At 45.1% G+C, this 288,358-nt stretch overlaps 1 protein-coding gene across 2 annotated transcripts; it reads left to right on the top strand.

Moving 5' to 3' along the window:
• Nucleotides 1–59,730: 59,730 nt before the first annotated feature.
• Nucleotides 59,731–271,339, top strand: SRL (sarcalumenin). 2 transcript variants are annotated; one of them, XM_069646830.1, is made up of 8 exons: nt 59,731–59,816; nt 140,476–141,645; nt 147,250–147,348; nt 159,659–159,754; nt 196,965–197,000; nt 212,067–212,183; nt 214,789–215,022; nt 267,249–271,339. In XM_069646830.1, the coding sequence occupies exons 1-8, from the start codon at nt 59,756–59,758 to the stop codon at nt 268,058–268,060; spliced, it is 2,625 nt and encodes an 874-aa protein (XP_069502931.1). In that variant the 5' UTR covers nt 59,731–59,755; the 3' UTR covers nt 268,061–271,339. The 2 variants fall into 2 exon arrangements, with proteins under 2 accessions (XP_069502931.1, XP_069502932.1); XM_069646831.1 differs by lacking the exon at nt 196,965–197,000.
• Nucleotides 271,340–288,358: the final 17,019 nt, after the last annotated feature.

Here is a 288,358-nt window from a genome sequence, read left to right as displayed (position 1 = left end):
TAGACCTCTGAAATTCTCTGGCCATGAGTGATCGTTTCGTTGGAGAATTGAGCCCCTTCACATTAAGTGTCCCTACCGTAGAGAGTCCCTCCCTCTTGAGTTAGTCTTTAAAGCCATTAAACATAGCTCCAATTGCATGACCGACAGTATAGTTTCATTATAAATTGTACGCTGCTGCGACTGCTTCGAATTTCCATGAATGTTGCTTCAACCCTCATTTTTCCCCCGCTTCCCTCTATATCCCCCCTCCTTCCTCCCATCTCCTGTTGATGACATTCGATCGAGCCCGGTTAACTGCACCGGATCTATGTCGAACCACCTGTGGGGACCGTTACGTCACGCCCCTTAATCTGTTGTGATATCACAGTTTCGATTGAGCCCTCTTAGTGTCCCCCCGCAAAGTCTCATGTAGCGACTACAAGGGTGTCCGTGATTTGACACCTTTTCCGGTCGCATCTTCCACAAAAAGTTTACATTTGAGTTCTATCTTACCAGGGATGCAGCTGATCAGTTGTCTGCCTCTGGGGAGAGGTTACCTCTCCTGTATTTCCTTGAACCCTTCACCCGCTTCCTTCTGGGGCCCTGGGTTCGCCATTCTCGATCTTCTCTTTTGGGTTCGTCATGGTTATTTCTTTCACCTGGGGGGCCGAGTAGATCGGAGATACACATCCTGATGTCTTTTCCGGTTCTTAGTCTGAATTTGGGTCCATCGTATTCAAATGAGAGAGAGAAGGGGTATCCCCATCTATATCAAATGTTTTTCCCTTTTAGATGTTTCGTGAGAGGCCCTCACATCCTTCTGAGGGCAAGTGTCAGTATATTGTAATATGGGCACTACCTAACGTAATAGTGCATTTCCTGGCCTTCTCGAGTACTCGGGCCTTGTCTTGGAAGCGATGGAATCGGACAAGAACCAACCGCAGTCCACATGAATTCGTTCGGTTAGGGGCTCATCAATGTCATCATCTGCGACCAAAAGTTTGATGATATCATGGAGTATTTCCTTCAGGTCTGCTTCAGTCTCTCCCTCTTTCTCCAGAATTCCGAAGATACATATGTTGTTCCATCTCTCTCTGTTTTCCAAATCGTCCAACTTGAGCTTAAAATCTTCTTCCAGTTGTTCCAATTCCGTCATCCTGTGATCAAGTTGTGCTTCTAAGGTATCTATAGATGCCTGGTTGTTCTCCACTCCTTCAAGTCTATCCTCCATTTTGTCCAGTCTTTGCGTGAGTTTATCTATCTTGCTTCCTATATTGGCGCTCCTGTTTTTAATTTCTCCCAGTAGGGCTGCAATGTCTTCTTTTTGTGGCAGCGAGTTCATTCTCTGTGTTTTCACTGGTTGCCATGTTGGGTTTTGAAGCTGCGGGGGTGTAGGCAAACAGGGCCAATTTATGTTTCGCGTCCATAGGAGGTTTATGGCAAGGCTGGGTAATGGAGAGGGGTGGGGTTTTACTATGTCCAAAGAGGCATTCTATTTGTTGGGTACTCCACCGTGTACTTTTTCGTTCCCTTCGATTCGTTGTGAGGTTACTCCGATATGGGACTCTGGGCGTTGTCGGGGTTGCCCTCTGTTTTCATAGTGTCAGAGAAGTGCGCGTTGAGTCTCCCTGTTTCGCGGCCTACATCGTTCGATGTCCAGGCAAATGCAAGCAAAAATATTTAGTGTTCGCTTTCCTACCAGAGGAGGGGGGCCTAAGGGGGTGTCCAGCACGCCGCGTTATCAGAAGGCTCTACTTCCGAGTCGCTGCCTTAAAGGGGATGCACCCAGAAAGAGCTGGGCCTCCTTTGGTTTTCTGGTACGTTCGAGGCAGGTTGCGGCCTTCAAAACGCTGGGCACTGTGCGTATGAGAACGAATCCTTCCTCCGCTTGCTCTCTCATCGCAAGATCTTGTGCCATTTGTGCTGCCAGGGCCACTTCAGGGGCTGTTTTCCAGTTCGGCAGTCGCTCTGTGACGCACCGCACGTGAAAGTTTCCTGAAGCTTCGCTGGGCCGAGGGGGGCTTGTGTTTCAGGGGTGGTTTCAGGATGAATTCTGATCCGATTTTCTTCGGGATTTCAGTCAGAGGACGAGGGGACCTTCCCGTGTCAGTCACTCGATTGCATTCAAGGTGCGGGGTGCGTCAAGTGGGGGCTCAATCCACTTATTGGGGCCGCGGTGGCGCAGCTCACGCAGGGACCATGTTCATCTCTGCGCCCCCTGGTGGCCAGTCTCCAAAATATTTTTTTAATAAAGTCCCTCAAAATGAGGAAATAAAGTTCAGAGATATATTTCTGCACGGCTGGACTCCTGTAACATTGCACAAAGGTAGGAGAAGCATACGGCTGTCTCCAAAATCCATTTTAGGTTCAACAATCAAATAATCCAGGTCCCTTCTGGAGCTACTCTACTACCTCTTTGGGGCATTACATTCAATGCATAAATTAGTTTTCAAAAAATTGATTAGCAGAGTTTGCGAATTAAACTTTTCTTGATTAGCAAACAGTATCATTTGATTATCAATGTTGTACTAATATTGTGAACATAACCAGAAGTTATTTGTACCCAAGACATGAAATGAGCAACAATACAGAAGTTTTGTGTACCGCTTAAATAAGACATTAGTGTGAGGAGTCACATTCTTTACAATTCAGCCAGACCTTCAGGTCGGGTAACTTAGTTTACCTATTTGACCTAAAAGAAATGACCTCGACCCATAGCAATGGATGATGACAAATGTAAATGACATTTCTGTAAAATGGTTCATCACTACAAACCTGCATTATGTTTGGCACACTGCTGATACCCAGAGCCCATCCATGCACAGTGAAACCCATTTGATATTTACTGCAAAGTAAATGTTAAATAAAAGTTTCAAACATCCCTTGCAAATGGTTATCGCCCTTCATAAAATCTACTTGACTATGTGAGTGGGTGAACGACTTTCCGAGCCCTGCTTGAGTGTCTGTAAAATGTAAAAGGTTAGCTGCATGAATGGACACAAATAAATAGATATGATAAAAAAAAGGTCTGGAAACAGTTACGTCAGCTGTCTCCTGCAGGTGCTGATATATAATGCAATCATAATCATAAAGCAAAGTGAGCTCCGGAGGCTAACTACAGTGTATGGTAGTGCAGCAGATGTACAGAATGGATGGAACTATTGATCACAACTTTGCATAAACATCTAGTTAGCTTTGTGTATTCATTATACAAGAGCAAAGAATGACTAAGCAGAGTGGATGTTGTAACAAACAGAGAACTGGGCAAACTCGCTGGAATATTGTAGTTTGTGGTCATCTCACCTTCAGGGCAACTGGTATAAAGCAACAGGGTGATAATATAGAATGTCGAGGAGTATGGGATCGCTCATGGATTGAGCACCAGATGCATGCAACCAGCAAGTTACAGAACTATGTTTGCCATCAAAAGAATTTTTTTGTGTGGTCATGTACATTTTCAAAGTGTTCACTCGTCAATATGCTGCATCAGCATCATAATGAAACACAGTTGACACTGAGATTTAGATACACTTTTGCTTTTATAGTATCAATACTGTAATTACGCATTGTGTAACAAACTACAATTTAGGAATGGAATTGCATGAATGTCTATGCCAGACAGTATATAGAAAGCTTAATAAAAGTATCACTAAACGTATCATCCAGATTACTTCTGGTTTGCAATTATTTCAAAAAGAAAAAGAAAATCTTTCCTAGCACTCCCACAGGCTTTTGGCACTTAAGAGGGGAGGAGATGATTGCTGCTGCACTTTCTCTCAATTAGCACCTTTAGTGAACAGAGAAAAGAGGGTGAAGAGAGCACTGAGGGCAAGAGAGGAATGCAGGGTGAGCTGTGATTCAATGAACAGGGCTAGTGTCAATTTGATTAGCAAACCTACAGCATTGCATAGTGAATTGCTATGCAACACTGCTTATTTTATGCCTTGATATTACTGACTATATGTTGATGGAGAAAGCCACCCGGTGTCCTATAGCAGTATGATGGCATAGTTGGGAGTAACTCGCACTGTGTGATTTCTGTTGCATTGGCATGCCGCTGCTGGGGAAAGTTCAGAATGTCACGGTTTTAAAGACATGGCACACTCCAGACCAGGACTCTTTCCACTGGCCAGGGATGTGGCGCACAATAAAAGCGCTTTCAAATTTATTAATTTCAGATTCTGCTTTGAGGAGGCAGCCACCCCGTCTCACACCCCCCCTTGACGTACACCCAGTGTCGCAACGGACCATGAACCAGGCCGGTGTGTAATAATTAAATATTTATTTATTTTTAAATTGAAATGAAATCAAACAGATTGAATATAGGGCAGCAATCACCAGTGTGGTGATTATTACACAGCAAAATGAGAGGATACAGGTAATTTTACTTTCTAACATCAGACACATCAATGCAAAAATGAATGAATGCAAGATTACGTTTTGGTAATATTTTAAATGGCACAACTGTTATGCATTCCCCCTGCAACACTCCCCCAAACCTCTGTGAACCAGGTTTCGTGTGGGCGGAGAGGTGTATCAAGGAGTCAGATATAAGAGGCAAAAATCAGATTGGAAATCTGACCTACCTCCCCTGAATTGGGAGGCTAAAATCGGATTGAAAATCCTAGAAAATGAGCAAAATGGCACTCGAAATTCACTGAATAGTTATTTTACATGTGCAGTTGAATGGATAAGACAGGAATTAGTGTGGCTGTACTAAAGAAGCAAGAAAACTTACAAGCTACAAGGCAAGGTACTAAAAAACATGCATACAGGTGAGAAAATCGACTTTGGGAAGGAAAACAGTGCAGCAAAAATCACACGTGGCAGAATTACAATTTCTTAGTTTTCACAGGTTAAAAACAAGCAAACAGCTTAAGAAATTAGCTAAACAGTCAAAATCGGAAATAGGTTTTACTAATGAGGTACAAAGGCACATAACAGGTATTAGACTGAAGTGAAAGGGTAACTCTTTATGGGTGACAGTAAAGGATTCTTTATAGGAAAGGAAAATCAGATTTTAAAAGGGAAACAATTTCATGGGCAAACTCGGTTTTGTCAGCAAAATGTTTTGTTTTACTGCAACTATATTTTAGTGACTTGATTATTAAAGAAAGACACAGTACACAAGGAGGTTAATTTTCAAGGTTAACCTATTCACGCCACGTTCATCCCTATGGGAAATTAATTAATTTATTCAAAATTGTACTAAGGACTGAAATGATTTGGAAAGAATTACGCTACACATAGAGACTAACACAGATTTTTCTAAGGGCAGGATACACAGAGGATTCTGGCAATTGAAGTGTTACTTGGGTATTTATAGGATTTTTATAGGGTTGGACACAATGCAAAGTAACAGAATGGTGTATGCAGCTGTTTGATTCTGGGGAGGGTGATACTTACAAAATGCACTTGAGTTGTGTAGTTTGGACAGCTAACCGGGTCTCTGAACAGGGGGACAAGGATCTGGTCACTGTGCAGCAGCTGGGCTCTCCTTTAAGGGAACAGCGGGGGAACCTGGGTCAGGTCATTGTGGACAGCAGGTTGCATCAGCTGGTCAAGGACAGGTCTGGTCACTGGATTCTCCCAAAGGGGTCAGCAGCCTTTCCTCCCTTCTCACTGAATTATTGGGATTTTTGTAGTTTTTAATTCAGGATAAGTGGTTCTGTCTTGATAGGAGGTTCTGCCTGGATCTGGGTCAGCTACCTCTGGGTTGGTGCTTGAATCCGGAATCTTGCAGGGTGCAGTTTGAATGTTGAATGTCTGGAGTTCTGTATCTTGAATCTCCTGTGTTTTGAATGTCCTGATACTCTCTATGCTTCCTCCTTTAATAAGCAGGATGACATCAGAGAATGCATTACTATGTGGGTAACCTGAACATACCTCTAAAATAGGATAGGTTAGGCTGTAGATATTGCCGCTCTCTGCAAGCGGATTGGATCCAGGGAAGTGATATCAGTTCTAGTGTGGGTATTTTAGGATGTGCTTTGTTTCACCACAGTTACTGTTGCCAAAATCAGTTATGAACGTAAACCCTTATATTTACAATTGTTATCCTCATAAAAATCAGATAGGCACATCCCATATTTTACAAGGAATATGCCATTTCAAACTTCAAGTCTGTGCGATGCTGCTTTGCCCTTCTAGCACTCTTTCAGAATTTCTATGGAAAACATTTCACCTAAAATTCTACAAATGGCTACACATAAGCCTAACAGTGCCAGGCATATTTTCCTCAAATTTTAAACCTGTGTCATGTACACTTTCCCCAGAAATGCCCCTTTAATGTCGTTCACGTACCCCACATGCTAGGAAGACCCACATTGTCCCATCTTGCTGATATAAGCATTACATTAAAAACCATCATAATTTCACATTACTGCTTATTCAGATTACTGAAATAAATGTCTTAATGTAAAAAGTCTTTTAATTCAAATGGGCTGGCTTTGTTCCCAAATGTGGGCAGTCTTTCCAACACCCCCAGCTAAATGTCTTTCCCTGGTCAGCTTGCACAGGGGTTGTCATGACTCCTCCTTTGAAGTCTTTAAGTTTGAATGCAGGGGATTTCACACTTCTCAGGGAAACACATGGGTTGGAATCCCTCTTTGTTCTTGGGAGCATCTCTGCCATGCAGTCTCAGGCACCCTGTAATTATCACACTTGCCAGCTAAGTCCAAAGAAAAGGGCCCCTGCCCTAGCAGTATCAAATCATGGACAGGTGCGACATTTGGCCTTTAAGCCAAACTGGTATAACAGGAATGCCTGAGCTTCAGCCAGGCTGTTGAAGTTCTTTTGGTGAGGAAATAAAATACACAGAGTTAAATATACCTATATTGTTGCAGCTTTTCTTCCCAAAATGTACAGTTGTGTTTCTGGGCATTTTACAGTATTATTCCCATTCAGCTTTCACACTGTCATTTGTACTCCTTTGCCAAGCAGAATAACACAGGTTGATTTTATTTTTCATGTTCATTTAACAAATGCGGTTTTCCTCGCATTTTCATTCTGAAGGCTTTCATAGCTCAGGTCAATTTCTATACACAGGGATATGCTTGAGAAATTGGTTCTTTGAAACTGACACCAAGCAAAGGAGAGAAAGAGCTAATTTTAAGTGCTTTGCGTGTGTTAATTTGTTTCCAAAGTGAATGTTAGCCCTGCGGACTGAAATGAACTGCCTGCTTTTCACAGACTTTATGTGACACAATAATCAGACACACCAGCTTATAGCGATTTTGCGATCCTGCAAAATGCTGCAAAAAACTGCTTTTTTGGCAAAAACACCCACAAAAGTCAGTTTTTGAAAAAATATATATATATATATTTTATTTTTAAACTCAAGGGGCCAAGGGGCTCAACTCTTATTTTTTGGACTCAAGAAATGAAATGCGCAAGCACATTTCATCACATGAGCAAAAAAAAAAATATCCACAAGACATCTGAATGGACACTTCTTATATGCGCCCATTCAGATGTCCTTTTCCACCGCTTTGCGCAAATCACGGGGCGTTTCTGCACATTTAAAAGTGCATCCCAAATTGACAAGCAAGATGCGCTTTTAAATGTGCAGAAATCGTAGGCCAATCTATGCACCCACTTTAAATACGTGCACGAGGGGTGCCACTGCTTTACAGGGTCTTACTGACCCTGCTGACTCATGCAATACTTTAAAAAAACATTTTAAGTGTGACAGCTGCTGTCTCACTTGCATTTCTGTTCCCCAAATGGGGTAGAAATGCCTTTTTTTGGGTTGCATTTTACAGTGGCAGGAACCTTAATGGCCAGTTACAGTGAAATGCAAAGGGGGGGCCTGTAGATCATTGTCGAGATAACATTTCTAACACAAACGTATTCGAGGTGGCTGGCCAGCGCATCATTTGCGCTACAGCTCTGCCCTGTGGAAATGCACAGGTCACCTTTGAGATTAAGGTGGCCTGCTCATTTCCAAAAAATGGCTCATCTAAAAACAGCACATCTTCTGCTCTATTTTTAGATGCCCTATTTATTTTAGGACAAAATCTACAGTTTTCTTCAAAAATTGAAAAATGGTCACAATATGTGAGAGGGGAGTGATGGGTGAGCTGTGGCATGGTAGGCAAGAAAGCAAAGGGAGATCAGAGGGAGAGCAGTGGGTCAGAGGGGGAAGCAGTGGGGCGGTGGGCCACAAATCAGAGAGAGCGGAGGTACAGAAAGTAGAAGGAATGTGGGCTCAGGGGTAGTGGTGGGCTGCAGATTGGGAGAAAGGATGAGGGAAGAGTGTGAAAGAATGGGAGAAAGGATGAAAGATGCAGAAGTAGCATGCAACAATGAAGGACTGTATACTGCGGGAGGAATTGGTGAGCGTACGGTTTGAGTTGGGAGTATGATTTGGAGTTTGGCAGGGACTAGAGAGTGCAAATTGTGACTTGGCAGTGTGACAGAGCATGTGAGTATGTGTATGACTAAGCATGAGGTTCAAAAATACAAGAGGTGATGGGGAATTGGTGAGAACGTGTGAGGTGTGTTGGGTGAGAGAGGTGTGTGGGTGTTTGCGGGATTGGGGAACATAGAAGGGGAATATTTTCAGCATTACAACTGATAATGATTAATAACGTTAATAATATTAAATAGGCATGCACATTAAACCAAAATAGTAGCCAAAACAAACACTGTTCTGCCAAGCCAGAGACATCTAGGACTCTTCCTATTTGATATAAAAGATACATATATTGACACCCTGGCTCTCTTGTAGCCTTCAACACAGCCTCTTTCCTGCAATGTACCAATCTTGCACCCTCCAGTCAATAAAAATTGTGCTGCAAAAATGCTGCCATAAATAAAGGTTTGTACTGCATAAGTTGCGATTTTATGCCACAAAATTTGCCATTTCATGCTGCAAAATCCTGGAGGGTCTGAATAATACCGTTCAGGGAGGGATGGCCCTCATTTGATGGTGTTCAACCTGAATATAGATGTACATGGCTGTGTATGAAACCAAGCTGGGTGATGTTTAAAGATGAAAGTAGCACCAGTGCAAGGTCGTTTTAAACACAGAACATTTTCTTTTGCAGTTTTACGGTTTTGCAAATCACAACACAGCAGCGCTGAGCCATTCTGAATTTGAATTCCTCTCTTTGGATTCACATGAAGACATTTCAGACATTCTCGCGGTGTCTATGCTCCATCTTGCTATAATATGTACTCAGAAGACACAGCGCAGCCATTACTTCTGTAACTGCTAAAATGCAGTTTTGTGATGCAAGGGACTATGTGCTCAGCAGACACAGTGCAGCCATGATTTATCTGTAACTGCTAAAATGCAGTTTTGTGATGCAGGGATTTCTGTTGGGCTGGTTAATGTACCCCACAAGAGTCCTAGGACTCAAAAGCACAAGTAGGGCACAGTGGTGGGAGCTCACTCAAGATTCAGGCAGTAACACATGGTTAGTGAGAGGAGATCAAGACAGACCCATCCAGACACACCATACAGATACATACACCACTGGCATTGTCACACAACATTTACAACCATTAAGAGTGTAGGATGTGGTGATCTGGGAAATTATGAAAAATCCCACCTATCCATAAACAATAACCTGAACCACAAACTATATTGTGTATATTGTGTACATATATACCGCATCACAAAAACTAGTTTATTATAAACAAACATAAGTCATAAATACAATCATATAAAATACATACAATATGACAAATAGGATAAACATGCAATTCCATCTAGACTAATCAACCCCATCTCTCTTCCTTGACTGCCGTTTCCCTCTCTTTCACCATCTCTTTTTAGAGGAATATCCACAGAGTAAAAAGGGCCATTGTTTCATAGTCAGTGTTGATAATGAAAATTAGTAATTCTTTTGTTTGTTGTGTCATTTAATACTCATGGCAAATTATTTTGCTATTGTTTGTATTCTAACCAGATCCATGTTATCTTTATATTGCACACAGCAACATTTTTCCGTCACACTGTAGCTTCTCTCACCATGACAGGAAGAAGCTGGAAAAGTTGATAGGATCAGCAGTAGCTTCACCTCTGAAAAGAAAGATCTTTCTTTGGGAAGGATCCTTCCAATAAATGTCTACCAGTTATGAGACGGAACTGTATTTATGGACACTTGATAAGGTTAATTGTCCAGATATAAGGATATATTTGATTTCTGTGTCTTTAAAAATCATTTCAGAGCTTCTCCCCGTTTGATGGAAAAGATCGTAGGGTGGCAGTGGGGCAGAGTGAAAGAAGGGAGTGGACTTAACAAATTGGAGTTGTGGTAAAAGAAGATGATCTGGGAGGAGGAGTATTTGAGAGGGTGGAGGGGAATATATACTTAGATAATGGACACAATAAAGGTAATCAAATCAAATTATTAATTCGCGTATCACTATGCCTGCTGCAACATTTTAAACTCCACTTTGAACAAGCACTGATGAAGCCAACAGTTTTGGCACATCTATAAGCACTCTATAGGCATTGTCATCATAACTATAGGTACTAGTATGGCAATCACCCCTGGGGGGCTGACATGGCTGGTAACGGCCCGCCAGCCTGAGTCGAGGTCGGCCTAAGCAAAACGAGGGCCTGTGTGAGGGGTGTGGGCCGTTACCGGCTATGTCCGCTCCCCGACAAGGGGGCGATAGCCATTCAAACCCCAGCGTTTGCCCAGGGCGCAACTCGTTTTTTTTTTTTTTAAGGAGATGGGCACATATTGTGGGAGCCCATTCTCTTGCAATAAAAGAAGAAAAAAGATAGCGGCTGCCATAGGAAGCTTTTCTATTTCTATGGTGGCCGCGTGAGGGAGGAACGCCGGGACCGGAGCACAAAGCCCTAGTCCAGCAGGTAATGTGGGGGTGGCAAAGGCTATTTTATGTTTTTGGGGGAAGAGGGGAGGGTGGGGACGTGAGGTGGCAACAGGGAGCATCTCCCAGTTCCCTCTCCACAATCAACATGACACCACCTGGGTAAGGGCCCCGAGTGGCTAGAAACAGTGGGCAGTACACTGTGTATTCTCACCTGCTGTTCCAACCACCTGATTGGGTGAGAACCTTCCCCCAGATGCAAATTCTAATTACCAGCTATTTCCATCATGAGCTCAGAGATTGCCACAACTTATAAGGTATTGACATGACATGCTCTGGTACTCACACCATGTACCACATATTGCTACCCCAGGGTTTGAAACGGAGATTCGATGAGCAGGAGCTAAAACCAGCTCCTGGGTGTCGGGCATCACTCATTAGGCAGGAGCTACTGTAGGGGAACCAGGAGCTGCCAGAGATGCTCCTTTAACTTGTTGGCCATTTTTTATGAACCATTGTGTTTAAATGTGTATTATCTGTGGTCTAATTCTTCTTTATTAACATACTCACATGCTCAAATACTCAAAGTTAATGTCACTTCTACATATTTGAAAGGCATCTGTTGGCCCTAGAAGCTAAAAGTAGCTCCTGGTAGCAGTTGGTTTCAAGCTAACCAGTTTCTACTATGCTAAAAGCAGGAGCTAAATAGCTCCCAGCTCCCCTCAATTTCGAACCCTACTACCCTATTTCAGGTAATGACATCAAAAGCCTCCGGTACTCACGGTTGCAAGGATTTCTTATCAAAATCCAAGGTACTCCTACCATTAGCAGCCATCAATACACCAGGTTCTTGCACCGTTACCATTCATGCCCAGGTACTCACTCCAATGTCAAGGCTATGCACAATTAGTATAGCAGTGCCAGTCTCCATGATGCCCAATCAGAAAGCAGTGCCAGATGCCTTGATGACTAGCATATGGGAGGGATCAAGAGTCAGACACAGTCACATTTTTGGTGTTTATCAAAGAGTTTTATTGACCAAAGAAAAGGAGGGGTTGGGGAAATCCTACCTATCCCTGATTCTGAGAGGGGTTTCCCTGCTTCAACACAACTAAGGAACGTCTTTGTCAGGATGTGTAAAGCAAAAATAATTATCTGTCCTGTGTCCAAATTCCTAAGATGACCCTCACCCACTAACCTCAATACAACATAAAATGTAGACTGTCTTTTGGCTGAACACCTACAGCTTCCTTCCAAAGTTCCAACTATAAAGTCCCTAAGAAGTATAAAAGAAAAAATGAATAAAGTTCCACTAGAGAAGAGCCTTGCCTTTCCCCTATAGTCGTTCTGGTTATTCAAAGTGTGTCAGGAAACCACGCTGGTCTAGGGATTCTGGTTCATTACCTCGTATCCAGAAATCGCCATCCACCGCTCCTGCTACACGCACTCCTTGTATCTTACGAAAGCGACCTGTGCACAAGAGTATCAGCACTGCCCCAAAGCGTTGCAGATCATTTGGGAGCGTTGGGTGTTAAAGTGGAAACACTGGTGTTCCGCGTTTTGTGGGTCACGTGTTCCATCACGTTAGACCCGTATTCCACTGATCACGTGGTTTTATCCATTCATTCATAGGCTTCACCCAGGGTTTACTTGCTGCTTCTGAATTTGGTTTCTGCACCGATTTATTTTTGGTACTCTGTTTCATGTTATCGACCTTTGCTACGTCCCGCGATTCTTCTTGTGCCTAGCCCTTGTTGTCTTTGAAAACCGATCTGGCTGCTGACATTTTCAAACTCTCTCGACCTTGTTTTTGCCTCACAAATTTGACCTAATCTTGCTCGCAAGTTGCCAAATAACTTGGAACGCTCTGGACTTGCTGTTTCTTCCGTGGCTCTGTCTTGGGCAAGTGCCCGCATGTTGCTGAACCTGTTTTCCACAACGGACTCCGTGTTACTCACTCGTCACTTGGGAATTCCTTGGAACTTCTTACATCTGCACCTTGCTTCCTCATTTCCCTCCTGGATTACAAGGACAGCTCCTGTTTTCCCCTGACAATACCCAAACACTCAGGATTACACCACTTTACAGTGTTCTGGACTAGAGACTGCCTATTGGAACACTCTTAGGTGCCCTCGTGCCGGTGGGTTATAGGGTTTTGGGACCTTTGTTGGGACTAGAGACCTTACTGTGGGACTTTAAAGCGTCCTCGTGCCGGCGAGTGTTAGGCGGACCTTGTTGGATTTCTTTCCTGAACTCATCAAGACTTCATCTTCTCACTACTGCTCCGCACTACTGGAAAGACTTACTGCCTCTATTTAATTTATTGTTAACCTCCTGCAAATCATTGATTAGGAATACTCATTTTTGTATTATGTTGTCCTTGCTCTCAGGATAACGTCCACCCTGTTTTGAGAACAGTCAATCTGCTGTTATTACAGATCCATCTGTTGACCAAGGTATACATAGTTACGCTTTTGATTACTTTTGCACTTGTTGTTATTCTCCTGTAGTATAACTGTGCCTTCCTTTGCAGCTCAACGGTATCCTGTGGCGTCTATCCATCTTTAGGTCAATAGACTTCTCAGTTAGTCCTTACGTACTCCTGAGAAGTACATTGGCAGAAAGAACTCATCGGCTACACGACGGGTTCAACTGCCTGAGCAGAGCCACTCGTTGGATTACACAAGGTGGTTCTGACAGTGCCACTTCTCATACATAGTCAATCTGTTGGGCACTTCCACTCGTTTTTTGTTAACAGGGTACCAGACTCAATTGTGTAAGAGACTAAACATATATCTATCTGTAGGAGAATGGTTATCCCTCCCTTAGTCAAAAGGCACACTAATGAGCCTACACCTTCTTAATTATAATTTAAAAAGTCTAATGTCACTCGTTTATTTTGAAAGATTGTTGTTTTAGTGTTGTTTGGTGTACAACACACATAGATATACAGTAAATATATCACAAACCATCTTATAATGTACAATTCTTTACATAAACACTTTGGTCAGTGAAATGTGACTGGGGGTTGGTATATGGTGACTTTGTACTTTACTTTTGGACATGTAACGGAGCACTGAAATAGGAGAACAGAAAAGTCTATACTGCAATATTTATTTTGCATTGGTCTTTTAGTTTCTGCGGGTCTAAGTAGATTGACTATTCATTCAGTGTCTTTATTGTTTGTGGGAGCATGGAAAAAACATAGTGTTAGGTCGACACGTGTTTCTGCTCTTTTACTCGTGATACATTTGTGCCCACTGTAAGGAATTCGTGGTGGCAACTGTAAAGGCAGACACAAGTGATCACAGTTAAAGGGTGTTTATTAAACTGTAAATGCTGGGTGGGAAAATGCCTATCCTAAACCTAAATCTAAGATGGCAGCAAGCGTCGACCATCAAATGAAAAATAAGGCAGTCCTTGTGGCGCCACGTCAAAATAAAAAGGCTCATACTAAGAAAACCTATTGCCAAATACTTACAACTAATTACAGAAAGAGAGTGGGACAATGGTTCAATAAAGAATAAGTGTTAACAAATAATAAGTCAGGATGTGATTGCCAGGGTTCTCCCTTCTTCACGTTTTCAGAACGGGTCAAGGTGGGACCTTGGAGCACAGCGCACACTCGAGCCTTCTCAGCAAGAGCCAACAGTTCTGTACCAGCTATCAGGTTCTTCAACGGTGAAGTCTCCCTTCAGTAAAAGTCTCTTGCCTTCGAGAGCCTGATGCATTCAACAAACAAACACAAGGTTCTGTTTCACATAACTTTTGGGTGATGGCTTCACCCTTGGGTCTTCCTCTTCCGGGTGCAGACCCCTCTCCAGTCGTATTCGACAAAACAACCAAACAGTTCCTTTTCTCAATGAACTTTGGGTGATGACTTCTCACTCCTGGATGTCCCTCGGCCGGGCTTGGACTTCAAATGACAAGGGGGACACTTCCCTTCCCCTTGTCTTGCAGTGTTTCCTGTTTTCACAAATCTTAATGTCTTTTCAAACAATCCGGCGTGACTTTCCCCTCAATGTGGTTCACTTCTGTTAACACGCTGTTCATAGGGACTTGAGGCCTCGCCCTTTTTCGTTAGCCTCCCTCCACCGGGTTGACTCTTGCCAACTTTAAGAAACACAGTTCATTACGGGACCTTAGGCTTCATCCCTTTTCATTACCATCCCTCCATCGGGTTCACTCTTGCCAACTTTACGAAAAAAAGTTCATTGGGCATTGCCCTTGGTTGTTGGCTCCCTCTGCCAGGTTTATTCTTGTCGACTTTTATCAACAATTCCTCACTGGACTTTTAAACTTCGCCCCTTTTCATTAGCATCCCTCCGCCGGGTTCACTCTTGCTAATCCTCACCATGAAGGATTCACTTCCCCTTATTCACAATCATCTGTTGGTCAAAGACTTTCGACGGTACAGAGGATTTTACAAGACTGCTGTATGACCACTTTGACCTCTCTTCGCCTCTTCCCCGGGCCTTCTGGTTATGGTAATCTCTACCTTCGGGTAATCGACCAGCGTTTTCTGTGTGAGCACCCATGTGGTGCCGGACGCCTCTGTTGCAGGCTTTTCCCCCACTTTCTCAATAGTTCCTTTGTTTGTTCAAAGTTTAATGAACCGCTTGCTACTTTCGTTCAACACAGTTGTTGGCTCTCACGTTGTGTGGGTCTGCCTTGCTCATAGTGTGCGCTTGTGCTCCACCTTTTATCCCTGTGGGGAAAGGAAAGGGCCGTCAGGTGTGTCTGATTGTGGTCAACTGCCTGACTTTGACTGACCCTTGGGTTGAGACATGTCATGTAAATAGTTTTAAAATTAGCCTGTTAACCTTTGTGTTGTGCGAAGATTTTCGTTTCAGAAAGGGGTACGGGGGGAGTTAGAGTGTTCGAGTATCCTACAGGACAGAAGGGGGAAGAGGTGTTATATGACATTATAGTGTTTGTACTAGGGGGTTTGATAAACTTGGAAGGGTGAACTGATAGGATTTGGGAGACAGACGAGAATGACTGGTTTTACTATCTTGAAATAAACAGGAGGGATTGTGGGAACGGTGGTGTTTTGTCCTAGTAGAGTGGGTGTTCGGGAAAAGAATAACTAGAATGACGTGGAGACGAAGGATGGGGAGTATTTGAGTGGAAAGCAGGAAAACAAAGATTCTAGGAGTTGTGGGTTTTAAGGGCAATGGAGTTTGGGCACCTAGGGTATCTATTAGATATAGAGGATTTGTGGGATTGGAATAAGGGAGATCTTTTGGGTGAAAGGGAGGTTGAGTTGGCGTAACCTATAAAAGCTTGAGGAAGCTCGTCTTCCTCGTCGATTACTTCAGCCATATACTGCGTCTCACCTTGGATATTTCCCCAAGCATAACCCTGGGCTCCCCTACCCAGGTGATCCTCCCTCGCTCGTCCACCTCTAGCGTTGGGATCTGAGAGCACCAGCCCGTCCCTGGCCACCTGAATAAGGGACTCCTGAGGTCTACTTGGGAGAAAACACTCAGGTTTCTCACACCATGTGTTCACGTAGTTGGTGGTTAGAGCCATCTTCAGGACATACATATAATTTTATTTCAGGGCGAGTCCGTTGAGAACCCCACTGCTTGCATTTCCTATAATATGAAAACATTACATCAGTATTGACTCATGCCAAAGCATCTCTCTTATATACAATATCATCATGGTGGGCATGATGCCCTCTTATAAATTAAAAATGAATAAATAAAACAGTTTGCTGCCTCCCATAAAGGCAGGCCGTGTAGGGATATTTTAGAGCAGTTGTTTCCAGTCTGGGTACTTGGTTAAGCCCAATTTCTTCTCAAGGGTGCACTTGCTTCCCTCTATGGGGACAGACAAAAATGTGAAAGCCTCACTTGTGTTATTCCTTGTTACTAGTAATCTAAATGCTTTTGTCATAACAGTTGGTAGAGGTGTTCATTGCCAACCTAATTGTTTCTTACCTAATTATTTATTTTCCTTGTCAACCCAGGTGGGATGGAAAACAACACATGGAGACGCTTCCTTAGTGAATCCTAATGCATGATTGGACCTGTAAAGGATACAGGAACACAGATCTCTGCATTCCTTTTATGTGTTTTCTTTTTAAATCCTAATGCATGATTAGATCTGCCAAAAATGTGTATTCTTTTTTCTTTTTCTTTTGTCTTTTTTTTCCCATACATGGTATTTATGAGGGTTGGCATTTATACAAAACATTTTTTTTATTTTTGTAGTTAATACCAGGATAAAGTTAGAGATGTCTCTTCAGACCTCTATAGCAGGGGATTTTTTCTTTTGTTGTTGAATAAATGGCTGAGCTACAGGCATAACGTTAAATTAACGGTGCGACAGGCGAAGGGCCATCTCTGTCTAGACATGCTTGAAAGAGGCCAGGGGAAGCGCAGTGGTGGCTTACCTCCTTGAATGATTAGACGGTCCGGGTGGGACTGATTGCACGTCTGTAGCACTGGACGCTGCAGAGCTCTTTCTGCACGTCTCCTGTGTGCTACTGTTTACCTAAAGCAGGGCCAAGCCTTGTAGTGAAAGCAAGGCTTGGTTGCGATGGCGGGGTGCCATCTTGGGTTAGTGAAACAAGTTGCTTTTACTTTACTGTGCAATCGTTTGCCCGACACGTGCATACCAATGTGTCAAGCAAAATATTGATTAAGTCAAACCAACTAACAGGCAGTACATGTCTTCCCAGTGTTGCACAAGTAGCATGTTACAATGGCGGATGCATGGCCTTTGCTGGATCTTTATTGGCATGTTGCCCAGGGGCCGAGACAAAATGAAGAATGTTATGTGACATGTCCTCATAAGAGGTTGCCTGGCTACTGTCAAGTAGTTGGAAGGACTGGTCCATGTCATGTGTGGATAAAACTGGAAGTTCCACACAGGGTGGGGGCTGCTACTGGAGGTATATAGTTACTCTGTAAGTATCGTGATTGAGGGAAAAATGCTGTGATGGAGGAACAGAAGCATGTCTAGTCTTAGTGTCGCCAGTCTATTTGTCATGCATAAATATCCCCCATTCGATGCCTGTGTTTAGGCCATGGGTGACAGTGTTTAGCTTAAAGATCAATTTTTGCTCTTCTCTTCTCAATTGGACATCTCTATCTCCACCTCTTGGCAAGGGCGTGATAATTTGGATGATGAACCATCTCATGTCTGTAGGTTTATGTTGGTGTTGGACAAAAAGTGCTACCATTGGTTTATCGTTTACTTTATTTTTAATCCAGGAGCAATGCTCTCAAATTATTTGTCTGATTTCCCGTTTTGTTTTCCCGATATAAATCAAGTGGCAAGGGCACTTTATTCCATAGATTGCCCATTTGGATCTGCAATTTGAAAAAGATTTTAGTTGCCACTTACGTCCATATAGATCCACTTCTTTCATGTTCTCAGTGAATGGACAAACTGGTCATCCTCCACATCTGTAGTGTTCTGGTGGGAGATCCCAAAGAGTTTTTTGTTTGTTTTTTTCTTTTTCAGGGTTCTCATATATATGCACCAGGATGTCTTTCATATTTTTTGTCTCTTGTATCCAAAGCTTGGTTTAATAGAAGTGAAACCTGGTGTGTATAATATTTTCCTGTTTTCTTTAGATAGTTCTCTGTAGGTTGTTGCTCATTGGACTGAAGGTCATGATGCATGTGATTTATTCTTCTAGTTTGGTTTTCTTCTGGAGGATGAGACAGTCTGCTCTGGCAGTATGTTTCACTTGCTTGCGCACATTACGGATTACTTTGGCAGGATACCTTCTCTGCTTTTGTTGTGTACTTAGTTATTTGCTGCAGTTTCTCTGTACTCTGAGGAACTGACCCAAAGGGAGATTACTTCTCAGACTCAATGGATGAAAGCTGTAGAATTTCAGAAGGGTGTTCTCATTGGTGGGTTTCTGGAATAGAGTGGTCTTTAACTTCCCCGTTGAAGTTTTATGATAAGTACAAAAAAGACATTTGTGTTTCATCATAGCTCATAGTGAATTTAATATTGGGTCTTGGATGTTCAACCATTCCAAAAAATGGTTTAGACCCTGCTCATTTCCTGACCAAATCATGACCACATCATCGATGTATCGGTGCCATTTGCTGATGTTGTAAGAGAAAGGATTGTCTTTGTAGTAAATTGTTCTTGATTCAAAGTGTTCCATGTATAGATTGGCTATGTTGGGTACAAATTCGCACCCATACTGGTTCCATGTATTTGGTTGTAAAAGGAGCCATCAAAGAGGAAGTCATTCTCAGTAAGCGTGATTCTAATACATTCTAGGATGAATTCGGTCGGGACCTGATTAGTGCAGTTTGTGCGGCGGTCAAGGTACTCTTTCATAATATTTACACTGTCCATCTGTGGAATACCAGTGTTTAACGCTTCCACATCTAGAGAAACTAGAAGATCATGTGTGCCCATTTCCAATATAGTGGCCAGGACACAGCCATTGCTATTGGATCCAGTTCCTGGGGGTGGACCAGTGTGGGAGGATCACCTGGATAGAGGGTCTTCGGGGAGTGAAAGTGGGACACTGAAGGGTGAGATGCGGTATCCCCTTCCTTATGACACCTTTTCCTCATCCTACTAGGTAGGATATCTAGAAGCCCCCCACCCACCCTTTTCTGACACAAACACTTTCTCACGGGCGGTTCATCATGAGCAACAACAGACTAACACCAGAGCCATATACCTGACATGTCCCAACACAAGGGTCAGGCAGAGTCAGGCAATTACGGATAACTACACACACCTAACTTCCATCACACATCCCCACATGGATAAAAGGCGCAGCACGATAGCACACTCTAAGCAAGGCCAAATGCATGAGGAAGCATCTATTCCGGGATGGCAGTTTAAACCGGGAAGAAAGGCGGAGAGACTAGAGAGGACTACACGGAGGGAGTTACCCATGCCCTTTTCAAGAAAGGATCGCGACTTTCAAGAAGTCTCAAGGAAAAGAAACATAAGACCAGGTATTACAGCTGACGAACAGTGTAGTGTGTGTCAAAGGTACACATGGCCCTCCCGCATTGATAGCCAAGACGGGGAGAAGCGATTGCCACCATAGTACTGACCTTGCCTCCCACAGCAAAGTAACACCAACGATTTCAGCACAGCCGGTGAGTCGGGAGAAACTGATAGCAGACCGCACTGTTATGCTCAAGGTTGCAAGCGGCAACATTGTATGAACAAAGAACATGTCTGCAATTGAACTTTATGGAACAAAAATAGGTACCTTATGCAGAGTGGTGCGCCACATGGGTGCTCACTGGAAGGTCTCTGTTTGGTACCCCCAGAGCGTGTAAATATTAAACGGTGAAATCGACGTGTTCCTGCAGCATGTTAAGTTGAATCCTGTGCACAGTGGAAAGTCTTCAATTGCCTACAAACTGAAATTGGTCTGAGCCCGGAAGAGGGGGACTCATTGTTTAAAAGGGGATCTGAGCCCAGAAGAGGGGGACAGTAAAACTCACCCGCACAGATAATTTTGTGGCAAATGTGAACCCGACTGAGGGATGCCTGTGAATTAAAGTTGGTTTAAACCCGATTGAGGGAGGCTAATTGTGAAAGAAGGATCTGAGCCCGGCTGAGGGGGATCCCGGGCGAAGAGTAAATTGCCCAACTTGAATATTTGGAAAGGAACTTTTCTTTGTTGTTTCTGGTACATCAGGTCCTCTGAAGCAAGAGACTTTGAAAGATACTTGGGTACAGAAGGCTCTGACGATGGTCAAAGGAACTGTAAACTTGTGCAGAAGAAGCCCAAGAGTGTGCTGTGCTCAAGTGACCTGCCTTGTACCGTGCTAAAAACTTAGGAAAGGGTGGCCAAAGGCCTAAACATCCCGACTTATCATTTCTTTTAGTATAGGCCCTTTTTATTTGACTAGACTCCACTAAGACCGTATCATTATTATTTGATGGTCGTAGCTTGCTCCCATCTTAGATTTAGGTTTAGATAGGTGTTTTTCACACGCCTGATAAAGTTAAAAAAAACACCCTTGAATTGTGATCACTTGTGTCTGTCTTACTTTGATACCATGACTGTGAAATTAAAGAAAGATATTTCCCTTTTTAAAAAAAGAACAGGTTTATCCATATTTGGCGGATGATTTTTTATCCCCAAACGGTTTGGAGGAATAATGCAAATTGGAATATGGGAAATTCGAACACCAACAATCAGAAAAAAAGATGGGTTACATTCTCAGATACATCATCCAGTAACTCAGGCAATGACGATTCCAACAATCAATCCCTGGGTGACAACCCTTTTCGAGGAGGGGGCGGCCGAAGAGGCCGCAGAAATGCCCCCCAAGGGCGAATGATCCCCAACATGCCCCTGCGGAACACTCCAGGACAGGGCATGATGCACCGCGATTTCCAGACCCGCAATCGTGCATACAGGTGGTGAATGAACCTTCGAGTGTATGTAATCAGACACTACCCATTTTCAAACTTTCATCACGCATTTTGACATTGGCAGAAACCTCCATTTTGAAACGTGGCCTTTCTTTCGTCCCAACTCAAAACCCCAGTGCTATGTCCATAATAAATGAAATCAAAGGCTTTCGAAGAAAATTGAGACTATGTTTCTATTTTCTGAATAATACGATACCAAGAGAACCCAATATTTCTGGTTTATCCAGATTGTCTATGTTTACTCCAAATTCTAATGACCTTCCCTCAGAGGTGATCATCTTCGAAAAATTGGTGCTGAAAGAAATTGAACAAGCAATTCGACACTCGAGGGCACAATCAGGACCTAATTTGAAATGAAAGGAATTCCAGGTGATTCAACCACTAGCTGGGGATCGCTTGATAGTGATTAATGCTGCTGACAAGGGTCGGGGGATAGTGGTCTGGGATGCTTCCAAATACGATCAAGAAGTTTTGAGACTTTTATCCATCCCAGGCCACTATACCCGAATTGCTAATGACCCATCCAAGTTGATTAAAGACAAGATTCTGGCACTCACAGATGAAGGTAATCATGCAGGGTTCCTTTCGACAAAAGAAACTGAATACATTAACTTTTCAGAGGAAAGGACGCCAGTTTTCTATCTCATGGTCGGCCGTTAGTCTCAGGCTGTGGTTCTTTATTTGAGCCGATTTCTAAATATATTGATTTCTTTATAAAAACCTTTGGCCATGGCAACTCCTACCTTCTTGTTAGACTCACATGATGTAATTAACCTTGTCGTTTTTCAAAGTATATACATTTCCACTTGCGACTTCCCATTTAGTTTTTTGATCCTTATGAGTGCCAAAAAGATTTCCTTCACACTAGATTGCTTTTTTGAAAAATTGAATAGTTTTATTTAATATTCAAGCTCTTAATCTCACTCACTCGCTACATGTGTTTCACCCCTGTTCATATCACAAGGGATCCTCAGGAGAGATTTGATTTGAAATTTGATTACTGTTTTTAAAGAAAAAAAAGAAAAAACATCCATTCTTTTATACTTGATTCAAGAATTTTTAAGGCAAAATACATATTTAACATTAACTAATGATTTTTCATAAAGTAAATAATACCATACAGATGACACTCACCAATGATCGTTAGTTTTTGTATTTGTTTTGCCACACTTCAATCATTCAACTTGGATCTATGCAATTCCTGTGCATATACCTTTATACACATCACAGTCAGCATTCTAAAAAGAGCTTTGGGGGAATCAAAGTTTCCTCAGTTTACCCGATTGTTAGAGGTGATCCGCTTGTCACTCTCTGGCTCCTTTTCCGGTGCGCTTTGTCATTACAATTTGCACGTTTTTATACTGTTTCCGCGTATGACGTCATCACGTTTGCGCTCCCGCATGTGTGGTGATGTCATTGCGCATTTGCGTGCGACGCAGTGGCCATTTTGGGTGCCATTACTGATCGCGTGCAACACGGCAGCCATTTTAGATGCCGCACCTTTTCAATAGCCAATATTAACACGATTTACTTCATTGTGTTGTTTTGAGGCGGCATTGTATCATTATCAATTGCCGCCTAAAGTAGAAATGATAAGTTCTGTAATCAATGTAAAAATGTGTATTCCTTTTGTATCATGATCTAAAAATTGCAACATTTTATTTCCTGTAGTGTATAGAGTTTAAGAAATGTGGGTGGAATTGTAGTATCGGTGTAATAAGATATTTACCCCTTTAATTCTGAACCGAAAAAGTAATGGAAAGAAAGGAAATTATTTAGGATATTTAAAAGGATATAAAGTAGTTGGATAATATGCATTAAGTATAAAAATAACAATAAAAGTAATACATTTAAATAGTTTTCTGCAACCAAACTGTTCTCTCTCAAAGCCAATTACAAAATGCATTCTCTGAGCTTAGTCCAGTATCACATGTGTCCATAGCGCAAATCCACCTGGTTTCCCTTTGCCTTAGGAATTGTTCCTTGTTTCCACCTCGGGGCAGGTCTTCAATTTTGTCAAGACCATAGATTTTCAATTGATCCACATTGAAGTCTTTGTGTTCCATTAGACAGTGTAATGATATTGGGTATTTTAGATCTTGGTTCCTTATGGAGTGTTCAAATATTCTAGTTTTTAAGCTTCTTATCGTGCTCCCTATATATCATTTTGTGCAAGTACATTCAATTGCATACACCACAAATTTACTGTTAGAGTTGATAAACTGTTTTATTTTATATTTTACTCCATTTGGTAACACAATTTCTTTCTTTCCATTGACCATTTGTGGGCATAATTTACAGTTGCCACATTTGAATGAGCCATAGATTGGTTGCTGATGGAACATACTTCTAATGTCCGGCTTATTTGTGGATTTGAGATGGCTGGGACTTAACTTGGTCTTTAGTGTTGGTGCTTTTCTGTAGCATATTTCTGGCTTATCATCTATATGCTTTAGTAGAGCATCATCCAATTTTAACATGTTCCAATGTTTTGTTAAAGTTTTTCTTAGTGTTGATGCATCGGATCCGTAAGTAATAATACATTTAGTTTTAGTTGGTTGCTTTCCTCTTTTAGGTTTATCCTGCAACAGATACTCTCTCGAAACTTTTTCAGCTTTTTTGATCAATTCCTTGACTTTTTTTACTTTATATCCTCTTTGTGTAAACTTAGTAATCATCTTTTCTGTGTTAGTTTCAAATGCTTGTTCTGTACTGCAATTCCTCTTGATCCTTAGTATTACTCCATATGTAATATTAGCTATAATATGCTTTGGATGGTTACTTTGGGCATGTAACAGACTGTTGCCTGCAGTTGGTTTCACACAGAGGTTTGTGTGGATTTTGTCCTCTGCCACATACATTTCTAGATCTAGAAATTGAATTTTATCCTTGCTGAAGTTTGTAGTGAATTTTAGGTTGAATTCATTATCATTCAAATACTTTACATACTCTTCAAAATTCAGTTGATCTCCTTCCCAAATCAGAAAAATGTCATCTATAAATCGACCCCAAAAGATGATATTCTTGGAATCGGTAAAGGCTTTGTGCTTGCAGGCATGTTTGATTTCAAAGTCGCCCATAAATAGATTTGCATACAATGGGGCAAATTTGGACCCCATCGCAGTACCTTGCTTTTGCCTGTAGATTTTATTGTTGAAGCAAAAAAATATTGTTCTGTAGGGCAAACTTCAACATTTCCAAGAGCATATTGTTCTCCTCCTTAAACGAGATCGATCTTGTTTTCAAAATGTAGTCAGATGCAGTAATTCCTTGATTGTGGTTAATACTTGTGTATAATGAAACAACGTCCAATGTTGCCAAATTATAGTTACTTTGCCAAGGGATTGAGTCCAGTTGTTCAATAATATGTTTTGTGTCTCTTACAAAAGATGCCAATTGCATTGTTTATGGTTTCAGATGTATGTCGATAAATTGTGAGATTTGTTCTGTGATCGAACCTATTCCATTAATTATGGGTCTGAAGGTTGGATATTCTTTGTATTGCTTATGTACTTTTGGGAGGAAGTAAATTGTAGACATTATTGGATGTCGAACATTCAGATATCTTTGTTCCTCCTCTGTTAAGTGACCAATATCAAGCCAGTTTCTGCTCATATCATTCCAAGTTTTTGTTAATTGCTACAATGGATTTTGTTCTAGTATTTCATAGTTTTATTGCACATTTAGTAGTTTAGAGACTTCCCTTATGTAGTCTTGTCTGTTCATTAGAACCAATTTGCCTCCTTTGTCTGCCATTTTTACGATAACTTCCTCATTTTTGGATAGCTCTCCCATTGCTTTCCATTCTTTTTTTGTTAAATTGAAATTAATCCTTCTTTTCCGATTTTCTAAATAATTCTTCCTCAGATCCTCTTTTACAGCTTTGTGAAAAAGGTCAATCCCATTTTCTGAATTGAAATTCGGTGTGAATTTTGAGGTAGGTTTTAAACTTGTTTCCTCTGAATGAAAAGTATCTATTTCTTGTTCCTCTATGAATTTTTGTATTGTGAAATCTTCTTCTCCTGCTAGGTTTAGTAAAACAACTGTTTGCTCTATAAATTCTTCCTATAATACTGATGGAGTTGTTGTCACCTTTAACTGTGTTTTACGTTTTGGATTCTCCTCAAAAAATGTCTTTCATTTCAGTTTTCTGCAGAATTTATAAAGGTCTAATTGCATCTGAAAATAGTCCATTCTATTGGAAGGGCTATGGGAAAGGCCCTTATTATTTAATGCTGAATTTAAGTCAGTGTCTATTTTCTGATTTTAAATGTTGAGAACTAAGTCTACCTTTGATTTCCTCTCAGCTTCAATCTTGTTTGCATACCTTGCTGATTTCCTTGGACGTTTTTGTCCTCCTCTCTTGCCTCTCCTCCGCTTGATGTTGTTGTCAAAGTATTTCGCGAGGACCTTAGGTTGTTATTTAAATTCATTATATTTGTTCGTTGACTTTTTTTGTGTAATCGAAGCTCTTCCAAAAAAGGGCACTCTTGGTCAGTTTCTGGAGTTGCTACATCACCCATATTTGTGCTCTCTTTTTCATTTCTTGACTCTGCTCTTTGTTCAATATCACTGGCAGAGTCTATGTCTGATGATAATGGTGGAATTTGAGGACTTACGTTCTCTGTAACTCCCAGTTTTTGTACTATTTTAGTTTTCTGGGTTGATTTTTGATCATATTTTCTTTGAAATGTATAGATTTTTTTGTAGATAATCATTTTCATCTCGTATGAATTTCTTCTGCTTTTTCATTTTTAACTCTTCCTCAAATTTTTGGAGATACTCATCCATTATTTGATAATTCTTATAGGTAGCTTCTGGTAGGTTTAATTTTTCAATTTTCTGTTTTATTATTCAATTTCTTTTGTGATCTTCTCATGGGTACATGCTGCTTGATTTATTATTCGAATCATCATTTCCTTAAGGTGTTTTTTAATAGGTTTTCCCAATCATTTAATGCCTGTTTGTCATCTTCCTCAAAGGAGGTAAAAATGCAAATTCTTAGCCCCCTGGGTATCCTACCCACTTCCATATACATTTTTAGCGTTTCTATTTCCCACCATTTGTACAGTTCAATTTTATTTGCTTTTTCCAACTGTTCAAATACATTTCTTAAAGAGGTGTTTGGAGGAGGACCTATGTTCTGTGATTGTCTGTGTCGTAGGAATAATTCTTCAGCTACTGCTTCCCGTCTCTCATATGCTTCATCCATTTTTCTTTTTATATTTTTTGCTTTTTAGTTTCTATATGAATTCAGCCTGAGATGCCCTTGGAACACACTTAAAACACACTTTTGGCAACCTTTTACAGGACTTTTACTCCCGGCGAATTCCCATTTTTTAGCTTGCTTTTGTTAGGGTTTGTGAGCTGTGGTGTTGTATCATTACCTAGATTGCCATAGGTAAGGTTAAATCATTTTTCAAAGTATATACATTTCCACTTGCGACTTCCCATTTAGTTTTTTGATCCTTATGAGTGCCAAAAAGATTTCCTTCACACTTGATTGCTTTTTTGAAAAATTGAATAGTTTTATTTCATATTCAAGCTCATAATCTCACTCACTCTCTACACGTTTTTCACCCCTGTTCATATCACAAGGGATCCTCAGGAGAGATTTGATTTGAAATTTGATTACTGTTTTTAAAGAAAAAAAAGAAAAACATCCATTCTTTTATACTTGATTCAAGAATTTTTAAGGCAAAATACATATTTAACATTAACTAATGTTTTTCATAGAGCAAATAATACCATACAGATGACACTCACCAATGATCGTTAGTTTTTGTATTTGTTTTGCCACACTTCAATCATTCAACTTGGATCTAAGCAATTCCTGTGCGTATACCTTTATATTTTCTTTTGGGTGTTTTACCCTATCTAAACAAGAAAGCACATAATTTTAGTTTGAGTTGGGCCTTGTTGGGTTACAACCTAGTTAGCAGTCAGCATTCTAATAAGAGCTTTGGGGGAATCAAAGTTTCCTCAGCTTACCTGATTGTTAGAGGTGATCCTCTTGTCACTCTCTGGCTCCTTTTCCGGTGCGCTTTGTCATTACAATTCTCGCGTTTTAATACTGTTTCCGCGTATGACGTCATCACGTTCGCGCTCCCGCGTGTGTGGTGATGTCATTGCGCATTTGTGTGCGACGCGGCGGCCATTTTGGGTGCCGCAACTGATCACGTGCAACACGGTGGCCATTTTAGATGCCGCACCTTTTCAATAGCCAATATTAACACGATTTACTTCATTGTGTTGTTTTGAGGCAGCATTGTATCATTATTGATTGCCGCCTAGAGTAGAAATGATAAGTTCTGTAATCAATGTAAAAATGTGTATTCCTTTTGTATCATGATCTAAAAATAGCAACATTTTATTTCCTGTAGTGTATAGAGTTTAAGAAATGTGAGTGGAATTGTAGTATCGGTGTAATAAGATATTTTACCCCTTTAATTCTGAACCGAAAAAGTAATGGAAAGAAAAGAAATTATTTAGAATATTTTAAAGGATACAAAGTAGTTGAATAATATGCATTAAGGATAACAATAACAATAAGTAATACATTTAAATAGTTTTCTGCAACCAAACTGTTCTCTCTCAAAGCCAATTACAAAATTCATTCTCCGAGTTTAGTCCAGTATCACATGTGTCCATAGCTCAAATCCATCTGGATTCCCTTTGCCTTAAGAATTGGTCCTTGTTTCCACCTCGGGGATCTTCAATTTTGTCAAGACCATAGATTTTCAATTGATCCACATTGAAGTCTTTGTGTTCCATTAGACAGTGTTATGATATTGGGTATTTTAGATCTTGGTTCCTTATGGCACGTAAATGTTCAAATATTCTAGTTTTTAAGCTTCTTATCGTGCTCCCTATATATCATTTTGTGCAAGTACATTCAATTGCATACACCACAAATTTACTGTTAGAGTTGATGAACTGTTTTATTTTATATTTTACTCCATTTGGTAACACAATTTCTTTCTTTCCATTGACCATTTGTGGGCATAATTTACAGTTGCCACATTTGAATGAGCCATAGATTGGTTGCTGATGGAAAATACTTCTAATGTCTGGCTTATTTGTGGATTTGAGATGGATGGGACTTAACTTGCTCTTTAGTGTTGGTGCTTTTCTGTAACATATTCCTGGCTTATCATCTATATGCTTTAGTAGAGCATCATCCAATTTTAACATGTTCCAATGTTTTGTTAAAGTTTTTCTTAGTGTCGATGCATCGGATCCGTAAGTAGTAATACATTTAGTTTTAGTTGGTTGCTTTCCTCTTTTAGGTTTATCCTGCAACAGATACTCTCTCGAAATATGTTCAGCTTTTTTGATCGATTCCTTGACTTTTTTTACTTTATATCCTCTATGTGTAAACTTAGTAATCATCTTTTCTGTGTTAGTTTCAAATGCTTGTTCTGTACTGCAATTCCTCTTGATCCTTAGTATTACTCCATATGGAATATTAGCTATAATATGCTTCGGATGGTTACTTTGGGCAGGTAACTTTTCGACAATTAACCTTGTCGAATTAAGACCATTTGACTCATCCACACAAATATTGGTCTCCTTAGACATTGAGGCTTTATATACTAATATACCGCAAGAAAGAGCAATTCGCAGTTTATGAACAATCCTTGAGAGGCGTGTGCCTCCACATATTGTACCAACAAACTTTTTGTGTAAGGCATCTCAATTGGTTCTGAACAATAGTTTCTTTAAATTCAAGGAAGATTTTTTCCTACAAAGCAAAGGTACGGCTATGGGATGTACCTTTGCTCCAAACTTGGCTACCATTTTTATGGCCTTACTTGAGGAAGAAAAAATCTTGCATTTCTCCAACACATACAGAGCACAGATCAAGATATATATCGTCGCTACATCGACGATATATTCATGATCTGGGATGGATCCTTGGAAACACTGTTACTATTTGTGGAATGGTTGAACAAAGTAAATGTGGATATTCATTTTACTTTTGAGTATTCCACCTCCAGAATTGCTTTCCTGGACTTATCGATCTTTTTGGAAGGGGGGTGTCTCCATACTGAATTAAACAGAAAGGCTACGGAAAGAAATACCACACTAAAATATGAGAGCCAACACCCAGTTAGCCTCCTGCGTAATTTACCACATGGCATGTTGCTGCGGCTTTGCCGCAATTGCACAGATATTAATAACTTCACAAAACATGCCCTTATTTTGGAAAAAAGACTCTTGGAATGTGGTTATCCAAGAAAACTCATAAAACAATCCAGAAAGAGAGCCTGTTACACAAACAGAGAGGCACTATTGTTACCCAAAGCCCAGATAGAGAAAAGAGAAGAACTAATTTGCGTGTCAACCTTCTGCCATCACAGTGAAGCCATTAAGGGAATTATACTAAAGAACTGGCGCATTTTAAATGCATTAGGAACCACTCTGCCTAAACCTCTTTTTGCATTTAAAAAGAGTAAGAACCTAAAACAACAAATTACCTGTGCCAGCAGAAGTTGTTCCACACCACCTATGGTTCGGGATCTCAATCAAAATCCTGTCATTGGACATTACCCATGTACCACTTGCGTGGCTTGTAAATTTTCTAAAAAAACAACCTCCTTCTTCATGCAAAATAAAAATTGGGACCTTTGCACTTTCACGACTTGCAAAAGTAAAAATGCAGCTTATGCTATTCTGTGTCCTTGTCAAAAGATGTACATAGGAAAAACTACTTGGGAAGTAAGTACCCGCATTACTGAGCAACGCTCAAAGATAGAAACTCGCAATTTAAATGCCCCCATCGTGATCCACCACATAGAGATGGGCCATAAAGCGGAACAAATGGAATGGTTCTGTGTAGAAAAGGTTTCTGACCACAATCCTACACAGCTTCTAAAAAAACTAGCCTATAAAGAAGAATTATGGATCTTCAATTTAAAGACATTGACCCAGGGTCTGAATACCCTGGAACCCTGGCATTCAGGGACATAACATCCTTTATGTTATGGTGGTCCTCGTTATAAACTTGCTCCATGCACAATGTTATTTATGAAGGTACATGTTTATCCAGCCTGAATATATGTCATGAGGTAACATATGCTGATCCCATTAATAATTTCCAGCCTAATTCCATCAATTTGCTATATACGTTAGTGCAATTCATTAGTTGTCTGATTATAGGGTTAATAACCCTCGGCGCATGATAACAAATGCTTTGTACATACTGGTATTTTTTATGCCTGTGACCACCATAACACGTCATATTGACGTTTTCAGAAACGTTATGCAGCTTAATGTAAACTTGCAGATCACGTGATCCAATGGTCACGGTGCATAATGACGGAGCAGCAGCCCCTCCCCCTTTTTTGCTAAATCCATTCACTCGTGATTGTTTTCATGGGAACGCGATTGGGCAACGTAGGGAACGCCTTGCAGTATGTCCCCGTAACGGAGGGGAACGTGCAAGTCACATGCACAAACAATCACTTTGTTGGATAGCTTACGGAAGCTCCACGAACGTTGTGGAGTAGGATCACGTGAGTGGATACTACGTATTTATACGCACTAACAACTCTGTTGTTTAGATGTGCGATTACGGCCCCCACAGTGAGTCCGAGGAAACCCGAGTGCTTCATTCCAACCGCGATTTCTGTTTCCATCTTTGTAGCGGCCGCTATTGCTTTAGCGGCCACTCACTTCAGGTAAGTAACTTTTCACAAGGGCACACAAGTGCTTCAATGATGTGATACTTTGACTTATTTCAGCTGAATGTTTGTAGTCTTTATTGGTTCAATCCCAGATTAATAAACATCTCTGGGGCGGTGCATTTGCAAGTCGCCATCCGCTTACTAATAATATTAGTGTTGGCCAGACGGGCTATTGACATGCCATTCATTTAATGGTTCTCTATTTTCCAAAAACTGCCCCTATGACGGAGTACAACTATTCATTAGTTTCTTCTCTTTCTTGTTCTTGGTGTCCCAGACTTGAAAGATTCAGGTTCCATTCTTCCTGAACTACAGACTACGGGCATTGCATAAAAACATCTGCTGAGGTGCACAACTATTTCTACCTGCACCTCTCCAGCACCCGGCTAACCTGGGTAAGAGAATAAATAATTGGTCTTTGATTTGACAACTGTTGTCTCTTTCCCCCCTTTTTTCATATGTCCAATCATATAGCTTCACTTGTAAAATACACTTTGCCCATATGGCATGGCAGCTGTAAAAATCTTTTACTGCTTAAAATCTTCTATAGATTGGAGCACTAAGCCGACCCATCTGCCACGCAGGATCCTTTACCTGAACACTGCCAATCTGTATGACAGTGTTTCCAGTTCCATACATACAACGGATTTATTCCAGTTGGTTGTACTAAGGTTAGTCTGGAGTTTTTCAAGAGTTTTTCAAGAATTGCGTAAATATCACATTTTGGGTTTCACGTATGGTCTGTGATCAACTTCCTTCATAATGGATCTGTATACAGCTGTGATTCACTTTCGCCTTGCCCAGGGACACTGATTTTCTATGGTAGCACTCCCTGCATGATACCCCTGGTTTACCCCAGAGATATACAAGTTTGGGGGCATGAGCAGGACAAGAGTAGATTTTTCTATTCTATATCTGAACACTGCTAAGTAATATATCCACACTTCCTTTCTTCTTCTTTCTTTTCCCATTGTCCCTTTATTTATTTATATCGGGAATTCATGGCTTCATGCTTGCTTTGTTTTTAGAAAACCAATTGTTATCTCCTGATGAAGACGTAACCCAAACAACGTTAATACGTCGAAACCGGTAGAGCGAAATTTTGGATAAGGCCACTTATGAAGATCTTCTAGCTTTGGCCTATCCCTACTGTTGACCACTTATAAAATCTACTGTGGCCATGAACTTTGTTTTGCACAAGAAACGTGTTGTATAATAATTGGATTTTGATGAACTGTTATATTTGTGATATGTCTTTATCTTGTACTCATTGGTGGTTTGTATGAGTGGATTGATGTATGTGGTATGGATGTGGATGAATGCATTTAATAGTATGAATTTTATGAAATTTTGATGTTTTTAAATTTATTCCTGCTTTGTTAAATAAATAATTGCCTGAGTGCGGATTAAATTGTGATTAAACTCACACCAGTTTAAATGTATTAGGTATAATAAAACCCTTATTACGGCATTTTCAAATTGTATCCTCTGGATTTTCTTTCTGAGATGAACTGTTGTGCTAATACATTTATCTAGAGAGTGGGGTTCCCTGTGCCTTTCAGATACACTTACTTTGATACCATGCCTTCCTTACATTGGGTATACATGATCTATAATATCTTACTAACCCAAGGAATGCCCTAAGATCCCTTTTTGTTTTTGGGGTTCAGTGTTTCTTGTACAGATTTTACTTTTTCTGTCTGGGGCTGCACCAGACAATTTCATAAAAGAACCCCAGGTATTTCACTGCTGATTGAGCAAGATGACACTTTTTAGGGTTAGCAGTGCAACCCGCTTTCCTAAGGGCTTTTGTTATTGCTACCTGATAGAGATGATACATATGTTCATTCTAGGTCTTACTATGGATGACTATGTCTTCGTTGTTTGCCCCACAGAATGCCGAAAATGTGTGGAGTACTCGGTCCACAAGTCTTTGGAATGTGGCAGGTGCCCCATGTAGGCCAAAGGGAAGTACTTTAAATTGGTATAATCCTACAGGAGTGGATAATGCTGTTTTCTCTTTATCTTCTGGGTTTACTGGGAACTGCCAATAGCCTTTCGTAAAGTTGATTGTGGAAAGGTATACAGCAGAACCCAATTGATCGATTAAATAATCAATCCGTTGCATGGGATCCTTGTTGAATTGTGAAATTGTTTTGACCTTTCGTAAAACTATACAAAACCTCCAGGTGTTATCAGGCTTTGCAACAAGAAATATCCAGGAGGACCAGGTACTTTAGGAAGTTTCGGATTATGTCAGAAGCTAAAATGTTTTCTAGTTCTTGTATGATCACATCTCTTCGAGCATCGGGGATTGTATAAGGTTCAATTGACCACCTTCCCTGGGGAAGTTTGATATAATGAAAGACACCCTTTACTCTTCCTGGCTTGTTACAGAAGAGCTCTGAAAATTGTTCCAACAGGTCTTGAAGATCTTGTTTTCAGCTTTGAGAAAGATTGCTAGGGATTAAGGTGTGCTCACATGGATCTTCTGTTAAGAGGCTAGTCATTACTACCGACTTAGATCGACCTGGTTCCTCTCTCCATTCTTTCAGAAGGTTAATATGATATATTTGAGTTTTGATTTGCCTATCTGGTCGAGAAACCTGGTAATTACAGGGACCTGTTTGCTCCAATATATCCTAGGGCCCATGCCATTTAGATAGGCTTTTATTCTCATAGGTTGGTAGAAAAACAAGAACCTTTTCCCCAATGGAGAATGTTCTGAGGCTAGCTTTCTTATCCTGGAAGGATTGTTGTTCTTGAGCTTTCAGTAGATGCAAATTAAATATAGCTCGTACTGTGGCAATGTGTGTTTGTGTGTACGTGGCTGGGGCTTGTGTTTGATGGTTTTCGTGCACGTGCAGTGCTAGGAGCTTGCTGTGTAGTTCTGACATGTTTATTGCTAAAGCGCACTTGGGCAAATATTGTGCCTGCTTCATGCTTTATAATTAAAGGAAGTCCTTAATCGTAAACACATCTCAGGACACATTTCTTTTCAATTTACCTAATAAATGAAAAATGCATTTCTCACACTTTTTAAAGACGTCCGCTTTGCCGACCTTTAGACAAAATTCTAAATAAAAATATATATGCGGAAAGCATCATATTGTTTTTAGTTCTTCCTGAAACAATCCTGCATCTTCTTGTTACTCTTATATTTAACACATGTCTCACTGAAAAACACTCATTTGATTGCTTTTAATAGGATGGAAGTCTGAGTTGGCCCTGATGGGATACAGCTGGTGCATTAACCCAGTGAGCTATTTTACCACCTATAGTATGTCAATATAATAAATGTAAAGTAAAATTGTGCAAGCCTGCACATTTCTGTTGATGAGCAGAGCAGCAAAGCAGGGTTCTGTAGAATTTGGGTCAGTTTGGCAGGTGGCTCTTAGGCAAGGCCATCTGAGGAAGTGTCAGGGCTTGTGGGGTTTTCAACGTTAGGTTTGGGAGTGCCCCTTACCTTCAAGCTGAGAAAAACAGACAGAGGCGTGGGTAGGATGTTTAGATTGTAATAAAGTCAAAATAATGCAGCAAGGTGGTTAATAGCTGCATAATATCAAGGCAAAGACATCCAACATGGGGCTGAAACACTAAATGTTCCGTAAAAAGCTATTAATTGCTCTTTGACAGCAGGGTACTAATGTCAGGGAAACCTGAATAAAAAGGCAACGAGGTGCTAAAAACGTTGCCAGAGACTACCAGAAAGAGGTGACGACCTGCAATGTGCACGCTGTGCACGTTTAATGTCCCAAATTAAAGGAGTTTGTTTCTGTGTTTTAAAACTGCCAGCATAGGTGTTAGAGGTGCCTGCATGCAGGCATGTGCATTTGTATATAGTTGCATTGTACATAGTTACTAGGTTCCAAGTTCAGCAGTGGGTAGAACTTGGAGCTTGGTGGATGAGCATGTTCTGATTCTACTTGGAGTCTGTTGATGAGTATTTCCCTGGCTGGGGGTCGTTACTGATGATGGCTCAATAAAGAGTTTGTTACTGACCCTAACGTATGTGTGTCGCTCCTCTACACATAGCAATAGGGCAGCTGCCTGGACCCCTCAGAACTATGGGGCCCATTTTAACTGAAAGAAATGAAAGGACCTGATGCCATTCCTGTTCTGGGGTGAATGCGAAGTCAGCAGGAGGCAGCTCTTCTCCAGTGGCAAGCAAGTAGGTCCAGTACGAAATAAGACCACGAAGTAGCTTTTCCAGGCTTGGGGAGTGGAAAGCTCCTCAAGCTGAAAGACAGGTCCGCGTAGGGCAACAGCAGCTCTGCTTTGCTAAGACTCCTCTTGTTCAGATGGTCAATGAGAAGTATTTCTCAAGCCACCTGTCTTATCTGTTCTTTTTATTCTGTATCTCAACTGTAACTATATTGCAAATTTAAGAGGAAAGATTGCCCCTTTTACCTACCCACCAAACCCAAATGGTTAGGAAATGTCACCCCCCTATTTAATAATGTGTCTTCCAGTGGCAATTGTCACATCTTCTCTCTGGCGAATTGTGAAATATCACTTTTGCAACAGATTGCTGGCCAGGTACTAGCATGAACCGCTAATAAAGCACCCTCTTTGTCAAAGTGTGACGTTTTTGTATCCTGTTTGTACAAAAGCACAGATCTCCTCTCCAACCCATCACACATTAAAAAATAACAAGTATGTGTTTAACAGGAGAGCAATTCTCACCTTGCTAAGTCTAAATAAATCAATTTAAAGGTAAATATTGGGAGGTCAATCTGAAATCCTTTGGCACTCCAAAGATGCCCCTGCCTGCACCTTTGTCACAAATAAGTTGATGTGAATGGGGGCGAGGAGGGCTTGAAAGGCATTTATTAGCTTTTAATACATTACAAAATTGCAGACATTCATTTGTATAGGGACAATATTACTTAGTGACTTTGTGGGCTTAATGTTCAAATCTTTTCAAGAGATGCTCTGCAGATGGTCTTGGATTCCCCGGATTTGCCCTCCATCCTCTGCAAGAAGGTGGGAGGTAGTGAATTGGCATTCTGAAGTGCACCAAACCACCTCCTACTCTACCAGAACTTTGACCTTAATGGGCAATTCAAAGGAAGGAAAGCACGGTCTATTTACATTTCGAGCACTTGGAAAAAGAAAGGCACGTTTCTAAAAGGACAGCCATGCTTCGCAATAGGAAAAATAGACAGTCTTTCTTTTCACTTGCTCCAGATTGTGGGGGATAAATAATATTGTACCAGCCCTGCATAAAATTGTGACGGCGGTCTTTCCCCCCATTTCCTATCCCATGAACATCAAAAATACATCAATATCAGACATGCTTAATTCTGAACAAAAACACAAAATTATATTTGCAAAGATTACAATGATCCTGATTCATGGAATTAGTTGCGTGAAAAACGCAGATTTTCCCGCCTTTCCGCCCGAAAATCCCTGTTTGAAATATAGGGATTTTCGGGCAGAAAGGCGCGCAAATCTACGTTTTTCACGCAAATAATTCCATGAATCAGACTAAATATGTGATCGAGAGAACAGCATCGACTGGCAAGTGTTATGCTGTGGCCTCCTTAGACCCCATTAAAGCATTTGATTCGGTCAGATTGGAGTGGATGTATGCAACATTGCATTAGTCCGGAATGGGCAAAGAGTTTGTAAAATGGGTTAGTTTAACACACACTAAACCTAGGGCACGAGTGAGAGCAGGCAACAATATCTTAGACTCCTGGTCTTGGGAGATAAAGATGGTTATAAGACAGGGATGCCTGCTGTCCCTGATCCTCACACTGGAACCATTGGTGGCGTTTCTAAGGGCTGATTTTGAGGATGCGGGTATATAGATTGATGAAACCAGATGCATAATCTCTATGTATTTAGTCAATATACTTTGATATCTAGGTAAACCTGACACTAAACTCCAAGATATTGTAGAGGTGTTTGATAACTATGCTGCGTTGTCAAGTGTACCCATGCATTTTTAAAAATCATGCTTTTTCCCGCTGTCAGCTCTAGCCAAACGAGATGTTGAAACATTGTCTAGAGTGGCGAAAAGAGCAACCTCTTTTAAATACTTTGGAATGGAAATTTTCCACAGTATTGGAGACACACGTGAACATGATACAGTATGATCCCTTAACAGCATTATGCATTCAATTGGATTTTGGAAGAAGCTAACCCTCTCACTGATGGGATGCATGGTATCAACTAAAATGGTTATTTTACCATGCCTGCTGTAATTCTTTGTGAATGTCCCATATGAGATCCCAAACTCATTCTTTAAGGAGCTGAATGCCAAGATAAGGGAACTGCTATGGGGGAAGAAGAGACAGAAAATATCCATAAATACTCTATGCAGATTATACGGGAAGGTGGTATACAGGCAACATACTTCAAAAGTCCAATTTGTTATCCAATGGCTCTCAGATTAATATAATCTAGAAATGCACTAAATGCAAAAGTCAGTATATCCATTTGTAACAAAAGAAGCCCTCTAGCTAGATCTTAAGCAAATCCCACCCCCTCCTGCTTTTTTGACCTTGGGTAGGAAATTATGGCAAGGATTCCTGAGATTGGCTCGGCTTCATGCTCCATACTCTTTGATTTGACAACTGTTGTCTCTTTCCCCCCTTTTTTCATATGTCCAATCATATAGCTTCACTTGTAAAATACACTTTGCCCATTTGGCATGGCAGCTGTAAAAATCTTTTACTGCTTAAAATCTTCTATAGATTGGAGCACTAAGCCGACCCATCTGCCACGCAGGATCCTTTACCTGAACACTGCCAATCTGTATGACAGTGTTTCCAGTTCCATACATACAACGGATTTATTCCAGTTGGTTGTACTAAGGTTAGTCTGGAGTTTTTCAAGAGTTTTTCAAGAATTGCGTAAATATCACATTTTGGGTTTCACGTATGGTCTGTGATCAACTTCCTTCATAATGGATCTGTATACAGCTGTGATTCACTTTCGCCTTGCCCAGGGACACTGATTTTCTATGGTAGCACTCCCTGCATGATACCCCTGGTTTACCCCAGAGATATACAAGTTTGGGGGCATGAGCAGGACAAGAGTAGATTTTTCTATTCTATATCTGAACACTGCTAAGTAATATATCCACACTTCCTTTCTTCTTCTTTCTTTTCCCATTGTCCCTTTATTTATTTATATCGGGAATTCATGGCTTCATGCTTGCTTTGTTTTTAGAAAACCAATTGTTATCTCCTGATGAAGACGTAACCCAAACAACGTTAATACGTCGAAACCGGTAGAGCGAAATTTTGGATAAGGCCACTTATGAAGATCTTCTAGCTTTGGCCTATCCCTACTGTTGACCACTTATAAAATCTACTGTGGCCATGAACTTTGTTTTGCACAAGAAACGTGTTGTATAATAATTGGATTTTGATGAACTGTTATATTTGTGATATGTCTTTATCTTGTACTCATTGGTGGTTTGTATGAGTGGATTGATGTATGTGGTATGGATGTGGATGAATGCATTTAATAGTATGAATTTTATGAAATTTTGATGTTTTTAAATTTATTCCTGCTTTGTTAAATAAATAATTGCCTGAGTGCGGATTAAATTGTGATTAAACTCACACCAGTTTAAATGTATTAGGTATAATAAAACCCTTATTACGGCATTTTCAAATTGTATCCTCTGGATTTTCTTTCTGAGATGAACTGTTGTGCTAATACATTTATCTAGAGAGTGGGGTTCCCTGTGCCTTTCAGATACACTTACTTTGATACCATGCCTTCCTTACATTGGGTATACATGATCTATAATATCTTACTAACCCAAGGAATGCCCTAAGATCCCTTTTTGTTTTTGGGGTTCAGTGTTTCTTGTACAGATTTTACTTTTTCTGTCTGGGGCTGCACCAGACAATTTCATAAAAGAACCCCAGGTATTTCACTGCTGATTGAGCAAGATGACACTTTTTAGGGTTAGCAGTGCAACCCGCTTTCCTAAGGGCTTTTGTTATTGCTACCTGATAGAGATGATACATATGTTCATTCTAGGTCTTACTATGGATGACTATGTCTTCGTTGTTTGCCCCACAGAATGCCGAAAATGTGTGGAGTACTCGGTCCACAAGTCTTTGGAATGTGGCAGGTGCCCCATGTAGGCCAAAGGGAAGTACTTTAAATTGGTATAATCCTACAGGAGTGGATAATGCTGTTTTCTCTTTATCTTCTGGGTTTACTGGGAACTGCCAATAGCCTTTCGTAAAGTTGATTGTGGAAAGGTATACAGCAGAACCCAATTGATCGATTAAATAATCAATCCGTTGCATGGGATCCTTGTTGAATTGTGAAATTGTTTTGACCTTTCGTAAAACTATACAAAACCTCCAGGTGTTATCAGGCTTTACAACAAGAAATATCCAGGAGGACCAGGTACTTTAGGAAGTTTCGGATTATGTCAGAAGCTAAAATGTTTTCTAGTTCTTGTATGATCACATCTCTTCGAGCATCGGGGATTGTATAAGGTTCAATTGACCACCTTCCCTGGGGAAGTTTGATATAATGAAAGACCCCCTTTACTCTTCCTGGCTTGTTACAGAAGAGCTCTGAAAATTGTTCCAACAGGTCTTGAAGATCTTGTTTTCAGCTTTGAGAAAGATTGCTAGGGATTAAGGTGTGCTCACATGGATCTTCTGTTAAGAGGCTAGTCATTACTACCGACTTAGATCGACCTGGTTCCTCTCTCCATTCTTTCAGAAGGTTAATATGATATATTTGAGTTTTGATTTGCCTATCTGGTCGAGAAACCTGGTAATTACAGGGACCTGTTTGCTCCAATATATCCTAGGGCCCATGCCATTTAGATAGGCTTTTATTCTCAGAGGTTGGTAGAAAAACAAGAACCTTTTCCCCAATGGAGAATGTTCTGAGGCTAGCTTTCTTATCCTGGAAGGATTGTTGTTCTTGAGCTTTCAGTAGATGCAAATTAAATATAGCTCGTACTGTGGCAATGTGTGTTTGTGTGTACGTGGCTGGGGCTTGTGTTTGATGGTTTTCGTGCACGTGCAGTGCTAGGAGCTTGCTGTGTAGTTCTGACATGTTTATTGCTAAAGCGCACTTGGGCAAATATTGTGCCTGCTTCATGCTTTATAATTAAAGGAAGTCCTTAATCGTAAACACATCTCAGGACACATTTCTTTTCAATTTACCTAATAAATGAAAAATGCATTTCTCACACTTTTTAAAGACGTCCGCTTTGCCGACCTTTAGACAAAATTCTAAATAAAAATATATATGCGGAAAGCATCATATTGTTTTTAGTTCTTCCTGAAACAATCCTGCATCTTCTTGTTACTCTTATATTTAACACATGTCTCACTGAAAAACACTCATTTGATTGCTTTTAATAGGATGGAAGTCTGAGTTGGCCCTGATGGGATACAGCTGGTGCATTAACCCAGTGAGCTATTTTACCACCTATAGTATGTCAATATAATAAATGTAAAGTAAAATTGTGCAAGCCTGCACATTTCTGTTGATGAGCAGAGCAGCAAAGCAGGGTTCTGTAGAATTTGGGTCAGTTTGGCAGGTGGCTCTTAGGCAAGGCCATCTGAGGAAGTGTCAGGGCTTGTGGGGTTTTCAACGTTAGGTTTGGGAGTGCCCCTTACCTTCAAGCTGAGAAAAACAGACAGAGGCGTGGGTAGGATGTTTAGATTGTAATAAAGTCAAAATAATGCAGCAAGGTGGTTAATAGCTGCATAATATCAAGGCAAAGACATCCAACATGGGGCTGAAACACTAAATGTTCCGTAAAAAGCTATTAATTGCTCTTTGACAGCAGGGTACTAATGTCAGGGAAACCTGAATAAAAAGGCAACGAGGTGCTAAAAACGTTGCCAGAGACTACCAGAAAGAGGTGACGACCTGCAATGTGCACGCTGTGCACGTTTAATGTCCCAAATTAAAGGAGTTTGTTTCTGTGTTTTAAAACTGCCAACATAGGTGTTAGAGGTGCCTGCATGCAGGCATGTGCATTTGTATATAGTTGCATTGTACATAGTTACTAGGTTCCAAGTTCAGCAGTGGGTAGAACTTGGAGCTTGGTGGATGAGCATGTTCTGATTCTACTTGGAGTCTGTTGATGAGTATTTCCCTGGCTGGGGGTCGTTACTGATGATGGCTCAATAAAGAGTTTGTTACTGACCCTAACGTATGTGTGTCGCTCCTCTACACATAGCAATAGGGCAGCTGCCTGGACCCCTCAGAACTATGGGGCCCATTTTAACTGAAAGAAATGAAAGGACCTGATGCCATTCCTGTTCTGGGGTGAATGCGAAGTCAGCAGGAGGCAGCTCTTCTCCAGTGGCAAGCAAGTAGGTCCAGTACGAAATAAGACCACGAAGTAGCTTTTCCAGGCTTGGGGAGTGGAAAGCTCCTCAAGCTGAAAGACAGGTCCGCGTAGGGCAACAGCAGCTCTGCTTTGCTAAGACTCCTCTTGTTCAGATGGTCAATGAGAAGTATTTCTCAAGCCACCTGTCTTATCTGTTCTTTTTATTCTGTATCTCAACTGTAACTATATTGCAAATTTAAGAGGAAAGATTGCCCCTTTTACCTACCCACCAAACCCAAATGGTTAGGAAATGTCACCCCCCTATTTAATAATGTGTCTTCCAGTGGCAATTGTCACATCTTCTCTCTGGCGAATTGTGAAATATCACTTTTGCAACAGATTGCTGGCCAGGTACTAGCATGAACCGCTAATAAAGCACCCTCTTTGTCAAAGTGTGACGTTTTTGTATCCTGTTTGTACAAAAGCACAGATCTCCTCTCCAACCCATCACACATTAAAAAATAACAAGTATGTGTTTAACAGGAGAGCAATTCTCACCTTGCTAAGTCTAAATAAATCAATTTAAAGGTAAATATTGGGAGGTCAATCTGAAATCCTTTGGCACTCCAAAGATGCCCCTGCCTGCACCTTTGTCACAGATAAGTTGATGTGAATGGGGGCGAGGAGGGCTTGAAAGGCATTTATTAGCTTTTAATACATTACAAAATTGCAGACATTCATTTGTATAGGGACAATATTACTTAGTGACTTTGTGGGCTTAATGTTCAAATCTTTTCAAGAGATGCTCTGCAGATGGTCTTGGATTCCCCGGATTTGCCCTCCATCCTCTGCAAGAAGGTGGGAGGTAGTGAATTGGCATTCTGAAGTGCACCAAACCACCTCCTACTCTACCAGAACATTGACCTTAATGGGCAATTCAAAGGAAGGAAAGCACGGTCTATTTACATTTCGAGCACTTGGAAAAAGAAAGGCACGTTTCTAAAAGGACAGCCATGCTTCGCAATAGGAAAAATAGACAGTCTTTCTTTTCACTTGCTCCAGATTGTGGGGGATAAATAATATTGTACCAGCCCTGCATAAAATTGTGACGGCGGTCTTTCCCCCCATTTCCTATCCCATGAACATCAAAAATACATCAATATCAGACATGCTTAATTCTGAACAAAAACACAAAATTATATTTGCAAAGATTACAATGATCCTGATTCATGGAATTAGTTGCGTGAAAAACGCAGATTTTCCCGCCTTTCCGCCCGAAAATCCCTGTTTGAAATATAGGGATTTTCGGGCAGAAAGGCGCGCAAATCTACGTTTTTCACGCAAATAATTCCATGAATCAGACTAAATATGTGATCGAGAGAACAGCATCGACTGGCAAGTGTTATGCTGTGGCCTCCTTAGACCCCATTAAAGCATTTGATTCGGTCAGATTGGAGTGGATGTATGCAACATTGCATTAGTCCGGAATGGGCAAAGAGTTTGTAAAATGGGTTAGTTTAACACACACTAAACCTAGGGCACGAGTGAGAGCAGGCAACAATATCTTAGACTCCTGGTCTTGGGAGATAAAGATGGTTATAAGACAGGGATGCCTGCTGTCCCTGATCCTCACACTGGAACCATTGGTGGCGTTTCTAAGGGCTGATTTTGAGGATGCGGGTATATAGATTGATGAAACCAGATGCATAATCTCTATGTATTTAGTCAATATACTTTGATATCTAGGTAAACCTGACACTAAACTCCAAGATATTGTAGAGGTGTTTGATAACTATGCTGCGTTGTCAAGTGTACCCATGCATTTTTAAAAATCATGCTTTTTCCCGCTGTCAGCTCTAGCCAAACGAGATGTTGAAACATTGTCTAGAGTGGCGAAAAGAGCAACCTCTTTTAAATACTTTGGAATGGAAATTTTCCACAGTATTGGAGACACACGTGAACATGATACAGTATGATCCCTTAACAGCATTATGCATTCAATTGGATTTTGGAAGAAGCTAACCCTCTCACTGATGGGATGCATGGTATCAACTAAAATGGTTATTTTACCATGCCTGCTGTAATTCTTTGTGAATGTCCCATATGAGATCCCAAACTCATTCTTTAAGGAGCTGAATGCCAAGATAAGGGAACTGCTATGGGGGAAGAAGAGACAGAAAATATCCATAAATACTCTATGCAGATTATACGGGAAGGTGGTATACAGGCAACATACTTCAAAAGTCCAATTTGTTATCCAATGGCTCTCAGATTAATATAATCTAGAAATGCACTAAATGCAAAAGTCAGTATATCCATTTGTAACAAAAGAAGCCCTCTAGCTAGATCTTAAGCAAATCCCACCCCCTCCTGCTTTTTTGACCTTGGGTAGGAAATTATGGCAAGGATTCCTGAGATTGGCTCGGCTTCATGCTCCATACTCCCCTAATATCCCTCTGATGTTCCATTTGGAGGAGGAAAAAAATGCAACTATGATACTGTTTGAAAAACCTAAAGTACAACATCCATTCCTGCCATACGTATCCTTGGCTCAAAAAGCCAGGAAGTACTGGAATACTCTATAAGATTGCAGAGGGGAAAATATTCCGACACAGATATGTAGGAAATTTCTTAAACTGACACATACGAAAAAGCTTAGTTAAGAATAAGCGGAAATGAGACATCTGAAAAGGTATAGAGAAGTGAAACTGCAAATGGCCTTATTATATATTCAGAAAGTATCACGAAATTCCAGACATTCATTTATACAATTAAACTAACAACCCAGAACATATATGACTCTGTGTTAGCTATCCACATTTTCTACCACAAAGTCATCAAGTTGCATTAGATGCAACCATGATAAAGCAGACATAATACGTGAATCATGCTCTATTATACAAACATTCTGGGAAGCAGTACACCAGAAGAAGAATGATGTGGGGATCACCAATTGTGTATGGTCTCCCGAGACATGCTTACTAGAGCTATAACCAAGGAGAACAATTTCAAAATATATAACAAAATTCTGGATTTGGTGTGCATTCTAACGAAGCGTTGGATTGCAGAGCCAAGGCAAAAAACCTGTTGGTCCTAAACTCACCAAATGGTAAGAAGACTTGAAGAAATGGGCACTAGCTGAAACCAATTGTGGTACAGAAATAAGCAGATAGATAACAAAGATATGAGCAATGCTATATTGGCCTGCCACACATTGGCCCAATCATTATTGTATCGATCAGATGACAACCCACTATGAAGGACTACCCCAGTGAACATAATCTGTTGGCTATTTAGTTGAAGACATCAGGCATAGATGAAAACCTTTTTGTGTACGCCTCTCTGATCAAGATGCGTCTATATGTGTATGATAGCACTACATGGATTTAACTTGGACTCTCTTCTGAATAATTAATAGTGAAAACTGTCAGAGGAAACAACGGTTGTACACAGGTTTGCATCGAAGAATGGTTCTTTATATACTACTGTAATGTGTTATTTGGCATACAGTTGTGACTATGTTAAAATCAATACAGAAATATGAAAAAAATAATGTATTCTTCTAACAGAGTTTAAAAAATAATATTTTGAAAAGAGGTAAAATACTAGGAAGTTTTGCCGACGATTTTATTAACTGTGTGTGTTCCTGTCCATCATGCATCTTCCCTCCATACTCCTCGATACTCTAAGGTGTCCTTATTGTGGCATAAAGTGCTATACAAAGTGTGCCATAGCCTCATGGTAACAGTCAAAGCATAGTAACTTAACATGAGAGAACGGGGCAGTCTGACACTGCAAACAGAAGGACAGACATCTCGACCAACCTTCCCTGATTCGTCAAACAATTGTCACAGAAGATCATGCCTTTGTTTGGGTCTGTGGTCCCATTTAGCTTAGTATTTGTGTATTTAGGGCCCTAGACCGCACTGCTATTTGGGCGTATAGGCTTAGTTACAGTAAAGTTAAAAAGACATCTCATATTGATGTCAAAAAGTTAGATTTTTTTGTTTGTTTGTGATAAGACCTTTCTTGGAAGTAGGCTATAAAACTATGGTAATACTTAGACTTCTATAGTTAGAAAATATAGTCTGAGTTTCATATGCAGGGTGTATTTATTAAATACACCCTGCATAGGAAAACGTTCCGGAATGGCTTCGTTTTAAAATAAAAGTGTAGGAAGCAACTTGCACTTCAGTGCACTACATTGAATGTTCCCTTAAACAGAAGGCACATTAATTTCGGGGTTTGTACTGTGTGTGGGAGTGGGGTTTGTGATGGGGTTTGTGGGGAGCGGGGCAGGCCAGCAGGGCACATAAACTGTTGCGCTGAGAGGGCTACTGTGGCTGTTTTTGCCTACATAAAACACACGTGATCCTACCCGCCCCCCCCCCCCAATCCTACCCCCAACCATACATTTACATCATGACTAAGGCGTTTTGTTTTTTGTTGGCAATAAAAAGCTGTGGATTGTATTGCACAATACATAAGTATAACACGCCATCTTTGTAATTTTATTTATGAAATTCCATCCTGAATAAAAAACAGTCTCATCTCTCAATATACTTTTGGGCACATGGTTGACGGTGTGACGTCCTGGCCCGTGCCTAACAATAGCCCATCAAATCACTTGATGAGATACCCAGTCACTCCTAATGGAAAAATAGATCTCACGTATGCTTTCATATGTTTAATAATACATTTCTCTTAATGCAACAAATGACTATATAAAATGTGTAATTCAGAACAAATGTGATATTTAATAAAAATCGAAAATTTCATTAACATTCAAGGAAAATAATACATTTCATCTAAATCTATTTTCAATCAAGGAAGAAGAGCACAATTTGTGTTTCAGGCAAAAATTAATGCTGAAAATTAACAACATATCTTTTATCTAACTATCCCAGTTAACAATCTTGAATATAATAAGTTGAACTTCAATGAAGATGGTCTCTTATTTCAATATTCTTATATCCACCACTATGCGTTTTGGGACTCAAGGTTCCATCATTAGGTGCAAATGTTATCTTTCCTACAAATCTAGTCAGGTAAGAGATAATAATAATTTTAGAGTCCGTGAAGACCTGCTCTTGAACCTCGATTCCAACACTCCGTGTGTTCTCATTCTGCTCGATCTCTCCTCTGCCTTTGACACTGTCAACCATGCCATCCTGCTCAACCGTCTCCGGGAAAACCTGGGTATCACTGGTCAGGCTCTGGCGTGGTTGACCTCTTTCCTTTCAAATCGACCCCCCCAGGTCCAACTGGGGTCCTTCCTCTCCGACATCTTTTTCTCCACCTGTTGTGTCCCCCAGGGATCTAATCTCTCTCCCTGGCTGTTCAACCAGTATCTGGCACTCCTTGCCCACGGCATCGCCGCTCTCTGCCCTAATTTCCAGTGCTATGCGGACGATACCCAACTCATCTTCAGGCTACCCTCAGCCTCCCCCTCTCCTTCCCTCATCTCTGACTGTCTGTCTGCTATCCAAGAATGGTGTGCCGCCAATGACCTCTGCCTTAATGCCAGTAAGACTGAGATTCTACTCATCGGTACTCCCACTCCCTCCTTCCCTGCAGCTCTCTGGCCTGCCTCCCTTGGCCCCCTCCCTGCTCCTACCTGCAAGGCAAAAAACCTTGGGGTCATCTTCGACTCCACACTCTCCTTCTCTCCTCATATTTCTGACGTCGCCAAGAGGTCACACTACCAGCTGCACCTCCTCAGAGGTATTCTTCCCTTCCTCTCCTTCCCCCAGAAGCTCACTGTCTCCCGAGCCCTGGTTCTCTCGAAGCTGGACTACTGTAACAGCCTCTATCTTAATCTGCCTGCCCCCACTCTCCGCCCTCTGCAACTCATCCAGAACAGAACTGCGAGATTTGTCCTTGGCCTCAAGCCCAGGGACCGTATCTCTCCAGGACTGAAATCTCTACACTGGCTCCCAGTGGCTGCGAGGATACAGTTCAAAACCCTCTGCATTGTCCACAAGGCCTTCTGGGGCCTGGGTCCTAAATACCTTCAACTCTCTCTTCCCAAATATCTTCCTTCCCGAGCCCTTCGCTCATCCGCCTCCAATTCCCTCAGGGTTAGCCACTTCTCGAAGCAAAGAGCTGGGGGTAGATCTCTCTCCGCGGCAGGGGCCTCCCTCTGGAACAGCCTTCCTGCCTCCCTGAAACTTGAGGAGAACCATCTCCGGTTCCGGAAGCACCTCAAAACCTTCCTCTTTGCTTCTGCTTTCTCTCTCCCTCTCCCCTGCTGAACAGCTAATTAATTCCTCACTGAAACTGCACTGATCCTGCAACTGGACCACTCTAAACGGCCTCGGTCCTGGGCCCTGCCACTCTCCACTTGCACTGATGCCCTGGAACCCCTTTGCACTGCGGGACTGTCTCTGTATCCCTACAGCCCCCCCTCCCCCAGCACTTGTTCTGCACTTACCTCACACTTGCCACCAGCTGGCCCTATTTATTTATTTATTACGTTACGCCACTTACCTTGTACTGCACTTCCCCCCCTCCCCTTCCCCTTGCACTTTTCCCCCTCCCCCACCCCTGCACTTGCGCGATCTGAATGACACCTGGCCTAGTAAGATCGTTGTCTGTCTCCCCTTGTCCCCCCCTCCCTGCCTCGTCGCGCCTTGAAACACATGTGTATAGGCGCGTTACAAATACCATATCATATATCATATCATATATCATATATCATATACATATATCATATATCATAGTAATGTTCATCTACATATTTCGAATTTAAGCATACAAACTCAACAAAAAACACAATGAATCCCTCAATCTCACACTAACCTGAGTGTTCTTATACTATCCGGATTCACAACCAATGAAAAGCTTGTTTTCCTTCGGCCTGTTAACAATGTTGTAACCAGTAACTGACATGAATCGATAATAACAATGCCTTTACCTAAAAATTCAAAAAGCACATGTATGTCCTATGATTATTATTTTATTCCACCAAAACTCAATTAAGTAGCCCACTACGTATATGTTACTTGGTCCACTCACGCTAACCTCAAAATACGCTCGGAACAGGAAAAGGGAGACAGCTGTGAAAACAGCCTCCCGTCCTGTGCCAGCACTTATATACATGTTATTTGATCACGTGACTAAGACGCATCACGCGTCCAGTCACTTGGTAAGTCTGACCTGAGATAACTATTGATGAAATCACAGCCGACTTCTTGGAAGGGACACAGCCTTTGGTTAACAAATGGTCATTATTATCAACATAAAAATACTGTAAAGTAACAACTGTGACTTCAGTAAATTCAGGAATTCTCCATATGATATTGTGCGCTCAAAGGCACGCTGTTACTGTTAGTGCCACTGCACTTCATCTGATCGCCCAATCGCAAAACTTCAATTAAATTCCTTATTTAGCAAAGTGCTCTATTATTTTAGGTGAGTCGAAGCCATTTATCGATTTACAAAGATAAACTTGAAAACAATTTTATTGATTAAATAAAATGGGTCTGATGGTCTCCTCCCCTAGCCCCAGTATAGTATTACATACTGTTTGTACGTTGCTCCTTATTTTTCTAAAAACAAAGTGTGAATAATGGCACTATTGGTTTTAATACGTGTTTTATGTTTCAAGAGATGAATTTTTCTACTATATGGATTTTATTTGTATATTATATTGTGTCTTTGTGTGTGCATGCATGTTGGATTCAATTAATGTGTAATATTAAATATGTGTTTTAGAAATTGAAATGTGTAACAATACTACCTGTTTCCTTAAATGTGACTTACATGCATAGCTTTCCTTTTCTTAATAATAAATTGGGTTCTCGGCCAAACAGGTCCCCCCCCCAAAAGTTTTGTTTTCACCTGCACCCTCTTGTGGCCAATGTAGCTAAGATCTCGGCATGGAAAGTTTCCATCCCTTTGGTTGACAAGTGTACCCCGTCCTTGTGAAACAAATCTGGGTCTGCCATTGAGATTGCGGTGTGTCTAATGAAACTGATGCCTCTGCTGATGCAGAATTTTTCCACCCACTTGTTTAGTTTCTTTATGGCTATGTCTATGGCCCTGTATGATGCCTCTCCCAGCCATATTTTTCTGGGCAGCATCTCTAAGTAAAATATTTCGGTATCGCTCCAATTGTGTGATACATCTGCCAATGATGCGCACGTATCCTTGAGTAATTGTCTCCTCCCTCTTTCTACTAAATCGTTGCCCCCCAGGTGGTTGATTAGTAACTCAGGCGGGTCACTGAATACTACTAACTCTGCCAATGTATCATGGATCTCGTCCCACGTTATGCTCCTGGTGCCCAACCAGGATGTGATGGTGTTTCTAAATGTGGTTTTATCCTTGTTTCTTCCATCTCCCTGTTCTTAAAATAAACGAGTGTCCTACAATCCATGCGACTTGAGGGGGTGTTCTTGATCTGTTTAAAGAAATGTTTTATATTAGCTCTGGCCTGAGGTATCTTTTGTGGCAGTCAGATACCCAGTCAAACAGATTGGAGGGTAGTCAGAGCCCTCCAATTTGTTTGACTTGCCAGGCTCCCCAGGCCCACTTTTCCATGCTGATGTTGCTGCTCCTCCTATCCTAAAGGAGTGAGTCCCAAATTCTGTGCTGTCCCATCCTGCTTTTGCTATGGTTCTTTTGAGTACCGCTTGGAACTGGAAGCGGTTGAGTGCCCTGCCATCCTCATGTATCAAGAACTGTCCGCGAAGGAGGGGGCGTGTAGCAAGATATTGATTTGGAATACCTACTGCGCAATTTGTCTTATACTCTAAACAATATAGGGTTATCATTCTCCTTTTCTCCGTTTTTGATTTTATTATTTCAATGAACATGCAAGTTTCCCTTACTCTCGCCTCCAACATGCCCAGCCCACCATTTGCCTTGTGCTAGATGCGATCAGCTCACGTACTCTCAAAGCTCCAAAATATGCTAATGCAAAAGCTGCCTTCCAGAGTTGTGTTGTCACGCGCCTGCCTTCCTGGCGCTTGTGGGCATCATGGAAAATACACCGCCATTAATCTTGCTGGCACGTTTCTCTACGTTCCCAGGTTAGCGTGCTAGTGTTTTCCTCCTCTTCCTTTTACTTCCTACTTTAGCCCCGCCCTTCATTCGCTCTGTGCGTTGCAACCCCGTTCACTTGTCTTGTGCTTTGGGTTAACGCTCTCCAGTTTTCCGCTTGCAGTTGCTACTGCCTTTCTCCTTGCCTTTCCCTCTTTTCTGTCTTTCGTTCCCCCTCCTTGCTGTTTTTCCTTCCGCTCTTTAGATTTCTTTCTAGTGCCCTTCGCTTCCCGCTTTCCGTCAGGATCTCCACCATCTGTTTTCCCTCACTTCCTTTCTCCCTCCGCTACGGTGTTTACCTGTTTGCTCTGTCCACCTCTGTCCCTTGTGACCTCCCACTTTTGTTACCTTTTGCTACTTTGGCGCTGTCCTTCCTCGTGTATTTGGAGCCTTCCTTCACTGAGTACTTACCATCACGCTGTGATCCCGTTCAACATCCTCTAGATAGGAAGTGGTCACTTCAAGAGGTTTTTTTTAGCCTTTGGCTTTTTTCCTCTTGACTTGGTGTTATCGGGAGGGAGTCCTGTGTTCTCCGGCTCCTGTCGGTGCCACAGTAGCTTCCTTCCGGGGACGACTGTATCTCTATCAGAAGTAAAAGACCACTAGACGAAAGAAAGACAAGGGACCTGAAGTTACTTCAAAGGATTCAGGTGAGGAGGAGGGGGAGTCAACAGACACTGAAGACATTGTTATTGACAAACCTCATACAGTTGACAGGTGTCACATAATTGTGCAAGCATTTCTTCCCCAGGTTTTTAAGTGATATTGTGAGTTTCTCAAAATTAAGAGGCCGTCTCTTGTCGTTATGAGGCCCTTCTATTTCCCCCCAGCCTTTGAGCGCATAATTGATTAGTGCTCCATGTGTGCGGTCCACTCCTTGTAATTTTGCAAAGTAGGCTATTGCTGATAAGTGGCATGGAGTGATTTGGTCGAACAGACATAAATGAATTAAATATGACTTAATAAAAAAACACGTAAAAAACCCCCAAAAACAACGAAAAATGTTGTATTCGCGTTTTTTATTAGGTAAAAATTGATTAGTTGTTTGGTAATTTGATTAAATCACATGTAACCTGATAAGTGCCCTCTCGCCCACTCCTTCTTCTTTTTCTGTGTATGGCCTTTTCTATGAATGTGTTAACCTCTTTAGTGGTTAGCTATTTTATGTGTGCTACTTTTGTTAATTTCTAATACTGTTGACAAACACTTACTTTAATGCCTTGTTGTGCTGTTCACCAGATCTGTACTGGTGAGTTCCATCAGAACCCTTGATGCAGGTTCTTGTCTCTTGTTAATGAGAGCGCTTCTGTGGGAACCCTTTCCTGACGTGCATGTTATTTCCGATGCACTGCAAGTGCTCCTGCCGTCCGGCTTTGCCCCAGTGTTTGTGTTTACTTTTCTGCCAAGATTTCCAACCATTCTGCTGGGATTTTTATCACCTTTGGGTTGGCGTGTGGTTGGAGCTGGCGAAAGTTTCCCACTGAAAGCGAGATAAAACGTCAGCTACATCATTGTTTGTACCTGCGATGTGTTTTGCTTTTAATTCAATATTACTTTCCAATAGTATTTCTGTTATAGCCCTAAGTATTTTCAAAACCCAATGGCATGATGTTGTTCTCCTATCAATGATGCCTACCACTGCCATATTGTCTGACAATACTAACAATTCTGTGTTGGACATTTTGTTAGCTCATAGTCTTAATGGTAACCATATTGGGATGGAATCGAGTCGTGCTATGCTTTTGGTCAGTCCTTTCTTGTGCAGCCGTTCTGGCCATGTACCAGCAGACCATTCTTTGTCTAAAATGGCTCCAAAACCTCTACTGCCTGCTGCATTTGTAAACCGTATTCTTCTTGTTTTTGTGTTTAATGGCACACGCGGGATGGGGGAGAGGAACACGTTAGCCTGCCCCCGGAAGCGGACGGGAGCGCGCGAAACGTGAGGGGTGGGGCAGGGAACCGAGGGAGAAGCAGGCCCCATAAAGGCACAGGCTTTTCTAGACAGCAACACATTCTCCCTCGGTTTCCTGCCTCACCGGAGCGTGGTTTTGTTTCGTGCCTGGTTCCAGACTTTGAGGAGGTGGACGTGTTCGCGATCCGGAGGAAGGTGACCAGTCGGTTCAAGGAAGGTTGCTCCAAGAGTTCCATTGGCAGCTGTTTTCGGTTCCGGTCGGGGGTGATAAGGTAACGTATAGGAATTTTAGCTTCGTGTTAGCCCTGTCGGCCGTTAGGACGGACTGCAGCGCGTCGTGGGTGGCGGGGAGAGCTGGCTAATGTGCAAGGTGGCAAGGCGGCTGCGAAGCAAGGAGAGGGAGGGGTATCGGTGGGTGCATCACGGTGTAAAGGCGGGGACAAGGGGACAGTTTAACCCAGTGACCAGAGGGGCCAGTATGTTAAAGGGATTATGGAATTTGTAGTACAGGGGGTCGGATTGCAAAAAGGCTGTGGGTGGATCAAATAGAACGGTACCAGGTAGAACAGAGGGCGGCATTGGTAATACCAAGATAGACGCGTGTGTGGGTGAGCATTAACGTGATGTGGTGGGTACGGGTACCGCAGTCGCATCGGGCGTATCGGATGGCCAGAGGATCAAAGTCGGTCGTTGTACATGGAGGGCGGTATCGGCAGGGCAGGACATTCAGCGGCGAAGGCGGCTGCTTTGCTGCTTGCTATTGTATAAGCATAAGTGAAAGTGAAAAATCAGAGGACTGGACATACACGGGGCTATGGGGAGACCAGGATAGTGGGGAGCTATTGTTTAGGCAGTCTTGTTCCATGGTCGCTCACCGGGGTTAACAAAGTTGTGGCAACAATATGTTATGTGCGTCAGACTCACACGGCCTAGGCTATACTCGGCCACCCCCCCATAACCCCCGTCTGGAATATGTTTCATAGTCCGTGCGTACGGGCGGGCCCCCTTGTAGGCGGTAACTTTAACTATGCGTTGGAGGTATGTGATATGTTGTTGTTATTGCGAGGGCCGCCGTGCCACGTACTACTAAGCTAAAGCATGGTGTTCCGGTGGTGGATGAATGCAGCAGGTTGTTTCCAATTTCTATGGCCGCCGCGCCATGCGTTTAAAGCAAAGCCAGTATGTTCGGGCGGAGGTAGTGCAACACATTCTTTTCAATGGCGATGGCTGGCTGCCGCGCCACGTGTTTTAATTGTGTGTTGGAGGGAAGTTACTGGGGGGATCTAGCATGCTGTTTCTTTCGCGAGGGCGCCGTGCCACGTATGGTTAAGCAAAGGCATTATGTTTCTGTGTTGAGAAAGGCAGCAGGTTGTTTCCAATTTTATGGCAGTAGGTTAGCGTAGGAGGAATGCAGCATATGGTTTCCATGCAATGGTCGCCGCGCCACGGGCGGTCTAAGCAACAGCAGGCAGTTGCCAGGGGGACGCAAAAATAAAGGCAGCATGTTTCTGTGCGGGAGACAGAAGGCAGCATGCGATTCTATTTAAATGACCGCCGCACCACGTGAATTGTCGACAGCAAGGACAGTATGTCGCCCAAACCAATGGCCGCCGCGCCACAGGTACTAAAGTCGAGTAGGGGCGGCATGTTTTCACGGTTTTAGGCTGCCGCGCCACGTTTTCGTAGGTTCGAATAAATGCAGCATTTGTAGTTAAGCATGTTGTCTGATTTCAATGGCCGCCGCGCAGCGTGTTAGTAAGCAAATGACAGGCAAAAGATCTGCGCAATCGTAAAGTACGATATTATGGGCGCACAATAGTTGTATTAAAGATTAGGATGCGCCATTCTTTAATTTAGGAATGTCAGGATACCAAGAGTTCTCTCCGTGTCCCCATGGTCGACGTGGGTCCAGCCCACTACCTTGATCAGGGGAAATTGAGCAATGTGTTTACATTAAGTACCATTACTTGTCTGCCACCATTCCCAAGAACCTTACCTACAACATCACCAAGACCATCCGCCAGGACGAGTGGCATGCCCTGCATGCACAGATTCAAGACGAGTAACGAACGATCCATCTGATACGTGCACACAAGAATACACGCTACTTTTCAATGACCAGCATTAACCACGGCTTCAGAAAAGCGATGTGAATATCGGGCCCTTTGCACCTGAGTGCCTTCAAGCTAGTTGACACCATAATACTCCAATCCAGCCTAGCCGAGATTTGTCTCCATGCACTTCTTCTATTACTCCATCTGAGGGGTTAAAAACCTTATACATCTGACTTTTGGTCCTGAGGAAGGCGTTTTCCGTTTAGACCTCTACGCCGAAATGTATTTGACCACACCTGACTGACCTCTTTGGCTGACAGCGGTGGCCACTGTGCCTATATGCATTAGGCCAGTTCACAAATACGTAGACCTGAGCAGCACTGTAAGAAGCAGTTGGCAAGTGTGAATGTATAAACCAAGATTATACAAGCCATACATCTCCACACCCCACTAGGAATTATAATAGTTTCTTTCGTTCCTTGGTTTTCCTTGGAATGTACACAGGTGGACTCCCATAAATAAAACAGGGTGAAAACTAAATAACTTTATAATATGTTTCTGCCTATAAGGATAGAATTCATGTCCTGTGATATTTAGAATTGTTTTGTTTAAATGTAAAGTCTTTTTTTCAGTGGTTTGTCCTTTTGAATTGTTTAATTTTTTGTATATTTTCTTTACTTTACCTGTTTCCAATTATTATTGTTTTTTTACGGTACATGATTTATTCTGATGCGTTAACATTATTATAATATGTTATGTATTCAAAATTGAACCTGCTTCCAGATAATATTTTGTTAAATGACATTGAGGCTCATGCACAAAAGATTGCTTTATGTTTTTCATTAAAATAACGAGAAATACTAATTTTTGTATGATCAAGATTCTGCATTGTGTCAAATGTATATCTTCAAAGCAATGATCTTCTGATAACATTAATGACATAATTATATGCAAAGAAGTGGTTAAACACACATAACTTAGGAGCAATAGATTTAGTGTGTGGTAACCCTTGCTTAAAACAGTTTAACACACAAACTGAGGTTAGAGAAAATAAGGTGAGCATCAGTAATGGATATACCGCATCACCATTACTTTATTCCCTGTGGGGACGAAATTTTGTGATTTTTGTTGCATTCTTTCCCCAGTCTCCCACAGAGTAGGGGTTTCACCCTTCAGTATATATATAGGATACCAGGAATTCCCAATTTGAGTAGAGGTATAGGTCAAGTGGCGGGTACAAGACGTTGAGGCGGCGCTAGCAGAGGGCCCAAAGAAGGAATGGAGAATAGAGGGGCGGGCGTTATCGCATTTGGGGTTGAAATGTGGGGGAAAGGGGGATTGCAAAACATCGGGGGAGGGAATCTTGTTGGAGTGGTTACAAGGATCTTGTGGCTTCGGATTCATAGGCTGAGGAAGGCGCTGGTAGTTGCATGCAAGGACAGAAGGGGGTCCTCAAGGCAGCATCAAGGCACGGTTTAGCGGCCAGAGGGAGTACGAGAATTCAAATTAAGGAGTGTGGAAGGGGTTTATCATGCAAAACAATCGACAGCAATCAAACCATAGTGAATAAAGAGTCCACCCCTTCACGTGGCCTTGCAGGACAGCACCATGACGCAATTCAGTATGTGAGTGTTCCCCAAAGATGTTCGATATGAGAGGGGTGGATTTAAGCATGGTGTGGATGACGCATACGGGTACCCCAGAACCGGCCATGCCGGCCGGGGCCTTTACAAGGTAGTGAATCAAAGGGACTACAAATACCAGAATGCAATTCGACAAGAGGGCGAAGCATGGAGCATTCTTGCCTGTGAGGAGGGCTGTGTTGGGGGGGGATAGGGGGTGCCTGGATGAGTGTGAGACCAGGATAATAATTGCCCATCGCCTTTATATATTGTGCGTGAAGATGGGCTTCGTGTTTGACAAACGCTTTGCATGTGTCATTAGGGGTTAATTATGTTACAGCCGGGTTTCAATTTGAAGAACGAGCCCTCAGGTGCTGCATAGCCCCCGGGCACAAGGTTGGAAAAACGTGTTCATTCTAGTCTTCGAAGCCCAACAGGCTTGGGAAGGGTCCAGAGCGCTCAGTAAAGAAAAACGGGAATCCAGTGTCCGGCAAGTGCATAGGGCCGTTTCAACTGGTTGCCGTAGGAAAGGGGGGCTTGGTGGGAAAGGGAAACGCGGGGTGCATTGTAAGTAGCAACCCCGTACCCAGCATGGTTCGTTGGGCAAATTTGACCGTGCGGTGGAAGAGGGTAGGTAGTTTTCGGCGCTGGTTTCTGGCACCTTGTTGGCTTGGGGACCAGAATATTCAAACTCGACGCGGCGCAGGGCTTGTGGTGAATTACTTGTCATGGAGCTCATTCAGGGGGCGCGTGGCGTTGTAGGGTAGGAAAATGTTATGTCATGGGGGAAGACGAGGGTAAGAGGTGGGGGGTCAAAGAGCTTGCAATGCCTTGTGGGTAAGTGTTAAGACTGAATTAAGTTGACCTTCAACCAAAGGAAATGTACAAAATAATATTTTAAAACAGCGCAATTTCTTTATATATGAATTCAACTTTAAACCACTTCCATGGCACTGATGATGAGTTACTTCACTGTGCGGCTAATAGTTTTGACCAGTGTTAGGAGCAAGACCACACGGAGCACCACACATTCGCTTCGAGCCCCCTCACCCCGTGCAGAGAGTGGTTGGGGATTGGGGTGCTCGGTCTGGCGAAACAGGGAGTAAGGGGGGCACAATATTAAGGGATACAGAACTGGACACCGCGAATTGGGGGGCGGGGCAAGGGTACAGCACCAATAACACATCCAAGCATGATCTGTTGGGCAAGACAGTTCAAATAAACCAACAAGTAAGTATCACAAAGTAACGTGCCGCAGGGGCAAAGTGCGGATTAATGGAGAGGCATCGCCTGAAGGGGGCAGTAGAGAATTCACTGGAACTAATTTCCAATCCACTATAAATCCACATGGTAAGGAAGCTAATCAATGTGCAAACTAACTATATGCAAGGGCATCGCATATTTGTGTTAGGGTTGCCCAAAAATGAAGTTTCAAAATCAAGCATTATATAATAAAAACAAGGGCTCTTTAAACCTTTCCCTGCATGAACGAAATTAGGGAGTTGCCTACCCCCTCACAATTACGAACCAACTTGACCTAGGTCCTCAACCCGGCAATGGCAACAAAATGGAGTATCCCCAGCCCAACACGTAAGGGCACCCCTCCTGTGCTTTTACTTCGCTGATGCCTGGGGTGGGGTGCGCAGGCTGGCAGGGGAGGGTGCTTCGGCTGGCGTAAACAAGGAGGGTCTAAGGGCGGTGCAAGGAAGAAGTTGGAATGCATGGGGAAGAATGCGGCAGGAAGTGCGGACTTCCTGGTAGGACATGGAAGGGGCAAGGCCTTGGAAGGACGTGGATGGGGGGGGACAAGGAGGCCATACACCAACCAAGGAGCGACTGAGCGAGGGGAGCAAGTGGAAGGGTCGGCTATGGAGCGACCTGTTCAGGCTGGGGGGAACTCTCTGCCGCCGGCAACCAGCAGAGAGTCTTGGAGGAGACACAGGTCGATCCCTGTAGCAAAGTACTGGCAGGCCCATAGGGGAATGCTCAGCCAACAGCTTAGATCTTACGGCGCCCCAAGAGTAATAGGCTCAGGGGAGGCCCTGGAAAAAAGGGGAGGGACGTAGGGGACTTGGGAGCCAATTCCAAGCCCAAAATTGCAGGGGGGGGGCGAATAACAAACTCACAAACAAGGCCATCAAGGGAAGTCGGTCGGGGGGGAACAAGAGGAGACTACGGGGGGGTCAGGTAACGGTGACAATATAACAGCAAGAGGAAGTCTTCACGGAAGGAGGGGGGCATGAGGGGGAGGGAGGTGGGGGATCCAAGACAGGGCGGCAAGGTGAATAGAGGGAACAGGAGGGAGGAAGCCAGTCCCAAGGAAAGGGGGGGTCAAGGACCCAAAGCTGGGGGGACAGGAGACGGGGTACGGAAGAACAGGGCTGGGAAGTCTGCCTCTGGGGGGAAATGGAGCTAGGATATGGAGGGGCAGAAACGACAGGGAGGGGGGGGTTTGGCGGGACCCAAAAAACTGGGGACCTGGTGAGTCGAGGAGCAAGCTTGGGAAAGGAAGGAATGAGAAGGGATAGGGTACACGGAAGAGATATTACGCTGGCAGGGGGGCACTGGGTCAGGCTTCACAGGAAGGCCTTGGGGGAGAGGGACTGGGAAGTTCTTAGGGGCTCGGCAAGACGGAAGGGAGACATGGGGGGCAGCATAGATAGGATTGGGCTTCCAGTGCTAGCGGCAATTGGGAGACGAAGGGGGGACAGAGTAGAGTAGGAACGACTCAAAATAGACGGGCATCGCAAAGCGATGACCATATAGGCAGGCAGAAAGGTGTGGGCCAGCACCGGAGGGCGGTGTCGGCCTTAACAATGGATGTGGGATATGTGTAATGTTGGGGCACTTGTGGTGGTGCCGGTATAGGAACCTGAACACTAGCGAGGCACCTTGTGGCTGCCGGTTTTACCTAGACCCAGACCCAGGACACAGGGTAAGTGTCAGGGTAGGAGGGGGTGGGGGCAGGGCATTCCCAACAAAGACCTAGAGCAAAAGGGGGGGGCATATGAAAAAACTCGGGCATGGGAAATCTACAAACGGCTGGGGGTAGAGAGAGGTTATTAGCAAGGGCCGGGCTCAACCTGAGGCGTCCACTGGACGAGGACGGTAAGGGAGGGGGGGAGGGCAAGGGATACCTAGGTAGCCGCACACAGAGTAGTATACCTGTGGTGGTGAATTACGGATCGCCTGTAAGATAACTCCAAGACTTTATGCAAAATAAAGCTGCTGAGGCATTTTAATCTTCCAACTTTACAAAGTGTCTGAGTTGTTTTTTCTAACATGTGATGTATGACATATGCTGGGTTGCATGAGGGGAGGAGAGGGGGGGGAGTAAGGGGCCAGGGCATGGAGGAGGGGGGAGGACAAGGCACTGGGATGCCCACGCTAAGTGCTTGGACATTCGTAGTCAAACGGAGGCACGGGTCAGAAGGATGGAGGATGCCATTGCCTACTGGAGAAAGACTGAGCGCCAGCCAGAACAAAGGTGAACTATAAAGTAAACGTCCTGCTTGGAAACGCAAATGTGGATTTGGCCGCATAGCTCAGTGCCAGTGGAGAGAACACGAGTGGCTCTGATGAGAAGCTTTAGGCAAAAGGAAAGTAGCTGGCAAAAGAATCGAGGCCCATCACCTTTCCTTGCCGCGAGATGTCCAAAATGGCGCTGGTGGTATTGTTATAATTCGCAACCACGGTACAGCTCTACGCAGTTTAAATCCCAATAACACGACGTGAGTTCACTTGACAGCACGTCCTGGGGACGGCCTGTTTTCATTCACAAAGTGGCGTCTGCTTTGCTAGCAGACTCTTGGAACGTGTGACTGCATTTTGAGATCCCAGTCTGAGACCGACAGGCCGAGAGAGGCAGCAGCACATGCAGAGAGCTGCCCCAGTCACTGGCAGGGAGTGCGTGGCCCGTCCCTCCTCTTCTGACGCCCGTATAAATAGAGGCTGCGGGCAGCTGCGAGCTCCTGGCAGCCACCACCATGAGGGGATTCAGTCTGTTTTGCTGCTGCGTGGCCACTCTCCTTATTCTCGGGACCGCAGGTAAGACCCCCGCCCCCTCAGTCCTTGCAAAGAAACGTTTTCCGCTCGCATTTGATGGACACGTTTCATCATTAAGGCTTTGGTGCGTTTCCTGCGATATCTCTGAACAAAGCACGATTTTCTCCCGTATCCCGGCCCTTGCATACGTTTTTAACAACGCTATTATTAGAAATGGAATGGTACAGAACTAAATTATTATTACCGAAAGGCGGGAAACGTATTTACTCAACACCAGAGATTGTTCGGCCTGTCTCCTCGTCCAACGAGGCACGAAAACGCCTACGTGCGAACTGTCTGGGCACGCACGAATCAGCACTTGGCTTGTGGATCTCTGGCGTGAGGGCGGGCACGTGCGGTTGATGGGGAAATGTCTCTAGACACAGCCACGCAGTTCTAACTCGAGCCTCGTAATTATAGTTACCTCCCCAAGTTACCGTGATGAGGGCATAACAGGCAACCCATACGAACGTGTATCATTACCAAATGGTTGGCATTGGGGCGATGGCAGGACCAGTCCTCGATTTCCGTGATTTCAAGATGGGCCAATGCCAGGAAGCATTGATGCCTGAAGTTGAAAACTGTTTTCTGCTGGCGAATTTATTCGGATGAGGTCTTAAGGGAACAAGGGGAGGGTGGCTTACTCTCTTCACCTCTAAAGCAAGCGTACCAACTTTTACAGCTTTTCCATGTATTGTGCAGGCGGGACGTTTAAAGCAGATTTTGTGGGCCGGAGAGATGGGTGCTGGTTTGTCTGATCTAAATGCATTAATTAGTCAAGGACTGTTAGGGTTCAGGTCACTATAAACACTCCTGTTTTAGATTGTTCGAACCAGGTGCTTAAGTACAAATTGTCCGTTCTTTTGCCAAGACTACAACTCCCCGAAGGCATGTGTTTGTAAAATAAAAGGCCAAGCACAGGAAAAGTGGTTTCCAGTAACATGGAGTCACCTGGTTACCCTTTGTCAGTCTCAGAGGGCTGGTGCTTATTTGATTAAAACTTGAAAGTGCAAACAGTACTACAATTAGGGAGTATAGCACTTAAATATTGAATTCATGAGAAACACTGTTTATTAATCTACACTTTTTTTGCACGAGTGGGACACAGTGCTGAAAAAGAATGCTCATTGCTCCAATGAAACTGGTTATATCGACTCATGAACCTGAAATGGTAATTTAATTGAATATGTTCATAATTTTCACTTGAAATGTTCAAATCCGTAAATTAAACGAATCACAGAATTTGTGTGTCTCTTTTCTCAAAATCCCATTGAGGTATAATCACTCCATGGCGCTTCGAGCTATATGAAGCTCAGGTGCTATTGACAACAGATTAAACAAAATAATGTGATGTGATCACTTATAAGGATTTTCTCCTCTGGCAAAACTCATACATACATCGACAACATGGTTATGCGAAGAAACGGTACACGCAAGATTTGTGTTTCATTTAATTCACAAATGTGAAGATTTCAAGTAAAATTATGAAAAAGTGTAATTATATCGCCAGTGTTTATAACTATTATTCATTGGAACATTGAGAATTCTTTTCAACATTTAGGGCCGAATTCATCGAATTTTTAGCATGATGAAAAGTGACTTTGCACTGCCAACAAACTTCACAGAGTGGTGCAAAATGTATTTTTGCAGTGTACCCTGATTCACAGAGCGGTGCAAAGTGTATTTTTGCAGTGCAAAGTCACTGCACCGTGCTAAAAATTCCATGAATCGGGCCCTAGGTGTATCCCACCCACCTTGTGAAAAAGTGTACTAGTTTATGAACAGTGCTTACATGTAATTAAATACTTGTTTGCACCCTAGTTTGTAGCAATCACAACCTGTTACCACCAAAACAAGTAGAGTGCGACTAATTGTAGAAACGTATTCAGAATATAGTACCTCCGAGTAGGAACAAGATACTATTGCAGAGTGAGTACCTGCATACATACCTACGCTATCCGTTTCCACAAGGACAGTGATAAACATATGAACAGAGCGTGGCACGGGTTTGAATTTTCATGTTCACAAGAAGGTAGCTTTGCAAGCTCCTCCGGCACCATTAAAAGTCCTGTTGTTTGTAGAGATGTTAGGCAAATCCATTAGTTGGTGGCCCCATCCTGCCGGTGCCAGCCCCCTTTAAAGCACTGTCAAAGCAGGATTTGTAGAGTGTTAGATGTTGGGGACAAAGTAGAAACAATTTTGTTGTTTTCTGTGCATGTGTTTTTAAATAGTGCGAATCAGGCCCTTTTTGTTTGGGGTGCTCTGACTCTATTTAAATGTTGGGTTATTGGGGCAGCAAGGCGATCATGAGTTATTTATTCATGCCTGGTGGATTGGGGCCTTTGGGGTACAGGTGAGTCTTGACTTCTTATTTTTCCCAGAGGTTTCACAGGTTGGGTTGTTAGGGGTACAAGTGTGTCTTGACCTGTAGTATGACATGTTGGAATGTTGGTGTGCCGAAGATTGCAAGGTCATCTTATGCAGTGTACCTTGCTGCATAAATAAATAAAAAACGGGTGGGTAAAGAGGTGGATCACCTCCTTAAAGAGAGCCCAAACAAAAGGAGGCGCTGGGCAGCAACAGTGAAGGGGGAGGGAGCGGAGCGCAGAATGGGCCTAGAAGTGAACTATATAAAGAAGTCTACAGTGAACTGGCCCTGATTCGTTGTATGAACAGGCAAATGTTGAGTTGGTTCTTGAAAGAGAGGCGGGACTCGAGAAGTTGTACTGAGTATAGAAGATGGTGAGATGATCCTGAGGCTTAACACAATCAGGCTCCAAGGACATCATGAGTATAGAAGAAGGTGAGATGATCCCGCGGCTTAACACAATCAGGCTCCAAGGACATCATGAGTATAGAAGAAGGTGAGATGATCCTGAGGCTTAACATGATCAGGCCCAAAGGACATCATGAGTATAGAAGAAGGTGAGATGATCCTGAGGCTTAACATGATCAGGCCCAAAGGACATCATGAGTATAAAAGAAGGTGAGGTGATCCTGAGGCTTAACATGATCAGGCCCTAAGGACATCATGAGTATAGAAGAAGGTGAGATGATCCCGAGGCTAAACATGATCAGGCCCTAAGGACATAATGAGTATAAAAGAAGGTGAGGTGATCCAGAGGCTTAACATGATCAGGCCCCAAGGCCATCATGAGTATTGGAGAAGGTGAGATGATCCCGCGGCTTAACACAATCAGGCCCCGAGGACATCATGAGTATAGTAGAAGGTGAAATGATCCCGAGGCTTAGCACAATTAGGTCTCAAGGACATCATGAGTATAGAAGAAAGTGAGACGATCACAATTCTTAACACGATCAGGCCCCAAGGACATCATGAGTATAGAAGAAGGCGAGATGATCCTGAGGCTTAACATGATCAGGCCCCAAGGACATCATGAGTATAGAAGAAGGTGAGATGATCCCGAGGCTAAACATGATCTGGCCCCAAGGACATCATGAGTATAGAAGAAGGTGAGATGATCCTGAGGCGTAACATGATCAGGCCTCAAGGACATCATGAGTATAGAAGGTGAGATGATCCTGAGGCTTAACATGTTCAGGCCCCAAGGACATCATGAGTATAGAAGGTGAGATGATCCTGAGGCTTAACATGATCAGGCCCCAAGAACATAATGTTGCAGAAGCATCACATCTTTTTCTGTTACAATAATCAATCCTGTTGAAGATATTTCTCATCTGCTCCATCCTTCCTCCTTCCATTTTTCTCTCGCCGCCGTGAAGAGGGTGTGATGCGGTCCATCTTTTGTGTTTCATTTAAACTAATATCACTCTTCTGCACTTATGATAGAAATGTTAAAAAATGAATACATTTGCTAATTATACATTTATAAATATCCATCTTTGTATCTATTTAAGGTGAACAATGGTCCTCTTCATCTGCAATTAATATATTCAGAATGTGCTTTCTTGTGCTGTGGAGTACATGGAACATATTATTTACACACGAACACATATATGCAGCTTGCCATATTATTTGACATTGAATATATTGAGTTCAGATACATTATCACTGAATTCCTTCCATACTCAGACCATAAGGATATCTGGCAAAGCCATTACAAATTAAAGGTTCAATTTACACTAGGTTAGGATAGCTACCAAGCAAGCTTGAATCACATGATCCCTACTATATAGGTTTTTAAGGTGCCCATCACTCACTTTGAATATTTATGTCTTGACAAAGCCCTGTTAAGGAGTGAAACACACTGACTGGTGACCCTGTGAGGGTTTACCATGTCTTGTAGTTTTAAAGTCTCTCTAAGATAAAGTGCAATTTTAGTAAATGTTGGCAACGATCCCCTGTCCCCCGTTTTCAGAGTGACATACCTTTTGTGAGTGTTTAACACATTGTGGCATCGGGAGGGTACAAATGAGTCTCTAGATGATGCTTTCATCTGCATAGAGGGTTGGATTGTTTTTAGAGCTGTGAGTTGTTGTCTGGTGCTGGGCCAGGCTCCAGAAAAATCCTCCTTCCTCTCTATGACATTATGATAAGGAAGGTTTTGAAGGAGATCATCGTTTTTCTGTCAGTTGTTTTAATGGTCACTTGATGTTTTGGGGGGGCTCTCTAATTGACGTTTCGATGGATTTTGAAACGACCATCTGTAAATGCATTCATAGAATCAGAGGGAGAACATTTATTTGAATGCTATTCCTGTTGGGCACTGGCAGGGTTTGACCTAATGTGCTAAAATGTCCTGTTAAATGTCTGGGGCGAGCGGTCAAGCATTGAAGTTGGTTGTGTCTTGGTCACATTTCATTAGGGCATGCTGTGTCAGTGTTGTCTGCATTGTGTTATAATTGGTACCTTTTATCTAACACAGGGTGGGGGTTGTTTTTATTTGAGTCAATTAGTTCATTATTTTTTATAATTGTTACACCTGAAACATCTCATCATCCCTAGGAAAGGCCTCGCCTTGGGGCGTCTTCACCATTTGCATTCCTATGAAGTTGGTGGTAGATTATTCAGCCTTAGCATGGAGCCGCCTCCCTCCCGCCCAACCCTCTCCATGAGAGGTCTTAGCTTCTGCGCACCCATCCTCCCACTCTTTCTACCTGTGTGGTGATTCCTCTAATCTATACAGTGACCATGTGATTCTGTGATTTATTTCTATATCTAATTTTTCATTAAAAAAACAAATGCATCCTGGTAGTTGGGTCTTGAATCCTCTCCAATGAACCAATTGAGCTAGAGAAACAGATTACTTCAGATTGCAAAATGAATTTCGGGATTGCAAACATGATTTAAAAGGTCCCTCTACTTATCTAACTTTCCTCTGACGTTATCAACTTCACCTGGCTAGAGAGTTCCCAACTCATATTGTCATTATCTTTTTATCCCACCACCCTTCAGCTAACTTGTCATCTTACCTCCAGCCCTGCAGTCTGGGGGAGGAGATCCCTTATCTTGCTGCCCTCTGGGAATATCCTCCTTTTATCTTACCTTCTTCCCAGAGCTTTCCCTCAGAAGTCCTTTGCCATATTTCTATCGGGCAGCCACAATTTTCCCCTTTTACGCCTTTCTGAAAATCTCAACTTTCTACCTATTTTTGGGGGAAGAAAGTGTGGCCTGTTTCCCTATGGGGGTGTCAACAACTGCCACACGTCTTTGAGTGTGTTACATTACAATTCACTTGAGTGAGTTACTGTTTCAAGTTTCTCTTGGACTTCGCATCTCTTTTGACTGCTTGCAAGAGTGAGTATCTTCCACAGAAACTGGTCTGAGCTCCTACAGGGATTTCTGTCTTCACCACTTAATCTACAGAGGCACCTCCCTCGTGTTGCGATTGGGAGATTTTATGTATGTTGTTTTCCCCATTAACCCTGTTCATACCCCTCATCACAACCTCCTACTGGGCGTGCAAAGAGTCCTTATCACCACACTCCTGTGGGATACACGCCCGGACCTATCTCCCATTATCATTTAAGAAGGCACTCCCTCTGCCTATGATGGATTCCTGAGGCAGTGCTGTTTTTACTTCATCTAGCATAGGCCTCGTATGCCTTGCATTTGAAGGAAATTGCTGTCTTCCACGACTTTTTGAAAGCACATGGTCTGCTAAACATACGTCAGTTCTCATCTGCTTTATTACATTTGGGCAGTCACTGTTTTGCCATTCTTGTAAGAGGGTTGTCACCCGCTTTTCCTCTAGAGCAGGGGTCTGCAATCAGCAACATGTTCCCTCATCATTGACTACAATGAGAAGCATGATGGGAATTGTAGTCCAAAACATCTGGCGAGCCAAAGGTTGCAGACCCCTGCTCTAGTTTGAGGCAAGTTCTTTATGTACCCATTGGGGTAAGGTGAATTGTCAATGCTTTGTCCTCTCTGGGGAGTTCAAATGGGCTGCTTTGTCAGCAAATCTTCAACTCTCTGCAAGTGGTAGACTCCCAACTATTACCACTTTATGTAGAAATTTGAGTCCATAACCATTCACTATTCTTATTTTAGTGGATGGGGGTTCTGGTACATTCCCACCTTCTGAGTAGTTCTTCTCCCTCCCTACTTACTGGAAGTATTCAGCCCTCCCTCTTCTGAATTGTCTGAGCCACCTACCTGTCCCCTGGTACATTGCTAAATCCTCCACCCTCTGTGGTGACCTCAACCCTGCTCCCTTGTGTGTGTTCTCAATTCTTCCCTTTGCCCCTCTTTGGAGTCCTAAACTATTCTTTGTTTTGCATGGGGAGACCCCAACCCTTCCTTTGGGGACACAGCATATTTTCTTTCTTGTATGGAGTTCATAACCTTTCCTTTCACTGGGTTTTACACAAATCTCCATTGCTGTGCCCCCCGGGGGGGTGGGGGTAGCCAACAGTACACGTTTATGGAGAGTCCTTGACCACTCATGTCACTGGTCCTCTACCTTCCCACCCACTAGTTTGTACCTGACGCTCTTCCTCTCTGAAGAGCATTCAAAACTCTCTCTTTCCAGAGAGACTTCATCCCCAGCTTGTCTCTGAAGAGTGCTCGAACCTCCCACTTTCTGGAATGCCATTGACAGTTCCTTTTTCCCTCTTGCAAATCCTTTCCCTCCTTTCTCCTTCCTGGTGAGTTTTCACTCCCATCTCCCTCGCTCTAGGAAGTCCTTGATCCTACCTTGCACTAGGTGCCCTTCCTTGTTGGAGGTCCTCATTCATTCCTTCTTTCTGTCTTTGCGGTCTTCATTCCTACCTCTCTTTCATGAGTTCCCATTACACCCTCCTCCTCAATAGTGCTCGATGGTCCCACACTTGTGGAGCCATTGTCCATACCACTCTCTGGCAAGTGTTTAACAATTCCTGCCCTTGGGAAGTGCACAAACCTGCCTACCACTCCGGAGACGTCAAACTTCCCTCAATCAAAGGAGTCCAGAATCCTACCTCCTTTGGGGATTCCCTCCCACTTCCCTTTTCCTTTGTGCTATCTGGGAAGTTCCTACCCCTCCTTTTCCCTCTCGGATGACCTCGACCCTCTGAGGGAGTCTTGGTTCCTGGCTCTTGAGAAATTCCCTGCCCCTGGCCTATATCTGTCGAGTAATTTCATATCATTGCAGAGCCCCTTACATTGTTTGTTGTCAGCATGAATGATCTTTTAATGTGATCGCAATGACATAAACCGTTAAATACAGGTTGAAATACTACAGCAGAACTTTTGGGGTTCTTAAACTACTCTATACCAAAAGGAAGACAGTGTGACTTTAGGGTGTTTTTTTGACTAATTCGTATAGCTCTTGGTCTTTCCAAAACATTTCCAAGGGTTTATAGTCAAAGTTTCGACAGTCATGTGTCGAAATACAACAGTTTCGACTCAAAAGCATCGAAAAAAAAGAATTCGAAGGAACGTTTTGTTTTTTTCGGGAGGTCCCCCCCCAGCCCCTGTTTTTTGGGGAAAACCCACTATTTTTACTATACGAAACCAAAAAAATAAATTGGTGCTTTTGTTTTTTAAATGATTGTATTTCAAAACTATTTTTTCGAAACTTTGATGGGACACCATTTCCAAGACTACACAATACAAACAAGAGTTGACCAATAAGTGTGTTTTCCTAAAAGGCAACTCTTCGCCCTCCCATGCTGGGGCTCTCCTGATCTTCTAGGAGATTACGTTTCTCGCACCTCAGATGCCCAGGAGTAGTTTGGATAGATACTATCTAGGCAGTGAAAAGAGGGAGAAGTCCTTGTTGAAAGTCTGAGTGGTCTTCATCCTCAGTTAACCTCTTGCCTTTATTCGGCAGATTGCCTGATCACGCACTGCTATTTTCAATGATGGGCACAGCCCAGGACAGTTCAAAGTTCAACTTCTTGTGGAATGGGCCTATTTTTTTTCCTTGAGAGATAGCAGCCACGCCTTTCAGTTGGTGTAATCCGAGTATTTTCTTCGGAAAGTTCACTTTTCGTTTTTTCTGTGTGTTTTTGAGATGGCCAACACTTTTCGTTTCAAAAGCCGAGCACTGGACTGGGCCACGAAATAGGTGCATGTGAAAAAAGGGGAAAACCCCGGAAGTGGGGCAAATATCGGTGAAAACAGAAAATGCATTTGGTTTGAAAAACAAAATAGCAAAAAGCGAAGTGGTATCGGGGTTAGGATATATGGGAGCGGATTGGAAGTGGGGGTTCGAGCAGAGTGTCTTGTTTTAGGACCTTATTTACAGAAGGGCAATGGGTACTTAAAAACAAACAAATTCGCGTTTTATATTACTGTGTTTGCTTTTTGTTTTTTTTTTATAAATCACAATATGACTCCAGGAACAACCTCAGTGCTGGGGCAAACCCCCAGCCTCATTCCTGAACTATCCCTTCGTTCTTTTTTTAACTTCTGTTTATTGGATTAAGGATGACAGGCTGTAACACCGTTCCCTAACGGGCATCTCCACATAGGCGGGCAGAGCCATGTGCCAACCACATGGATGAGCCACTCGGGAATGCCCCCACCCCTGGGAGCAGTCGCTGAAACCTTGTAAATTGTCTTGCAGTAGCCCGGGCATAGCGCGGGCGGTAAAGGCTGTGTAGTACATGGGCGCCGCAGGGCACGTTTTTGTTCATGTTACCCTTCCGTAACCTTGGGTTAATTTGGTCTTGCTGAACCGCTCGGGGAGGGGCAGGAGTATTCCTGGTGGAAGCCAGCTGGCTAAGAATGGAAACAGCCATGTAACTGAACACGGTGCCCAAAGACACGTTGGCCCTGCCCTCTGCTTCTCGCACCCAGCTGATCCCCCTTGGCCACCCACAGCTGCTGCCCTCTCGCACTGTCACAGGAGACGAGCCCTGTGTGTTTTCTCCTTTTAAGGCTATCATTTGTACACAATACAATGCAAAATCCTGTATTGGCGCGACGAGCCCGCCAGCGATTGCCAAAGTAGGTACATGATATATACGTGAAGTCTTCCTTTTCCTCGCAGAAAGTGGGAACGGGACTGTGTCCACTTGCCAGTGTCTTTGTATTCGGAGCCTGACCCCTACGGGTATGTTCTTTGATCTGTGTCAGCCAGTCTATGTTTCAGTTTCTGATCACCCAATCTGACTTGGTGATAGTTTTCTAGTGTTTAATGTTCTGGACCACTGTCCTGTGTAGCTGTTTTGCTAGAACTGTGTCTCCCAGAAGATTTTTCATTGGCTTTCCACCTCCTTTTGGTTCCTGAGAGATGCCTCTTCCTGTGTGTAGTTTCCGGTAGTCTCTGACTGGTGGGGAAATTCATTGTGCTCTATCAACTATGTGTTGGGGTTGTTAATATGGCCTGTTGGTGCTGGGCCTTTGGTTCACGCTTTTTGCTGTGCTGTCAGAATTCATAGACGCGCTCCTGGGCAGCAGAGGGAATCTCCCAGCCCTGACCCTCACTAGATGAGCAGCAGGTAAGGGAAGGAGTATGTCACACTGACGAACAATCTTCGGCCACAGTGTGATATGACCAAGGGATAGCTAGCTGTCGCTCCCAAAAACCAAGCAGAGCAAGCGGCAGAAGCATTGACAGTACGAGCGGAACCGCAACGTGCGGATATTTTACTTTATCAATGTTGGCTACCAAAAAAGCAATGTAGGGTTATGAGTGGCGAAAACAAAACAGTGCTTCTCCTGTCAAACTATACAATGGAAGAAAGAGGGTAGAGGGCGAATTGAGGCTGAAGCGCAACAAAAACAGAGGGAACAAGGTGTATGAGGGGATGGAGAGCAGGAATGATGTCAACAACGTAAAATGGCGGGGGGTAGTGGAGTGCGCAGCATCTTCTGAGAAACGTGGAAAAGGGAACCCTGCCTTGCCAAACGAATAAAAGAATCTTGCCACATGCCCAAAGATGGTTTTCCCATTGTCATTACCTCATGGAACTGGCAGAGGGAGCGTGTTAGCTGAAGCACAGGACTCTAGCAACGAAGGCACGTGCCTAATAGAACAGTGGGAGTGGTTACTGTAAGATGTTGTGTAATTTAAGACTTGCAACTAGTGACTATTCTGCCTGAAGGTGCTAGCACACACAAGAACACCTTGGAGGAAAGCCAGGACCTCCACTCAGTGAATTCAACCGCGATACTGAAGAGTATGGTGCCCCGCCCGCCACCCATCATAATATAGCATGGATTGGGCAGTGCCAACGTTAGACCCCTTATGAGCCGCTTAGATGAGCAACCTGAATGAAGCCTGTGACTGTAAAATGCACATACTAGATGGACTTGAACAGTTACTGGGACTTGAATGAGAGAATCAACAAGCCAGGGGTGCCACTGCTGTGAAAATGATCAAGCTAGGGGTGCCACTGCCTTGAAAATGATCAGGCCAGGGGTGCCACTGCTGTGAAAATGATCAAGCCAGGGGTGCCACTGCTGTGAAAATGATCAGGCCAGGGGTGCCACTGCTGTGAAAAGGATCAGGCCAGGGGTGCCACTGCTGTGAAAATGATCAAGCCAGGGGTGCCACTGCTGTGAAAATGATCAGGCCAGGGGTGCCACTGCTGTGAAAATGATCAGGCCAGGGGTGCCACTGCTGTGAAAATGATCAAGCTAGGGGTGCAACTGCTGTGAAAATGATCACGCTAGGGGTGCCAGTGGTGTGAAAATGATCAAGCTAGGGGTGCAACTGCTGTGAAAATGATCAAGCTAGGGGTGCAACTGCTGTGAAAATGATCACGCTAGGGGTGCCACTGCTGTGAAAATGATCAAGCTAGGGGTGCCACTGGTGTGAAAATGACCAAGCTAGGGGTGCAACTGCTGTGAAAATGATCAAGCCAGGGGTGCCACTGGTGTGAAAATGATCAAGCTAGGGGTGCAACTGCTGTGAAAATGATCAAGCCAGGGGTGCCACTGGTGTGAAAATGATCAAGCTAGGGGTGCAACTGCTGTGAAAATGATCACGCTAGGGGTGCCACTGGTGTGAAAATGATCAAGCTAGGGGTGCAACTGCTGTGAAAATGATCAAGCCAGGGGTGCCACTGCTGTGAACATGATCAAGCAGGACAGACAAGGTTTCTCAATCCTTTCATGAGGCGGCTCCATTTTTCTCAATTAACCAAAATTCAAATGTGGCCCCTTGTCCGACTTCCTTGCATTTCAAAATGGCTCCGTGGGTCCCACACCATAGGTTCCAGAAGCCATGTCAGTGGGGTACATGCAGCCCGGCTGAGCCTTGGCAGCCAATCAGATCCATTGTCATACAACAGCCATAATGGATGCTGTATCGATGGTAATGTCTTACTCGCCCTTTTTTATTAACGAAGGCAGTGTTCCATTAACGCCCGGAACAGCCTGCCAAACACGCAATTATGGCATAACTATGTCGAAATCTGATCATTTCTCTTGCTGGTCAAAAACGATGGCATTTGTACCAGGTCTCCTTAAAAGTATGGTCCCTGAGTATACACTCTGTGTGTAGGTATTCAGGTATTCTTTCATCATGCCTTGATCTAGCCCACATTTGCTTGCTCGTTTTTAACGGAGCACTCAAATTGCCTTCAATCTTCAATTTCTTTTGCTTCATCTGCACCCGATTCTGATAGCAGGAACATACCACTTCAGTTATTTAGGCCCTTTGCAATTAAGTGACACCTATGATGACCACCATGTGTTATCAGATGCACCGACCTATTGGGTCGTGTGTCATTATCCAGGGGACGGTCCAGCAGTCCATGATCACAGAGATGCGAGGCCTTCCTCCTGCACGCCCTCATGGGAGCTGCAGAGTCTGTAGGCAGAGACCGGCCTAAGAAGAAGAAGACACTTCATTAATCCCAACGGGTCACACAGTGAAATGTATATTCAACAACGTCTCCATAGGTAAGACAACAGGCCGCACAGGGAATGCCATTGAAGTGGCATTACTTTTGAAAGCGGAAGGGAGTGAGATGGCTTCTACAGAAGATGTTTCATAATGTTCTGTTATGCAGAGAGTAGTGATTAATGTTCCAGGTCAAGGTTCATGTCACAGGTCTTAATTAAATCAGTGACTCCCCGGCACAAGTTGAAACAATATTTGTGCCCTACAAAAAAAGTACTAACGCCCCAGAAGAGGAACAGACCCACAGATAAAGTAAGAAAACGAGTACAAAACTCTCAAGATGCATAAATAAAATGGGGCTATTGAAAAACGGTCTATTTATTACCAGTTGCACACATTCGAATTAGGGGTGTCTGTAGAGTAAATGTTTAAGATTTCCAACATACACGCTCCAGCGTGCCCGTATGAGAAGGTGGCTCCCCCAGCTGCATGGTACAGCCCTACACTATAAAGTCGTACCCAAACGCCGGTGCGCAGCATCCGCAACGGGTTATAGACACAGGTAACAAAGTATATGTTTGACTCTATTTGAAGGAGGCCAGTTGAGTCACAAAATGTCCAGCAAAGCTCATGGCAATGCCTGCACTCCAGTGGGAGTTTGACTGTACTTAAATATAGTTAACATAACATTTTCGCCGTCAGCTGTGACCCCCTGTCGCAAGGAAAGTTCTTCTGCCAGTCAAGGATTTGAAACGAGCCTCATTCAGCGTCGCATAACTGCACTTTCGTTTATGGGACGTGTAGTTGTGTTTTCACTGCTATGAGTATAGGCCTGTGATTCGCAGAATGCAGAGCACTGTTGGTTTAAACACCGACTGGCTGAAGGTGACTCCCATGAAATGGAGCCACTTGGCAGCTAGGCCATTCATGTCGAAGAATGGATCACGAGCCCCAGCTCATCATTTAGTTAGTGGGATAGTGTAAGCAACATCAGAAGCACAGCACGAGCGACATGCATTTCAAACATCACCGGAATATAAAAACGAGCATTGGCAAAGCTAACAGTTATGGCTTTTTTTGTAGGCATGGGATAGGCATTTGCCAAACACTGCCTTAATGGTCCTGCCTGGCCAGAAGAGGTCAACAGCTCGAAATTCTGTGAGTACCTGGGCATATGATGGCAGTGCCTGGCAGATTCTGATCTACTGCCTACACACACGCCAATAATGTTGGCTTTGGCAATGCTTGTTTTTACAGGACTTCAGTGCATGTAGCAGATGCAAGGACAAACACACTGCTAATAAATCAAGTGGGTGAAGATATGCTTGGTTTAGAAATGTTAATACACCATTAGCGCATTAACCGCTCGAAGAAAGCCTTAAACGCTCTCAAGGTAGCACAACGTTTGATGTTATTGCTCGACAGAGCTAGCTCAAAGAGGTCCCAGGAAGACGTGTTTTGGGCGAGGAGTGGGAGTAGCGGGTTATCATTCCCTTAAGGATTAGCATGGGCATTCAGTGGGTGGGGTAAAAAACAAATGACACCCAGAAGCTTTGCGTCGCTCTCACATTAGTGCTTGGATACCTGTTTGGTAGTTAGCGCAAATACAAATCCACCCAAATCAAACAACCCTTCTCATTCCTGCCTGCAGAGGCGTTACCAGGGGGGCCTGAGGGGGATATAGCCCCGGGTCTTTGGGTTGCAGCCCCGGATAGGCGCTCAGGTGCTACAACCAAAATGGTACCTAGCCCTGAGTCCCGCCAGTCCCGAAATTAGCTTAGCCCCTGAACCTTTGCCGACCTAGCAACACCCCGGCCTGCCTGTACTCCAGTGTAATAGTTTTGGCCCATAGATGACTCTTAAGGACACGCAAAAAACATCTTTAAGATTGGCAAACAGAAAAGTCTTTTGCTGGGTACTCATCTTTTTCGCTGGCAGTCGTATTTGGGCCAGACCATATGCACTGCATCTCCTGCTGTAGACTAACAGCGTTTTTTCTCCGAAGAGTTTAAAGAGTGGGAGTTTGGTTTCATAGTTTAAGATAGGACTGTGTCTGAGGTAGCTTTAAGTGCTGGTATATCTGAGTCCTTCAGCAAAAACGAAACTAGGGAAAATTTATTTCATGAAAGGTGCTATATTGCTAGCGAAGACAGCCATCAAAGGTATTTTGCTTGCCCGTACATTGGTAGCAATAAGCCAGCGGGGCAATAGATTATGAGTAAAAATGGAGCGTCAGAGCAAAAGCCTTTGTGGCACCATGTCCCTTGAAATGTGGTCAGATTTGCTGTTTAGGTGGCAGTCGGTGCACCACTGGCAAGCCACGCTAGTGGCGCCCTCGGTGGGCTCCTAGTATTGCCATGTCACTGAATCAGCCCTGACCTCAGAGTTCAAGTTGTCACAACAGCAGAACCCTGTTTTTTGCCATTTACTCATAGCAAGATGTATTCCCCGGCAGGCACTATGCCGACTGTCTGCCTGAGGTAGTGCAGTAGGACAAAGAAGGCCCTCCATCGCGCCCATCACCGGTTTTGTTGTCAACATTAACGTGCTGTCCAGCAGGATAACGCAATCTTCCAGCAACATTATATAATTGTTGGATTGTTATCCAAATTTCCCATGATGCCCTCCTAGACGGAAACATAAACCTTTTCCATCTACTGGATGAGGGGGAGACGGGCTGTTTTTTTGGGCCGGACGAGATGATGTCGGAGCAAACCTCTAGATTTGAAATAGATCTGTAATCACATGGAGTTGTTGGAGTTAAGCCAGCATTATCATTCAAGGGAGCAAGTAGGTGAGATTTACATCGTGCAACTGGGTATATTGTTCCCAGAGATTAGGAGTAAATGGTTAGGAATAATAAATGCCAAGAGTTGTGTTCCTCGATTGACTCCAGTGCACAATTAACTGATTCTGTCCACTGTAGGCGCGATGTTAAGGCAAAATGCAAACATAGTGATTTTCTTAAGGAGATTGAAGATGTATACAAGTGTCTTTTGTACATGTATCCAATTCTCCCTCAACTTTTGTGCACTGTTAATTCTGACACAAAATGTATGCTAGGCAGGAGACCTTTGGTGTAGAGGACCAGAATTCTCCCACAGGAGGGTGAATGTTCCCTCTACAAATGCGGCTGATGTGATGTTATGTTATATTTCCTGTGGATTACTTATAGTATTGCAGTGTTGTGCAAACATCTTTTCCTTGTCGTTGTTGAGTTGAGAGTTCAGAATGCTAGGTTTCTCAGAACTGTGTGCAAAGTCGGACTGTTCTAGATCAGTAAGACAGCGCAATAAGGACATAGTTAAACCTGTCATGGCAAGTCATATAAATGAGTTTACCAAATATCACATTATACTTACGTGCCATCTATTCCTAAGTGCTCACGGCTTTGTCAGCTTAAGAGAATGGAGGCATATAGAGATGAAGTGGTTTTCCAAAAAACCACACAATATGATCAAGAGGGGAAGCTGGACTTTAAGGGCCTCATCACGAGTTGGGCTGTATTCCCGGCTGTAATACTGCAGACTGTAATAGCCTTAGCACCGACCGGCCCGGTGGTATTACCACCGGATCACGGGTTGGGCCTTAACGGTAAATCCCCATTCCTGATTGGGTCTATTGGATCCAATGGGGAATTTTCAGTGCTAATACAGCTGGCTGTAATACCGCCGAAAACAGGAATTTTCACCTCCAGAAAAAAGCTGGAGGTAAAACAGCTGATTTAGCGCCCAACCCGTGACAGGGCCAGCCCTTAAATGCGGCTGTAATACCGTTACCACCGCATTTAAGGGCTACAGCCAAACCCGTGATGCGGCCCTAAATCTGCACCATCAAATGCCTTCTCATCATTAAGCAATACCAAGACCCAGGGCTGTCTCCATCAGGTGAAATACTTGCTGAATATTAGCTCTGGACTGCCTTCCAGAAACAAACCCCACTTTCTCTAGATCTATGAGAACCAGGAACAATGATTTAAGTTGGAAAGCTAATTCTCTAGTCAAATTCTGAATATGAATATTTCACATTGTGATCAGTCTCTAGGGGGTGCAGTATATTAAGCATTCTTCCCAGGCATCAGAATCAACCATATTGATATTGTTGCCTCTTCAATGGAATCCAGAACCTTCTGTAAAAGCAGAAAGGAATTGTGCTCTTTAGATAAAGGATAACAATGGATGCTAAGACAATAATTTCCCCCAAGATAACCTCTATTGCATTTTCAATGTTCTTATTATTTAAAAACAGCTATTCAATAATGTTGTTTTCCACATCTTTTATTTTTTTTACAAACAAGATCTCATAGGATTGAAAAGGCCAGCCTCCATACAGGCGGTGGTTGCTCACATAAAGTGACAGTCACCTCAAGGTTTACTGGAGCATGAGTAGACATATGTTATGCTTATGTCTGTTCTCAGTACCAATGGGACAGTCCATTTATGTAACTGACACCAATTAATTCTAGTATCGAGGCATATTAAGGTATATTGATTGTGTAGCGCTCACCTCCAAAGTTATATGCTTAGACCATATCCGTTTTTTGGTATCTATTTATGTGTACCTGGTGTTCAAAATTATCCACAGTTGTCCTAAATAGCTTTGATCATAATAATCTCATGTTTACAGACATAGTTCGTTTAAGTGACCAAATGGTGTTCAATTTTTGGTCAATTTGTTTATTGTTTTCTTCCATATGCAGTCTTCCTGCCATCCCTAAATATTGACTTAGTTGGAGTTGTAAATTGAATGCCTCAGTTGTCAGTCTTGTGATTATTGTCCTCGAAAAAATAGTTATGAATTATATTATAATGCTTTACAAATGTTGGCTGTGAACCTCATTTGTCAGTCTTGTGTGGTTGTTTACCTCAATGATTAGCCCCAAAACGTGCTTTGCCGCACTCTGCAGCTTGTTTGGGAAGAATTAAACATTTGAGATAGTAATATCTGTTTATTTGGAAAGGAATTGGAACGTTTGAGAAATGCAACTTGATTCTGTGATAGGCATATTGGGCACAAACTGTGGCATGGAAGCCAGTGGTCAGTTAGATACATTCTACATCATACTAACGCCTTTCAGAAACCCTCAAATGAATTACCTTCAAAGCATACCAACATTTCAAATATACCAACATTTAAGATAACCAAACATATATTATCTGAAGCACAGAATTGCATTGCTTTTCTCAAACATACCAAATCCTTTACAAATAGCAGACACCATTGTGTCTACTAATCCTCCTGAATAAACTGCAGGGTAAGCAAAGTAAGTCTTTAGGTTATTCATTGAGGTAAATCTAGGAAGACGTGGTTTTATTCTGAGTTCGCCCAACTTTAAAGGCGGGAAGAACATTGAAAACAAAATGGTGCACATCCAACTATATTTCTGACAAGATGACCTGCCTCTGCCACCAGAGAACCTTCCACGTAAGCTGTATCATGCAGCCTAGCAATAAATCAACTGGGATCTCCAGGAAATCTAAGGAATTCCAACACCCGACAAATTTTGCTCCACCACCCCTGTGTAGCAACAACCAGTGTGGCAAACTCTACTTTCTTTCAGGACAAAGTCTCAGACATTGCTAAACTAATCTCTTATCAACACAGATTAGACCATTCACTGTGCACCGAGGATGTATAATAGTGCATTCGAGACCTTTATTCCGATCTCTTTCAAGTATCAGGATTGTGACCAAAATGAAGGCCTCTTCTCAGCAGATACCCACCCCACCATGTTCTGCATTGACAATACAAAATATCCTTTCCCTGGTAGCTGCAGTCACAATTGGCAACAGCTGCCTTGCTCATGGACAGGTGCCTACAGAACGCAAGACATCCATCTGCCCATTGCTGAAAAGAAACTGTTGTGGATCCTAACTAGTTGTTGAACCTCCACCCTCATTACCAATATACCTTTTATGGGTTAACTGCTAGGTAAAGTGGTATCAACTCTTTCTTTACACCAAAACAAGCTCCTCCCTACATTGGAACTTATCTGGGTTCAGGCCTGGTCTACAGTACTGAATTCACCCTGCTGCTCATGAAAAAATGTGCCTATCCACCATGCGATCCAACCCTCCTGTCGATCTTGTTCTGTTTGACCTTCAAGTTCTTTTTGACTCTGCCCACCACCAAATCCTACTACAGGGACTACATCACTCTTCTGACATTACAGGCACAGCTTCAAAATAGATCATCTCCTTCACGCAAGCCAGAACTGTCATGGTTAGATTTGGCCCTTTGTGCTCCCACTCGGTTCAGTTTCAGATCTGGTATTCCTAAAGGATCCATGATCTCCCCCTGGCTGTTTAACTAATATGATATGATATGGCATTTATAACGCACCTATACAGAAGTGTTTCATGTCGCGACGGGGCAAGGGAGGGGGAACAGAGGGAAGACAGACAATGATCCTACTAGGCCAGGTGTCATTCAGAACGCGCAAGTGCATGGGAAGGAGGAAAGTGCGAGTGGGTAAAGGGGGGGACAGTGCAGTACATGGGGTACTAAAATTAATAACGAAGTAAAAGTACATCCAGCAAGTGGCAAGTGCAAGGGTACGTGCAGACATCAGGTGTCAAGTACTGGTAGTGGGACTGTAGGGATACAGAAAAACAGTCACCAAGTGTGGGGGTTGCCAGGAAGGCAGTGCAGGAGTGCGACTGGCGGGGTAGGGGACCTGGGTCCGAGATTTGTCAAACCTCTGACTGTAATAAAAATGTCGGTACCCCATTTTTTATTTTACAGATGACTCCCATACAGCCTTCAGATTTCCTAACACACCACTGGTCTTGCCTTGTGACAGTGCGAGACTGACAGCCACCTTTACCAGAATGCCACTAATGCTAAAGTTACTTTCAAATCGGTCCACAGCCCTGTGGCCACCTCCTTCAACTGACCTTCATGTTATGTTATGTTAACTGCATTTATTGAGTGAAGCCTTCACCAGCTAGGGCATAATGGCGCTCATAAGGTATAAACTGTACAGAAGCAATCGGAGAACCCGCGAATAAAGCTCAGGCTGAAAACAGAAAGGTCTTTAGGGTGCGCCGTGGCCACCGAGAAAGAACGTCCTTCACCCAGGGTTATTTGAAACGGGCAACAAGAATCCGCAAGGCAGTAGAAGAACGCAAAGGACGGGGTGCAACATATTGATCAAATTTACCTTGCAAATATTCAGGCCCTGTTTTGCAGAAGGCCCAATCGACAATGCAAAGGGCGTTAAACGTAATCTGTTGAGCCACGGATAACCAGTGCAAGGTGTCCAGAATGGACGATGCAGAGGAATGACGAGCAGCCCCATGGTCAGCCTGGCTGCAGAGTTTTGGAGCATTTGAAATCGCTGAAGCAGAGAAACAGGTTGAGCCAGAAAAAGCAAGTTACAATAATCAAAAGATCCAGATGCAAGAGAAGATACCACCAAAGGGCAAAGCGGACAGGAGAGGTAGGGTAGAACTTTGTGCAGAATGTGAAGTTTAAATTTAACAGACTGGCATACCGCACTAACCTGGGCCTCCAACTTCAAGTGAGCTGGTTCCTTGCAGAGAAGATTGAGGAGAGAGTTCTAGTATTAGAATTATTTGATACGCAAAGATCTGCTCCCACTTGAAGTTTAGAGGAGAGCTCAAAATGCACTTGTACCAACTAGACTATGGACCAGGCAAATGACCTAACGCCATTGCCATTTGTGCACTCCCGCCAGGCCTCTAAAATACCCTTTAGGCAACACAGCCACTTTGCAAAGTCCAATTAAATGTTGTGTTATTAAGTCTTATATAGCGCAATCCCCTTTTCATGTCCATGCACTTTGGTGCACTCTAATGGTGGGAGTGGATGGGTGAGAACAAGTTAGCTGTTGCTGCGGTGTTGAGGGATGAAGATTGAAAGAAATCTGTTTCTGTATGCTGTTAAGCTTCTACGTGTATTTGTGCCCCGAGTGCCCAGGGGCACCCAACCGAAATAAAGCTTGGGGTGGGAACATTTGGTATCAAGTGTACATTTTTCAGAGATCCAGCTGGGCTAATGAGTGCATGTTATGTGGGTTGAGACTGTTGTCAAGAGTGTCTGGCATTGGTCTGTTAGGGCGTGAGGATTGTTGGTAGCTATTATTGGCTTTGGGTGAAATGCCTTCACCCTAAGGACTGCCTTCCATCTATCTGGTCTACCAGTTCAAATTAAATGCAGACATGCATATTGTAAGACAGTTGCAGAATGGTAAACATTTGGCATGTTTATGCTTTCACATAACATTGGATGTGGGATAGCATGACAAATCCTGTACATGTTTTGTGAGATGAGGTACAAATTGCATGTCCTGAGTTTGTCCTCTGGCATAGGGTGGTTTGGCATAGTGTGGTATGGCGCTACGTTGAATAATTAAACAATACATCCCGACTTGGGGAGCTTTTACTAATGGTATGGCCCCAGGGCTCAAGCTTCGCAAGGGCCATAAAACAGCCCTGGACACCATTAGTGAGGGCTAAAGCCTGCTACTCTCGGGGGTTACTATGAGCACCCCAGCATGCTTTTCAGTGGGCCAATTCATTTTGGGAAGATGTGAAATGGCCAGTTGGCCAGTCCACAAGTTAAACGAAACTAGCACCAAAAATGGGAGCTACTCCTTGCTTTTTCTTTCTTTCTGAGACGTCCATAGCAGGAGGAGTAACGAGGCAGGCCAAGGGGGTGAGCGGGGATTGTGGCAGACGGGCGAGGCAGATGAGTGAATGGGGGAAGTTTGGCAGTGGGAGCGAGGAAGCGGTTGAGGGATATGTGTCAGAGATGGGGGGGGGGGGTGGGGGGGAAGGGTAACAGGAGGTAGTGCCCGAAACCCAGGAGGCAAGAGGGCAGCTTCCTGCTCATGAAGGGATTTGAAAGGGGGCCAATACTATGAGGTAATACCCACAGTCTGAGCTCGCGGTTTGACCTCGAGCCTCATCTATGTTATCTCCCAGCAGATAATAGTCTAACAAGATGCATCAAGGACAGAAATTGCATGAAGGCCTGGCAAGGCATAACAAGTCTTGACAAGGTATACCAAGGCATAAAATGGCACAGCATAACCATCTTCCTACACTCTTCTCGCTCCCCTCTACAGACAGCTTTAATTTTCTCTCTCTCGCTCTTCTAATTGCTCTCTGTACCTCTATCTTTCTTTCTCTCTATCTCTTTTCCTCATAGGTACATTGTACACAGTAGTCTACAAGAATTGTGGGCTAGGGGCCTACCTGGATGCTCCTCTGATTATCCTATGTGCAGATCTATGGGCCCTGAGGAACAAGAACACTTGGTTTCAAATAAAAGACCACCCCAGGAAATGGAAGACAGAGGTTCCTATGTATTTTTGAGTATGGTGGGTTCAGGTTGAGAGCCCTCTCAGGCCTCACCCTACCATGTGCAGGTGCTCTTCCTTTTGGGAACTTGTGTGACATTTGGCCAGCATGGATACACACATCCAGCGAAGAACAATGGTTGTCAATGTTAGTACAAAAGTCCTAATCTGTGATTCACAGAGAGCCCACTGTCATTTTTGCTTTCCACTGCTGGTACGCCAACCCCTTTTTTTCCTACGGTGAGCCCCCAAGTATGGCCTCACTGACAAGTCCCCATCCATGGCATCACTGGTGATGTCGATCTGTGCGCGTGTCCCAGGGAGTCCAGAAGACTCCCAGGTCTGGGTGCATCCAAAGCTGCTGTGCAGCCATTTCCCTCAAGCAGGCTACCCCGCTAAGATCATTGGTTATCTCACTGTTTAGTGGTAGTTCTTTGAATCATTTTAGAAGGATGCACGCCGTTTAAACTAATCATTTTGGTAGTATAATATAACTATTATACATCTTTTTATACATTTTGAAAGACGGTCTTGCCAAATAAAGAAATTAAATAGTAAATAAAATATATTAAGAACAAAGAAATAGACAGCTGTTGCATTAGAGTTCATTCGAGGTGATCTCAACATCGTACCAGAATCGGGTCATGTGATATATTAGCTTAGAATATCCTAGCCACTGCATTTTATCATCTCTTAATTTAGGTGGGAACACTGTATTTTAGGTCAGACTCAATGGTAAATCTGTCAGCTATAGATTGACAAGCACTGGGTCCATTAGACTGCCTTTCTTAAGTCCTATATGTGTAGGCAAGGAATCGGGTAGATTTCCCTCCTGGTTAATTCTGACGGTAACCATGGCATTTCTATGCAAACCCAGTTTTTTTCACAGCCGATTACATAGCACTGTGTTCAAGGTTGCACTAAAGTCAATATGGGTGGCATATGTGGTTTTACTGTAAGTACACATGGCCTCATTATGAGTTTGGCGGTAAATGGTAAAGTTGGCGGTAACAGTGTTACAGCCAACTTTACCGCTACAGCAAATTACGAGTTTGGGCATGGAGTGGAGGATTTGCCTCTAGGCAAATCCTGGAGGTAAATCTTCCAACTCAGTGCTGAAAAATTGACAGAATCGGTGGACTTCCGCCACAATTATTCTGCCAAAAAATCCCTATTGAGTCCATTGGACTCAAAATTAATGGGGAATTACACCTCCACCACCACTTGTAATCCGGCGGACATTTCTCCTCACCAAGTGGCGGTAAGGGTAATTCTTATGGGTGGTATTCCGGTGGATTTACCACTGGGATACCACCCAACTCATAATGAGGCCCCCACAGTGTTTGTTCGATAGTCCTAATTAGAGCAGAGCTAGTGTATTGGTGTGGGATGAGCCATTTCTGAAGCCTATCTGGTTGTAGGGGAGGATGTTCTAGCTCTTCATCCAATGTAAAGGTTCTTGTAAATGATTCTGCCAGATAGCTTGGAGGAGGCCTCCAACACGGCAGGCACTCTATAGCTTTTGATGTGCCAGTGGGTCCACGTTTATAAACTGGCACCATAATAGTTTTATCCAGCTGGAGGGAATAATCCCTCACTGCAGAGCTAATGCTTTGGAAGAGCTTATGTAATAAATCTCCTCATTGCCTAGCGTTCTTGCGTAATGGTGAAGTGCACATGCCGTTGAGTTTAAGAGCCCTGACGCATTGGTGTCTGAGATAATCTTACAAACCTCATCTTTTTTAGTTCTATACAACCATCTTATCACTGCTCTGATCCTGATCCGTGGGAATAATGTAGGATTCCCAATCCTTTTTGTCGACCCCAGACATATGGCAGTTAACAATCTCCCAGGATGTTCTGGTCTTATTGGTTTTAATAACTTCTATCAGTTCTTGCCATCTTTTTATCTTGCTAAGTTTCATGTTCGCCTCAAGCCAATTTCTATATACTGCTTTCCCAATCTTTACTTCATCAAATCTCCACTTAGAATCTTTATTAAAGCCACTTCTCAACATTCCCTTAGCATTTGAACGAGTGGATCATATGTTTTTCAGGCAGCATAGCTTCTATGTGAGTCCTTCTTCTTATGTTGTCTATTTTGCTCAATGTATTTGACAACCTTATGAATCAGAATTTCGTAGTTGGAGATGCATTCTAGCGTATTAGCAGGACCCCTGCCAGTCACCGAACACCCACGAGTTCAAGGTTGACTGTGGAAAAGAAAATTACAGCCTTGCCATTAGCTTTTTCCAAATTAATTGTGCCCCATGAGATCCAGTTAGCCACTTGGGAAATAACTATAATGTGAGGGGGTGATGGTCCCTATGTTCCCTAAACTCATACTGTGAGGGGTTGGTGGTCACTATCTTCCCTAAGCTCATACTGTGAGGGGGTGATGGTCACTATCTTCCCTAAGCTCATACTGTGAGGGGTTGGTGGTCACTATCTTCCCTAAGCTTATACTGTGAGGGGGTGATGGTCACTATCTTCCCTAAGCTCATACTGTGAGGGGGTGATGGTCACTATCTTCCCTAAACTCATACTGTGAGGGGGTGATGGTCACTATCTTCCCTAAGATCATAATGTGAGGGGGTGATGGTCACTATCTTGCCTAAACTCATACTGTGAGGGGGTGATGGTCACTATCTTCCCTAAACTCATAAGGTAAGGGGGTGATGGTCACTATCTTCCCTAAGCTGATAATATGAGGGGGTGATGGTCACTATCTTCCCTAAGCTCATACTGTGAGGGGGTGATGGTCACTATCTTCCCTAAGCTCATAATGTGAGGGGTGATGGTCACTATCTTCCCTAAGCTCATACTGTGAGGGGGTGATGGTCACTATCTTCCCTAAGCTCATAATGTGAGGGGGTGATGGTCACTATCTTCCCTAAACTCATACTGTGAGGGGGTGATGGTCACTATCTTCCCTAAGCTCATAATGTGAGGGGGTGATGGTCACTATCTTCCCTAAACTCATAATGTGAGGGGGTGATGGTCACTATCTTCCCTAAACTCATACTGTGAGGGGGTGATGGTCACTATCTTCCCTAAGCTCATAATGTGAGGGGGTGATGGTCACTATCATGCCTAAACTCATACTGTGAGGGGGTGATGGTCACTATCTTCCCTAAACTCATAAGGGGGTGATGGTCACTATCTTCCCTAAGCTCATAATGTGAGGGGGTGATGGTCACTATCTTCCCTAAGCTCATACTGTGAGGGGGTGATGGTCACTATCTTCCCTAAGCTCATAATGTGAGGGGGTGATGGTCACTATCTTCCCTAAGCTGATAATGTGAGGGGGTGATGGTCACTATCTTCCCTAAGCTGATAATGTGAGGGGGTGATGGTCACTATCTTCCCTAAGCTCATACTGTGAGGGGGTGATGGTCACTATCTTCCCTAAGCTCATAATGTGAGGGGGTGTTGGTCACTATCTTCCCTAAGCTCATACTGTGAAGGGGTGATGGTCACTATCTTCCCTAAGCTCATAATGTGAGGGGGTGATGGTCACTATCTTCCCTAAACTCATACTGTGAGGGGGTGATGGTCACTATCTTCCCTAAGCTCATACTGTGAGGGGGTGATGGTCACTATCTTCCCTAAGCTCATAATGTGAGGGGGTGATGGTCACTATCTTCCCTAAGCTCTGTCAATCAATCAATAAAGTGTATTTATAAAAAACAAAAATTCCATTAAAACATGCAGTCATGGAAAACAATTCATTAAGAGTGCAAATACATAAAAACACGCAACAGTCTTTTGGAGGATAATTATCTGGTCGGATTGTCTTTTCTTTACAATTCCTCTCTGATTAACTTATCTTTTAATGCAATTAATGATGATAATAAAACTCTCAGCAATTTCTGGTGACTATGCATCTAGTTAAAATGTGAAAAAAAAGTGAATAAAACTTTCCTTTCATGCAAGGCACGCTTCAGATGCATAACAGCGCCCACCGAGCCTTAGAGGAGTCAGCCCATAAAAGATAAATTAGGGCTGGCCGATAATGGACAAAACTGGTTTCTCTCAATACCGGTAGTAAGGTCACAGTTTTTATGTCTCTGTAAGCCGGGCACAAATCCTCTATTGGCGCAGTACACACTAAACATGTTTGATTTAAAATGTTATTACGACCTGTCTATGAAGCGGTAATTGCTCTGAGTGCAAGGCAATTCAATTGGACTCTTTGAGTAGGATTGCTGGCCCATAGCAAATACTTTTGGACATTGGGTTTGGTTATAATAACGTGTTCCGATTAAATGGTTTTATAAGCTCCAGCTCCTCTCGTTGTCCTTGAATATAGCATATAGAAATTGATACAGCCGATGAGGTTAAAGTGTCTGGTGCGTTAAAATACAGATAAGAATCAGCTTCAATAAGCCTAGGTACCAAGGTATGGTAACATGGGGTCCTTTGAAACTAAGAACTTGATAAGATCGTAAGGATAGCTTTCTCATTCCACCATAGGCGTGCCCAGTAATGGTTGTATTGCCAGTGCGTCCTTACTATGGGTGCAGCCCAGTTCCCTGTGAACCCCTTGATTTGAGGCTGCTCAAGGAAGCCCCAGGATTTAATAAACAATCATTTACAATCACCTGTAGCGAGTTGGTGTCTGAATAGCCCCACAATGTCATTCCATAGCTTGCCACAGAAGGAGATTTGCTATATTATACCTTTAATATAAAGTCTATTGGCTTAGCCTTTTCCATTAGCATAAAGCGAGCGACTCCCCCAATGCTTGCTTAAACCTCATAGATTGTTTATTTACATGTGCATCTGGTAGAAAATTAGACGAGAAAAAGACCCCTAAATATATAAACCCCTTGACCTTTGGAATGATAACATGGTGCTTAACATGGGTGGGAATTTGGGTAGTAGGCTAGGCTCTAGCAGCAGCTCTCTATAGTAACTGAAATCATTCCCTTGCATCAAAATATAATCCAGTAGAGATGCAGAGTGGGGTGTAAACCCTCCACAGCCTTTCTATATTCTCTGATTCGCTAATTCCAGGGGGGAGGTGGCAGGAGAGTCACATATGTTGATAATGAATGCATTACAGGTGCCAATATGACCATCTCCAAAAATCACACATGCCAGAACCAACTTTTTGCTCGAATATCTATTCTTCACACTAATCAGGCGACCACCCGTAGCTTTGCCTGACTGACCTTATGAGGCAGCCTCTTGCATAGTGTTCCATCCTTCAGGGTGAAGTTGGTCCAACAGCCAGGTATCCTGTAGTGCAATAATATCATAATGAGCCAGTAAATCATATGATCCCCCATCATAGTGGTAGTGTGCATGTCCGCGTTTGTTACATGATAAAAGGATGTGTGTTTGGCTCGAGTCTATTTAAGGGTCTGGGCTGTAGTATGGCCCGTAACCAATGCCAGCCCTTGTTCTCTGAATCTAGATTCCAATTGCTCCTCAGTTCAATCCATGTACCCCTATTTCATTCGGTGCTTAGACCCGCCATGATGTTCTCCTTAGCAGCAATTGGTGACTTCTTCCCAAGGTTTGTATAAATCATCCTTCGGCATGTCGTTGAATGTTGTCTTAAAGTGGAAAAGGACCTTCGAAGTACTGTACTCCGTGTGGTGTAGTTGTTCCACAATGGCTATGCCGTCAGACTTGATCGTGGACAGCCGAGGGATGTGGTGCAGCAGGTGTAGGATAGCGGATCAATTCAAGATAAATTTAGGTGGGCAGAACACATTTATGAACTCTCAGAGCATTTGCTGCGCCTGACTCGTCAATTTCAGAATATCTCCCTCCCTCCCTGTGAATCACAACCCACGAGCATGCAAAGCAGTGAACTTGCCTGATGTCATTGGATACAGAATGTTGCTGCACATCTCCAGCTCCAAGGACACAATCATCACAGGCAGAGTTCCCAATAGTGGTGTATAGTTCACCCTCACTATGTTTGAAGAGATCTTCCCAGCCTTCGTATATAGGTAGATTCTCTGCATCGGAATCACTGCTAATAAGAGGAGAATGGCACAACTTCTGAGGAAGAACCTCGATGCTGCTTTTCTTCATAGAAGGAACATGAAGAAAGGTTTGTATATCCCTCGATCTGTCAGACCGTTTCTTCTTTTTGCGATCACCATTATTAGAGTCCTTGTTGTTTTGTGGCCCAGTGAGATCGCAAGCCCTGTTTTAATTGGTGTAAGGAGTAACCACAAAGGGGCAAGAGTTAAAGTTTGCTTTGTGTTGCTTTCATACATCTTCCTTTGCCTTTTCTTTTGTTGTTTTTTGTAATTTCTGTCTCGTTTGGGTCGCTCAGTCAGTTTATCACTGGCTGCATTAGCCATGGACACAGCAGACCCCCAGGGACTATATCCGCGTTGTGTGCTTCAGGACTAAGCTGTCTTTGCAAGGACGCATCATGAAATCTTGACACCAATGTGTACTTGACCAGTTTAGTCAATATCTGACTTTCCAGTTGGTTCAATATTTTGGTATGCCTTGCGTTCTCATTATGTATTTGCTTACACAACTTGACCAGAGAGGTGAGTAAATGGTCTAGAGATTTAAGTTGTAAGTTGGACGCAGGTTGGGAAAGATTGGGGCCACAGCAATGTTCCCTGTCTTCATGGTCCAGAGAATCTGAGTGTCCCCTTCAAAACATCCAACAAGATTAGCACTTGCAGGTAGATTAATGCTTTCACTCTCAGATCCAGAGATAATGGAATTCATGAGGTATCATAGGAGTGCAAAGTAAATTGCTATAGTCGAAATCATAACTGCTGCAATATATCACAAAGTGTTTGATCTTTTTAAAAATGTTCCTGTGGCTAACACTGGACGTTGGTCCATGAGTCAATTCACCTTTAACTGGGTTGCTAGATTCAGTTTCAGCATGAGTATACATTTCCTCACAATTAAAGTGTGGCGTCTTTATTTTTGTAGGCATGTAGTAGTGGGTGTTGCCAAGCCAAGCCAGTACTTGGCTCAAAGGGTATTCCACCCAGCAGACGCTGTGTAGTTTAGCAGCAAGAAGAGAAGCACTCCGCCAGTAAAGATAGTTAATTGATTCAGTGCTCCTGCTTTATTTTTGTAGGAAGGTAGTAGTGAGCGTAGCCAAGCAGAGCAGATACGCTTGGCTCAAAGAGCATTCCATCCCGCAGACACTGTGTTGCTTAGCAGCAAGAAGAGAAACACGCCACCAGTCCTTTTGTGATCACTGAACAGAGGCAAGTTCCCTCTATGTCCCCAATGAAATTGGAGACCTGGATTTCGAAGTTCACAGACTCCACAAACAGTCTGTGCTTACCTGGTAGGCATGGACGCATGTGTGGGTCAGATATGGGAATGACCTCCTGAAACTCAAGGTTGGGTGCTAAAGGCAGCCATGACTAGATCTGGCTCGATGTATGAATGGGTGTCTGGGATTTATATCTGTATCAATATCCTGAGTGTTTGCCTAGGAAGAAGCTGATATGGTTCGACTGTGGCACCCAAATATTTGAATGGTTCCAGGAACCTAATTGGAGGCTGAATGTGCATTAATTCCCCAAGAACTGTAGAGGAACAAGGGTATCAGCAGCATACATTTGTTGGTCGTTGTAACACATCCTAAAGCAACAGGAAGAGGATATATCAGAGGAAATTGAAGGCTTTGCTCCTAAATTTACAATTTGATGTTGAAGTACTGCTGGGCTCTGCACACAGCAGATCTCACTCCGTACAGCCATAAGAAATCACACCAGTGCTCCCTGTGCTTGGCTCAGCAGGCACTATTGAGTTACCTTTATGGTTCTGGGTTCCATTGAAGATAAGTGGCTAGCCCTGGTCTAGCTGAACTAATTTCTGGGACCCTGATTCGCTTGTAAAGGACTTGTAGTAGGAAGGGTCAATGATCTACAACTGCCCAAAACATCACTGTACCTTTTTTGAACTGCTGGGTCACTGCCTTTCCTGCTTTGGCCACTGAGACTGCCCACTCCTATTCTGAAATAGGGGGACACAGTGCTTAATTTGTATAAGTGCCAGGGCCCAAATATTTTCTTGCACGTCACTGACACATCGGGGAGAGCAGCTCCCAGCCTACTCACACCAGCCATGCCTGCTCCATACAGTACCAACTTAATTGGTGTTAAGGCTGCAAATACCTCCAGTTCATTGAGGGTGATGGATGCACAGTGTGATTTACAGATACCAATTGATATAAGTTAGTGTCTTGAAATAATATAAATATTTAAGTGTTTCTTTAAAACACATTATTGTTCATATTTTGCTCTGATCCTAGAAGTGGAACATTTTAACAATCTATCAATAGAAAATAAGAGCCACCATGCTTTCCTTCTATGGTAAATTATTGGGCAAATGCAGACACAATCATTACTGAGCTGATAAACGTGCCTGCCAAACACTGCAGCAAGATCGTCTTCCTTGATTTGTCACTCATGCTCGGCACTCCTCTCTGATATTGGCCTTTTCACTGGCCTCACCCCTGTGTTGAAGTTGCTGGCTGTCGATGTCAACCCACTTTGCTGGTTATTACAATAGAGAATTTGCAGCAATGTCAAAGATCAGTGCCCAACATTGTCACCTTCTAACTAGTTGTTTTCATGAAAATTTATAAATAGCCATGCCCTGCCAACCTAGGATCTCAGGTTTGTGAATAACAATGAGCAAGCCCAAGATGAAGAGCCCCCTTGTAAGTGCACACTGTTGTTTTTATATTACTATGACTGACCGACAGTTAAAATAGTAAAGTTGCCAAAACACCACAAACACCAAAACACCATTTGTGATGTCATCTTTGTCCTGGGTGTTAGTCTTAGCAGTGCACGGTGGTGGCGCAAGTTATGGTTGCTTAGCTTACCATAACTGGCGAATTTCTGGGGCTTTTCGGTTTACTTGTAACCATAACATCCCTTTAACAAAGTTTTTTCACTGGTTATATATCCATCCAGCGGTTTGGGATTTAGGAGTGAGAACATCTTTTTTTCAATTGCATCTATGAGGATGCAATTGAAAAATTTTGGAACCCCTCATATAACTTTACCTCCCATGCGAACCCTCATCAAACTTTGCAGAATCAATCCAAGGGGCCATATACTTTTTTTGCAAAGTTTGGTGAAGATTTGTCAGGAGGGATGAGGAGGGAGGGGACAAAGTTGTAAGCCGCCCAAAAAGTGCTTCTCCTCTGGGTTGAGCAACTTAACCATAACTACAGGGTCACTGCTGCTGGCCGTGTAATATATATATATATACATATACACATAATATATATTAAGTGAAAAAACGTTGTGTGTGTATATATTATATATATATATATATATATAATCTGGACCGATTACGGGAGTGCAACTCACAGAACGGTGCAATGGCACCGAAACAGTGGAGATATATATATGTGCAGCCATTGTATTTGTATTTGACATGTAAGATCTCCAATCATGATCATACCTAGTATCATGCTGCCCTTACTGTACAATGCCGATCACTGTTGCCAATGCGCATAATGCACTTTGTGCCCGGGACCCACTAGGAAGCTGGAATAGAAGCATTGTGCTGTGGTCTGCTCTCCCTTGCCATGTGCAGACATTTTTTGAAAACCTGAATTAATCGGGGGACAGAAGCCTAATTCACGGACAAGCATAGCCGTTTCAACAAAAGGACTAAATCCATCCCACGATTTGCGCACTATGCCAAAAAGTTGTGATTCATTTGTGAAAACAATGGAGATCTTTTGTCCTGTGCAATTGTCATAGAAGCAATTACGATGTAAAAATTCATGTAATGCATTCAAGCATATATTCGGCATCGAAGGACTCCATCGGGGTACACTCACTAATTGCGGCAGGGTATGGTGGATAAATCGTGTAACATATACACAAGGCACAATTAGACAGTTCACTAATAAATATCAACGGTATGGACTGTCTCAAGCAGATCAGTCGGCATTACCATTTCCATTCCTATTTATCATTTGTGTGGTTTTCCCAGGCAAAGATGGCTACCACTGTTTTGCCGCATGGAGAGTGTACCTACCGATGGAGTCCTTCTTCCATTTTGGTGAAACCGCTCTACACCATGTTTATAACTCACTGGTTGCATGGGGACCCGTTGTTGTGATCAAGCGGTGAGTAGAGCCGTGAAACGCGTTAACGTTCCCAACGCGCACTGTTATCTTGCAAGGCACCAATAAAGACGTGTATTTTACTACTATTTTGGTGTCCGGATCCCTTGACTCTATGGATGTGAAGAGTGCTACTCACCCTGCCTGATGTCCATCAGTGCCCAGAAGAGATTATACATATATATATATATATATATATGAAAAAACAAGGAAAGGTGCGCACTCCAATTCTCTGCATAACCTTCCAGGCCACTGGTGTACTCCGACGACCGGTTTCTGTGCCAATACACGTCATCAGGGAGGCTGGGTGGACTTGCAGCTCACCGCAGGTGCAGGTGATAAAAATCTGCTGCAAGGGCTACTGGTAGATGAAGTCATCTGGTCAGCAGAGAAAACGCTCACGCCCAATCCCACAGTTTGAGGCTACACTCCCCCGCTTTCTCCACTGTGGGATTGGGCGTGAGCGTTTTCTCTGCTGACCAGATCACTACATCTACCAGTAGCCCTTGCAGCAGATTTTTATCACCTGCACCTGCGGTGAGCTGCAAGTCCACCCAGCCTCCCTGATGACGTGTATTGGCACAGAAACCGGTCGGAGGAGTACACCAGTGGCCTGGAAGGTCATGCAGAGAATTGGAGTGCGCACCTTTCCTTGTTTTTCCATTTTTCGCAGGACCTTGAGGGGTGGAATCCTCAAGGCCTGACAGGGTGCCGCACCAGGGTTATATATGCCCGGCTTTGGAGTGCCTCATTTGAGGCTACACTCCCCCCCTTTCTCCACTGTGGGATTGGGCGTGAGCGTTTTCTCTGCTGACCAGATGACTACATCTACCAGTAGCCCTTGCAGCAGATTTTTATCACCTGAACCTGCGGTGAGCTGCAAGTCCACCCAGCCTCCCTGATGACGTGTATTGGCACAGAAACCGGTCGGAGGAGTACACCAGTGGCCTGGAAGGTCATGCAGAGAATTGGAGTGCGCACCTTTCCTTGTTTTTCCATATATATATATATATATATATATACATATATATATATATATATAGAGGATCACTGCATCCTAGATATTGATTGGTCTTCCTGAATCCTAAACATAGGGTCTAGGACAATACTTGGTGATTGAGTTGGGGCTAGATTCACTAGTCGTTTGCGCATATGCTCAGTGTTTCCAATATGGGGCCCCTCTTATTCAGAGGACATAGCCACTGTTTAAAAGGAACACCACTCACTTGGAGTTGAGGCACATCCATACTTTGGGTTCCTGAATTCTGGCCAATCCTCACAGGAAGTTGCATAATGTGCCCACCATCTATTGGCTTAGAGGGGGTACTGCAAATGCAATAAGGCAAATTGAACAGGCTCATGGTGAAAGCAAGAAGGTTTGGGTGTGGCGAGAAGGCCTGCTACTTGGGTGGAATGTACCACCCCACAACATTGGATGCTCACATTTGCGGTGTCTTCAGCCAATTACCAGGTACAGCTTATTGGAATGTGCTGGTAAACACTAAAAGAATTAGCCCATGGCCTTGAGATGTGCAGGTCCCTGGCAAACGCGAATGTGATAAAAATGAATACATGCATTACGGTGGGGGCGGGAGGCATGCGCTGGGGGAGAGAGTGCGCGGAGATGAGGCCACGCGTTATGTATGGGATAAAGATGTCTACATTCATGCCGGCTCCATGGTATTCTTTCTCAGGGGCCTCTGTATAACAGCGTTTCCACTTCCCGCCACCACATGAAAGTTGCTAATGAATGAGTTCATTGCTTTCACAAACGCACCTATGGGAAAAAGACTATAGTTGAGTGTGCAGTGCTACGTACACACTGGTCTGCACATGGATACTGGTGCAATCCGAGCTCCTAAGTGTTCCGCCACGCGTTCAAAGGTCCTGTTTTTCTCTTTGGATTCTGGGACTTGTGGTTTTTTCTTTGGCTTTTCAAATTGCAGGGAACACAGTATAGTAAGATGGCAGTGACACTGCAAGAGGGAATTCCCTGGCAACAGATGAGGAAACATATGTTTTTGATGCACTCCAAAGTACCCAGAGCTGCTGCAAGAAATACAACTTCAACATAACACAATTTGCAGGCAACTGCAAGGTAAAAGACATCTTTACAACACACACGAAATCATACCTACAAATTCAATAGCCCACATGAAACCGAACCGAACAGGACTTAAACAAATCCTCTGCAAATGGTAGCAGTAAAACACTGGACCTATCTAGACCCTCATTTAACATTTATGTTTTTAGTTTTGGCCGTTAGATAGCCGAAACTATTACATTAGAGTACAGCTAGAGAGAAATGGCATATGAAGGTAGATACAAAGCTTGTACGTGTTTGGTTATTTACCCACCCATTGACTGCCCATGTCAGTGCTAATCCCTATGGCCATCGCACAAACTTCCTGCCCCTCCCTGCCCAAAACACATCCTTCTGGGATTTCTTTGAGCTACCTTTCTCAAGCCTTACCATCAAACGTTGTGCTTGACGTGCCTGCCAGTATTTTTTCAAAGCAGTCTTCATAGAGTTAATGACTTCATTGGATCTGTAAACGTGCTACTGGTGTAATAAAAATGTCTTAACTAAGTCAACCTTCAGCCTCTCAGTTTATAAGAATTATGCGTCCTTCACTCAGGTCCTGTAAAAAAAAAATGATTGGCAAAGCCAACAGTTTTAGCTTGTGTATACGTATTATGCATTTACCAGGCACTGCTATTATATGCCCATGTACTCGCACCATGATTGTGTTGTCGCGTTTGCACGATCCGAATGACACAAGGCGTAGTAGGATATTTTGTCTTGCCCTGCATCTTCCCTCCCTTGTCTTGTGGCGCCTAGAAACACTTGTGTAAAGGCGCGTTATAAATGCCATATCATATCATTATACAGCTGCTACCATCGATGGTCAGTTAATACCACTACAGGGCCTGGCAAATGTCTTTCCAATGAATATACAAAAGCCAAAAAACGGTTGGCATTGTCAACGCTTGTTTATGGTGCCCTGACTCCAATCTTGCTATGCTAGCTTCATTGCTCGTCAGCAGCCAGTTGTAGGGGAACTTTGGGGCTACAACTACCAGTGCCAATCGTGCCTGAAATTCAGGACCAGACAGGGATCATTCCAGGGGACTTTTGGAAGTTTTGCTGGGTATGGAATAGGAGAACTCTGGTCACTTGAACATACGCTTTTTAAGACTGCTACTGAATTCGCACCAGGATGTATTTGACCGCAGTGTGTTCTATAAATACCTTACTGATACCCATACACATTCAAAAATCGAATTAGTTCTGATTATACATTCCTGTGTTGGTGGACATGTCGCAGTACCCTTTGTGCTTTCACGCGCTGCGCTTTGGCATGGCAGTACTGCTGCAGCCTCGGCAGAATCCGGTGTCAAGTGTCTGTTCTCTAGGGCCTCGGGAACATACGAGCAGGATGATCTGGAAGCCTTGGGTTTCTGTTTCAGTTGGCAGGAACTTTGAAAATGTAGCTGCAGGCAGCAGTGAGTTAAGCCGTCTCTTCTAAGACTGCCAAGGAAATCCCAGTTCCGCGGCATCCTGTCTGACTGTGGCAACAGTGTCACGGCTGAGTTCCATTTGTTGAGGTTTCTCTGCCACTCAATTCTTTTACCAGACTGTCAACGACATACTCAGACAAGCTAACTCTAGCAAGCCGTCTTCGTGGTTTCTCAATTCAGAGTCTCAAAATGTCTCAAACAAAATGACTCTACTGTCATTATTAGCCGGTCCTTCAGTCGGTCACTGCTACAGGTGTACCCTATCGCCAGGATAGCTAGAGTGATACATCGATGCCAAAATTCCTGGGGGCTATGCCTGTCACGTCAACCTTCTCCATGCTGGACCTCAACGAAGTCCCACTCTAACCCCTAAAAGGAATATGGTTCACTAATTCCCAACAAAGTTATTTTGTATGCATGAAAAGTATATTTGAACTCTAAAACATATATAATTTCGTAATTCAGACTCTTTTACACCTAGTAATTCATGCAATAAAAAGTGACATTATTTTCCATTGGCACCCGGCGAGGAAAAATCAGATTGTTACAAATTACCTGACTGGCCCTCGTCGGGTTCTTACCAGGCCGACAAGGCACCGGATGCAGCCGCGTCCCTCTGTGTGCCTATTCCGAGTGGCCACCATGGAAAGGGAGAACGGACTACCTGTAGTCCCTTCGTCCCGTTCCATGGCAGCCTTTTTATGTGGTTTTTTTTTTCTATCTTTTTATTGGCCGTCATGGGCAGGGAGAATTGACTAGTTGTAGTTCCTTCTCCTGTTCCATGGCGGCTATCTTGTTTACCTTTTTTTACTCCTTTGAATGGCCGCCATGGAAAGGGAGAACAGACTTCGTATCCTGTTCCGTGGCTGTCATTTTTTTCCTTCTTTTTTCGGTTGGTAAATGCCAGTGTCTCGCAACCGAAAAGAAATGCTATTAGTACCCTGCTCTCATGGGCCGGAGTACTAATAGCAATAACCCCCTTGCTGGGACATTATTTCTTCAGGTAATGCCCCAAGGGCCTGCGTTACAGCCCTCACTTCGCTCAGGCCTGTAACTATGGGCCCACCGCATTAACTGTGCCCCCCACAGCTCGGGGCTTATTGCTTAATTAAGGTCCTTCTCCAGGTCAGTTAGTAATAATATTAGGGGCCAGATTCTCCAAGAATTTGCGCTAATGAAAAGGGCACAGAGGATGCGCTTTATGCATTTGCACTCATTTTAGAAATGCTCAGGTCCCCTTTATTCTCAAAGGTGATCTGTGCAGCATGTCAGAGATGCGCTGGAGCCCCTTGCATAGCTGAGTGTCGGGAGTGCATAAGCAACACTAATGTGTGAGAGGCTCCCAGCAACCAAACACATTTCACAGCTGCAGGGCCTGGCCTGTCTCTGTGAAACGCAAGAGTTTTGTTTGCATTTCCAGCCCAATTTGCGGGATGGAAATGCAAGTGTGACAGCCTGCAACTTTCACACTGAAAATAAATGCACGACAGGGTCAGAAATGACTCTTTCATGATTTGTGCATTGTCCTGCACCTGTTCCCAACAGGGGAATTTGCCCCATTTCGGTGCATCCCACTTGTGAATTCGGGATGCGCTTTTTATTGCACCGAAGCGCCCCCCAATATGTGCAAATAAAACCAAGGGGTGAAAAAAGGAGAAAGTGCACACCAGTTTTGCAGCGAATGCCGAGCGTGATCCTCTGCTTGATCTCAGCTGTCTGCAGCCCAATGTGGCGCTCGTAGAGGATCGTTTGCTGACACACTTAGGTGTGCATGCCAGGCAGCAATGCAAAGGAGGCTCTCCTAGACTGATCGTCACCTCATTGAAATACAGCCCTGCTGCCAATCTGTGTGACTCCAGCTCCTCAAGTGGACACTACCTCAAACCCAACACTGCTGGATCAACGTTTTCACTTGAACCAACTTGCTTGGCTTGGCCTGCAATGATAAAGTAATCATTTGCACGTGGGGATTTTGGCAAAAGCAGAAGCCCATCACCATGCAAGGTCATTGGCACTTAATGAAGCGTATGCTTTAAACAAAATCCTGTCCCTGATCTCCACTCACATGTGCTCCGGCACCCAAAGCGGCCTGTCAGGCGAGTGCTGAAGCATTCTTCGTAGGTCAAGTTTTAAACCTAATCCGCACGGACTCAGTGTTTCCATCAGCGGATTATGGCGGGTCTCTCGGTGAGGTTGAATTTATTTTAAAGAATAGAAGTGACTCGGAGCGCCGGTCTTTTCATCTGCAGGTTTTCTTTGTCAAGTGTCCAAGGCCGGCGAGCATTTCAAGTCAAGTTGTGAGCTTGGCCGGATCTGACTAGAAGATTCATTTGTGAGTTTGACCATGATGTCACAGGCACATTTCAGTGGGCCACGTGTGTATTACATGCCCTGGACCCGACAGGACACTGACCTGCATACTTGTAAGGTTGATGGTAATGGTAAACGTCTGGTATTTTGGAATACTGAATGCTTTACCACTCTGTCAAATTCGGAATTTCAGAACTGGCACTCTTCCAAACTGCCTGCGTCCACACAAAAAAACAGTACCTGATGCAATACTGACGCATGCATTTAGCATTTGAAGACAGGGATGTCAATTTTGGACAGAAATGACTTACAATAACATATGTACAGATGGTGGAGGCGTTCCCACAAAGGGTGCCTGTACAATAGCTCAAAGATGAGAACAAGTGGCCAGCCAGTTTAATGGTGTAAAAAAAGCGGGACATATACCAGGGACAAAACAAAGAGGAATGTATATATATATATACATATATAATCTAGATATATATAGCTAGATATATATGATAACAGGTGACCTAAAAAGTGTAACATTAACCTTAGGGGGCAAGTTCTTCAAACTAAAAAGGGGTACTATGTAAATATACACAATGGGCCTCAATAGGACCCTGCCGGTGACGGTATGAAAGGTGCCAGTAAGGCACCGGCACCGTTCATACCGTCCCGCTGCATTACTAGTTTTGCTCGCGGGTTCCTGACAGCCCGCCAGGTCTTACCTGGCGGGCTGTGCGGCACCTGCGAGCATAACTCGTAATTGCGCCGGCACCGTTATCAGCGGTGCCGGCGCAACCATGCTCCCCACCCCCATTCCCCCTGAATGGGGATCGGGAGCCCGGCAATACAGCCACCAGCGAATAGGCAATTACCGGCCCATTCATCTCGTTATGGGCCGATTATTGCCCAATCGCAAGAGGCGGTGCCGGTAGCGAGCATGGCGGTACGCCATGCTCGTAATGAGGCCCAATTACATTATTAAGTATCACTGGAGGCTGTGGTGGGGTCAGGTAGAGAGGATGGGATAGAGGGCAGTGGAAAATCCGTCTTTAGCAAGGAAGTGAAGCTTAAGCTGATCTTTGAAGAGATCCACGGTTGGGCTAGCTTTGATTGTTATGGACATTGGGTCCCAGTGGAACGGGACGAGTAGGGAGAAAGAGCAGAAGTGGAAGGAGGCTCAGGAAGGGTATGGGAGGGTAAGGTTGAGTGCAGGGGAGCATCAGAGGGAACAATATTATGAGTAAACTGATATACAATCAGACAGGTACCGAGGAGCAAAACCATTGATAACTTTGTGAACTAGGAGAAGGAACTCGAAAAGAGAGCAGTTGAGCATCGAGAGCCAAACCGCATATGGTCTGCAGGTAGAAGTGGGGGACAATCTGGATAGGTTGTAGAGTGCGTGTAGCAATGTTGAGGACTTTCTCTACAGTACATGGAGGAGGGATTAGGTAGGAAGGCCAAGGAGTAAACTTGAGCAGTAGTCAAGTTAGCTAAGCACAAGAGTGGACATTTACATTTTTGTAGAATGTTTAGTAGGAAATGGAAGCATTTTCAGAATGTTGAGGTGATGAATATGAGCAGGAGTGGTAGTGATGGATTGTAGCAGTTGTAGGTCGCTATCAAAGAGGGCCCCAAGATTGCGAGCCTTGGGCAAGTGAGCAAGATGGTGAGGCAGGAAGAATATAGGAGAGGGGATGGAAGGCATGACATTGGAACCCGACAGAAAGGTGACTTCTGTTTTTTTTGAAGAGTTCAGCATGAGACACTGGAGAGCCATTCAATGATGAATTGCAGTGAGACAGTGTGCAATCCATTCTGAGATGGCTGTGGTAAAGAGTGAAAATGAGAAAAATATTGAGTGGCATCAGTCCTAAGGCGGTAGTGAAAGCCATAGGATGAGGATAGTATAGAGGGTGAAGAGTAGATGTCCAAGGACTGATAGAAGTCCAGGTGGGGTGTGATCCAGGCAAGAACAGATTTACAAATTACAAGGTTTTGGAGAGTGAGGGGAAGAGAGGAGTGGCCAACCGTTTTGAAAGCAGCAGAAAGATTCAAAAGGATGAGTATAGAAGTGTTTTCGGAATGCTGAGCATTAGGAAGAAAGTTGGAGACATGCATGAGTGCTGTCTCAGAATGTTTACTACAGAAGCCAGATTGAAGTGGATCTCCAAGGCTATTATCCTCAAGGTACTTTGTGATGTGGTGGAAGGCCACCTGCTCAAAGACTTTTGAATAACAGAGGAGAGAAACTGGGCGCTAAATTGCTGTGATGTTTGGGCCAGTAGAGGGTTTCTGCAATAGGAGTTAGACAGTTACAGGTTTGAAGGAGGCAGGGATGAGTCCAGCTGAGAGAGAGCGAGGTTAAAGAGCTCAGAGATAATGGAAAGTGATTGAGACTAAGCCTTCGACCATTAGGGGAGCAAAAGGGTCAATAGGAGCACACGATGGGTTGACACTATGAAGGATGGGTGCCAGTTCAATGGTAGAGGTAGGGAAGAAGGGATTTGGGTTGTTTTACTGAGTAGAAACAATTGCGGCGGAATTGACCGTAGTCGTTTTCCCTGCAAATCAGTTTCTACTTCGGCAAAACAACTCACATTTGTCCATAGACCACCCATATCCCCCCACTTACCTCTTCACTGCTTGCTGCTGCTTCTCTTGTACCCATGCAGCATCAGTTCTGTCCCTCTAACGCAGGTCTTATTTGACGTTGCAGGGTCCCTTTTTCTTTTTTCCTCTTTATATATATTTTTTTGGGTCCCCCGCTTCCATTGTCAAGGAAGCATGGGACACTCCTGCACTCCCGATGCCCAAAAATACAGAACATGGGAAGCAGGGGACACCCCTGCAACCCCCGCTCGTCATGTTTGGTATTTTTGGACTCCGGTTTTTTAGTACAAGCCGAATTCGGGCAAATGGTCCATACAACAATCTTTTTTTTTTTTACAAATAATTTTTGTGTCTCCGGGGGAAAAGCATGCACAGGTCCCACTTGCGTTATGGCATTTCCACATGGAGTCTTATGGGACTCCAAAATAGAGAATAACTGGAGGTCTGCATAGCACAAAATTATGCAGATGGTTCCATTAGCATATGTTTTCACCTGCGGTAATGGTATTTTACTATGATAATATCACCAAACTCGTAGTTTGGCTCCAAGTGTGTCAAAACGTGTGATGTGGTTTAGTGACTTAATTGCTGCCTTAGGCACCTTGATACTTGGTTTTATTACTCCATGCCCAGCACCTCATGTTTCAATAAAGGTTCAGAGCAATCTGCCCCGCCGCTCGGTTGAGTTTCTTTTTTAGCAGTTGATATTATAAGGGAATTATGAAGAGTTGAATTTGTTTAACAAAAAACATTATTCATATTACAAGAGTCACTTTGTACTGCTGTCAGAAAGAAAAGCAGTCGGCATACCAGTACAAGTGCAGCCATTCTCTTGCCCCAAAGAATTTTATTGGTATTTAAGAATAACGTATCAACGTTTTCACTAAAACCCAACTAAAAATGTCACAGCATAACATGTCATTATTACCCCAATGCCCATCCCTGCCTCCCTACCCATTAGTGCTGCCTACTGGAGAGACAGTTCTTAGTAATGGTAAAAGCATCATTACACATGTTGAGAAGCAGGCACAACCACTTGACTACAGGAGGGCACAAAGCACCTCAAAACAATGTGAGAATCTGTGTACAAAAATGACCCCACACTCAACCTATCGAAAGTTACTGAGAGACCAATTACTGACAACTTATCTAATCAAGGTGCAAACGTTAACGGTCTCTTGGACACACCAGCACAGCACCGCCCTCTGATCCTTTGCTAATAAGCCAATAAACTGCCCCTTGGAACGAAATGTGATGACCCTTCATTAAAAGTTACTGTTAGCTTCTCCATCACCAACAGATACCACATTTTATGCCATCACAATGTCATGTCTGTGGGGTAACCTTTCTGTCAGTAAGTACTGATAACAAATGTGGCTGTCAATCGCAACTCAGAAGCAATCTTCCCCATGGGTGAGTGTAGTTTATAAACCAGTCTCACGGGTGGCCCCAACAGAGCCACTCCTGGATGCCAAGTGACATGTAGGGCAAGAACCTCAGAGGCGTACCAGAGGTCACCTTCTCAAAAAAGTTTCAGCTTCAGACATTCCCAGCATTTATGCATGAGAGTGATGATTCTGCAACACCCTCTCCCACAAGCCCAAAACAATTAGAAAAAAGCACTGCCAGCCTTGGAGGCCTCATGTATAACCTAAATATTAGCCGATTGGCTGATTCCTGAAATTGTACCAATGTACATTTCTTCACCTGTACCACACATATTTACGCTCATTCATTCAGTTCACTCCCTATGTCGAATTGCATTTATTCATGCAGTTCCCTGAAGGTCACTCTGCGGATGACAATAAAACCTTAGAGGGATCTGATTACTGGAGGCTTTGTAACTATCAACATTTCAAATGGTAATAGATTGCTGGTGTCAAGAGCCCAGTGATGCTGAAGGAGGAACAGCAGTTGCTCTAATTCGCAGCATTTAGAATTCCCTTTGCATTCCAAGAAAGACTTCATTACTTCTCTCTTGATCATATCCAAAATACACCACCCTCTGTGTTTCCTCGAATTCGTTTTTGGGGATGGCCAGAGAAACCTATTAATTTGGGTGAAGGGGGTCAGGGAATGTTGTCAATCCTAATGGAAGTACATATTCATCACAAACCTCTAGCACTGACCTTGTCACTGAGCTTGATAGTTTTATTTAAAGTGTGGATATTGTAAGCCCCCTCCTTCCCGAGGTGCTGATAATATCCTATTTGATGCCCCTACCATCCTAGAGAAATCCAGTTAGCTATTTTTGGAAGTTGGCTAAATATTTCTTAGGGGGAGCAAGTTAGGATGGCCAGAAAAAAAGGTTAACCAATGCAGTAGCACTACAACTTCCAGTCTATTAATTCTACCTAGCCAGGAATATGAAAGCGTCCTCCATCTTGCAAGGCCATGGTCTCCATGTAAAGTCCTGAGGCACTGAGGGTTGATGGCTTTATGGACTCCTCTGCCTGATGCAAGATTGAACCTCAGGTATCTGATGTGGTCCTCTTTCCGTTTAAATGCTGTCTGTGCTTAAAGTGATTCCCGCATCTCAGGATAGACAGAGACGAATGCAAAATCTCAGATTTTGAGAACTTATTTTGTATTTCTATATTGATCATTTGTTAGGAGCTTATACAACAAAATCGTGTTTCCAAGCACCACAAGGCAAATGGGAAGGGAACAAGGGGAGTAAATACAATGCAAAAGAACAGTAAGTATACAAACATGGTCTTATTAGGCCTTGTGGCGTTCGGAAGTGCAAGTGCAGTGAAGGAAAGTTAAGGAGGTAAGACAGGAAGGAGGGGAGGCAGTTAGGTATGGACAAGGGCTGGTGAGCCTGGGAGTCCACTGGCTAAGTGCTGGGCGGAGGGATCCCAAGGTGAGTGGTGGGATGCACAGCCGTCAGGTAGGGGGCCCACAAGGGCAGTCCTGAGAGGGGGGAGGGTACTGGTGTCGACTGGGCGGAAGCCTGGTAACCTGTGAGATTCATGAAGGTACCAGGCCGCCATTCGTAGTGGCAGTGGGGTGGTTATCGGGAAAGAGAAAGAGGTAGAGAAAAACAGTTGTGAGAAGTTTCTGGAATTTAAGGAGGTCCGGCTCAAGTCTGAGAGGGGCAGGGAGGCTGGTCCAGAGAGAAACACCAGGCGAAGAGAGAGACCTGCCACCCATTCTCTGCTTGGGGAAGTGTTTGACAATTAGAGAGTTGGAGTTAGAGGAGTAGAGGACTCTAGCAGGTAAGTATTTAGGCAGAGAGAGTTGGAGATAGCATGCACCCAGGCCCCAGAAAGCCTTGTGGATGACACAGAGGGTCTTAAATTTGATCCTTGCAGCCACCGGGAGCCAGTGGAGGGATCTTAGGACTGGAGAGATATGGTCCCTGGGCTTCAGGCCAAGGATGAGACTTTCAGCCCTATTCTGGATTAGGTTAAGCTGGCGTAGGGAGGAAAGGGGGAGATTGAGGATGAGTCCGTTGCAGTAGTCCAGCCTAGAGAGGACCAGAGCTCTGGATACATTGAACTTCTGGGGAAAGGTGAGGAAAGGGAGAATGCCTCTAAGAAGGTGAAGCTGGAAATGGGCCGTCTTGGCAAGGTCCAAAATGTGAGGTGTGAAGGAGAGAGAGGAGTCAAAGATGGCCTCAAGGAATGATGAAGGTGGAGGCCCAAGGAGGGCGGCCAGAAGGCAGGAGGGAAATAGGTGGCAGGAGTCCCGATAGGAAAGATCTCTGTCTTATAAGAATTAAGACAGAAGTCATTAGCTGCACACCATGTCTGGATAGTGGACAGACAATCGGGGATGAGAGAGGAGGAAGAGGAAGGGTAGAGGGAAGTTTGAAGGAAAGCTGTGTGCCATCAGCATAACACTGGAAATGAGGAGAGAAGGAGGAGATGAGGTGAACAAGAGGGGCGAGATAGATATTTAAGAGCCACAGCTATAGGATAGAGCCCTGGGGGATACACTAGGTAGAGAGTGAAGTGATTGAGGAGAAAGAGCCCCGCTGCAACTGGGAGGGGGGGTTAGTAAGAAAAGAGGTCAGCCAATCCAGTGCCCGGTCTGTGATGCAGAGGGTATCTCTGAGCCGTTTTATAAGGATAGAGTGGTTGACCATGTCAACGGCAGAGGAGAAATTAAGTAGATTAAGAACAGTAGGGGAATTAGAGTCAAGATTTGTGAGCAATTCTTCACAGGTGTTCAGGAGAGCAGTTTCCCTGCCTCTGAATGCCCGGAATACAGATTGATAATGGAGGTAACCCACAAGTTTGGTATGGAGGGTCAATTGAGGAAGGGCCAACCAACTTCTCCAGGAGTTTACACAGTAAGGGGGCGGGGGGTGGAGATGGGGCGATAGTTAGCCGGGCAAGAAGGGTCAGCAGACAGCTTTTTTAGCAGAGGGTGCACAAAGGAGTGCTTGAGGGAAAGAGGGCAGAAGCCAGTGGTGAAATAATGGTTACAGAAGTCAGCAAGAGCTGGGGCGAGAGAGGAGATCTCGTCCTTAGTGGCTGTGGAAGAGCAGGAGAATACCTGTTTGGATGAGACCTTCACAGAGCGGAAAAATTTAGCAACCTCGTCAGGAGTTATGGGCAGGAAGGAGGAGAGTGAGGTGGTGTAGAGGGGGTACCAAGGGAGGCAAGACTGCAGAAGTGGGAATGGAGGTGGTGTAGAGTGAAGACAGGATGTCCTCAGTTTTAGAGGTGAAATGTGAGGCCAAGGCGGTGCAGAGAGCCTGGGAAGGAGGGAGAGAGGAAGAGACTGCAGTTGGATTGACGAGTTCCTTGCAGATTTTGAAAATTTCTGCCGTGTTATTGGCTCCAGAGATGCGAGCTTGGATGTGGGCCCTCTTCTTAGAGCAAATTGAAAAGCGATATTGCCTTTGGAGCAGGCAACAGGACAGTTTGTCAGAGGATGAGCCCGAAGTCTGGCACTTCCGTTCAGCAGATTTTAAATGTACTTTTCAGAGATGCCAGGACCGAATTGTACCAGCCTTTGCATTTAGAGGCAGGTTTCAGGCGAATCCTCATGACAGGGGAAAGGATGTCGGGGGTGTTGGAGATGGAGAGGTGCAGGTGACCAATGAAAGAGTCAGAGGGGGAGTCAGGAGCAGGGGTGGGTGCAGGGATGAAAGTGGAAGCAGCTGACACTTGCTTCATCGGTCGAATGTTGGCAAAGGAGGCTGGCAGTGCGGGAAGATAGGAGAGAGTGGTCAGACCAGGAGAGGGGAGTGGTGACCGGGTTAGACATATCGATGTTCCCATAGATGATGGGATCCAAGGTGTGTCCGTCTGAGTGCTTTGGATTAGAAGGAAGAATAGTGAGAAAGAGGCAGTTTTAGAGGTCACGGAACAGTGAGGTGGCTTTTTCAGGGGAGTCGAGCTGGTATTGAAGTATGAGGAGGAGGAGTTTGGAGGAAGAGGTCAAGAGGGAGGAGGGTGCGGTCGGCCCATTTGGAGTGGAAGAGAGGGATAGGGCCATTAGGCCTGTAAATGGTAGCAAAGGTGAGTGAGAGCGTAGGAGACCCAAGCTTATAGACGAGGCATTCAAATGAGGAGTAGATTTGAGTAGGTATGATGGCAGCAGGGACCCACTTAGGGAAAATCAGGGCCACTCCACCTCTGGGCTAGTTGGGCCTGGGTTTGGAGAGGTTTACTTAAAATGTTCTTAAATGACTGCAGCATAACCCTGTAGTTCCGCTATGAGATGTGTGAGTAAGGTAGTTGAGTGTGACACAGAAACCTGGACTGCATCTGAAAACCCAGAATGTTTGTTACATCATTCTTCCAAATGTTATTCACTGAAGAGCTATGTTTCACAATGGGTTAAATCGCGATGGAGACCAGGAGAGAAAAGTGGAGGCAACCCTGCCTGGTTTCTTTTCTCAGCCCCATCTCCTTAGACAGCCGCAATTCATCCTGACCCTGGCAATGGGGCCGACATAGTTGGCAAAGATCCATTTTAGAAATGTCTCTTGATACCTATGACCTTTTGCGTTTCCCTTATGAAACTCAAATCTTCCTTATAAATGGCTTTCTCAGTTTCCAAAGATGACAGAATATTTGGGGCTCCTGGAAATTGCTTGGTTTTATCCAATAAGTGGGCACTCAATATTGTTGCAAATGTGTCTTTCCATCACAAACCTGGCTCGGTCTGGGCGTATCAAGTTGAGAAACAGGACTGCAGCGGAGGTAGATGAACCAAGATCCTCAGGCTCTTACCCCAGGCTTTAAAATTAAACTTGCAGTTTCCTCACTCATGGACTGAGAAATGGCACAGAATCCTGAAAGAAATTCATTAGATCAGTCACAGAGATTGAGCCCCGACTAATTGCTTATAGAATTGACTGTGAGATCTGTATTTGCTTTTAAGGATGTGATCGCTTTCTAAACTTCCTTCTTCACTATAGGCCCTTATAGTCTAATCGAAGGGAGGATGATCTGGGGAAGATCACCCTCCTTTATAGATCTTTGCTGGGCCTCTTAGGAGTATGGCCAAAGCATGTAAAGGTGACTAAGTCACAGAAGGCTTGCATTTTGTATGCCTCATCAAATCTTTCCACACCTTTTTCATCTCAGATGATAATATGAGCCTCCAGGCTATTTGCCCTAGGGTAGTGGGCTAACAGTGTGTCTGCCTTATTACGTTTCTCACAACGCATCTGGTTTAGGCTCTGTAATAATCATTCTACATTGCTAATGGATGTAGTACTGCGTTTCCATCCAATCACTGTGAGCCTACACCACAGGGCAAGCCTCTTTGTGCCTAGCTGGTCCTTAGTGAACTTTTCCACTTATAAAGAACAAACCTAGGCCAATTCTGCCCTTGCTTCCAACAACTTCCCCCTAATACTGCTTGAAATGTAACACAGTTTACATTAAAGGTGGTACCGCAGGGCTCGTTCAGCCAAACAAATTCTGTTATCTGAGCACAGAGCTTCTTAAATGTCATAGGAGCTCTCAATAAATGTCAGGAAATGCCCAGAGCATTTCCATCAGATTGAATTGATGATTACAAGGAAGGACAATGAATGAAATAATGAATTCTCTCTGCAGCCCCGAAAAGAGTCTCTTGTCACGTTCTGTCATGATGTATAGGAAGTCAGTAAGATCGTTCATATGTATGCCACGTGAACATGTAAATAATGGTGTAGTCCTTGCAGGTTTTATGGAGGGAAACGCCAAATGCCTTGCACACCCAGTCTAGAAACTCCTTGTTTGAGTTGGTTTGCAGCTATCCTCGTTGGTGTTCTATGTCCATTAGAATTATGTAAGCCTTTGTCCATTGTTAGGTTAAGGAACCCCCAGGACACGTTCCTCCAAAGCAAACTATGAGCTCTCAGGATCAGGAACAGAAGGACTTTCTCCCATCGAGAGTTATGGGCGCCAATGCAGACGATGGTAACATTGTTGTCACATAACTCTGCTTCACAAATACATGTCTGCCTTGTGTCCCTCTTGGAGCCCGTTAGTGGAAACATGCAATCTGTCCTATACAGGATAGCTACACCCGCCTACTTAGTAGGACCTGAAGCAAACATCTGGGATGGGACTAGCCTGTGTCTCGTATGGGTCATAGGCTATTTGCCTAAAAGATTTGCTGCCTCAGTAAGCACAAAGTCGGAATCAAGGAATGTGCAAGCCTGAACCTTTTTCAGAAGGATTGAGGCCCCAGACATTTACGGTCAGAGTATTAGCCATGGTGACCTTGGAACACACATTCATTCAACTCTCTCGTTAGTGGTTGCTGGGAGCCCCCAGCCGACATGCTGGGGGCTCCCAGCAGACATCCCAGTACCGGGGGGTACCTGGTCAGTCCATGAGCACATGGCCAACCCCAAAAATGGCGTTGCCCAGCAGGTGCACCAGCACCTATATGCAGGGTTGCCCGGCAGGGGCTCTACTGACATGGGGGGCAAGACATCCGGGACAGCAATGCCCAGCAGGGGCACTGTCCAGGTGGAGGGTCCCACAGCAGCAGGCCCTGCGCCTGCTACGCAGCGCCAGCATCGCGTTGTGGAAGGGGGCACAGAGCAGGGAGGGTTCCATAGTCGAGCTGGAACTGTCTCGTCCCTTTCAGTCACATGGTCACCACCATGTGACCATAGCACGAGCCATGGGAGATACCATGCTCCCAGGAAAGGGTGACACACTACAAAGATGGCTCTGATGCATTAGCCGTTTTTATATATGGATTCTGGGAATTTATATAGCGCTACATGTCACCTTTCAGAAACTTCTGATCACTTGGTTGTGCAGCAAGGTGAATGGTTAAAAGGGTTATTTATTTTGTTTGCTGCAGCACTGCCAACTAGGGATGTCTGTTTCTTGCAGCATGAAAATGTAGCTAAGTACATTTTATACCACATTCCTACTTTGTCAAAGGTTAGAGCATCACCCATTCCAAGTTGAACAGTGTCTGTATAGCAGCATGCCAAGCCGATACATCCAAGTGAAGCCAGACTATTCCCAAGAAATGTTTTGTGAGTCACCAATGTCTGTTTCTACAAACATGCATGCAGTTCACCCATGAAGATCTTGGTTGTTATTTTATGTAGTATATTTCTGTGATAGGTTCTACACCGTGTTCGAATGACAATTGACCTTTTCACAATTGACCGAATTGTGAAGGTCAATTGTAACATATATGCGGGGGAAACCCCCCGCAACCCCCCACCCAACCCAAACCCGTCCAAAACCCCATATATATATATGGGGTTTTGGACGTAATATATATATTACCAAAGCGATATATATATATATGCGGTCAATTGTGAAAAGGTCAATTGTGACCCTTTAAATTCGGTCAATTGTTCATTCGAACAATTGTAAATGAACAATTTGGGTAATACCGTTAATTACACAAAGTAAACAAGAAAGATGGCTGACCATTCAGTGCTCAGGAACCAAACATGGCGGCTTCCTGTGAATCTGTGCCTGCCACTGCATGCTTGCCGGATTTCCGGTGAATCTGTGCCTGCCACTGCATGCTTGCTGGATTTCCGGTGAATCTGTGGCTGCCACTGCATGCTTGCCGGCTTCCGGTGAATCTGTGGCTGCCACTGCATGCATGCCGGCTTCCGGTGAATCTGTGCCTACCACTGCATGCATGACGGCTTCTGCTGAATCTGCGCCTGCCACTGTGTGATTGGATTATTGACCTATGGATTTCCTCCAGTTCTCAGCCATAGACTATTGCAAAACTGCAGAAATTTTTTATTGGAAAAATAGGCGAATAAAGTTCAATTTATGCTTGCAGTGGTCCCAGATCAAGTTCTTCAATCCTCCAAACATATCTCCGTCATTGGCCATGCTACTTAGGTTTTACTTTTACAATGTCATGGAGCTCTTGTGACACGCTTATAGAGTGCTCAGTGCTGACACAGCATCTCTGCCTACTGTGAGGTCGGGCTGCGTGGGTCAAAGGAAGAACAGTACTAGGACGGTCTTCCCCATACACATTCTACCCACTCGTTTACTCTTTTGCCTTACACAATCTATTTCTGTATGTGAGTTTTGACACGCACCTGCTCCAGCCCATCCAGTGCTTCTTCAATTGACGGCTTGACGAATTCCTAGTGACTGGTACAGCTGCTCTGAAGGCCTCCTGGCACCCGTCCATGTGACAACCATGCTTGCATCTCCCTTCCTTTACCCTCATGTTTTCTTTTGTCGCCGAGGTAGGGTTCCCGGCAGAGGTGTAAAGCCAATGTTACATGAACCGCCTAGGATACAGCGATTTCACATTAGCTAATATTGGACATGACAAAAGCAGTAGTCTCCACCAGTCGATTTTTGAACCATCATACTAACTAGGCATTCAGAGCAAGTCAAGGCAGAAGGTACACCCCCAGGAGATGTGGGATGATCTCAGTGAACAGCAGAGCTATCGATATTTTGGAGTCTAGACAATGTTAAAGGCATTGCTTCTTCTTGCTTTCTTGGTGTCTGGCTGGCAACCATTTTGTTAATGTATTGCCATATCTGTGTACATTTTAGAAGCCTAGAACTGTTTATGACAGTAATCAAAACTTTGATCAAATGCTACTTATCGAGAGGGTTAAAATACATACCTGCCAGCACATATATAACTATGTTTGAAAATGGAATGAATTAGTTGGGAGCTATTTAGCTCCTGCTTCTAGCCTGGAAGAGTGTGGTTGGCTTGCCAACAACCTTCCAAGAGCTATTTTCTCTCCGCGGCCCAAGCAGTGCTGCAAGAACAACCCACAAACCTACTGTCCAACGCAGTTAGAAATACCGCTACTCAGTCTTGCACAATTTGCGCCGGATAACACGAGCAATGATCTTTCCATACATATGGTCTGCTTTTTAGTTAATCTGTTATTTTCTGGCTTGTGAGTGATGAATAAGGATGAAATATTGATTAAAATAAAGAGAAATACATCAAGCATAGTAACACTTTTAAAACAGGGCTTTTGTTTGTTTAAACATTTTTATTTTTCAAGTGTTGAGCATGATTTATTACATAAAAGAACTACTCTGCTTCAGAATACTTGATGAATTTGTCGGTATTCGGCTAAATGCTAAATATACTATTTTGTTGCACTGCTAGTTCCTTCCCTCCACACAGCATAAGGTGCACATGGAATCTCTGTTCACTGGTATCTGTCCTGTTAAAAAATGTGCCTACAGCGAGACGCACACGCATGAAAAGCCACCTCAAAAATGTCACTTGGTAAGGCACGCTGCTTCATTCACAGGGCAACTGAGCCAGGAAAGAGGTGGGGGTGAGCCGTGGGAGCAGTGAGGCGTTCGTATAGTGAGTGGGGCAGTCTAGGGGTCCTTTGAGTGACCATTGGAACAGTTACATCCGCTTCAAGAATCTTCTCCTAGTTCTTTCCAGCTCTTACCCATCACCGTAGCAGGGGCAGAATGTGCTACTTTGGTATGTTTCAATGTATTCTGTCTTATTAAACCATTTTATGCACATTGTACATCGATGCTTTTTATTCATACCGGCACTTCCTGACATCTCCTTTTCTATCTTACGGCGACCTTCATGAATTAAACTACATTAGCCCTGCTTCCCCCCCACTAATCCACTGGCTCCTTTCTGTCTCCTTGTAGCTTTCTGGCAGGGCAAAGAAGCTGGGCCCTCATGTAGTTGAATAAAAATAAATAAATACATAATACAATGTAGACAGTATATATAGCACTGTAATTAAAACATTCCCAGGACATGCCAGTGTAGTCGATCTGGAATGCTTGTGTTACCACGCTCTCTCTTGAAAGTACAGTACTATCGGAGACTGCCTAGTCCGCCAGTGACAATACTTGCCACCATCTTCAAGGGTTCACATGGTGATGTTCTGCTGGTTTCAAACATATGCTTGTTTGCTCATTCGGGGCACAGTGCAGAGCAAGTAAACTGATGAGAAGGTCTGTGGCCGTCTCAGAGTTTGATATGTACCCCATTGAACAGTCATGTTGGTATCCATCTCTCGGTGTTCCTTCTTGTGTTGGATTCACGCCACTGCTGTCTGGCTACATTCTGGCCGGCTTCCCACTGTGACATCATTGTTTCCTTTCTCTTTTACATCAGTTATCAATCATCTTCTGGCAACAAGTGTGAAGCCATCTGTGATATCCCTGCCAACAACTGTGTCTGCCAGGGGGCTGAGGAAGGTCTGAGCTTCACAAAGAGCCGAATGACCAATTTAAGCATTCGCAAAGTCAATAGTTTTGTCTTTTATGTAGGCATGGGATAGTCATTCACCAGCCGCTGCTATTTTGGTACTGCCAGGCTACAAGATAGAGAAAAGCTGGAAAATGGCATGAATACCTGGCATATGATGTCAGTGCCAGGACATTGGTTCAAGGAACAGATGCAAGGACACTCATAATGCTGATAAATCAAGTGGCTGAAGGCACACTTGCTAAGACATCTCTCATTACAACAGGAGATCATTTAATAGCGGCTATTAAGCCATTAACTCTCAGAAGACTATTTAGAAATAACCCTGGCAGACCCTAAACACATACAGTTTGATGGTACTGTGTCATAGAGCTAGTTAAAGCTCCCAGGAGGTGGTGTTTTTGGCATCGTGGGGAAGACCATAATGACTAAAATTGCTCTGGGTGGTCAATGTGTGAGTACAAAGTAAAAATAAATCCCCAAGCTGTGTGTCTCTCCTCACAGCCCTATTCCTGCCTATCTATATTGCAATACAATAGTGTGTGCTAATCGGTGGTGCTCAAGCACTAGTTAATTGCCAAAACTAATCAACATCTATAAAAGTGGGATGAGAGACTCTTCCTAATAAAGTGCTAAAAAATAAAAGTAATTTTCTTGGGCTATTGGCTGGTTATGCAAGCTGTCATCCTCATGGTATGCAGTGCTAAGAACGAAAAATAAATAACGAGAAACGTATTCAGTAACACCTGAATAACGACATAAATGTCAAATTTTGTAGTAAAAGTATGTATGGGGTGAGGTAAGGCATTACAAGGGATGGGGTAGTTTGGGGGTACAATAGCTGTAGAAACAGGGGGCTTGCAGGGGGCAAGCCCCCAAATTAAAAAGGAGAACAACATTTGTTATTTGGATGTCACTGCAAAAGTTGTCGTTATTTTTGTTGTCGTTATAAACACATGGAACCCATCGTCATGTATTTGCAAAACAATGGCAGAAAGCAAAAGTTAAACATTTTAGAACATGCCAACATCATATGCATACACATCTTTACTTATACCCCTGACTGCTAAGCAAAAGACAGACCTTTCCTTGACCAAACCCTCAAGCCAAACCACATGCAAATATTTAGGATTCAGCAAATTCTCAAGTTCTCATAATACGTGCTGGTTTTCCTGAATCATGCCCTAACTGGCCTGAACCCTCTCCTCCCTTGTCACACGAAGATGGCCTGCGTGATGCATATTCAACTACAGCCCCTCAAAGTGATCTCCTGCCTCCAATCCACACCAAGATGTTCTCCTCGCTGGTTGTCACAGAAATGAAATATCACAGTTAACATGCATTTACTTTTGTTTTATTGGCGGTACCTGATTTATTTTTTACTCACTCGCCGAAATTCCTCCTGAAATAGATGTTTGCTATAGGCCTATTTGTGAGATTTTGACTCCCGACCTGACCAAAACTAATAGGGATTCTAAAAGGTTTGATGAAGATTTCAGCGCTGCAAAGAGGATATTGAATTCTGTCCTGAACAGTCTAACTTGTAGGAATTTAGGAAATATTGTACAATTTCGCCATGAATACCAGCAATTAGTCAAAATAAAGAAAAAGGAATATGATGTAGAGCCAGGCAAGCCCTGGTAATCACTGCATCCTTGAATGATCTGGAAAAGTCCTGTAATACAGATGCTCGAGATAAGAATCTGTCTTGGCAGTAATGCCTGAAGGCTGCTTTTCTCGTTTCGTAGATCTGTATGATGACAATGACGTAGACATTGATGATGGGTCCCTGGAGGATAATGAGAGTGAGCTTCATTTAATATGTTTCGTAATGAGGGTAGAAACAGCTTTATTGTCACAACACGCAGGAAAAGTCCCAGCTCTAGACAAGATACTGATAGATTTTTTTCCAGGATGAACAAAAATGTGGATACCTTTTTTACAGCAACGTTTACTGTTATTAATGTTTTATTTTTGTTGTATTTGGTTTGTGTTGTAGTTTTATGAAAACCTTTCACAATATATAATTTTATGTACACAATGTACATAATTGTACATCAATAATCTTAATACAATACATAATTAGAAACACAAGAATAATCTCCTCCTCTGAGACTCAACTTCTCTACTCTTCCTTACCTCATCAACTGAACTTTGCACTCTGGAACGCTCAATCTGAATGCAACAAAACATCCTTTATCACTGACTGCTTTTACTCCAGCTCTCCTCCCCTAGATCTTCTTGCTATCACCGAAACCTCACCATCTGACACTGCAACTCTCATGGCCCCACACAACTCCAAACTATCCTTCATTCACCCCCGTTGACTGACTGGCAGAGGTGGAGGCGTTGGACCCCTACTCACTTCCTGCCTCAATGCCTCACAAATCTCCAATGCCAGGTCTTCTCCAACCTCTTTTGAATTCACCATTCCTACTATTGCTCCGCCTCACTCGGTACACATCATCTCCATCTATCCCCCTCCTGGTCCCACTGGACCATTCTTTGATGATCTTACACAACTCCTTGATTCTCTTTCTACTAAACATCACTCATTCTCTTAGGTGACTTTAACCTTCCCTCACCAACCACTTCTCAGAAATCTGAAATGCAGTCCTTTCTTAGTGATCACAATCTCCACACTATCTATAACATACCTACCTACACAGGGGGTACCTCTTTGGATCTCTTATTCATATCTACCTCCCTCTCAGCCACTAATACTACTGTCACACCATCCATATCCAATCACTCAATTGTTTCCACCACCATCTCCTTTCCACCCTTTGACCTTTCCTCACCACTTGCTTCACCTATCACTAAAAGGCAATTTAAACGTTCTGCCACTCTCCCCTTTGTCTCTAACCTACAGTTCACTCTTCTTCACACCCAGTGCCTCTTCCACCATCACTGCCTTATCCAGCTTCCAATTCCTACTATATGACTCATTCTTCTCTCACTTCCCACTGCTTACTTTCACCTCTAAGTCTCAGCATCCTCAGCCACGGGTCACCCCATTCATACACTCTCTCCGCACAGACATTTGTCGGCTGCTGCGCAAATGTAGGTGTATCCATTTGCATCAGTGGCCGAAGTGTATGAAAAGAAGTAGTGGAGCTACGTTCCCTACTGGCCTGCACTGCTACCCACAAACCCCATCGCCATGCCCCCTCCCATGCACAATACAAACCCCAAAACACATGTGCATGGTGTTTAGGGGAACGTCCAGTGCAGTGCACTGAAAGTGCAAGTTTCAACTTCTTCCTACACTTTTATTTTAAAACGAAACCATTCCGGAACGGTTTCTTTTTAAAATAAAAGTATAGGAACAGTAAAACTTAATTAAAAGAAGTAGAGGAGCACTGCTCCCGCCCACTTCGACCACTGATTTGCATGAGGACCTGCAACTCTACCTCTTTGCCCTGAACTCTGTCAAGTCCACGCCTGATAGAGCAAAAGGGAATGCTACCTAACCCTCATTGACTCTCACTCCAACCATCCTCACCAACTACAGGGCGCCCTGAACTCACTCCTCACTCCTCGTAAGTCCATGACTATCAACTCCACTCTCACAATTAATGACCTACCTAAATACTTTGCTGCTAAATTTTCAAAATTGGAGACTGCTGGCATTCCTCACACTCCTCCTCCTACATTTTAAACTCTTTGTACTCTACCATCATTCTTTGCCTCTATCTACCACTTTAATCACAATAAAACCGACAAAGTGCTATCTCAGCTGATGAAGGATATCCCCTTTTGTGTCCCATCAGACCCTCTTGCTCCTCAGCTAGTCAAGCCTACTGCCCCTTTTGTGGCCTCTCACCTCGCTGAACTCTTCAACCTGTCCTTCAAATCCACTTGCTTTCCCTCTGTTTTCAAAACAACCACAGTCATCCCTCTCCTAAAGAAGCATGGGGCTGACTCGAACCTACCGGCTAACTTTCGTCCTGTGTCTCTCCTTCCACACTACTCTAAAGTGCTCAAAAGGGGTGAGTTCAACCTTCTTACCAATTTCTTAGACATGCACAACCTTCAAGACCCCCTACAAGCAAGTTTTCCGCTCCTGTCACTCCACGGAAACTGCTCTCTTGAATGTGTCCAACTTGATCACCAATGCTAAGCACTTCAGAATATCCTCTCTCCTAATTGTCCTTGACCTGTCTGCTGCCTTTAACACTGTAGATCACTCTGATCTCCTTAACACTCTCTTTCTTCTTGGAATTTGCAATTGAGCCCTTGCCTGGATTGAATCCTACCTTGCGCCTCGCCAATTCTGTCTTCTGGAGCAACACCACCTCTCAACTCACTGTTGGTGTCCCACAAGACTCTGCCTTGGGTCCGCTCCTCTTTACACTCTACACCTCTGCTCTTGGGGCACTAATCTCGTCATTTTGGGTTCTCGTACTAACTCTTCGCTCATGACACCCAAATCTTCTTCTCTTTTCCTGAACTCTCCTCTGCTATCTCTATCAAAATGTTCAACTGTCTCTCTGCCATTAAATATTAGATGGCTCCAAGAGGTGCTCTTGGATGCATCCAAGAGCACCTGGATGGCTAAATGGCTAAATGCTCTCTCATCTCTTCCTCTGCCTATCCATTTCACACCTGGCACTCTCTCCTACTCTTCGTCAGCTATAAACCTCCTTGTCATATATGACCCTTCTCATACCTTCTCTACTTTCATCTCCAAAACTGGAACAGCCGCTTGTGTCAACTGTCTACATATTAGCAAACTCAGGCAACTACTTCCTGTCAACACAGCCAAGTATCTCTTAACCACTCTTGTCCTCTCTAAACTGCACTACTATGCCAGCATCCTCTTTGGTCTCTCCAACTATGCTTTCTGTCATCTCAACAAGATCATTAACTTCACTACCAGGACTCTCTTTTAACTCCTCACTTAACACCTATTGCCTCATATCATCACTAAACTGGATGGCTGACGATCGCAAAACAGGGCCAGATTTAAATCTCTTCTCCTGGTTCACAAATCTATCCACAGTAAGGCACTAATGTATCTATCCTCTATCCAACTCTACAAGCCTTCTCGTAATATCTGCTCTGCCTCCTCTACTACCACTGTGGCTCCTCACCCACCCTCTGCATCCTCCCGCTTCAGCTCTTTCTCTCTCCTTGCTCCATTTGCATGGAATTCTGTTCACCTGGACATCCAAGAAGCAGTCCACACTGATTTGTGTGAAACCAAACTAAAAGCCTACCTCCTCACCTCTGAGTTACCCTCTTAACTTTCCTCTCATCGGCCTGCTACTACCATTTTTTCCATGCCTCTAACCTGCCGCTGACCCTCACTTTCTCTGCATACACTATTGCATTTCACCCGTCATGGTCACATCCTGAGCACCACTGGCTATACCGTCTACCTGCACTTAAAAATGTCCACGTTCGATGATCTTAATCTATATATGTCCAGTTATATATTGTCCCCAGTGACTGTTCCATTTACTATCCTCCGCAATCTGATCAGAATGTCCCTCAAACTCGCCCCATTGTAAGAAGTTCACTGCTTCCTGTCAAATCTGATTTCTCATCTATTGTGATCAAAAGAGAATTGTTCCTCCCGTATATAAATCCAATAAATAAATAAATCTGCTTTGATCCAAACATTTGTTATCCAAAAGAAAATGTTTCTCTACATGGCTTTTATTGATTTTAAGGCTACATTTTATAGTGTTGATGTAAGATTTGATGGACAGTTTTAATGTTTTTAGGTATTCCTGGTAGCGTTTTGGAAGTGATTAGAACGGTTTACAGGGATAATAAAGCAAGTTTCCGATAAGGGCAACATGCTGAGTGTACAGCCTACTTTGTGAAGATGTTGATTAGACAAGGTTGTGTTCTGGCCCTTTTATTTTGATTATATATTAATCAGTTGGCTGTGAATATCCCAAAATTGTAATACGATGCCCCATGTATCTGTGATTTTGGGCACAGGAGCGGCGTAGGGAGCATCCCCTCATCTATCCCACCGTCTCGGAAGAGCATGGCAGGGACTTGTCAAATTGTGCCCTTAATTAGTGTGCCCACTGTAAGCCTGCCAGTAAAGAGGAAAAGAGATTGCCGGTAATGCACTAACCCTGTTGAAGATAGCAAGCTCTGTGCATAGGGATACCTGTTAGTGAGCACTGTGACTCAAGAACATTAGTAAGTGCCCAGCTCCGCTCCACTGACTTTTCACTAGGAATGCACAATAATCGTATTCACAATGGCTCTCGCCCCAGAGGGTGGCTCGCTTTGCAGCACAAACAAGGGGAGCCAGCTGTGCAGGCTGAATACTGCCTCAAATTCAAACCTCTTAATCTAATGTGTCCCGGTATTGTGAGACACACGAGAGAGATTACAGGGTGGAGGGGCCAGGCACCTGTAAAAGAGGCCATGATTTAGGGATTGGTGTATGGCGAAAGCAGAGGTGCAGAGGAGTGTTGAGGGGAGAGAAGAAAAGGAGGAGAATCTCATTTGGTAGAAGACGGATGGGAGGAAGTGACTGGTAGTGAGGAGGGGAACAGAAAGAGCCTTGGGAGGAGTGGGGAGGAGGTGGAGATCAACAGAACAAGAAGAAGGTGGGAATAAAGGGGGTAGTGGTGGAGAAAAACAGGAGATGGTAATGATTGATCTAGAGGAGGAGGTGATAGAACAGTAGCTGGTGAAACATCGAGAGGAGAAGGAGTGGAGATACTTGGAGGAAGTGATGAGACACCCAGTAGAAGTGTTGCTGACAGAGCAGGAGGAGGTGATCGACACAGAGCGGATGGAGAAACATCTAGAGAACAAAGGTGATGGAGGAGGAGTGGATTCATTCAGATGGGGAGGGAGTAGAATCACCAGAAGAGAGAGATGAAAGAGATTCTACCTGCCTAAGCAATCCTAAGAGGGGGAAGGTACCTAGATTCAGACAATACCTTAGGAACCAGTCAGGAGGAGAGGAGGTAAGAGTATGTGGCAATGCAACAAGGAGATGTTAGGAGTTCAGTGTAAGAAGAGAGCCACTAGCAAAGACAGTAGAGATGAAAGGAGCCCCAAAGTATGAACATTTGACAAAGCATTATAGAGAAATGAGGCAGACAGCCAGAAGGGGAAGTTGGGTATTATCCAGAAATCCCTCATGCTATTGATCTATGTCCCTCCCCGTGAAGCCAGAACCAGCCAGCAGACAGCCAACCAGATGGAGGCCTTCTGGACTGTGTGGGGGTCTCTAGTCTGATTCCTGTGGTCATCGAGCTTTGGGTATTGGCAACTGGCAACACCTAGAAGAGAACTGCAAGGTGACACTGAGGAAGGCAGCAACATCAGACATTGTGAAAAGAAGTTTAGGGCATGCCTGTTCACACCGACTGTGAGTGTTTGAAGCTCGCCCAGGAATTGCTTGGATAACCTGGACCTTTGAGATTGTTCAGCTCAGGAGCTGACTTTTGTTTACTCTATGTGTTTGGCATCCAACTATTTTTGTTTTGCAATATCACCTTTGTGTTGTTCATGATACCCCATTTTAAATTGTGTCATTTAGCCCATGTGTTTCAGCGAGTCGGACTTGGCTTCATGATAGTTCACGCTCCATGTTAGCCAAGGGAGGGTTTGTTTCCTCGGAATGGAATGCACTGTAAAATAAATAAAAAATAATAATAATAAAAAAAAGAATTGCTGTTACAAGTAACCTTTTAAAACAGTCATTGGCAGACAAATGTACTAAATATTGAAGTTAACATTTGAAATAAACTAACTTAAAAGGAATAGTAACCATTGAACTATGCAAAGAAATAACATTTGGCAGAAAATATGACATCTACTTATTGATGGTAGAAAACATGTCTACCTCCGATTGGAAGGGTCTAGTTTTGCTGAAGCCCTGATACTGGTATTGTAAGCCTGAATGTTAAGGTTTAGAATTCACTAGATCTTTAAGCTCCAGGAAATCTATTCAGACTATGCTGTAGGAAGTTTCCCTAGCACTTCTTTGCCTTCGATGGCGAGAAGAGAGGGACGGCAATCCTAATGGCCAAAGGATTTGGTCACAAAACATGGTGCTCTGAAGGATTCCAATGGGAGATATCTCTTAGCCAAGGGTATGCCATTTGGCCTTCTGGTGACTTTTGTTTTTGTTTATGGTTCAAATGAAAAGGAAAAGGCTTCTAACCTCATCCAAGTAGTGCGATCTGTGAGGACAGTTCCTCACAGGGATTTGAATGCACTAATTGAAACCGCTAATTATAGATCTTTGGCGCCCCTAACCCAAATTATTTTTCGGAACGCGGTGGCGGCCAAAGTTCCCGAGGGACCTGGGTGTGTTTGGTGAAAGGTGGGGGGGGGACATTTCCTCTGTTATATCCAACTACTACAAGGAAATGCCACCCTGATGTTAGTTTGGTTTGTAATTAAGGCAGTTTTGTGAGGTGAATTTATTAGTTGAGTGCTTCCTATGTTAAGTCAAAGTAAGCCCTGAGACTGCGATACAAAATGGAGATGCAGGCCAAGGAGAAGGCACATAAAAGGAGTGGTGCGGCAAAAACACTAGGAAATCTTAGAATCTCTAGAGCGAAATTGGATACCCATCATGGTTACTCTATGGCCCACTCCTTATTACAAACTAAATACGTTGATTGCACATGGAGGCTTAAAGCCATTGAGCTTCTTGCTTATAAACTCAAGCTTGCTGGGCCAGATCTATTTTTCTTGTCTAGCAGATGGGAACATCACCTTTGTTACATGCCTTCAATGCATACTTCACAAAGTCAGCTTCAGAAGATGTTGCGTGATATGGAGTGCTGTAACATAACACAATGAATCCTCTTGCTATTATTTGATCTGAGATGCTCAGTATACAAAGCAAAGAACAGTCTTTCACCCATGCACTTAGGCTCAAACCTTCAACTCACTCCACCCGGTAAATTCCACATCACTACAAAGCCACATCAGTAGCTGATACATCCTAAAAGAGTGCCAGATAATAAAGCATAGATAATAAAGGGTTTAGAGCATATCCTTGATAGATACCGTTAAACTCAATATAGGCTCCTCCAGGCATCGAGAGTCAGGGTGTAGAAAACACATAGCTTTAGTTATGCAAATGTTACAGGTTACAGTTATTTGTAACAAGTGGAAAACAGTGAGACCACCCCACCTGTCCATCCTCTTTCAAATCAGCTCAAGGCCAACTGGCATTCACAGGACCTTGCACGCATAACCACACACCCAACGGTCTCCTGAGCTGTGACTCACTAACAGAGGTCAACATTCTACCAATATGCATTGAGGACCAGATGGACAAATAGTAAACAACACATCCATGCAACACTCATCCTAAGTCACAACAAGATGTTTACCAAATCTATTTGCTCTGTGCCAAACTAGTTAATTCTAAGCTCATCTGCTGGTTGTTTTTTAATCACTTTGCCTAATGAATAAAACACACTGGAAATATACTTCGAACTATAAGTGCACACAATAATGCCCAGTTAGCAAAATCAAATGCCCACTGAGCCTATAATAATAAACCAACAGATCTGGATTTTATTTACTTTGGTGTAGTTGATCTACTGAATGAATTAACTTAATTTGTACCGAGCACCCAATTGCCACACAGGAGGGACTCTTGATGATAAACCAATTATGTAAATAGTGACATGTGTATCCCCTGGCCCAATTAGGGCCCGGATAGTTGAGTTCTATTGTTCAGCCTGATAAGGGAAATGAGAAAAATAAATAAGTATACTGACACCAGGGTCGACAAAAACACTTAAATCAAAGTGTGTAGGTGTAAATCTCTTTTCTCTCCAACCAGCTTCTCCTAAAGGGCACGTGGAATGATGATGCAGAGACATAATGGGACAGGCCTCCTCTGTCCAGAGAATCGATTGGGCGGGGGTAGAACTTTGAAAAAAGGTAACCATTGGAAATAACTGTCTGAGTTCAGAGAGAGCCAGCATAGTGAGAAGCTCCTTGTTGGGCCTTGGCCTCGAGTGGTCCCACGGGGCCTGATGCATTTGAAGAACCAGGATGCATATGCTATGAGCAGCCCAGCTTGAACTGTGAGCCACAGAATGCGTGCCCGGTGCAGCTTGGTCACCCACAGCATCTAAGAGCATGTTGGCCCGCTTGGCGGCCAGACTGGGGGGCCCTAGAAGATCCAGGACCAGGAGCGTATGTGCGGGACAGCCCAGAAACCAAAGCAGCCTCAGGAGCATCATGGCCCGCCTAGAGGCTAGTCGGGTTGTACCCCGTAGGGACGGGGGCATCAGGGCCTCCCAGCCCGGACCGCATGAGCAGGGTGGTCAGGACCAAGAATTGTTGTCTTACTGCCTGACCGTCTGCCTTCGGGCTATTCGGGGCAGGAACAATAGCAAACAACATTACTGGTACTACCAGCCCGTCCGAAGACAGACGGTCAGGCAACAAGACAACAATTCTTGTCTTGCTGCCCGTCCTAAGCCAGGTGGGGCTGCTGATGAAGAAAGACAACCCAGGCTGCGTCCTCGCGATGGCCCAGCGAAGAGGCTGGTGGAGGCCGCCCGGCAAAGGAGGAAGTCCCTCGATGTGTCCTTGCTGTGACAGTGCAGTGGGCCTGGCCAGCTTCCCAACCTCCTCGGAAGGTAGCGAAGCTCTAAAGGTGTGGCAGTGAGTGTGCGTGGCTTCCTATGGTAACGGGGTGCTGCAATGAATTAAAGAATTCCTGGACTATGCTGCGGTGATTGCAGCAACCCATGTGGATATGGGTCAAAGCATTAGACAGAAAAATGACACAGACCACACACGTTTGTCACAGCAGTGAAGCCCCCATGTGGACAGGGGGTGCCGCCATGGACTGCATGGCACCTGGGGGGCATCCTCTTTGAAGTCAATAGCGAGCGGCAGGCCCTGCCCCAACATTATCAGCCTCACTAAAGGTACTGAGCCCTAGAAAGGACTAGATGGCTAGTTGGAGGTGGTTGACGGCAGCATATATAAATGATTACGTATGTATTGTGAGAGTATGTATTACTGGTTCATGAATGTTAGGATTAAGGGGTTGGTGATATTTTAGTTAAGGCTGTTACAAGGGGTGAGTGCGAGAGGTTTAGAAGCTAGTTGCCGTGGCGTTTGATGGTTAGATGCTGAGCTGCACATAATAAGTAACAAAAGAGCAGAGTACATTTATAAAAATGTCCGCCTTGTGAATGTTGAAGATTGAGTAAAGGGAGCACCAAACCATGCAAGTGCTAACGTTGGCGGTGCCATGCATACAATTTGCATTTTGTTAAAAATGAGGCTGTGCATGTTTTCTCCCAAAAGAGGGTTTTAAAACATAAATGCAAAGTGCAATGAATTTTGGGACTGATTTAAACAGTTTTGAATTTAGAGCGAATGCACTCTAGCTTGTGTGGGGAGTTTCGAATATGCTGCCAAATTCCTTTTGCAACAAAGGAAAGATAATAGCTGTTTTAAAATAACTTCTGAACTGGTCCACTGCTAAAGCTATAGAGATGTCGAAATGTTTTAAGAACTTGAAGTTATTGCTGAAGAACTTAGCAAAATGATGCCGAATTTTTAAAACACTCTTTGTTGCTTATTGTTCTAAAATCAGATTGACATTGGGCCTCATTACGAGTCTGGCAGTAACCGTGCCTGAAATTCCGGCAGGTTACCGCCAGACTCGTATTACCATTCCGCCTCCGTGATTCCCGGAATTACCGGGGCATTGTGACCCGGGAATTCCAGAGGCGGAATTCGGTAAATCCCCATTCCCATTGAGTCAGGGAACGGGGAAGTGGAAACACCGGCACCATCTTGTGATGGTGCCGGTGTTTCCAGGTCCGCCTGCAGGCGGGTGGTGTTACCTGCCAGGTCAGGCCTGGCTGGAATGACACCTCTCGCCTGCAGAACTCGAAATCACCCAGTCCGGAAACAACAGTGGCAGCGGGCTTACCGCCACCGTTATTTGCAGACTGGGTGACTCGTAATGATGCCCATTGTCTTAGTATTATCAATAGTTTAATATTGTGAGTGGTGTGGTGGTATCAGTGGATTGCAATAATGAGTTGCGTAGGACCATCAGTGGCTCAGCATTATTGACTCAGTATCATTAGCCACTCGGCATCATTGGGTCAGTATTGTCAGTGGTCAGTAGCTCAGTGTCATTCATGTTTCAGTATCATAAATGGCTCACTATGTATGATCAGTGCTCAGCATCATCTGTGGCTTTGCATTATTAATGATTCAGTATCATCAAGGAACCAGACTTTTTAATGGCTCTATACTCTCGGTGATGCAGCGTGATCACTGGCTCAGCTTCAACAGTGAGCCACTAACCCCCCCCCCTCCCCCCCCCCGGCCTCCACCCCCTGTGGTCTGACCTCGGAATAGCAGGTCACTAAGCGCTGGAAGTTAGCCGTCATTAATGCCTGGACAAAGGCATTGCCAGCCAGCAAACAAGTACGGAGCGCTGACTTAAACAGAGTTTGCATATAAACATGACGTAACTGTTTGAGTGCCCCTAGAATCCTCACATATCTGTCATACATGCCATTGGAAGTTATTTAATTGCTGCCAACCTGGCCCTCGTTTGGGGCAAAATTCAAAGGGTTACATGAAATGGAATTACCACCATTCCCACTACTAAAACTATCTAGCACAGGTCTTTACACAATTAATGTCTGTACCACGGAAATACGAACTTAACAACCCTGTCTCCCGATTCCTAGAATCTTCCATAAATATTTGATAGGCATTTAAACAATGTCAGTTCCTCATAAGTTAACAAAACTGGCAAGGATTGAACAGGGACTGCTGCATAAAACCAAAGCGGCAGCGAATTAATTGTAGAGAAGACAGAGGCTCTTGAGGAGAAAGGAGACAGACAGCTACTGCTAAATAGTGGGTGGGGGGCGGCAGAGGGGGCAGTAGGCAAGGCAGTTAGGGGACACCTGAAGCAGCAACTACTGAGGACAAAGAACATACAATAGAAAATCAGAAAAAGCAGCCGTGGAGATAGAAAGAGGACTGGACAGGGTAAAGAATAGGGACCACTGAATGGAATGCTGATGCTATTATCTTTTCTGGGCTGCTTGCTGACAAAGGTTGCAAGATTGGAATTATATTTCCTGGCTTAGTATTCAAAAGTGATGTTATGTCTCCAGGCAAACGATTATTTAATAAATGTGTCTCTGCAACAACCCAATGAATAAGCCATCATTTACGGTGTATTCATTGGTCCTCTTGGCCACACAATTTTATATTTTCACATAAATGTCAAGAGGCAAAATTAACTTGGGTTCTGTGGTAGACTCTGAAATATTGTGCTATTTGACCAGGCCTCCTTCAGAGCCATCCGTAAATACCATTCTTTTTTAGGCAATATATTATGAAAAATGTGATGCACATGTCCCATTTGGCGACATTTTTAAAAACATTTCTTGTGGACGTTAACCCTTGGGGGTGCCTCGCTTAGTGCACTCACTTGTTCAGTGAGTGCATTTTGAAAACTCCTACGTTTGTTGTGAAAGAAAGGTCCCCATAATTCAGAACAGCTAATCGGACGCTAGTGTGGCCAAAACAAGCCTATGAAAAATGTCAGGAGTTAACCCCCAGCTCCAGTGGGAGGCCATATGAAATTCCCCAACAGCGACTATTTGCTATTATAATAATTGTGTTACTGATTAAACGGCACCCATCGTCTTGGCAGGATAGCTCCGCGGCTACGTGCTTGCCTTGGAAACAAAATGACACGGAGAACCGCAGGTTCGATCCCCGGTTCCCGCTTACAAACCTCTGGGTGATAAGCGCATTAAAAATAACCAATCGTATCATAGACAAAGGTCACCAGATTAGCAAGGGACAATATTTGCCATTTCTTGAGTCAATCGAAGATGGACAAAGTGAAGGTTTCATGTTTTCAGTATTACACCTGACCTTCAGAATGATTTAAAATTGCAAATATAAGATATCAAAACACTATCCACCACGTAAGTCAAAAGGCACATAGAAGTATACGAAAAATGTGTAGAGAAAGAAAAATGACTCTGTAAATAATATAGCTATAGAATGGCAGTACCTTAACATGCACAGGTCAGACATTTTTTACAAGTTTAGTCTTTGGATGAATAGCCCCTTACACTAAGGGGACATGGTGGGTTATCTAAAATCTGAACTTTTGGCAAACCTTTCTCTCCATAATGGAGCAGCTCCAGTTAGCGCCTTCCACAAACTGAGTGACTTCCACAAACAAAGAGTAACTGACCAGACTCAAAATGCCCAACCTGGTTTATGTATGAGGTGACTGTTAAAATGCGGGTTTGTAGTCTTGGAATGATGACACAGGAGCCTTTGTTACTTACTTGACTTTAGTAGGTTCGTAATATATAGCAGGTAAATGAGCTTACAAATAATAAAAGTACATGAAGGAAAGAAACATCCACCGGTCCCCCTTTGCCCAGCTCAGTTTCCAACTGACAGAGGGAGAACCTTGGCACTCACACACCAAACGTTCCAGACTCAAACTCACACATAAATAGGGAATGGTCACAGACCCAGGATAGGGTAAAACATAACACATCTCCCCCCTTTCATAACAATACAATAAAGGAGAAAAGCAGAAGGAGAAGTCATTAATGAACAACATAAATCTCAAACAACTATTCTTCCAAAATCCATCCTGCAAACTACTGAAAGCAAAACGCTATTCCCATCCCAGTCCATAGTATGGCTATAAAATAGCGAAACCACTTCAATACCATGACCAGTACCACAATGGCCAATTGTGGAACTCTGCTACAGGGGTCCAGCCCACAATCTAATCAACAATCCTAACCACCTACATCACATCGTTAACCCTGTACCAACATTCACCAACATCAAGGCTTCCTGACAGAAACCACAGGGTTAATCCCCTCTATCTGCCTAATGCATATACATAATTGAGACACAATGGGCCTCTACCTAACATACTGCTGGGCACCAACCATAATATCGGTGACATATATCACCAAAGTTGATACCCGACCAAAAGATCAACATTTTCTTACCAACAAATTGACACAAGCAGTGTGCCAACACAATACCAGGTCTGTAACCTGGCCACAGACCTCGAACAACCAATGCTCATCAATGAGCTCATTAACAACGGAACCACTGAAGGTTTGCTATCTGAACAACTAAATGCTCGCCACAACTGAGCACATTAACATTAGCACCCTTGAGATTCAATACCTAACTCAATATTAGCCAATAAGCAAACCATGCTCTCACCCTGCAACCAGACGTTCACCAAACCACAATCACACAGCTGTCCTCAATTCATAACTCACACAGTTTTCCTTAAAAAAAACTAATGAACGAATTCAGTTTGAATTTTGAGAATATAAAACATTTTAAATAACATCACCAGAGCGAGTCCCAAAAATCATGCTTGCAGAGTTCATTTGTTTGAAATACCTGTGGGGAAAAAATATTAGATTTGTGTAAAACATTTCATGAGTGAACATATCCAAGAAATGCAGTGGGTCCCAAATTCAAAGTACTTTCACCCTCACACACACACAATATCCACACAAGACAGCTAGACGAATTCAGCAAAAATTATGGTAATCCGAAATGTAGGTGCCCCACATAAAAGTCCAATAAAATCCTTGCCTGCAGAGTCTTTGTTGAGATGTAACTGTGGATAGAAGTTTGGATTATTGCAAAAGAAAAACACTTGACCATTTAATAGTGACCTTTCTTTTGGTTGCAAAAATTCCATAAAATTTCCCAAAATAAACTTGCCAAAACTACTTTGGCACCATGAAACACCTTAACAAATTGGTACTACCAACACCACTTGCAGTAGCACCCTACCACACACAGCATTAGAAGTGGCACCTTGCCACTAAATAGCCTCCATTTGTAACTTGCCAATGCCACACTGGCACCATCACACACCAAAACTAATTTGCACCACAACTTGGCACCATACCATATCTATCTGGAGCCACTAATACGGGAACCACTTTCCCATAAAACATGTCCACTTCCTATATTGGGACAAACTTAACCAAAGCCTAATAATGTCAATTGCATGTGCACTGGGCGCATTCGCTTGCTGGCTATATACCATTTATGCTCTGCTGCTTATATAATAAAGATGAACTGGATGCCGTGACAATACCGCCGTAGAAAATCGGCTTTCACCTCTATATGTTGTAATACAAATCCTGCAAACAAAACGTAATTACAGTACCTCATGCTCCTAAACGACAACAGATGAAAACATATAGGCTCAATAAAAACAAACACATCCACATTGACAGCCTGCTCCGTTAGTGCACATCATGTAGATTCTGTTTTCCTTTGACAAATAGGAACGAAAGCTCTAAACCGGATTGTTTTCTCATGCCACGACAATCCAAGGCTTGCCGTCTGACATTCAGGGCAAGTTGCAGTACTAGAGTCAACTAGGTCCCTCATTCTCTGCCGTTTAATTTCTCTGTCAGACCTGGAAGTAGGGCACGCAACACTCACTTTGAAAGGTCCTTATTTTCAACATTCTAACACATTGCTTTGACGTGGTGCTGTATGTTATAAGATCCTGGAACGCTGAAATAAGGATTCTACACCAGCAAAAAATGTGTCGATACCACAGGCAATTTTGTGACGTCACCATAGCTGTGTGGGAGCCCAACACGAACACTTCTCCCTGGATCAACCGTCCCGTCAGCCCTCCATGATTTCCAATCACTCACAGGTCGGTAATCTTGCCCGCAGATGATAATCACTTTGCTGTTTACGGTGTGTGCTGTATACACTCCTGTGTAGAGACATCGCGAGAGCGGGGCTCTCGCGAGATCTCGCTGCAGGCTCAAGCTCCGCCCCGTGCGCTCCGCGAGGATTACGGGACGAGGGGAGGACGCGATAAGGTGCGTCCTGCTTACCCCTTCTGCTACGGGGCCCGCTCCTTACATATCTTGGACAGAGACTCCAGTGCGACATCCTCCCAGCCACCTTAGGCCCGTTGGCCCTTATCTTTAAGGCACGCACGTTGTGTGCATACTGCATAAATCTTGTGAGTGAATAAATACAACGTCACAAGATCAGAGGCTCCTGTCTTTATTGAAAGCATTATACTACATAAATTGGCGACGAGGATCACCACCAGAACCCACAGAGGAACATGCAAGGAGCAACGCCACCGCTTCTCCAAACTCCAGGTAGGCCTGCCATTCCATGGCCACAATGGCAGCCCCTATTCACGACATATGTGGAGGCCCTAGGTGGGGCGGGGTTTTCAGCGGCGAGGCGCAGGGCCATGCTACTAAATGCCCTGGGAGTGGAAGGACAGAGAATATTCGAGAGTCTCACCCCGATACCGGTGGATGACGACAATGACAATGTTTTCAAGGAGGCTGTCAGGAGAATCATAAAAAGGTTTGCCAGTAAAGAGAACACCGTGCTCCACCGGATATGGTTTTACACGCGAAGACAAGAAATATCTGAACCAGTTGACGATTACGTCACCAAGCTGAGGGAATTAGCGGCGCTGTGTAATTTTGGCAACAATGCGGAGAGTCTCATATGTGACATGTTGGTCGTCCACACTAACAGCCGGAAAGTCCAAGATAAGTTTATTGTCGAAAAGGAACTGCAGTTGGAGAAAGCGATTGAGATCGCCAGGGCAGTCGAGGAAACCGCGGGAAGACGGAAGGAGTTTACTGGGCCCCAGAGTTCTGCAGAAATACAAGCAGTGGGTTTCCATGCAAGAAAAGAGAGGCCGGCAGCTGACACGAAAGAAGGGAGAGGGAACAGAAAAGAACCCCTAAAGTGTCACAGGTGCACCAGCACGAAACACCTGGCGTTTGACAGGGAGTGCCCAGCCAGAGACAAGGAGTGCTCCATTTGCAAACGTATTGGCCATTTCTCCATTGTGTGTCGGTGGAGGAACAAGAAAGTCTCCAGCCTCAATGCAGATCGCAATACGGAGAAAGAGTCATCCTCAGAAGATGAAGGTAGACCCACTGTCATCATGGTTAACAGCACAAGAGCGATGAGAGAGAAACCTCACTGCATGATCAAGATTGATGGCATGGAAACTAGGGTCATGGCAGATTCAGGGTCCGATCTAACGATCATTCCCCTTCGCACGTATAAGGACATGGTGGGAAAGGAAATGGTGCAAGTGCTAATAACGAAGCACAAACCCACGGTGTTTGGAGGGGCGTCAGTCAAACTGTTGGGATATATCAAAGCCAAAGTTGAATTCAAAGGAAGAGAAACCACGACCAGGGTCTATTTCAGTCACGAAGGCCCAGCAGTGCTAGGGTGGGACGACCAAGACAAGCTGAAAATCAGACTGGATCCCAGCACCAAAGAACAAGTCCTGTCGGTCAGGGTGACGAGCGGACCTGTTGTCAAAAGCGACTACCCAACACTTTTCTCTGAGGAGCCGGGGCACATCAAGGGTTTTCTGCACAAAATAATACTAAAAAGGAATGCGGTCCCCGTAAAGCACCGAGTGAGACCGGTACCAGCCACGGCAAGGGACATCCTTAGAAGTCAGTTGGAAAAGATGAAAATGGAGGGCGTCATAGAAGAAATCGAAGCATCTGAATGGCTGAGCCCTGTCATGCTCATAAAGAAACCCCAATCACAGGAACTCAGGGTATGCATAGACCTACGCAGCTTAAACTTGGAAGTCATCACAGATAATTACCCTCTTCCAAGCATAAATGAACTCATTCTGTTAATGAAAGAAGCCAGGATATTATCAAAACTGGACATGAGGAATGCATATCACCAAATACAGCTACATGACGAGTCGAAACCCCTCACGGCATTCATCACTCCATTTGGCACATACCAATTCACCAAAATGCCATTCGGGTTGTCATCAGCAGCGTCGGCGTTCCAACGCATGATGAATGTCTTGCTAAAGAAAGTTAAAAACGTAGTATACTTCCAGGATGACATCCTCGTGTATGCGGAGGATGAACAAACGCACAACGCCACGTTAAGAATTGTCCTAAACAAGCTACAAGAAGCAGGGGTGCGGTTACGCTATGAGAAATGCCAGTTAAGAGTGAAAGAAGTTGAATACTTAGGATATAAGATTTCAGAAAAAGGGATCAGTCCCAAACAGAATCTCATGCAAGCAATCATTAAAGCACCGGAACCAATCAGCAAAGAGGAAGTAAGGTCATTTCTGGGGTTGGCTGAGTACTATGCGAAGTTCATACCGAAGTTTTCCGAGACCACGGCACCCCTTCGCAATGTACTCAAAAAGGGCTCGGAATTTGTATGGCAAGAACCCCAAAAGACAGCTATGGTGAAGATAAAACAGCATATCATAGATGCACCATGCCTTCAACCGTTTAATCCGGCGTGGGTAACAGTCGTCACCACCGACGCCAGTGCTTATGGACTGGGAGCAGTGCTAACAAAAGAAAGGTGACACTGAACACGTTGTGGTCTTTGCATCGAAGGCATTATTGGAGGCGGAACGGAACTATTCCACCATTGAAAAAGAAATGTTGGCCTGCGCATGGGCGGTGGAACATTTCAGGACATATGTATGGGGCACCAAATTCAAGTTGGTGACTGATCATAAGCCCCTTATCCATATGCTCAGCCCGGGAGGCACAAAAGTTTCCACGCCCAGATTGGCACGCATTGCAGCAAAGCTGCAAGAGTACACGTTTGAGATCCAGCATATCTCAGGATGGAAAAATTCACAAGCTGACTGCATGTCGAGACTGCCGGAGGGTAAGGATAAAGCCACCATGTTCCTCCATGGAGAATGCATAGTTGCATCCATTATGGACTTGAGAGCGCTAGATTACCTGGAACTCAGTGAGAGACACTGGGAAGAGGAAGATGGGAAAGACCCCACCATGGCAATGATCCGCAAATGGACCAAGGAAGGTTGGCCTAGTGAAAAGGCGTTACCCGAGGGCATGAGACCCTACTGGAAGGTGTCGGATGAACTATCGGAAACGGAGGGGATAATCATGAAGTCAGACCAGATTATTCCTCCCACAGGAATGAGAAGAATCATCCTAGGTAGAGCCCACGCGGGCCACTTGGGAAACACCATGACCCGTCGCAGAGTGAGAGAGGCCTACTGGTGGCCATCCATGGACCAGGAAATTCGATCCATGATAGAACGTTGCCATGAATGCCTCAACAGCGACAAGAGACTTAAGGTCCGCCAAGCACCCCTAATACCCACGGAAATTCCAGAAGCTGTGTGGTCAAAGGTCGGCATTGACTTCATAGGGCCTTTGGAAGCAATGGCACCCGAACACCGGTACGGCATAGTACTGGTCGATTACCTATCCAAGCGGGTGGAGGCCGCGTTCGTCCCGAACATAACCACGGCAACCGTTATAGAAGAACTTACAGAAATTTTTCAGAGGGAAGGCCTCCCCAAGGTGGTAGTCACAGACAACGGGGTGCAACTAGTCTCAAAAGACATGGAGGAATTCTTAAAAAGGAATTACATAAAACAAAAGAAAGCGGCCCTGTATCACCCCCAAGCAAATGGGCTTGTTGAGAGGGCCAACAGGTTCATAAAAGGCGCCATCCAATTGGCAACAGCATCGGGCATGGACCCGCTCAAAACCACCAAGGAGGCCATAGCAGCCCACAGACTCACACCAAATGGGATCACCCAAATATCCCTGTTCAAAATGTAGAGAGGGAGGAGTGCGGCATCCACGCTGATCCCACCATGGTTGTCGAAAATACGAGAAGATGAAGCGGTGGACATGGCAGAAGTAGTCTGGAGAATCGAAAGCGATAAGGCACGCATGAAATCATGGAGTGATCGGAGAAGAAGAACCAAGCAGACGTATGACATAGGAAAAGGAGACTTGGTTAAAATCCAGTTACCGAAGAAAGATCAAAGCACAGGATCTCGGTTTAGCCGACCCATCAAAGTGATTCACAAAGGAGCAAATCATGTTCGCACGGAAGACGGGCGAGCGTGGAATCTTGAAAGAGTGGCACTATACCAGAAGAATCGAGGAAGAAGGAAGACCCCGGAGAGATCACAAAGGGAAACCGAAAGAGACTATGGAGCAGGCGAAGAAAGAGAACCAGAAGGAGACGACAGAGAGAGGGTTGAAACCGAGGTTGAACCGGAAGCACTGGGTGCAGATCCCGATCAGGAGCAACAAGAGAATTGCACCCGAACTGATGATCGTCCCAGAAGGGAACACAGAAGACCGGTGAGATACAATGACTATGTTTTACAATGATTTCGGTGTGCGTTGAAAAAGGGAGATGTGTAGAGACATCGCGAGAGCCCGCGCTCTCGCGCGATCTCGCTGCAGGCTCAAGCTCCGCCCCCGCGCGCTCCGCGAGGATTACGGGACGAGCGGAGGACGCGATAAGGTGCGTCCTGCTTAGCCCTTCTGCTACGGGGCCCGCTCCTTACATATCTTGGACAGAGACTCCAGTGCGACATCCTCCCAGCCACCTTAGGCCCGTTGGCCCTTATCTTTAAGGCACGCACGTTGTGTGCATACTGCATAAATCTTGTGAGTGAATAAATACAACGTCACAAGATCAGAGGCTCCTGTCTTTATTGAAAGCATTATACTACAGGGCAAGTTGCAGTACTAGAGTCAACTAGGTCCCTCATTCTCTGCCGTTTAATTTCTCTGTCAGACCCGGAAGTAGGGCACGCAACACTCACTTTGAAAGGTCCTTATTTTCAACATTCTAACACATTGCTTTGACGTGGTGCTGTATGTTATAAGATCCTGGAACGCTGAAATAAGGATTCTACACCAGCAAAAAATGTGTCGATACCACAGGCAATTTTGTGACGTCACCATAGCTGTGTGGGAGCCCAACACAAACACTTCTCCCTGGATCAACCGTCCCGTCAGCCCTCCATGATTTCCAATCACTCACAGGTCGGTAATCTTGCCCGCAGATGATAATCACTTTGCTGTTTACGGTGTGTGCTGTATACACTCCTGTCTTAATCATGCACTGCTGTTACTTTGACAGCCATAACAGCAATGTTCCCCGGCCCCTCTTTAGACTTTCACTGCCGCTCCGTACTTTTGAATGCCCAGTCCTTTCATCGCGTACATTTACCGATGTGCGAAACATTCACAATCTTCGTACCAGTGCTCATTATGGCTTACGATGCGGAAATAGGCACTCCAAATAGTGACAGCCTGCATATAAGGTGCGCAACGCTGCCCCCCCAATTAACTCTAACCATCACTGCTCATATCAGAGATGCAGGAAAAGGGGCACACTCACCTTAGGGGCGGGGGGGGGGCGATGGATGTTTCACTGTCTTCTTCCTGGTGGGCACTTCCTTGCCAACTTTATCTTCTAATAAGAACTGGTACTTTCTTGTACAGCTTTTCCACTGCGCAATCACCTTGCTTGTTCCCTCTGTTTCTGCTAACCCTCGTCGCCAGTGTTAAAATTCAGGTTTGTAGTCTTGGAATGATGACACAGGAGCCTTTGTTACTTACTTGACTTTAGTAGGTTCGTAATATATAGCAGGTAAATGAGCTTACAAATAATAAAAGTACATGAAGGAAAGAAACATCCACCGGTCCCTCTTTGCCCAGCTCAGTTTCCAACTGACAGAGGGAGAACCTTGGCACTCACACCATAACATTCTAAATGGAATACACCACACCAAACGTTCCAGACTCAAACTCACACATACATAGGGAATGGTCACAGACCCAGGATTGGTTAAAACATAACAGTGACCTTCTCATATCACGTTATTTGGGCAGGAAACGGACAAGACTGGGGAAGGAAGCTGGGCTCAATTCCCAAGAGCGATGAGTATTCAAAAGAACAGCGAAGGAAGATCTAACCAACCGGGATTCAAGAGGTTGGGTATGAGAAGAGCAAGTGCTTGAAGAAGCTTGAAGGCAGTCACTCGTCACTGGCTATCTAGATCCTACATCCTAGAAGGAGGAAGCATTGAACTGCTGTGCTGGTAAACTGATGCGGGCAGCCTCTGAATCCCACCCAGTACCTGGCTGCCATGCTGGGAGGCTGATGCTGGAAGAAGCTCATGAGAACCCAGAACCTGAGGGGAGTGTTGAGAAGTTTTACAAAGGGCCTAGAACCTGAGATGTGATGAGAACTTTGACAAGGGCCTAGAATATGAAATGTGCTTAGAACCCCGAGAACTCCCTAAAACCTGAAGAGCCTTGAGACTCCTGAAACATGTTGAGAATCTAAAGGGTGCTGAGAGAGCTGAAAGTGAATATACCCAGAATAATGCAGAGAACCATGAAAAACATCTAGTATCTAAAGGATACTAGGAATGATAAACATCTCTAGAACACTGGTATTGCTGAAAACTATGAAAATGTCTTATAACCGATTGAAAGTGATAAAACCCGGAACTGCCCCTTGAACGTAAGAAGTGTTGGGAACCTTGAAAAGAACCAGTACCTGTGGGTGTTGAGAGCTGAGAACCCTAAAAATCAACTTGGACCTGGGAGGTCGCGAGAGCAATAAAGAACTTGACAGTTGTGAATGCAGAAAAGATACAGAGAATCTGAACAGTCTTGAGGAGAGATTTCTGAGCTTGAGAAAAGAGAGGCTAGAAAAAAGCTTACAAATGGCTGTCATCCTGGCAAAGACGGTGCATATTTGGATTACTGAATTCCTGTTGTCATTCCTTTTCTTAATGCCAGTGTGACCCACATGGTGTTTGAAGAATAATATTAGGACTTGGCAGAAAGTCCTCGACCAGCTCATTAAGTGTCTCAGAGGGGAGGAACCGATACGTTGCTAGATGGGACCATACGATGGGATGAAGACAGCCCTGGAGCTCACAGACGGGAACAAGGAAAACACTGACTTATAAAATCCCTATTAATGTTCTTACATTTGAAGTCCAAGTATTAATATACTTGGGAAACCGACAAACCACAGTGATCCCAGTTCTACTACAGGCACAGGAAATGGTCAAGGAGCCATCCGCTAACACCACTTGCGTGCATGAGGACAGTGCCCACCACCACCTGGCTGTGATTATACCTCTCCACATATGATGTACCTGCAACTATACCACTGCACATCTATGATATAGCTGTAGCTATCACCTAGACACCTCTGGGTTAAGTGCGCTCCTATAAATGCACAATAAAACAAATACAAATAAATCAAAAAGTAGGTTCTTCCCTACAGCAGATATCACTTTTTGAAGTAGAGGAACAGCACCTTGGGGAAGACCAGTTATGCTTATGTTTGCCAGAGCTTTATATTTTAGAAACAGACTTTCCCCCTGTTTGAAAGCCTAGTCAAGAACCAGAGAATTGTTTTAACCCTAGACGGTGTAAGAAAGCCAAAACAAAGAAAACCCTACCTAAAATGAGGCAATACAATGGCTGTGGTAAACAGTGAAGGAAATCTTGGAAAAAGGATTGGGAAATGATCCCCCATATATGGAGAGTTGAGACAGGTGAACCTGGCAAAGATTGAGAAAATTATAGGGAGACCTTTGGCAGGTCAGACACAATTATCATGTATCAGGAATGGAATTCCTACATGAGGGGCAATGGGAACCCTAAAAAGCACTAGACTCTGAGAAGTGCTTAGTAGCCCAAAAAACATGATGTGCTGAGGGCTCTGAAATGAGCCTAGAACCTGAGGAATTCTGCAAACCATAATGAGGGCTTAGAACCTGTGAGGCCTTGAGAATCTTTATAAGTGCTGAGAAACCTCATAAATCACCTAGAACCTGAGTGGCGGCGAGAACCATGAAAAGCCTGATTAACCTGGGAGTTGCTGAGAACCCTCAGAATTACCTAGATCTTTTGTGTGTTTGTGAATCTAGGAGAGATACACTGAATCTGATAAGTAAGGTAGAGAAACCGTGGCTTTGTAGAAAAACCGAGGCTGATTAAAAGTCAAAGCCACCCTGACAAAGACTTTATAAACTGGGAAGACATTTCCTGAGAGAGAGAGCTTTTATTGATAGAGAAATAAAGATGTTGACTTCATCCCTTAATGACACCACTTTGACCCAGTACATATATGTTCTGTCCTCTCCCCCTTCACAAGTTGGCACTGCATAATGACCAAATAAGTCTGATTCCATATTAGTATAAAGCACACAGAAACATGATTGCTCAATTTAATGATTATTTTGAATAGTGTGTCTGTCGGAAGAACTATGTTACTCAACATAAATTAATACAGATATAAAATAAACCACTAAACTCTAAAAAGCCCAGTGGGTTAAACAGCAACCACATCACATTCAAAAACCTTTCCACAGTGTTACTGTTTTCCTATTCCTACAGAATTAACATCCCTATTATGAAAACTTCCCTTGATGTGTGCAGAGTTTGGAAAAAGTTCTTCCTGTTAAATTAACCATTGCTATGAAAACAACTCGTAATAATAACTTTCCAAGTGGCAACATGTCTGCCATGTAGGAAAATATCTACTTATTGTTTTCCAATAGTCCCAGGTATAACTACCCCTAAACAAATTATAATTCCAATATAAGAACCAATTTCGTCAGTCATATTTTATATCACCTCATGAATTAAATTTCTGTTGTTTTGTCGAATTTGCATACCCTGTGAAGGTCTCAAAGGCAAATTATGTATTGTGACGAATCCCTGCGTATTGTGTCATGAGGCCAGGGAGGTGAGACCAATAGTCCCCCTAGGGGTGGAACTCAGCGGGTGGATCTCATGGGGAGGGAAACCCTCCATGTGACCAGTGACGATCACCTTGGGAGAATGCGGTATTCCCCACCTTCATTTCTGTCCCCTCCTGCCTCTCGCCTCACTCAGTACCCTGTGGTCCCCCACACCTCTATGCATCTGTGAAGAGTTGAGGAAACCAAGTACCAAGAGAATACTGAGACAAAGAAGAGTGGTACTGAACTCTATGATGATCATCAGTTCAGTACTATGACGAGGAAGGATGGAGCAATGAGGACTATCCATAGAAACCAGAATACAGATTCTAGTTACTGTAGACTGTCTATTGGTTACCCAAAGTACAAATTAGAAGAACAACTAGACCATTTGTCAAGCATGCCCGGAGGAACCAAGAGCGAAGTTTGAATGCAGCAAATGGCAGACGGTGGAATGGAGCCGCCGTCTCTGAGGGTGCTGCCAAGAACCGGCAGATCAAGAGAAACCAAAGAGAAACCAAGTATGCAGAAGACTTGGAATGCTTCCTGGAGTGAAGCCGCACAGCCCGACTCACTCAAACCGAATCAGGGACGTGGACGACAGCGGGAGCTGAGAGAGGATGAACAGGAGGTCGCCCAAAGAGTCGGAGGAGCCCGAGCAGGACGCCACACAGCGGGAACCTGGCAACAACGTACGGTGCTGCCGGGTCATTGATTGAGAGGGGTAGGTAACCGAACAAGGGGAACCTAAGTAGGGTCGGGGACCCGATACAAACTGAAGTTAATAATATATGGGTCAGGGACCCTAAGAGAAATATAAGGACACAGACATATGCCACATCAGTAGACACTTGGTAGTAGAGTAAACCAAGTGTCACGGAAGGCCATTACAAAGGGGTCTGGGACCCAAGCGAACCACAAAGAAAAAGCCAAAATAAACGTGTCAGATACCCGAAAGAAATACAAGGGCATAGCCGACATAAAAGGGTCTGGGACCCTCAGAATATCAAAAGGAGAGATAATCAAGGCCATGCTTGGCTGCAGCCAATCTCCAGAAAGACAGAAAGGGATAACAAAGGCCCTGTAAAAGCTGGAACAACCTTTACAAAGTATTATATGTGTAACAGTGCCTGGCAGGAGAGTACAACAGGTCTGTTCAGTTGAACATTGAGTGAAGCAGGGGCAGATAACCCGCAAAAGCAACACACCAGGGTATCGGACCCATATGAAGTTGGGCGAGGCCCACAAAAGAAAAGCACAAGGGTCAGGGACCCAAACAGAAGTGAAGAAACACATAATCAAGGGTATAAGGCCCAAAGTAAGTCAGAGAAATCCCAAGAGAATACAAAGAGGTCTGGGACCCACACAGAAGAGAAAAGAGTTAGGGAACAAGTCGGGGAGATCCTGAGACAGCACAGGCAGATCTGGGATCCATGTGAAAGATAAAGAGAAGTGAAAGAAGCTGAAACAAGAGGTTGAGGACCCATTGCCAAAGAAAGACATTTTCTGGAATTCTGAGATCTAAAGTCAAGTCTGGCAAGATAGTGTACCAGACCTGGCTCTACAGAATTGAGTTGGCGGTAGAAGCAAGCGGAAGACACTTCACCCCACCCCAGCCCCTGATTCAAGGAAAATATGTTTTGTGATAAAAAGGTCTACACTACAAGTCTGGCAGGATAGTGAACCGGGCTTAACACTTTGAGAATCGAAGACATGGACAGGAGAAGACAATTCGCCCTTGATACTTGGGAACTGTGTGTTCTGCAGTAAAATCTGGCAAGCTAGTAAACCAGACTTGTTCTTACATTATAAGTTGAAAAAGGAACAGGAGAAGAGAATCCCCTTCATATTTGTGAACTGTGTTTTGTGTTCTACAGTCATGTCTGGCAGGACAGTGAACTAGACTAGGTGCTACGTTTAGAAATTGAAGAAGGAACTGGGGAAGAGAATCCCTGCTGATACTTGGGAACTGTGTTTTGTGTTCTACCGTCAAGTCTGGCAGGATAGTGAACGAGACTTGCCGCTGCAATTTCTAAATTGGAGAGAGCAGGGGAAGGGACTCCCCTCTGACATTTGAGAAATGTGTTTTGCATACATTTGAAAGAACAGTTAAAGGGCAAGAACTTTAAGTTAAAGAATCACTCCAAGTGTTTCCTCATACAGAACTGAACAATGTTGCCCATATCCAGAGTGAGATAAGCCTCCCTCTGGATCAAGAAAATATCCAGGTATCCTTAGTATAGGGTGTAAGGGACGGAAATAGGTTTGGACACAGGATGGTGGACACTTTATTTTACACAACATCCTGACAGAATCCTTAGTATTTCTGGTTGAGGTAGGGCAACCCCTCATAGAGATAGGGTAAGATAGGTTTTTCTTTTACTTTTCCAAATAAAACTCTTTACCAACAAATATGCCACCACTGTGTCAGACTCCTACTTCTGCACCCTTACAGTATGATCAGTGCAGATTCCCAAAAGAACTCATTCAAGAAACAGATCATATCTTCACCCGAATAATACACGAGTCACTTTGATTTCTAGCCAACTAGCCTGAGGCTGATCTCAGAAGTATCAGAAACATCACACATCAGGTAACATTGAACCAGTTCGGGGTCATTTAGCTGTGGCATTCTTCGCGCAGCCTCCTAATCGCGTGTCACAAAAAAAAAAAGCATTTTGTGCGCCGCGGTCTTCCCTGTGAAGAGCCAGCATGGTTAAATAAAGGAGACACAGCAGGAAGTGGGCAGGGGGGCGGATGGAGCAGAGGATTACGCCATGAAAATAACGCAGCAGTGAAATGACCCTAATCCTATTAAATCTGTTGAGCAACCCTGCACCATTGCTCCAGGATACATTGCCAACACTAGCCTGGAGAACCTCATCAAATAATTCTTCAGGTTTGACGCCTTATGTGTGTTCGGACTGAGCCTGCATCTGAAGGCATGTGAATAAATGAAGCTACTGCTGCTTTTTGATTGGCTGAAAAGGAAGCTGTGCTGCATTTTTATGTCTGTTTCTTAAATATCTCAAAGTCTGTTTTCTTGCCACCTTTTATCACGTTATATGTTTTGTAATGAAACAAATTAAAAGAAAGTGCCTTTAAGCAAACACATCAATGTTCTAAAATAACAATCTAGATAGCAGACATGTATTAATAATGACAAGTTACTTAACGCTATGTAAAATGCATAGCTGTATTACATTTTCTCTAAATGTATGTTTAATGCCTTTAGAGCTTTCTTTTTAAAGATACATAGCAGGTCTCTGCCCCACTGCTGGTAGTTGCTGAATTGACACATTAAGACTCTTCTCAGAGAGAATTGGATTAAACTGACTCATCATCTTCTAATCATTTAGAATTGCACGTTTCTACAACCCAAGGAACCGAGGATGTGACCAGTTTTGTGGAAAGTCAAGGCCCAGCTGTGGATCCAAGCACTGATGAAAAGCAAGGGCTAAGCTACGCCGAACAGGTTCTCATAGAGAAGAACGTCTTTCTCCACTATACAGGCAGCAATGAGGAGGGCACGGCCGAGAAGACCAAGGCATCCCTTGACTGCAGTCCTAAAGAGACTGACGATAGCCAGCTCCATGCTGATGACAATGCCTCCATCTTGGTTTCAGAGTGCACATCGCGGACTGATGCTCATGCTGCAGAAGAAGCAGAGAGCATGCAGCGAGAAGAAGTGGAAAGTGTTGATGGCAATATAGAGGAGGATCCTGTTAAAACGAATCTTCATCAAGAAGAAATCATTGTATCTTCAGAGAAAGAACAAGGCGAGCATGGTGGCAATGAAGCTGAAAACACAAGCAAGCAAGAGATACAACACCCACATTCTGGTGATACTTTCTACTATGAGGAGGCCATGCAAAACAAACTTGTGACAAATGAGCTGGAACTTCCGCCAATCAAAGAACAGGTTGAACAGAGCCAGGGGTCTTCTGAAGAAGGTAATCCGATTATTAATGGAGAAATTGAGGCTCACGAGCTAGCTCATGTAACGAAAGAGCAGGATGGTAATAATGGAAACAGAGACTCAGATTTCCATGAAGAGCTCGAGGATATGCCTACTGAGACCATTATTGCTGAGGACCTGCCAAAAGAAAAGAGTTTCAAAGAACACATTAGTCATTCATTTGGCAGCATTGAAGAACAACCTGAATTGGCTCTTTTGAAACAAGAACAACACGTTGGTGTTGCAGAAGAAGATGAGGACTTGGAGGAAGAAATTGGGATCCATTCTGAAGATGATTTAATACTGGAAGCAAATTCTTCTGATAGTGGGAGTGACCAGGAAGACTTGCAGCAAACATCTGATTCCGAAGAATGCCTTGAGCTTCAACAAGAAGAAATTGCAGTGAAAGAAGTAGATGATGTACAGGCATCTCTGGTGCAAGCAGAAGGTTCGTCTAAAGAAGATACAAGTATAGAAAAAGTTCAAGAGCCTTCTGTTTATATACAGAGTGTTTTGGAAGTCACACAAGATGAGATCAAGGATGAAGACCCAAGAACTTCGTCTATAGACGGTGAGAATGAAAAGTGAATTATAACTCTATTAGTAAAAGTCCTAATGTAACAGAAAGCTGTTCTTGGATAGCCACATATGGGAGCAAAGTCTGATTTCTTTAATCAGCCCTAAGTTTAAATTGCTCCCACCCTGAATAAGACATTTGAATGTTATAGATAGATTTTCTTGTGTCCTTGTAAATAAAATCCAACATGTAAGGATGCATATGCAAACTGCCTGAAATGGAAAGCTATGCAACGCTTTTATGCATACACCTTGCTTGATGGATTTTCTGTTTTAATGCATGTACGCATGGCTTTATGCACAGTCTCTGGAGCAATTATCCATGTTGGAAGAGTCATAGTTCATCCTGCTTGCCATTAACAAGCGCTCTACTCTATCAATGGGAGCTTATATGGGGGCCTTCTTCTTCATATGTACTCTTCCTTTCTACCAGCTCTCTTATGCCCGGATCTTGTGAGGATCCACCGACCGAAACCCACTGCAACAGTAAATAGCACCCTGCCTGGCAACAGCGGAGTTACCATGTGTGTGACAGGGTACATTTTTAGGATGGAGAGAGCCTCCCTACCTTCACTGTGCTCAGTCATGGATGTTTAGTGGAAATACATACCCTGGATATGGGGTCTTACTTCAGATTTTCTCTCTCTGGTGAACCAGGAGAGCTAACCGCTACACTAGACTTGACCAATGTCTATGGTTATAGGAAATCATATTATAAATTACTAGCCAGGCCTGAAATGTCACCCTCCTTCATTTGTGAATGCCAGTTCTCCACATGCAAAAAACATGTTTTGTATTTTCCAAGAGTGAATTATCATCCACCAATGGACAGTGGTGTGGGGAAATTGTGTGACGAGGGGTGCTACACATAAATAATCATTCAATGGCAATGCATGTTGGCCATGGCAACTTAACCCCTCACATACAAATTGCGAAGATGATGCAATTCAGTATGCCAGAACTAGTTTGGAGCCCACAGCAGGATCAACATTTCCTCTTTCTATAACCATACGAGTGATGCAGCAGCTTGGCAAGGCTTACGTCATCCTTTCCCGAAGGAAGTGTTTTCAATGCCCAATCAGCATTTCGAAAATATGTTTTCGAAAAATTAACAGGATACCGTGTCCTGTTAATTTTTTCAAAAACAAAATTTCGAAATGCCATTTTGTCAAAAAAAAAATGCGGCAAATTTTGTGACTTTTTTTTTGTTTTATGTTTTTTTTTGGTTTTATTAGTGAAAAAAAGTGTCAATTAAAAAAAAACATGGGTTCGGGGGGAACCCCCATTTCAAAAATAAAATTAAAAAAACCTTCGAAAAAACAAAATGTAGGCAAAATTGTGTCAAGAAAAACGCATTCGAAAATATGGCATTCGAAAAAGTCACTATAAACCGTTAAGTGGATCTGGAGAGGCTCACAATGCTAGAAAGGTATGGCTGAGCATTCGTAATAGGTCATCAGCAAGCGTGTAGATGGTGGTAGTGTGGTTTGTGGAAAGTAGAAGATTGAGGGTGTGACACTTGGCGTATGTGCGGGCCATTGGCAGGCTTGTACATTTCAATGGCTGCCTTGTTTTTTGAGGAAGACATTGGAGGCAGTGTTGCTCACCTCAGATGTGGGACAGAGAGCTGAAAAAAGATGCTAGCGTATATAGACGCAGGTACATAATCAGCCCATGGGTGGTGTGGCTGATTGAGAACAGCTTGCTTTGAACTAAATGGCTTGACTTCCAAGCGGGGGGAGATATTAATGTTTTGGCATGCACCAGAAGAGAGCTCTTGCAGTTAAAAGCTTCCCCTCATTGACTGCATCTGTGTTTGAGGAAGAGGCTGCAACCTGATGGGTGCATCACGAGAATTACTGGATTACAAACCTATATCGGCAAGGATTCGGAGAAGGATGGTATCAGTACTATGTTCTGATAGCAGGTCCTGGATATGGTACAATAGCTAAATGAGCAATAAGCAGATGCCAGAATTATCAGCCTTGGTGGGCATGCCCTTCAGTACTGCAGGGAGGGCACATGTACTATTCTTGGAGCATGAGCTGAGTTAATGGGAGATGATTCCGGGCACATTGTGGGGTGGGGTGATTGTGCCTGTAGATCTGGGCGCTGAATACTGTTACAGCAAAGATATGCTTTAAAGCAGAGTTCATGTTCTTTTTGAAGTGATCTGCTGCCCCCATATCATGTTTGTAAACTATGGGCCAGGCCATGTGATATGTGGGCCTAAGTGGCTGGCCTGTTATAGATGCTGATCTAGCCTTGAGGGAAAGTGAAGGCAGGGCTATGTAAATTATGAGTAGTAGTGAGTCTTTTACAAGATTGGGTGCTGTTTTCCTTAGGGAATCAGTGCTGGAACATCTGCCTTTGATCTGGTGGAGTTCTACCACAGATGTGCTGCAGTGTCCATTATCTGGACAGAACCATGTAACCCGCTCTGTGGGTTCCTAGAAAGGATTCTCTGCCGCTGGGGTGCTCTGTGGAGGGGACCAGATTTGGAGGTGTGTCCTTTGGCCAAATGATTCTGCAGAAGCATGGGTATCCTGAGGGCAATGAGAGTTGGTGTAGGTCACCAGGCCTAGTGTGCTGGGAATAGGTTGTACTGCTGCTGGCCTTGGGCCTGATGCTTTCATGAACTGCTTCATAAAGTCTACTCGAGCAGCTTGTTTCTTTGCATTTTATGCCAACACTTTGTATACATTGACCAATGTCTTTGGTAATTTGCCCTTCAGCAAAGGAACCTAGCAGACAGAATTCTTCGATGTGGTTTAAAACACAAGTGTGATTCGTTTCTCAGTTGAGCTGATTCCCATATAGCATATCAACGTCCACTCTGACATATGTGAGAATCAGGGAATGTAGGAAACAATTATTTATTTACAGCGTAGCTTGTTTATAGAAGTGTTGGCAAATCCTTGAATCACACAGCCGCCATGTTAGGGATCAAGACAAGTGAAAAGGCTTTATTACTTAGGAAAGCTGTCTTTCACAAGAGCTAAACATGTGAGCCAAATCAGAGATGTATCCAGGCTTATTTGGTGCTGTGAACCCTAAACAGATTGAGGTCTCGCCCAAGGACATAATAACCTAGTACTGCTTCAGGGGAGACCATCCATCTTTCTTGCTGTAGAGCTCATCAACATTCTTTCCGTTCCTTGCTAGAAAATTAACTCTGCTTGTTTTCTGACTGAATATAAATGTACTGACCTCCTACTACTAGCTAACCACTTACAACACAATATTAACAATGCACGTTAACCAGTTACTCTGATGTAGACAGCAGTTATGTTCTTCAAGCTAACACATCTGCGAAACTCAGGCTTTAGAAAGCAGAGTTACTCTTTAAGTTAGCCCTTACCGTTTACAGATCTTAAGAGGCGGTAGACCATCCAGTGGATCCCAAGCTCGTGCAGTGGCCTCTCCTTATTGTACTGTATGTGTTTACCTATGGTAGCTCTAGCCAGCAACTGCAAACCATAATTATTTAAAGTTATCCCTGATATCCCTGGTGTCAATTCATTCTGGCAGATTTGCTGTTATTTTCTGGAAAATGTATTAGGGAGGGTGACCGCCACTTTAAAAAAAAATGGGATTGTTTTGCATTAAATGGATCTTTGGAGGCTTTCTGCCACCTGAAGTAAAGGTATACCCTGATGTTGAAGTGCTCTTGCCAATAGAACCTCTGTATTTTATGTGAAAGCTTCCATGTTACATAGAGCACACCCCCTGTAGCATCCTGGGTAATGATCTCGAAGCAGTCTAGAGATACTACTCTGCACAGTGTATGCAAGAAATCATCGACTGCACGGGTGTTGGCAGCAGCCTTGCCTCTGTCATTGGCATTAGGGTGACATAAGGAAGGAGGGCGCTGCTTTCATTATAGCTTCTCCAAGTTCCTGCCACCATGCCAGAGTCACAAACTAGGAAAGTCAACCCATGAACGCTGCTGGGGATTTCGGTGTGTATTGTGTTGGAAATCTAAAGATGACAGAGTAGAGTTAGCTGTACCCAAACTGTGTACACCTGCAGTTTTTCAAAATGTTATTTGAATGGATGTTAATGCATTTTTTAAGGGTTGAAGCGTGACTAGCCTGAGCATTCAGTAAAAGGTGGACTTGTATTGGTCATTTTCTTTAATGAATCTTGATGGTGCAGCAAAGTATTTTTTACTAGAAAGTGTTCTATTCAGATTTCATTTAAAGCTTTCTATGAATAGGCACAAAGAGCTATGTGGACCCACTGGTTAAAGTGACTGGTGCAAACAGCGTCTTAGGCTCAAGAGAGTAAGGATCAACTCCTTGGCATGTGTTTCAGATGGAAAGTTCTAGCAAGCCTGCACCAAAGGTGGTGTTGACATGTTTCAGACCCGGTGCAGCCGGCTAGGGTGGCAGTTTTGCAAGGAAGAAGGGCATACAACTTTTTGTTACGCAAATATGTTCTAGTTGTATAATGAGCCTTTACTTTGGGTAAGCAGTTGAGGAAAAACACAAAATGGAGATTTGGTTAAACAGATCTACTATATAGTCGGGTGTGGGTAAGCTTGTGACGGACATTCTTTGGGCGCATTGAGAATAAATGGCGAATACGCAGGCTCAGAGGTATATTATTATTAAGTTCAATAAAAAGGTGAAAAGAACAACATAATGCAACAGGGGCGAGAAGCATCCATCCACAACAACGAGCGGGCTAGCAAACCGCCAGGATTTATTGCTGCTTGAGACCTGTTGCCCTGGGGTTTCGTGGATCACAGTCACACCTCTGCACCTTAAACCCGATTGTTTCCTTTTCATGGGCATTATCAAAAAAGCCCTGTCTGGCTCCTGTTTCCTGAAGTATTCAGCAGGGGACCCAGTCAGTCCTGGTTACACTGTATGCACCTTGGGATTTTCCCAGAGCACAGAACCTGTACTTGAGTGCAGCTACTGTCGAGAGTTAGTTTCCTTTCTATGACGTTGCCTCCACAATTTGGGATGCACTCTATTCTGGAAGCAGTGGCACTTCCTGCATCTCATTATAAGGTTTTGTAAAGAACATTATCTATTACAAATGTTTTCCCCAAGTTGTTTTCTGGACTCCATGGTGACGTACAAAGTAACACCAATCCAGTAACCCATTCATGTAAAGAATTCTTAGACTGCACAAGCTTTACCCTCAGTAATATCATTAGTAGTCCCCATGTTTCCAAAAGGGGAATCGATTTATTGGTGAACCGTTGTAATTACAAGTGTCACACAAGTCACCCCTGATATGAATTCGAGAGAACCAATGCCTACCTAATACCTTCCATATTGACACAGCCCAATGAGTAAATACTAGACAGGAGAATGGGGGGGGGGGGCTGTGGGACACGACAGGAGAATAGTGGTGGGGGCTGCGTGACAAGAACAAATGGACGCAGCTGGCAGAGGGAAAGCAATTCATAAAGGAGCATGGGAGGCGCAGTGTGCTAAAGTACGTCCAGTGAGTTGGCGAGGAAGGGAGCTCTGGTCATTGACTGCTGTGCCCTTTCTTTGGAGTGGAGCCAGTGAAACTAGGTGGTATAGAATAATTGATCCTGCAGGACTGAAATACTATTCTGATTTTTCTCTTTCTCCAGAGGAGCCTGAAAATGTTGAAGAGTTTGCCAGGCGGGACCGGGCGCACATAGACAACACTTTGAAGCTGAACGATGAAAAACCAACAGATGATTATTCAGGTAATCAATACTTTCACACACAAAAGAAAGTGAATTTGTGGTAATGAGCTGTTTCCAGGTTGGAAATGGAATCTCCAGTCTGCATCATATAGCATGGAGATGTTGTTATTATTGTTTATTCAGTGCGGACCTAACTTCAAGAAGCAACGGAGCACTTTACAGAGGTATACACCAATACAGATACATAACGGAGCGGAACATTACAGAGGCATAGCGGTGCGCTTTTCAGAGGTAACAACAGAACAGATATACAGGAGGGGCTAGAATACAGAGGGGCACAGAGGAAGGGTGCAGCTGTACCGGGTGGCGGGGACGAGAGGGGCGATGTGATGGCCTAGGTGTTGAGGTGGAGAGATTCCTTGAAGAGGTTGGTCTTAAATTCTTTTCTGAATTGTAGGAGGGTAGGGGCAAGTCGGATGCTGACAGGGAGGAGGTTCCAGAGGCTTGGTGCGTAGTCAGAGAAGGCTTGTTTTCTGGTCTTTTCCTTTTTGCAAGCAGTGGATTTCAAGTCTTCACATGTCCTGGCTTCCAGTGGTGTGCTGTCTGCTTGAGATGCTGAGTTTCTCTGCGAGGGCTGGGTGACCTAAGGGCGGCTGCCTTATAGATGATGCAGCAAGACTTGAAGGTTATTCGTGCATGCAGTGGAAGCCAGTGAAGGTCGATGAGGGCCGGGGTGATGTGGTTATATCTGCGTAGACCCTTAATGAGGCATGCAGCTGTATGTAGGACACTTCTCAATGTGTCCCCAGGGCTAGTGCACTGATGCTCTAGGGAAATGCTAGGCGGCTTCCTAGGGTGGCCTAGTCAATAGGCCCCAGGGAGTGCCTGTCAGAATTCCGGGAACCTGGTTCCGCGTTGACCCGTCGTGAAGAATATATTTCTTCCTACCAATGTGATTCTCAGGAGTACGAAAGGACAGTCTAAGAATCCAATTGATCGGAAGATGGTGTAGAGTCGTTGGGATCGTAGAGCTGAGCGGCCCGCAACTTCCCGGTAGATGATGGTTCCAGGTTCCAGCCAACGACTGCAGAATATTATACTGATTACAATCAAATACACCCCTTTCAAGAGAACACGTAACAAAATCTCAACAGACTAACCTGCAGAAAACGGTTTAACCAGAAGTGTTTCATGCAAGAATGTCCTCTATACTGGGGTACTCTGGAGACCAGAAGAAGAGAAAAGACAATCAGTACCAGAGAATGAGTGGAAGAAATAATGGTAAGGAAAGGTAGGTTTCTTACCCTTTTTTCCCTGGAAGTGAACGTCCCTGGCAAAGTCCTTCTTCTTTCCTGTAGGAACAGTGTGATGGTATCTGCCCTCTGTTCGGTGGACCAAACAATCCAAGGTGTAAGAAGTCACTAGTCCAGCAACCACCTATTCCCGCCGGCACGAGGACGCCTAAAAGGTGCTCAGGAAGTCTCTAGTCCAGCACCAAGCCTGTACCCGCCGGCACGAGGACGCCTACAGCACCCTGGGGAAGGACAGGGAAGGGATTGGAGAGGGAAAAGGAAGGAAGGAAAGAACGAAGGTAAGAGGTCTCCCAAGCTTCGAGGTCCGATTTCGACAAAACCAAATCACTAGGCAAGAATAATCCATAAACAATCCGAGGTCAAGATACAAGAACAGGTAAGGATAATCCAAGAGCAGTCCAGTAAACGTAATCCGAGATCAAACAAAACCACAAAATCTGAGCAAGAAAAAACCGCTGTCACTATTGGATCAGAAGCAGCGAGAAGTGGGCGCCAGATCATTAAGTACTTGAAGTACCGGCACCAAGATGGTCACGTGACCCAACACGTTTTCTATCACGTGGAAGATGCTGCGTCCACTGACGTAGTCTCCATGGCAACTTCCACGTGAGGCGTCGGGAACGCAGTTCCCGACGCAAATGTGTTCCGTGCGTAGAGCGTGGATACCGCAAGCCCGCCTTCTGTATGGTGGTATAACGGGACAGAAGCTTTTGGTGAGGATGAGACACGTGAACCGCAGGGGTGATACAAGACCTGGAGCGTTTTCTGACAGTGCCACTTTAGCTCTAACAACATAAAACGAGACAAAATGTCAGGTGAAGTGGTGCCAAAATGACACTGATGCAGGGGCGGGCGGGGGGGGGGGTTTGTTGGGGGGAGTAACATAACCCCATTGCTTAAATAATCAAAATATAGAATAAACAAAATACAAAACTCATAAATTCATGTTTCACCAAAGCTGCAATGAAGTAAGAGTTCCACTGTTTACTCCCTGGCTTTAGCAAGAAGTGGGACCTGTCCCGGGTAGGGTTTTCAGTTAGGAGAATGTCCAGAGAAGGGCTCATCTTATACACGGAATGGCAATTCCATGTATTTAGGAATTGGAGCTTTTTATGCGGAGGAGGGAAACCATTAACCATTTATTTCTTATGTTATTGAGGTTTGCTTCTCTTATGCTTTGGTAAGAGCCAGCAGGATCTTTCCTACTCTAAAGAGATGGGAATTTGGATGCTTTTTCAAAGATGTCTGATAGTGATAAAGAAAATGAGAAAAGCTCTTGTGTGCGGAGGGTCAGTGTAGATAAATTAGCAATGACCCCTACGGACATCTGGCATGAAGGTGTTCCCTGGGGTAAAGAACAATATTAGAATTAAGGATAACACACCCAAAAAGACCTCCTGAAAGAAGGACCTTGAATGTTCGGGATAATGGAAAGCTAGCAAATTCGAATAGAAAAAGCCTAGTGGGCTCAACAGCCAAGTAAAGGTGCATGACAAAATATTGGCTTGGGAACATTTCTGGACTGGTGGAACTTCCTCTCTCAAGGAGAGCAACTTGCTATGGGAGAGGCTGATTGATGTGACGCGTCTTTATCTGAAGAGGAGAAACTAGGGATTTGCCCAATGAGCGCCAAACATCAAATAGTCAGGAAGCAGGGGCAGGTGTCCAGGAAATCACCAGTGTTGGGCTGCCATCACATCTATAGAGGGTAGTGTTGTAGCCACTGTCTAAGAAACCTTTGGTGGGTTTTCTATCGATTAAGGATCTACTGATGCCATGTCCTACTCTAGCGCCTGGCACTGGAAACCTACTCAATTTGCTTCCTTGAATGCCAGGCTGAATCCAGCAATGAGGGTGTGCACTCTAAGGTAGCTAACACCCTTTTCTCTGCGTGTCGTGGCAGTCAATGGCACTCAGCGTACCTCCCCACCACCACCTCTCACCTCTCTCCATTCCTTCAGGGCTATCTCTCCCCCACCCACCTGCACTGTAACTCACCTCTCAAGTCAACCGCTGCCACCGCTGCCTGCTCCAAATCTGCCATAGGAAGGAAAAAGGGACTTGCCCTACTTGCTTCCAGGGTTGATAGATTGAATACTTGTAAGTTGGGTAAAAATAAATGCTGAAACTGCAATCATGTAGATGTTTTTAACTTCAGTGTGTACTATACAAAATACCTCACTCATAATTAGTCTAAAGGACAATAGAGTTACACCAAGCATTATAAGAGTGTTGGTCATTTATAGTGCACACATCAAGCTGAATCGTTTCATACATCACTCTCTATGGACAGCATGAAACATCTTGATGCCGGAATAAACATCCCTCTGTCCTGGTGAGCAAAGACAGAAGATAAAGGGAGAGATGATCTTTATTTCTTATTGACATTGAACGAAACAAGTTTACCAATTCACAAAAGTCAGACTTGCAGTTGGATCCTAAAGAAACCTGACCCGAAGAATGGGTCCTTACCTTTTAAACTGTTTGTGGCAGATTTTGCAGCAGATATAGTTAATTTTTAACATTAATAACTTTGAAAACAAATTGCAAAAGGTCCTTGCTCATAATAATTAGGAAACGTTAAAGAGCAGCAACAAACATTTTAATCTTAACACGAAAACCTAGAGAAAAGTTCTTGAAGGCCAACATGTGTGGCCATTAATATGATCAGAAACATCATCTCCATTTATTTTGAGGTTTTGTATAGCACACTTATAATGGATTGTGTCCTCCAACGGATTCCTCGTTTTAGATATTTATTGTCCTGCTGTCCAGCTCTCTGAAACTTTTTCCCAGCAGGGGGAGCATGCACACCAGTGTCGATGACTGATGAGTCATCTTCGTGACCAGACGTGACGTCGATGAGGGTGCAAATAGCACGCTCGATTCCCCATGACCTCAGTTGTTTTTTTTCCGCATACCCAGCATGCTGCTTGGGAATTTCGCCTCAGAAAATCCTCTAACGCACTTATTTATTTCAAAAATTCTGTGAAATTTTAGTAGACTCTTCTAACATGTCTATTTCGAACCCCTCCAGTTTAGAAAAATGCTGTGATTGCAGCACAGAACTGTCCCGCACCGATCCTCACAGAGTTTGTCTGTGGTGCCTTGGTACCAACAACATCGTGGCGGTTTGAGGCTCATGTCAGGTTATGTCACTTAAAGGAGAGAGCCTCCAAATTGGCCCTGGGTCGCTTGTCTTAAAAGCACCCAAGGAAAACACCCTCGGAGATTCTGCCCAGCAAAAAAAGCTCCACAGCCGATAAGTCACCCGAGAAGGAGAAACAAACGGTTGAAAAAACACTGTAAAAGATCTCCCTCGAGGAGCAATTCCCATCTTTCTTCTTCTTCCTTGTCAAAGAAGACAAAGAGAAGGAGGAACCATTCGTCAACAGAGAGAGACAGGTACATTTCCCGTCTAAATCCACCTCGGCTGAAAAGTGGGAAGAGTTTTGCATCAAAATGATGCAGGTTTTCGAGAAAGCAGGTCACCATCAAGCCCACGGCATCCAATAAGGCCAGGAGGGACTCGGCTCACCAACCACCTTATATGTCTTAGAGCCCGAGACCGGTGAAATCCTCAATTCGAGGATGCCAGCGACACACCATCAGCGGTTTATGCTTTCTTTGACGTTCTGTCAGCTCCATCAGCATCATCAATATCAAAAAAGGATGCATCAAGACATTTGTTGATCTCTCGAGTAAATGTACTTCGAAATCTAGGAGGGATTTTATGTCCTCTTTTCAGGACATTTTTTTAATGAGGATGATGGGCTCCCTTGATATTCTGAAGAGTTTCATAATGAGGAGAAAAGGCCTTCTGATTTAGACTCTGCCCTGCATGATGCAAGTGGCTTGGTGGTGCAGGTGGAATTCCCACAGGGAGACCCTTGATCCCATACCAATATAGCATATAGGAAAATAATGACTAAGGTAAGGGACGCCTTGGGTTGGAGTCCCCCACTTGGTGATATAACAGAATGTGACCTGACTGACATCTTAGACAAGGGAACAACTGTTGAACCCATTCTTCCCTTAAATATTGCCATCACAAATCCCCTCATGGAGCTATGGAAGACTCCCTGCTTGAGGCCAGCAGCCCACAAGGAATTTACCAAGAAATACAGGCCAGCCTTATCTAGTCCAGAATTCCTAATCATAAATCCACTACATGATAGTCTGGTAGTTAATGCTGCGACTGTGGGTAACAAGGCTAGCACTTAACCATCTTTACCCCCTGAAAAAGATGACAAGCATTACAATACTTTAGCAAAAAAGGTTTTTGCCTCTGGCATTATGGAACTTAAAGCAGTTAATTCCTCATGTGCACTGTCGAGGTATTGGCATACCTTATGGTTTGTTATAGCTGGGTTATGTGAGCACATCCCTGAAGGTGAAATGAGGAAGGGTTTCCTTAACATAGTGGAGGATGGAAAGGAAGCACTGCGCCAGTCCCTGCAGTCAGCACTCAACACGGCCGATTGTGTCAGGAGATCTATGGTGGCGAGTTGTGTCGTGCAAAGATTCGCCTGGCTCAGAAAATCGGGGTTTGCACAGGACGTCCAAGCTAAGATGCCGACATTCCATTTGATGGCACACATCTCTTTGGTCAAAAGGCAGATGACAATCTTAAAAAATAGCAGGTGTCCAAGGCTGCAGCAAAGTCCTTTGGGGCTGCAATAATGCAGCCTGCTCAACCTTCCTCTCAATGGAAGAGTTACAATATGATATGATATGGCATTTATAACTCGCCCATGCACAAGTTTTTCAAGGCGCTAAGTGTTTTAAGCAAACCTTTTCATTATTACAATGATGGACAGAAAGGTAACAGCCTGCCAACGATCGAGGTCTAGGACATATCTCTCGACCTTCCAGAGGTAGAGTAGGTAAAACGCAGACCGCCTCTGCATCTGTTCCCTCCAGTGTGGCCGCTGCCACAAAACCTCTTTTAGGACTTCTGCCACACTACGCCGGTAGGGGGCTGTCTGTCACACTATTCGCAAGAATGGTGCGCCATTACTGCAGACACATGGGTGCTTCAGGAAGTCTCACAAGGTTACTGCCTCCTACCTTTAAAGCGCCTTCTGTATTGCCCCCCTCTGGTCAGACCATCTCCTGCTACAGACCCACTGCTCCTGCAAGATGGTTCCTCTCTTCTGGAGAAGGGTGCTATAGAGTTGGTACCTGTACAGGAGAGGAACAGGGGGTGGTACTCCCACTATTTTATGGTCCCAAAGACGGACAAAGGTTTGTGACCCATCTTGGTTCTGAGATGATTGAACAAGTTCATAAGGAAGGACACATTGAAGATGGTAACATTCTCGCAGATCCTTCCGGCTCTAGAAATTCAGGATTGGTTGTGTCACTCAACCTACAGGACGCTTCCTTCCATGTGCCAATCCATCCAAAGCACAGGAAGTACCTGAGGTTCATCATAGGCAACACTCACTACCAAATTTGAGTTCTGCCTTTTGGGGGCTTACCTCTACCCTGTGGGTCTTCACCAAGCTGTTGGCAGTAGTTACAGATAGTCTCAAGAAAGGAGGAATTCATGTCTTTCCCTCCCTGGATGATTGGTTAATCTGGGCATCTTCTAGGTACCACAGCCAGATTGAGAATTAAATAGCAGCTCCAATGGGCCCTCAGATCTCAACGGTTGCAGTTCTCGGGTAGGATGATAGATTAGATACAAATCCTGATCAGAGTCTCTCAGGATCCCCTGGGTTGGACTTACACAGAGAACGTGATGTTGGGAGAACCGTTTTAGCAACCTTGGCCAGGGGCAACCGTAGAGATGGACGCATCTCTGAAAGGCTAGGGTGCTCACTTGAATGAGCTGACAGTGAGTGGGCTGTGGTCCCTGGCGGAGACAAAACTTCACATGAACCAGTTTGAGCTGAGGCAGATGAGACTGGCACTGGTGGCCATCTTGTGCTCTATACTGGGGTAGACTGTCCTGATCATGACGAACAACACAATGTCCATGCACTACTACAACAAGAGAGGTGGTGTAGGTTCACTCCCCCTGTGCAGAGAGGCAGTGCAGCTCTGGTTGTGAGCGTTACAGAACAAGGTCTCCCTGTCTGCACATTCACCTCGCCAGGAAGGAGAATAAGGCGGCAGACGCCCTGAACAGGCAGGGCTAGTTCTCTCATAAGTGGGAGTTGTGCCAGGAAGTTCTCCTAGAGTTCTTCGCCCTCTGGGGAACCCCCCCAAGTCGGTCTGTTCACATCCAGTGTGAACAAGAAGTGCACATTTTTCTGCTCCTGGGAATTTCCCCAAGAGGAGCACTGTGGGACGCATTGGTGGTGGACTGGAACTTCCAGCACCTTTATGCTTTCCCACGATTCCTGTCATTCTTCAAGTGATCAGGAGGTTGAAGACGTACAGAGCAACCATGCTTCTGATTACCCCGGGCTGAGCCAGGAGGACGTGGTACCCAGACATTCTGCACATGTCCATCTGCCCCTCTCCTCCACTCCGTTGCCTTCCTTGGAGACTAGACCTTCTCTTTCAGGAGGCGGGGGGCCTGGTTCTTGACCTGAGTGCACACACGCTCAACCTGCTCGCCTGGCTTCTGAAAGGCTGAGGTACAGGGATTGGGTCCTTCTGGAAGACGTGATGAAGGTGTTGCTTTCGGCCAGAAAGCCAGCAACTAAAGTTCTATACTGCTGCCGTTGGTAGAAATTCTGCAGCTGGTGCAGAGCACGGGATGTTCTTCATTTGGCAAGACAAGGCCTTCAGGTCACCACCATCAAGGGCTATTTAGCAGCGCTATCAATTTCTAAGTGCATTCCAGAACAAGGATTGTCCTTCTTGATCCTCTTCGTGGTGCAGTTCTTAAAGGGCTTGACTAGCACCTTCCCTCCACAACCTTTGTGGTAGCGGCATGGGACTTAAACTTGGTGTTAACATTTCTCATGGCGTCACCATTTGAGCCATTACATTCGTGTCCTCTGAGGCTTCTAACATGGAAGATGGCCTATTTGGTTGCCATCTCCTCGGCTCGAAGAGTGAGCGAATTGCAGGTCCTGCCATGTAAGCCACCTTTCACAGTCTTTTCCTAAGACAAGGTGACTCTTAGAGTGCATCCTCCGTTCCTTCCAAAGGTTATATCAGAGTTCCACCTGTCTCAGACAATTTATTTGCCATCCTTCTACCCTCCTCCTCGTCCATCTAAGGAGGAAGAAAGGCGGCATAGGCTAGACCCCAAGAGGGCTCTGAATTTCTACATCTCCAGGACAAGACAATTCAGGCTGGAAGATCAGCTATTCATTGGATATATCGACCTGGAAATGGGCAAGGGCATAACAAAGCAAACAGTTTCTAGGTGGATAGTGCTTTATGTTTCGGAATGCTACACCAGAGCGGGTAAAGACATCCCTGAAGGTTTCAGGGCACATTCCACTAGGGGTGTGGCAGTTACCTCTGCTCTCTAAAGAGGGGTACCTCTAACGGATATCTGTTAGGCTGCGATGTGGTCCTCTTTTCACACGTTCGCAAAACACTACTGAGTCTCATTTTGGCTGGGCTGTCCTCCAACAAGTGGTGTCATTATCACCATGGAGTTCGCTCATTCCCTTCTCCATAATGGTTGTACGGCTAAGGGAGTCTATCTAAGATGAGGAATCAATGGGAGGACACAATGCATTAGAAGAACCAATTACTTACCCCTGGTAATGTTCTTTCTACTGATGTTCCTCCCATGGAGTCTTCATCGCCCTCCCAGCCTACCCCAAGTTTAAGGAGCTTCCTAATCTGATTATACAATGACTCTCCTTTAATGCTTGAACAGCTATCCTTGTCTCTTATCTCTAACGTGGCTGTGCAAAGGGAAACAAAAGACAACTGATGCCACGGGGTGCCAAGGGCACTATTTGTACCCGCATTGACTTCACATCCGGTCACGAATACGATGACTCAACGGCCATCGATGCCGGTGTGCATGACACCCTTTGCTGGGAAAAAGTTTCCAAGAGCTTCAAAGCAGGAGAATGATTATCTAAGATCAGGAATCCGTGGGAGGAACATCCAGTAGAAAGAGTATTACATGGGGTAAGTCATCTGTTCTTCTAACAGTGAATTCTCAAGGTGCCTAGCAAGATGAATCCAGAGCAGAACGATATTAGTGAAAAGCTTGGCTGAAGAGCTAGGGCCTGAGAGTTTGGTGGTCTTGATAGAGATTAGACAAGTTTCAAAGAAGTTGGGGTGGAGAAAGTTTCGAAGAAAGTCTACACTGACTGATACATTTCTGCAGCTCATCAAAGAGGATTTGAATGGAGTGGAAGTCCTACTGGTGGAACAAAAGTCAGGTGGGTTTGTGAGGACAGATAAGTTGGGTAGGTAATCAGAATTTCTATGGAGTGCTTTGTGTACTCACCCAAGGACCATGAATTTCCAATGTCCTCTCCCAAGTAACCAGCTAGCCTACCATTCAGCGATGGTAGGCCAACACTGATCATTCTTCACTAACCCCTCTGGTTAAGAATGCATTTGCCCATCTCTATAAACATTGAAGAATGGTAGGCTAGCTCAACAGATACACTTAAGGGAAGTATTCTTGTGTTATGTTACTATAATTTTGTACTGCAACAAATCACCACCATATTAGCCGCAAAGCACAAACCCATGTCCATGTAATATTGTGCCCCTGCCCAAGAAGGTGAGCAAGAGTGAATTAAGAGTAGAGAAAGCACGGAATACGGTTGCTGAAGCAGTAAGGGTGTCAGGCATGGCAACAGTGCGTTGTATTAGTGTGAATGCATGCTAGTCCTCTATATATGGACTATCTCTTAGAGATATGAAACACAGAAAAGTGTGTGTTGGATTAATATATGCATTTGGATTTCAGGGCAGTTTTGGAAGAATTATAGGTTAGAGATCAAGCAGTGGTTGGTACGTGAGGGCTTAAAGGCATGCTCTGACGTTGCTGGCAGGAATGTAGGCTTAAAATACCTGCAGTGTCTATTCATGGTACCTCAGGTAAGTTCCCAGTTAGGAATTCTGGGACTGCCAACCTGACTTCAGAACGTGGACTAGTGTAAGATTAGGATGTGTGAGAAGGGGCATGTTGTTCGTGAAAAAAGGAAGGGGGGGCGGGGGTGGAATAGACAGGATGAACAAAGTAAAATGTGATTTTCGGTGGCCCCATAGATGTCAAGAATGCCAGTGTGCTCCTCGTTCTTCTCGGTTGACCTAAAACGTAATGCTTTAGTGCAGTGGCCAAATTCAGTCGGATTTGCAGCTTGATGTATGGGTTCTGACTCGCATACTGCTTATCCATTGATATGGATATATCATTGTGAAACGTAAGCAAACCAACTCTTAAGGGATCTCATGATAACCATGATCCTTTTTTACATTATTACCTGGTATTTCACTATGTAGATGCGTGGGATGCTCTTCTGTCTTAGCAGCAAAGGGAACCTTTTTTAAAAAGTGTCCTCCACAATGTAGTTCCTTCTCCAGTTCTATAAAATGTTACAGGCACAGCTTCACCTCGCTGATGAAGCCCAACAAGGCAGAAACACATGCTTTCAGAAGAGAAGTGCTTAGCATTTCGGTGCTTCACTGTCCTTGTGAGTGGGACCAGACTGATGTGCAAACTGGCATTTCTCCTTTTGTGAAAGGCACAGAGAGCTAAACGTGGTTGTAGATGCTCCTGAGTTGGAACCATCCCAAAGAACAGGTTATTTGGCCGTGCTCGATCTCAGTTGAGGGGCTCCTACATTTTCTGCAAATAACAAAAATGATGTTAACACATTCCAAGTGAGATCTCCCCTAACATTTGGGAATGACTCACATGATCGAAAGAGCAGGAAGTATATATGATGTTGGAATCCTCTAAGTTTGGATAACTGGGAGTATATCATTGAGATAATTTATGGACTACAGGACAGAGTTGACATATTGTATCCTGTAGGTTACCTAATGTTAAGAAATCTCTTAACATGCTGGTTACAGGAAAGCCCTGTCTGATGTATTTATCCTCTGCTGTACTAACTTACATTGAAGCCATTGCTCGGGGTTTATCTCAAACGTCCGTAAGTGGGTAGGCATTTAACAGTTTCCCAAACAGAATGAAGGATGCAAGTGCTCTTCAGAAGGAATGCTTTCCAAAGCTTTGCACCCTGCACTGTCAGTGAACATCTTCAAGGAGCGGGCCTAGAAAAGGAGGTAGACCGTCACCGCAAGGTGGAATTCAGCGATTGTCCTTGAAGGTAGAATTTCTAAACTTGGCTGAAGAGTTTCAGCTAGTATCATTAGATGGACATGTTTCCAAATGGAATGTTTTGGTTTCGATGGGCGGCAATACCTATAATAAGTATAGAGAAATGATTGATTGGTTTTCATGCATTGATTGAAAATACAGCACAAAAATGTGTAAAAACTCCCCCAAAATATGAGAGATGAAAATACGGGGATAACACAAAGAAGGATGCAAAGTGGATTCACAGGGAGAGTATGGGGGTCACTCCCAATAAAAGCAAAGGGTTGGGGCAATTCGGTAAAAATGTTTAAAAATCATTAGCGAGCATGCATATGAGAACAAAAGATATAAGTGCAGATACATATCTTGCTTTTGTGATTTCTCCTGCTGATATTCCCTTTACAGCTATACAGTTTATTTATTTAATTTATTTATTCGTATTTTAAAGCACACATCAGCCCTTAGGCATCGTGGCGCTGTTACAGGTAATCTTGCTGGTTACTAAGGGAGAAAAGCATAGCAGTTACATAAAATTATACATTTGGTTCTTGCTTGTAGTTACAGAAAAAAAAATGTATTTCCTGTTTGGCGTAGGATTTCATACATCGAGTAGCTGGGTAGACTGAGGTGTAGAGAGATGCTTATGTGGCACCACGTCTTCTCATGTGCACCCGTGTAGGACATGATGGATACCTGTAAGATACGCATAGAGAGATTGGGGAACACCAAAACAGTATATTATCTTGTAAGGCTGGAGGAACAATGGTGTTTGTTTACATTTGTAACCTAGTGTTTGCGCGCCTCTGGAGTAACCATGTTCCATGCAGTCTCTTTTTTTCGCCCACAGCGGTGCTGCAGCGGTTGCGAAAGATCTACCACTCTTCCATCAAGCCACTGGAAGTCGGCTACAAATACAATGAGCTTAGGCAGCACGAGATTACAGGTAAGCCTGGCAGTGTGCCCACAGTGTTGCAATGCCATACACCAAGCATGTCACATAGACACTCCCCTTCACTCATGGAAACCTCTGCTATCATGCATGTAAAACAGTAATACATGGCACACAAGCCTAGGACTTCATGGGGCTCATTATAAGATGCCCGGTCTGGAAAGAATGCTGGTAATTCCGGCACTGGCATTTTTTCCAGAATTACTGTGGGATACCGGCAAAACTGTATTGATGGCCAAGCCTTTCCTTGCTCCTAGGAGGGAAGGACGCTAGTTCTACATCCGAATATTCTGTTTTCCATACACTTTTTCACATATGAGCGCCTGGAGACTGCCCTTGGCTGTTAGTGGTGCGCGGTTTAAATCGACATAACATAACATACACGTACAGGGAAAAAGAGACATTTAGATCTTAATCCCACCTCCATTTTATCCCGATTTCCACTTATACATCTGGTTTTAATGCACTCCATTAAATGTTGATCATTAATGTTATGTTGCAGCTTTGTCCCACTCGCCTTGCCCCCCCCCAAATAAAAACGATGGGACTGTGAGTTGTATCAGCATAGCAGGTACACTTCATTAGCTGCACTATTAGAGCAATCAAGTGAGTTATGAGCATAACACATCTGTGAAAGGATTGGAGACGCATAAAGGGAGCAGAAGAGTGGAACATTGGCATTGCTGTATAACTGATGGCAGTGGTGGCAGATAGTACCAGTGTATGATGTCGCCGGGGTCAGGGTGGTATAATAGCTAAACCAACCAATGCTGCGCTTACTCCAAAGCTCTAGGTGTAATGAACAGTTACTTATTCGAGTTCTATCAGGGCCGACTCAGCCCTTCTTCCTTCCACTGTTGATATATTAAATACCTTTAAGTGGGGGAAAAGTAAATGCTAAAATTGCAATCAACTAGATGTTTTTCACTTCATTGTGTGTAATACAGAATACCTCACTCATACTTAGAGATTGCACCAAATGTAATTAGGTTACTGGTCATTTATAGTGCATACGTCAAATTCAATGGTTTTTTTAACTCCACTCATGGAAACGCCAATGTTGAGGAAAATAATGAAAACTATTAATGCAGTATTGTCCAAAAAAGCAACATGACGCACTGTGTGCAAATTGTGATCACTGTAGAATGGTGTCAAGGTACAGTGAACGCATCAAGGTACAGGACTTTAAGAGGCTGATGACCTCAACAATGTAATAATAGATGAGGATGTGACCCAGACGCCCCGCAGTGATGGTCAAGCAATAACAGATACGTGGCCTAGCAACCGATTTTAGTCTCTGAAAACAGGCAAATACTCCCAACAAAAAATAGGAAAGAAAGGCGGCATAGGAGGTTACCCCCCTGCTTCCACCCACCCAGCTCCTCAGATATGGTCAGCTCAGTGGTGCCAGCAGAGCAGTGCCACAGGAACAGACTCATATAGTACTGCCCAGGTGAAGAGGAGCTGTGGGGTACACATGCATCTTTAACGTGCAGGAATTACCAGATGCTCATTATAAAAATATATTTCAGAGTTAAAAAATATTGTTTTTTTGTACTAAGAATAACTTTTTGTACTTCCCAAAAATAATGTTAATTACAACTTTAACAGTAGAGAATGTAATCCTTCTGTTTAAAACTCGTGTCGCGAACCGCGTGAAGTCCTCCTCATTATGGAGAAGCATATAAGCACAAAAAAGCAAACGCACATCTACAAACACAACAGCGCTGTCTGCAATACTAGATGATGGGTGTCTGTGTGGGGATGGGAGGTGACTACTGGGTTAGTGAAGTGATAATAGCTGCAACTCCCATTGGTCGGCATGCCCGTACCCTGTAGTGGTTAGTGCCCCACTCTATGGTCATTTCGTGGCACAAGAGTGTTGATTCTGAAATGTAATTTTTCCCTGCAGCCTGTCAGACACCTAGCATGTCGTCTTTCATTTCTTTCCATTTAGGCAGGTGTTTATTTTTTTCTGGATGCAAGTACCTCCTCACATTGCTTGATATCCGTTTTGGTCCTTCGTCTGAAAGGTGAAGGTTTTTTCTTACTACCTCCATGGGTAGGCAACCTGAATGTTTGACCTACGACTCCATTGAACCATCACCATTGACTATACTCTCGATGGTTGATGAGAGGTGTAGGCCAAACCATCTGGAGACCTGTTGGTTGCCTACCCATTAATGACTGCTGAAGACGTGCCAGTATTTGATTTTGGATTCCTCCTCTTTCAAGCTTCGCATCAATATCTGTTATTATTATTCAATTAAATGATTTTCAATGTATCAACCTAAGAATGATAAAGGACTGCGTCATTCCTGCCAGTGTTTGAACTTGTAAAGTCAATACCTGCCCCATGCTACAGTTGCTTGCTTAAACCACACAGTATTTTCCATAGATCATATCCAGGAGCTTCCCCACTTCTATGAGGAGCATGTGGGAGGCAGGGAGGAGAGGAAGGAATAGCATGCCAAAGCTCAGACACACACAGAAGCTGAAGGATCATTTTAAAATGTAACTATATCAGCTGGTAAGGAACTATGAAATGAGGTTTGGTGCCAGAACCTCTGTAGTGTCCTTCCAACATAACAAAACATAAACAGAAAGCTTAAGATGGTTTAAACCATAACTGCAAGGCAAAAATCAAACATTAGTCTTAGATGCTACCGTCAGTGTTGTATGAAAGAAGTCACGAACCTAAATGCCTTGAAGTATTATTCTAGTTGACTGACTGCTGCCATCCAAAGAACCTGTGAAATTAGAAAAAAAAGTATATTTTGCATCTTTCAGCAAAAGGAGTTGCCTTCATCGAGGAACTGCTATCAAAAGGAACAGAAGCACAATGTTCAGCAGGCACCCCCATGACAAACAGGGAAACGGCTCAGTCGAAACAGAAATAATATTTTTAGGCAGTTATTTCAATGTTTTTTTTGCAAGTGCAATACACATTTGTCAAGTATACATCCATCTTCATGCAATTCAACCAATATATTGAAACCAAACAATGTAAACAAACAAATACCCAGTGTTTATCAGGTAAGGTTCTATGATGCTAGTCTTTGCCCTTTGACTTGGCTTGTCTTGTCTTGTTTGGGCCAGGTGATGAATACACTTTTATTTCTCAAAAGGAGAGTTCGGGCTCTCTGTATAACATCCAGTGTAGTAATAGGAAGGCAATGGTAGTCAAGGCAATGTCCGGGGTGGGGGGTACGTTCACGGTGGTTTGTCATCTGAAGTGTAAGAGTTCTTCAGTTCTGTTTTTCCGAGCTAACCCTTCGAAGAATTACAGCGCGCTTCCGTTCTCCTGTGAACTTCAATAGTTATTTTCGATCTACGAAAATGTCTTTCGCGTCGGCTCCCTCAACGCCTACGACGGGCTTTAAGAAGTGCCAAGACTGTGGATGGAAGATGTCGATCACTGACCCCCACCCCATATGTCTGTGGAGCCTCGGTACCGGTCACTGTACCTCTGACTGTCACTCCTGTCAGGTGATGACCGAAGAGGCTCCAAGAGAGCTTAAAGGTAAAGTGGCGATGGGGAGGTTCCCTTGGAAGTCTCCTTCGAAAGAGTTCAAAGACTGATGAGTCGATGGATTCTCCTCGACGTAAAAAAATCTAAACCGTCTCCAAGCAGTCGATCACGCCATTCTTCGTCATCTTCGGAGAAGGCCAAAAAACAACGTCACAGGTCACCTTCGACCTCTAGTGATTCCTCGGCTGAGGTAATCAAATGTTCGACTAAGTCGTTCGCGCCATTCTTCGTCATCTTCTTCGGAGAAGGCCAAGAAACAGCGTCACAGGTCACCTTCGACCTCTTGTGATTCCTCGGCTGAGGTAATCAAATGTCAGTCTAAGTCAGACTCCCCAGCAAAATGGGATGCGTTTCATAATGAAATGCTCAAAATCTTCGAGAATGTGGCCCAACCTCCACGAAGGACAAGCAGAAACCCCATGCCCCTGTCGATCTGCATGAAGACGACAAAGGAATGTCGAAGATGAAACCTTGGAAACCGAGCCATAAGACAAATCTCGATCCGACGAGAAATCGTCGAGGGTTTTGACAAGTCAGGAATCCAGTCCATCGAGGGTTCCTTCGAAGAAGCATAAGAAGTCGACAAAGTCGACGCCTTCGTTGACCCCGTTGGCTTTAGAGCCGTCAACACCAGTATTGAAGTCGACTCCGACAAAGCCGACTCCGACTTCGAAGTCGTTGTCGACGATTACTTCGAAATTTTCAAAGCCAGTGGTAACCCAGGAAAAGGTTTTCAAAGCTTTGCCCAAGAAAGATTTTTTTAAAGTCTTAAACATCCATCTTTGAAGATGATGAACCTTCAGATGATAACACCCCACCATTTGGGTTACAATATGGCACCCCTAATGTGTCAGATGAATTTATCTCTGAAGAGTCTAAATTAAAAGACTTAAATGATAACCGTCAGTCGGCCAGTGGTTTAGATCCCTCTCCCGAACTGGGATTTGGCAAACCAGATCCTACTGACCACGCTGACTCTTCATATAGGAAACTGATGAGTAAGGTCAGCACTCTATCAGCGGGGTGGATCGAGGGCTGTGCCCCACAGAAGGATTTATGATATGGAAATCCAAGAAAAGAAAAGAGATTATCAAAAAGCTAGAGCTACAATTAAGAACAACTGGGTATTAGAAGAAAAAATGCTTTAATCTGTAAATTATCTACAAAATATAAATACTGCGTTAAAATGCATGAAGGAGCTCTGACGAGTGCAAATTGGTCTCACCTATTCTTACTCCTCAGAAAAAGTTTGGTCCCTTATAAGGGAATTTTTAGTGGACAGTGCAAAAGTGGAGGAGGTTTCGGTCTCCACACAACAGTGAGTTGAAAGCATTGAGAAGTTATATTTCAAATCTGACTTGGAGTTGTTTGTTGTATTCCCCCATGCAATTATATTGCGAGTAAGCATGACTTTGACAAATTAGATGTGCTAATCATTATAAAAGCCCTCAATAGCTCTAGAGCACCGGGACCCAATGGGTTGGCTAATGGGTGTTATGTGCTAACCCAGAGTTCTGAGCCCGGATACTGTACGCTACGTTTGTGGATATCTGAAGGTCGGGTTGTATTCCTCCCAGCTGGAGAACTTCCATTGTAATAGCTATATTTAAAAAGGGTGCAAAGAATGATATAGCTAATTACAGGCTGTTAGCCATGTTGGGCTCCAATATTTGCCTCCATATTGCTTATTCTATATATTTATTTATGCAAAACTGTTTCAAAATACCCACAGGGCGACAGGGTGGGGACAGGGGAGGTAGACAATTAATTACATCAACGATAAATAATTGAATTAATAGTACAAACACATAGTGAGACTAACAGGGAGGGGAGACAGACCTACTATGCCTTTTGAGTATTCAGAACTTGCAAGTGCAGGGAGGAGGGGGGGTAAGGGATAGGTGCTGTGGTGCTTATGGAGAAGTGCTCTGGGTGAAGTGCTAAGAAGAGAAGAACGTAAGTGCAACCAGCCATGGGAAGGGTGAGCCAAGTAAGTACAGTAATAAGACATTGGCTGGGATGAAAGATGTGGGAGGGTCAGGGCCCGAGGATACATAAGGGCCCTGCACATCAGTCACACTACTGTATGATTAGCATGGAAGAGAGGAGGAGAAGTAAGAGGTAAAGAGAAAGGTCTTGGGGCTTTTTCAGATCTTTAGGAGGTCCTGCTCAAGACACAGAGGAAGAGGGAGGCTGTTCCAAAGGAGGGAGCCCGCTGGGGAAAGTGATCAATTTCCAGCTCTCTGTTTCGCATACCACTTCACACGCAGGGAGTTGTTGCCAGAGGAATGCAGGAGTCTAGAAGTGGAGTACTTAGTCAGGAAGCACTGAAGATAGGGTGGTCCCTGGCCCCAGAAAGCTTAATGGATGATACAGAGGGATTTGAATTTAATCTGTGCTTAGACCGGGAGCCAGTTAAGGCTTTGTAGGGCATGAGAGATGCTGTCCCTGAGCTTGTGGCCAATGATAAGTCTCGCTGCCCTATTCTGGGTTAGCTGGACGGATCGCAGGGTGAATGCAGGAACATTAAGGAGGAAGCTATTGCAATAGTCTAGACTGGAGAGAACCAGAGCACAGGTAACATTGAGTCTCTGGGGGAAGATGAGGAAGGGTAGAGTGCCTTTCAGAAGGAAGAGCTGAAAGTGAGACTTCTTGACAATCTCCTGAATATGAGGGATGAAGGAGAGGGAGGGATAGAAGATGACTCAGAGATTCCTGGCTACTGTTAAGATGAGAATCACGGGAGAGTTGCGTACCTGAATTCCTGGTTGATCTCGACGGGGCAGCCAGACTGACGAGAAGATCATGTGACACAAGCAACCAGCCTCTCCACCACCCAGAATGGATACTGGGTAGAAGATGGGCCGACTCCCAACGCCACAAGCTGGTTTCAGTGACGTCTGAGCTGTGCAAGCACAGACCGGAGAAGTTGAAGGAGATAATCCTTGTTGAGGCGAGGCTCCGGAGTTTAAAGATGTGAGAGCAGGACTCCAGAAGCTAGCACTGGATGTTAGAGAAGTTGAGAGTCCCAAAGAGTGGGAGTCGTACTCCCGTAGCTGGCAATGGATGTTCTGGTGACGAGAGTCCCAAAGAGTGGGAGCCGTACTCCCGTAGCTGGCAATAGATACTGTGGTGACGAGAGTCCGAAGATGTGGGAGCCTACTCCCGTAACTCACACTGATGCGGTGGTGATGAGAGTCCAAAGGTGTGGGAGCAGTACTCCCGTAGCTGAAACTGGAGGCTGTGGTGATTAAAGGCCAAAGGCGTGGAATCCGTGCTTCTCTAGCTGGTACCAGAGGCCGTGAAGATGAGAGTCCAAAGTGTGGGAGCAGTACTCCCGTGGCTGACACTGGAGGCAGTAGTGATGAGAGACCAAAGGCGTGGAAACAGTCCCAAGGTAGTCACTGGGGAACCACTCAGAAGGGGTCTGGCCAGGGAGGAGAGGAAGGGGAAGGCAGGCAGGTAAACTAATGCTGGCAAGGGAGAGGAACCAGGAATAGAAGGGAAAACTAGCTAGGACCTGGGGAGAAGACCTTGAAGGGGACCAGAACTGGTCCTGGGAAAAACCAAAATGGCAGCAGGCAGGAGGGGAAGGAGAGCTGAGGCAGAGGTCTAGGGCTGGGCCGCACAGGGCGAAGCAAAGGAGAGCGAGGACACGATCCGGAACAGAACGCGTTGAGACGCGATCTGCTCCCGACCGCGCCTCCCCCTTTATGGGCCGCCGGCGCCCGCGAGGCCCGGAGCGCAAGCCTGATCGTTGCTAGGCGCCGGCGGACCCAGAACGAGGCTTGAGCAGCAAGCCGCTCCGAACCTGGGCAACCGCCCCACGGGGCATGCGCGGGACCATGACCGCGGTCTCCGACGCGCGCGCCGAGGAGCTGCAGCCCCTGTCCCCGGAACTCTCCTCCCGGCGCCTCCCCAAGCGCGAAAGCGCGAATAGAGGCGCCAGGGAGGAAGAGGGCGAGCAGCGAACCCCGGTCTCCCGGTAAGCGTGACACTATACTCCCTCCCAGGAAGGCCCGAAGCCCCGGGTTTCCAAGGAAACCGGTGATAGAACTCGCGCACAAGACGCGGAGCGTGCACCTGCCGAGAGGGTTCCCAAGTGCAATCACAGGCTGGGTACCCCTTCCAATCCACCAGGAAATGGAGCACCCCCCTGCGATAGCGGGCATCACAGATCTCCTGAACTTCGAATTCCGGAACCCCCTGTACCAGAACAGGGGCTGGACAAGTACTGGCACGACCATAAGGGTCCACCACATAGGGCTTCAGAAGGGAAACATGAAAGACAGGATGAACATGCCACGAATGGGGCAGCTGGAGACGAAAAGCTACAGAGGACAGGCGTTTTATAATCCTAAATGGGCCAAAGTACCGAGGAGCCAATTTAACAGGTAAGTTGCCAAGAGGCAAATTCTTAGAGGACAGCCACACCCTATCTCCAACCTGGAAATCAGGTTCCAACCGCCTCCTACGGTCAGCCTGAGCCTTCATATGGTCACGAGCGGCCTTCAAGGAGTTACGTGCCAGTTCATGCTGCCGTTGGATAGTTGAAACCAAGGCATCAGCGGAAGGAACCGTACTGGTCGGTACAGGGCGGAAAGGTATTAACTTGGGATGTTGACCCATAGAGCAATAAAAGGGGCTGGACCCGATGGAAGAATGAAATGAATTATTGTAGGACACCTCAGCTAGATCTAGACAGGCACTCCAATTGGTTTGCGTGGCATTTGCAAAACTACGGAGATATGTTTCCAGTGTCTGGTTCGTTCTCTCAGTGAGACCATTGGATTGTGGATGATAACCTGAGCTTAAGGCTCTATGAATACCAAGATGACCACAAACCTTACTCCAAAAGGAAGAGCGAAACTGAGCCCCTCGGTCAGAGATGATCTTTTCAGGAAGACCATGTAAACGATAGATTTCGTGGAGAAAAGCGGTGGCCATCTGGACCGCAGTAGGTATCTTCTTGAAAGGGATAAAATGGGCATACTTCGTAAAACTGTTCACAACAACCATAATACAAGTGTGCCCTCCAGAGGGAGGAAGGTCGACAATAAAGTCAGTGGCAATTGTGTGCCAAGGGTATGGCGGCAATTCAGTAGGAGAAAGCAACCCCAAAGGATGTTGTCTGGGAACCTTGGATTGAGCACAGATTGGACAGGCCTGTACATATTTCCGAACCTCCCCAGCCCAGCCAGGCCACCAAAATTGTCGTGATAGTAACTCTTGTGTTGCTCGAATCCCTCGATGACCTCCAATAGGGGAATCATGGACACCGTGCAGAATGCCATCACGAATCTTCCCTTCAGGGATGTACAGTCTTTTCCGAAAGAATAGGAGGCCATGATTTTCAGATATTGAGGGCCGTTGAAGCAAAACTGACCTCCAAGAATCAGACCGGGTAGCATCTGATATTGACTGTAGGAGTGATGATAAAGTCGATAGGAAATGATGAGAAGGGATCAGTGGTTGAATCTGACTGGAGTTGTTCTCTTTCTTCTCAATCTCCAAGGACCGAGACAAGGCATCTGCTCTTAAATTCGAAGATCCGGGGATGTAAGTGATATGAAACACAAACGGAGAAAAGAAGAAGGCCCACCGAGCCTGCCTTGGTGTCCGACATTGCAAGGAACGCAAGTACTGCAGGTTACGGTGATCAGTACGGACTTCAACAGAGAAGCGGGCTCCCAACAGGTGATGTCTCCATGCCTCAAACGCCGTCTTGATAGCCAACAGTTCCTTTTCAATAACTGCATAGTTCCTTTCACTAGGATTCAGCTTGCGAGAGAAGTAAGCCACGGGATGTTCAACCGATGTAGCGGGATCCTTCTGTAAAAGCACAGCCCCAACAGCAAAGTCCGAAGCGTCCGCTTCAACGATGAAGGGCAAGTCATCCTGTGGGTGACGTAGGATCGGAGCGGCCATAAAGGCTGACTTCAAGACGTCAAAAGCTTGTGTGGCGGAAGAGTCCCACAGGAAAGCAATCTTGCTGCTCGTCAGTCTAGTGAGAGGTGCAGAGATCTCAGAGAAGCGAGGAATAAATTGCCTGTAAAAGTTAGCGAATCCCAAAAAGCGTTGCAAGGACCTTACATCATGAGGCTGTTGCCACTCTTGAATTGCCTGGACTTTCTTGGAATCCATCTCAATACCAGCCTGACTTATTACGAATCCTAGGAATTCTATCCTTGATTGATGAAAGGAACACTTCTCCGCCTTAACAAACAGATGATTGTGGAAAAGCCGATCGAGGACCTCTCGTACATGACTTATGTGTTCCTCCCTTGATCTGGAAAAGATTAAAATGTCATCCAGATAAATCCAGACAGAGATTCCAATTACTTCCCCAAAGATATGATCCATGAGACGTTGGAAAACCGCAGGGGCATTGCACAGGCCAAAAGGCATCACCCTGTATTCGAAGTGCCCAAACGGTGTCTTAAATGCTGTCTTCCATTCATCTCCACTCTTGATGCGGACCAGATGATAAGCCCCTCGAAGATCAAGCTTAGTAAAAATCTGAGCCTGATGTAGGGCCTCAAGGATACTTCGAATCAAAGGTAGCGGGTACCGGTCTTTGATGGTGATATCGTTTAATTGCCGGTAATCTACACAGGGTCTTAAAGTGCCTTCTTTTTTCTTTACAAAAAACAAAGGAAATCCAGCGGGAGATTTGGATGGTACTATGTACCCCTTACTCAAACAGTCCGATAAGTAATCCTGCAATACTCGTCTCTCCTCCCGAGACAAGGCGTACAGTCTGCCATGGGGAATCTCAACACCAGGAGACAGTTCTATGGCACAATCGAACGACCAATGAGGTGGCAGTGGTATGTTACTTGGTTCGGCAAAAACTTGTTCAAAGTCGGCATACTCTGGGGGAATCAGTAATGCGGAACAAAGGCTGGTCCCCTTGTCACGTAGTTCCAAAGTAGTCGAAGAAACCAGAGTCTGGACTGGCAAACTGCATTTCGGGGTACAAGAAGCGGAGGAAAAGGTCAAGGTGTGCGTCCTCCAGTTAATAACCGGATTGTGATGCTGGAGCCAAGGTAACCCCAAGACCAACTTGTAGGTAGGTGACCTGATCACGTCCAGAGCAAGCTTCTCCACGTGATCGGCGATCTGGAGACTCAATCCTATAGTGTGCAAACGAACCGGTCCGGAAGACAAAGGAGTACCGTCGATAACCTCCACAGGAAGGGCTGAGTGTCTGGGCAAAAGAGGAATCTTGTGGCTGCTAGCAAAATCCTCGTCGATGTAATTACCAGACGCTCCACTATCCAATAGCCCAAAAACTTCAAGCGTCCGGCCGGGCAGTTGAATCTGAACCTTCAAGGTTAGAAGGATAGCAGGTTGCATGGGAAGAAGAATCGAGCAAAAGGTGGAAAGGTCTGAAAAAGGGGTGAGACCTGTCGTTGCCTTTCCTCCACACGACAGGTCCTCTAGTTTCCCGACTTCTTCTTCTGTGGCCGTAAAGGACACGTTCCCAAGTAGTGTCCGGCAGCACCACAGTAAAGACATAGGCGTAAAGTTCTTCTTCGCCTTCTTTCCTCATCAGATAACGGCCCTCTCACCGCTCCCAACTGCATAGGTTCAGGTCCTGATTCTGTCGAACCAAAAGCCCCGGCGGGAAGACTGGCTGTTCTGGGACTGACTCTCTCCAGCCGACGTCTCTCAGCCTTTCGTTCGGCTAGTCTCTGGTCAATACGAAGCACCTGATTGATTAAGAGTTGGAGACTCTCAGGTTCGGGGATGTGAAGTAGTTCATCTTTGTATTCCTCCCTCAACCCCCGACGAAACAGGGTCTTTTGTGTGACTTCCGGCCATTGTGAATCCGTAGCCAGCAGGCGGAAGCGACTGATGTACGTTATTATGTCTGAACTACCCTGCTTGATGTCCATTAACTGATTCTGCGCCGCGGCTGCCAGATTGGGTGTCTGAAAGACCTCCAGGAATGCCTTCTCGAAAGCAGCAAAATCATTCAAAATGGGGCTATTTGTAGCCACAAAAGGTGTCGCCCAGGCTAGAGCATTCCCAGTCAGGTTTCCCAAGATATATCCGATCTTGGCCCTATCGTTATTGAAATAGGTAGATCTGAAAAGAAAATGGATACGACAGTGGTTGCAGAACTCCGCCACTCGACGTGGGTCTCCATCGAACCTGATTGGGGTGGTATGGGCCAAAGAACTTTCAGCCTGTGGAGCGCTTCCTGTCCCCTGAGTAACCATCTGACGTAAAACTTGGTTTTCTTGGTGTAAGGCAGTCATCTCTGCTCTGAGGGCTTGCAACTCATTCCTCAGATCCTGTGTGTCTTCCATTGCAAGATCGGAAGGTAGGCGTCTCAATCTGTTAAGATGAGAATCACGGGAGAGTTGCGTACCTGAATTCCTGGTTGATCTCGACGGGGCAGCCAGACTGACGAGAAGATCATGTGACACCAGCAACCAGCCTCTCCACCACCCAGAATGGATACTGGGTAGAAGATGGGCCGACTCCCAACGCCACAAGCTGGTTTCAGTGACGTCTGAGCTGTGCAAGCACAGACCGGAGAAGTTGAAGGAGATAATCCTTGATGAGGCGAGGCTCCGGAGTTTAAAGATGTGAGAGCAGGACTCCAGAAGCTAGCACTGGATGTTAGAGAAGTTGAGAGTCCCAAAGAGTGGGAGCCGTACTCCCGTAGCTGGCAATAGATACTGTGGTGATGAGAGTCCGAAGATGTGGGAGCCTACTCCCATAACTCACACTGATGCGGTGGTGATGAGAGTCCAAAGGTGTGGGAGCAGTACTCCCGTAGCTGAAACTGGAGGCTGTGGTGATTAAAGGCCAAAGGCGTGGAATCCGTGCTTCTCTAGCTGGTACCAGAGGCCGTGAAGATGAGAGTCCAAAGTGTGGGAGCAGTACTCCCGTGGCTGACACTGGAGGCAGTAGTGATGAGAGACCAAAGGCGTGGAAACAGTCCCAAGGTAGTCACTGGGGAACCACTCAGAAGGGGTCTGGCCAGGGAGGAGAGGAAGGGGAAGGCAGGCAGGTAAACTAATGCTGGCAAGGGAGAGGAACCAGGAATAGAAGGGAAAACTAGCTAGGACCTGGGGAGAAGACCTTGAAGGGGACCAGAACTGGTCCTGGGAAAAACCAAAACGGCAGCAGGCAGGAGGGGAAGGAGAGCTGAGGCAGAAGTCTAGGGCTGGGCCGCACAGGGCGAAGCAAAGGAGAGCGAGGACACGATCCGGAACAGAACGCGTTGAGACGCGATCTGCTCCCGACCGCGCCTCCCCCTTTATGGGCCGCCGGCGCCCGCGAGGCCCGGAGCGCAAGCCTGATTGTTGCTAGGCGCCGGCGGACCCAGAACGAGGCTTGAGCAGCAAGCCGCTCCGAACCTGGGCAACCGCCCCACGGCGCATGCGCGTGACCGTGACCGCGGTCTCCGACGCGCATGCCGAGGAGCTGCAGCCCCTGACCCCGGAACTCTCCTCCCGGCGCCTCCCCAAGCGCGAAAGCGCGAATAGAGGCGCCAGGGAGGAAGAGCGCGAGCAGCGAACCCCGGTCTCCCGGTAAGCGTGACAGCTACAGAGGAAGGGGCAGGAGGGACCCCATGGAGGAAGGTCAGAGTGAGGGGAAGAAGTATGGTGCAGGGGACCCAATAGGGAGAATCTCTGTTTTGCTGGCATGTAGGCAGAGGACATTAGCAGTGCACCAAGCCTGAATGTCAGAGAGGCAGACAGGGATGAAGGAAGGTGCAAGGGCGTCAGTGGGATGTTTGAAGAAGAGTTGTGTGTCGTCAGCGTAGCACTGGAAGTTGGGTGAGAAGGAGGAAATGAGGCATGCCAGCAGAGAAAGGTATATGTTAAAGAGCCAGGGCAAGAGAATGGAGCCCTGGGGGACTCCACATGTGTGGAGTAGGGAGTAGGGGGGGAGAAAGGGTCCAAAATGGTGTTGGAGGAGCAGTCAGTAAGGAGACAGGAGCGAAGGAAGAGAAGGAGGAAAGAGGAGGGTGGGTGGAAGGGGGGAGAGATGGGAGTGTTGATTTGGAAGAGTGCGTGACAAGGTTGTTCAGTATGTTTTGGGTTTTGGAAATTAAGTGAGAGGCGTGTGAGTTGCATAGGGCCTGGGAAGAAGTAGGTGCAGACGATACTGCAAACGGGCTGGCAAGTTCCCTGCAGATTTTGAAGCATTCAGCCATATTTTTGGAGGCATTGAACACTTGTGCCTGAATGTGAGCTCTTTTTTTGGCACGGATGGAGAGTCTGTAGTGTCTCTGGGTCAGGCGACAGGCCATTTGTCAGAGGGTGTACCTGAGGTTTTCCACTTCCTTTCTGCAGCCCAGCAACTATGTTTTTGGTCTGCAAGTTCAGAGTCGTATCAGGTGTTACTCTTGAAAGCAGGTGTCAGCCGGATCCTCATGAATGGGGCAAGATTGTCAAGTGTGTTGGTAATGGACAGATAGAGGTTACTGAGGGCGGAATCAGTGGTAGAGTCTGTGTTGGATGGGCATGGGGGAAAGAAGGTGGAAGAGAAGGGAGCAGCTGACGCGCGTTTCATCGGATCGCTGTTCGTGAACGAGGTTGGCAGAGCTTTATGTGGAGTTGTCACAGGGCCATATGGACCGAGATGAGTGGAGAGGAGAGAGTGGTCAGACCAGGAGAGAGGGGTCACCGGGGGAGAAGAGAGAGTAGGTTTGGAGTGGATGATGGCGTCTAGCATGTGTCCAGTAGAATGGGTAGGGCCAGAGGGAAGAAAGGAGAAGGAAAGGGAGGAACAGAGGTCAGTGAAGAGGGGGGTAGCTGTACAAGGGGAGTCTAGGTGGAAGTTAAAGTTACTTAGTAGTAGCAGGTTGGAGGTGGTAGAGAGTAGGGAGAACAGAAGTCTGCCCACTCAGAAAGGAAGAGAGAAAAATGGCCAAGGGGCCAGTAGATGGTAGCAATGGTCAAGGTGGTGGAAGGAGAGATTACCAATATGCATTCTAGGCTCTCAAAGGATGAATAAGGCTGAGTGGGTAGGATGGAAGAAGGAATCCACTCTGGAAAGATTAAGGCAACTCCTCTGCCAGCAAGCTGTGGTCAAGGCTTTGAGGTGATCTTAAAGCCGTCAGGTAGGAGTGAATCAAAGGAGGTAACTGAGCTGACATTGAACCAGGTTTCAGTAAGTGCAAGTATGTCCGGATCAGTGTCTTCAAGGAGTAGTCAGATGTCCGCAGAGTGTTTGATGGCAGAGCGTGAGTTGAGGGTTGGCAGGTGGAGATGATTGCTGCCTTTGAAGGTTTTTGAGGCGGAGTGTAGGGGTATGGGGCTTCCATCGGAAGTGGTGGGGCAGAGGGGTCAGAAGGGGGAGGCCAGGGAAGCAAGGAAATTGATGAGATATGGCAGAATCTGGTCAAAGAGAAGGAGGTTGGCCTGAGGGCCCTGAACCAGGACTGTAACTGTGAGGTAGAGGCTGATGCAGCAGCGGGATGGGAAGAAGCCTGCAAGTAGGACTTCACACTTTGTGGCGCCATTATTGGATGAGGAATAGTAAGGAGGGAGAGTGGCAGTGAGGTGAGAGGTCCGTAGGTCAGGGGATGGCACAAAAAAAGGATGTCAGTGAAGATTTCTCTTGAGGATGCACTGACCTGGGTGTCTGCAATTGGGAGGCCAGGGTTGGCAGCAAGGATGTCTTTTTTATGCTTTTTCTGTCCGGATTTATTGTGAAATGGAGGATAGGTGAGGGTGCAGCAGTTGGGAAAGATTGGGGAGATGGAGAGTGCCATCTCGGAGATCTAGAGGAGGAAGTGAGAGGCAGAAGACCTGGCAGAGAGGGGGTGGGGGTGTGAGTGCTGCAATGCAAAGTTTTGAACCAGAAACAAAGACAATTCTGCATGAAGGCACACCTAAATGTGATTTTTCCACTAACAAAGAAAAACAAAGTTGGATGAAGGCACACCTAAATGCGATTTTTACACTAACAGAAAAAAATAATGCTGATGAAGGCACACCTAAATGCGAGTGGACGACACAGGATTTCCAGCACAGAAAACAGAGTGGGGTCAGTGATGATGAAATTCAGGGAGTAAGAGCAGAGTAAAATTAGACGGATGTATAGAGGCAATCTGAATGCGAATGATTGGAGAGGCAGAGGGAGTGAGTCAAGTCGAGATGAAGCAGCCACCAAGCAACAGTCAGTACTCACGTGATGGCAAGAGGGGGGATGTCGCAGTCCAGGCCTGCGTGGATGGAGTATCCAATATGATAGAGCATGTTAGACAATGGATGCAAGAGAGTGGGGCCCGGAAGCCTGGCCAGGCACTGACAGGAACAGTCAGGGCCTTAGATGTGGGCCTTGGGAGGCGAGCGGCATTCGCCTACCGGCTTGCCTGATTGGGCCTTTACTGGCAGATGGGCCCAATCATGGTGAGTCTTGCCACAGCAGGCCAGGCCCTCCGGTCACTGAGGTTCTGGGGCAACCATGATGGAGAGGCTGGCAAATACCACACCTAAACAGGACATTGCAGACAGTAAAACATTGAACCAGTGGATGGAATGTAAACAAATTCTGCAGAAATTCCAAACCGATTTTCGAAAATTACACTCGCCCTCCCACAATATTAGCATACTACTAAGTATAACGCAGTCACCGAGGGCAAGCCACTCTATATTTGTTATATTGACTTCTCCAAGGCATTCAATACGGTAAACCAGGGACTTCTCTGGGCTAAATTGTAGAAGTGTGAAATAGATCCACAATTACTATATTTCATCCATCTATTATAAACCGATACATCGGTCAGAGTCCAAGTTAACCGTAAGGGGTTGTTAACTGATTGTATCCACTAACAGTGCACTAAAGCAGGGATGTGGCCTTGCCCCCATGTTATATAATTTATATACATCAGATATGGCACAAACCCTGGAGAGGGTTAGACATTTCCCACCAGTTATCAGTGGAGAAAGAATTCTCTGGCTCTGCTATGCAGATCACACCATCCTTTTAGATCAGACCTCCATAGGCCTACAGCGCTCCATTACAGCACTTATGGAATATGCTTTGGGTAATGATCTGATAATTAACATTGAGAAAACTAAGATCATGCAATATTGAATATGGTCCAATCTTAAAGCTAATTCAAGAAACCACATATGGCGACTTGATGCAATTCAGATCGAGGTGGTCATTAGCTACCTATATCTTGGCCTACCTATAAAAGCCGGCCCTAGTAGAAAATTCTATCGTGATTTCGTTTGCCCAAGTATTATAAGCAAATGGCTGTTGCTAAAAAAGGTCATCTACACCAAGGGAGGGGGTAGTGTTGAAGGGATGATTACGGTATATCATACCTTGATCGTCCCGGGAATCTTGTATGGGGTGGTATTTCTGAATGAGGGAAAAGATTCTTGGGTAGAAGTGATCGAAGGCAACATTTTGAGATCCATATTAGGAGTGCCTCATGGCGTGCCGGTGGAGGCACTGAGAGTGGAGCTGGGGGTTCTTTCACTCGGATCTCTATGGCTTATTGCCAGATGCAAACTATGGCGCACTATTAGGGTAGCTGGGGCAGATACCCTCCTCTTCCTGATTGCTAAAGTGCCCCCATCAGAGAAAGACAACTTTATGGTAAGACTCTCGGGCACGATTGAGGAGCACCTGGTGGCGATTGATATGCCTAGGGATGACCTGCTGTATGATTGGTCCACAAGCCTTGACTCGCCTTAAAAGAAAAACTGCAATATGGGACGTCGACAACAGTTTGCCCAGTTTGCATTTGAAAAAGATGTATAAAATCTTTGCGGGACAGAGTTTTACCCCTACTCTCTCTTGCTCATACCTTCTAAAGCCCATTAATATCCATCTAAGGCGCTTTATTACCTACCTACGATTCGATATCCTTCCCACTAAGGAACATCTGGGCAGATGCAGAGGGCTCACACCTGTAGATAGGTTATCAATAGAAACAACGAGACATGTATTCACCAGTTGCCCTAAGCTTATAAGTTACTATTATAAAGGTTATGCACTGAAGGATAATCAGGACAATATTGTATATTCCGATCAATGGTGGAGTAAAATGTATGGGGCTAGCGCTACAGTGTTTACAGCATATGCCTTCTATATATGGAAGGAAATGCTGAGACAGATTAGCTTAAATTGCCCTACATAGGTACTGAGATTGCTGGTTGTCATTGTTATGTTTAATGGAAATACATGTAAAGTTCTTAAACAGTAGTTGGGGAAATGTATATGTAAACGTATTTGGATTAACTATCATTATTTATTCATGTATGTTTGTATACATTTTGTATATGAGTGTTGCATAAGATTGATTTCAACCAATGCATAAATCATTTTTTTTAAAAGATCACATTTTGCCATTTCACACTGCATTACAAAAAAGGGTCTCAGCAAATTGGGAGACACCAGAAACTACAGCTGCAGTGAATAAACATGTTTCTTAAAAATATAGATCATCCAGCAGCAGCCCAGAGCATTTGTCAAAACACCCAACACCAGAAAGTTTGACGGTTCAGGCTACTACATCAATCTACCAAGCAGTCGGCATACCCATCCATCCCCCTGATAGGGATGATAAGAGAGTGGATGCCTGAGTGAGAAAAATATTTACTGCTGGCATTATGGCATTAAAGTCAACTCACGCAATTTGTACCTTGTGAAGGTTTACGTTTACCCTGTGGGATTGTGTAGCTATGGCGGCTGACCACATCCCGGAAGGTGAAGAAAGAGATGGCTACATGGCAATCATCAAGGATGATAAGGAGGCAATGGGTGAATGCCTCCAGTCAGGTCTGGATACTGCAGACAGCATTAGAAGATCCATGGCTACTAGCACAGTGTTATGCAGATTTGTGTGGTTGAGGAAGTCTGAATTTGCACCCGATGTGCAGTCTAGACTTCTCAACATGCCCTTTGACGGCTCAAGGATGTTTGGCAGCAAAGCTGATGAGAGTTTGGAAAAGCTGCAGACCTCAAAAGCCGGGGCCTATTCCCTTAGTGCCGCCATTAGACATCCTCAACACCCCTGCTCTGGTTCATCTTCTTGGAGGGGTAAGTCCTTTCAATTATACTCTTCAATTGGAAGAGGAAAAGCCGTCAAAGAGGTCAGAGAAGAATCCCTTGTGGTGGACGAGGGAGTAGTACAAAGCCAGCCCAAGCTGCAGCAATTTTACCCTCAGCTGCCGCTTCAGCCGCCTCAAAACCACTCTGAGGCCTTGACTCGCAAGACTCCGGTGGGAGGCAGACTTACTCAGCATCTGAAAGAATAGCGGGGCATTACTTCAGATGCTTAGGCACTGGAAACAGGTTTTCAAAAAAGGTTTCCGGATCATCCAACGGGAAACAACTCTTTCAAATTTCCGGATCCACTCCTTGTGAAGGAAATGTTCACCCTGCTAGAGAAAGGTGCTATAGAACAAGTACCTGTGCTGGAAAGGAACAAGGGTTGGTATTCCCTTTACTTTCTGATTCCCAAAAAGGACGGAGGATTGAGACCCATCTTGGACTTAAGAAACTTGAACAAGTTCCTCAGGAAGGACAAGTTCAAAATGATTACTCTTTCCAAATCCTTCAGGCTCTCCAACTCCAAGACTGGATGGTGTCATTGGACCTTCAGGATGCTTACTTTCATGTGCCTATCCAACTCAAGCACAGAAAGTACCTGAGGTTCACGGTTGACGGTTCTCATTATCAGTTTCGAGTTCTGCCATTCAGGCTGACCTCCGCCCAAGAGTTTTCACCAAACTGATGGTGGTGGTGGCAGCGAGTCTCAGGTGGACCTGTTCACGACCAGTGTCAACCGGAAGTGTGAACTGTTCTGCTCCAGGGAATTTCCCCTAAGAGGCTCTCTAGGTGACGCGTTCGTAGTGGACTGGGAATTTCCACTCCTGTACATGTTTCCTCCAGTCCCTGTCATTCTTCACGTGATCAGGAGGTTGAGAAAGTTCGGGAAACCCATGATCTTAATTGCCCCAGATTGAGCCAGGAGGACATGGTACCCGGACCTTATGGACATGTCCATCTGCCCTCCAATACGTCTTCCACAAAGAGAGGACCTTCTCTCGCGAGAGGAGGGTTGGGTTCTTCATTCAGAGATCAAGACACTCAGCCTTCACATAGGGTTTCTGAGAGGTTGAGATGCAAGGAGTAGGACCTTGCTAAAGAGTCTTACTAATGTATTTTCACCAGTTCCATTTAAAGTCCCTGTATGGGATCTTAACCAGATGTTAACATTTCTTACATGCATTCCCTTTGAGCCTTTATGGTCACGCCCATTAAGATTCTTAACCCTCAAAACTGTTTTGCTAATTGCAATAACATCAACCCGCAGGCTAAGCGAGTTGCAGGCTCTTTCCTGTAAACCTCCACATACGGTTTTCTATAACGACAACTTTGTTCTCAGGGTGTAACCTTTTTTTCTACCTAAGGCAGTCTCCGACTTCCACTTGTCGCAAAAAAGCATGTTGGCAACTTTCTACCCTCCTCCTCATCCTGGAAAAGAGGAGGAAAGATTACACAGACTCGACCCAAAAAGTACTCTGTTTTTACATATCAAGAATGGCTAAATTTCATCAAGATTACCAATTATTGTTTGCCTACACTGGCCCTAAATTGCGGTTAGGTATTACAAAACAAACCATATCCAGATGGATCATTCTAGCTATTGGGGAATGTTACAGATTAGCGGGCATAGACCCACAGGAAGGCTTAAGAGCACATTACACAAGGGGCATGGCAACCTCTGCTGCTTTTCAAAGAGGTGTCCCAATCAAAGACATTTGTTCAGCAGCCACTTGGTCATCTGTTCACACATTTGTGAGACATTACTGCCTGGATTCATCTTCCAGTCAGGAAGGACAATTTGCAAAAGCGGTCCTTCATTCAGTCGATGACAACAATTAAAACAAAATATAATTCATACTCCAACCACCAAATTATTACTGCTTTTGGAGTCTATCAGAAGATGAGGAATACTTTGTAGGACACAATCCATTTGAAGAACAAGTTACTTACCCCTGGTAACGTTCTTTCGATTGGATGTTCCTCCCATGTATTCCTCATCACCCCTCCCAGCATACCCAGATGTAGAACTTAGGTGTTCTTACACTTTACACTCTCTTGGAGCCTACGGTCTATGGTACGCCTGGTCATTCCTCTTCATGAAGGGTAAAAACAGAACTGAAGCCACCGGGCGCTGCATGTGCTACTTATACTAATGGTGACTTCGAAGTCGAACGTAGGACCGCGAGGGACATCGACTCGAGAAGATGGCACACAGCGCCCCATGTCGAAAAAGAATTCCGAAGCAGCTGGAGAGATAATTATTATAAGATGAGGAATATGTGGGTGGAACATCCAATCAAAAGAACGTTACCAGGGGTAAGTAACTTGTTCTAATGGTGGTTCCAAAGGGCTCGATAGAAATAGCTTGAAGATGAGGCGAGCAGGAGTAGACAGCAAGCAGGAAAAAGCTGAATGAACAGAGCAGAACTCAAGTATCACTGCCAAATCTCCAGTTTACATGGAACTTTGTGCTTGGGGTTTACTGAGATTCAGGATGTAATCGTACGTCAATGGAAAAAGTGCTGTTCAAGTCCCCACACTAATGTATCCAATTAGTGATAACCAATTTGTATTTTAGTCAAGCTGTTTATAGCTTCAATATTTGGTGATTAAGATTGCTTTATGTTCCACACTTCATCTTTATACAATCATTGCCATCAACACAACAGGTTGCAAGACTGCATTGTAGCTTCAACAGGGGTCTGTTTGATACAGACAGACATTATAGTCATCATTAACACTAGCCATTGACTTAAAGTAATTTAAAACATAATGCATGGCATGAGCATGCCCCATAACACTGCCCAACCGAAACCCACACGACCTTACCCATCGGCTGAAACTTCAATATTTCACTTCAGATCGTTTTCTTGTTGTTCATAGCTGTACTCAGCAGCTGGGGCAATATGGCTGAAATAAACTACAGACTGCCCAAAATAGTGCTCCCATTTCTAGGCATGATAGATTTTAAAAAGGAAAGTTGAGAAATAGTCTGTATCATAGAGATGTATGATGGATAGCCGATTCAGACTCGAAACCGGTTGTGTTAGGGGCAATAATTGTATGAAGATGAAGAAGAAATATGCTGACTAAAATACAAAGTGGTTGTTGGTAATTAGATACATTAGTATGTGTACTTGGATAGCACTAATTCTTAATGACCATAGTAGTTAAAATACCTCACTGGCAAGTTTGCTGGGGGGAGTTAGGCACAGCCAGCCCTCAAATAGTGAACGCAGACTCACCATGAACGCTGTGACAATGGATGCTTTAATGGCATCTTTCACCATACAGCTTACTGTTTGCCATTTGCCACTGGCAGCCTTCTAACTAGGCTCCCAAAGACTCTGATGTGAGGTATGCCTGACACATATGGCCACAGCAGGAAGCTAAACCACCTCTCCACACCACCAGAATGTCCTGGTAAGCGTTTTTCCACAAGGCCCTCTGCTTTGAAAAGACCCTGTCTCCAACGCTTTGCAGAACTAGAGCATAAGACCGAACAAGGATCAAACAAGGTTTCAACAGGACTCCCAGATTAGCATCCTATCTCAACCTAAATACGTGTTCATTAGAATTACCTTTGGGGGAAAATCTCTCTGTGCACTAGGCATCAAGATCTGGGGCAGCCTCTCTTTTCACCCCAAACTTAAAATAACGCTCTCAAAATCTGCTGGGGTGGGAACCCTTATTCTTTACACAAAAATATGGATAAGGACCCCCTTATACACCCTTTTCAATTTCTCACTCTGGTAAGATCTCCCCTTGCTTCTGTCACAGCACAGTGAAGCAGCTGTAAGGTGGGAGGTTTGGTATAAAATAAATTAAACTATTTCCTGACGCAGCTGGTTCGTTCATGCTTCGATGTTCTGAAGCCGGCCAGCAATCTGTTGACCGCTAAGGGGAACGGTAACGTAGAGAAGAGTTCTGAGTGGGCCTTTACAGGTTTTGGGCAGGCTTTGCCCGCTCAGGTCCTACCCTATTTACACCTCTGGCACCACGTAGCTTGGAGCGTCATCAAAAGTAGTTCCTGGGTTGGTAGCTGTTGGTGTCAATATAACTAGTATCTTATGGGCTACAAGCAAGAGCTAAATGACTCCTTGCCATTTCAATGCATTTATATATGTCCTTGTCTACTCCCTTCACATATCTGTAGTCTTCCTTTAAAACCAAGACTGTAAATACCAGCAGCCACAAGACAGCCTTACTAATGGTGATGTAACATGCGGTTTGTTGTTCTGAAACCTTACCATCGCAGGCGCCACCTTTTACTATGCCAGGTGAGCGCACACGTAACTGTTTGTAAAATAATTTCCCCCTAAAAGCCAACAAATTATTATTGGACAGAGGGAAGGTCCATTGGTGGCAGGAACTGGCCACATCAAACCACGTTCTCTCATGCCTTTATGAAAGGTGCCCACAGAGCCATAGCACAGCGTCTTGATGGGAGGCGTGCTGTTCAGTAATCTCAACCCAGAATAGCTGTTTTGGAGATTGGCCACCAGAGAGCGCAGAGATGTAATCAACTCTTTGCGTCGCTTCTCACCATCGATACGGAAACAGGACTAGAGACCCCTCAAAAAGCCCCTCCTGTTCACCGACCCCCACCGAGGTGCCATGGAGTGGGGGCCATCGTCATCCAACCTTGCCCCTCCGGGAACCCCCTGAACACCGAGATATAGCTGCCAGTTACCGAAGCGGGGAGAGCCCGTTCTAAACACTGCCTCCTGGAACCACACATTACACTGCCTGTGCCCGGCAGAGTCCCTCACTGGAAGCAGGGGCTCGATGCAACTAGGAGCTCCCCCAACCGGCTTGACCCCCGTCGTACTCCTTGTGCCGGTGCATCTTCCCCTGCCGATCCCCCGCCCTGTACTAGAGGATGTGGGCAGCCAGCCCCTGGGGGCCAGCCGCCAGCAGAGCACAGAGGGAGCTCCTCCTCCCTCATAAAGGTGCAGAGAGGCACACCTGCAGCTCCCGGGGAGAGAGCACGGGGTGGACGAGACCCCAACAGGTACAGCTGCCCTATGTCCCCTGGACCACCGTGCACCACCCCTCCTAAAGGCCTGGGGGCACCCATCGACCCGTGGAGCAGCTGGCCTCTCCCTGCAACATTGCAGCAGTGGCCTGGCTCTGTGAGTGAAGGCACGTTGGGAGAGGCTGCCCCTTCGCCTCGGTGTAACCTGAAACCCTCCACCGACACGCTGGGCACAGCATGTCAGCTTTCCCTCAAGGCTCAGCACTGGTATAAGGACACCGCTGGCCTCATCAACCTAGCTCTTGTGCAGGGGCCCCGGAAGCGCAAACCTGTCCACTCTGACTTTATTGGGTGAGACACAAGCTTTCCTCCACAGGGGGGACTCTCCTACTGCAGCCAAGTTGCGCCAGGGGCACCATCCAGGGGGAGAACCTCCCTTGCTGCGCACTTGAAGTCTGGGGAGGGAGGAGACAATGCCTGAGCCCACTCCAGCAACCCTACTAAATCCTCGGAGGCACCCTGAGAGCCAAAAGGGCCTAACCCCATTCTCTACTACTGTGCTAGTGCAGCACTCCCTCAGGGACAACCTCCCCACCAGAGCTGATGGGGCCCGAGCCTAAGTGCCCCCCCACGGACGCTCTAGCACGTCAGGACTACTCATGAGCTGGGTAGAGGTGCTCAAGGAATTTCAATACAGCCAACTGCCACAACACGTGCAAGCCACCATGTTCGCCACAGGCCTGCAAGTTCTGGAGGAGCAGAGCAAAGGCATGACAGGCTGCCAGAAGAAATTAGGAGCTTTAGAGCAGACATCACTAAAAGACTGGACGGCTCGACAAGAAAATGGACAGCATAGAAGACCGCATCCAGGGCCTTGAAGCAAATCAATCCTCGGTGGACATTCTTGAGACGCGGATTGATATGCGCCTCTAAGGTGGATAGGAGGGAGGAGCAATGTGCATTAAAAATGGACGAATTCGAAAACCGAGAACGCAGAAACAACCCGAGCGAGAAATCGAAATGCAGAGGGACATTGTGAAAGCCATCAACAACGTTGTTAGGAAACTCTTTAACGATGGCAACACCAGCGAGCGGGTGGGCGTTCACGAGGTCCAAAGTCATTCCTGGCCAAGTTTCACTATTACACCGAGAAAACCAACATTTTAGACCAAGCAAGAAAGAAGGGCCAGGTGGAATGTGAGACCTTGCAGATAACCCTATTGCAGGATCTCTCAGCCTTCACCATATGCAGAAGGAAACTTTGCGTCCCTCTGACAAAGTGGCTGAGTTCCAAGGGAGTCTGCTATAAATGGGGCTTCCCCTTCTCGGTCTCCTTCGAATTTGACAGCTAACAATATCACCTTATGTCTGAAGAAGACATAAGCAGAGTAACCCAAGAGCTCCTTGTCGAATCTGCTCCAACACTCTCCTCAGGAAATCCAGAAGAGCGCACAGAGTGAGGCATCGGCCGCCAGAGGTTTTGTAGACAGACGCAGGGTCAGAGGCCACCGCAAATTCAAGAAACTGAGCCAGGAGTCCCACCCACAGCGCTAAGGGGTGATCCCATCGTTATCGGCAGGTGCAAGAGGGAAATCACAAAGTGGCCAGTCATCTGGCCTCGGATGTTCAGTTCAGTTTACGGGGGAAAGGCAGAGAGCCCGTTAATGCATTTGACATGAAAAACACCCACGGGCTCTGTCTTCACATGTTGATGTGTTTTTGAAAAGTTTGAGATTTGGGGGGGCCGACAGTGAGTGGGGAGTTCAAAGGAACGGGCTGGGAGGGGGGCTCAGAGGTGACATGCAGAGCTTGGTAGCCTGAGTGTGGTGGAGCTGACGGTGGTCTGGCCCAGCAATGTTTTTGATTTCGCTCAGAGTCCAGGCGCCAGAGGGGTACTAGAGGGGTTTTGAGGGGGTAGTTGTGTTCAAGTGGGATCTGGCGGTTGACAAGTTGATCTCATTCCAGGCAAATCGACGTGAACTGGGACTTGCAACGCGGGCCTGCACGAGGCCCACGCCACGCAATGTTAGGCAAGGCAGAGTTTGTGCACAGGTTTATTGGAAATTCTAACAGGCCTGAATGGTTAGAACACTAGGCAATATAGCAGTGGGTTCTCTCAATGTGAGAGGTCTGAACTCCCCCAGAAAAGATTGCTGACCATCCGTGAATTCAATTGCTTAAAATTAGACTGATGTTTCTTCAAGAAACCCATAGGCTGAAAGGGAGAGAACCATCCTTGAAGGTGAAATCCATAGGGGGGGTGTTTCACGCCTTTTGTGCAACCCAAAAAAATGGGTAGCAGTGGTAATCACTAGCAAACTTAATTTTGTCCCGAAGGCACTCTTGAGAGACCCAAATGGTCACTTTATGATGGTAAAGCGGGAGGTGAGAGGAAATGCATTATCTATGGTCTCCATTTACTGCCCCAATGATGATCAAGAGAGCTACTGCGAATCACTCAGGAGCAAGATCCACGGGTTTGTGGAGGGTGCCCTGATAATAGGCAGTGATTTTAATATGGTTCTAGACCCCAAACTCGATGGGGAAAAAGGCAGCCCGGCAGGCGGTTTCCCATCTGCAACTCAGGAAAGCCACCCGCTTCTAGCAAGTTAATTCAGACCTGGGTGTGGTGGACTCCTCTATCCGGGTACGAGGTAGAGACCCCCCATTTACCTTCTACTGAAAGGTGCATGATTCATTCTCAAGGATCGACTATATCCTCCTAGACGCCTCCCGCCAGAGCAGGGTGCATGAATCCACGACAGAATCCATCCGATGGTCGGATCACGACCTGGTGAAGGTTAAAATTGAGGAACTCCCTACACAAACGCCAGAAACCAGGTGGTCCTACAATGACCTTGTGTTGAGGGATAATGAGCAAGCTTTGGGGGTGTTGAAGGCTATAAGAGAATACTTTGACCTGAACGACAATGGGGAGGTGGGAGGACAGGGGGTGTAGGAGGCCTTTAAAGCCATGTTGAGAGGAGTTCTAATAGGAATGGGGCCAGGAGGAAAAGATAAAGGGCAGTAGAGGAGAAAGCCATTATGGGTGAAATTTAAACCCTGCAACTGGGAGGGAAGTTGAAGTCCCAGATGCTTCCAGGGGACTTGAGAACATTCCAGGAACTCAAAGCTAAACTAAAAGCCCTGTTAGTCTGCCAAACGGAACGGAAGCTGACCCTCCTTAAGCAGAAATACACAGAAAGAGGGGAAAGGGTGGATAAAATCTTGGCTTGCCGGCTTCGGAAGCAGAGAAACAGCAGAAAAGTGGCACAGATCTGCCCGACAGTAAGAGTGCGGCTCCTGGAGGATGTCCACATTCCGGAAGAGTTTTGAGGGTATTACGAGAACCTCTATAAGTCGCAGTATAAAGGGGATGGATCCCATGCAGGCTACTTCTTGGACACCTTGCCAATCCCCAGACTCCCCCCAGACAAAACGGCGACCTTGTAAGCGCCCACATCGGAGCAGGATATCATTGACACCATTGCTAGTATGAAGGATGGAATGACCCTGGGGGAGTTTGGTTTTAAAGTCTATTTCTATAAACGGTTTCGATCTACGCTGGCCCCCTTCATGGCTAAATTATTTAATAATGCAATGGTATCCGGCTCCCTCCCAAGATCCATGCATACAGCCCTAATTGTAGTCATTCCCAAGGAGGGGAAAGATCTGTCCCAGTGCCAGTCCTACCGACCCCATCTCCCTTCTCACGGATGTAAAAATCCTGCCAAAGGTATTGGCTAATAGACTTGGGGCCTCATTACAACTCTGGTGGTAGCCGTGCCGTTAAAAACGGCACAGCTGCCGCTGGAGTTGCATTTTTTCCGGCACCCGTGAATGGGCAAGAACTGGGTCATGCAGAGTTAGGCGGACCCGATACTTGCCCATTTTCGGGGGCTGGAATCAAGGGCCTCCTCATCCCCATTCTGCCCCATAGGTCTGAATAGGGATGGGGACTTCGGATGCACCGGCACATGCAGAGTTGTGCCAGTGCATCCGACGTGCTGTGCTCGCGGGTGCCGGCCAGCCCGCCAGGTTTTTTTTGTCAGGCACCCGCAAGCCCAGCCCGTAGTATGGCGGCCCAGGAACTACGGTACATCATGCTTACCGGTACAGCATGCTTACCGGTACAGCATGCTTACCGGTAGCGTAGTTCCCAGACCGCCATGCTTGTAATGAGGCCCTTAGTCTCCTAATGTCCACCCCGGTCCATAGAGATCAGGTGGGATTCATCCATGGCCGTCGGGGTGCTGACAATGTGCGTAATACAATAGACCTGAGGTATGTAGCGCAACACCAGGAAATTAGCTCTCACATGGTGTGCATTGGCTCAGAGAAAGCCTTTGATCATGTTGAGGGGGGCTACATGGGAAAAGTCTTGCATAAAATGCGTTTTGGTGAGAATTTTAGGCAATGGATTGCAGCCCTGTAAAACGACCCCACAGCAAGAGTAGCGAAGAACGGCACAATATCCTCCACCCTCCAGACAGGGGTGCCCAATCTCCCCCTCTGTTTTACGCCCTTTCCATAGAACCCCTGGCCATCGCAATCGGGGAAAACGTGGAGATCACTGGAATCCGGTGCGGGACAAGTGACTTTAAGCTTTCCCTGTTTGTCGACCATATCCTATGCTACCTATCCAATGTGGAGATATCCCTCCCCAAGCTCCTTAACCAGATTAATAGTTTTGGTGGGTTCTCTGGATTGAAGATAAATATTGCGAAATCACAGGTTATGCCCATAGGAGAGGGAGACCCCGCCACCCGAGGTAGAACAACTTTCCATGGCATGAGAGTCGAAGACACAGCCACGCCATAACTGGGAGTTACACTGACCAAAGACCTGGCACGGTTGGTCGAGGCGAATTTCCCCCCCTTAATTGAAAAAAGATTAGACCTGGCACAATGGGCCCCCTTAATGCTGTCATGGTTTGGACGTATGGTGTCAGTGAAAATGAACCTCCTCCCTCGCCTGCTTTATCTGTTCTCAGTCCTCTCTGTACCCGTTCCACAGTTCTTCTTTGATAAACTGAAATCCATGCTTATATGGCAAGGTAAAAGAAAGAGCATTAAATATACCACCTTAACTCCCCCTAGGGATCACAGCGGGTTTAGCCTTCCAGACTTCCAAAAGTAGTACAAGGCGGCCCAGCTACGAGTACTTCTGGTGCATCTGAAAGATGACCAAGGTACATACTGGACCTTTCTCGAGGACGAGCCCACTCACCCTAAAAAAGTCCAAGATCTGCTGTGGTCCTAGAAAAAAGGGATCCTGAACCAAGCCAAGACCCATCCTAGCTTAGTGGTGCTTTGGCTCCTATGGAAAAAAAGACAAGACAAATGTACACCTCTCCTGGCCATACCTGTTGAGCTCAGTATGGGTGGGGGAGCCCTTTGACCTGGAATGCAGAGGCTGGTGGTAGGCCAGGGGCCTGGAAAAAAATGGCCAAATCTTCCCGGTGGATCTTTTATTGAATACGAACCCTTGAGTGAAATCCTTTGAAAAGACTCCCTGAACGTATTTGAATACCTGCGCCTAAAGGGCCTAATGTCCAATCCCAAATGGCTGCCAGGGATTTCACGCCCCCTTACACCCTTTGAGAAAATACTTAGTGAAGCCCCCGGGAGGAAGAGTATACTGTCCGGGTTGTACACGGTTCTGGTAACTGCCGAGCTGGACAGCAGATAGAAATGTAAGCAATTCTGGCTGGAGAAGGCAGAAGAGGTTATCCCAGATTCCACCTGGAGAGTGAAATATAAACTAACGTTCGCGGGGAATCCATATACCTCGACAATGGAGCATAACTTTAAACTACTTCACTGCTGGCATCTGCCACCCCTGCAACTGTCAAAGATGTTTTGGAGGTCTTCCCCGCTCTGCCCTAGGGAATGCGGTTAACTGGGGTTGTGGTACCATATGTGGTGGGAATGTCCAAAGGTGAGACTATTTTGTGCCGAAGTACTTAGTCGAATCAAAGACACGGTTGGACCTGCTGTGGCAGTGGATCCACTCCAGATTTAGTTGTGTGCACCAGACATTGACAACGGGGAGTTCAGACCCCCAAACTGGTAGAATCAATGTTGAGAACAGGGAGAACAGCCTTGGCCCAAAACGAAGGACAAAACCATCCTATCAAACAACAGCTGATGGGACAAGGGAAAACTATGGGACATTTTCACATATGAAAAGCTGGCAGGGGTGGTCCATGACAGGGTGGAAGCATTCTCCCTTGAGTGGGGAATCTTCATGCTGAAATGGGGCAGCGGAAGCACAAGTCTTTGAGGGGGCCAAGGGATAATAGGGATTGTTGACTCCTGATGCTGCTGCAGGCGGAGAACAATCTTGGACTAAGGGGATCAGCTCCAGAACTCATGCCGGAGCCTCAAGTGGCACCTATGCCTGGTTGTTTGCCTAAGTGATCCGGTCAACTGGAATAGCCATCATTACTCTATTAGAGGGGAATGGGGGTGGGGGGCGGGGAAATTTATATTTGTTTTTGTTGCTGATGTAATGTTCTTGTGTAGCACCTTGAAAATGCTAATAAACATCAAAGTTAAAAAAATGAATAGCTGTTTTGACTGCCAAGATGAACAAAAAGGTCCTTCATGCACAGGAATCAGCACTATCAGCGGTTAAGTGGGGACGGTTCTGGGCCTGCAGTTTTAGAGGTATAAATATGTCTGAGTCAAGCTGTTGGGTGGCAGGTAAGGGTGTCAGGGTTTGGAGTGTCTGGAGCACAAATAAAATGTTGAAGTGCTCTGCAGCCTTGTTTGGTTACAGGGAGGTTATAGGTTTTCGAGTTTTCTGTTTGTGTGTGGCTACCCTTGTCTTTGTTGCGTTGTGATTGGCCAGGTGTACATAGTGGATAAAATGTCTGGATCCAGTAAACAAAATTTGCAAGTACGTTAATGGTGTAAACGACCCCAGCAAGTGCAAAAGAGTCCTGGACTATCTTGATGGATTGAAGACAGACGCGGCCCTACTGCAAGAACATTTTTTAATGGACGCAGATCTTGGGACACTGAGAAGGGGATGGGTTGGTTCAGTTTACTCTTACTCTAATTCAAAGGAGTATTTTGATCCGGAAGTGTCTCCCTCTGTCTGTTCTCTCTACAAGCAAGGATCATGAAGAAAGTATTGTCTATGTTTAAATGAAGTTGCAAGACACTGTGATGGAGACATGTAATATGTACGCCCCGAACAACGGGGATGGTTCTTTTTTCAGGTCCCTTGCCCAAATTTTTCAAAAAACAGGTGAAGACAATGTATTGCAGAGTGGTGATTTTAACGAGACTGTGGACCCCCTCTTGGACACGAGCAGTGGTTCTAAATAGTCTGGGGGGAACCACATGTCTTTGCGCGATTTACTGGAGGAATTCCGATTTGTAGATGTGTGGAGACGTACTCACCCGTCAGACAATTGTTATAGTTTCCATTCCGGATTTCACATGTTTATTCTCGCATTGATATGTTTCTGGTGACCGTTCAATGCGCCCAGAAATTCCTTAATATGGCATTGATGCTATAATTGTATCTGATCATGATCCTGTTTCTGTCGAGTTATCATTGTCATTTTCAATGCCCAAGCCGAATTATTGGAAAATGAACACTATTCTGTTGGAAGATAATGAAACCTTGGACAAATTGGTTAAAGAGGCAGATTGTTTTATAAACACGAATAGAACACCAGAATTGAGCGTGGAGTTTGTATGGGAGGCCTTTAAGTGCTATATGCGGGGCCAATGGATAGGGCTCTCAAGTAAGAGGAACAGGACTAAGGAACAGGAGATGAGGACAATGAAGGAAGAGAGTGTACAGATGGATCATGGTTATATGACATCTCCAACTGATGAGATGAGAACACTTTTGCATACAATATATGAATTGAACAAATTGTTGACCGAGAGGGCAGAGATGCTCCTGTTTAGTACCAAATAGTTATTATGAAAAAGGAGAGAAGTGTGACAGACGGCTGGCTTACCGTCTACGGATTCAAGAGAGCGAAAGAACCATCATGGGTGCCTGCAGGGTGGTGACATAGAAGCCAGATAAAATTAATACAGAGTTAAGTGACTTTTATGAGAAGTTGTGCAGAGAATCGCCTGAATGGGAGAAAGTGTCCTGGTCCGGACGGCCTTCCGGCCGATTTCTATAAAGTCATGCCAGATAGGATTTTTGAGCTTTTACTGGAAAGGGTGCAAGCATCGAGACTGAAGGGGGCACTTCCTCAAATGACATGTCATGCTTCTATTTCACTGCTGCTGAAGAGAGGCAAACCACCTACCGCCATGTCGAGCTACAGGCCGATCAGCCTTATAAACAAAGAAAATACAATATTTGCCAAAGCACTTCCAATGTGGGTTGAGGGGTGTTTGCCGCAACTTGTGGATGAGAACCAGTCAGGGTTTGTTAAGAGGAGAAGTCCATGCCCCAATTTGCATAAATTGATACTGAAATTAAAGCAGAGTCAGAAGCAGACGTCAGCTGTGGCTGCTCTCTCACTTGACGCAGGAAAAGCACTTGATTGGCTTGAGTGGGACTTCCTCTTTGCATTGCTAGAGTGCTTAGGCTTTGGATGAGAAATAAGAAACTGGATGTCATTGCTATATAGTGAGCCAAAGGCGACTGTCAACACAAACGGCATGTCCTTGGATAAGTTTGAACTGATGAGGGGCACAAAGCAAGGTTGTCCATTGTCACCTTTGCTATTTGTGTTGGCGATAGAGCCCCTGTCCGCAAGGATCAGATCGGATCGGAATAAAGGGAGTCCACTACAGGGAAGCACTACAGAAGGCATGGCTCTATGCTGATGACAGGCTGCTTGTGACATTGGATCTGTATTCTTCGTTGCCAACCTTGATAAACCAAACAGAAGACTTCACTTTGTTCTCAGGGTAGAGGATCAATTGTTCTAAATCTGAGGCTATGCTAGTGTCTCCATCGTGCAGAAGTACACGTTATCAGGTTCAGTTTCAGTTGGTACCCGGATAGGATGAGGTTCCTTGGGGTGTGGTTGACGAGGGAGGTGAGATCAATGATGGACGAAAACATGAGACACCTGATGGTGAACATGAAATGGATCTGGCAAGATGGTCAGAGTTGAACCTGTCCCTCTGGGGGAAAGTCAACGCTATCAAGATGGCTTTGGCGTCACGCATCAATTATGTACTGAGTGTGCTGCCTCTACACAGGAGGAGTTCGAGCTTATCAGAGCTGGAGAGTCTGATGCAGAGGTTTTTTAATTGGAACAGAAACAGTCGCGCCTAAAGCTGTGGAAATTGCAGCTGCCCTGTGAACGAGGGGGCCTGGAAGTGGCTGACTTTGAATTGTACCATCTTGTTTTTTCGACGCTCCACTTGATACCATTTCTGGAGGAGTCACCTGGTGTTTGGGCATGAGCGGAATCAAATATGAATACACCACTGGTCCCTGAAGTCCTTTTGACAACTGGGAGTGTCAGGGGCAGTGACCCTTCTCCTGCAACGAATTTCCTGACACGGACCTGGCGCACACTTGAGGGAGTGGCTGGGGAGGAACCTGCTTTGCGCGAATCGACAGGAAGCCCATTTTCTGGACACACTGGTTTCTGAATGGTGTCCAATGGGTTGGAGACTTGTACATGAGCAGTGCCTGGATCCTCTTTAGCAAGATTACGAGGATGTTGGACCTTCATGACTGCACCTATGGGGAATATAGAAGATTGCGGGTAGCAGTAGGAAATGTTGAAGTAAATGGACAAGACGTTCTCAAAGAACAATTATTGGACTTTAAAGGAAAGGAACATTTTGCTTTAAAATATACAGACTTATAATAAGCAGGAAGAAGTCGAATGAGCAACTACTCAGGATATGGTTAGATACAATTGGCAGAGGGAAGGTGGGAGAACCTGTGTAGAAATGTGTGCCTGACCTCATTGAATCTGGTCAGAGCGTGCGGCCGATAAAGATTCTTAACAATGTTTACTGGATGCCAACCAGGTTGAGTACATTGAGTATCATTGACTCGGGCACTTGTTGGGGTTGCGGTCATAGGTCGGGCTCTTTTGCACACATGATTTGGCAATGTTGTAAAGTGAGATCATTCTAGTGTGAAGCTGCAGAGACAATGAACAGGGTTTTGAGAACTGAACTGGGTTTTGATTTTGTGACCGTTGTCTTGGAGGAGGATGAGTTCCTGGTGGATTTCACTTACACGCAAAAATGCTGGTTCTTTAGGGTCTCTCTTTCTGCAAAAAGAAGGTGGTGCTGTGGGATTGGATGGGTACTACCTTTCCATTAAGGTCGACTTGGGTTGAGGACCTGTGGAAAATGTTGCTTCTAGAGCAAGTCTTCTGTATGAGGAGATCTGTGGCCGATTTGTGGATATGACAAAATCGCATATAACTTGTAGTTTGTCTGGCCTATTTGTCTGCACTGTTGTAATAAATGTTTCAATCAAAATGTGAATACACAAAAAAAACACAATAGTTGCCCAACAGTGGTGAGGGTCAATGTCTGCCCTTTCATGGTCCCACAATTAGTGTTGATGATGCAGGCAGAGGGGTTCATTGTTGTGATGACAGAAAGTGGATCTTAATCTGGATGTGGTGAGGTGATCTACTGGCTCTGACTCCACAGAGAAATTCAACTGCAATATGAGACCTAAATTCTGTGCCTTCAACCTAAAGAAGTTCCTGTTTCAGAATGCTGATGACCATTTCTTCATCATAGATAGGCATGCTTGAGCTAGCACCACCGTTGAATTTACATTCATGTCTTATACATAGCTGACTTTAAAGTGTGTTACTGCTTGCATTGGCTTGGCATGCATGACCACATTTCCATCTAAACACTCATCCTCTGCACTTTTCCTAGTGCTCAAAATGTGCGAGGTAGTTTTATGCATTTGCTGTTATTATAAAAATCCTCCTTTTAGGAACAGACTGGTGGTGTGCTGTGTAAGTAAGCATGTGCCACGGCTTCGACTAGTGCACATCCGTAGAACCTGAAACCAGATCTTTGTGCATTCCCACGGCTTTTCCTAATCACGGCTTCATTGCAGCTTTGGCTAAAGCATGCTGGCATGGACCCCAGACATGCTGCTTCCTACTCACCCACTACCATCATCTTTAATGCAAAGACTTTAGGGTTGGAAATGGAGGACTAAGCTAAAGTTAGCAGAGTGCCAATAGTGACCATAAACCAATGTTTGCCTCGTGCCAGAGTCCAATGCCAAAATAAGCAAAAGTAGAAGAGAGGTGTTGATGTTGTGTGCACCCCCTCCATGTGTGAGGTGTACAATGCTACTTCTAAAAAGGTCATGTAAGCAAGGAACTACATGCATTATCACATGCCAGCCGTGTAAAAAAGGCAAAAGAAGCTTAATCTATAAGAATTAACAAGGGATACTAAATATAGAATCTGGGTGTTGAGCTAGTGTCCTCCCTTATCCTTTATTCCTTCCAGGCTTCAAAGTCACAAGTACTGTAGATCATGCACAGGCGATGTGACCTTTGGGGTACATACAGTATTTTGTAACTGGCCAGAGCGCCTCTGTTGATATCCCTATGGGCCGTTCATCATCTGCGACCCTTAGTCTAGGCGTTATTTTTACCAGCTTGGTCAGTCAGATAGGTAGTTTTAGCATCATAATAGTTGTGGTTCTTTTTTTGGTGTTTAGTTGTACTTATACCCCATATTCCAGATTTGGTGTTTTGATATGCCCTCAATAACCTTCAATTTTGGTTCAGAACTTTGCGGAACTGGTTATTCTGTGGCTGGACCAACTTTTGGGGTTGACAAATGTGTCTTAGGGTTTGGGTGCACGTGGTGTATGCTTCGCAACTCACCCTAAGAAAGTAGTACATACCTGAAATGTGTGAAACTGGAGCGGAATTGCTTTTTGTAATCCTCTCTGCCCAGGTCTTCTCTTGGGTAGGCAAAAAACGTCCTTGTCTGGTTGACAGTATCTTTTTTATATAATGGCAAAAACACTTTAAGATCAACATCAGAATAGGAAACTTTGATGTGTTCGGCCTATCTTAAGATGAGAAAGTACTCATCTCTGGTTGCTCAAGCTCTTCTTTGAGGAAGCGCTGTAAGGAAAGGGGACAGGAAGTGAAATGGGTCTGAAACTAAGATCCAACTAGGATGGTAGCAAGGCAAAAATAGGTAATTATAGTCTGTGAGCCTTCTAAAAAATACCTCCTCTAAAGTACAGAGCATTTCATTTTCTAAATTATCTCAGTAATGGCCTATTTCGGTATTATGTTTTCTTAAGCATTGCGTTTTATGTGCATCCGTTTTATGGATCTATTTTACAGATTGTTAATGATCTTCTGAATGGAATGTCTGTTTAGCAGGTTTGATTATAGGTATTTTTAAATGAGGGGAAGAGATATTCTATTCAGGGAGATAATGCAGCTTCCATTTTTGGGAAGTCATATGCTAGTGCCAGTGTCGATATTTGACAACTCTGGTGTTGATGAGTTTTCCCTCAGGGAGTCTCCTTGCTCAATTTCCATTTGGCTCCTAAATATTAACAGTGTGGGCACTTGGACCCAGACAAAAAAATAGGCCAGACACCAATTCAAATCTGTCCCATAGTTCGCAATCCATTCCTTTTCACCACAAACAGTACATTTTAAAGCATATTGGGTCAGTAACATTGGGCAAAATACCAGCTGCAAAGTACACTAATTTATCAAAGTGACCCACATTGCCCGGCATTAGCATTTTGAGCCAGACCTTCTGGCATTGCCCCATAGTAAAGACCCAGCCTGGAAGTGGTTTGAAAGCATGTCAAGATAGGATACCATTGAAAGTTTCTCATAAGGTGCCTCTGCTCCTGAATTGAATTGTTGTTCTGTGGGGAAGAAGGAGTGTTCATCCAGCATTTATGCACACATTTTCTCTAGTACACAAGTGCACTGCACAAGCAATTAAAGAGGTTCCGCCTCATATATATCCAGCCTTATTAGTTGTAGAAGTGAGATTACAGTTGCGCCCTCCATGCACCTACATACGGCAAACACTTTTTAAATGTAATCACACTATTGTTTCAAAGTCCCCTCTTCTAGGGGTGCATGTTCGGTATAGCTGAAAGGAACTCACTGTACCAGCAGCTGGCACAGCTCCATTCAACCCAACAGCTGGGGACATTATGTCTGTCAGTAGTGACATCACCCCAAACAAAAATAGTGGTAGCTTTGGAAAGAACTGACTCATCAAAAACATTCTCTATTTTTATAATGCATAACTTCTTCTCTGGCTTGCTTTCGGGTTTGCATTCTTACTACTAATTTCACACAAAGAAAACCAAAAGGAGCGTAGATTTCTATCGCCTAAAGGAGGGGTTGGTTTGTGGCCATGATTTAAACCTGCAAAGAATGTCTATGCCATCCGAGCACCACTAGAACTACACGACAATAGTAATGATCTTTTTATCTACCTCCAACTTGTTGGAGTAATTTCATAAACGAATTATTCATTATTTCATGATTTGTATTTTGTTTCATGTTCCATTAATCTTGCTTCAAGGAGGCAGAAGCAACCTTTTTGTTTTCCCTCTCCTCATCATTACCTATAATCCATGTGCCCTTTCCCTGCCTTACTCACTTAGCCCTGTGTGTTTATTATGTATTTTTATCTCCCCTTCCCCTCTGCTAACAGCTTACCAAGGACGAAGCCTTGGGAACTCGGCCACAGGTTGGTATGACTTTCTGCCACCAGCATGCTTCCAGCAGACAGTTGTTCTCTTGCCTGGCCACTCACCTCTCCATGATCCATTAAAATGGCGCCTGCTTTTTTAAAAAAACTATCTGGTTAAAAAATCATCCCTTTAGAGGATTTATGAATACTCATAAGATTTTACCCTGACCTGGAAGCTGATGTTTCATGATAAATTGTCTAGTTCACGTGCAAGATAGGGAAGAGAGAATTATGGGATTGCCGTAGGACACAATTTAGGTCTAACCCTGCTTGTTTGAGTCCAGTCACTATTAGGAGTTGGGCCTCATCTTGCTCGACTGTTTTGAGGAAAGATAGTACAATTTCAGGTCCCCTTACAATGGTGTTTATTGGTGAAACTCTATATGCTTCGCTTTTGCCTTTGCCTGAGCCTTCAAGCTACTTGACATTTTAAATTGGTTGTCTTTAGAAGTCTGGTGGTGACTGTCTCCATGTTTGAAATGATTTTGGTCTTGTTTTCAAAATGTTTATCAGACCTCTCATTGTTTCTGTTTGGTTGCTGTCTTTTTGCCAGTTGTTGCTTATTTGTATTGGTCTTTGTCCTGCTTTCCATGTTGTTATGGGCTGTTTTCTTAGTGTGAGACATTACATTGGTCAATGCCTTTGTATCTGTCCTTGCTTAATTGCTCTCTTTCTGTTAATTGCTGCCCCCCCCACCCTCCACACCATTGATTTGGGCTAATGTATATCTAGCCATCATCTCTAAGCAAGCATGGGCTTTAAATCACTGGGTGGTCTGATGCTCTGGTTTTGTCAAACATATCCCGTAGATGGACAAAGTACATTCTCTGTCAACATTGAAATCTTACTAGTAGAGACTTGGATTGGTTGCCAACGTGTAGGAGTCACTCTCCTTCGGATGGGTTGGTTGCCCACCTTGCACTACATGATTTAAGATCACAATATCGGCAGATCTTGTGAGCTAGGGCATCACAGAATAATATTCATCACCACCATTGTACGATAAATACAAATCATAGACACGTTGTCTTGTCTTTCTGCTTTTATTGGCCTTTGTTTTGGTTGCTGTCCATGCATCAGTCTTTCATTTTCTATTTACCATTGACGTGTTTGGTCCCTTATGGGATATGCTTCATTTCAAGAAAAAAATGGTAATCTAATGTTGTAGCATGCATACACTACTCTTTATTCTTCATTGTGCTTTATGTTAGAGCGATTCATGTTCATTTTGTAATAATCATTCTTGGCTCTTTGTAGGTTCATCAATCCTAAATGCCTGGGGGTACAACTCCCACACTTACCTTCCTCCAACCCTCTGCTTCCTCCATTTAACCCATCAGCCTCTCTCTGCCTTCATATTTTTTTCTCTGGACTCTCTGCGCGATACCACAATGATAGAAAGATGGGCCTAGCGGGAGTACTCAACACACTAGTGTGCATGGCGTGCTTCCAATACCCCCATTATGACCATATCGTTCCTTCTAAGCAGGAGGGCACTCCGCTAGTGCGAGGGATCAGAAGCACCAGATACACCCTCCATTGTTCCAACCACACCCGCTATGCTGTAAAATGCATGCTTATTTTCTTTTTTCCATATAAATTTCAATTAACATTTTCACAACTTTCCAACATTATGTAACCCGCTCTCCCTAGCCCCCTGAAGTCTGATCCTGGATAGTGACCCTTTCTTTTGTATTGTCCCCAATCCTTTACTCCTTGAATCGCATGTCTAAGGTTATTCATCTAGTCACAGCAGTCTCATTCTCCTCTGACACCAGCACTGTCTTGGCCCGTTCTGCGGGAATCCCAGTACATGAGACCAGTCTGCCAAAAATCCTTGATGGTCTCCTTGTAAGCAATAGGTTGCCCACTGTAGGGCTGCAAAATTCCAAACTCTACCCACCCATTCATGCTCCGTACGAGGGTCCTTTGACTTCCATTTCTGCGCGACCCCAATGCCCCTGCATTCATCAAGATCACATATATTTTACGTTCTGCTCTAGTGGTCAGTTCTTCCAATGGACCCCCCAACTCCAGGATTAACATGCCTCTAATGTGTTCTCCTCTCAGACCCAGTATCTCCTCCAATGCTTCCCCTATAAGCCTCCAATAGTTTGGGATATAAGGGCAATCCCACCAGATATGGTTCCACATCCCCACCATGCCACAATGCCTCCAGCATAGATTGGGCACTGAAGGGTAGAATGTATGTAATTTGTTCTGGGTTAGATGCCATTGTAGCATAAATGTAATCCATATTTCCTGAATTTGTAAATATCTTGTTAGTTTGGGTATGTTGGCCCACATTTGCTTCCATTCCGTTACCTCAACCTGGTGGCCTGTTACCCTTTCCCAAGAGGCCGTGAATTTCCTTTCCCCCAGTTCCTCTCCCTGTTAAATTTGTAGATATATCGCCCCCACTAGATGCTTGTCCCCTGGGTCTTTAATTAAGAATTTCTCGAAGGGATTTAGGCTTCGTGTCACTGCCTCCCTCAAAGTAGGGTGCATTAACCAATGCCATATTTGAAAGTATCGAAACCTCTCCCCTTCTCCAAGTTCAAAGTCCATCATGCATTGGGAGAAAGGTTTTTATCTCTGACCCCTTAAACATGTCCCGAACCTTTTGGCAGCCTCCCTCCCGCCACACTCCCCAAATCCCCTATTTCCCTTAGCTGGAGTGAAGTGTGGATCATCAAATATTGGCGTAAATGGAGATGGAAAAGTAGTGATATGGGCTCGCCGTATGAGCTCATCCCAGGAGTCTCCTACCACCTCGAGTATATTACTGGAGTACATATTGATTGGTCTGTCCCCCTTCGGCTTCAAAAATACTTCCTCAATATTTCCCCCTACCACTGCCTTTTCCATTGCTCTCCATATCTTTTCCAGGTCGTCCTTCAACCAGTCTCTCATAACCTTAATTTGTGCTGCATAAAATAAACATTCAAATTCGGTTCCCCCATTCCGCCCCTGCTTCTTAACGTTGTCATTACCCTTCTAGAAATCCTTGGTCTTTTATTGTTCCAAACAAATTTCCCTGTATATTTCTGCATAGCTCGGAAGAAGGGGGCAGGGACCTGTATCGGGAGAGTCTTGAAAAAGTACAACTGGGGCAGGATAACCATCTTTAAAGATTGATTCTGCCCAACCAGGTTATCGTTCATGGTCCCAATCAATCAGTTTGTTCTTTATAATTTCCAGCAAGGGCAAATAATTGGCAGAGTAAAGCTCACCCACTGTTTTAGTTAACTTGATCCCTAGGTAAATTATGGACTTCTCTACCCATCTGTATGGAAGGGTACCCCTGAGTTCCTGTTCTGTCTCAGTCGGTATCGTCAGGTTCAGGATTTCTCTTTTGTAGGGATTAATTCTTAGCCCTGCTACCAAACTGAACCTTTACATCTCTCTCTCTCCATTGCCGTGAGGGAGCATTCTGGTTCCCCCAATGTCAACAGCATATCATCCGCGAAGGCGGCTATCTTATGGGTCCTGCCCCCAAATGCTATCCTTTCCATCTCCCCCATTAGTTCTTATTGCCTCCAAGAGTGGCTCCAAATAGATACCATAGACCAAGGGTGAGAGGGAGCATCCCTGCTTAGTACCCCTTTGCACCCTGATGGGTTTTGGTAGTTGGCTTTTATCGTGATTAGAAACTTGGCCCCAAAGCTCATTTGCTTTATTACTAGGAACAGGAACCTCCACTCTACCCTATCAAATGCCTTTTCGGCATCTATGGCTACCAAAATGGCTGGAATGTTCTTCTTATTCACCCTTTCTATAAGTTAAGCTCCTCCTTGTGTTTTCACTCGTCTATCTACCCCTAATGAAACCTGACTGTTCTGGACTAATTATACCTGGAAGCAGTTGGTCAGAGTGATTTGCCAGGACCTTCATATAGATTTTAGCGTCCACGTTGATAAAGGCTATCGGCCTATAGGATCCACATAGTGTCGGTTCTTTACCTTCTTTAGGGATCAGGACTACTTTGGCCTCTTCCATGAGAGCTGTAATTTGCCCTCTACCTCCAATTTGGACCCGGAGACTTATTGCTGGGCAATGACATAATGACCTTCTGGGCCTCTTCCATTATAATATCTAACTCAAGTGCTTCCCTTTACTATTCTGTTATTTGTGTCAATTCCCTCTTTCCTAAATAGTCCTCTTGACTCTGTTCTGTTGGGTATGCCGAGCAATATAGACCAGTATAAAACCTTTTAAATTCCTGGGCTATGTCATTAGTGTCTGTGCTGGTGCCCCCACCCCCTCTTCCATTTTTATTTTTAACATAGTTTTGGCCTTCTCTTCCTTTCTCAACATCCTTGCCAGAAGTCTATCATATTTTTTTGCCTTAATGTAGTATTTTTGTCTTAAGAATTGCAGGGATCTTTCTGCTGCCTTAGCCTGGACTATCTCCAGTTGACCTTTAATAGCTCTATACTCTCTACTTGTTTTCCCACTCGCTCCCACTCCCATCTCAGCCATTACCCTCTTTAGTTTTTCTTCTAGATCTTTTTCTATAAGCCTTACTTCCCTGTCCCTGAGGGCCTTAATTGCAATAATTTCCCCCCTAATTGTGGCCTTAAAGGCATCCCACCTCAACTGCAAGGATGTATCTTCCAAATTGTTGTCCTCAAAGAAGCGCTCAGTCGCCTCCTGTAACTCGTTCCTCAAGGTTTCGTCCTTGAACAAAAAGGCGTGTTACCTCAATTTCGAAAGTCCTAAAGGGACTGACCTTCTAGCAATGTTCAGCATCAGGGGTGTGTGATTTGATAGAATTATTGCCCCCACCTCGATACTCTTTACCATTTCCAGGAGTACCCGGGATGACCACGCATATTTCTTTCTTGATGATGATGGGTGGACATGGGACAAAAAAGTATACCCCTCCTTGTCCCCTTCCTTTTCCCTCCATATGTGCACTAACGCTAGCCTTTCCACTTTCTCTACCAGTTCTTTCGAGGGTATCGCATGGACTCCCTTGGTTTTTCGTAGATCTATCCTTCTTGGGGTCCCAGGCCATGTTAAAGTCCCCAGTCAAGATTATGGGTCCCTTCGCAAATTTATCAAGTTTGAGCAGGGCATGTTGAATGAAAGCGTCTTGTCCCTTATTTGGGGCGTAAATAGTTGCTACCGTGAAGCCCGCCGCCCCCTTCAGGTTCAGAGCTAAGTATCTCCCCTGGGCATCCCTAGCAATATCAGTAACTATAAGGTCCAGGTAATTCCGTAGGGCAATCAACACTCCCCCTTTCTTGGTTTTATCTGTGGACTGATATATTTGGTCAAAACCTTGCAATCTCAGTCGTTCCCTATCTCGGGTCTGTACATGGGTCTCTTGTAGTGTTAGTATGTCTGCTCTGTCCCTCCACATTAATCTTTCCAGTAATTGTGCCTATCCATTGTCGTAGGGGTGACCACCCATTCTATAGCTTCTCATCAGATCCTGATCAGACTCCATCTCCCCTCCCCCTTCCCTCAAGCTCACCGGCTCCCCCTGTTCCCCTTTCCCCTCTCATTTCCCCCCTCCCTTTGCAGGGGGTACTCAACCGGTCTAAAGCCCCCCCGCCAACCCCCCGAATCCCCCTCTTGGGAATTGAGCCCATTATCCAACCCAACTTGAGCATCAGCAGGTTCTCCCCAACCAATTCCTGATTACACCCCCCTCCCCCTCGAGACCTCCTGTGTCCTCTCCATTGCTCACCCTTCCCAGGCTTTCTATTCCGTTCGCCCTTGTACTTCTTCGATCTTCTCTAGATTTTCGGTACTTTGCAGGAATTAGCCTCCTCTCTTGGCCTTATCAGAGATCAGGGCCTTTCTATTGGGGTTGGTACTCCCTTCTTGTTTCTCTTTGGTTTCCACACCGTCAACCATTTCCAACGTTTGTGTGTGCCTTGGGCTTTTGCCTGAGAAACCCCTGAGTCCTGCTCGTCCCCCCAGATTCTCCCTCCCTCCTCCACAGACATGATCCGGTATTGCTTCCCCTGCCACTCAAACACCAGACCAAACAGGAACATCCAGCGACATCTGATGCCCTTGTCCCGAAGAACTCCCAAGGCCGGGGCCATTTTCCTCCTTTTTACCAATGTTATCTGGGACAAGTCTTGGAAATGCACTATCACAGACCCATTGTAGGTAATTTGTTTCACCTTTCTTGCTGTTTGCAGGATTTGTTTCTTTGTTTTATAGTCTTGGAGAGCTGCCAGCACATCTCTAGGTCGTGCTCCTGGTTCCGTTCTTTGGGGACCTACACTATGAATCCTGTCAATCCTAACTTCTAGCTTCACTTCTGCATCTAAAAGGTCCTCAAAGATGCCTCTCGCCACAGTTTCCAAGTCTTTATCGGAGACATCCTCAGGAAGATTTGTAATTCGGATGTTTGCTCTCCTTGACCTATTTTCTAGGTCTTCAGTCTGGAGCTCAAGGTTATGGGTCGCGATTGCCAATTGTTCCACCCAGATTTCCGTCTTCTTTGAGTCTCTGTCACTTGTATTGCTCTTTCATTTGTGTTCACCCATTCCTCCATTTTATTCACATCGCACTTTAGCTCATGAAGCGCCGACGGCAGGTCCTCACTCATTATGGTCCTTTGCTTCTGGACTGTGTTTGCGATTCTGTCCCTCTGCCCCCTGCGTCACATTCCGTTCTTGGCCTTTTTCTGTTTGGGATTCTCCCTGGTCTTTTTGTTCCTGGGCCGGTTGCGTTCCCTGTTGAAAACTAACATCTTTACTACACATCCTCTGGAGTTTGCTCTCTGGGGGTTTCATGGGAACTTTTGAAGCTGGTGGTGGATCTTTTCCCCTACTATTGGACATTTTCGGTTTCCCCTCTTCCTCCTAGGGACGCCCTCTCTCGCTGGTGACTAAGACCCCTGGTTGTTTTCCCAATATATGTGGACTGGATCCCGCCGTATTTCTTGTAATTCGCCTTATTCTAGAGGGAGGACGTGTTCCAAATTGGGTTCCTGAAGTTAGCAGATTATTAAGCTAGGATGGTGGGCGTTATTCATTATGTGCCAGTAGCTTTTCCTTACGTCCCTTGTTCCTCTTGCCCTGCAAGGGAAAGCGTTTGTGCTCTTCTCTCCTCTCTGGCTGTTGTGTAACCATAGGTTGCCCACATATCCATTGGATAAATGGTTAGTTCTGCGGGACAGGGCCCGTAATATGTTGATGCTAAGCGTTGATACTGGGGAAAGCCTTGCAGCCCCGGGCTGTCCCCCACTACATGGTTATACTTCCTTGCTTTGTGCCAGGGCTCAAAGCCACGCCTACTCTCCAGTCCATGGGTCTGCTGCACTATGGGCTCCCCTCCACCCCCGGGCAGCTGCGGTTTCCTAGGGCAAGGCTTTTCTAAGTCTCCTTCCCTGGTGGCAATCCTGTCATCGGGTGCCCCCTCGGGTCTCTCTTAATATGAATGGGCCTGCTCCCCACACGTTCGAGACTCACCAGCCTGGTGCTTCCCGGTGTGGTGTGATGTTGTGTGCACGTCTCTCCTTGGCTCCCTCTAGAGCTCTGATCCCTCTGTGGTCGAGGGATCCCTCTCCGGTCCCTCCTTCTCTCTCGTCAGCTCTCTTCTGATTCGTCCAAGTGGCGTCTAGCCACCGTGGCCTTAGATGACTATGGTCACTCCCGGAAAATCCCCAGGGGCCTCCTTGGGCATTATACTGCCTTTGCTGTCCCTGCTGTTCGGTGCTCCCCGCGGGATCACCGGCCACTGTTTATTGCCTTAACTGGATGCAGACGTGGCTCCGCAGCCGACTGCTCTGTCAGCGTCCCTCAATTTCTTAAAGCCAGATTTTCTTGAGAGCGGGGGTAGAAGGAGTTGACCCCCAGCTTCATGGACTCAGGCTCTTGCTCTAGCGCTTCTTGCAGAATCTGCATGCTGATTTTCTACGAGGAATGGAACCTAGCAATCCAGAGCAGAGCACGGTGCCTCAATACAAGGGAAGTGGTGGAAGCGTAACAACCAAAAAAGTATGAGGCTGCAGTGGAGTGGGATGGAATATAAATTTACACACATTTATATGAATCGGATTTAAATGTCGTAAAATATCAAGAAAAAAACAAATACACAATGTAATCACAATTAATTTCAACAACAATTTTTTAAAACCTACTTTTCTTTGCAAAAAATATCCCATATTACATTTGTCCATAGTCTTTGGCTATAACTTCATGTTGGCTGTGCTTTGTCTTCGTTTTGGACGTTGCTTTGGTATTGATTTTAAGGCTGATGGCCGTCCTAGGACCCGTCTGGGTTTTTGTTCTCATTGAAGCATAGTTTAAAGTAACCTACTTTGCTGGGTTGACGAGGGGCCGGGGATATTTCTGTTGGCTACTAAGATCTGTGGATCATAGGGAACCCAGTGTGAAGGCATTTTTGGCCAACACTGCATATGCGCTTCCGATAAGGCTAACCAGAAATGTAGCTGGATAGAAGTAATTTGAAAAAATGTAGCTCCCACTGCTTCAGCATCTTAGTAATAATGATTCATAATTTGTGTTGGGGAAACAGGTGTTGTTTTGTCGTGTCCGAGTATTCTAACATCTACTCAAACAACAGCGTTGAGGATATTGTAAAATGTGTTTTAATATTCCCCTTTAACTTTCCGTCTAAGCCAATGAGTAAAGGAAAATGGGATGACTGCATTATTGTGGGTGGATCATATATACCACAGCTACTGGGAGTCAATCCATTTACATGTGAGCGAGCATTTCATTGCTTTTTCTGTGCATATTTTGGTGTGTTGTAACTGCTCATACATTGGAGTTATTGCGGAAAATGTCTTTACCTTGAGTATTTAAGATTTTTTTGAAGAGTAGTAATACCTTTTAATTACATTCCTCTTACTGATGTCATAGCTGTATGTTGAACTATTTGTGGATTTTGAGTCCAGTGATCAGGACCAGGGACAGGCAGCTTTGATTGTACAGCTAAAGAGGGCTATTATTAATTGGCGTCATGTGACTGTAGGTGACAGGCTGGTAGAGTAGGCCAGGGTTAAGCCCATCCACATTTAAACCCGGCATGTTAATGGATCTTGTTGAGGTACATCCTTCATATATGTAAACCTTTTGCACGTGTTTTGTCTTCTCAGTCTGGCACTCCTCTTCCTGCACTAAGCAGCAGCCAAATTCAGTATTAACCAATCAAGGTCTCAAACATGAGTCCCTTGGCACTCAAGACACGAACCCTTGCACTTTCATAGCCCTCTTGATTAAGTACATGCCCCTACTTTTGTCTGGCTGAAAGTCGGTGCAGTGTGCTCCTGCTCCTGCTCCTCTGACAAAAGCTTGTTACAAGTAAAGTGGTATCTAAAACGGATTGCTCTTGTCGGAGATCTTTAAAATGTACCACATTATCCTGATCTCCATCCAGCTTGAATGAGGCACCTGATTGGTCGAACTGGAACTGTGCACGCTGCTTTCTGTTGGCATGTTCTGAGGAAAGGCATTTGTATACGTGCGAAATATAGGCAGCAGGGTTGACACTGGTTAAGCTATATGCTTTGAAACAGCATTGTGGATTTTGTAGCCTATGTTCCAATGCTTGCATTTTACCTAGATGCCACAAAAAACTCTCCTGCTGTAGAAACGTTTGAATCATTTTTTTTAGTACTGAATTTCCCAAAATAATTGAAAGAAATAGAGAAAAAAACACCTTTCTTAATGTTTTGACAGAAAGCGAGATTTCTCCATTTCCATCTGCCATTTTATCCGAAAATCTACTGCCCTGCATTACAACTATATAATGTTATGGGTGTAAAATGCCTGCATTTAGACGAGTGAACCCATGCTTATGCCGCAGACACTAACATTTATTTGGTAAATGGGCTTCGCTATTTAACAGTTGTGGTTTTGGCATGAGAGTTCGGGAACCTGAGGATGATGGATGCACGCCACTCTCTTCCCAACACATAAGGCCCACTTATTCTTCTAATAGTTCATCCTTGCTTGAGGGCGGAGTTTTCTTTGGCCAATCCAGTAGTTGCTCATTGTAAAAAAAACACTAAGAGCAAGGATGTTTTTGTGGAAATGCTCGCTATATCTTCCAGTATCTTCCTTTTTGGTCCAAAAGCCATGACATCATTATCCCGCCAAACGAGGAAGTACGGGCCAGATCATCTAACCTTTGAACCTCTGCCTGCAGACGAGTAATTTCCTTTACGTAGTGCCAGTTTTGTAACAAGCAGGGTTTACACCCAATCATATTACATAAAGGTTTTCCAATATAGGAAAAATGAAGACTGACTTAGTTTGCTGCATGACATACAAGGAAAAAGATGTCCCAAACAAAATCCCATTTTACACATTGGAAAAGTGGAGCAACATATCAGCATGTTTTGTTTTCCCTTTTGCATAACCATATAAAAATGTAACATCAGCTTGTGTTCTCAGCTTTCTTACCTTCGTTCAAACTTTTCTACCAAAGGGTCTTAACGAAATCTGGAGCAAGCCCTATTTGCTCCAGTCCCGTGTCAGAATGAACTCGATAACCCCATTTCGCTCCATTGCATAATTCTTTATGCAATATGTACTGGGGCAAAACATGTTTTCTCCATAGCGTGTTACGCAAGCAGCCCGACTGGTGCTAAGTGCATTTGTTCCATTTTTAGCACCACTCAAAGCATTAGATAGTCTGGCCACTGGTGATTCTGAAACTAACCTGCTCATTAATTCACCATGAACTACAGTCAACAAATCAGCCATTTACTATGTACAACTACATACGATCTTAATATCTGATGTCCTATCTGCAGCTGATATGAATTATCTGAAGCGTAGGTTCTTACTAATAAGGATGACTTGTTTTGTAAGCGTGTATTGCCAATGTAATCTGCCACTTACCCTGATTGGCCCCCTTTGAACCACATGATCCCCACACTCCCTTCTAAGTGAGTAGTCCAGGTGTCCCCTATGATGGACATCCAAAGTTATGGCCGGACTAGGTCCAAAGTCATTATCTGTTTTCCCCTGTTTGGGCGTGGTTGAGCTTACAGCCAGTTCCCCTGCTCTAGTTGTCCTCCCTGTTCTCCCTCAGGCCTTCAGGGATGTTGCTAGGCCTGGAAAAGGTCTGGGGCTACACTAATGTCGGGATTGTCGGGACTCGGGGCTAGCTAGCCTTTTGGTTGTAGACCCTGAGATTCTATCCAGGGCTACAACCAAAAGACCCGGGGCTGTAGCCCCTTAAGCCCCCCCCTAGCAACGCCTCTGCAGGCCTTCACCCCCATCGTATGACCTTTCCTCCATAACCTTTACACATCTGTCTCGCCATCTTCATACTTTCCATGCTTTGCCACCTCTTGACTGCATTCTCTCCTGGACCCTCCGCCTACCCTCATACAGCTGCCCCTCTTCCCCATCTCTCCCTCATTTTTCATCCCCCATCCCCACCCCCCTGCACCTGGATATTCCTTTCACTCACAATATCCAGTTCAACCTCATTTACACCACATAGAGTCCGCCAGACCCTCTTCACTTCATTGCTCTCCTACTAACCTCACTTTGGGCCTCTGGAATGCCCAGCCCCCTCTATAATAATAAAATATCCTTCCTCACCCACCACTTTGGTTCCCATCACACAAAACTCTCTCTCATGAAACATGGATCCCCCTCTCAACTCTGTGCCAACCTGCCTGACCTTCAAGCAGACTTTGCATCTTTTGGACACTCCCCTGAATTAATTAGAAATCCAGGTGGCGATGTTCTGATGACCAGCAATTACGCCCCTCTCCCCCGACCTCTGACTTTGCTCGCCCTCCTTTGAGAACATCTCTACCTAACCTCTTGCTTTCACCTTCACTATCTACCCTTCTCTTCCACCCGGAACTCACATTCTCTTTTTCATTGACTTTGATTTACTACTATAATGGGCAATCACAACCTGTTCAAGGCCCACCAATTACAGCTGCACACCACTCTCTCCATCCACTCTCTGGGTAACATATGCAAACTCCCTAAACACGCCTTATGAAACTTGCTGCACAAATTTCTTTCTCCCTTGGTTCATCAGTTCTCTCTCTCTTGGGTGTTTCACCCTCTGATTACCGTTATCTTCGTCACCATCTCTGTTCCCCTTCCTTTCTTGCACCGCCCCCCCACCCACAACCATCATCAAAAGAAAATGTAAAATGCCTGACTCCATGGACCATCTTCAAAGCTCACTCTCTCCCCCTCCTGCTCACTCCATTGAACCTACCTTCACTTGGTTCAATACTGTCTTCCTTCAGCTTTCACTATTAGGCACACTCCTTCACACCTCCCAACCTCAACCATGGATCTCTCCAGTCATCCAACAGCTGAGGACAACCATGCTTGCTCCACCTAAAATTCGCTCCAAATCCTCTTTCCTCTCCGCTGATGACTTTGCCTCCTACTTATCCTCTAGGATCAGCCTGTCACTGTCCTTATACTGCTACGCTGGTACTTCATTGCTCCCCTCGGAATCCCCAATCTTCCTTATCTGTCTTACTTTTCTTTTACCTCTGCAGTCAAGCTAATACACATCCGCCACTTTTCCAACCCACTTTGCACTTATATTGGTCCTTTTGTTCCCCACTATATTAAGGAGCTTGCTCCTGTCCCCTTATTTTTCCTCCCTCTCGATTTGCCTTCATCTTCCTGGCCTGCTAGAAGGTGGCTACAGTTATCCCCCTCTTCAAAAAACCGACTGGTGACCTCCTCAATCTTTATTCTACTGAACTGCCTCTCCTCTGCCCCAAGACAACAAAATCAGAGAGAGAAAGAGATGTCTTAAACTGCATCGCCAACAACCGCAAGGAACATACACTATCTGACCCCCTCCAAAAGACATTTTGCAAGTTAACTCCATTAAAACCTCACTCACCCATGTCTGAAATGTCTTGCCGCTGCCTGCTGATCCCACCTCTCCTCCATACTTATTCTGCTCGATCTGTCTGCCACCTTTGAAACTGTCAACCACATGTCCTTCTTCAAAACTCTTTCCTCTGCTTTAAGGATACAGAACTGACTAGGTGACCTTCTATCTATCAAAACCTTCTTCATTTCATGGAACTCAAACACCTCCTCGTCCACTTCCCTTCCTGTGGGTGTCTTACAAGGATCAGTCTTGGGCCCACTCCTCTTCACTCTTAATGCCATCTCTCTGTAAAGCTATTTCATGCGTTGGCTTCCATTATTACCTCTTCTGATGACACCCAGATATTCTCTATTGCCCCTTCACTCCTGACACCTTGGAACACCCCACACATCATCTACAACCTACTTAGATCCTATCCCACCTTAGCCTACCACTACCATGTCAGCTGGCTTTCAGTGCAAAATCACACCCTCTTCAATTTTCTTTGTACACCTTGCTTTCATTGTCATTCAAGTCCTTGCCCCACAACTACCTTGCAGTCAGCAAGGTAGTTACCTTGGTGACTGCATCTCTTTCTGCTTTCACTCTCAGGCACTCTGCTCCTCTACTCTCTACAACCTCTCTGCCAGCTGCATTCTCTGCGCTACTTACTACCAGTTGCTCACACCTTCTCCATACTTGCTCCCCACCACTGGAATGCCCTTTCCGCCTGGCATCTAAGCACTTTTGTCAATTGAACTATTTATGACCATGCTCAAGCTTCACCTGATAACAAGTCAAGTCGCACTCTTGAACTTTTTAATAACCTTCCCTCCCCCATCCAAACTGCCCAGCCTGTCCTACCCTGACAAGAAACCTCTGTACATATGTAAATTGTATTTATTTAGAAAACGGTCTATTGCCTTAATGTACAACCTATTTATGTTTGTCCCATGTCACCATTTGTCCCTTTTCAATGCACCAGACACATTACCCTTAATGTACCCCTTTAATACCTGGCCTCCCCTTACCAAGACAAACAATATCATTTTGTAAAGGCCTCCTATAGAGGGACGGCCTCTGATACCTGTATTGTTGACCTGTCTACATATTGAACACCTCTGGTAGAAGTGTATAATCAGTATAAATTCAGGTCTCTTTTCTGATCTTAAGCATACTATTTTTGGTAGTGAAAATCAACAGGTACTGGACTCACTTAACGTCCACAAATAAGTATAGAAACAATAAATAACAAAAACTAGATGGTCTCTAAGTTCAGAATAATATCAGAGCCGAAGTTGTCTGGGTCGGACCTGGAACTAGGACAAGAAAAGTGCATCGTCACAACATATTCTGTGCATGAATTGTCGGAAAGGGAGGAACACACACAAGACTATTGCGAATTTGTGTTGCTCCAGATTATCGAACAGGAGCATATAGTTGGCCTCTTTTGCAGAGGCCGCCTACTACATCATCTTGTGCAAACTAAGTTCAACTGGCTAAAACCTCAAGCTGTAAACCACACAAGAAACACAATATATTTCAAAGCGTTTAGCTAGTTATACGGAAAACACAGGCCAATTGCGTACACTATGAACAGATTTCTCGTTATTCGTTTACAGTTTAAGGCAAAGGTGGAAGGCTGGTGGGGAAACTGGGTGAGGAAGATCACAGAGTCCTTCAGGGCAACTCATTTCTAAAAGGCCAGTTACGTGGGAAAGGTCAGGTTAACTTGGGCTTACATGCACTCATCCAACTTGCACTTTGCTCTTCCTGTCTAAGAACTGCTAACTCACTGTAGATCAACCGGAACACATTGGATCAGGCCTCTCCACTGCATTGTTCAACTTTACTCTCACTTCTTTTAATAGAAAGAAACATGACAGTAAGTTAAACAATGCTTGGGTGGGGCGTGTTTAAAAAAAAAAAAGGACTGAGTTCAACTTCGCACCCCCCCCCCCATTTAGCAGCTGTGTCCTAACTGCGGCATCGCCACCGTGACCATATACAGTATGCTGCATGATCGAAGCCTGGTCGTTCCAGAAAGCATGCAAGCTATTCAAAGCTTTTTTCTGCAGCCTGCAAGGGAGAAAGAATGTTTGTGTGCTCATATTGTGACGCTCCGAGTTGGGGATTCTGAAATTCCTGCCAGTTGTTTTGTTGGATTGCTTGTGCGAGTCGGGTTGTAAGCAGGCACACAACACAAACTCATTGTCTATTCCTGTGTCCTGCTCTTGTCCCCTTTCCCAGATGGAGAAATCACATCAAAGCCAATGGTGCTGTTCCTTGGACCATGGAGTGTTGGCAAATCCACCATGATCAACTACTTGCTGGGGCTGGACGAATCCCCATACCAGCTGTACACAGGTAAAAATGTGCCATGGTCAGTGACTCCGGCAGGGACAAGTGTAAGAACTCCTAGTGTGAGTCTGGGCTAGTTACTCTAATCAGGTACCAAGGCTAGCCACTCTTGATAGCTATTAGACTAAAGAACGTGGTTAGTTGCAGTGCTTGTGACCATTGATTTGGGCAACTAAAAAGCTAGCATCATTGATCACAGAAAATGCTACTGGGAATAGGTAGGTGTAAATCTGTCGAACATGGACAGGCCTACATCGGCAACTCGTTTTCTGTTGCGAGGCTAGTGGATCAAGATGGGTTACTCCCAGCAGGTACAAAACTACTAACTCTTGGCAGGTAGAGGCTCCAAGAAGCAACACTGCGTTTAACTCTAACCGAGTGACAGGCTAGTGTCTCCGAAAGCTGCAAAGCTTGTGATCTCATGCAGGTAGAAGTTAGGTGAATTCTGGGATCATGAAAGCCATTGTATTTGGGTAAGGTTAGCCACTCTGGATAGGTGCCAGGCTCTGCAGGGATGGCTACTCTGGGCAGGAGCAAAGCTTTGTGTAGATGCACATCAAACGGTCAAGCAATGTTAGCTAGCTAGGTTTGGCACAATGCTACTAACCATGGACACACGCAGGGCTCTTTACTGTGGATCACTGCAAGGCGAGTGCCTCAAGGAAGGTGTAAGGCTAGGTATATTGAACAGATGCAAGCGAATCGGTCTGAGTTGGTGAACCTCTCGTGATTTGGAACTATGCAAGGTTAGTGACTCTTGGTTGAGACCTTCCTACAGACACTGAAAAGGTATAATAAAGAAGACCTGACCTGAGATAAGTGCAATTCTTGCGACTCTACATCAGTGGTATTCAAACATTTTCACACCGAGCCCCCCTACCTTCTTGAGTAAAAATATTGTTTCTGGGCCCCCTACAGGGCCCAAAGGATGTCCGTGGGCGGCCTAGGCTCTTTAAAATATAAGCAGATTTTCTACTTCTTAGGATTTCTATTAATAGCAGTCACCTAAATCTTTTTTTTATATTAAAAACAGTCATCTTAATCCCTTTTCGAAGAGTCTGGATCACCCGGACATCCTTAGCCCCTGCCCCGCCCCCAGTTTGAAGACCACTGCCCTAGATTAAAAAGAACTGGTAACTTTGGACAGGTGCAAAGTCAGTGACGCTGAGCATGGCCATGCCAGCCATGGCAGGTTGGTTTAAGGCTAGCGACTATTGGTTGGGGGGGAAAGCTAGTGGCTTTGGGTTGGTGTAAGTCTGAGGACTGAGGGTCAGTGGAAGGGTAGTGACTCTGGGCATGTGGAGAGCTTCTAGCACTCTACAGGTGCAAGGCAGGTAGAAGTAGCTTGGAGGATAGAATGGCCGGAACATTAGAATCTCTTATCTCCGTGGGAAGCATGGGAAGTACATTTTGCCAGCTCTTTCAAATCCTGGTCTGGCCTATAATCCCATCATGTTTGATTACCGTTGGTGGTACATTTAAATTGTTCACACTCCTGGAGGACCATTTGCATGTGTGTACCAATAGTTATTATTGCGCATATGCTACACTTAAATGTGGTTGGCAGTGAGTGATATCTCACCACCCAACAAAGTATAATACAAAAGGACAATCTGAGGTCCTTGCTGCAGCTGGAAATCTGCCACAGTGTGGTCTGCATGTTCTATTAAATGGAGAAAGGATGTACATGGCAAATCTTTAGCGCTCAGGAGGTCTTTCTGAGGACTTGACATGCACGTCCTTATCACCTGATCACCTGATGGTGGTTATTGATAACGCGTGTATGCGTAAAGTGCATTGGCACTGCATCTTTTCACTAGTTGGTCCCTTTCAAACACCTTTACAGTGGCTGAAAGCAAGCAGCCTCACCTGGCATCAAGATATTCTCCACGGTGCGGAGCGGTCACTTGTTGCAAAGCCTATGGCCCCTCGCACGGGATCATCAGCAGGGTGCTAGACTTGATGATGTTAGACCACGCAGCTGGCTTCCAGCAGCTGCACAAGATCTGCAATCCCTAGTGAGGTCATTTAGGCGGATAGACGTGCAGTTGGAGGAGGATGGACTGCAGCATTTCAGATGAGAGGGGAGCAGTTCAAAAGTATGTCAGTCATCAAAAGAAAGCACTTTCCCTCAGCGTTTATGGACTCCTTATGCATGGACATGTGTGTTTATTTGCTGCGTCGAGCATGCACAGAAAATAATCCTCGGGATCTAATCGAAGGGACCCACAATGTTGAATCAAGACCAACTGCTTGAGTAGCATCTGGGGAGAGGGAGGGCTTTTCAATGAAATCTGTACATTTTGGGGCCAGTAATATTGGGCAGAACTACTCGCTGCACTGTGCACTACGTCATCAAGCATACCTTCATTGTGCCTCAAAACCAGCGCCAGCCGGCATATCAGACCAGCCCTTTGGGTATTGCTCTTTGGGCTAGCCTGATCCAACCTTTTTGACACTAGCGACAAAATAGAATATGAGCAAACTGAGCATTTATGTATCAGCCTTATTGATCAGGAAAATTATAAGGGTGTTATTTCAAGTTTGATGGATTCAGACCTGTTTACTTGTCCATGCTAACAGCTCATGAAGGCTTTCTCTTCCTGCACAGGTGCGGAGCCCACTACCTCTGAGTTCACAGTCCTTATGCATGGGCCAAAAGTAAAGACTATCGAAGGTATCGTGATGGCAGCTGACAGCGGGCGATCCTTCTCGCCCCTGGAGAAGTTTGGCCAGAACTTCCTGGAAAAGCTGATCGGAATCGAGTTTCCTCATAAGCTGCTAGAGAGGGTGTCCTTTGTGGACACACCAGGAATCATCGAGAACCGCAAGCAGCAAGAAAGAGGTATGTCATGGTTGAGAATCCTGTCCAAAGACAATACTGAATAGGCCATACAGTATTCAGTGATATTCCCCTGGAGCTGGTTTTCCATCAGTTCCATCTATCCCTCACTCTTCCTTCCTGAGTTCCCTTTTTTTACTCCCTCTGACAAATGTGTTCCTCCTCTTAGGACGCAAGTCCTTAAGGGGAGTTAGGTGTTAGGAGTCCACTGCCTGTACTAATAGCGGGCGGATTTGACAACCTTTTCCATTATTGTGTTTGATTCCCAGCTTAGACCTGGAGAGAGCCTCATTCCCAAGCCCCAATCCCAAACAGCCACATTGAGAATAGTGTTCACGTTTCGGTTAGTTGAGTACTTTAATCCTACATCCTGGTAAAGGTGGTAAAATAGCTAAGTGGATTCATACACTTGATAGAAAGGTGGTGCTTGCGTATGTGTGCGCGTGTGTCAGTGTGTCAAGATCTTTAGGGGTTACTATTTTGTTTAAAAACCTTTCTGATGTCATAAACCTAAGAGTTATAGTGTGTGACATGGTATTACCAAAGGGAATCTATCATAAGAACATGTTTCCACCAAAATTCAGACTAATACAGTACTGCACATTTGTGCCGTACCAAAATTCCAACTGGTACGGGGAAAATGTGCAGTACTGTACACTGATCAAGAGGAACAGGGGTTGCGGAGGTGTCACCTGCTCCTCTTGTTCGTTGTAATGGGAGTCGGGGGTTGCAGGGGGTCGCCCGCTTCCATTACATGGAAAGCGGGGAACAAGAAAGGGCAAAAAAAGAAAAAGGACCCTGTTGCGGCCGCTCCGACACACATAAGTGGGGGGACTTGCTCTGCAGCGATAGAGGGGAGTCGGCAGAGTCGGCGGAACACACAGAAGTATGCTACCGAAAGAAAATGGTATACGGGTATGGGGAAAAGGGAGTTGGTGATCCATGTGATCACTGCACCTCGCAGTAATTGCAGTCAACTTTTTTATTGGTTGACATTTTCAGAGGCGCAGTGATCACATAGATCCTTACCAAAGAATTCCTCTGACACCTTAAGATGGTTCAATTGTGTTTATTGGGAATTATACAGAGCTACGACAGAAATCCAGTGTTTTAAGATATTCAAGGATCCTTGTGGTCTATGGCGCTATGGCCGACCTGCTCTCTATCGTCTTCCTTGGGTTGCTGCCACCCTAGCCTAGGTGTCCGTAACACCAGTAGTGCTAAGGCTCGGTAGCCCCTACTGTCTTTCTCCTTGGGCTAAGGCTTCAATGGTTTCCTGATCCATCGGCTAACTGACTCCCTAAGGGTCTTCTAACTGTTCCTCTCCTAGACATGCTTAGTTTTCTGTGGGGGAGTTCGGGAACAGTGCATTGCATTTACCCTGTTGGAATAACGTGCCAGTTACGCACAGTCTCATCTTGCCCTTCTATTCTGTTTCCTTTCTGTGTTCTCCTCCCCACAACGTTTCTGTCCCCTAATGTTTCACTCTGCCTTCCTTCCTCCTTCCTTAGATGTTAACATCCTTCCTCCTCTTACTTTCCCCACTTTTAAACTCCTCCTCTTATTATTACAACTGCTTCCTTCTAGCCCACTAATACTCTACTCGCTACTAGCCCTCTCCTCTCCCCATTGTTGTCTCTCCTTTTCATCTCTACTACCACTTTGCTTCTTCACCACTACTACTTCTCTGCTACAACTACCATTTCTCCACTACGACCGCCTCACCACGTCTACTACTACTGCATATCTACCTCTACTTCCTTACATCTACTAATACCCATTCCTCTACTGCCACTACCTCTCCCTCTCACTACCACTACTTCCCCTCTTTTCTTACTACCACTCACTACCTCATACTGCTGCAGCCACTCACTACTACGTCCCACCCACTCACTACCACTACTTTCTCCCAATATCCGTTCACTCTCTCACTCGCTCCCAACCACTCAGCATTGCCCCTCTCTCCAACCACCTCCACACTCCTCTCTGTCCTCCTGCTGGTCTCTTGGTCGTCCTCCTTCCACCTTCTGACCTCACTCTTGCAACCTTCCAACTTCCCGTTTCCTCTTTAAATTACCCTCTCTCTCCCAGAATTGCTTAGCTGTCCCTAGCCAACCTGTTTACTGATTCCATTGATGTGTGCAGGACGGCAAAGTAAACTTCAAAAGGTGCCTAAGCCCCACGCCGTTTCTCTGCGTGGGCTCACACATTCACGGCATATAAAGTACAACAGTCAATAGGGTACTGCTGTCCCCTGAGGATATGACCTTCCTGTAGGACCCTTTCCAATATGTAAAATGCGGTGGTCAGTCATAATATCGAAAAAAAATGTCAAATTACAATAAATTTGAAAACTTGATGTCAAAAAAATAAATCGAATTCTTTATTTTTTATTTATATATTTTTTTGGGGTTCCACATGTAAAAAAAAGGGGGGCTTGGGAGGAACCCCCCCATTTCGAATAAAAAACATTAAAAAAGAAATTCAAACTTTTTTTTCGACATTATTTTTTCGATTTTTTGACTTTCAACATTTTTGCATTCGATTTTATGACTATTAACTGTAAAATGCTGGTGGGCAAGTGATTTCTATGCCAAAGATGGGACCCCACTGTATCTGCCCTCCAGAGCCACGCCTATCTCCCGAAGGCCGCATCAGCCCATAGTTCTCCCGCAGCACCTCTCCTCTGCACCGCGACGCCCCCACTGCTGCCATGTCCCACAGCGCACTGCTGGACTCCTGTACCTGTCAGGCGGTCTGGCACTGCTGTCCTGGAATAGGCTTCTGCCTCGGCTCCGGTGATTGTGTCCTCAGCAACTCCGGGGATGGTACCACAAGGTCAGGAGGGGCCTCGAGAGGTCTAACAGCAGGCATTCAGTCACTGCGAAGGGGATGGTTAAAGGGGTCTTCTGCCTCTCCGCCCCCATACCATGCTTTCTTTTTTTCCTCTCACATGAGGAATGCATCATGACTTACTAAGTTCATATTCATTGTGGGTTTGATATTAATAATTGTGTTTCTCTCCTCTTCATTTCATCGGTAAAACGTTTGAGCTTGCTTAATACTTCTGTCCGTCTTTACAGAGGCAGCTAGCCTTTACCTTCCATACACTGATGTCAGGCTGTTACTCTTACAGCCATGGTACTACTAGCCTAGCTGCACTAAAGTCTTCCTTATGCCTATGACCCATGTTGAGTCCCTAAATCAGGGACTTTGTCTATGACTTTAGGTGTTGATTACTGTATTATGGAACTGTGACCCAAAGGAATCTACATGTGTGATTTACTTCAAGCCCATGCCAATCATATGTCCTAAAGACTGTCCCTGTCCACGTTTTTAACCCCCACTATTCTTTGCCTTCAGTCCCTCTGGTTCCTTGCATCCTGATTTCACCACCAGAGTCAGGCAGGGCCGTTGGGATGCATGTTATTGTTCCAGGAGCCTGACCTGTTGAGAAATAATAAGTCAGTCCAGACTGAAAAGCCCTTACCTAGAGTGTTACAATCAGGTGAGAAAATCAACTTCTTTTATTAGACTGCAAACACAGGAGTTAGGGCAAATGTAAAGAAGGGGTACAAAACAACTGAAAAAGTCTCTTACAAGGTCCAAGGACAAGGTCCCTCCTCACAGTGGCTCGCTATTCATGTTGGTATCCTTTTTCTTTGAATCCGGGTGGTGTGCTTTGAGGAGTTCCCAATTGGGTTGTGGTTGCTCCAAAGTGGTGATCCTACCTGGGTCTGCATGCTGTAACAGTGGAAATGTCTGTCGGTTTCAGCAGGTGGCTAGCAGAATGGCTGCACCTTCAACCTCAGAGGCCAGGTACTCCCGAGCCCAGGCAGCACGATATCCTGATCAGATGATGCCTCCCTGCTCCAGAGGCAAGGTCTTGAGTTAACCCTCCTCCTTTGTCAGTGCCATGACCTCCCTGCACCTTGTGAAAGCAGCACTGCCTTGTTCCTCCTCCCATCTCTATACTCTGCCCTGGGGTGACCTGCTCTGCCGGAATTTCCCTGGTCACAGGGGCTACAAAGTGGGCCTGGTCTCCCACCACACTCTATCTCCCCCTCTAGCTTTTATTTACTCTCCTCAGATGGTAATGGCTCCCTCTTTCTCCGGTCACCCTGACTCTACCTCTTCAAATAGCTCACCCCTTCCGACTTCCACAACAACCCTCCCTCCAGATGGTAACAGTTCTCTTTGCAATCATGTCAGATAACTCTCTCCAGATGGCAACTCCTTCTATTCATTGCAAGTCCTTCTTTCAGTCTTCTTCTCATAGGATTTTGCTAGTTGTCCAAACTCACTTCTCATAAGGGTTTCCTTCCATCTCCTCTCCTGAGCCAGTTCCTTCATCTGGAGCCAGAGCTCAGGTAGTCTCTCAGACTCCTGCTGTGTATTGCCCTCTCCTATTGCTGGTGGGTCCTGATCTATAAACTATCTAACCTAGCCTTGTGGGTTTTCCCGTGCCTGGCCTTCAAACAACTCTCCAGTGCTTTTCACCCTCCAGAAGATTACCTTCCTCCAGAAGCCAAAACCAATCCTCTCCTTGGTGGTGACAAATCTACTTGTCCTGTTCCTCCAAACAACTTTATCTCTGATGGTAACTACTCTTTCCCTCTTCCTCCTCCAAATAATTAAATATCTGATGGTAACAACTCTTCTCCTCTTCCTCCACCAAACAATTATATCTGTGATGGAAATGACCCTTCCTCATCCAAACAATTATAGCATTGATGGTAACAACCTCCCTCCTCTGACTCTTCCTTCAAACAACTCTCTCTGTTGATAGCAACCCACCCTCCACAATCTCCAAACAGTTATCTCCTCTCTCCCTGAAACCTCTGCCAGAATATAATCGTTTCATTACTCCTCTTTATCTCCACTCCCCACCAAACGCCTTCCTCTTCCTAATACTCAAACTTCCCACACTTACTGACTGAGCAAGCTGGCTTTTACAGTCTGGTCTCTCCAACCCTTAATGTGGTTAAGGGCCTGGATCAGGGATGCCAACTGAGGGTCACCAGGGGTGCCAACTGCAACCCCTGGCAAATACTGTGCAATCCCTGGCTCTTCCTCTGCAACCCCTGATTAAGGGTGGCAGAGACAGAGAGAACCTGAAAGTAAAGAGGGCTCTCGTGTGTGTGTGTGTGTGTGTGTGTGTGTGTGTGTGTGTGTGTGTGTGTGTGTGTGTGTGTGTGTGTGTGTGTGTGAGATCGATCTATGGGTGGCTGGGTGTGTGAGCGAATTTTTGATGGGTGCAGTGTAAATGAGCATGTGAATGTGTGTGCTTGTGTTCAATGCCTAGATTACTTACCGGTACTCTTCATTACTACTAGCCTTACTCTTCCTCGTCCCAGCACTTGCCTATGAAGCACCTTGCCTCATACGTAAGTACTGGGATGAGGAAGAGGGATGTGGAGGTAATGCTGGGACAAGGGGCTGATTTTGGGGTTGGAAGAAGACAGTGGGAGGGAGAGGGGACATGTAAGGAGGGTGGGGCAGGAAGGGTGTGTGCTATCAAGTAAAGGGCACCCATGATAAAGCAGTCATGAAATGTGTTATTAATGGCTAGACTCACATTTTGGTACAATGACTCTTGTCGTTTCTAATGTGGCATGACATTTTTGCTGGGCATTCTATGGAAGGCATGGTATAAAAGTAAGACATACACAAGTGACCACAGTTCAAGGGTGTTTATTGAAATTTATCAAGGGTGTGATAAATGCCTATCTAAACCTAAATCTAAGATGGAAGCATGCTACCACCATGAAAATAATAATAATGCAGTCCTAGTGGAGTCTCGTCAAAATAAATGGGGCTATAATAAAATAGATATTGCCAATCCTTGCTGCTAAGTTACAAATAGTGCGAGGTAATGTTCATGAAAAAGAAAGAAGTCTTCACAAATTGATAAATCAGGATGTTCAGACGATTGGCCCCCCCTTCCCCACGTTTTCAGCACGGGACAAGGCGGTTCACTCGAGCTTAGCACACTCTTGGGCTTCTTCGCCACAAGGACAAACTTCCTCTTGCTTCAGAGGGCCTGATGTATCAAACAAACAAAATGTTCCTTTCCAAGTATTCACATAAGGCGATTTACTCTCACCCTGGTTCCCCCTCAGCCAGGCTCAGGTCCCTTTTGTACCACAAGCTTTTATCAGATCACTCAAGGTTCACCCCGGATGCCCCCTCAGTCAGGCTCAGATCCCCTTTTCACAATTAGCCTCCCTCAGTTGGGCTCAGACCAATTACAGTTCATATATCTTTTCTCGGGTGACGCGCAGTTCACCACGGACCCCCCTCAGTCGGGCTCAGATCCCCTTTTCACAATTAGTCTCCCTCAGCCAGACTCGGACCAATTATGGCTCGTATGTCTTTTCGCGGGTGACTCACGGTTCACCTCAGATCTCCCTCATCGGGCTCAGATCCCCTTCTCCACAATGAGTCTCCCTCAACTGGGCTCCGACCAATTACAGTTCGTATTAGCAATCAAAGACTTTCAAATGTACACAGGGTTTGGCTTGACCCATTGCAAGACCACTTCGATTTCACAGTACACAATTTTCCACTCTCGTTTGGATGCCTAACTGAGCACCCACGTCGTGCCAGAGCACTCTATATATGGCATCTACCTGGGTTTGAAAAATGGGATCACTCCTTAGATATTCAATTATATTCGCATTGCTCATTACATACGCTTTACACTCTGTTCTTTGCAGATTTCTTCATACAATGTTGCCGCTTCCAACCTTGGTTCAACACAGATTGGTCTGCTATCAGTCTCCCTGACTCACCGGCTGCGCTGACTTTACTGGAGTGGCTTTGTTGCAGGAGCCAAAGACAGTACCAGAGAGGCAATCACTCCTCCCTGCTTCGGCTATCGATGCAGGAGAGCCCCGGCTACCTTCAACACACAGTGCACCTTTCTACAGCTTTAATTACTGGTCTTCTGTTTCTTATTATTGAGGGCTCGGGAAAGTCACGGTTTTCTTTCTCTGAAAAGGCCAAGGACAATTCCCTCCTTGCAACCCTTTCTGGTCTTGCTGCTTTTCTCCTCGCGTTAAACCGCCATCTCGGAACTGCTGCTTCCTTGTGTCTTTTGTCTTGCTCAGAGTGTGCTTTCGTTCTCCACCTTTTATCCATGTGGGGAAGTGTGATGGAAGTCAGGTGTGTGTAATTACCAGTAATTGCCTGACTCTGCCTGTCCCATGTGTTGGGACAAGTCAGGTATACGGCTCGGGTGCTTTCCATTTTCTCTCACAATGAGCTGTCCGTGAAACAGTGTTCGTGTCGGGAAAGTGGGGGGTTGAGCTTCTAGGTATCCTACCTGGTAGGATGGGGAAATGGTGTTACGGGGAAGAGGATAACATGTCTCACCCTTCGATGTCCCACTTCCACTCCCCGAGGACCCCTCATCCAGGTGATCCTCCCGTACTGTTCCACCCCAGGAACTGGATCCAAAAGCGATGGCCGTGTCCTGGCCACCTGGATGACTGATCCCCGGGGACTGGCGGGTGAGACACCTTCAGGTTTCTCACAGCACCTATAATAAAGTAAGCATGATAAGTGTTATTACCTGTCTAGAATGACATTTGGGTGCAGCCAGTCTAGCCATGTCTTACTCCAACATGGCATATTTCTCTGGGCATCTTTAGTGAAGTAAGCCTCATACGTGTTATTTATTAAGTGTCTAGACTAGCAATTTTCTGTAGCTAGACTAACCAATTCTTACTGTGGCTTGACATTTTGTACTGAGCATCTCTGATAAATCAATCATGATAATCAATCTTCTAATATTTTGGATCCATTTCAATCTGGGTTTCGCCCTGGCAGAGGTACAGAGTCAGTCTTGGTCTCTGTTATAGATTACTTGACCCGTCTGGTTGACCAGGGTTGAGTGAGAGCTCTGATTTTGTTAGACTTGTCAGCTGCATTTGACACCATTGACCATCCCACCCTGATCTCTCGCCTTTCCACTGCTGGCATCTCTGGCCAGGTTCTGACATTGTTTTCTTCCTTTATGACAGGTTGTTCCCAGTCTGTCACTCTCCCACTTTTTTTCTCTCAGGTTTTTGCTCTTTTGTGTGGTGTTCCCCAGAGTTTCTTTCGGTCTCCCACCTTGTTTAATTTATATATTCAACCTCTTCTAGCCTTAATTCATGCTTTTGATCTGATACGTTATTTCTACGCCACTGATACCCAAATCATCGTGCAGCTGGACCTTACCAAATCTGAATCCCCTGATCAATTGAAAAAATGTCTGCTAGCCATTGGGGATTGGATGTAAAAAAAACTGGCTAAAACTTAATGGTGAAAAAATGGAGGTGTTGATAGTGGGTACTACCACTCCCTCCTTGTTTTGAACTTCTGAGTTCTGGCCAGAGAGTTTTGGTCCCTTTCCTCAGCTGGCTTCTTTGGTGAAAGATTTAGGCGTGAAAATCTCTGCCTCTTTCGATGGCTGACCAGGTTTCCCTGGTATGCCAAAAAGTCCATTTTAAGTAACGGACGCTTCGGAAAAAGTCCTGTCTTGTATCCCTGTGAAGTTCCATGCCCCTGTCGTCTCCTCCTTAGTCATTAGCAATATTGACTATTGTAACTATTTACCTGGGTCTCCCTAAGCAACTCTTGCAGCATCTCCAGCTGCTTCAAAACTCAGCAGCCAGAGCCGTTCTTCTCCTCCCTGGGGTGTTCATATGACGCTGCTGCAGCAGCTTCACTGGCTTTCAGTGGAGCACTGCATTAGGTTCAAGACGTGTATTGTACACAAGGCCTTTTACGGCTTAGGTGCTGAATTTCTTCAAAATAAGTTTGGTCTGTATATACCTGCTAGGCCACTGCGTTCTCAGGATTTGAAAACTATCCAGCCTCCGAGGGTCAGGCTGGCCTCGAATCAGCTTCCTTTCCTCCTGCGCAGTATTGAATCACACTTATTCTTCCGTCGAGCGCTCAAGACCTTTCTGTTTTAGTCTGTAGAATCGGACTGGCTTCCATTGTGCTCAGCCCCATGATGCCCTTGGGCGTAAGCTGCACCTTACAAGTTTCTTTAAGATAAGATGAGTAATTCCCTGGCTAGACTGGCATTTGGGTGCAGCCAGTGCTTTGTGGCATTGTATATTTTTCTGGGCAGCTAAGATACAGCACGCATAATGAGTTTTATTACATGGTTAGATTCGCATTTTGGTGCAGCCAGTCTAGGTATATCTTACTGTTGCATATAATTTTTTACTATGCATCATCAAGGCTGCAGTAAACATGATAAGTGTTATTACGTGCCTGGCCTAAATTGTGCAGCCAGTTTTGACATGCTTTCTTATGGTGACATTGCATTTTTAATAGCAAAGTGGTGATAGGTCAGCAGGTTGAGTGCTGGCTGCTGCAATCTGTGTGTGATCTGCAGATCGAGGGTTCAAATCCTGCCAAGGCCAACTCAGCCTTTCATTTTTCCGAGGTTGATAAATGAATACCAACTTCGATTGTGATGATAATTGTATGTAAATATGTGTGTTGTACAGCACATTGTCGAAAGTGCTAGATAAATAACAAATCATTATCATTAATTAAAGCATGAATGCTCCTGTGCACTGAAAGTGACTTGCATCTATTGGATTTTTGGATACTGTATTATTGCAGCAACTGGCAATGTAGGGGATCTAATTTTCAAATAATGACAATGCCTGTCATGATTCACTAGGTATTGTCACTTCTCTCCAGGGGGGAGCCCTTTCCCATGAGACTAGGGAGGTGCAGCCGCTGCCCACTAGTCCTCCTAGGGGTAGTTTAATGTGGGAGGACCTCATGTGGAGGGACTCCCCCTCTGAGGATAAGGACGATCACCGAGTGTACAGCCCGTTGGACAATGTCACACTCTAACCTTCCCTAACCCCCCCCTGCCAATCAACTTCCTTGAGAGTAGACCAATGTATTTCTGTAGTGCCGTAGAAACATCCACAACAGAAAGTACAAGGGGCGAAGAAGAGCACAGAAGACATGAAGATGCCTGGTTGTGGTAGTAATGGTATGAGGTGGCCCCTGAGGATGTATGAAGATCAATCCATCAAGGACAACAAAGGACTGGCAACATTGTATAAGAAGAGAAGAAAGACTGAAGACTTGGTAAAACCAGCCGGGAGAGGCAGCAGATGTGGAAACCATCCATAGCAGGAGTTTCAAATCCTATCGGCTGACTGGGGATGCCGAAGAGTGAAGGACGCCGGCGCACCACTGAGGGAGTTCTCCAAGGGTCCAGTTGGAGCAGACCCAAAAAAACTAAGCAGGAAGAGAGCCGAGCAGACCAGTAGAGCGCAGAGCCGCCGCGGTGTGGCAGAAACAGAGGAGAGAACCCCGAAGCTCCGGTAGCGCACTGAAGTCCCAAAGAAGGTAACAGGCGGTACGAGAGACACAGGACAAAGGACACAGGAGTAGAAGAGAGGCAGGCTACAGTGGCTCTGTGCTGGCCCAGTAGTAACAATCTTACTATTGGGAAGGGTGGACTGAGCATCCAAGGAGAACTTCCTCATCGCATTTTCAACAACAAGCCCACTAACCACGAGAGAAGGGTCTAGAACCCCGACATAAGTGTACTAAGCATTGTCATTGCAGCAGTCGGGACAAGCCCTGAAGCCCCAAGAAGGAGTTGCGACTTTGCTACTACCAGGAGAAGGGAGCCATTCTCCTGGTCCTGAAAGTTGAAGAAACTGAAAGCCTTTGTGATCATGAGACTCCGGGAGAAGGGAGTCATTCTCCTGGAGAAGGAACTTTCTGCTGACTCATTCTTTAGTTGTAGTTTAAGGGATAGGCGTAGGTTGTGACACAGGATGGTGGAGTTTGATTTCAACAAACCTTCTGACAGAACCTTTAGTATTAGTCTGAGGCAGGGACACCCCTCTTAGAAGATAGGAATAGCAAGGGTTTCTTTTCTTGATAAATAAAGGTTTTTGCCAACCAAAATGCCATCCTTGTATCAGCATTTTTCTTCAACACCCTTACATACCTGACATGCATCTATAATTGGCATAACATGGAAGTAACTGGCCTTAGAATGCTGAGGTGGCATATCTATGGCAGTGCCTCTGCCTATTTCTTTTTTTGAGTTTATAGTTTATTCAAAACTTTAACACATATTAATCATATACTTCAAAACTCTTAGTTCATTACAAATGGCAATACATTACTTCAGACACAACATTCTAAAACAAACATTACAAACATTAATGGATTCAACACAATACATTATAATACCATATGCTATATACTCATCAAGGCCTCACTTTCTAACCCTGAAGATTTCATTTCCCACCTAGCTGACAAATTACTCCCTTCCCTACTTCATTATGGTGGACTAATCGAGAAAAACATTCCCCCCACACATTTTGTGGATCACTATTAAAATATTCACTAAAGAAAAGGCCATTGAGATAGGGTATCCATACAAGAGCCTACCCCACATGACGTCACTGTTTAAATCCTCTAATCTCCTTATGAACTTTCCCAACCATATTTTCCTCATCCCTAGTGTTGGGCTGCAGCCAATCACCCAATGTTTTAGCGTTTCTGCCTCCCCCTGCTTTTTCACAGAGCCGAAAATGTCTTTCTTGTCAAGGGATCCCTCTTATGGGACCGACCTTTGTAGGGAGCCTAGTAAATTAAGACAAAAGCGCATATCAATGTAACGATATTTCAGCCCTCAGAACCTCATCATGGAGGACTGTATCTCCTTATATCTCCTCAGATGGGCGGTTTGCTCAATTTGTAGTTTATACAATGATATTCTCTGCATATCTTTCCCATTTTACAATTTTCATTTGCTGGTACACCATCACCGGGCTTTCCGTCAATGTAAGTTTGTCTGAGTCCATTTCATCAAGTATCAGATCACAGCATTCCCCAAAATTGCCCAATGGTTTGTCATAATTATTGCTTTAAGATATATTCAAATCTTCAAATAGCAAACCCGATGGTGGAACCAATATTGTTGTACTATTAGGTCTAGCCCTGTCATATCATGACCCCATCCATGGCATATAAAGGCAGCACCCTTGTTAAAATGTGGTTGGTATCTAAAATATTCTTGTCTGCTTCAGTATGTATTCGGTATTTTAAAATGTCTATGCACTTTTACGCCTGCAAGCCACTTCTGGTAATGTCAACAGGGTTAAAGACAGTTCCTCTGGGTCAAAGCTCAAGTGACATCACTTCCTGTGATGTCACTGGGTCTGTGATGTAACTTCCGCTACCCCTGGCATTTGGTGAATCAGCATCCCTGACCTGGATCGTGCTTGTGTAGTGTAGGGTGTAGGGAATATGCTCTTTGATTGGCTCACATGCCTGTGGTCATGTGGGCTGGAAGGGGGTTGACCTGAGCTTATTTTAAGGCTGTCAGAAATGTTGGATTTTGCAGATGCCCTGGACATCTGTGAGGTCTCATGTCCACCCCTTTAGAGCCTGACTTGCATTGCCTGCTTTGAACTGGGTCCCTCTGTTCTTTCAGAGTGTAAATCAGAAGACAAGGAATCCTTTAGTAAGTAGGGGCATCTGTTTGTCATCAATGTACATTTTTTGCCAGAGGAAATTGGCAACTTTGTAATTCCTGCAACACTAGTGGGAGCAGGAGAACAGTGTTTGTTTATTCTGACCCTCGCATGAATAATGTGCATCAGTTTAATTTCATTCTCTTTAATTTTCAAGCACAATTTTGCATCCATGGGACCCTCACAGTCCACGTAAATCTGAATTATTCTCTTAAATGTTACCTCAGGCGGCTATGGCCAGGAAAACAAACGCATTTCCCCACTCATTGGTGAATTCAAAATGCTGCAGCTTTGTTTCCTTAAAGGGAAAGGCATGAATTCCTTTGCTGGCTGTTTGGTTGCTGATAGGGGGCTGAAATAGTTCTCTATGAATGCCATTATTGTGCTTAGAGGTATCCTCAAGGGGAGCTGAGATGACATGCTTACCCTCGATGATGGTTGTATGTGGTTCCTGAGACTGTCCCTGCCTTAGTGTGAGTCCCTGTATGCCTCCTGCTGGTCCCTCATCTACTAGCTTGAGGCGGGCCCCGGCCCATTTGACCACCCAACTGTCAGTCCCTAAGGTTAGGCAGTGAACTTTGTCACACTTTAAAAATGGGTTACATTTGTATTCCCCGAAGTCAGAGGTCCTGAACAGTGGAAATATTTAGGAACACCATTTTGTGTCATACCACTACACAGTTAAGTTTGAACAGATTCTCATGTGGCTGCTTTGAAAATATCAGTAAGGAAAACACCCACACCCACATGTTTTCTATTGCATAATAAACACTAAGAGCAACTATGAGAAGGTGAGGCATATCGCATAATTTAATTTAAATAACTATCCACCTGTCAATCAACGGCTTCCTTCAAAACAGTTTTCATGCCTACAAAACTATAAAGACTATATTTAGTACAGTAATGCTTTATTTCTATCCGTACCATAATTTAAATCCATTGTGTGTTTTAGGGTAAGCAAAATCATAACGCAAGAATTAAAGAAAGTTTTGAAAACAGGAACACATTAATCATTAGCCTGAACATGTGATGCCAGGGAGCACCAACCATTCTAGTTATACTGAGCAATGACCAGCAATTCCACGCTCATACATGTTAACCCAAATCTAGAGTTGGCTATATGGGAATGCCCCCTGTGCTTGGCTAGATCCACATTTAGTTGCACAACAGGCATTGTGTGCACATAATAAAGATTGTACCAGTAAGACCTTCAAATAAATAAAATAGTATTGATTTGTCCTGTCTTTGCAAGCCATGCATGATGGAGTACAAACACAATTTTACAGAAGAATAATGAGGTCTTGAACTCACTAGTTGTAAAAGAGAGCGGCAGTCTCAATATGACAATTCAAATGGTCATGATCCTTGAATGTGGCCATAGGTAGCATGCTAAGAATTATATGGACTCCTGGAAATTCTGCTAGACAACTGTACAATGTCAATACAATCCTGATTGAGCTGAATGTATATTTGTATTTTAAGAGGTCAGGAGCCAGACTGCCAGGTTCAGCAGTGCAGGAATCCCTCCAAACTGCAATACCAGGGCTGGTGCGTCAGGGAGTTTAATGTGAGCAACCAGTGAGAGGTGGAGCAGATCAGCCAAATCCCACCTGAGCTATGAGAATCGCGTGCATCCTAAACATGTGGATCCCTTTGGAGAAGAGGAAACCTACAATAACAGTCACAAAAATGGCATTGAATATCAATGTTCTGTGCAGGAACTTAGGTACTTGTGTTGATAGGTCAATGTGAGGAGGTTCCAAAAGTTTGAAAATGATGCCCAGGTCGTCTTAATTTCATTCATATGGGTTTCTGGTTTACAAGCCTCTGCCAAGGTTATTTGCTAACAGATGATTGTTCTCGGAGATGTTTGTCAGAGAGCACAGAAGATCACACTTTCTTTGCTTCGTTTATTTGCCTGCCGGTTTTCATCTAAGTCGGTGTCATATAATTCATTAAAGTTGTGAGGCCCATTTGGTTAAAGACTGTTTTCCACTAAACCACTTAGTAGAATTACTGCTGAATGAGAATGACTACCCTGAGTTCTATTAAGCTGCCATGAAGCACAGACTCATGTGGAGAGATTAGATCTTAGAGTGAATGAACATCAATACGAGCATGCCAGCGTGAAAAGGCATCAACCACTGTCACCTTTGTGACTGCATATTTTAAACTAAAATGTTTTTAATCAAGCATCATAGGGAGGGCATCGTTCTGTCTTAATTTACAGATCTTAGGGTGGAAGAAGCAGAATGGCACCTCCAGAAAAACCTCTGCAGCCAAATACCGTCTTTCAGTCTCCCTGAAAATATGTGACTTTAACTTACTTGATTGATAGATGGGAGTTTTATGATCAAATGTTGTGTTGTGTTCCATAGCTTTTATGCTGCACCAGTCAGCAGGGAAGTGGGCTTACAGCACCTGCACATGTACCTATTATGCCCCCACCCAGGGTAAGCTGACCGCAGTCTCTGGAGGAAGAAGAAATGAAAACTGAGAAGAAAGGGGATGGAGAGACGCTAAATAGCAATTGGTATATTAATTTATTGATTCCTGATAAGTTCTAAATATTCCTTACTAAAAACCATGACAACATTTAAAATGAGTTCACTTAATTGAAAAGAGAATTAATGAAAATATAACAGCTAGAGTTAAAATAATAATAGCTGTTAATGGTAAAAAAAAAACGAATCTTACATTTCAAAAGCATGGGAAACAGTAATGTTTGATGGGAAAAAATATGGAAGATAAGAAAAAAGGTAGGAGAAGTTAAACATTCACTGAAACTGTGGGAAAGATCAAATCAAACAAGCATAGGCCCCAAAGTGATGGCTATGCAAAGAAATCCACCTTTGAGCCTATTTGCAAACATGTCATCATGATAGAGGCCTACACAAGATAGGAACCTCAGATACACTGAAATGTAGCTAAATGTTGGCAGCTAAAAAGGCAGTGTGGTCCAGGACTCCCAGCACCCAATGAAAAGTGGATTTTGGAATCATGTCAGAATATAGACTTTCTCAACATTTTCCATCCTTCTTTTGCACAGTACACTTTAGCGCCTCTACCTCATCCATGTAGCCTTACTCTGTGTCTTAACATACAATTCCACTATTTGTAGATATACAAATCTGTCATTTGAAGTATGTTTTATGTGTCTTCTCACATGCCTCAGTTTAATACTGCCGGAAAGCATGGCTTCACATTAATAACCGGCTGAGAGACGCCACTTGAATAAAGCAGAGGTTCTCAATATTAGAATATCTTCCAGCTAGGCAGACCCCACGGGCCATTGACCAACACCAGCAGGTCTCGAGTTTTGTGAAAGCAGTTTCAGACAATAGAAGGCCATTCATCTTCCCAATGTGCAGCCTTACTACCTGAAAGGTCCTGGCTCCCACCTTCAAATAAAACAGGTATGAATCTCAAAAGGGTTCTAATGCATTGGTTGACATCTGGGTTGAAAGGCCATAAGCAGAGCTGAGCTGTGGTTCTACTTCTGATAGAGGAGGGAGAGGTTGTAACGAGATAGAAGCTAGATGACACTTTAATTATACAAGTAAAATTCAGATAATAAAAATATATCTGTGCAGGCCCATTGAGAAAGAGAAAATGAATTAAGCACCCTCTTGTTTATTCAGGTAGAATAAAGCAGGGTTCTTCAATCTACAACAGGGTACCCTGCCCTAGCTAGTCGGGGGTAAAGGCGTGCCAGTCAGATGTAAAGCTTTCCTCTCTAAACTGGAGATTGTTATGGCTTTGTCATCTTGTCCATAGAGCCTTGGGAATCCCATTCTGGATCATTCAGAAATGTTTCTTTCGGATCGACCTCTATTTCTTGACAGCAGTGTTTAGAAAGATGATAGCTCTCAGAAGGCTTCCTTCGAGGCTCAACAAAAACATTGGAGAGCAGAAATGCAATTGTTTGGGGTGAGTTTCTTTATTTTGGCCATTGAGAGGTCCAATGTCTCATGTTGAGCAATTGAAATGGGAATCTTAACATGTGGAAAAGTTCATTAATTTGGATGATTTTGTGCACTTCGCTCATACATTTGGAAGTGCAACACCCCTCTTTTCATGAACGAGTCAATCCTGGGGTGTAAAGGCTAAACCTATGTTGCTTCCAAGGTCTGCTCCAATAAGCTGTAGTCCTACATTTGGAAAATGTGATTTAAATTGATTGACAAAAAAGCAGATATTATGATCGCTCTGCCGAGCCACCTGTAAAAGGGAAGGTGCATTCATAATTATATTTGACCTTTTGAAAATGTAAGGTAACAGGTAAACAATTCCTTGCTATTCATCAAATATCAAGTTTACAACCACCAATAATTTTCTAAAAATGAACTCATTCATTTATTCCACTAGATACAGATACTGCCAATGGGTGACCAGCTGTTGATTTCTTATTGAATGTTGGCAAGGAATGTGTAATCGTGTAACCTGATCACGAGTAGGAAAGTCTTTTCAGATGGTATGTAGTGGTCTTATTGATTATATTGTTTCTTCTTAACAGCATTTTAAATATCACCTTCGATTGGATTATGACCTCCCACGTATCCCTTATCTTTGATATTTCCAATATGCAGTTTACAGCCTCTGAATTTTATGTTCAGTAGAGGGCGCTGTGCGCCGAAGCCTTGTCGAGTCGATGTCCCTCGGAGGCCTCTGTCTCGACGACGCCACCACGGTATAAGTACCATGCGCAGCACCTGTTGGTCCCAGTTCCGTTTTTTCCGCGCTACACAGCTTCGGTAAGTTAACACCTTAGTTCCTAGTCAGAAAATTCTTCGATATTCTTTGAAAATTCTTTGAGTTTTCGACTCGATATGGCATCTTCATCAGTGTCGTCTACTCCTCCGTCCAGATTTAAAAAGTCGGTGCTAAAATGTCCGTGACAGAGCCGCACAGGAACTCCCTGTGGTGTTTAGGATCAAACCTGCTTGCTGATGACGGCCAAGGCCTTGAGAGAACGTAGAAGGAAGTTGGAGAAAGGTAAGCCATTAAAATCCCCTTCTACACCGTTTAAATGTAAAATGTCAGATGATTCAAGACCGACGTCTCCTCATCGAAAAAGATCAAGATGTTCCAGTTCCAGAAGTGGTTTGCACCATTCCTCGTCTTCGAGGAATGGGAAAAAGAGGCGCCATATGTCGCCGTCCACTTCGTCATCCAGTTCACCCGAGCGGGTCATTTGCCCTTCAAAATCTGGTACTTGAGCTCAGTAGGAGGAATTTAAACTCCGTATGATGAAGGTGTTCGAGAACGCGGGCTTGCCCCCCTCGACAACACCTAGAGGTGATGCTCCAATCGAAAGGCCAGGAAGCATAAGAGCTGTACGTCTTCAGACCTGGCCATTGAACCTCCTCGAGAGCGATCCCATCCCTCGAGTCGAGAGAAAGCCTCCTTGAAACATAAAGAATTGACGTCATCAACACCGAAGGAAACCCATATGGCAAGCCCGAAAAGTGCGTCTTCGTCACCATCGGCGCCGAGATCAAAGGAGAAGCTATCGACACCTCGAATGTCGACCTCCTTCGACGCTGTATATGTCAATACCTTCGACACTATCATCGAAGACCTCAACGCTAACATTGAAGCCATCAATGACATCTTCGAAACCTTCAAAGCCATCGACAATTGTGTCGAGGCCATCAACGTCAACTTCGACAATTTCGACGTTGTCGGCTCCCATTATGACTTCAATAGCGCCTTCTTTTGAGAAGACATATACAACACAACCTTGCTCAGAGTACCTCAAAACACTCTCTTCAATTTATGAAGACGCAGAGGAGTCCTCTGAAGAAGGGCCATTTGGGCTCCAATATGGGACACCTTCTAATAATATGGGACACCGGATGAACTCATATCTGAAGAGTATTGCATAAAAAACTTGCAGGAATATCTTCATGAGGCGAGTGGTATTGACACTTGATTTTGGTAAGGCAGATCCTGGAGATCATGCAGAAGTGATGTATAGTTAACTCATGACAAGGGTCATGGAGTATATAGGATGGTCCAGACCCACGCCTGTTTTTGAACATGACGATTTAACAGACATATTGGACAAAGGGCCACAAGAGGACCCAATTGTCCCCTTTCATCAGGCTTTGCAGAGAAGGGTGACTTCCAATTGGGAAACACCTGAGGTTGTCCCTGCCGTAAATAAGAGGCTTACAGCCAAATACAGAGCTTCTAGTTCTGATCCTCTGTACCTATCAAAGCATCCCACACCAGAAAGCCTGGTAGGTCAGGGGGCCACTTCTTCAGGAAGACAGAATGCTTATCCCACGATGCAGCAGGACAGGGATGATAAACGCTATGATGCCATGTCAAAGAAGGTTCTCTTTGCCGGCTGTATGGTTTTAAAATCTGCCAACGTGCATGCTAGCGAGATTTACCCACACTCTTTGGGAATGTATTTCTATGGCGGCTGACCATATCCCCGAAGGGGAGGAGCGAGACGGGTTTCTTGGTTTCTTAACCCTGTCAAGGATGGGAAGAACGCTATGTGCGAGTCCCTCCAGACTGGTCTCGACTCTGTTGACAGCATCAGCAGAGCCATGGTGACTAGTACAGTAATCCGCAGATTTGCTTGATTGTGGAGGATTTGCCCCAGACGTACAGTCCAGGCTTCTCAACATGCCTTTTGACGGCACACATCTATTTGGGAATAAAGCTGATGAAAGGTTGGAGAAGCTGCAAACTTTCAAGACAGCAGCCAAATCCTTTGGAGCTGCAATAAGGCAAACTCCAAGCCACCCCAAAGGTGCACCCTCGAGGGGTAGGTCCTTTCGCTATTCCACATTCGGAAGGGCCAGGTGACAGCCAGCTCAAAGAGGACGTAGAAAATTCACCCGTAGTGGACGAGTGGAGAAGTACTAAGACCACAACAGCAGCGGCTGCCTTATCTTCAGCCACTGCGTCAGCTGCCCCAAAACCTCTCTGAGGTCTTCGTACACAAGACTGCAGTAGGGTGCAGGTTATCACAGCATCTGACAGAATGGCAGGCTATTACTTCAGATGCTTGGGCATTGGAAACAGTTGCTCAAGTTTACTGTCTACCTTTCCTGCCAAAACCTCAGAGTCATCCACCGGGGAACAACTCTTTGAAAGTTCCAGATCTGCTCCTTATGCAGGAGATTTTAACCCTGCTAGAGAAAGGTGCAATAGAACCAGTACCTGTAGCAGAGAAGAAGAAGAGTTGGTACTCTCCATATGTTCTAATCCCAAAGAAGGACGGAGGATTGAGACCCATCTTGGACTTAAGAGACTTGAACAAGTTCCTCAGGAAGGACAGGTTCAAGATGGTAACTCTTTCTCAGATCCTTCATGCACTCCAGCTTCAGGATTGGTTGTTATCATTGGACGTTCAGGATGCTTACTTTCATGTGCCGATCCATCACAAGCACAGAAAGTACCTCAGGTTCGCTGTTGGCGGGTCTCATTATCGGTTTCGTGTTCTGCCATTTGGGCTGACCTCGGCCCAAGGGTTTTCACCAAGCTAATGGCTGTAGTAACAGCGACACTCAGGAGAGGGGGGATTCACATCTACCCCTTACTGGACGATTGGTTGATCAGGGCCAGTTCAACAGAACAGGAATCTCGAAAATCTCAACTCTACCTGTCACTCCCTTCACAGGATGGGCTTCTCCCTCAACTTCAAGAAGTCCCACATGATACCATCACAAAGGCTCCAATTTATCGGAGCAGTCCTGGATGAATCGCTGGGAAAAGTCTCACCACCAGAGGTGAGGGCTCAAGACATTCTACAGATGGTGACAAAATTCCAGAATGCCCATTGTGTACCGGCCTTCAGTTTTCTGAGGTTGCTCGGCCTCATGGCATCCTGCATTTTTCTGGTGACAGAGTCTTGCCTGAGAATGAGATCTCTCCAGTGGGCTCTCAGGACCCAGTTGTCATAATTCTCAGGAAGGATGTCAGATCTCCTACAAATTCCAAACAGAGTCGCACTGGATCTTCAGTGGTGGGCCTGTCGGGAGAACATCTTGAAAGGAGAACCATTTTGGCAACCATGGCCGGAGGTTAGCAGTAGTGATGGACACCTCACTCACGGGGTGGGCAGCCCATACCAACGATTTGACCATCAGTAGTCATTGGTCTTCATCGGAGTCCAAACTACATTTCTACCTTTTAGAGCTGAGGGCAATCAGACGAGAGCTGAAGGCCTTTCTGCCCTCTGTACAGGGAAAGAATGCCCTGATAATGACGGACAACACAGTGGCCATGTACTACCTCAACAAGAGAGGAGGTGTAGGGTCACTACCACTGTGCAAAGAGGCAGTGCAGCTCTGGTTCTGGGCAATACAAGAAGGAATCTCTCTGTCAGCAGTTCACCTAGCCGGACAGAGCAACACGGCGGCGGATGCTCTGAGCAGGCAGAGCACAGTCTACCACGAGTGGTAACTAGCTCAGGAAGTCCTTCTGGAGATTTTCACCCTTTGGGAAGCCCTCAAGTGGATCTGTTCATGACCAGTGCCAAAAGTGCGATCTGTACTGCTCTAGGGAATTTCCCCCTAGAGGAGCTCTATGAGACGCGTTTGTGCTGGACTGGGAGTTTCCACTCCTGTATGCATTTCCTCTAGTCCGCGTCATTCCTCATGTGATCAGGAGGTTGAGGAAGTTCAGGAAATCCATGAACCTAATTGCCCCGGACTGGGCCAGGAGGCCGTGGTACCCGGACCTTCTGGACTTGTCCATCTGCCCCCCGATTCGTCTTCCACAAAGAGAGAATCTTCTCTCGCGAGAGGAGTATAGGTTCTCCATCTGGATATCAGGACTCTCCGCCTTCAGGCGTGGTTTCTGAAAGGCTGAGATACAAGGATTGGGACCTCCGGGACGACGTAATGGATGTGTTGCTTTTGGTCAGAAGACCAGCAACCAAATCTTTATACCGCTGCCGCTGGAATAAGTTCTGCAGCTGGCGTAGAGATAAGAATGTTGATCCTTTCTTATGCAATACACCGATGGTTTTATCTTTTCTATTACATCTAGCAAATCTGGGGCTCCAGATTGGTACTATAAAGGGATACCTAGCAGCGCTCTCTATTTCTAAGTGCACTTCAGAGGAAGTCTCCTATTTTAAAATTCCTCTAGTAGTACAGTTCTTAAAGGGTTTAACTAACGTTTACCCTCCTAACCCATTCCAAGTCCTACTGTGGGATCTCAACTTGGTTTTGAATTTTTTTGATGGGCGCTCCTTTCGAGCCTCTACATTCTTGTCCATTGAGACTTCTTACTTTGAAAACCGTATTCTTAGTGTCAATTACATCAGCCCAAAGGGTGAGTGAGCTACAGGCTTTATCCTGTAAACCTCCTCATACCGTCTTTCACAAGGACAGAGTGGTAGCATAAGTGAAGCCTACCTTTCTCCCCAAGGTCGTTTCTGAGTTTCATATTACTCAGAATGTAACATTACCTTGTTTTTGTCCTCAAGCTCATCCGGGGAAAGAGGAAGAGAGACTTCACAGACTCGACCCTAGACGTGCACCGAGCTTCTACATTTCTAGATTGTCTTAACTGCAGCAGGATGAACAGTTATTCGTGGGGTATACAGGCCACAAATTTGGTTTAGCCATCACCAAGCAAACTATCTCCAGATGGATCATTTTAACTATATCGGAATGTTACGGACTGGTAGGCAAAGACCCTCCAGAACATCTGAGGGCTCATTCGACCAGGGGTATTGCAACTTCGTCTGCTTTGCAGAGGGGAGTTCCGATAAAGGACATATGTGCAGCTGCCACATGGTTGTCTGTGCACACCTTTACTAAATACTACAGTCTAGATTCCTCTATGAGCCATGATTCTGCTTTTAGGAAAGCAGTATTGCACTCTGCATATGTGATCATGTTCATTTTTACTCCCTACTCCAAATTAAGTAAACTGCTTTGGGAGTGTATCAAAGATAAGGAATACGTGGGAGGACACAATCCAATCAAAGAACAAGTTACTTACCCATGTTAACGTTATGTCGACTGGGTGTTGCTCCCACGTATTCCTCATCGCCCCTCCCCGAAGTAAAACTTCTGTTGTGATTGCAGTCTACGTTCTCTCAAGGGGAGTAACCGTCAGACACAAGCCAGTACTCTTCTCGTCAAAACGGAACTGATGCCAAGGGCGGTGCGTGTGCTACTTATACCTGTGGTGATGTTGTCGTTGAGACGGATGCCTCTGAGGGACACCGACTCGACCAGGCTTCGACGCACAGCGCCCTCTACTGAAAAATAAATTCTGAGGCAGCGTGCTGGATATTGGAATATCAAAGATAAGGAATACGTGGGAGGAACATCCAGTTGAAAGAACGTTACCATGGGTAAGTAACTTGTTCTTCTTTGTGATCAAGAGACTATGGCCCTCATTACGACCCAGGCGGTAAGGGGTTTACGCCGGCGTAAACATCGCCGACCCTTACCGCCTGGATACGAGTTCCCTTAGCGCCATGGCGGATTTAACACCTGCTTTTAGCAGGTGTTAAAATCCATGGCGCTAAGGGACCTTGTTGTTAATTACGCCACCGTAATTTACGGTGGCGTAATTAACGCCTTCCCCACTCCCCTTATGCCCTATGGGGCAAAAATGGGAATGGGGAAGGGTAAATGGGGATTGGGGACTTACCGCCCCGCCGACCTCGGAATGGGGCGGTAAGTCCGCCAACCACCATGGCGGAGTTGGCAATTTAGCGCCATGGACCATGGTGCTAATAGCGCCATGGTCCTCCGCCAAGGTCCTAATGAGGGCCTATGTCATCTTTTAAGTGTAGATGACATCGACTCCCTTCCCATTCTCTGGTTTTGGCCACAACTCTAATCACTTATCTTTGAATTTTCTGTAGTCTGTTACGGATATTTTGGGCACTCCGTCTCCCCAGGCTTCTAAACTTTCTAAGTCCTCAGTCAGATGTGAGATATAGAGCTCAGCAGACTATAGACCGAGGGTTGCCGAGGTCCCCTCAATACTTGGCAGAGATAAACGTTTTAAGGTGATCTAAAATGATCATCCTACTGTTACAACTGGAAATACTCATTTGCAGTATGCAGCATTATGATCAGTGGTGACCAGCTGGAACTATCTATCTGACTGGGGAAGTTGATCCTGTGACAAAAGATGGCTTCTTGGAAATTTCCACGAGGATACAGACTTATGTTGCTTTTTATATGTTAGATTTTGGAAGTGCTTACCAACACTTCTGGTAACTGGCACATATTTATGATTGCACACTCACCTTAGTAATTATTCCCAATTTATGTGTGCGTTTCTGGGATTATGGTTTGCTGAAATGTGACCAATCTGTGTGTGCCTTAGTTGCAATTGGTTGCCTGTTCGGTCAACTTAGTAGAAAGAATCCTAGATGGTAAGGGCTTGTCACAACAGTGATTGTTGTGCTGTATTCTTTGAATTGTGTGTCTGTTTTATGTTAATTATCTTTGATGATTTTCGATTGTATTGGTGCAAAGTTACTGCTTACTTTGTCATTGTGTGCGGTTTGGGCATTTTAAGATGCACTTGAGATATGCTAGCCAAAACCTTTTGGCTTTTCCAAGGCTTGCTTGATTAATAGAGCGCAGTCCTGGCTGTGAAAACCATGTGTTACATTTGAGGATCCCAGTTCACTGGCCTGCAGTTTACTAGAGTTGCAATTAAGGTATTACAAAATTATATAGTTGCTTTAGTTGTCTTCCAACTTTCCAGTCCTACAGCAGTATAGCCCTAGAAGGATGTTTCTGAGTCCTCATCTATATTTCTTGAGTGTGGTAAGTTGTTTGCAGACTGGGATGGATGCAGGTGAGTGCTCGTGCCTGCCAGACAGACAGATCACGCTCACCTGAGTGTTTTCGTTTTTGCATCTGGGGATTTCCAGTCTTGCCAAGTTATGGCTCTGGAGGGTGCTTGGGCTAGTAATGAAATCTTCTCTTCCTGTACCTGGATTCTGGTTTACAGTTCTTTCTGTTTCTGAGGATATGAAACTATGTAGCTTTCACGTCCCAGCGGGGCGTACATGGATTTAATGGCCCACCAGCTTGAGCTTTGTAGACCCAAGTGATTTCCCATCGGAATGAAAAAAAGTTTTAAAAAATGGAAGCCGTCATTGAAATAGAAAAGGGACTATAACACTTTTCGGATGACGCTGGCCATGGAAAACCGATTTCAAAATGGCCGCTGTCATCCCAAAAGGGACCTGATCCCTTTTCTATTATTATGGCGTCAGTTATTTATATTGACTTTTTTGTTTTTTTACACTGTGGGCGGTGAATGCACAATCGCTCCCGGGAAAGGCGGATTGTGATTGGTTAATCTGCCTTTCCCAGGTGCGAAAGAAGTAGGCAGGATTTCAAACCAGGTGTTTTGGCAACAAGGATGGCATAAGTGATTGTGCTGAGAAACGCTGGCCATTGAATTTTACCAACAAAAAAAAACTTGAAGAAAGGGTCTAGAACATCCAGATTAAGAAAGTGGGCCGAATTAAATCGATGCAGCATTCCATAATGGATGTATGTGCTAAGCAACTAGTCAGCTGAAGAAAGTCTTACACAAACTCATCATCCTTTCTTAGTGAAAATTGGCATGTGCCTTGGTATTGTATGTGGAGCATTTTAAAATATCTGCCACCTCTGTTCTAGGGCAACATTATATACGTTGTCAGTATATTGCAGCTTCCTCTCCTCTCCCAGCAATTCCTGATGGACCCCTCTTCACCTGGTCCATCTGGTAGTTCGGGCCTCAAAGGGTCCTGCTTTGCCTTCTTCTCAAAGACCCCCAAATAGTGGGACCCCAAAGAGCTACAGTGCTATTGTACCTGTCCTGAGGAGTCTTTGTTACTTTCTGGCCTCACTGGTTCAACTTTCCTTCCAGTGTCTTCGATCCATTGGTGCCCTTGGCCCATTATGCCATGTATTTTCCTCAAGGATGCCTAGCTTGTGGCTAATTGTATGGCACCCTCCCCCCTCATGGCTAAATACCTACCACAAACCTGTCTTCGTAGCTAATAGGGAAATGCCAACGGGGTTGTCTCTCAGGCTCTTAGCATCACTCAATTCCCTTTCACTAAGATACGGTTGCCATACTTCAGTACGCAATCCCGTTTTCCTGGACCATGGTTGCTTCCTATTGATTTTGTGGGGAGCACTGAACAGACTGCGTCACACCACAGTGCAACCTGACATTAAGTCACTGAAAGAAGCTACGCATACTGACGAGAGAAACATTGTAGAAACATAGGGAGGGCTTCAAAGCCACAGGGATCCCAAAATGCTTGGAGGTAAGGGGTATGCCATGCCCAGAGGCCAGAAAAAGAGTTCCTACTATACCAGCAGGAAAGTATGGCGCCTCAGAACCAGAATAGCAAGAGGACACCTCTTAAGAAATTTGACAGGGAAACTATAACTAAACGCAGGACCAGGAAAGGAAGGGCACCTGGCAGAGCAGTGGTCTTCTTAGGTCACAAAATGCCAAAAGGACCGGGGTAGGACGAAGATGAGGAAGACACATTGGTATTCGGTGCAGAAGCACCATACAGGGCAATAAATGCATTTGGTTGGTGAGACATCAGGCCTTACTTCAGGTTTACGCTCTTCTCATGGGTATTTAAGTTAGAGAAAACTGGTCCCTTGTCCCCTCCTAATTGGGTAGATAGAAGTGCTGAATACTAGCTTAGAAGGGAATTGTCTTAAACAGGTCACGCTTAGTGAAATACTAAATTATGCAGCATTTAACGGATAAAGCAAAACAAAAAGGTTGATGGCTGGAAGGTTTAGGATTAATCTTAACCTCTGGCATCAGTCTGGGCAACCCACCAGACCATCGTTCCTCAGCTGATAAGCAATTACAGAGACGGCAAAGACCAAATACAAATCAGGCTTGGTCCCACCCCAAAATGGGCAGTCGAGGCCAAACTGCTAGGTCACATCCCTTCTGCACGAGTCCACAAGCATCCCGAGACATGTTTCCGCCACATTGGGTGTCATCAGTGAGGAGTAGCTTGGGTCTCTAGACCCAGCAGGGCCGGGACCCACATCTGGACATACCCAACCCACTTGGGGTGACTAAAGCAAAAGTTGATGGCTGGAAGGTTTTGAATAACTCATGACCATGGTTACAGCTCTGGGCAACCCTTCAGAGCATGATTTTTCAGTCTGCCAGGCCATTACAGAAAGAGCATATGCAAATCAAGCTTGGTCTCACCCCAAAAGGGGTAGTCCAGCCGAACTGCTGGGTCACATCCCTTCTGCACGAGACCATGAGCATCCCCAGACATGTTTTAGTAACATGGTGGTTACGGTGCCAGGACCTGACGTCAAGACCCTCTGCTAAATAGCTTAATCCCCAGTTCAACCCCCAAACCCCAGACTAGGGATGTATTGCTATATTGGTTCTTGTACCAGAGACATTTATCTGACTGTTTCATAGTTCCAACTATTGGTAGGTTCTGGGTGGCAAGACAAGGTACCGGCCTGAATAAATCTTAATGGATCTCACTCTTGTATGTCTTCTCTCTGCCCCTCCTTCATTGTCCTTTTTTTCTTTAGCCAGGAAGAAACTGAAACTTGTCACGATTCATTTTCGATCCCTGGCATCTTCAGAAGAACATTTTCTTCAGAGTTTTTCTGTACAGGGATGTTTTGTTACTGTTTCCATCTGGCGTGTTCTTTGCTTTTGGGAATTGTGCCAAGTTTCACACAGGGCACAGTAAGAGAGGCGCTGTTGCCTGCTACAGTGCTTCGCAGGGCCTGCTTCTGTTGTTTAGAGAAGGGGCACTGGCCTCTGGCGATTGCCCTGTTTTGCCAACCAATGTGATTGTAAAGTTGCGGGCTACTGTTCTGGAATGACCAGAAAAAGTGCAGCACCTTATCTAGCACTGTAATTGCCCAGCTCCACGCACTTTGGAGAATGGTTTAGTAATGCAGCAACACCCTTATGATATGATATGGCATTTATAACACACCTGTACACAAGTGTTTCAAGGTGGGACAAGGTAAGGGAGGGGGAACAGGGAAGACAAAGACAGCGGTTTTACTAGGCCAGGTGGCAATGAGATCGCGCAAGTTCCGGGGAGGGGGCAAAGGGGGTAGGAGCAGTGCAATACATAGGATCAACAGCAAATAAATAAATAAGAACAATTGGTAAAAGTGCGGCCAGCTAGTGGCAAGTGCAGGGGTGAGTGCTGACATCAGGTGTCAAGAGCTGGTAGGGGACTGTAGGGATACAGAAACAGCCCCCAATTGAGGTTTTGCCCCGGAGGTAGTGCAGGTGTGCAACTGGCAGTGGAGGGCACCTGGGCCCGAGATCGGAGGGTAGCCAGGTGACCAGTGCAGTTACAGTCAGGAGTTCAGCAGAGGAGGGGAGGGGAGGAGAGAAAGCAGAATCAACAATGAAGTTCTTGAGGTGGTTCCGGAACCGGAGATGGTTCTCCTCAAGTTTCAGGTAGGCAGGGAGGCCCCAGCCGAAGATAAAGATCGACCACCAACTAGTTGCTTGGAGAATCAACTTACCCTGAGGGAGTTGGAGGCGGATGAGCTAAGAGCTCGAGAAGGAGGATATTTAGGAAGAGAGAGTTGAAGGTATTGAGGCCCTAGAAGGCCTTGTGGACAATGCAGGTGGTTTTTAACTTAATCCTTGCAGCCACTTGGAGCCAGTGCAGAGATTTCAGTCCTGGAGAGATACAATCCCTGGGCTTGAGGCCAGGGACAATTCTCGCAGTCCTTTTCTGGATGAGTTGCAGAGGATGGAGAGTAGAAGCAGTCAGATTTAGAAAGAGGCAGTTGCAGTAGTCCAGCCTAGAGGTTGGATGGGTTACGTTTCACCTATGGGGGGAAAAGTGCAGGTTTCCTCTCCGGAAACAGTGTGTTTGTGCAAAACGATGGCATGACAATGGTATCGTGATGTATCAAACTAATTTGATTATATATTGCATGTGTCCATTTCTGTTATTAGTTCCCTAGTTAGTTCACAGGCTCTGTGGTATGTTTGGGGATTTTGGGGGTTTCAATGAGATGCTGGATTCCCTGGTCTAGTGTGAGTGTAAGACACAGTTGGCTAGAGTTAAGGTTGTATGTTTATTTTGCTGCTGGACTGGAAGTTTCTGGAAGGCTGGTGTAACTAGTTTCACTGACCAATCATGGGAACTGTTCCTGCCATTCAGTTTGCCAGTTGTTAAGCATACCCCTCTGTACAAGGGAATTGCAGTGGCACGTGCATGGAGATTCTCGTGAGACGGACTCTGCAGCAGTGGTGCTATATCTCCTGGCTCCAGAGAGAACCGATGACATGACTAAAGCCATGATGAAGACCAGTGATGGCAGTGTTGTTTCCGAGCAGTGCAGAATGCACGAAATGATGGACTGAAGCATTTGATAATGAAACTGGTTTACAGTATGTTACTTAGCTGCAGATTGAGAGCAAGAGTTGCCAGTGCTCTAGACTCTAGTAGAAGAAGCTTCTCTTGTGCTCTCCAATGCCCCCACTATGGTCCCGTTCTTAGGATCTGGCCCATCTTCAGACAGATGCATCTGAGCTTCCTTTCAGACACCACTGGGAGAGAGAAAGAGTGCCCTAAGCATCACTCAACCTCTGGAGGTGGACTCGTGGCAAACACCCCATAGTATTAAGGACTTGCCCGATGTTACAGGTCTGATTGGCGATGAGGATATGTTGCTTAACTTTATAGGGCTTGACATGGGCTTGAGGTGTTTTGTGTAAAGACGTTTGGTATAGACACCCTGTCTCTGCTAAGCATCCCTGAAAACTTGGCTTCAAACAGGCTTGTGTGTTCGGCGACTTTGATAAAGTGGCCGTGCTTTTCTGTTTCTGGACTGAAGACTTGGCCTATGTGTGAGCTTGTGGATGCTTTGGAGTAGTAGTCAGAGTTATTACCTTAGTCTAAAATGGATTGGTAGTACTGCAATAAAAGAAGGGTAACAGATTTGAGCGAAAACCATAGCCAAAGCGTTCAGAAATGAATGGAGTTTAGTGGCAATCACAGGCGGATATATGGACCCAAGCACCTTTCCTGAACGCAGGAAGTTTCAGAAAGTGCAGTTTTATTGATTGAAAAAGTTGACATAAAAGTTGTCACCTCTCACACTGGCCTGCGGTAGGTTCTTGTGTGGAGGAGTCTTTTTTGTGGTGTTTGAGCTAACATTTTTCCCGAGGTGGTGGGAGGGCAGTGTTCCACATATACCTCTGTTATCAAAATGGGTGTGTTTGGTGGCACAGGAGTTAGACTGTAAAGTAACTTTCGTAATGTTAATGAAGCAGGAAAACTGTTGTCCACATATTTTGGGTGCCCAGGGATTTTGGTTAACAGGTGCAGAAGCTCCGATCAGCTTTCTAAGCGAGTGAACAGTTCTTAGGTTTCCCTATAGTGAGACATGTTTTCATATTCTCCGGCCGTACCCTCGTTCCATCCTCCTCGTCACAGCCCACCTGAAGCAGGCACCAGGCTGAGCTGGCTGGCGCAGCTAGGTTGTTAGCCAGGTGTCCTCTCAGGGTGCATAAAGAGTCCAGGACGTGAGGTAAGCTTGAGGGATGGTGCTGCTTGTACAGTTCCTAAGGGTCCCAAAATTGGATAGTCCATTTGCGCCAAGTCACACATTGCACAAGGCCACATAGTAGCCGTCGCTGGAAGCTCACCTCCAGTTCTGAGCCACATCAGCAAGGCATTGTGGGTATGCAAATTAGCCCAAATTCAAGACCTTTTCTCCAGGAAATTGTCTTTGTCTTAGAGGGCAGTGCTACTTTATGCATAGTTTAATCAACCCAAGACAGACATTTTGCAACACACACACACACACACACACACACACATACATACAGTGGCCCATGTACAGCTTATTTGTTGAACAATTCTTGATAAATGCCTGGAGATATTTTACTCTGTCGTGATGGTTATCTTCATTTCAGTTGACATACTCAAAATATTGTAAATACTACAATATTGTTATTTCTCCTAGACAGGTCTCTTAGCTATTGTTACAATCAAAGCAAATGTTGTATACCTCCTATGTCTATCGACAACATGATTCGCATAGTGGACAAGAAGGAAGGTTCTATTTATGAAATCCCTGCTAATATTGAATCGAATTTGCAGTATCTTGGACAGTGAACTGTTTCCCAAAATATAACGTTTGTTTGAAGCCCCACATTGTAAAAATGATCAACTTGATTATTCAGTTTCCAAGAAATGGATGAACGTGGTCCTTTTGCATTGTAGGATTCACAATATTTTGATTGTCACCTGAGAAGATAACTGTAACAATACAATAAAATACATCTAAGCATTTATCATGAATTGCTCAACAAATAAGACATAGGTGATCCATTGAGATATATTTGCAATGTATGTGTCCCTTCCCCTTTGCTCCCTTGCTCTTGGGAACCTCTGCAATTGGGCAGGCAGCACCACCCCGAAAAGACCTCTTACAAATGTGCATCCTTTCTTGCTTAGTAGCCAGTCAGGAGGGGGCTGTAAAATGGCTTCATGAATAGCAGCAGGAAAGTCCTGCGTGGCTCTGCATGAAGGGAGTAACAGCTCAATTTCTGTGTTGTACGTGAAATTTGGCACAGTTCCAAAATGGAAGAACAAGCCAGATGGGAGCAGCATGAAAACATCCTGGAGCAGAATGCAGTGAAGAAAATGTTCTTATGAAGATGACAGAGCTCGAGACAGAATCAAGACACAGGTTTTAGCCCCTGTCTGGCTAAAGGAAAAACAGGGAACTGGGGCAGGAACATAGAGAAGACATAGAAGCAGTAAATACATTGTTAAATGTTGCATATGCCCGTGTGCTGTCGCTTACCCAGAATGGAACAAGTTACTTACCTGTAACTCTTGTTATCCAGCATGGGTCTTGTATGGATTCACATGCTCATGAATATTCCCCTTCATCAAGCTGGGAATCCTCTGTACAAATTAAAGCAGTTTAGCTTTAAGCTAAAAACTGCTTGTCACCTGTATAGCCTATCAGAGTCACTTTGGGTCATATTGCCCCAGCCAATGACACTCGTCCTCTTAAGCTCCACCCCTGGTGGCCATCTTCAGATTTGGTTGCATATGTAAAGTAGCAGTATGAACCAAGAAGAGCCAGAGAGGGGAAGGAGGGAGGGTTCGCATGTGAATCAATACAAGACCCAGGCTCAAGAAAAGGTTACAGGTAAGTAACTTGTTCCTTCTCCAGCATGGGGTCATGCATAGATTCCCATGCTCATGAATACAATTACACAGTAGTACATATACAAAAGGCTCACAGAAGCAGCACACTTACCCCTGGAACAGACTCACCTCAAACAGGCAAGCTGCATAGTACTGCTTGGCCGAACTGGGAATCCTCCCCAAAATCACTGTCGATGCAGTAGAATCTTGAGAAGGTGTGGGTAGACCTCCACGAAGCAGCCCTTCAGATGTCGAGCAGGAAAACACCACAGAGAAACGCTGTAGTTGCTGCGATGGCCCTGATGGTGGGCTCTCGGCTGACATGGAAGCGGTCTGCTGGCCAGACAATGGCAATGCATGATACATCCAGAGAGTCACCTGGAGATGGAAGCCTTAGACAGAGTGGAGAAGTCAAGTCATTTGTGCATGCAATATAGAACTTTAGGGCACACACAACATCCATCGAATGCATTGACCTTTCAGCCGACAAAGAAGGATTCCTGAAGAAAACTGGCAGAACCAAAGGCTTGTTTAGATAAAAATCTGAAGGGACCTTTGACATAAAGGAAGGATGAGTGGAACAATAAATATGGAAGTTTACAGGAGAGAGCATATAGTTCCACGACACGCCTGGCAGAGGTGATCACCACCAGGAATGCAGTCTGCCATGACATGAACTTCAAAGGGGGGGGGTGTGGCTACATGGCCGCGTGAGTGGACGTGTTTCTGGACGGCTCCCGCAGATCTGACATTGATCCATGGATATGAACGTGCTTCACCTTTGCCACATGAGCCTGCTGCACACCTATGGATGCTTGAACGTCGGGGGCACGAATGGAGCACAATGAGGGCCCGATCAGCGGCGTGACGGGCGTGAAACGGATGCTGGAAGATTTGGGGAGCCCGAGTCTCGGGGCTGAACAAAATGGCAACGGTGAACAAAGGGCCATATAAACTGACCGCTGCGTCGCAGGGAGAGTTGGCAGGCGAGGCGCAGCGGAGACCGAGCCCGGCGTGTGTGCCAGCGAAGGAGGACCTTTGAGGACGGGATGAGACACTGCCGGGTCGTGATGAAGGCGCTGGGGCCCATGGAGCATAGCGGTGCGGTATGAGGCCGCGGGTGGCACTATACAGCCTGGAGGCGCCCCTGGCGTGGCCCGGCCGGGCCCTAACATTAATAACAGCCTAAAACTTTACTAAGCCCGGGGGCTGCAAGTTGTGGGGCTCGCCCACACTCCTTTGTCACAACACGATAACCAATGAACCTTTAAGAACAAAGGGCAAGCAACCCACGCTCGACAAATACGCTAGATCATCACTGGGTGCTGAAAGAGCCAGGAGCAAAGACAAAACCTCCGTCGAGGGCATAGCCACCATGGGCACGAACCAGGAGATCCTTGCTGCGATTGCTGATCTGAAAGTGGCCTGGGAGACCAAACTGGGTCTGGCCGTGACCGAATTGAAAGCGTCACTGGAACTCAAAGTTGGAGCGGTGCAAGAGGAGGTGAATCTTCTCCGACAAGATATCCGATCATTGGCGGAACGCACGGGGAACTTAGAAAAAGAGGTGGCTCCAAACATAGCGGACTGTGCAACCCATAAATCAGAACTTCACACCCTAGTACAACACGTGGGGAACCTGGAAAGTAGGGCGGAGGAGGCAGAAGGACGCACCCGAAGGAATAATATCTGCATCGTTGGTCTGCCGGAGGGAGTTGAGGGACCGAACCCCCCAGAGTACATTGAATCTATGCTGCTGCAGGAGATAACCGGGGGGTGTTGACCCAGGGGTTTGTTGTTGAGAGGGCGCACAGGGCCCTGATGAGGAGGCCACCGCCGGGGACCCCTCCTAGACCAGTGATCGCCAAGATCCTAAACTACTGGGATTGTGAAAAAGATTTTCGAACATTTTCGGAAGGGCGGAACAATACAAAGGGTGTCGACACACATCACCGCATACCCGGATTACACCTTGCAGGTGCAGCGCAGACGCATGAACTTTGGGACTTGAAGAGAAGATTGCGTGAATCCGGTCACAAGTACATGCTGATCTACCCGGCAAAATTGAAGGTGTTCCACAAGAACAGAACTTTGGTTTTTTTGAGACCCCGGAGGAGGCTATGGGATGGCTGGACACGCAGAGCTGCCCCCAAGAACCGGATATCCAGACAGGAGGAGAAGATAAGTAGCAGAAGTCTGGGGAACCCAGGGTGTCACAGCCAAGGACAATGGGACTGGAATATAGTCTGAGACATGGCCTACGGGCGGGTGTTGCTTGGGCCATATGTATGTAGGATCCGTTGGCACCGAGAAACTTTGATATCAGGGTGGGAGCCCTGTGAGGGGCCTCAATAGCTACCTGAAGCGTAACAAAGTGATGATGTACCTGAGAAGGATGAGGATCGATATAGCATTGTTACAGGAAACCCATCTTACTAGGGAGAAACTGTTGGTGGTCGGGAGAAAGTGGAGGGGGAGCGTTACGGGAGCCACATACTCAGCTTATGCAAAGGGTGTTCTCTTATGGGTGGCACTGCATGTAACATTTCAACTGATTCAATCCATGGGGGACCCGGAAGGTAGGATGATAGTAGTGCGGGGGATGCTGGAAAACTGAGAGGTGAGCATTATAAACCTATACGTCCCTAACCAAGATACGGCGGCCTATTTTAGGACTCTATATGGGAAAAGTAGCCCCCTGCTGGGTGGCACGATCTTTTGGGGAGGGGACTTCAACTGTACACTGAACCCTAAATTGGACAGATCAGATGGTAAACTATGAAACCCACCCCGACCGCAAAGGTGTTACAAGCCCTGTTGAGAGATTTTGGACTTCAAGACGTTTGGAGGCAGCTGCATCCAGCGGACAGGCAGTACTCACACTACGCGGAACCCCATGATCTGCACACAAGGCTGGATTATGTGTTTGCTACGGCTGGGTTAATGGGAGAAATGATGAGCGCGGAATATAAGGCCAGAGTGCTTTCGGACCACTCCCCCTTGATCCTGGAGTGGCGACACCAACTCACTTGAGTGCGAATCCCAACGTGGAAGCTCAGAGCTGAGGCCCTGCAGGACTCTGATTCCGGGAGGACCTAAGGGAGGCGATCACGGAGTACTTAGATATTAATACCGGTAGCGTCCAACGTGTGGGAGGCATTCAAAGTTGTAGTGCGGGGCGTAGCTATATCAAAATCAAGAAGGCTCCAACGGGAGTTGCAGAAAAAGGAGAGGGAGCTGGAAGACATAATGCGTATGGGAGGCACCACTCGCGAGGGAGGGGTAAGGGTGAGGCTATTACAACAAGCCAGCAGTGAGCACTGGGATAGATTATGTAAGTTGAGCTACAAGAAATATGTCGAAAGACAGCATGCAGGGGGAGACAAGCCAGGCAGATTGCTGGCCTGGTTATATAAATGTGAAACATCACAACCAGTGATCAGGGAAATTAGGGGAGATGAAGGCCAGATTTGGGATACCCAAGAGGGAGTTAATAAAGAGTTCCTTAGATATTATAAGCACCTTTATGAGGATATAGGAGAGGATAAGGCCCAGGAGATCCAGGACACATTAGAAGACATAGGCTTGCCCACGGTAGATGATCTGGAACGGGCAGAAAGAAAAGAAAAAAAACTTCAAAGAGGCTCGATGTATAGGTTTAAATGGAGGCCCCATTAGTTAAGACAGTCCCATCTTTAACTCCCAAGCCGGGGCAGGAGCCTTCACCAGAGGGGATGTTCTGAAGATGCCCTTGAAGAACTCCTTAAAGAGCCTGTGTGACCAGAGGTAGAGCTTGCCTGGAGCCCAGGTGTAGCGGAATATGGTAGCCAGGTAGACCTTGATAGATGCATGGGCAAGACCAGCCTTGGCCAGCAAGAGCAGGTATGAGAGACGCTGTGGCACTGTCCTGCACTGCAGAGAACTCTTTTGTGGCCGCCCCCACACTGTAAAGCGCTTCCACTTGTGTTAGCAGCAATAAAGTGTAAAGGGGGCCATGGACTTGGCTAGAATTTTCTTGCATTCTAAGGTCAGTGACTAAGTTTAGAGATGCTGGGTCATGGTGCAAAATTGACCCTCCTTCTCTGGATAGGAGGTCTGGAATGGGAGGTCTGGAAGTGGAGGCAGTTTGATAGCTGGAACCACCGATGGATGGAGAAGGTCTGAGTACCAGATCTGCCTGGGCCACGCCGGTGCAATGAGGATCATTTTGTAGTAGCAACATCTGAGTGTGTTGATCACTCATGGCAAAAGAAGAATCAGTGGGAAAGGTCCAGGAAAAGGCCTTCCCAAGGGAACAAGAAGGCTTCCCCAGAATCCTTGGCTGAGGATACCTGCTGGCAAACCTCTGACACTTGGCGTTGGTAGCTGTCACAAAGAGGTTGATTTGAGACAGACCCCACTCTTTGAAGAGATGAGACACTAGCACTTGCTGAAGCTCCCATCCATGGCAGGACCATAGCACCCTGCTGAGGGAGTCACAATGGTGTTGCGGACGCCTGCCAGGTGAAATGGGACAAGAAACATGTGTTCAGCAATGGCCCAACACCACAGATTCTGTGCATCCATGGAGAGAGCGGGGGGAGCGCATCCTGCCCCGCTTCCTAATGTAAAACATGGTGGTGGTGTTGTCCGTGAAGACCTGCAACTCTTTCCCCTGGAGCTGAGGCTGAAAAGACTTGAGGGCCCAGAAGACTGCCTGCAGTTGCAGGACATTGATTTGCAACTCTTTCTCTTCCGGGAGCCAGAGTCCTCTGCCGTGGAAATGCCCTGTATGGACCTCTCAACCCTCCAGGGAGGCATTGGGCATGACAGTTGCCTGATATGCAGGGAATTGCAAGGGAGCGCCCTGCTAGAGATGCAGGCAAACTGACCACCATTGCAGGGCCTGACGGAATGCCAATTGAGGGTGATCTTGTCAGTCCATGTGCCGGTGACTTGCGACTTTCTGACGTCCAGAAAGGAGTCTCATGTGCAGTCTGCAAAAGGGGACCAGATGGATGCAAGAGGACATCATCCCCAGCACGGACTTGATGGACGGGACCATAGCAATCGAAGCTGAGAGTTTGTTGAGGGGAGCACCCAGGAATAGTGCGTTATGAGATGGCACCATGCAGGACTTCTGATAGTTTATTGAGAAACAGTGTGCTAGATTGCGAGTGCATGAGAGCGGGATTTGATGAGCCAATCATCCAAGTAAGGATAGACGTGGATTCCTTTGTGGTGCAGATCTACTGTCACCAGAGAAGGTTTTATTTATTTTACTTATTTTACTGTGGGGTGGACTCAAATCTATTCAAAGAAGAATAGAACAAGGTTGTGGCTGAAGACAGGAGGATAGAGCGAAACAAGGGTGCTATCCCTGCCTAAAGTGCGCTCTTGACTAGGTTGCGGTGTTACAACGCCTGTCTATTAGTGACAGAATAAGAGTAAAATTGCCACTTCTATAGTATGTAATACATTCAACCTTGAGAGTCACAGCCCACTCTCTTCTCGATTGGCTTAAATCGGAAGAGACTACCAATAAAACCAGGGAAAGGAAAGGAGAGTCAGCCCAGGAAAGTGAAGAGAGTCAATTTTTCTCTTCAAACTAAACCATGTGGCATCTAATGGGATTGACAATTTTTAATAGCCCATTGATTGTCACACCGCTCCTGGGGTACTCAAATGTAAAAATGACACAACTTCGGGAAATAGGATAAATTCCCAATCCCACAAACACACACAAAGACAATACAATCACCGCTTCCCATGTGGAATCAACTTTTTGCTCATGGAAAGTGGGACAATGTAAAAAAGTTTGCTCAAAACTAAAATGGGGGCAAGTTGGAGCCCTTTTAGATGATACAAACACCGTTGACCGGTTTCAGTGGCTTAGGTTTAGTAACGCCACATTCTTCAGGACAGTCTAAGCTCCTCACGAGTTGGTGCATTTTATTGTACAACAACCAGTTTAGTGAGGAAAATTGTTAAAAACAGTAGATGGCATGGTACATTACCACCCTGCAGTAGGTGTCATGGAACTGGAACAGTCTGGGAAGGAACCCTTGGTATTCACTCCCTTTTGTTCTAAAGACTGGTATGCCACAGATTAGTGCCCAACTTTTACTGTCCAGTCCACGTGTAATACATCTCTCTTGCCTTGTAATGGCTTTTGCACCTTTACTGATACTTGCTGTAGATTCCCAATTTCTTATAGGAATTCTTGCTCTTCCTCCCCTTTTCTCTAATCAGAATTAGGATTCTCCCATCCACTTATTTTGTATCTTTCTAAGTTAACATCTCTGTTCTCTGGATAACAGTTGTCACCTTGTGGCTATGGATAAGGATGTTAATTTCCAAATTTCATCACAGAGGGGCCCTTGTATCAATAGATGTCAGTGGCCTCATGTTCCTTCCTCTGCAGAGTAACTAGAACCATATGGGAATACTCGAGCGGATTCGAGCTGCAGGCAGAGTTATAAAGTTCAACTTAAATTAGGAACATTAGGTGGCGGTCGTCGATGAGACCCTTGACTTGATCGAAGCCCCAATGAAAGACCAGTCTTCGTAGATGAGATCTACGCAGAGATACTCATTGACGGGGTGGTCATCGGTGGGACAACAGTCCAGTTGGAGGAGATCGTCAACGAGGCTCGTGTCATCGACGGGGTTGATGATGGTTGAGCCGCTGATGGGTCCTTGGACGACTTGCCCTTTGACGCGGCCTTGTGTTTAGCCATTGGCATTAGCAATTTTTTTGCAGACGGAAACTGCCTGCCTGCCGGTAGGCTAACCATTGACGGAGCCAGTGATGGTGATCGTCGTCTCTCTGATCTGCGTCCGACAGCTGCAGTGACCCATGATGAAGAAGGTGTTGGAGCGTGTGACGATTTTGTCTTCTTTTGGATCGTCACCAAGGAAGCATCCTCAAAGGTCCTCAACCTCTTTTTGTCAGAGGTAGCATGCTCTTTGGACCTGTCGGGCCTGGAAGAGGCATGGCTTTGGCTGTGGGTCGGGTCAGAGGCCTTCCCTTCCTCTATCCATGCCACTAACCTCCGATGGACGGCCTGGCAAATTGAACATCCGTCCGCATGGTTGGGATGTAGTCAGATGTGCCAATCTTCGATGAATATATTCCTCAGGCCACAGTTCTCACAGGCCCTAAACAGATTTTTCTTCATGGCATCCGCCATGGTGTTGAAGCAAAGGCCCAAGCCTGGGCTTGTGGTGCCACGAGTTGGAGATCCGATGATGGACTAAGGATCTCCTCCGGTAATGGTTCCCCGCCGCCGATAGTCACAACATGACTGAATGAGATGAAGAAGATGAAGGATTGAGACAAATTCTCACAAGAATAGACAGAGAACAGCAAAACGTTTTCAGATTTCGAGGAGCAAAACATGAGGACTCTCAACACGAGAAATGTGCAGTAAAATATGAAGATGGCCACCAGTGGTGGAGCGAAGGAGGACGAGTGTCATTGGCTGAGGCAATATGACCCAAAATGACATTGATAAGCTATAGATACGATGAGCAGGTTTTAGCTTAAAGCTTAATTGCTTTAATGTTTACTGAGGATTTCCATCCTGACGATGGGGATTATTCATGAGCAGGTGAATCAATGCAAGACCACATGCTGGAGAACTACCAATAGTAAGGAACATGAAGAAGTCAGACAAGGGCTCTTCCTACTGAGATGAGTATCTTGTAAAAGAATAGTGAAACATTTCTCACACAATTCACATCCATGAGAATTATTTCTCACCGCCCTTTGAGACAGATGTCTCACTCCCAGTCTTGTACAATTTGCAGGAGAACAGCCCTCTTTTTTGCAGTAACATCCCTGCGCTCTCCCTCCCCTGCCAGAATGGCAGGCTACCACCTCGCCTAAGTGGCAGGCAGCACAGTCCCTATGTGCTTTATTTTCATGGGGGCAAGTGCCGCCTACCTCTTAGCAGGGGCACGCTTCTGCAAGTTATTTTTATTTTTTATTTTCCTTTATTATAAGTTTGGTACAGTACAATAATCACCTTTATGAGCAGATCTGGCATCAGATCTTGATCACATTTTCCCCCTCCAGCACCCCAACATTAACTTCCCCCAACTATCTTCAACACTCCACTCCCTACCCACCGCCCTCCCCCTTGATAATAATGTCTCCCTTCTTAAACCACCTCCTTGTCTCTTCAGATTAATACTCTGTAAACATTAAAAGGTGGCTTCTGGCTAACGCCGCGCAGGTGTGCATTACAGTGTGATTGAGATGACCTAAGCACTGCCCATGTTAATTTACACTAAGCACTCTTAACTCCTCATATCTCAGTCATGTGTATTATCCAATGACAGGTTTGCATCAGAGTTCAAATATTTGTACATAAATTCACCCTACTGCGCTTCCTGGGAAGCTGCCTGTCCATGGAATCCTGCAGTTTTCTTTCCGTTATTCATATATTCATGGCCACATTGGTCCATTCCCTTTTACTCAGAGGGTGTACACTCTTCCATTTCATAGTTACACAAGCTCTTGCAGCCAAAAGCAAAGACGCAGCCATTTTTGTCAATCTGACATATTGGCCCCCCTCCAGAACAAACCAGTCCAGCATGGGAGATCCAACTCTTCGATCCACCCTAGGACTTCATCCCAAAATACTTGCACCCATGGGCATCCCCACCACATATGCCAGTGATCAGCTCATGCGCCACACTCACGGCAACACGAAGGGTCAGCATTCTGAAACATTTTGGAGAGTCTGACCGGGTCATATAGCCACCTATGTAGGAGCTTGATGGCATGCAGCTTGTATTGACTGGAGATCGATGCCTGTGAAACTCCCCTGCATAGTCTACCCCAGAAAACAGGATCCCTATCCACCCCCATATCTTGCTCCCACCTCCTTCTAACTTTCTTGGTGGACTGAGACCTGGATTCCACAAGAGCCCCATACATTGCAAATCAGCCCCTTCATACCCGTTCCTTTACCTACAAGCTTTTCAAAGGGGGTAAGGTCTTTCTGAATCTGGTCCCTCCAATTCCCTCCAGTGCATACCCCCTTTAATTGGAAGTACGAAAGACTGAAAGGTTCCCTATGCCAAGCGCCTCCTCCAGGTGGTTATATTGATGAAGCTACCCTCCCTCCAGATTTGGCCGATCCTTTCCAATCTCGCCTCAAACCACTTCTGAAATTGTTTGTGGTTCGGGATCGCATCCCTTACTACCAGCACCCAGATGTGTCGTTACTCCTTTCATTTCTGCGCCTTGTCTCCAGTTATCCCATATGGTCCCCACTATAGGGTGGACCCGAATTCTACAGGGGAATTTTATTCTCGGTACCCACAGCCACTCCCCAACCATGGCAGGGTGTAACTGAAGCTTATCCAGAGTGATCCATTGGAAATCTCTATGGGCCCGAAGATGGGGTATAAGGACCCTAAGCTGGGAAGCTTTGTAGTACAGCTTAATGTCTGGCAGGCCTACTCCTCCTGTATCCTTAGGTAGGAACAGCACCTCACTGGATATCCTGGCCTTTTTCCCCTGTCAAAGAAATCTTAAAAGGGAGCCCTTTATCTCCCGTAAAAATGAGTCTGGGACCTAGATGAGGAGCATCTGGAACAGATAAAGGATCCTGGGGAGAAAGACCATTTTAAGGGCATTCAGGCAGCCTAACCAAGATATTGTTAGTTTGATCCACTTCTCCAAGTCAGCTCTAAATCTGTTCTTCCGGGGAGTAAAGTTGGCCTTGTATAGGTCCGCTATGGCTCTTGTGACATTGATTCCCAAGTATCTTAAGGTACCCAAATTGACCTCGACACCCAGGGGTGTGAACCTCTCTATCTCCCCGTCTCTACTGCTATCGAAGGAAGAAGAGGACTGATTTAGATTTATTAATCTTGAATCCTGCCAGGGAGCCGTATTGTTCTATTAATTGTATCACTTCTGGTATGGAAGTCTGGGGGTTCCTTACGTATAAAAGCATGTCATCTGCGTAAGGTGCAACCTTGTACTCCACTCCACCTATCAGAAATCCCTCAAACCGGGGATTGTCTCTAATCTTCTGGGCGAGCGGCTCTACTGAGAGAGCAAATAACATCAGGGAGAGGGGACAGCCCTGCCTTGTTCCCCTACCCAATCCAAACCACCAGGAATACCCGCCATTTACAGCCACGCACGCCTTGGGGTACGACTTCACTGCCATTATTCCCTTGAGGATCCTCTCTCCAATTGCACACTTTGTAAGCACTGCCTTGAGAAAACTCCATTCCACCCTATCAAATGCCTTTTCGGCATCCACCAAGAGGAGTGAGAGGCCCCCTGCGATCCTCTGGGCTTTGTGCATCAGGTGCAGGGTCTTCCTCATCGTGTCAACACCCTGTGGTCCCTTGATGAAACCCACTTGGTCCGGGTGGATCAATCTCGGCATGTACCCCTCAAGTCTAGCTGCAATCCCCCGGGTGTAGATTTTGATGTGTGTGTTAAGAAGGGAAATCGGGCGGTATGCACCACATGACCAGCGGACCCTGCCCTTCTTGTGTATCGCCATAATAAGCGCCCGCAAGAAGGACTCAGGGGCTTCCCCAGTATCTAATATGTAATTGAACAGTTCTGTCAGGAATGGCAGTAGGGCGGAAAGAAAGGATTTATAAAACCATGTTGAGAATTCATCCTCCCGGGGGGCTTTCCCAGCGGTAATCTTGCCACTGCATTCTTAATTTCTTCCTCTGTTATGAGGGCCTCCAGGATATTGTTCTCCTCCTCATATAGTTTCGTAGGTGAACATCAGCTAGGTATGAGTCTATATCTCCCTCTTCTGGTTTTGTTTCTGATTTGTAGAGCGTCTCATAAAAGGAAGTGAAAGCCTCCTACGTAGATGATTCATTTACTCTATCTCTGTATTCAATTTCTTTGGGCCATCTTTCCGAGCGCTGCCCTCTCAGTCTGGCCACCAGGAGAGCATCAGCCTTGCGTCCTTTCTAAAAAAATGTCTGTTTCAGAAATTGCAGGCTGCAAATTATCTTTCCTTCCCCCAGAAGTCGCAGCTCCTCCCTTTTCCCCCTACCCTCCATCACACAATCCTCCTGCCCCTCCAGTGACCCATGCACCTGTTTGTCCAGCTGTTTTATCTCCTCCCTCAGCCTTTGTTCTATAAGTGCCCTCTCCCTTTTCTTCCTAGCCCCTTCCCTAATCAAGATCCCTGCGAGGTTGCTTTTCCCGCTTCCCTCACAATTTTCTTCTCCACATTGCCTGTATGCTTTCGTTTTGAAGTAGTCCCCAATTTCTTTAGTCCTCTCCAACTGGAATATCGTATCCTTCCATAAGGATTAATTGCACCTCCATTTTGAGCCTGTTGGGCTCAACCCCCACCTATCCCAAATCCGATGTCACCATGCCATGGTCAGACCAAGATATCGGTCGAATCTCTGACCCCTGTGCCTCTTCACACAAGTCCCTCGAAATGCACAGAATATCAATCCTTGTAAAGGTTCTGTGAAGGGGCAAGAAAGTGTGCCCCTTTCCAGTGGGTGGAAGTGCCGCCATGCGTCCTGCAACCCGTACACTTCCAATGTCTCCTGTATCGCCCCATATCCCAGCTTTGGCACTTCGTGTTCCCTTGCGTGCAACACCTGTCTGTCTAGCTGAACATCCGGCCATATATCAAAGTGCCCTCCTGTGATTAGGTGACCCGAGCATTTAACAAGTATTTTCGAGAGGCTGTTCTTTAAAAATCTCAACTGACCCTGGTTAGGGGCGTATACCATGGCAAAAGTGAAGCGTACCTTCTTAATAGTGCCCGAAACCAAAAGGGCCCCCTCTTCCACGTCCAACCAGACCTTAGACACCTCAATCTTGAGTGCCCTACTTATTAGTATACCCACGCCCGCTCTCCTCACAGGACCTGGTCCCCAATATTCCTGGGTGACTAGACCACATGGTATTCTATGTTCTTCTCCCTTACTGAATTTCATCTCCTGAAGGAAGAGGACCTCCAGTTCGGCTCTCCTGAACTCCCTTGCAACCGGGGATCTTTTTGTTGGTGAATTCAGCCTACTAATGTTTAGAGTTTATCTCCTCAGACGGTCTCCCTGTGTCCCATCTTCCACTGTAGCCATCAGGTCATCCTCCCACTAGAGCACCTACTTTACAACCTGGCAGGCCTACACTCATCACCTTGAGCATTGTCAAAAAAAGAAAGCCAGTATGAGAAAATCTGTACCAATGTTTGGCATTTTATATAGCGCTACGAACCCTCAGGTATCTGAGCGCTGCTTATTATTACCCACGGTGTGTGGTGCTCATTTATCGACCTCGGAAGGATGAAAGGCTGAGTTTGGCCCTGCTGGGATTCGAACCTGCGTTAGCAGGCTCTGCACGAGTGTCAAAGCGAGCGCTCTACTCGCTGTGCCACTTGACCGGCCAATGTCCCCCCTCTGCCCTTTCCAAATCCCTAAAGCCTCCCCATGGCCCAATGGGCTCCCTACTCTCCCCAGCTAGCTTCACTAGGTCAATACCGAACCACCAGCTGAACCCGTTCGATCGGATCCCCTTAGTCCGAACCATTTACTCTAGAGTCCCTCTCCCGGCCCCCCTGACAGAACCTTATAACACTTCAACTTCAATATCCGACCAGCCCTAGCCCCATCACTGCTTCTCTCAACAGCTAAGAGGTGGTTGGATCATCAGTAGACCCCAGTCGGGTCTCTATAGCGTAAGTCCCTTCGAGTTGTGACATTGCCTTCTCAAGCATCCACTGCAAACTTTGGTAGCTATGCTAGTTCAAGTATTGGCCGCCCGTGATACATTCAGCTTTCTAAAGCTTTCTGTTCGGACCCTTAATTTGCCACCCTTTCCTTTGTCCCCTTAGAAGTTCCAGCCTCCAACAAGCTCCGCTGTGACTCTGCAAATATCTTCCTCTGTCAAATTGTATTTGTATCCATCCAACGGGAATCGCCACCTCTATCGAACCCCTTTCTCATTGAGCCACCTTGTGAGGGGGTGAGCACAATCTCCTATTGGAGAGGGTCAAATCTTGGAAATCCGTTAGCGTGTTCATGCTGTACATTACCAGGCCTTTCTTTATCACTTTCTACAGGATCTTAAGCTTGTCAGAGTAATAGTGAAAGCGGGCGAGAACCGACTTGGGGCCCTCAACCGAACCACCTGCTCTATGGATCCTCTCAATTTTCGCTTCATCAATGGTGTCGTCTTCAAAAATGAGTTTCGTGACATCGTGAAGAGTTCTTCTCAGGTCCATCTCCGTTTCCCCCTCTTTGTACAGGATCCCAAAAAGTCTTCGATTATTCCACCTTTCATGGTTTTCAAGGTCGTCCATTTTTATTATGATTTCCACCTCTCTCCTTTACATTTTGGACATCTGCACATCCATTTGGGTCTCAAGTGTGTCCAGGGAGGATTGATTATGCTCCACTTCCTCCAATCTCTCCTTTTTGTCAATCCTTTGGGTGATTTTATCAACCCTCCCTCCAGTGTCCGCCCTCATGTTTCTAATCTCCTCCATTAGTGCTGCAGCATCTTTCTTGGTTGCTGCAGCCTTGACTTCTCTGGAAGCCATTATGTCCCACGTGGCGGTTACTCCCATGTTCTTCCTTTGTGTGTATTCAAAGCTGGCTAGCTTCGCTCTCCCATCCATATGCCACCACTGAATGATATGCGTGCCTAAGAGTAAGCAAAGTACAACTTTGTGTTGATGCTACCCAATAAGCATTTGCCGGCCCACCGGTGTGTCTCGTGGGTACCAGGGGGACAGCCACCCGTCAGGTGGGATTATCAATTTCGGGCGATTGGACTTTGGTGGTTGCGGGGTACTCCTCAGAGTATTCATCTAACCCGTGGGTTTGTACTCCACTGCACTAACCACTTTTATAATAAATTGGTTAAGTAATATCCAATAACTGCATTAAAGCCTGGCACATCTAGGAAGCTTCAAGCCCAGAGAAGCTTCACAAATGCAAGAATGAACAATTTCTAGCCTATGCGCCATGCACCTGTTAATTAAATTAAATAATCATTAGCTATACTCAAAATATGTTTGAAAACAAAGAAACACCAATTCTAAATTGTATATTAGCTATTTTTTAATATCTATTCATCCTGAAGACAGACATCCCCAACACGTGTTTTGACCTTTTTAAACAATGGTTTTCATCAGAGATTTAGACATCACAAAGCAGTTATGGTTATAAAGAATGAAAATAAGATAAAGCCAAATTATTTATACAGGCCAGCAATGTATCACAACGTAGAGAAGCGTAGAAAAAATCAAAAATATAATACATGGAAACATTTTCACTATTAATCTCCAAATATTCAATCTATTATATTCCACATATAGATTAGTCATCTAAGCATGCCTATACTTGTGTATGCTGACACCCTAGGATTCTTTTAACCTTAAACCAATCCAGTGACCTCCACCAACAACACTCAGCATATCTTGTATTAAATAATGGTCTGACTTAATCCATTCCAAGCAACTAACGTGACCCAACAATAGTCCGTGTTTGAAGCAATTTGAATTTAATATTAGAGAATAATTACCATTAGAGCATCTTTACTAGAAAGATTCCAATTGTTTCTTAAGATCTTGATTTCTTTTTCTTCTTAAATCATTTGTAGTTACAACTTCTAGTTCTGTCATAAATTAAGAAAGTTCTTACACTTTTTTGTTGTCACTAAGCTGATTAAATAAGATATACTCAATGATTTTTACCTACAACTTTCCAATAATAAACACGGTTGTGAATCTTTCAGTATTCTTCACATTTGGTCCCACGTCTCGAAACCTGATCAAAAACATGCACAACTCCATGTCATAATTTGCGTTACCCCTCTCATTCATAGTTTGTATGTTATTAAATTATTCCAATTCTTACCTAAATGCTCTGCGCCTTTTCTCAAATATGATTTTCATAACGTCCCAAATTAGTTAATGATATGCTCCTTGCTCACGGATCCTAAAAATCAATTCCTCTAATCACTAAATTTGTTAACTTGCATTAATTAACTCTAACACATTATATTCACTGTCACAAAAAGATTCCAAAATCCTCACAAAGCAGATACATCTTTCGGCAAATAGTTCAAAGTAACCATCTTTTGAATTCAACTCTTACTGGCTCCAATATTCTTAGCAGGCATCACTCCCCCTCAACTCTTACCTTTAAAGCTTGCAATAGCCTCAGCTCCACTGTATTCTAACTTCTGCAGTAATGCGCGAGGGCAGAATTTTGTTCCAGGCTCATAAGCTGCACTGCGTTTCAATGCGTGAACACGCCTCTAATTTACATATGTCAACACAAATGCTAATTATAATGGCTCATACTTTCATGAAGCTGCAAAATACCTCTTATCAGCCTTTATTACAAATACCATATTAATTGTATTGAAATAGATAAAGCCACCAAGTAGTGATCCGAAAAGTGCTGTAGCGCCAACTTTCACAAATTCATTCCACAGAGAACTCTTGGAACAAGCCGTTCCTCTGTATTTTTCATAAACGTTTTAAAACATTAGAAACCATGTATTTGTTGTTCTGTTCCACAATGTTATAATAACTTGCTACTTGATGCTGCCCTAAGTCACTAAGGACCCAAGGTTTGTCCGTTACATGGCCGGATGGGACAAGCACCTTCCTAAACACCTCAAATTAGTGGTTTTAATCTTATTGCTCTTCAACTTTTTTAACCCATTACAAACTATCTATTTACCGTCCTGTACATTAATTAAATGAAAAACTAACACTTACTACCTCCCTCAATAACAAAGGACCCAAGGTTTGTCTATTGCATGGCCTAATGGAAAAAGCAACTGCATAAACCCCTCAAATTGTTGATTTAGTCTTGTTGATAGACACTGAAAGTTGTCAGTACCTCTATTATTGATCTCTCCACAACTTCCAAAACCCCTGTAGCAACAATTTTATTGATACATTTATATTGTCAAATATTAATAGAGTGTCTGAATACACACCAATACAGGAGTACATAAAAAAAATGTTTTCAATAATTTTAACCTAATCATTTTTTGTATGCTGCAAGAAGTTAAATCAAAAATGGACACAGAATCCATAAATTCCAAACTTTAAAGGAACACCCCCATTTCATGATCGTATATTAATCCTGCAAGAGTGACGCTTTAAGTATTCAGATGCACGTGATACACTCCTCAAACCCCCCGCCCCTTCACCATCACATCCATACGTGCACACCCTGACCCCCATACTCACTGGACCACCTTCAACCTCAACCCTAGGGGAACCTTGAGCACTAATGCACAATACTATAATGGGCATCAATCATCCCTGGCTCAGTTATGCAAGACTCAGTTAGGCAATGAGAACTCGCCGTTAATTTCCTTCACCACACCATCCTCTGGAAACAACGGCTGCTGTCCAGCTCCTTGTCAACATGCCACATGTGCCTTAAGACCATGGCACCTCACATCTTTCTTCTTCCCCTTGGATGCTAACCAGCTCCTTATCCAAGGACCATTATAGCACAATACCCGAACGGTAAACCTTTCAAACTCAATAATACTGACTGAGGCAAGATACCGACACTATCTAAAACAATTTCTCTCCTTCTGCCCTCATGGATTCTCTCCTTATGTTAATACATACCCATCTGGGTCATCTAACAATTAGTCACTGATGTAATGTCAAACTGTTTACATGTACATGTATATGTATGTCACACCACATTCACTAAACACCACTGAACTATACTAAGGACAAATGGATGTACTCATGTAACTTGAAAATGTATAACCTTACAACCAACTATGTTTTTAACTACCACATGATCACTCACGGCAATCCACCACACCATTCGGCACTCTCACCTTTACACAATATCACAACCTTGATAAAGACCCACAGGTCGAAACACGTATTGGCTTTTTTCTCATGTGAATGGCAACATCGGTGCTCTCAAGACCACGGCAACCACTTGCCCATTAAAACCAATACCACGCGCACCAAACAGCTTCCAGACTCATAATTTGGCCACGATGGAGGCACCAGCGCAATGAGTTAAAATCATTATATCCAGTGCCAAATAGTGCAGGGTTCCTGCACCAATTTTCCCCTATCTCGGAATTAAGGCCCCTCATAACTGTTCTATATTTGCAAATCATTTTCGCTTCCAACCTCCGAAGCTCTTTCTATCTGTCACTAACCCTGTTTTCTTTTTATAAGGGTTTTAAACCTATGAACCTGATTCCTGCCTTGTCGTCCTTTTGGTGACATTCCTTCCAATGTTCCGCTAATGGCAGTCTTGCATCTTCCTGATGCAAGGTATTGCTCTCTGATTCTCATTCGAAGCTCACGTATTGTGATCCAAATATATATTAGACCGCACACACAAATGATAGCATAAACTACAAATTTGCTTCTGCAATGAATACATTCTGTGATATTTACTTCCTAATCTATGTTGATTTTAAAACTTTTACATTCAAATGTGTATTGCCACATGCTACAGTTTCCACATTTAAAGAAACCAAACACATTATGATGTAACCATGTCCTTGTTTGTTGTATAGGTTACAAGAATGATGTGCATATACATTTCTCAAGGTCGGTGCTTTGGTACATGCTATAGTTGGTCTATCTTTTATATAGTTGACTAGATCAGGGTCTAGTGTCAATATTTTCCAATGCTTATGCAATATCCTGTATAGTTTATTCCCATCTGCCGAAAACTGGGCTACCCTTCTCACTTTTTGCAAAGTATCCATCTTGATTCTTTCCTTTGGTTTAAGTAAATCAACTCGATTTATCAGTACACTTTTTTCTCTAACTCTTTTTACAATATCCGCTGCATAACCCCTCTGTTTGAAACTGCTGTCGAGGATCATACACTCTTTTTCAAATTCTTCACTTTCTTTACAATTCCTCCTTGCTCTAGTATATTCCCCAGTCTGAATTAACACTAGGTTTATGACAGCTAGTTGCTATCAAAACAGAATTCACTTCAGTAGGTTAACTCTGTATGTTTTTGACATAATTCTGTTTCCTTTAATATACAAGCTTGTGTCTAAAAATCAATCTGTTACATGACTATTACTTGTGAATTGAATGACAAAATAATTTACATTAAGATAATTTACAAAATCATTCAAACTAAGTTTCCTTGCCAGATTAAAAAGACATCATCAATGAATCTTGTCCACAATTTGATTTATTGGTCTGTAAATATTTTCAGAGTACACATATTCATTTCTCAGAGCTCCTCTCTCCATTGATCGGCTGCCTCTTAATTCCATGGGGGCAGGAAGGTGGGAACACTCCTCAAGATAGGGGATCTCACCTCCCGTCCCGCCGTTCTGCAAGCAACCCTTCTTCTCCCTTTGGATGGTGGTGGGGTGAGCTCTGCCACCTGCAGTGTGCCCTGTTAGTGGTCCTGTTTATCGCCTCCGGGGACCAAAGGTGGTCCCTCGGGGTACTATCCTGGTGTCACAGGCTTTAGGAGTCTCCGCTAAGGTTGCTGCGTCTCGCTTCATCTCAAATAGGGACTCTTTTTCTATTTTGTTTGTCTTTCCAGCAATGGGTCTGGTAGCCGTGGGTTACAGAAACCAAGCCAAGGTCTTTCAGCCGCTGTCTCTTTCCACTGCTATGGCCTATGCAGGGCTCATGACTGCCTGCTTGGCCGGAGCAACTTAAGTTTAACATGGATGTTCTAAGCCTCCTGTAGTGTCTTCACCCTCTTAAGACACTTCTGAACACCGAAGGGGGCCTTCCCGGGGCCCCTCAGCTGCAGCAGGGGGCCTCTTTATTGCAGACATCGTGATCTGCCCCACCTGCTGCAGGCTCTTGAATCCGCCGCCTTGGCCAGTCCCACCACATCCTAGATAACACAGTGAGAGCACACAGGGGTTGTCTCCCCCTCTCTGCCTATGTGATCAGGCCGGAGCCTGTTGCGTCAGCTGGCGGCCCGGGCCCCGGTGGAGCCTCACACTCACCTCCGCTCCGAAACCCACTGTTTCCCACCACTCGCCGGGGGGACCACAGATGCAGCAGGGGACCCCCGCCAGATCGGTGTGCCCCCAAGGTCCACTGTGCAACCCGCAGATGTCGCTGGCCCCCTCCAATGTTAAGGGGCACAAGGGAGACCTCGGGTGGGGGCACTCAAAAATGTTTTATACTGGCATATGTGGTGGGCAAGGACATCATGAAAATGTCCTGCAAAATGGTCCTGTGCACTTTTGGTGACTTGCATCTATTGGGATTTTTCATGTTCTACCATACACAACTGATTCCAAACTGTGTGGCATTTTACTCAATTGCTATAAAATGTATTGTTTGAACCCATTATTTTATACATTTTGTCAGGAGGAGAGCACCCCGGAGCACCCCTGTGTTTGGTACAGGGTCCCTCACTGTGCTCAGGCGCTCCTGGGTTTTAGGCTCAAACATTTATGTTCACCAGCTGCCACTGCCTTTTTTGTTCAAATTGTGAGGATTAACCATTATCTTACATATACCAGTGAGAAAACAGTAAATCTGCAAATTTCACCTTTAAATCTCCCTCCTTGGAGTTATCAAATGCTGCCACAATCCAGACAATTTGTTTTTTCAATGAACTGACACCACACACTGGCGTTGTGATGCTTTTAGACCCTTGTCTACATTGTTTTACAGTGAGTTGTTCCTTCATTAAGGCTGGGCAAGGTGGCACTGCTATATGCTCACATCTTTACATTCAGGTGGACAATGTTGGCTTCAATGGCAGCAGTAAAAACCCTGTTAGCAACATTCCAGTCTAGCCCCCCCACATACCCTGCTTGGATGAGCTATGCTTCAAGTTCACGTAATACCAAGTAGGTCGAAAAAACGTATAGCTATCTAGGAACAGCGATCCCCGCTATAGAATTTTCAGGGGTCAGATTCTCTAAGATTTGCATGGGAATAAATCCAGAGCTTCTCCAAATTATGCTAGCATGTTTTATTTGCCTTATTCAGAAAGGTTAATACTGAAACGAACCTGTAGAGGCCAGGAGCATCTTTAAGATACTTATGTCCTGATAGAGTTCACAAAGGTTTGATCAAGTGGCTCTTGAAGATGCTCTGCTCAGCTTCAGGCTTGTTCCAAAGCAAATCATTGTGAGTCTGTGTCTAAATGGCTGGTGTCAGTTTGAGAAGTTCACAGATGTCTCTTTTTTGATCCGAAACGTATGTCTGTAAATCAGGCCCTATATTGGATTGCACATATTAAGGATCACATTAAGTGACTAGATACAAAATTATCGAGTTCCTCAACAACAAAGTCACCCAGAAGAATAAATAGTCTAAAACAGATGAGCGTAATTTTCCTAGTTACTGAGAAATTCAATGAAAACTAAAAGGGTCACTGGTGCCCATCATTAATGCTATACACTTGATGGGCACCAGAGTTCTACTCTGCACTCTGTCCTTAGATTGGCATGTTTGTAACGCTTGTAGACATCATGCTAAATAAGTTCAACCTATGCATTGGTAGAAACGTAGATCATTTTGATTGCTAGATTTTATTAACCAATTGCATTTCTCTTCCCCCTGATACAGGCTATCCATTCAATGATGTGTGCCAGTGGTTCATTGATAGAGCGGACCTCATTTTTGTTGTTTTCGACCCAACAAAGCTTGATGTTGGATTGGAGCTGGAGATGCTTTTCCGTCAGCTGAAGGGTCGTGAGTCTCAAATTAGGATTATCCTGAACAAAGCAGACAGTCTTGCCACCCAAGAATTAATGAGGGTCTATGGTGCTCTCTTTTGGAGCTTGGCTCCACTAATCAATGTCACTGAGCCACCAAGAGTCTATGTTAGCTCTTTCTGGCCAGCAGACTACCACCCCGAGACTCACAAGGAACTGTTCCTCAAAGAAGAAATCTCCCTCCTGGAGGATATGAATCAGGTGATTGAGAACAGGTTGGAGAACAAGATTGCTTTCATTCGTCAGCATGCCATTCGGGTCCGTATCCATGCCCTCCTGGTTGACCGCTATCTGCAGACCTATAAAGAAAAGATGACATTCTTCAGTGATGGCGAGTTAGTCTTCAAGGACATTGTTGATGACCCAGACAAGTTCTTTATTTTTAAGTCCATCCTGGCCAAGACCAATGTTAGCAAGTTTGACCTTCCCAACCGTGAGGCCTACAAAGACTTCTTTGGCATCAACCCCATCTCCAACTTTAAGCTGTTATCCCAGCAATGTTCATATATCGGGGGATGTTTTCTTGAGAAAATTGAAAGAGCTATCACACATGAGCTTCCAGATCTCCTGGGAAGCATTGGCCTGGGGAAAAAGCCAAGTGGTCTCAACTGCGAATCCACTGGTTGTGGAGAGACCCCAAAGAACCGCTATAGAAAACCATAACCCTTCTGTGTCCTGTCGGCCATTCTTGTGCTCTAGTGGTGAATGAGCTTATGTCTTATCTGTTGAAGAAGCCATGGTTTATTAACCCTTTGAGTACCACATAAACACCAATCACGACTTAAGTCATCAATATCATTGACAAGGGAGGAGAAATGGGCCGGACTAGGAAAGGGAAGCATATAGTGCAAATAAGGGGCAATCTAGTTTCTAAATTCTAGTGAAGAAACATTCATTGTCAGGATAAATGGTGTCACATGATGTAATAACATTGTTGAATTGGATAGGTCACAGCTTTCAGTATGCTTCGGCAATAAGCCAAGCCAACATAGGCAATTCATCAACAAATTCAAACACTCCTTAGTGGATTGTAGATTTCCAGTTGTGTTATAAAACTCAAGTCCCTAAACGATAGTTTTTCCTACAGGGTCCCAAACACTCTAGCAATACGTTTCTAAAGTGTTATTTATGTAAGTGTGTGTATCCGGTGCCTCCCTCCGCCTCTTCTAACGCCAGGTTCAGCCTGCAATACCGGATCAGTCCTCTGTCAATGTAATCACCTGTATCAGCCTATCCTTGAATTTAGAGCCCTGTAAATATTTTTAGGAATGCACACAACAAACCCGTGTTTTGCCTATTTATGAAAACGAGACTAGCTACCGGATCATAGAGTACCTGTGGTCAATGGGGAGGATTGACAACACTTTGAGGTCAGAGTTCATAGGGCAGCAAAAACTTGCCAATCTGATTTCACATTCTCAAGTACGGGTCCAGTTCAAATATTTGTTTTGTTATAATAGTTGCAGATGCACCGTTCAAAACCTACAAAAGGTCATAAGAAACCAGTTACATGCTAACAATATTAATGTTACCTTGACAGAATTGATTGCACTGCTTCAGTTCTAGTGTTGTGACCCCAGTGCATTCTGTAAATGTAGTCCACAGAAATTCCAAGGACTTTGAAGATAAGAAGGTATTTGGGTGGGAATTCGCACAAAAAGAACACCCCTCGGCACTGCGTTTTACTAAGAAGTGCATATTATTGACTGTTTCAGCCATCTCAGTCCTCCTCTATACTCCTCAAAGAAGGCGTAAATAGGGATGTCCAAGCCTTGTGAGCTAAACATGTAAACATTCTAGTTAGAAGAAGAAAGTGGCAGAAAAATATTTCAGAATGAGGGGAGGGTGGTAAGGGATGGTGGTAAACAGTGGTTCAGAGGAAAGCAAGCATCAGCTGGTAGAGTGAGAGCCTCTCAACGTGGTCGGGAAGGTGGAGTTAAAGGGTGGAACATTTTTGAAAGTTTTCAAGAACATTTTGAACAAATGAAAGGGGAAAGGTTAACTGAGAACATCCTCTAAAGTTTACCTCACTTGAAGAGTTATTTTGTACGACAGAACACACACATCCTCAGCTGGTCCAGGAGCAGCTGGGCTTAAGACTGTGCAGGACAAACACCCACCTTAACCAAATGCAACTTTTAGTGAAGGGAAATGAGCTTTGTGGAATGGAGATTTTGCACTGGAGACTTTTTTAATGCAGGGTAGTTGATGCCTGATGAGAGAATGGTGCTTTCTTTTCCTGGGCACACCCCAGTAAGAAGGTTTCTAAATTATGTTTTATTTTTGGCGTTTATTGCAAATCATTTAGACAATAGACTAATTTGCTTAGAGGGTCCCACACCAGAGCTGAAAATGTTTTCAAAGCTGAGAATTCTATGTTAGGGATGAATTTGGCAGATGGTCCCTGAAAGTAGGATACAAGGCCGCTGATGGTTGAAACCTTTAGTAGACGATGAAGTGCATTAGTAGCTGTTGTGTAATAGTTTCCAGGATAGCGCTCTTGAGAGACCGATGAGAGCATCCAAGAATCCTTGTTTACTGTGTGCTGGTAGCATGGCATTCCTTTTGTGTCTTTTGGAAAACCAGGACTTGATTATATGCTTGTGATAACCTGGAGTTAGGTTGGCAACAGTAACAATGACCAGAATACCTCATACATATTCTAAAGCAGACGTACTGCAGGGAGATGGTTTTACTACATGGCAATTATATTACATTATTTATTAAAAATAATCCAGTCAGATATATTTCCTTGATCCAAGCAGGGTCAAGAAAATACAGATGTTAAAAGGTGGTAAAGGGGTTAGAACCAACCTTTAGTAATTGAGGGTCAAATGCCTCAATGTCATACTATTACAAGAACTAGTTTGTGGGTATCTCATGGAGGATCAAAACAGAAAGGATGTGTCAACTATCTAAGGGTACCGTGTTCCGAGTGAGGAGGCCACTGGCCCTTCTTGCCTGCCAAGCTCCATCCCCATTGTGGGTCCGTTCCTCATAGATCTTATTGTATGGAGCGCCCAGAAACCAATCGAAGATGCCAAGGGTACAACACAGTGTAGCCTGATCTTTTCTTCTATGTTGTGCGTTTTGATCAGTAGGATGTCTTTTGTTCATGCTCATCAGATAGAGGGGGCCCAAACATTTTTACACAGTGAATATTTACTATTATTTGTGATGCTCTTTGTTCTAGGCTTTGCTGCGATTTATTTTAATAAACCGGATTCTAATAGTGCTCTGAATTAAATAATTTCACCTCTAATCCCGTCTGGTTGAGCAAACTGATAGAGCCAACACCTTGCCCTGGTAAAAACTCAAGTTGTAAAACTGTGTCAGTTGCATATCATAACTAGAAAACGACCTGTGTGTCTGTGGAGTCTGGGATAAGCAGTCAACACGTCGCACCGTCCCACAGCAAAACAGGAACCCAGAAAACCTTTTGCCATATGAGTTGAAAAGCTGAGCATAACTGTTATCTCCTTAGTGGAAGTATTGCTCTCTGGTAGCCACAGACACAGAATAAACTAGCGGGCGAGGAGATAATCCAACCGGATTGCAATATCAGAAAACATCACTGAACAAACAGCTCAATAGGCGTTTTACATGTATCTTCTACTTTGTATGTCTTTTCTGTTTGTCCCCCCTTATCCGACCTGTATTTGTGAGTTTCTGCTTGTGCTCCCTTAACCTTTGGGCAGCAGTCATATCTCTTGAATGGTGTCCCTCACAAACGTTGTCTTCAAGGTGCTTCCCATTTTACCTGTATGTCCTCTATCCTGTTTGGTTTCCATTGCAGCGGTCTGAAGTGGTTAGAATCTTATTCACCTCATACTTCCCTTGTTTCGTTGTGGTGATGGGAAGAGCAAGGGCTGTCACATTCTTTCCTACTTTCAAGGTGAACAACATAGATGTGATTGAAACAATAAAAGACGAACAACCCCCTGTTTGCTTCTCATTGTTTCTTCCAGTCTCCAAGTTGAATGATTCATTTATCCTACTGCTTTCATTTGCTTATATGTGCTTCAATTTTTAGCATTAACTTTCATTGTTCTGTTGTGGTTTACCGAGGTGTGCATCATCCCTGTAATCTGCATGGGTTTAGAACAGTTTCACTGACATAGACCTCCAGAGACAGCTCAAAGGCAAAACTAAAAGAGAAAACTGGATTTTAAAAAGTGTAAGGTAGAAGTATAACTTAAACACCCTCAACCTTAACACAGAGACTGCAGTAGTGGACTGCTACTGGTGGTTACTAAAGACAATACAAACATTGGTCTCTGCACTATGCGTTACACACTCATATAGGAACCCATTCATGCGCAACTCTCACAGGATTGCCGTTTGAGTCTGAGGACATGTGATGAAAAACACCTATTCCCCATCAAAACCCCACAAAAACCTCTTTCTCGGGTATACTTCTTAATGCAAGGGCCTTCGTCAAAAAAGCTCCCAACATTCATAGCTTAACTGCAGAAAAGTCCCTCCCATTCTGAGCCCTTTTTTCCAGCCAAAAAAACACCAAATTATGAACAAAGAAGTTGAGGTCTAAGAGTACCTATCATATGCCATGATTCCATTTCCTGCAATGAAATCCATTGCCTGCAATATAACTCCTTTGAATAATTGCTAACAGAATATGTTACTTGTCTGGCCAGTTTTTTGTATGTGAACCACCTCACAAAAAGAATACTGTCTGCCTCTTCACAGAACCCAATTGCTTACTTGACCTGCCAGGTCTAGTTTCTGACTCCCCTAGAGCAACTGAAACTTCCCTCACCTCCATCTGGCAGGACATGAAAGGAACGACAGACTCAGAAGGATGTGCTGCACTTATCCTTTTTGACCTAAAGGCAGCCTTAGACACTATCAACCTCATCATCCTCATAGACAGACTCCACTCTCTTGAGCATCAGGGACACTCCTTTAAGATGGATCTCCTCCTTCCTCGAGAATCGTTCACCAATCACCCTCCTCCCACCCTTATCCTCTCCCCCGCCCTGTCTCCAAAAGGGGCCTCCCTTTCCCCTTCCTGTTAAACCTCTACCTAAGCCCCCTCCCCACGCTCATTCCTCCATACCTTTGGGACATTCCGTCCTGTGGGACGGGACCAGAGCACTTTTTAAAAAAAAGCATCAAATTGAAAAATGTGCCCTTCTTCTCTTATTATGCGGGGTACCACACGCGGCCATAATTCGCCCTCCTGAGCTCCGCCCAGCACATCGCCCTTCAGTCCTTTTTCTCTGCGCGGTCGGGGCTGGACGCATTTGCATCACCAGGAACACCGTTTTTTTTCTTCCTGTTGTCCTTCTCTCCTGCTCCGGTTCTGCGGTCACGTAGTCCTCCGTAAATGCCGGATCGTTTGGGATTTGTCGCTTGTTCCTCTTGCGAACGGATCACCATTGCAACTCGTGTTTCTACTGCGATTCCCTTTTGGTCCGGGCGGACGGAAAGAAGAGACTCCTTCCCGGGGTCCTCCAGGTCTGGGAGGGGCTTCAAAAGCTCTGCTACCAGGGTTTCGCCTGAGGTGCCTCGCAGGCCTAATAGGTGTACCAGGGTTTTCTCCGAGGGTTCCTGCGAGGGGCCTGCCAATACGGGGTCACGATCTGAGGTTCACCAATCAGTTTCTAATAGCCAGCCTAGTCGTGCTGTGGCGTTGGGTACCAGAGTTCGCTCCGAGGTCTCCATGTTTGGAGCTTCCCACACAGACACTGGGGTGCGCCCTGAGGCCTCCGTTGAGGCTTTCTGTACCAAACCACAGTTCGAGGTCCCTCTTGGGGGAGCTATAAAGACCAGACTCTGTTCCGAGGTTCCTCTTATGGAGGCTAAGGTGTGTACCAACAGAACTGAGAGACCTGTTAAGGTCTTGTCTGTGAGGTGGATTCCTCAACTTTCCCGCGCTCGCAGTGTTACCGGTTCTGTTGAGGGGGCACAGGGAGAGGTCGCTGACTGTTTCTCCTCTGTTACCGGCTTGGCTGAGGTTCCTCTCTTGGAGGCTAACTCAAAGGGTCACGACAGGATGTCCAGTAAACATCCCAGGCCACATAGTATCGGCTCTGCCGAGGATCCTTGTATCAAAGCTAAAGTTTCGATCAAGTCCCCTGACCAGTCTGTGGAGTCACTTGCCTCACCCACACATGTGACGCAGTTCTCCTCAGAGACTCACAAAATGGTGGGCCTTCCTGCGTGGTCTACGGCGGTCATTTTGGATTCTTCCCTCACACCCAGGCTTTCGACGGCGGGTGCTGGGAACCTTCTTTTTGGTGGACAACCTGGTCCACGGGACAGTGTGAATCCAGTCCGCCCTTCCTATGACTGGCGCGCTTGGATGCCACTACCGCATACGGTCTCGCTTCCTCCTGCTTCTGCCCCACTTATCTATGTAGACCCTGTTGGTGGCGGGCCCTCTTGGCAGCCTTCCTCATTACGTTTGTGGGGGGTATGCTCCTCATGAGTGGCCTCTGCCCATCCGGGTTCCTAAAGTTTCGGCAGAGGATGCCTTTTTTGGGTAGTTTCAGACTCTTATGAACACTGATCCCATGAGGGAGTACTTTAAAGGCCTTTTTCGGGAGATCTGCCCTCTGGTGCCGCATCCTGCCTGGCAGTTCCAGTCACGGCACCTGTCGCTCCGGCAGCGGTACCACCTCTACCTCCTGGCCCGCCTCCACCTCTTCCGCCTCTGTCTCCGTTGTCTCCGGTTGACAAGACTCCAGCAGAGCGATACGTCAATTGATGTTCTGGATGACCCTCAGGCAGACCAGGATAGTGAGGACCAGCCCCGCTCTGTCAGAGCATTCCACGACCGGGTTCTGGACATGTCACTCCTTGACATACCAGTACCTGAGGCACCCGCTCCACAGGAAGGGGTGCTTTCGGGGGTGCTCACCTTGTTTCCACAGGAGCACACCTGCCTGTTCCTTCAGAGGGTGGTTGCGGCCGCCACTCTGCAATCGAAGCCGGCCTTTGCGACCTCTGCTGCCGCAGCTCAAGTTCTGGCCAAGGAAGACAAGTTGCTGGGCTCCTTGGCCAAGAAAGTTTTTGCCAACTCTGGGCTGCAACTGCATCAGGCTAACGCAGAGCTAATTTTGGCGGCAGTGAATATGAAACTGCGGAGGGACTTTGCGGACTTCCAGGAGTTCATTCCTGGGGACCGGCTGGAAGACTTTAAGGGCGGTTTGTCAGACGCCAGGGTTTTGCCGCAGGATATGCTGGAGGCTGTTGCGCACCATGTCGAAACCTCAGTTCAAGGCTTAATGTTGGGGTGGACACCTCTCGTCAAGCTTGGCTTCATGCAACAAAGTTTTCAAAGGAGGTCCAAGATAAAGTTGTGGACCTGCCTTTTGATGGCAAAGAGTTGTTTCATTCTTCAACGGATTATGAGCTTACAAAAACTAAGGTGAGCATTCAAACTGCCAAGTCTCTGCCGGTGCTAGTGAAGCCCCAAGTCAATGCTCAGAGATCTGGATCCCAGTCTCGATCCTCCTCGGGCTGCAGAGGGTTCCAGGACCGCAGGTCTCGTAGGACTAATCCACTGAGAGGTAACTCCCGTCAGAGACAGCAACGAGGTTGGTTTTTCTCTCGGTCTTCAGCCTCCTCTTCAGGGACAGGTAGTCTCTCCGCCAGAAAGTCTGCAAAATGATATTTTTTAGCACTTGCACGAGACCAGTGGGAGGACGAATCTCGTCTCATCTGGAGGCGTAGCAAACCTTCACCGAAGACCGGTGGGTTTAGTCCATCCCATGCCCCTACCCTACCCTTCAATCCTCCCTTTCAGCAGTCAGGGACGCCCACCCTCAGAGCCGAGGTCCAGAGGCTTCTAGACCTCAAGGTGGTGGAACCTGTTCCCCTAGTGGAACGAGGGGAGGGTTTCTACTCTTGTTTGTTTACGGTGCCCAAACCCAACCAGGCTGGCTTGCGCACCATTCTAGACTTTCCCAGTTTAACCTTTCTCTTCCCCAAGAGAAATTCAAGATGATCACGACCTGCCAAATAAAGTCCTCTCTTCAGAAGGGCGCTTGGCTCAGTGTTGTGGACGTTCAGGACGCGTATATTCATTTCCTGATCTGGAACCTGCATTGGAAATATCTGCGGTTCTCTCTGGGAGAGGAGCACTTCCAATTCAGAGTGCTCCCTTTTGGTCTCAGCTCAGCGCTGCGTGTCTTCACAAAGATGATGTCGGTCATCGCGGCTTTACTACGGCTACAGGGTATTCATGTGTATCCATATTTGGACGACTGGCTTCTGCGGAGCACCCGCCAGTGAAAGCCTTAAGCTATCTTCGGTCTCTCCTTCAGCTCCTGTTTCGGCTTGGGCTGTCGGTGAACTGGCGGAAATCCTCCATGGTGATCTCTCAGGACGTGATTTTCCTGGGTTTCTGTTGGAACACGATCGACTGCAGAGTGTACCTGACTGTGGACAGGATGGCAGATCTGTTAACCACATGTCAAGTTTTCATTCAGTCAGATAGCATGTCGGCCTTTGGTTCCAGAGGCTTCTAGGCCTCATGGCCTTGTGCGTGCTTGCTCTTCCCCTTATTCGACTCAAAATGCGACTCACGCAGATGGCTCTTTGGAGTTCCTGGCTTCAGACAGTGGAATCGGACACCAAAACGATTCCAGTCCCAGCCTGCATGATGACAGATCTCCTATGGTGGTCATCTTCCAGCAATCTGTCGGTGGGTGCTCCTTTTCAGGAGCCCTCCCTTCAAACAACCATTACAACATACTTCTCCCTTATCGGGTGGGGCGCGACAATGGATCATCTTCAGGTTTTCACCTGTGGTCGCTACAGGACAGACAATTTCATATAAATTATCTGGAACTTCTGGTGATTTTCTTGGCGCTCAAAGCCTTCAAGCCAGTGATTGTGAACAAAGTAGTCTGCATCCGCAAAGACAATGCGGTATCCATGTTTTACATCAACAAGCAGGGGGGTACCGGTCACATCCCCTTGTAGATGTAGCCATTCAGATTTGGGAAATGGCCTTTCAGCACGATGTTTGGCTGCTGGCTGTGTACATTCCGGGTCAGCTGAATGTGACTCCAGACTCCCTCAGCCGGTGAGCGGTAGTCAGCTACAACTAGGAGCTGAACAGAGATCCTCTCCGATCTTTTTCACCATTGGGGCACTCCGGAAGTGGACCTCTTTGCGACGTTATCAAACAGGAAACTTCCTCTTTATGCTTCCAGGAACGGGCTCAGAGCTTCTTCCCTGGGGGATGCTCTCGAGATTCCGTGGCACAACATGAAAGCCTACGCCTTCCCGCCGCTTCCTCCGATTCCCCGGGCGCTATGCAAGCTCAGGAACACGATGAATTGCTCTCTCCTGTTCATAGCCCCGTGGTGGCCAGCCAGTTTCTGATTTTTGGAGCTTCAGCATCTGTCAGTCTGCTCACCGATCAGGCTTCTGCTGATTCCCGACCTGCTTCACCAGAGCGATCAGCAGATGTGGCAACCCTCCCCACAATCATTCAGCATGGCGGCCTGGTGCCTGAGTTCAAATCTTTAGAAAGTTTCAACTTGTCTGCGGACAATATGCGTATTATCCAGGCGGCTAGAAAACCTTCAACAAGGTCTCAGTCTAGGAGCAAATTGCTCAGTTCCTGTCACTGGTGTTTAGCAAAGCAGCTGGACCACAGAGAAGCTACCATCGACACGGTCCTGTCATTCGTTTCTCATCTGGCAACTTCAGGCATACATGTCTTGTCTTGTAGGATTTATTTGTTGGCTATCGCTGCTTACCTGTCCATGGATTCTTGCTCTTTTTCATTGACAAACCCTGTCATTAAAAGACACTTTGCATGTCTATTGCAACTTTATCCACCTGTGCGCAACCCGCATCCAAAGTGTGAACTGAATGTCGTCCTCACTGCTTTGTCATTAAACCTTTGAGCCCATGGCTACGGTGGACTTGAAGTTTCTTTTGTGGAAAATGTTTTTTCTGATTGCGGTGACTTCGGCAAGGCGTGTAAGCGAGCTTCAGGCCTTGTCGGTAGAACATCCATTCCTCACCTTTCACAAGGATATGGTTGTCCAGACCCGGCCTCAGTTGCCGATAGGGTATTGCATAATTTGGATGTCAGACGAGCCCTAAAGTTCTATTTGGACAGAACATTTAAACTAAGGAGCTCTTCCCAGCTCTTAGTGACCTTCGTAGACCCGAAAGGAAAGCTGGCCTTGAAAGCAACTATCTCCTGATTGATTGCTTCCTGTATTTCGGAGGCGTATACTGTTCAGGGCCTTCAGCCTCCAAAGGGAATTCATGCCCCTCTTGTGGGGGGCAAGGCGGCTGCCGTTGCCTTCCATAAATATGTTTCATGGGAAACCAGTGCCAGAGCAGCTACGTGGGCTTCCCCATCAGCTCTTTTTAAGCATTACTGCTTAGACCTGAGCTCCAGAGCTGATGCTCAGTTCGGGCAGGCGGTTCTTAAAAACCTCTTTCCGTAAAGGAGTTCCATCCACCCGTTTTCCTGTGAAAAGTGCTTGATAATCTCAGAAAAGTATGGAGGAAAGGGGACAGGACGTAGGAGTATAACAAAGTTAATCACGGTAGTGACTACCTTACTCCTTTACTTACTACCTTCCTCCATATGCCCGCCCGCCGTCCCCTCTAATAAGTATCCTCTATTATTGCTTAAATGGTCTCAGACCTGGCGATAGAAAAGGACTGAAGGGCAATGCGTGGGGTGGAGCTAAGGAGGGCAGGGTTACAGCCGCGTGCGGTACCACGCGTAAAAAGAGAGGGACGCATTTTTCCATTTGATGCTTTTTTACAAAAGTGCTCCAGTCCCGTCCCACAGGACAGAATCTCCCAAAAGTATGGAGGAAAGCGGACTATGGACTAGGAGTAAGGTAGTCATCACAGTGAGCAACTTTGTTAATCTCTCCTACCCTCACAGAGTCACAGCAATTTTGGCTATCATCCTCTCCCGCCTAGACTACGCCAATTCACTATATCTGGGCACCCTTGCTTATCAGCTCAGAAAGCTCGACTGGATCCCAAACTCTGCAGCTATGCTCCTCCTTGGCCCTCCCCCAGAGAACACATTACTCCTGCCCTCAGAGTGCTCCACCGGCTTCCTATCGGCTGACAGGCCACTTTCAAGGCCATGTACATTACCCACTGGGCCCTCTACTAGACATGCCGTGAAATCCTGTAAAACAAACATACATGCTACCAACCCAACAGAAACCTTGAATCTGGCTCTGCACTCCTTCGTGTGATCCCCCCTTTCAATTACACTAGAATAGGAGGATCCTCTTCCTCGGTCCAAGCGCCCACACTCTGGAACTCCCTTCCACTCAGCATTCACCGCGTAGAGAACCGCCATTCCTACAGGAAGGCCCTCAAAACCTGTCTCTTCCTGTCTGCAACCTGACGAACCCATCCTCACTTCACGCTTGTCCTCATAACAGAGGCTGTGACACTGTTTGTCTCCCCAGGATATCTCCAGAGCAAGGTAAAGTCTAATTCTGAGCAGACCTGACAAACAGACCCCATGACCACATTGAAAGCAAAGAACCAACTTTGGCTGAAGGGTACATATTACGCACCACTTCGTTGGACTCTTGCCGGAGGCACGGCCTCCCACATGCACGCATTCTCCTCCATACACCAGTCTAAAACACAACGCACATTATCTCTGCCATCAGAATACAGCAAAGTCCCACAACAAAATGTCAGTCTAGCTGGGCACATAACGAATCTCCTGCACTTGCACACTCTCCTGACCACCTCACAGCACCCACCCACATGCTTGATCGACATGGGTAGCTAACTGGGGCCTGGCCAGCCCACCCAACTTCATTTTGGCCAAATGCACACACACATTCTAAACTTTCTGACAATTTTCCCATACCTAGGACTTTGGTCCCCCGAAGGTGTTCACCCAAAAGTGCTTTGAGGACATACCAATGGAATAAAGACACTTTGCAAATGACAAAATACTACTACTACCGGGACCTTGCCACAGAAATCATTGCTATCTACAAACAAGCCTTCATCATGATTGATGACCAGATGTGTAGAAGACTCACAATACTTACCCTGAAGGGCCTTAGAAGACATGGACAATCGGGGCCGCACCCAATTGATGGGACACCAACTGTCATGGATGGCCTCAATAATCCACAGACAGAGTAGATTTATGGTGCTTCATTAAAATTGTGGACAAATGGTATAGGAAGGCCGGGGCACTTGAAACGAATGGGGTCCCTATAGCACTTTCAACCAACACATGGGCGCTCTAGCCCAGACCTCCCGAACCCCTGGAATGCCCCCAATGAATTCTAAAGCATGCTCCCCTGACTCTCTAGGTCTTGTCTAATCTTGATGGGGAACCCTACAGGCCACAACCTTTTATATCTATCTCCCTCCAGGACTTTCAAAGGGATACCGTTGGGCTGTGATGACTTCATAATGCCACCAAGGGTTTCACTTTCAGTCTCTACTGCTCTCACAGTCTATGGGCCTCATTACACGGATGGCGGTGAACCATGGCGCTATTAGCGCCATGGTTCATGCCGGTAAAATACCAGCACCGCCTTGGTGGAAAGGGGAATTACCGCCCTATTCCAAGGTTGGCGGGGTGGTAATTCCCCCTTCCACCATTGCCCTTCCCCATTCCCATTTTTGCCCCATAGGGCTCTATGGGAATGGGGAAGGCGCTAATTACGGTACCGCAAATTGCAGTACCGTAATTAGCTCCCTGGTCCCTTTGCGGGTTGGTTTTAACGCCTGCAAAAAGCAGGCGTTAAATTCCCCAACCCGCAAAGGGACCTCGTAGTAAGGCGGTAAGGATTTATCGGTACCGGTAAAATAACCCTTACCGCCATCCGTGTAATGAGGCCCTATGTCTTTCTCTGTCACCCCCCTATCTCCTCTCTACTACTTCTTTCTCGTCTCTACCTGTACCCCTTTCTGTTTCTCACTTCTTTCTTCCCCTCGCATTCTCTCCATCTCTTCCGCTTCCCTCACACTACCTGTCCCTCTCAACTCTAACCTCTCTCTGTTCTCTCTCACTACCCCCATCCCTCATCTGAACCCTCACCCTCAATGGCCCCTGTCTGCTTCTCCTTCTCCAAATCGTACCCTCTCTCTGCCTGTTTCCACACACCTTCCTCCCCACTACTACTCCTACTACCACCTTTCACTCCTTCCCCAGTTTCCTGCCACACTTAGTCACTTACTCTCTCTCTTTCTTACTACCCCTGCACTTTCCCTGCTCTCTCTCCCTATCTTTCTCTTTGTCACTCACTGTTCCCACACCCCTTTCCACACAGCACTCAACTGGTACAACTCTCTCACATTCAACACCTTACCTGCACTCTCACACTGTCACAGTCTCTTCAGCACTCAACTCTACCACCCTCCCTCTTCTCGGTCTCTTGGTACACTACCGCTCCACCTGACCTCACTCAAATTCCTTTCAATCTCCTCTGTGCTCGCTGGGCTTTTATGGCCTAGCCTACCCAATTCCAACACAGCTCCAGGCTGCCATTGGTCTCCGCTGTCATCTGCTCCTCTTGGCCAATTTCTGGTTAAACTGTCCCTTTTAGGACCTTCTGTGGAAGGCGTTAAGAAGGACTTTAGCACTATCCTTCTTTCCATTTTGCATGGCGGCAGCCTGTTGCTCCGGCTGCTTGTTCTGCTTGTGTCTTTCTCCATGTGCTGGTGCATTTGGTTTTGTCATGATGCCTACCCTCGGAGCACCAGGCCAGGCCCAGCACCCCCGGGAGCAGGCATCATGCCCCCGGGTAAAAGCCCAGCGGCCCCTTATAGGGGCTCTTTGGACTCTGTCCTGGCGCCTTTGGCGCCAGGCTCATGTTGGACATCAGTCCTGGCGCCATAGGCGCCAGGCTCATAAAGGAAGGTGTTTTGTGCACTTACCTGATGCAGACCATGCTGCAAGATTCAGGCCTCCCTGAGACCTGAAAGGGACTATTGGGACTAAGGGCCGCACCCAATTGATGGGACACCAACTGTCATGGATGGCCTCAATAATCCACAGACAGAGTAGATTTATGGTGCTTCATTAAAATTGTGGACAAATGGTATAGGAAGGCCGGGGCACTTGAAACGAATGGGGTCCCTATAGCACTTTCAACCAACACATGGGCGCTCTAGCCCAGACCTCCCGAACCCCTGGAATGCCCCCAATGAATTCTAAAGCATGCTCCCCTGACTCTCTAGGTCTTGTCTAATCTTGATGGGGAACCCTACAGGCCACAACCTTTTATATCTATCTCCCTCCAGGACTTTCAAAGGGATACCGTTGGGCTGTGATGACTTCATAATGCCACCAAGGGTTTCACTTTCAGTCTCTACTGCTCTCACAGTCTATGGGCCTCATTACACGGATGGCGGTGAACCATGGCGCTATTAGCGCCATGGTTCATGCCGGTAAAATACCGGCACCGCCTTGGAGGAAAGGGGAATTACCGCCCTATTCCAAGGTTGGCGGGGTGGTAATTCCCCCTTCCACCATTGCCCTTCCCCATTCCCATTTTTGCCCCATAGGGCTCTATGGGAATGGGGAAGGCGCTAATTACGGTACCGCAAATTGCAGTACCGTAATTAGCTCCCTGGTCCCTTTGCGGGTTGGTTTTAACGCCTGCAAAAAGCAGGCGTTAAATTCCCCAACCCGCAAAGGGACCTCGTAGTAAGGCGGTAAGGATTTATAGGTACCGGTAAAATAACCCTTACCGCCATCCGTGTAATGAGGCCCTATGTCTTTCTCTGTCACCCCCCTATCTCCTCTCTACTACTTCTTTCTCGTCTCTACCTGTACCCCTTTCTGTTTCTCACTTCTTTCTTCCCCTCGCATTCTCTCCATCTCTTCCGCTTCCCTCACACTACCTGTCCCTCTCAACTCTAACCTCTCTCTGTTCTCTCTCACTACCCCCATCCCTCATCTGAACCCTCAGCCTCAATGGCCCCTGTCTGCTTCTCCTTCTCCAAATCGTACCCTCTCTCTGCCTGTTTCCACACACCTTCCTCCCCACTACTACTCCTACTACCACCTTTCACTCCTTCCCCAGTTTCCTGCCACACTTAGTCACTTACTCTCTCTCTTTCTTACTACCCCTGCACTTTCCCTGCTCTCTCTCCCTATCTTTCTCTTTGTCACTCACTGTTCCCACACCCCTTTCCACACAGCACTCAACTGGTACAACTCTCTCACATTCAACACCTTACCTGCACTCTCACACTGTCACAGTCTCTTCAGCACTCAACTCTACCACCCTCCCTCTTCTCGGTCCCTTGGTACACTACCGCTCCACCTGACCTCACTCAAATTCCTTTCAATCTCCTCTGTGCTCGCTGGGCTTTTATGGCCTAGCCTACCCAATTCCAACACAGCTCCAGGCTGCCATTGGTCTCCGCTGTCATCTACTCCTCTTGGCCAATTTCTGGTTAAACTGTCCCTTTTAGGACCTTCTGTGGAAGGCGTTAAGAAGGACTTTAGCACTATCCTTCTTTCCATTTTGCATGGCGGCAGCCTGTTGCTCCGGCTGCTTGTTCTGCTTGTGTCTTTCTCCATGTGCTGGTGCATTTGGTTTTGTCATGATGCCTACCCTCGGAGCACCAGGCCAGGCCCAGCACCCCCGGGAGCAGGCATCATGCCCCCGGGTAAAAGCCCAGCGGCCCCTTATAGGGGCTCTTTGGACTCTGTCCTGGCGCTTTTGGCGCCAGGCTCATGTTGGACATCAGTCCTGGCGCCATAGGCGCCAGGCTCATAAAGGAAGGTGTTTTGTGCACTCACCTGATGCAGACCATGCTGCAAGATTCAGGCCTCCCTGAGACCTGAAAGGGACTATTTTTTAATTGGGACTATTTTGCCACTCGGGCGTGGCCAGGGAAGGATACTTACCTGGAACTACTTTGGGGGCTATTTAAGCCACGCCCAGACAGTAGCTCACGCTTCGCGTTGTTCTGCATCCAAGCAGCTGAACGCTCACCGTGTCTGCTCCTGCATCTGGTCTCCAGCCACGCCCGCCTCGATCCTGGAAAACCTGTAAGGAAAGAAGAGAAGAGAAAGGTGAAAACCAAGAATTTTATCAAACTTCTTACCTGCATCCGGAACCTTCACGCCAGCGTTCCTGAGAAAAGACTTCCATTCAAAAGCACCGCGTTGCTCGCTGCAGCGCCGTGCTTCACTCACCTGTCCTCGGGAGTTCTTCTGACTCCACCGCGACTGTCTGCACCGGTCGCCACATCTCTGCGCCTAGAGGAGAGAAGAAGAGACAAAAGGTAAGCAGAAGGAACATATGAGGAAAGCCTAATTTTCCGCCATAACACTTACCGGTCTTCTGTTGGTGGATCATTCCTCATTTCGGGTCGGCGCCACTTCGTTGGCAGGTACCGCACCCCGGCCCCTATGGGGAATGGAAAAAAGACATTACTGGAGGAATATAAAGACATTAAGAGGGATCGCCCCCATCGCTAACTCACCTGAGTTTACCATCGGCAAGTCAATCCCTCAACGCATCGCCTTCATTCTGCACCTGAAATAAAGGACAGATCACAGGTTAGGAAGGCAACAGAAAAGGAGGCTCAACACTTGAACTTTTGTAATCTTCATACTTACGGGGTTCCGCTCGGAAAAGTCAAGTGGATTTTGCCAGCGCCATTCTGAAAACCAGTGAAGTAACTGGACAAACACGCGCCCCTGCACCAGAAGCAGGATGGAGAGTTCATCCTTTCAAACCATAAGGCGAGCTTCAACCGGGGATTTCGGAGGAAGTTAGAGAAGAACGAAGGGGGCAAGGGGGGAGCAAGCACACTATTCTGCAGACTGTTAATTCCCTTTCTCATCTGCAGAAGGATATTCCTACGGGCCAGACAAGCAAGATTTGAGGGTCCTGTTCAGTCGGTGTTCCGAGTTCTGCGCATCATGCTCGAAGAGGCCACAGCAACCCAGACCAGCGCCTCCGTGGGAGTCAGGTGAGCGAAGCCTTCCTACAAATTCCCACCCAGGCGCTATGGAAACTTCTGAGACTGATCAGTTGGCCCAACTACTGGGGGAATTACGGGCCGAAGTACACGCCGCTCGTCAAGAGACTAATGCTCTCAGGAGGGAAGTGATTGTATCAAAGGAAAGAACTGATGACCTGGCTAGACAGTTTTTGCAAGGTCAAGCTGGACACACTCCTCTACCCGGTTCCGGGGGGAACCCCGCTCCTGTGGTTCCCAGTAACCCTGTGCAGATTAATCTACCTGAAAACATGCCGCTGGCCCCACCCGAACGCTTTGCTGGGGACCCCAAACGATTCGCCGTATTCATGAATCAGTGTCGTTTGCACTTCCTATGCAGACCTGGGGCCTTCCCTAATGACCAGACCAAGGTAGCCTTTGTATTGTCATATCTCAGCGGCTGTGCTGCCGATTGGTCAGTTCCACTGGTTACTCAAGATGACCCGATTCTCCGTGATTTTTAAGGATTTCAAGCAAGCATGGAAAGGTTATTTGCTCGACACTCTCAGGGGAAGGCTCTGGATGACGAACTCCTATCCCTGCGACAGGGCAATCAGGACCTCCTATCCTACATTGCAACCTTTAATAGACTAATTGTGGAAACTGGGTGGCCAGAGGATAAAAGAATCACGTTATTTTATCGAGGTCTACGCGGAGAACTTAAAGATGTCCTGGCCCAAGTTGTAAATCCGCCCCAAGAATGCACAGAATATATAGACTTAGTGGTCCAATTGGATCACAGACTTCAAAACAGAAAAGCAGATCGGTCCAAGTTTGAGACCCGGGTGTTGGTCAAGACCCACGCTAACCCCAAGGGTGCTGATGTCTCTGAGCCTATGCAAATCGGAGGGGTTAAAGGACCTTTAACTCAAAAAGAACGTGAAAGAAGACGGCAGATGCAATTATGTCTTTATTGTGGGTCCTCTGGACACTTTCTACGAGATTGCCCGGCAAAACTGCCCAAGAAGGTGTCAGGAGCCGCTGATAAAAACCATGAAGACTCTGTTTCGGGAAACGACCACGCCCGACAAGCGTAGGGGTCCGCTTGCCGAGCTTGAAAACTAACTCTCAGACCTTGCATTTCATTGTGCCAATGGTCCTCGTAGATCCGGAACAGCCTAAGCGGTTGCATGCAATAAAGGCATACATCGATAGTGGGGCTATAGGAAATTATGTGGATCGTGAATTGGTCTCTAGGATTAACCTCCCTCTGCGTCCTAAAACCAGCAAAGATGTCATCACAACAGTCGATGGAACTGAAATTACCTCTGGACCGGTAACACATTCCACTGCTGAGGTGACACTTATAGGTCCGGACGGCCATCGGGAGGCAGTTGTGTTTGATGTAATCAAGGCTCCACAGTTTCAGGTTATTCTCGGAATCCCTTGGTTAGAGACACATAATCCTCGAATTGATTGGCGAGCGAAGAGAATAACCTTCCCGGATTGTACACAAACATGCTACCCAGAAAATCTGAAGATTAGTCTAGCGTCTGTAACCTCTGTCTCCATGCAACTCCGGAATACCAAGACTTTCAGGACGTCTTCCAAAAGGAACAGGCCAACACGTTACCTCCCCACAGATCGTACGATTGCCAAATCGATCTGGTGCCCGGTGCACAACCCCCTTGTAGCAGGATTTATGCCCTTACTGAACCTGAGAATCTGCATTTGAGACAATATTTAGATCAATACCTAGCCAATGTTTTCATTCGCCCGTCAAACTCTCCAGCATCCTCGGCTTTGTTCTTCGTGCCCAAAAAAGAAGGCGACCTTAGAACTTGTATCGACTACCACGCATTGAACCAGATAACTGTTAAAAACCGTTACCCTCTGCCTCTGATCCCTGAACTCCTTGACCAGGTGAAGGACGCTTGCGTATACACCAAGTTAGATCTCCGGGGGGCTTATCATCTGGTGCGAGTAAAAGAAGGCGACGAATGGAAAACGGCCTTCCGTACAAAATATGGATTATTCGAATACCAGGTGATGCCTTTCGGGTTGTGCAACGCGCCTGCTGCCTTCCAATTCTTCATGAATGATGTCCTTCGGGAACTCATCGATGTTTGTGTTGTCGTATATATCGATGACATTCTTGTGTACTCCTCTTCGGAATCTGATCACAGAAAGCATGTCAGGGCCGTCCTTGAGAAATTGCGCCAGCACAAACTGTTTGCCAAGCTGGAAAAGTGCATTTTCCATACCACCGAGGTTGAGTTTCTTGGATTCATCCTGACACCTAAAGGGGTCCGAATGGACTCACGAAAAGTGGATGCCATCCTCAAATGGCCATCACCTAGTTCGGTGAAAGGTGTCCAAAGCATGCTTGGTTTTGCCAATTTTTATCGCAGATTTATCCCGGAATTTTCACGTGTGGTACAACCCTTCACTGCACTCTTGCGGAAAAATAAACGCTTCGAATGGACCGAGGAAGCCGAACAGGCCTTTCAGGAATTGAAAACTAAATTCACGCCCGCACCTATTTTGAACCACCCGCGTCCCGATCTCCCATATATAGTCGAAACCGACGCGTCCAGCTTAGCCATAGGAGCTGTCCTGTCTCAGAGAGACCCTGAAACCAACCAACTGCACCCCGTAGCATTTTGGTCTAGAAAGTTCTCGCCGCCTGAGGTAAATTATGCAATCACCGACAAGGAATTATTAGCCATTAAGTCCGCCTTTAAGGCTTGGCGGCATTATCTTCTTGGCGCCAGGCATACCATCACCGTGAACACTGATCACCGAAACTTACAATATTTAAAAACTGCCAAGGCTCAATCGTCACCTCATCTCCGATGGGCTTTGTTCTTTGCTGAGTTCGATTTTGTAATCACTTACCGCCCCGGCTGTAAGAATGGCAAAGCAGACGCGCAGTCTCGAATAGGAATGGGAGAAATAGACACAAACTCAGAACCTGTGCCGATAATTCCCGAACAAAGAATTTTGGGGATAACCTCTTTACAAACCCTTGAAGAGATTCAAGCACGGGTAAAACAACTCCTGGACTCTACAGCCTTGCAGGATTGGATCCAAAGGGGGTCTTACTTTTCGGTCAACGATGGCCTACCTTACTTCCAAGGATGCTTATTTCTGCCAGAAAAGGAATTGCAAGAACTGGTTATTTCCCGTCATCATGATACCCTGATGGAAGGACATCCTGGCATTGCCAAAACTGAGGAAAAAATTAAACGACAATTCTGGTGGCCTTCCTGGCGAAAGGATATTAAATCTTTCGTGATGTCCTGTGGAGTTTGCGCCCAAAACAAAGGCCAAACGACAAAACCCGCCGGTCTTCTTCAGCCTTTAGACATTCCACCAGCACCTTGGCACACCTTGTCACTAGATTTTATCACGGACCTGCCCCCTTGTAATGGATACAATACTATTCTGGTTGTGGTGGATTTATTTTCCAAGATGGCCCATTTTATTCCGTTGAAAGGATTACCTTCAGCTTCTGTCCTAGCCAAGGAATTCCTCAAAAATATCATCCGTTTGCATGGATTCCCGTCCATACTAGTCTCCGACCGGGGAAGCCAGTTTATTTCTCATTTTTGGAGGAAGTGTTGTCAACTGGCACAAATGGACGTAAGACTCTCAACCAGCCACCACCCACAGACCGATGGTCAGACGGAGAGAACGAACCAGACCCTTGAACAATACTTACGATATATGTTGCACCAATCGGAGGGTAATTGGAAGGATATTTTATGGGTGGCCGAATATGCATACAATAACTCGGTACACTCTGGAACTGGACAAAGCCCCTTTTATACCCTATATGGACATCACCCTCGTACTTCAGACCTGGACTCACCTCTGAGCCTTGAAATGCCCACAGTGGACCATTTGCATTCCACGATAACTCAAGCCTTCAAGGATGCAACTGCACATTTGCAACAAGCAAAAGGGAAATACAAAAAGAATGCGGATCTGCATCGGAGTGAGGCGCCTCCATACCAAATAGGGGATCAAGTATGGTTGGCTACCTAA

This window comes from Ambystoma mexicanum, chromosome 2q (genome assembly GCF_040938575.1).
Source record: "Ambystoma mexicanum isolate Mex_15411 chromosome 2q, UKY_AmexF1_1, whole genome shotgun sequence".
In the NCBI taxonomy this organism is placed as follows: domain Eukaryota; kingdom Metazoa; phylum Chordata; class Amphibia; order Caudata; family Ambystomatidae; genus Ambystoma; species Ambystoma mexicanum.
Note: the sequence above shows the minus strand (reverse complement) of the source record. Positions and strands in the feature narration are given on the sequence as shown.

Bases quoted from the DNA above. Each gene is read 5' to 3' on its own strand.
- SRL (XM_069646830.1), top strand. From the start codon at position 59,756: ATGAGGGGATTCAGTCTGTTTTGCTGCTGCGTGGCCACTCTCCTTATT. The intron at 147,349-159,658 runs GTAATCAATACT...TTTCGCCCACAG, and splicing joins ACCAACAGATGATTATTCAG to CGGTGCTGCAGCGGTTGCGA. The intron at 215,023-267,248 runs GTATGTCATGGT...CCCCTGATACAG, and splicing joins CCGCAAGCAGCAAGAAAGAG to GCTATCCATTCAATGATGTG.